This window comes from Lycium barbarum, chromosome 3 (assembly GCF_019175385.1).
Source record: "Lycium barbarum isolate Lr01 chromosome 3, ASM1917538v2, whole genome shotgun sequence".
Taxonomy (NCBI): domain Eukaryota; kingdom Viridiplantae; phylum Streptophyta; class Magnoliopsida; order Solanales; family Solanaceae; genus Lycium; species Lycium barbarum.
Genome location: NC_083339.1, coordinates 12,206,756 through 12,495,113, shown reverse-complemented (window position 1 = coordinate 12,495,113; position 288,358 = coordinate 12,206,756). Strand labels below are relative to the sequence as shown.

The 288,358-nt window shown below is 36.4% G+C and overlaps 4 protein-coding genes, 1 non-coding gene and 1 pseudogene across 5 annotated transcripts; 5 read left to right on the top strand and 1 right to left on the bottom strand.

The window, feature by feature from the left end:
* The first annotated feature begins 79,199 nt into the window (after positions 1 to 79,199).
* On the top strand, positions 79,200 to 188,820 carry LOC132630313 (uncharacterized; annotated as a pseudogene).
* Positions 79,642 to 79,747, bottom strand: LOC132634516 (small nucleolar RNA R71). Its single transcript, XR_009580234.1, has one exon. It is a non-coding gene; the product is annotated as a small nucleolar RNA R71 (small nucleolar RNA).
* LOC132630397 (laccase-17-like) lies at positions 164,892 to 168,039 on the top strand. Its single transcript, XM_060345977.1, has 6 exons — positions 164,892 to 165,050; positions 165,135 to 165,286; positions 165,544 to 165,788; positions 165,860 to 165,988; positions 166,528 to 167,493; positions 167,719 to 168,039. The coding sequence occupies exons 1-6, from the start codon at positions 164,931 to 164,933 to the stop codon at positions 167,847 to 167,849; spliced, it is 1,743 nt and encodes a 580-aa protein (XP_060201960.1). The 5' UTR covers positions 164,892 to 164,930; the 3' UTR covers positions 167,850 to 168,039.
* A 21,716-nt stretch (positions 188,821 to 210,536) lies between the features above and the next one.
* On the top strand, positions 210,537 to 216,341 carry LOC132630395 (beta carbonic anhydrase 5, chloroplastic-like). The gene is made up of 9 exons (XM_060345976.1): positions 210,537 to 210,873; positions 210,965 to 211,032; positions 211,739 to 211,897; positions 211,991 to 212,039; positions 212,463 to 212,576; positions 212,668 to 212,721; positions 213,515 to 213,600; positions 213,709 to 213,811; positions 215,942 to 216,341. Exons 1-9 carry the CDS (start codon positions 210,790 to 210,792, stop codon positions 216,131 to 216,133), a joined length of 909 nt encoding a protein of 302 aa, XP_060201959.1. The 5' UTR covers positions 210,537 to 210,789; the 3' UTR covers positions 216,134 to 216,341.
* Positions 216,342 to 230,097: 13,756 nt separating this feature from the next.
* On the top strand, positions 230,098 to 232,790 carry LOC132633737 (probable WRKY transcription factor 49). The gene is made up of 3 exons (XM_060350228.1): positions 230,098 to 230,552; positions 231,481 to 231,645; positions 232,183 to 232,790. The coding sequence occupies exons 1-3, from the start codon at positions 230,290 to 230,292 to the stop codon at positions 232,646 to 232,648; spliced, it is 894 nt and encodes a 297-aa protein (XP_060206211.1). The 5' UTR covers positions 230,098 to 230,289; the 3' UTR covers positions 232,649 to 232,790.
* A 28,854-nt stretch (positions 232,791 to 261,644) lies between these two features.
* LOC132630391 (ATP-dependent zinc metalloprotease FTSH 10, mitochondrial-like) lies at positions 261,645 to 269,232 on the top strand. Its single transcript, XM_060345972.1, has 8 exons — positions 261,645 to 262,022; positions 262,109 to 262,325; positions 262,774 to 262,848; positions 263,444 to 263,574; positions 265,186 to 265,674; positions 265,829 to 266,596; positions 268,027 to 268,254; positions 268,534 to 269,232. The coding sequence occupies exons 1-8, from the start codon at positions 261,963 to 261,965 to the stop codon at positions 269,011 to 269,013; spliced, it is 2,448 nt and encodes an 815-aa protein (XP_060201955.1). The 5' UTR covers positions 261,645 to 261,962; the 3' UTR covers positions 269,014 to 269,232.
* Positions 269,233 to 288,358: the final 19,126 nt, after the last annotated feature.

Here is a 288,358-nt window from a genome sequence, read left to right as displayed (position 1 = left end):
AAGAGTTAGTCTCAGGCTGCACAATATTAGATTTTCCGTACGTCCTTTTGTCGTTGACCGTGTAAGGGCGATCCATCTTGATGACGAATTCCTTAGCATGCAAGAAATTCCTACTAACCAGACAAAAATTTAGTAAGGCTCAACCTTAGCGACCTCCTTCACTTCATGCCTTTGCTCTAGCGTAATGAAAATAGGTTTGATTGTCCATCTTTTTGATATATATTAGGCATTGCATTCTACGGATAATTTAAATCGAAAAGCTTGCTCGAAGACAGCCTTTACTTTGTGGTTGTAATCTTTCCTATCCTTTAGAAGAGGCCTAGAAGTCATAAGGAATAGGCACTATACCGGCAGCGAGCTCTAAGTTTTGTCTTTTTCTTTTATTGACTTTCCTTTCTTGAGTCAATGTCGCATTTCGCGTTGTGACCAGGCTTGTGATAAGTACTGCAATTTAGAGATTTTTGCTTTCTTTTCTGTAACGACTAGGTCGGTCGTATTGAGAACCTATGCTCTATTTTGCATATCGTATGTTCCAGAAGCTCCGTAATAATTATATTGACTTTATTTCAAAATTTGAAGTCAAACGGATAACATTTGGTTCACTCTGGGAGAATGTTTGATTTTGGAAATTCCGGAAGTTAATTATTTGTACCAACTGATCATTTGGGGAAAATGTGCTTTGATTGGCGATCTATTTCGTTAGATTTGTAATATCATTTATGACCTTTAGAAATTACGGATCCGTTTGGTTGGTTTTTGATAATTAAATCGGTTATTTAATATGCCTATTTATGGTGAAAAGATGGCCGCGGGAGGAAATAAGATCCCGATTGGAAATTTATTGGTTTCATTAGCTTCATATTGATGTTTATGACTTGCGGGGATGAGTGGCGCGATTCCCGAGGCTTTTGAATGAGTTTTGGGTAAGGAAGAGGATATTTTGGAAATCCTTAAGTCAAGAATTAAAAAGTTTGACCAAAGTCAACACTGGGGGTAAATAAGTCTTTTTTGAAGTTTCGTCAATTCCATTAGATCCTAAATGTGATTTATGAATTAGTCGAATCGTTGGTTCGGTTCCCGAGAGGTTCGGATGTGATTTACGTGGTTGGTTGAGAAACTAGCTTTTGAGATGATTTGGAGTTGAACACGGTCAAAATCGGATCAAGACAGTCCCGTTTGGATTTTTTGAGAGTTTGAGCAGATTCATATGATGAAATTAGACTTGTCCACAAATTTTGGTTAGACTACGATGAGTTTCAGATGTTTTTGGCTTGTATGGTGTTTGTGTTTTATTTCGATGTGGTTTTGAGCAAAAAGGGTACCATATTGAGCAAACAACCTTTGTTTTGTGTTTGGATTGAACAGTTAGATCCAGATCGTTATTTCGAAACTATAGCAATAAGAATCATCGCATTCGCCGTCGTATGAGTGAGATATGGCCTTTTTTCTAAATTTTGTTGTTGCTGATTTTCTGGTAAGAATTTTCTAAAAATGATGATTTTGCCCCTATTTAGACCATAAATTTCTTATTTCCTTTTAAAATTTCAAAACATCATATCTCTCTCATTTTAAGGCAAAATTGGGCGATTCAAAAGGCTATTTTGGGTGAAATCTCGCAATATCATGTCGGGATTTTTAAGATTGGCTTAATCGATTGTGGATCATTCACCTACAAGGTGGAGGTAGATGCCTTCACAGCTTTGGAATTTGGGTCGTTACAGAAAGTCGGAAGCCTATTTTGGGTGACTTTTTGGGTTTGGATTTATAGTGTGCTATCTTTGGATTCGTATGACTCCCTAAAAAACTAATTTGACCTTATTGACCCCATTTTCTAACGAAATTACAGATTTGGCCTTTGTTGTTTAGAACGGGGTTTTTAGGTTGACTTTCTAAACCCGAATCTTTTATAAGGTGATATGGGTATCGTTTGACTAGTATTCTTACGTATAATCTGTATTTGAACAGATTGGGATCATTCAGAGGCTCTGCAGAAGGCAAAGGCTCTGTTGTGATTGCTGGACTTCTAATTCTAGGAATGTTGAGACTATGAACCTTAACTTAGGCATCATGGTTTGTTATAAATGAACTAATAAGAGGGGACAATGGGGTAACTAAAGGGGGATCCGACACTTTTGAGGTGACGAGCACTTGTATCGGATAACAGTGCCATGATATGGGCATTTATGTAATTTCTATTGTATAGTCCTGTCTGAATTCCATGCTTTGGGCATTAGCTGATAGCATATATTGATTTGTGTCTATGATTGGGATATGAAGTCCCTTATTCATTGCTTCTATGCTTATTTCTTGTCTTATTTGTGATTGTATGTTCTCATCACTCCTGAGTTACTTGTTTTTGCCGAGGGCTAGGAAACCAGAAGGGAAATGGTTTTGGGTTGGAATATGGACCTCGCTAGCCCCGCATGGGTCACGATTCGTTAATGTTCGAATGTGTATATACCGAGAGATGGAAAGAGGCCTTGCATTTGGTTGTGATTTGATAGAGTTGATTGCTTGATTTCCTTAACTGTTTACTTGGAGACTTGATGTATTTGTGGATTAGAAGCTTCACTTAGGCTTATAACCCAAGATTTATGAGATTATTATGATTATTATTTCGTGGACTAATAGCGGTTAAGTGTAGAAGTAGTAATCATAGGCCAGCCCTCGTCTCCATTTTCGTTAGGATGTTGTTGAGCACCCGTTATCGTTTGTACTCACGCTACACTTTCTGCACTCTTTTATGTGCAGATTCTGTGCCCAATACTAACGGACCTCGAGACCTCACGGTTTCTCATTGAGGAGGTCATTCGGAGAATTCGGGGTGAGTTACACGATAGTTCCTAGGCAAAGAAGCAACAAAAAGGAATAGACAAATGAGGGGGAAAATGTGTGTTTCTGAGCAACCTTTTGGAAGCTTTCCCATCACTGAAACCAACTAAATTGTCTCTTTCAGTAACAATCACTTAATGCAACGAACGTGTGACTAATTGCACTACGAATCATGTTTACTTTAAAATTTATTTACGTTTCCCCACTTCCCCAATTTTAACATATAACACAATTTGTGTATAGCTAACTATATATATATATATATATATATATATATATATATATATATATATATATATATATGTGTGTGTGTGTGTGTGTGTGTGTGTGTGTGTGTGCGCGCGCGCGCGCGCAATATGTTGTGAATGATTCTTGTGAGTGTTGCAATATCCTCACACAAATTAAATAAAAGTTCATTCTGTTAATTAAAAGTAGTTAATAAGCATTTAAGTGTTAGAAATTGATTTTTTTAAGGGGAAATAGAAGAATGCGCCAATACAAAAAATTACAGGAAGATGACCGTTTATTCTAATTATACGCAAAAGTGTGGCTTAGCGATTAATGGCGTTACGGGCTTAGGGATTAATGACGGTACCCGCTACACATGTAATATAGGGTTATATAGGAGAATTCGCAGAAAAGAGTGAGTTTTTTAGTAGCACTTCTATAGCACTCTATAACAAACCCAAAGGATACATTAGAGGATCCTAGGCATTGCACCAGGGATTAGAGATGGCCCAAGCACCCGGACCAATATGTGACCCCAAATCCCAAAAGAATTTCCTCTCACCCAAGCTGTTAGACAAAAGGACAAAAACACCCTTGTACCAGAAAGGATAAATAGCCCAAGAATCAGCTATATTAGGCTGTGGATGAACATGCTCTTTATTGTTCTTAGTACATTGATAGATCTGGAACCTCCTTTTTGAATCTTTTCCTTTGTTTTCCTCTCTAATTTTGCTGCTTCCCCTAAAAGTTTGAGAGATATTCCCTTGTAATTTGTCGATTTGGTTGAATATAGAGTCCATTCCTTACACACTCACCAAAAAAAATGTCTTTGATCATTCATCATATGGGGAAGAGAAAAAGAGTGCTATAGATATGCTACTAATATAAAAACTCACTTATTTTCTTTTCCTCATATGATGATGATCAAAGACATTTTTTAGTAAGTCTTTCAGTTCAGTTCTAGCAATTCATCGTTCTAGTTTAAATTTTATACAAACTTGCAAGCTGCATTTCTTCATTTTTTTTCTCCCTTCAAGAATGTTGCTTTATGACTCTTGCTGGGTCATATACGCTGCCATGGTTCTATTTTTGTGACGTCTAAATCTTTTTCAGGTTTACTCGGTAACTTTGAGACCCTTCTGCATCTGTAACCGTTCTATAGAAAGAAAAAAGATTAATTTAAGCTGCATTTTATGAAAGAAAATTATGCTGGCCTCTAGCCTAGATTTTCTTGTTGGTGCCGGGTTGGTTTTCTTGGACTGCATAGTTCGATCTACGGGCCTGTAACCTGAATTTCAGACTTCAGGTTTCCTGAAGCTCAATTTTTATAGGCTTTTTGCTCCTTATTTTTTCCAAATATATATGCTAGTTCATGTGGGTATTTGCTTTATTATGTTACGGGCTATTTGACGACCAAAACAGCAGCAAACAATAACAAAAATGCACCAAAACAACAGTAGAAATGCACCGAAACAGGAAGGGAAAAGCACCAAAACATCACCAAAATTGCATCAGAAAAGCACCAATACAACTACGGGATTGGACCAAAACAGCAACACTAGATTCGCACTAAAACAGCACTAGATTCGCACCAAAAACAACACCACATTCGCAACAAAAACTACACACAAAAAAAAAAGTAACCGAAAAACAATAGCAAAATATACATTAAAAGTGAAAAGCACATGGTGATCTAATTTTTGTTTTTTTTTTTTTTACCAAAAAAAATTGTTGTATCTTTAAAATGTAACGCCACTATGTTGGGTTGGTTGTGAATTTTCCCAACAAGGATTCATTTCTGCTTCTCCTTGTCCTACTTTTGCCTGTTCCACATTTTCTTGTCTAACTTCAACATATCCCCGTCTAACCTGGAAGCATGATACATATATTTTATGTTAGCATAAGATTAAAGGATGAAACAATTCTAAAATGGTTTTAAAGATAATATAGGTAATTTATGACGAACTAAAGAGTTAGTCTCAGTCTGCACAATATTAGATCTTTTGCAAGTCCTTTTGTTGTGACCAGGCTTATGACAAGTACCACAATCTAGATATTTTTGCTTTCTTTTCTATAAAGACCCGCTTGGTCGTATAGAGAACTAATGCTCTATTTTGTGTATCGTCTGTTCCAAAAGCTCCGTAATAATTATAATGACTTTCTTGCAAAATTTAAAGTCAAACGGATAACATTTGGTTCACTTTGGGAGAATGTTTCATTTTGGAAATTCCGGTAGTTAATTATTTGGATTAATTGATAGTTTGGGGAAAACGTGCTCTAATTGGCGATATGAAGAATTCATTAGATTTGTTATATCATTTATGACCTTTAGAAATTACGGAGCTAATTTTAGAATTCGTTGGTTGGTTTTTGACAATTAAGTCCATTGTAGTATTTAATATGCCTATCTATGGTGAAAAGATGGTTGTGGAAAGAAATAAAACCCTGATTGGAAATTGGTTGGTTCCATTTGCTTCATATTGATGTTGATGATTTGCGGGGATGGCTGGCACAATTCCCGAGGCTTTTGAATGGGTTTTGGGTAAGGAAGAGAATATTTTGGAAATCCTTATGTCAAGAACGAACAAGTTTGACCAAAGTCAACATTGGGAGTAAATGAGTCTTTTTTGAAGTTTCGTCGATTCCATTAGATCCGGAATGTGATTTATGACTTAGTAGGGGTCGTTCGTTCGGTTCCTGAGAGGTTCAGATGTGATTTAGGTGGTTGGCTGAGAAACTAGCTTTTGAGATGATTTGGAGTTGACCACGGTCAAAATCGGATCAAGACGGTCCCGTTTGGTTGTTTTGAGAGTTCGAGCAGGTTTGTATAATGATATTAGCCTTGTCCACAAATTTTAATTAGACTCCGATGTATTTGGGTTGTATGGTGTTTGTGTTTGGTTTCAACGTTGTTTTGAGAAAAAAGGGTGCCATATGGAGCAAACGACCTTTGTTTTGTGTTTTCGATTGAACCGTTAGATCCATATCGTTATTTCAGAACTGTAGCAACAACAATCGTCGCATTGTCGTCTAATGAGTGAGATATGGCCTTTCTTTCTAAATTTTGCTGTTGTTGATTTTCTGGTAAGAAATTTCTAAAAATGACGATTTTGCCCCTATTTCGTCAATAAATTTTCGATTTTCTTCAAAACTTCAAAACATTATATCTCTCTCATTTTAAGGCAAAATTGGGTGATTCAAAAGGTTATTTTGGGTGAAATCTGGCAAGGATCATATCAGGCTTGTCAAAAGTGAATTTCATGATATTTACATCTGATTTAGGCCGAGACAACTGCTACATTCTTCACTTTTTTTAAAAAATTTAGTCACTTTTTCTCACAAGTTTGCTAGCTTGGATTTGGGCGATTTTGTTGTCTATGGATTTATCTAAAATAGTTGGTATGTCCCTAATCTCTGTTTTTTTAATTTCCCCATGAACCCCGAGACTTATCAAAGTTTTAGTCCTGATTTTTGGTTGGGAAAAATTGAGGGTTTGAACCCAATTTTTGAAAAATGGTAAATGATTTGAGGATAAAGATGATGGCTTTTTAATGGGTTTTCTGGATTTAGGCTAATTAAGCTATCGGTAAACCAATTTTCAAATAAAATTGTAACGACTCGCTAAGTCGTTATTAGGTTTTCACCTAGAAGATTCCAAAATACCCTTCCCGAGGTTGCTTTTGTGTGTTTATGACTTGCAGAGATGGATGGCGCGGTTCGCGAGGTAATCGGGCGAGTTTTGAATTAATTTTAGTATGTTTAGAAGTTTGAGATTAGTTAAATGGAGAAGTTAGACCAAAGTCAACACCGGGGGTGAATATGTTATTTTCTTGGACTTGTCGATTCGACTAGGTTCGGAATGTCATTTTTGACTTAGTCGACCCTTTGGTTCGGGTCCTGAGGCGTTCGGGTGTATTTTGGATAGGGCTGGGCATAAATATCGAAAACCGAAAAACTGGACCAAACCAAATCGAATTTCAAAAAACCGAAATTGAAAGAACCGAACTGAATTAGTTTGGTTTGGTGTTCGGTGTCCACCTTCAAAAAACCAAAACCGAAATAGCCGAACCGAAGTTTGATAAAACCGAACCGTAGAACCGAACTCCCACCGAAATTTAATACATTACCCAAAAAAATTAAAATAGTCCAAGCCCATTAACTTTAAGCCCAAAAAAAAACCGAATTGTAACAAGCCCTCTTTTACTTTTGTATCCCTAATTTTCTACTTCAGTTGAGAAAATCAAATATCCTCAACAAAGGAAGGTGACTAGGACCTGTCTTTAGGATTAATGTATGTCCTTTATGTGTTTTCTTAGTTATTCTTACTGTATGTATATAACACCTAGTAATCCTATATCATGGATATGGTTTTATGTTCTTGTGTATCCTGTTTGTTTGATTTTAATTTCAATTTATCAGTTTTATGTGTTATTGCTTTTGAGAATATGAATTAGTATAAATGGAATTGCTTCTAATATCATATCAAAAAAACCGAATTGAAAAAATCGAAACCGAACCGAACCGAACTTCGAAAAATCGAAATCGAAAGAACCGAAACGAACTAGTTTGGTTCGGTGTTCGGTGTCCACCTTCAAAAATTTGAAACCGAAATAGCCGAATCGAAGAACTGAACGCCCACCCCTAGTATTGGGTACTTGGTTGGAAAGTTGAGTTTTGATAGTGTTGGAGTTGACCTTGGTCAATCTCGGGTCAAAATAACCTCTTTTGGGAAATCCGAGTGCGCGAGCGAGTTAGTTGCATGTTTTGTGATAGAAATGCATATTTGGTTTGTGTCTGGGGGTTTCCGAATGAGTTTCAGGTGTTGGTTCGGGATTTTGGAGAAACTAGATTTTTCTGGTTTTAGTCATATGGTTTTCCTTCTTCGGGTTTGAGATAAAGGGGGACCTATTGGGGCATTGCTTTAGCGAGATGGAGCTCGCATTTGCGTAGGGTAGTCAGGGTCTGGGCTGGGTCGGCTTGTTTATCGTCTTCGCGATCGACCAGTCATGTTCACGATGGTCTGGGCCAGGTAGCTCGCGTTCGCGAAGGGTAATTTCTTGAACAATGACTAAAAATCCCATATTTGAGTTTCATCACCCTTTCACCATTTTAGAAGCAAGAGAGCTCGAAATTGAGAGAATCAAAGTGCCAAGATCAAGTTTCTTCATTGGGGTAAGATATAAACCTTCATCTAATTATATTCCATTGATTTCTTCCTTTAGATTAAGCTCGAATTCATGATTTCTAGAGTAGAAATTGGGGGTTTTCCATAGAAATAGGTTTAACGAATTTATGAAATTGAAAGGTCAAATGTGATTAGAACTTGATGATTTTTGGGATATAGATAATATAAGTTATGGGTAAGATGATTTTAGGCTTAAATTCCAGATTTTCCTTTGTGGGGTTGGGGTTATCTTTTTGCGTCTATTTTTGGGTTTCGGACTAAACCTTAGCAATATAGATGTTGTTGGGTTCGTATAATCGTGCAGATTACTATTTTGACCATATTGAACCCGGAATTGCATTAAATTACTATTTTACCATTAGGGTTTGGGACAGGGATTTAGGTTGTCTTTTGGATCCGAATTCTTATATGGCAATATAGATATCCCTAGCTTCGTATTCTCATCAAGATCGTGTATTTGGACAGAGTCGGCTCGTTTGGAGGCTCGGAGGAAAGGTAAGGTCGTGGTGTGAATCGTCGGATTCGGATTCGAATTCAGGAAAGTTAAGACTTACTAGACCCTTTATGTAGTGTTATGTGTTGGTAGATGTATTAAGGGGTGAAATAGGGAATTGGGGACCCCGTACCCGTGAGTTGACGAGCACTTGTGCAGGTACCGATGTATTTGCTTAGGTAATTAAAATAAGAAAGTAGTATAATTGTGAAAGAGATTATGTGTTTGCCTTTGGGCCATGAGAATGGTGGATAAATCCATTTAGGTTGGTATGATTGTTTCTTATTTTGGTCATGAGAGCCATGATTGACCGAGTACTTGTGTTTGTTGACTTGAGTTGCATTCATCACTCCACATCTCGTCGGATCTATGGAGAAAGGCACTTAAATATTGATATTGACTTGTTATTTTACATTTGCATAATGTACGCATATTCATTCATTCTTTCATCATATTGTTAGCATATGATAGGTACTGGCAAGATAGGGGCCTGGGAGGCCAAATTCTGGATATGGTACATAGATACGAAGTGATGGTGATGTTCAGCCAACGGCTGAAACTCGATGTGATCTGAGAGATTTGGTATTTCGGGTGGGTATATAGACCTCATGAGTCCCCTCATAGGTCATGTGAAACCTACTACTGGAGCGTGTGTATACCGATGTAGATGGCCATTGCATTGCATACTATTCACTTGCATTGCATGCATTCTCTACATCTCATACTATTTTTGCTAGTTTGACCTGATTTCATGACATATGTGTGACAAAGGACGTAAAGATAGGATCTTCGGGCTTATACTTGACATAAATGATATAAATGTGGAATTTTTGTTCTTGAATTGGATTTGACTAAGTAAAAGACTGAATCTTTACAAGTGAGTTGGGATAGGAGTGGATTGTAAGTGTTGGTTTAGCATCCATACCTTCTTTACTTGTGGTATGCTTATAATTTGAGTGGATTTGACTAACAAAGGAAGAAGAGGAATATCATAAGTACTAACCCTCGTCATCACTAAAGTTTAGGATCGGTCAACCACGCTGCTAGGTACATGCACTTCCTGTCTTACTCTACACTTGATGCACCTTTTGTGTGCAGGTACTAACCCAGGTATGAGTTGAGAACCTTTCTTGGATCATGTTGGAGCATTTTCGTGGAGTTCCAGGGTATGCTGATGAGGGTCCCACATCACCAGACTTCCCTCTATCTCTACAATTCTATATTATCTTCTTTCAGACAGCTTTTGTATTAGTATTCAGACTTGTACTAGTAGTAAATGCTCATGTACTGTGACTTCCAGGTTTTAGGGTATTATATTGACTTAGACTACTATGTCCATGTTTCATTAGAGTTATTATGACACTTATATCTTTTTCTTTATCTAATTTGTGCACTTATTTATATTTTGCGACTTATCCATATTTGGGGAGGTTGGGTCGTGACAAATTTGGTATCCGAGCACTAGGTTCAAAGGTCTCACAAGTACATGAGTGGTTTCTAGTAGAGTCTTATGGATTGGTATGATGACGTCCATACCTATCTTCGAAAGGCTACAGGGCATTTAGGAAATTTCACTTCTTTCATTCTTATCATGCGTCCTTGACTTTATTAAATGCTGAGTTCTTGTTTCACTCTTTCTCACAGATGGTAAGCACTAGATCGACTGCAGCTAGAGGTCCGGAGCCTACACCTGCACCTGAGCCTGTTGCTAAGCCTGCTATTCGGGGTCGGGGTAGGGGACGTGGAAGAGGCAGAGTTTGAGTGCAGCACCGGCCCAAATCCGAGCACCTAGCATCTCAGGGCCGTGCCAAAGAAGCATCTCCGGAGAAGTAGGTAATTAAGGAGCATGAGCCAAGCAGGTTAGGCCAGGACAGGTACCTCCGGGTTTCATTGCTATGCCTGTGCTCCAGGATACACAGGTTCATATGATGGGACTTCTTGAGAATATGGTACAGGCCGAGGTACTAACAGTTGTCACGTCCCAAATTGAGCAACGTACGGGCACCTACCATTCATTAATCATTTATTCAACCACAAGAAACTAATAGAGACAACCAAAATATAAGTCTCAAACATAGATAATAATAAGGATAAGTGAATAAATGCGAAAAATAATACAACAATTACAAGGAATCTGGTCTAAGGCCGTACAAGAGCCACTACTACAAATACTACAAGTGTGAATATGAATATAAGTCTGGCAATGGAATACTGTCTCAGAATATCAAAATAAGATAAGTAGCTAGAAGAGGCATCCGGGCTACTGATCCGTCCATGTGCTTACCCTGGATGCTCGTCAGCAAAGCCTCGGGAAATCAGCCACGAGGAGAGGAAGTCGACCCTGTCACGTACTCTGCACTCATAAAAGAATGCAGCAAGGTAGTATCTGTACAAACACTATGTACTGGTAGGTATCATAGGCCGACAACAGTTAGCTAACATATATAAGGAAAGAGACTGAAAGATAATCATGCTCACAATCAAGTATCAATCAACACAGTCCAAAATAATATCACACGTTCAGAAATATCAACAACTGGATCATAGCTTATGATGAAGCATCTAAACACAAGTCTGCCAAGTTTCCCACAATTCCTCAATTAGTCACAACCACAAGTACAATTCACAAATCCGATCAATAAGTGAAAATGAGATGAAAATGATGAATGCATATGCAATGCAATGATACACACACGCTCCCGGCAGAATACCTCCACGCCTCAATAGTCATGACTCATGAGGGACCCGCGAAGTTCATGTACTTGTTGCGGCGCACAACCCGTATATATATATATATATATATAAATATAATGTTGCGAAACGTGCAACTCGGTCCAAAATAGGTTTAATATATGTTGTGGCATGCAACTCGATCCAATATATGAATAAAATATGTTGTGGTGCACAACCCGATCCAGTATGAGTATAATAGATGTTGCGGCGCGCAACCCGATCCAAATGTATGAGTATGAATGCATGAATGATATCAATGCCAAGAGAATCTATCAATATCAACGGTGCCACACATGGACACATATCACTAACGATATCAATGGTGCCACACATGGACACATATCACCTGAATCCAACAATATCAACAGTGCCACGCATAGACACATATCAACTGAATCCAACAATATCAATGATGACACACATAGACACATATCATGAGAATATATCAATATCAAGTTTAGTATCACAAACGTGACAACAAGCCAATAGGTCACAACAAGGCAACAAGCCACAGTCAAACAACAGTACCAACCTAAGTAATCCATCCCAACTTCATACCCAAAGACGTAACATGCTTGTTCCAACAATCACTAACTCCACATATGCTTTGCTAACCGAAGTCTAACCAATGGTAACCCGTAACCTGCCTAGTAGCTCTGCAGGAGCCACAAACAATCACACATTTGCCTTGCCCTTTTGTAGCGCCTCTAAATACTCACGTCTATTCATAATCGAGTTCTAGATTAGAAATAAAGAAGAACAACACCCATATCACTATACTTATCTTTCAAATCAAATTCAACTAGGGAAAAAGGGGAAAAAGGGCCCACAAGGGTAAAATGGGTATTTCAGTGAAATATGAAATTCAATATTCTAGGAGTTCAATCCTAATATTGAATTGTTAAAATAACTCAAGAATGGGTCAATTTCATTATTCAAGTGAAAACCTCCTATTTGGGTATAAACCCTAACTTTCCAACATTCAATTTCATCACTACAAATGGAAGATTCAAGCCTATTAGCTATGAAATCATTAAATGCTATGATTAGATTAGTCAAATCAACAAAAAAATTCCATTTAGAAAGACTAGAACTCATTTTATGAAATAATCAACAAAACCCATCTTTCCTCTTAGATTCTAATGGATTTCTAGCATAAATTCAAGCTTAGAGAAGATAAGGTAATGAATTCTAGGTTAGAAGACTTACCATAAGAGAGAATCAGCCAAGAACGCTTCAATTCGCCTAAAAAGTGCTTTGGAAATAATAAATGAAGTGATAGAGAGTGAAGGGTTTTATCCTAGCATTTAATAGATTCTGGAACCCATCCCCTCGCTACGGCGGTCACTAGTCCTCTACAGCGGGCTTCTGCAGCGAGACTCACTGCGGTGCATCCGCCACAGCGGATCCCTGTCCGCTATGGTGCCCTTCTCGAAAGTCACCATCTCGCTATAACGGTCCAAGACCACGCTATAACGAGTCCGCTATGGCAGATCTAGTACCGCTACAGTAGACACCAGACACTAGAATTTTCTAATTTTTCACAACACAATCCCGAAATTCGACCATCACCTGAGACTTCCCAGATACAAACCAGACATGCATTCATACATAAAAACACGCTACAGACTCATTCACGGTCTCAGAATTTCCAACGGAGGTCTGTTTGATCGGGTCAACATCCAACTACTAACTTTCCAACCAATAACCCCAAACGCTCCTATGTGTTTTGGGAGCTGAACTGACTCGAACATCCCAGCAAGTCAAAAATGACCATCCGGACCTCTCGAAATCGATGAACTTCTAAAAAAGTTCTGTTTACCCAAAAGTCAACTATTGGTCAAACGTTCTTCACTTTAAGGCTAAATTTCATAAAAACCATCAAATAACTTGCCCGATCACCTCAGGAACCATACCACCCATCCCCACGGGTAAAAATAGTACTTATAGGGCTTAAGGAAAGGTCAATAGGGGTAAATAAGTCAAAAGTACTATAATGACCAAACGGGTTATTACAATAGATGCTTTTGATGGGTCCCAGACTAGGGTGGGAGGACAGACTCCTGATCATGTGGTTGCTTTCGAATTTCAGACTTCAAGACTAGGCCCCCACCTACTATGGCTCCCCGATTCACGGGCATGCCAGTGTCAGACCTTCTTTCACCTGCGACTGCACAGCCCATGATGTCCATGGAGGAGCAGAAGATGTTTGAGCATTTCAAGAAAATGGACCCTCCCAAGTATTATGGAGACCCTGAGGATGACGTGTATGAGTTTCTGATCAGTTGTCATGAAAGGTTGCGTAACCTTGGGTTAGTAGAGTGTCGTGGTGTGGATTGTACTACTTTTAGATGGTTGACCCCGATAATCACTAGTGGAGGTTGTTTGTTGCGACCATACCAGCAGGTTTCTCCATTCACTTGGGCTTCAGTCACTCAAGACTTCTTGGAATAGTTTTTGCCTCGTAATATTCGAGAGAGGAGGAGGGATCAATTCGAGGGGTTACATCAGGGATGTATGTCTGTGATAAAGAGAGGAAGAAGGCTCAGTTCGAGGGGTTATATCAGGGATGTATGTCTGTGATAGAGTATGAGACCCAGTTCCACGCCTTATCTTTCCATGCTTTGATGATTCTTCCTGATGAGGCCGAGAAGGTGAGGAGGTTCACTAATAGATTGATTTTTCCCTATGGTTTGATTGCAGCGCAGATAGCTGCCACAGGGTCTTCCTTTCACCAGATTGTTGATGCAATTTGAGAGGCTAAATTCATTAGGCATGAGGATTATGAGGAGCGGGTGGTCAAGAGGTCCCGTTTTAGCACTCATGTGGGTACCTCATTTGGAGGTAGTAGGTGTTACACCTCGAAAAGTTTTCGTTCGGGCACAATGAATTGATTGACGAAGGGCAAGTATGAGTATCGAATTAATGATGTCTCAATGACATTTTGGAGAAGGATTATAAAGTCCCTTATATTGGTAATGAAGTGTTAAGTAAGTTTCAAGAAGGACCCATAAGCCAAATATGGGCATAAGCCACCCAAAGGGCAAGTTAAGGAAACATTTTCGGATGATCCAGTTTGGAGGGGCCAAAACACTATTATAAAGTTGAAATTTGGGAAAACCACCGCAGGATGAAAGTTGTAGATAATTGAAATAGCTTTCCAACCATAGGTCGTGGGCCCTCACAGCATATCGGATCAAAAGTTATGGCAATTCTACGACAGACTGTTTTGGGGCGAAATATCACTCTCTGACACACTTTGCGACACAACATGCGGCTCGCATGTACGACATGCGGCTCCGCAGCTCCACCGCAAAGTGTGCCAGTGAGAGTGGGTCAGCTGGCAAGCTTTGCGACCCAAGATACGTTTCACATGTCATGCTTTGCGTTTCGTAAAGCGTGCAGCATGTCGTTTCAGTCCAGAATTTTCTGGACCACTTTAAATATACCCAACTCGTCCAAAATCATATTTTCCTTCATTTTTGGCCAAGAAAACCTCTAGAACCTTCTCTAACACTCATCCACAAGAGAACCCAAGGGAAATCCATGATCAATAACACCAAATCCATGAACCCAAGTGTATGAAACCTAACCCAAGTGCATCTAATTCAAGAAAACCCAAAAGAGAGGAGATAGGGTTTTGGTGCTAGAAGGGGAAACTCCACTCAAGGATTGTTCAACCATCATACAAGGTAAGTTTCATGACCATTACATGTTGTTTAAGGTATTGGAAGGTTAAGGTACTCGACTTGTAAAGAAGCATAGCAAATGGGTCATTCAAGAGTGAATAGTGTCATGTTTGAATAGTTGTTGAATTGAATCATGAATGTTAGGGTGTTATGAGTATGAATACGTTATAAATGACTTGTAGACCATGAGATAAGTGTGATACGTGGGAAAATACGATAGCGAACCTATAACCATAAATGTGAATAAATTGGAGAGAAATGGTGGATTTTGCCTAAAGTATATAAATGATGATTGTTGCTTGCGATATTGTGAGTTGTGTTGTAGATGTTGGGAGTTGATATAAAATATGGGAAAAGTAGTACAAACTAAGGAAGTGCTGCCCAAATTTCTCTAGAATTAGTAGTGTGTTCTTATGGTTGATTGACTAATGTTAGTACGAATCCTCTTTTGAAGGTAGAGACGCGACATTGAAGAAGAATAAGCGAAGGCTAGATTGCTTAAACGAGAAAGGTATGTGAGGCTTAACGCTTCTTCCAAAAGGCATGAATCCTTCAAGTTTTCCATAATCCTTCTATAAGATGAAGCTTATGAGCCCTTCTATGTATTAAATCACCTATGAGCATGATAATGATGTCAATGAGCTAAAGTATAGAGATTCATGAAATTGTGACACGATGTTCCTACGATACTAATGATGTTATTGTTGCTAACACTCGCCTTATGCTCTATTTCCTTCAAGGCGAGGCAAGATACTCATAACGGTCCATAATACATTCGGGGGTTCACGACCTTACGTCACCCCGACATAGTGTGGTTGTCTCAAAGCCTAATGTATGTTCTTAATGCTAATGTATGAGATGTCTAAAGGATGATTAACAATGCTAGTTGTAATATGATGATGTGAAATAGTGATATGTTATGATTGATGTTGTGATGATATGATTCCACCGCGCCTATATGGCCGGGCATGTCACCGCTAATGCGGGATGCTATGATTCCACCGAGCCTATATGGCTGGCCATGTCACCGCTAATATGGGCTGCTATGTTACAACGCGCCTAGAGGGCCGGGCACGATCACCACTAGTGGGCGGCATATGAGGGTTACCCGGACGCGGGTGACGATACAGATTATGATGTGATGATGTATGTGATGATGTACACGAATGCTGTATGGGATGAGATAACATGTATACTATGATTGTATAAAATGTGATATAAGTAAGTAATACATTTGCCTATGACACTTGTGCAGGTTATATCCTGGTCTCATAACGCATGATCTTTCCATTATGTTTGTTTATTTCATTCCCGCCTTACATACTCAGTACAATATTCGTACTGACGTCCTTTTTCTTTGGACGCTGTGTTCATGCCCACAGGTAGACAGGGAGGAGATCTCGCTCCGGATTCTTAGAGGCTGCTAGTTGATTGAAAGCCCTCCATTGTCCCGGAGGTGCCTATGATGATCCTTTTGTGTACAATTGTAGATGTCATCTTATAGAGGCTCGTAGATACTCGATGTGGGTCGTATGGTTTTATGGCAGGGTCTTTATGCATGCATATGTATATATGAATTGTTTTGCTAGCCTAAGAGCTCATGTGTATAAAAGTACTTTGTTCTAAATGAAACAGTTTCTTTTTATAAATTGAGCATGAATTGGAACATTGATTGTTAATAAGTCTAGGAAGTAATAATACGAGCGGTGCTCGGCGGTTAGCCCCGGGTACCCGTCACGGCCCCTAGCTGGGTCGTGACAAAAGTGGTATCAGAGCAGTTCGATCTTAGGAAGTGTCTACGAGCCGTGTCTAGTAGAGTCTTGTTTATGGTGTGTAGCGCGCCACATCAACAAACAAGAGGCTACAGGGCATTTAGGAAAAATGACCATCTTTCTTCTATGAGATCGTGCGATAGAGCCATAATGTAAGACCTTCTTTATTGTAATTGTGCGTTATGATTTCAGCGATGCCGCCAAAAAAGAAGCAAATCCGCGCAATATTAAATGCCGCCGGTGAAGGCACCAGCCGAGAACCTCCAGTTGAGTTGGGACATAGCGAGACTCAGGGTGCTACTTCCTCGCATGCCACTCCCACTTCTTCTTCTACCTCGCCTAATGTGGAAGAGCAAGGAGGAGCCCCAGCTCCGATTCCTCCGCCGGTTGCTTCGGGTCAACAAATGATCGAGGCTATTCAGTTATTGACCCAATTGGTTGCCGCACAAGCTCAACAACAAAGTGTGGGTTCAAGTGATCGGGCAGGAAGTACTAAGGCCCGTGATTTTATGAGTCTAAACCCTCTGGAGTTCTTTGGGTCACAGCCGGAGGAAGACCCACAAGGTTTTATTGATGAAATATTGAGGACATTGAAGATTGTCCATGCCTCCGAAACTGAATCTGTGGAGTTGGCATCCTATAGACTCAGGGATGTGGCGGTGTTATGGTACAACAATTGGGTATTATCAAGAGAGGAGAATGCGCCTCCTCCGATTTGGCAAGAGTTCGTAGATGCTTTTGTTCATCATTATTTGCCACCCGAGGTCCGCCGAGCTAGAACGGATAGATTTCTTAATTTGAGGCAAGGAAACATGAGTGCCCGGGAGTATAGCATGCAATTCAATTCCTTGGCTAGATATGCTCCGACCATGGTGGCCGACATGGGAGATCGGGTACACAGATTCGTGAGTGGTTTGGGACCACATTTATTTAGAGATTGTTTGACAGCTTCTTTGCAAGATGGAATGGACATTTCCCGGATACAGGCTCATGCTCAGAATTTGGAGGGGCGACAACAACAACAAAGGGGTGATCGCGACAGTGATAGGAGGCCAAGCAAAAGGGCTAGATCTATGGGCACAGGCAGCGATTATAGAGGGGGATCGAGGCAGGCTTATTCCCGACATTCAGGACAGTCAGCGACTAGCGCACCTCCCCGGTTTGCAGATAGGGGGTTCGATCGCTCTTTTCCATCGGGACAGGGTCAGAGTTCGAGAGCGTCGGGTTCTCAGTTTGGGGGTGATTACAGTCAGAGGCGACCACCAGTTCCACGATGTGGTCGGTGCCGCAAATTACATTCAGGGCCGTGTCGTCAGGACACTAATGGATGTTATGTTTATGGGCAGACTGGACATTTGATGCCAGATTATCCCTCGCGATATGGTAGAGGTGGGGTTCAGCCCATAGGCTCAGCAGCGGGTTCCTCGTCAGCACGCCCCGCAGGGCAGACTCCTCAGATGACAGCAGGCCGAGGTAGAGGCCGAGGGGCAGCATCCACTTCAGGTGCCACTCAGCCCCGTGTATATGCTTTAGCGGGACGACAGGATCTCGAGTCCTCTCCGGATGTAGTCACAGGTATATTGTCTATATTCTCTCGTGATGTGTATGCGTTGATAGATCTGGGTTCTACATTTTCTTATATTACTCCATATGTTGCCGGTTGTATTGGGGTGGAACCCGAGTCCATTAAACCCTTTGAGGTGCTTACTCCGGTTGGTGAACCCGTGATAGCAAGACAACTATATCGAAATTGTGTCATTGTTATATGTGATCGTCAGACCCAAGCCGATTTGATTGAGCTGGAAATGGTAGATTTTGATGTAATCATGGGTATGGATTGGTTGGCTTCATGCTATGCAAATGTTGATTGCCGAACAAAAGTGGTTCGATTCCAATTTCCGGGCGAGCCCGTGCTTGAATGGAAGGGTAATGCAGTATCGCCGAAGGGTAGGTTTATTTCCTACCTTAAGGCAAGGAAGATGATAGTCAAGGGTTATATTTATCACTTAGTTCAAGTTCATGACACTGAGGCAACGCCGCCAGCTTTCCAGTCAGTCCCAGTAGTGAATGAATTTCCAGACGTATTCTCGGATGAACTTCTAGGTCTTCCACCAGAAAGAGAAATTGATTTCGCTATTGATGTGTTGCCGGACACAAAACCTATTTCTATTCCTCCTTATCGAATGGCTCCGGCAGAATTGAAAGAGCTAAAGGCACAGTTGAAGGACTTGCTCGAGAAGGGATTCATTAGACCCAGTTCATCACCGTGGGGAGCACCGGTCTTGTTTGTGAGAAATAAATACGGCTCTCTACGAATGTGTATTGACTATAGGCAATTGAACAAGGTGACGATAAAGAACAGATATCCTCTTCCAAGGATTGATGACCTATTCGATCAATTGCAAGGCGCCAAGTGGTTTTCTAAAATAGATTTGAGGTCGGGCTACCATCAAGTGAGAGTTAGAGAGGCGGATATTCCTAAAACGGCCTTCAGAACGAGATATGGCCACTATGAATTCCGAGTGATGTCATTCGGGTTGACTAATGCTCCGGCTGTATTTATGAATTTGATGAACAACATACTCGGGCCTCTCTTGGAGCTATTTGCGATTGTATTTATCGATGATATTTTGGTGTATTCTCGCACGAAATCGGAACATGCAGATCATTTGAGAATTGTTCTTGGCATTCTTCAAGCCCGGGAATTATATGCGAAATTTTCAAAGTGTGAGTTTTGGTTGAATTCGGTAACATTTCTGGGCCATGTTATTTCAGGTGATGGCATCCGAGTCGACACTCAGAAAATCGAAGCTGTGAAGACTTGGCCAAGGTCTACGATGCCCACAAACGTTCGTAGTTTCCTGGGTTTGGCCGGATCTTATAGAAGATTTGTAGAGGGCTTTTCATCTATCTCAGCCCCATTGACGAAACTAACCCAGAAGGCTGCTAAATTCCAATGGAACGACGCTTGTGAGCGTAGTTTCCAAGAGTTGAAAGACAGGTTGACCTCAGCTCCAGTTTTAACACTTCCAGAAGGGCCAGATGGCTATGTGATGTACTGCGACGCTTCGGGTGTCGGATTAGGATGTGTATAGATGCAGCATGGTAAGGTTATTGCGTATCCTTCGAGACAATTGCGGAAACATGAAAAGAATTATCCGACTCATGATCTCGAATTGGCTGCGGTTATTCATGCCTTAAAGATGTGGAGACATTATTTGTACGGTGTGCACGTTGATATCTATACGGATCACAAGAGCCTCCAGTACATTTTCAAGCAAAGGGAGTTGAACCTGCAACAGAGGCGGTGGTTAGAATTATTAAAAGATTACGATGTTAACATTTTGTACCACCTCGGGAAAACCAATGTAGTAGCCCATGCACTTAGCCGTCGATCAATGGGCAGTTTATGTGAAGTCCCTCCAGAAAGAAAAGAGATGGTTCGAGAACTCCATCGATTGGCTAACCTTGGAGTGCGTGTAATTGATTCAGGCGATGCAGGTATTAGTATCAAAGATTCCGCAATTTCATCCTTGGACATGGAAGTGAAAGAGCAGCAATATGGAGACTCTCAGTTATGTCGTTATAGAGACGCATCTCATGGAAAAGAAAACTCTCCGTTCGAAGTTTCTATGGATGGGATTCTTAGATACCGAGGCATGTTATGTGTGCCGAATGTGGCGGGTCTGCGCCGACGAATTTTAGAAGAAACTCATTGTTCTCGGTATTCTGTTCACCCAGGCGCGACTAAAATGTATCATGATCTCAAGATGATGTATTGGTGGGATGGTATGAAGAGAGATATAGCGGAATTTGTGGCACAATGTCCAAATTGCCAACAAGTAAAAGTTGAGCATCAGAAGCCAGGAGGTTTTTTGCAAGCAATAGAAATACCTACTTGGAAATGGGAAGTGATCAACATGGATTTCATCGTGGGATTACCTCGCTCTCGTGGTAAATATGATTCTATATGGGTGATCTTGGATAGATTGACAAAAGCAGCCCATTTTCTCCCAGTTAGAACCACGTATTCAGCAGAAGACTATGCAAAGTTGTATCTCAAGGAAATTGTGCGACTCCATGGTATTCCATTGTCTATAATCACAGACAGGGGAGCACAGTTCACAGCTAAGTTCTGGAAGTCTTTTCAAGAAGGTTTGGGCACGCAAGTGAAGTTTGGCACGACATTTCATCCGCAAACTGATGGGCAAGCCGAGTGTACCATTCAGACATTAGAGGATATGCTACGGGCGTGTGTGTTGGATTTTGGTGGTAGCTGGGATGATCACTTACTCCTCATTGAGTTTGCATATAATAATAGCTACCATTCTAGTATACAAATGGCTCCGTACGAAGCGTTATATGGAAGGAAATGTAGATCTCCAATCGGATGGTTCGAGATAGGAGAAGCACAATTAGTGGGCCCTGAATTGATCCAGCAAGCAATAGAAAATGTCAAGGTGATTCGAGATCGGTTGTTGACAGCCCAAAGCCGCCAAAAGTCCTATGCGGACAACCGCCGACGAGACTTGGAGTTTCAAATTAATGATTGGGTGTTCTTGAAAGTGTCGCCAATGAAAGGGGTGATGAGATTTGGTAAGAAAGGGAAACTAAGCCCTAGATACATCGGGCCCTACAAAATCATCCGCAAGGTGGAACAGGTAGCCTATGAATTGGAATTTCCTTTGGAGCTTGAATCAGTTCATCCAGTCTTTCATGTTTCGATGCTCCGCAAGTGTGTTGGAGATCCCACGAAGATTGTCCCGATAGATGATGTGCAAATAACGGAAAAGCTAACTTATGAAGAGGCGCCTATTGCCATCTTAGATAGGCAAGTGCGAAAGCTTCGAAACAAAGAGGTAGCTTCAGTTAAGGTCCTGTGGCGGAACAACAATCGGGAAGAAATAACTTGGGAAGCGGAAGAGAGTATGAAGTCTAAGTATCCGCACTAATTCCAACCCCCAGGAGAAATCCAAGACGAAACGCCAATGAGATAAGGTACGTATACTTTAATTTTTATGTTTTTGGTCGTGTGTGGCCATAGATATGTTGCCATTGTTATGTAGCCCTGTGAGGCGATGATATTATGAGTTGTTGTGACAGGTTAGTAGTGCCATATTACAGGGGAAACTCTGGAGAAATTTTCGTAGAAACCCGAATAGACTAACATTCGAGGACGAATGTTCCCAAGGGAGGAAGAATGTTACACCTCGGAAAATTTTCATTCGTGCACAATGAATTGACTGACGAAGGGCAAGTATGAGTATCGAATTAATGATGTCTCAATGACATTTTGGAGAAGAATTATAAAGTCCCTTATATTGGTAATGAAGTGTTAAGTAAGTTTCAAGAAGGACCCATAAGCCAAATATGGGCATAAGCCATCCAAAAGGGCGAGTTAAGGAAACATTTTCGGATGTTCCGGTTTGAAGGGGCCAAAACTCTATTATAAAGTTGGAATTTGGGAAAACCACCACAGGATGAAAGTTGTAGATAATTGAAAGAGAATTCCAACCATAGGTTGTGGGCCCTCACAGCATATCGGATCAAAAGTTATGGCCATTCTACGACAGACTGTTTTGGGGCGAAATATCACTCTTTGACACACTTTGCGACACAACATGCGGCTCCGCAGCTCCATCGCAAAGTGTGCCAGTGAGAGTTGGTCAGCTGGCAAGATTTGCGACCCAAGATGCGCTCCGCATGTCATGCTTTGCGTTTCGCAAAGCGTGCCGCATGTCGTGTCGGTCAAGAATTTTCTGGACCACTTTAAATATACCCAACTCGTCCAAAATCATATTTTTCCTTCATTTTTGGCCAAGAAAACCTCTAGAACCTTCTCTAACACTCATCCAAAAGAGAACTCAAGGGAAATCCATGATCAATAACACCAAATCCATGAACCCAAGTGTATGAAACCTAACCCAAGTGCATCTAATTCAAGAAAACCCAAAAGAGAGGAGATAGGGTTTTGGTGCTAGAAGGGAAAACTCCACTCAAGGCTTGTTCAACCACCATCCAAGGTACGTTTCATGACCATTACATGTTGTTTAAGGTATTGGAAGGTTAAGGTACTCGACTTGTAGAGAAGCATAGCAAATGGGTCATTCAAGAGTGAATAGTGTCATGTTTGAATAATAGTTGAATTGAATCATGAATGTTAGGGTGTTGTGAGAATGAATACATTATAAATGACTTGTAGACCATGAGATAAGTGTGATACGTGGGAAAATATGATAGCGAACCTATAACCATAAATGTGAATAAATTGGAGAGAAATGGTGGATTTTGCCTAAAGTATATAAATGATGATTGTTGCTTGCGATATTGTGAGTTGTGTTGTAGATATTGGAAGTTGATATAAAATACGGGAAAAGTAGTACAAAAAAAGGAAGTGCTGCCCAAATTTCTCTAGAATTAGTAGTGCGTTCTTATGGTTGATTGACTAATGTTAGTACGAATCCTCTTTTGAAGGTAGAGACGCGACATTGAAGAAGAATAAGCGAAGGCTAGATTGCTTAAACGAGAAAGGTATGTGAGGCTTAACTCTTCTTCCAAAAGGCATGAATCCTTCAAGTTTTCCATAATCCTTATATAAGATGAAGCTTATGAGCCCTTCTATGTATTAAATCACCTATGAGCATGATAATGATGTCAATGAGCTAAAGTATAGAGATTCATGAAATTGTGACACGATGTTCCTACAATACTAATGATGTTATTGTTGCTAACACTCGCCTTATGCTCTATTTCCTTCAAGGCGAGGCAAGATACTCATAAAGGTCCATAATACATTCGGGGGTTCACGACCTTACGTCACCCCGACATAGTGTGGTTGTCTCAAAGCCTAATGTATGTTCTTAATGCTAATGTATGAGATGTCTAAAGGATGATTAACAATGCTAGTTGTAATATGATGATGTGAAATAGTGATATGTTATGATTGATGTTGTGATGATACGATTCCACCGCGCCTATATGGCCGGGCATGTCATCGCTAATGCGGGCTGCTATTATTCCACCGAGCCTATATGGCTGGGCATGTCACCGCTAATTCGGGCTGCTATGTTACAACGCGCCTAGAGGGCCGGGCACGATCACCACTAGTGGGCGGTATATGAGGGTTACACGGAGGCGGGTGACGATACAGATTATGATGTGATGATGTATGTGATGATGTACACGAATGATGTATGGGATGAGATAACATGTATACTATGATTGTATAAAATATGATATAAGTAAGTAATACATTTGCCTATGACACTTGTGCAGGTTATGTCCTGGTCTCATGACGCATGATCTTTCCATTATGTTTGTTTATTTCATTCCCGCCTTACATACTCAGTACAATATTCGTACTGACGTCCTTTTTCTTTGGAAGTTGTGTTCATGCCCACAGGTAGACAGGGAGGAGATTTCGCTCCGGATTCTTAGAGGCTACTAGTTTATTGAAAGCCCTCCATTGTCCCGGAGGTGCCTATGATGATCCTTTTGTGTACAATTGTAGATTTCATCTTATAGAGGCTCGTAGATACTCGATGTGGGTCGTATGGTTTTATGGCAGGGTCTTTATGCATGCATATGTATATATGAATTGTTTTGCTAGCCTAAGAGCTCATGTGTATAAAAGTATTTTGTTCTAAATGAAACGGTTTCTTTTTATAAATTGAGCATAAATTGGAAAATTGATTGTTAATAAGTCTAGGAAGCAATAATACGAGTGGTGCTCGGCGGTTAGCCCCGGGTACCCGCCACGGCCCCTAGCTGGGTCGTGGTAGTAGTAGTAAACTTCAGCGGAGGTCATCACCGTCCGATTTCTGGGCTAATTGTAGCAGTTATACCACTTTCTGAGAGGGGTTAGTCATCACGTACTTATTATGGCACAAGGATGTTGTCTCAGAGTTCCTATAGTCCATCTGGTCGTCGGGGACATTCGGGTGCCAGTTTTTCTTCTTTGCGAGTTACAATACCCAAGGGTTGCTTTGATATTGATGGCCTTGGGCATTTCAAGAGGGATTTCCCCAGACTTAGGTACATTGGTCAGTATTAGAGTTCCTAAACTTTTATGCCTAAGATAGCTGCACAGCCGATTAGAAGTGGAGCTCAGGGTAGTAGGGGTGGTTCTCAGGCTGTTAGGGGAGGTAGTGGCCTCTAGAGTACTTAGACATTGGGCGAACATGCTCATTTCTATGCTTTTTTGGGAAGACCTGAGGCAGACGCCTCTGATGCAGTCATCACAAGTATACTTTTAGTTTGACATCTTTCAGCTATGGTGTCATTTGATCCAGGCTCTACCTAGTCATATATGTCTGCCTATTTTGCCTTAAGTTTGGTTTTGATATGTGATTCACTCGATATGCCCATTCATATTTCTACTCCTGTTGGGGATTCGGCAGTGGTAGACCGACTGTATAGATATTGTATAGTTATTTTGGTGGGGTAACATACCCAGGTAGATTTGAAAGTCTTGGATATGGTGGATTTTGACGCTATTCATGGGATGGTTTGGCTATCTCCGTGTCACGCTATCTTGGATTGTCATGCCAAGACGGTTACTTTTTCCATGTCAGGTATACCTCGCTTAGAGTGGAACAGTACCCTTAGTCAGTATTCGAAAAAGATGATATCGTTTCTTAAGGTTCAAAGGATGGTTAAGAAGGGTTGTCTCTCTTATTTGGCTTCTGTTTGAGACACTGGCGTGGAGAGTCTTCCGTTAGAGTCAGTTCTAGTAGTCAGAGAGTTCTCAGAGGTGTTCTCTATAGACCTTTTAGGTGTTCCGCCTGAGAGTGATATCAATTTTTGTATTGATTTGGAGCTGGGCACACAACCCATTTTTATTTAGCCATACCGGATGGCACAAGCCGAATTGAAGGAGTTCAAGGAACAGTTGCAGTATTTGAGCAAAGGGTTCATACTGCCTAGTGTTATACCGTGGGGCACTCCTGTATTATTTGTGAAGAAGAAGGATGGGTCCATTCGAATGTATATTGATTACAGGCAGCTGAACAAGGTAACTATCAAGAACAAGTATCTTATTTCACATATCGATGATTTGTTTGGCCAGCTTCAGAGTGCTTATGTCTTCCTTATTAGAGAATATTTGGGCTCAGCAGTTTGAGGATGTGTTGTTGCGCAAAATTTAGGACAAGGTGTTGTAACGTGAGGCTAAGGAGGCCATTCCTGGTGGTGATGGAGTTTTGAGGATCAAGGGTCCAATTTTGCGTTCCAAAAGTGGGAGATTTGACTAGATTGATTATAGAGGAGGCTCATTGTTCGAAGTATTCCATTCACCCAGGGGCAACAAAGATGTCTCATGAGATGAAGCAACACTATTGTTGGTTTCGTATGAAGAGATACATAGTGGAGTTTGTGTCTCGGTGTTTGAATTGCCAGGAAGTGAAATATAAACACCAAAATCCTGGTGGTATGATAATTCAGAGGATCCCATTCCCGAGTGGAAGTGGAAGCGGATTGCTATGGACTTTCTAGTATGATTGCCACTTACCTTGGGCAAGTTCGATGTTATTTGGGTCATTATGGATAGATTAACCAAGTCTGCTCATTTCATTCCAGTTCAGACTACTTATAATTCAGAGAAGTTGGCCAAGATCTACATTCGAGAGATAGTCTGATCATGGGGTGCCTATTTCTATCATTTCCGATCGAGGAACTCAGTTTAAATCACATTTCTAGAGGTCTATGCTGAAAGAGTTGGGTACCAGAGTAGAGCTTCGCATAGCTTTTCACTCTCAAACTGATGGTCAGTCCGAGCGGACTATTCAGGTCTTTGATGACATGTTGCGAGCTTGTGTAATTGACTTTGGAGGTCAATGGGATCATTTTCACCTATGCTGGAGTTTTCTTATAATAATAGCTTCCATTTGAGGCATTGTGTGGTAGAAGATGTCGTTTCCTAATCGGTTGGTTTGACACTTTCGAGGTTAGGCCTTGGGGTACTGAGTTGTTGAGGGATTCGATTAATAAGATAAATTTGATCCAGGAAAGACTTCTCAAGGCTTAGAGTAGACCAAAGAGTTAATGCGGACCGAAAGGTTCATGATTTAGAGTTCATTGTGGGGGAGCGAGTCTTGTTGAAGGTTTCACACTTGAAGGGTGTGATGAGATTTGGAAAAAAAGGTAAGTTGAGTCTGAGGTTTATTAGTCCATTTGAGATAGTTCAACGTGTTGGTGAGGTGGCTTATGAGTTAGCTTTGCCTCCGGGTCTTTCGGTGTTCACCTAGTTTTCCATGTTTCGTTGCTGAAGAAGTACCATTCGTATGGTTCTCATGTGATTAGATGGGATTTAGTGTTTCTTGATTAGAATCTGACTTCTGAGGAAGAATCGATAGCCATTTTAGACAGATAGGTTCGGAAGTTGAGATCAAAGGAAATAGCTTTAGTGAAAGTGTTATGTAAGCACTATCCTGTTGAGGGTGCAACTTGGGAGACCGAGTCTGATATGAGGTCTAGATATCCTCAGCTTTTTGAGGATCCGGGTATCTTTTTATCTTTTACTGTTCGAGGATGAATGTTATTTCTAGTGGTATCTGATGTAACGACTCGCAAGGTCGTTCTGAGCTTTTCACCTAGAAATTTCTGAAGTACCCTTCCTGAGGTTGCTTTTATGTGTTTATGACTTGCGGGGATGGGTGGATCGGTTCTCGAGGTAATCGGGCGAGTTTTTAATTTATTTTAGCAAGTTTAGAAGTTTGAGAGTTAGTTAAATGGAGAAGTTTGACCAAAGTCAACACCGATGGTACATGTATCATTTTCGTGGTTTCATCGATTCCATTAGGTTCAAGATGTCATTTTTTACTTAGTCGAGCCTTTGGTTCGGGTCCTGAGGCATTCGGTTGTTTTTGGATACTTGATTGGAAAGTTGAGTTTTGGTGTCAACTCTGGTTCAAAACGACCTCTATTGGGAAATCCCAGTGCGTGAGCAAGTTCATAGCTTGTTTTGTGATAGAAATACGTATATGATTTGTGTCTGGGGGTTTTCAAATGAGTTGCGGGTGTTGTTTCATTCATCTGGTTCTCCTTCTTCGTGTTCGCGATGAAGGGGGACCAGGTAGAGCATCGCGTTCGCGAGATGGGGCTACCGTTCGCATAGGTAGATAGGATCTAGGCATAGTCGGCCTGGTCATCGCATTTGCAATCGACCAGTCGCGTTCGCGATGGTCTGGCCGGATTAGCTTCGTGTTCATGAGGGTAGCTCGCGTTCGTGAAAGGGTGATTCCTGAACAGTGATTAAGAAAACCCCAAATTCGAGTTTCATTTCCCATTCACCATTTTAAAAGCTAGAGAGATCAAAATTGAGATAATCAAAGTGCCAAGATCAAGTTTCTTCATTAGGGTAAGATCTAAACCTTTATCTAATCATATCAGTTGATTCCTTCCATTAGATTAAGCTCGAATTCATGATTTCTAGAGTAGAAATTGGGGGTTTTCCATAGAAATGGGTTTAATGAATTTATGAAATTGAAAGTTCAAATGTAAATTTGAATTTGACGATTTTTGAGACTTAGACTATCTAAGTAATGGGTAACATGATTTTAGGATTAAATTCCAGATTTTCCCTTGTGGGGTCGAGGTCATCTTTTTGGGTCTGTTTTTGGGTTTCAGACTAAATGTAATGACCCATTTGGCCATTACCGACTTTCCTTAATTCGTGTCTTAATCATCCTTGGTTAATTGTGCATCGTTAGTTGTACGCAGGGGATTTTCAATTAAAGTTGACCTTTAATCTAGTTAGAATGAAATTAAAGATCGAGTTAGGGCCACCGTTAGTTGTGGAAGGGTTGATACTGATAACTTGGATTATGATTTGCATTTATGGCAATTATTATCGCTTCTATATTTGTGTTATTGATGAGATTGAATTATGCATAGCATACATTTCATACTTCATGTGTTATTGACTTGTCATGATTGCCTTGAAATGATGAAAGTGAGAGAGTGGAGCCTTTGAGGTTTTTTCCAGAGAGCGTAAAAGAGAGAGAGAGTGCCCGTGATATAAGGCTACATACCAGAGCAAAAGAGAGTTCCCATGATCTGAGGTTTACATACCGGTGTGGAAAAGAGTGCTCGTGATCTGAGGTACATACCGGAGTGAGCATAGTACATGGAGTTCGCGGGTCCCTCGTGGGTCATGACTATTATGACATTGTTCTTAACATATGTGTACAGTACGGAGAGGAGGCCTGGGGGGTATTGTATTGCATAATATTACATTCATACCACATCATTGCATGGCTCATTATCTATTGATTCGTGGTTGTTGATTTACTGAGTTATTGCTGTTGTGAGGGCTTAATTAATGATTTGACAAACTAGTGGATTAGAGGCTCCACCTAGGATATGACTTGAGTTGTGAAATCCACTGTGGCTATCATTAAGGTGTGACTTTCCTAATTGTTGGTGTTGTGTGTTTGTGTCGATTTCGTATCTGCTTCTACCTGTTAATTTCTGTCTTTGTATATGCGAGAACTAATCATTGTCGGCCTATGATACCTACGAGTACGTGTTTTTATACTCATACTACACTTGTTGCACTTTTTCTTGAGTGCAGAGTTTGATGTTGGCTCCAGCTCCTCTCCTCGCAAGTGATCTTGAGGCCGTATGATAGAGATTCAGGGTGAGTTATGTTCCTGATTTGCAACCCAAAGAATCTTTCCCATTTATATCTGTCCTTTTCTACTCCGAGACAACATTATATAACTTGATTTATACTTCCTATTTAGACTATGTACCTATTTAGTTAGTGGCTTTTGTACTCATTTTAAACCAGAGCTTTTGGGGGCATTTATGTATTCAGTACTTCGTCACTTGATATTATATATTGAGGTTGTTAGTATACTTGTATGCTTACTTCTACTTAATGAATGTTAACTAAGATGAGTTAGGTTAACGGAAGGATTCGCCTACCAAGGGGTCAGTGTGTGCGCCCTCACAGTTCACGAGTTGGGTCACGACAGAACCAATCAACTACCTCTGCCTTCATAGCTTGCATCTGCAGCACATTCTGTAAATCGTAAAGTCCATCTCGACAGTCAGTCGTTCCAAGAAAATTCCTCATAGTGGGGTCCTGTATAGCACACATAATGTTGTTAAATCTTACATCACAATCTAAATGATCAACAAGTTGTGGCGCATAATTTAATTGCATGTTAAATTCGGAACGTAAAGGACAACCTTCAACCATATCCTATTATTTATCCCGATTGTTCCTTCTCTCGTGGCCACCAAGCTACTTCCATTGGGAAGCTCAACCGAACAATTAGAAATGTCCCGCTGATCACTCAGTTCCTCCGGATTACCTGTCACATGGTTGGTAGCTCCAGAGTTAATAATCCAGGATGAGTTTTCGATCTTACTATCTATCTCGCCATTCGGGGTTTATTCCTTGGGAATTCAACATGTGAATCAGTCTTCCAGATACCATCGCTTAAATTGTGAGGTCATATCCCTCTTGTGTTCACCGATCCTGTTTCCTCCTGAGTTCCTTCTTTAGAAACCACGGCGTTAGCCTGGTAGTTGCCTCTTCCACGATCAGATCCTGATCCACCCCTCTACCGTTGTTGCTATCATCATCTTCTTCTTTTGATTTTTTTCATCTCTTTTTTTATTTCCCGGCCACCAATATGGATAACCAATGAGTCAAAAACATCTGTCCACAACGTGTCCGGATCTCTTGCAATGTGTCAAGAACGAACCATCATTTTTCCCTTCACCTTGATCACAGTAAGGGTTTCTCCCTTGTACGCAAAAGCCATAGTTTCACTTCGGTCCTCCGTTTTTTGTGTGATTCCTCTCACACGCTCATCTTGCACCAGTTTTGAATAGACCTTGTTCAATGATGGCAATGATTCCTAGGCCAGTATGTTTGAATTCACCGTTCCATACATTGCCTCATCCAATCCCATAAGGAAAAGATACACTTTTTTTCTTCTCTTTTGGCTTCTAGGACCGTACCTAGATTGTACGTGCACTTTCCGCACGTACAAGTTGGAATCAGTTTGTAATACGCCAATTCCTCCCACAACTTAGATAGTTTTTCCTAGAAATCTATTATGGTCCTTCCCTTCTGGTTGCACTCCGTAAGTTTCGCCTTTAGTTGTTGCATCCGAGAGCCGTTAATAACGGCGAGCCGCTCTCGGATACTCGTCCATAATTCTTCCACCTCCTCTTTATGTGACATCGTTGAGCAAACCGATGGTTTTATGGTGTTGTGAATCCACAACACCAACAGTGAGTTTATAGTCCACCAATCTTTCAAGACCGGTGACTTTTCATCTGACTTCTTGATTGTACCGTCGATGAAGTCGAACTTCTTTATTGCTCTGAGGGCTGTTCTCATGGTTCTAGCCCATTCTTCATCATTCTCACCCTTCAATTGGACTTGTGTCACCACAATTCCAGGCTTATAATTTGACGTAATATCGTAGAAGAGATTATTTTTCTTTGGGTTTTGTTTTGCTCACCAGCGATTTCTTTGTCGTCATCATCAGTTTCTTTACCGTCACCTGCCATTGTTTTAGGGTTTTTGTGTTCTTTCTAATGTGGCTCTGATACCATGTTAAAATCTAGACAGGGATGAGAATTAGGAGAGAAGAGAATAATGGGAGAATTCTTTCTATTTTGTATTCATCATAATGACCTCCTTATATACAAGTAAGGTCCTCCTTCTCCTATCTAATAAGGATCCTTCTCCTAGTCTAATAAGGTAACCCTATTCTAATAGGACTACACATCCTATATTACCATAATTAAAATTTCACCATAAATAAACTATAACAATTAGACTAGAATATGGTTTCATATATTAAGAAAATAAAGTGTGTTATGATCGAATCTCACCGCCACACATTATCGAAAAAGAATTTCCACGTGCAAGGCCCATGAAAAACTGAGAGTGTTTCGTAAACTGATCATCATCATAAATAAAGGAAAAAATCTACTAGTACCTGATATTTACATAAAATTAATATATACAAAATTTTGTAACATTAATCAACATGCTTTACCATTACCCTTTAAAAAAAATTGCTCTAATGTGGCAATTTTCTAGTCAAACGATGTTTTGAACTTGAAATAATCGTTAGTTCCTAAGTAAAGAAGCAACAAAAAAACAATCAGAAAATGAGGGGAAAACGTGTGTTTCTGGGTAACCTTTTGAATGAGGAAAAAATGTGTGTTTCTGAGTAACCTTTTGGAAGCTTTTGCATCCCTGAAACCAGCTAATATTGTCTTTTCAGTAACAATCACTTAATGCCATGTATGTGTGACTAATTGCACAAATCATGTTTACTTTAAAATGTTGTTTAGGTTTCCCCAATTTTAACATTTAGTGCAATTCGTGAATAGCTAATTATTAATGTCACGACCCAGCCCCGCGGGCCATGACTAGTGCCCGAGCTGGACACCCGTGTACGTACCTGTTAGATATAGTCAGACTGACACTATAGACAATATGGGATTTGACAAAGACCCAAAGGTTCTCAACGTCACCTATCATGATAATCTATCTCTGCGGAGTCACAACCAATCACAATGTAATAAAATACGCGAGCCGACAAGGTTGCCACTATATATCATTATAATACGCAAGCCGACAAGGCTGCCACTACATGTGAATATACTACGCAAGCCGACAAAGCCGCCACAACAAACAGAAACATCCACAACAACTATATGGACACAGCTGATCATAATCTATATATACCCCACACACATGTCTACAGACCTCTAAGAGTACCAGCAAATATGACGGGAAAGGGCCCCGTCGTACCCCTGGACAAACATATATACATATCAGAAGATCTGTACCAAAAGTCTAGGCTCCGGGACAATGGAGCTCTCCAAGACAGCTAACTGGAAATCCTAAGCTGGAGGATCACCAAATCGAGTATCTGTACCTGCGGGCATGAAACGCAGCCCCTCGAAAAAAGGGGGTCAGTACGAGATATGTACTGGGTATGTAAAGCATGAAATACGATAAAGAGGATCATGCCTTAAATAGAGATTACAGGAAACAAGTATGACTTTCAAAATATCAATACACTTGCCTTATGAAATGAAAATCATGCATATCATATCATATATCATATCCGGCCCATTATGGGACTCGGTGAATAAAGTCATCACATACCATCCTTGGCGCCATAATCACATCATCATATCACCACATCATCACATCATCACATCATATATATATATATATATATATATATATATATATATATATATATACCGTATCCCGGCCCTCTAGTGAGGGACTCGGTGAACAATGCAGTGAAACTGTGCACGAAAACGTATCCTGGCCCGGGACTCAGTGAAAGATATATTGAGGCATGCACGAGCAGAGTAATGAGCAACCATATGCAAACTAAATCATATCTGAGACTCAATAGGGTAATCAAAATGAACCATCATTTGAAAATCAAGACAATAATCATATCAAGTATCCTTCGAATGTCACTATGGATGATATCAAAATAGGACATCTGGAACCATAGACACGTATCAAGACATAATAAAATAAGTTCTGGGAATCAAGAATATTAGCCATCCTAGTGACTCTAAGAATAGGAAATTCTTTGGAATCATATACACGTCGTCTGTTTGTTTCATAAAGATCATGCCATAAAGAAAAAAGGATAACTTTACATACCTGTTATAGGTTAACCATAACCAAGTTCGCTTCGTCGCCCCTTTAGCCTATTTAATATGAAAGTAACGCTATCGTTAGTGAACTATACTTTCTAGCTTATAAATCTACAACCAATCACTTATAGAAATCATTCTTTAGTTCATACTTTCCTGATTAGAGTTTTTGTTAGTTAAGAACTTAACGGAAATCGGGCTGCATTTCCCCGATATAACTCGCCTAACCCGAACTTCCAATTAATCTCCTGTTATCATAGCAATACCAACAACGACAGTAATAGAAATATTCATATCAAATCCTTACAATCCATCCCATAAACAACTCAAACAACCCAATAACCTTTCTTAACCCTTTTCCAATCCAAATCATTAACATTTAGGATTATACACCAAACAGACCAACATACGCCTTGTATACGATACGTTATACCTTCTTTCTTCCAATTTCATCTAATACAATCTTAATCTTTTCATAACAACACCATTAATCCAATTATATCATAAAATGAGAAAATCTTACCTTAATTTAATCAGAGCAAATTCTACACTCACTTGCACCAATTTCACTATTTCTTCTTCCTCAATTCAATACCCAATGTTGCTATCACCTTCTTGGACTTGCAAATCACTTTATAAATTAATCAAAGCAACAAAACATATTTTTCTTTCAACAACCATGGCTGGCCGAGAGCTTGGCAGCCATGGCGATGTTCCTTTTTCTTTTTCTTAAGCTCTCAATTGTAGAATGAAAAATGAATTACCTAAGTTGGTCATTATCCTAAGTCTATATATGGTGTCCCTCCCTTGGACATGTATCCCCCCCCCCCCCCCCCCCCCTTATGACTCATCAATTTGTTTTGATTTTTTGTTTTTTATTTTATTTAAAAACGGGTGAGGCCCACTCAAGGCATAATTAACTTAATAAATCTTAATTTGTCACTAATCCCTACTTAATAATCTAATCATAGTTAATTAGTCCCAAATCTCCAATAATCTTTCTATACTAATTGAAATTTATAAACAACTCGTGCACTAATTAAAATTGAGAATTAAAAGTCCCTATTTCATATCCCAAAATAATGTCGTCCTTAACTTATGTCGATTAGCTTACGAATAATTCGACGTATAAAAATACGGGATATAACATTCTTCCCCCCTTTAGAACATTCGTCATCGAATGTTAAATTGATCCTATAAAGTCTTATAAAAATTTCGGGGAAATTTCCCTTATCGCTATAACATGTTGTTTCATCTATTAACCAATATAATTAAGTGAGGAGTTTAAATTACCTGCAGGTGTAGGGAACAAGTAAGGATACTTATTCTTCATCTCCTCTTCGGCTTCCCAGGTCATCTCTTCTCTATTGTTATTTCGCCATAATACTTTAACGGAAGCCACATCCTTAGTACGCAATCTCCTAACTTGCTGATCAAGTATAGCTATAGGTTTCTCCTCATAGGACGACTCCTCCGTCACCTGGACATCATCCACGGGAAATACTCTGGAAGGGTCACCTATACATTTGCGAGGCATTGACACGTGAAAGACTGGATGTACTGCTTCCAAATCAGACGGTAGGTCCAACTCGTAGGCAACCCGGCCTACCCTATGAATAATCTGATAAGGCTCAATGTACCTCGGGCTAAGCTTCCCTTTCTTGCCGAATCTCATGACACCCTTCATGGGTGACACCTTCAAGAACACCCAATCACCAGCCTGAAACTCTAAGTGTCGACGTCGATTATCTACATATGACTTTTGTCGACTCTGGGCTGCCAGTAACCTCTCCTGAATAAGCTTCACTTTATCAACAGCTTGCTGAATCATGTCTAGGCCTATTAATTTAGTCTCACCAACATCAAACCAACCAATAGGTGACCTGCACTTCCTCCCATACAAGGCCTCATATGGTGCCATATGGATACTAGAATGGTAGCTATTATTATAAGCAAACTCAATAAGCGGCAAATGATCGTCCCAGCTACCTCTGAAATCAATAATACAGGCCCGTAACATATCTTGTAGCGTCTGAATATTGCGCTCGTCCTGTCCGTCAGTCTGAGGGTGGAACGCTGTACTAAAACTCACCTGTGTCCCTAATCCCTCCTGGAGTGATCTCCAGAAATTTTCTGTAAACTGAGCTCCTCTGTCGGAGATAATAGCTGTGGGAACCCCGTGAAGTCTCACTATCTCTTTGAGGTATAACCTCGCATAATCCTCAGCTGAATAGGTAGTCCTGACTGGAAGAAAATGGGTTGATTTTGTCAGCCTATCCACGATAACCCAAATAGAGTCATATCTTCGCGGAGTACGAGGTAAACCTGTAACGAAGTCCATATTAATTATCTTCCATTTCCAAGTCGGGATCTCTATCTCCTGTAATAATCCACCGGGCTTCTGATGCTCAACCTTAACCTGTTGACAATTCGGGCACTGAGCGACAAACTCCGCTATATCCTTTTTCATGCCATCCCACCAATACAAACATCTGAGGTCATGATACATCTTCGTTTACCCTGGATGAACAGAACAATGGGCATAGTGTGCCTCTCCCATAACCTGTTGCCGTAGCCCTGCAATCTCAGGTACACATAACCTGCCTCTGTATCGTAGTACTCCATCCGGTGCAATCTCGAATGGGGTCTTCTCCTTTTGAAGAGTTGCATCTCTATAATGTACCAGAACAGGGTCCTCGTACTGGTGTCTCTTTACCTCTTCTATGATAGAGCATTCAGCAACTCCTCGAACAGAAACTCCGCCATCATCAGAATCAGCCAAACAAACTCCAAGGTTAGCTAACTGGCAAATCTCACGGACTATCTCCTTCCGTTCTGGTTGTACATCTGTCAAGCTACCCATAGATTTACGTCTAAGTGCATCTGCTATAATGTTTGCTTTTCCTGGGTGGTATAGGATATCAACATCATAGTCCTTCAGTAATTCTAGCCACCTTCTCTGCCGTAAGTTCAGCTCCTTCTGCTTAAAGATATATTGGAGACTCTTATGATCCGTATAAATATCAACATGCACACCACATAAATAATGTCTCCATATCTTCAAAGCATGAATTACCGCTGCTAACTCTAGATCATGAGTAGGATAATTCCTTTCGTGCTTTCTGAGCTGCCGAGAGGCATAAGCTATAACCTTGCCATGCTGCATCAATACACAACCTAGTCCAACGCCTGAGGCATCACAATAAATAACATAGCCATCTGGTCCCTCAGGAAGTGTTAAAACTGGAGTCGTAGTCAACTTATCCTTTAGTAATTGGAAACTTTGCTCACATGGATCAGTCCACTGGAACTTACTGCCTTCTGTGTTAACCTTGTTAAAGGCACTGAAATCGAGGCAAATTTCTCTACGAACCTCCTGTAATATCCTGCTAGCCCCAGAAAACTACGTACCTCAGTAGGGGTCGTAGGTCTAGGCTAAGTCTTTACCGCCTCAATCTTCTGTGTATCCACCCGAATGCCATCAGTTCCAATAATATGCCCCAAGAATGCTACTGAAGTTAACCAGAATTTGCATTTAGAGAACTTAGCATACAACTTTTGGTGCTGGAGCACCCCAAGTACCGTCCTCAAATGATCTGCGTGCTCCTCTTCTGAACGTGAATAGACCAGAATGTCATCGATAAATACAATCACGAACATATCCAGGAATGGTTTGAACACTCGGTTCATTAAATCCATAAATACCGCTGGAGCATTGGTCAGCCCAAAAGACATCACTCTAAACTCATAATGCCCGTATCGGGTCCTGAATGCAGTCTTCGGAATATCTGCCTCTTTTACCCTCACCTGGTGATAACCTTACCGCAAATCTATCTTCGAGAAACACTTAGCACCCTGCAACTGGTCAAATAGATCATCAATTTTGGGGAGGGGATATCTATTCTTTATTGTCACTTTATTCAGCTGCCTATAATCGATACACATTCGCAACGACCTATCTTTCTTTCTCACAAATAGTACCGGTGCTCCCCAAGGTGATGTGCTGGGCCTGATGAAGCCCTTTTCTAACAAGTCTCTCAGTCGCTCCTTCAATTCTTTCAGTTCTGCAGGTGTCATTCTATAAGGAGGAATAGATATGGGCTGAGTATTTGGCAACACATCTATAGTAAACTCTATCTCTCGCTCAGGAGGAAGACCTAGAAGTTCATCTGGGAAAACATCTGGGAATTCGTTAACTATCGGCACTGACTGAAGAGTCGGCACCTCTGCTTTCAGGTCATGCACCCGAACCAGATGATAAATATAACCCTTTCTAACCATCTTCCTTGCCTTGAGGTATGAAATAAACTTACCCCTCGACGATGTTGTATTTCCCATCCACTCTATAATTGGCTCTCCTGGAAACTGAAATCGAACTATCTTTTCTCTACAATCAACATTAGCATAACAAGAAGCTAGCCAATCCATACCCATAATAACATCAAACTCAATCATATCTAACTCTATCAGTTCTGCCTTGGTGTGACGACTATATATAATTACCGAACAATCTCTATATACTTGCCTTACTATAACAGAATCTCCTACCGGTGTAGCTACCTCAAATGGTTCTATCAATTCAGGTTTTATCCCGATTCTACTAGCAACAAAGGGAGAGATATACGATAAGGTGGAGCCTGGGTCTATCAATGCATATACGTCCCGAGAGAAAATCGATAATATACCTGTAACCACATTTGGTGACGCCTCCTGATCCTGTCTACTAGCCAAAGCATATATGCGGTTCGAAGGACCGCTAGAACTGGAAGCTCCGCCACGACCTCTTCCACGGCCTGCTGGTGTCTGAATACCCTGCCCCATAGGGGGCATAGCTACAGAAGAAGATGAACCAGCAACCGACCCAGTAGGCTGAGCTACACCGCCTGGACCGCCCCCATACGGACACTCTCTCATACTATGGCCTTGACAGCCATAAGAAAAACAAGCACCTGTAGCACGATGACATTCCCAGGATGATGCCTACCACACCGAGAACACCGAGGCAAAGGTGGCCTTGACTAACTCAACCCCCTGTTCAACTGTGAACCCGAAGCCTTGGAGCTCTGACCGGCTCCTGAATACCCCGTACTATCCAACCTTCTACCTGTGAACTGTAGTGGTGCACTCCGTGCGGGCTGGGAAGGATATCTGATATGCTGCTGAGGCTGCCCGCCTCGAAACTCGCCAGGATAGCCAGCCGATCTAGCCCTCTTATGCTGACCTCTGTCATAATCCCTATTTGGCTGACGTCCTCTGTGTCGATCCTCTACCCCCTGTGCATATGCTTGTACCCGAGCAATATCCATACCTGGCTGAAGAGTCACTACCATTCAACCATCAATCAAATAACGATCCAGTCCCATCACATAGCGATGCACTCTATTAGCCATATCAGCTACAATAGTAGGTGCATATCTAGCCAATAAATCAAACTCAAGGATATACTCTCGAACGCTCCTGCCGCTCTGCCTCAGATGTAAGAATCTATCAACTCTGGCCCGCCTCATTTCTGGAGGCAGAAAGTGTCCAAGGAAGGCCTCCACAAACTCATCCCATACTGCTGGAGGAGCATCCTCGCACCTAGATAACTCCCACGACTCATACCAATTAACAGCTACATCCCGCAATTGATACGAAGCCAACTCGACAGACTCAGTCTCAGAAGCCTTGATTATCCTCACCGTACGCTGCATCTGCCGAATAAACTCCTGCGGATCATCGTCGGGATTTGACCCGAAAAACTCTGGAGGATTACAACTTAAGAAGTCGCGGGCTCTCAAACTATCATGTCTATCTGCATGGTCAACCCCTAGCCCATGCCTGCGAGCCTGTCCTGCCACTAATCTGGTCAGCAACTGAACTGCATCTCTCATGGCTCTATCCTCCGCCCCTGGCTGAGGAGCTGGAGGCTCGGGTACTGGAACCTCGGGAACTGGTGGTGTAGCCGCCCCCTGATCTGGAGCTACTGCTGCTCTAGGTTCCTCTGGATGTGGCGGTGTAGCAGAACTCGCCGACTGGAACACAATCTCAGGCATAAGATGGGCACGGGCTCTAGTAACTCTCCGGGTCTGGCTAGTATCTCCAGCTACCGATTTGCCCTTCTGGGCAGCTGTCGCTTTCTTTAGAGGCATAGCTGTAAACATAATAATCTGTTAGGGAGGGATTATCCTGATAATATAGCTCTATCACACGATCTAGAATAACAAGAAAGATAACATCCTAAATGTCCTGTAGCTTCTTGTTTATAAATGTGATGCATAACACATCGATAAACAAGACTCTACTAGACACGGTCTGTAGACACTCCGAGGATGAACTGCTCTGATAACACTTTTGTCACGACCCAGCCCCGCGGGCCATGACTAGTGCCCGAGCTGGACACTCGTGTACGTACCTGTTAGATATAGTCAGACTGACACTATAGACAATATGGGAATTGACAAAGACCCAAAGGTTCTCAATGTCACCTATCATGATAATCTGTCTCTGCGGAGTCACAACCAATCACAACGTAATAAAATACGCGAGCCGACAAGGCTGCCACTATATATCATTATAATACGCAAGCCGACAAGGCTGCCACTACATGTGAATATACTACGCAAGCCGACTAGGCCGCCACAACAAACAAAAACATCCACAACAACTATATGGACACAGCTGATCATAATCTATATATAACCCACACACATGTCTATAGACCTCTAAGAGTACCAGCAGTGAAATATGACGGGACAGGGCCCCGTCGTACCCCTGGACAAACATATATACATATCAGAAGATCTGTACCAAAAGTCTAGGCTCCGGGACAATGGAGCTCTCCAAGACAGCTAACTGGAATTCCTCAGCTGGAGGATCACCGAATCGAGTATTTGTACCTGCGGGCATGAAACGCAGCCCCCCGAAGAAAGGGGTCAGTACGAGATATGTACTGAGTATGTAAAGCATGAAATACGATAAAGAGGATAATGCCTTAAATAGAGATTACAGACAACAAGTATGACTTTCAAAATATCAATACACTTGCCTTATGAAATGAAAATCATGCATATCATATCATATATCATATCCGGCCCATTATGGGACTCGGTGAATAAAGTCATCACATACCATCCTTGGCACCATAATCACATCATCACATCATCACATCATATATATATATATATATATACCGTATCCTGACCCTCTAGTGAGGGACTCGGTGAACAATGCAGTGAAACTGTGCACGAAAACGTATCCTGGCCCGGGACTCAGTGAAAGATATATTGAGGCATGCACGAGCAGAGTAGTGAGCAACCATATGCAAACTAAATCATATCTGAGACTCAATAGGGTATTCAAAATGAACCATCATTTGAAAATCAAGACAATAATCATATCAAGTATCCTTCGAATGTCACTATGGATGATATCAAAATAGGACGTCTGGAACCATAGACACGTATCAAGACATAATAAAATAAGTTCTGGGAATCAAGAACATTAGCCATCCTAGTGACTCTTAGAATAGGAACTTCTTTGGAATCATATACACGTCGTCTGTTTGTTTCATAAAGATCATGCCATAAAGAAGAAAGGATAACTTTACATACCTGTTATAGGTTAACCGTAACTAAGTTCGCTTCGTCCCCCCTTTAGCCTATTTAATATGAAAGTAACGCTATCGTTAATGACCTATACTTTCTAGCTTATAAATCTACAACCAATCACTTATAGGAATCATTCTTTAGTTCATACTTTCCTGATTAGGGTTTTTGTTAGTTAAGAACTTAACGGAAATCGGGCAGCATTTCCCCTATATAACTCGCCTAACCCGAACTTCCAATTAATCTGTTGTTATCACAGCAATACCAACAACGACAGTAATAGAAATATTCATATCAAATCCTTACAATCCAGCCCATAAACAACTCAAACAACCCAATAACCTTTCTTAACCCTTTTCCAATCCAAATCATTAACATTTAGGATTATACACCAAACAGACCAACATACGCTTTGTATACGATACGTTATACCTTATTTTTTCCAATTTCATCTAATACAATCTTAATCTTTTCATAACAACACCATTAATCCAATTATATCATAAAATGAGAAAATCTTACCTTAATTTAATCGGAGCAAATTCTACACTCACTTGCACCAATTTCACTATTTCTTCTTCCTCAATTCAATACCCAATATTGCTATCACCTTCTTGGACTTGCAAATCACCTTAGAAATTAATCAAAGCAACAAAACATATTTTCTTTTCAACAACCATGGCTGGCCGAGAGCTTGGCAGCCATGGCAATGTTCCTTTTTCTTTTTCTTAAGCTCTCAATTGTAGAATGAAAAATGAATTACCTAAGTTGGTCATTATCCTAAGTCTATATATGGTGTCCTTCCCTTGGACACGTATCCCCCCCCCCCCCCTATGACTCATCAATTTGTTTTGATTTTTTATTTATTTAAAAACGGGTGGGGCCCACTCAAGGCATAATTAACTTAATAAATCTTAATTAGTCACTAATCCCTACTTAATAATCTAATCATAGTTAATTAGTCCCTAATCTCCAATAATCTTTCTATACTAATTGAAATTTATAAACAACTCGTGCACTAATTAAAATTGAGAATTAAAAGTCCCTATTTCATATCCCAAAATAATCCCGTCCTTAACTTTTGTCGATTAGCTTACGAATAATTCGACGTATAAAAATACGGGATATAACAATTAATCCACTATGTTGTGAATGATTCTTGTGTGTGTTGCAATATCCTCAAACAAATTAATTAAGAGTTCATTTGGTTTGATTAATTAAAAGTAGTGAATAATAATTTAAATATTAAAAATAGATTTTTTTGAAGGAGAAACAAAAGAACGCGCCAATTGAAAAAAAAAAGACAAGAAAATAACCATTTATTCTGATTATTCTCAAGAGTGTGGCTTAGTGATTAATGATTTTATCCGCTACCCGTGTTATATAGGGTTATATAGGAGAATTCACAAAAAAGAGTGAGTTTTTATATTAGTAGCATTTTTATAGCACTCTGCAATAAATTCCAGGGGCGGAGCCAGCCCTTCGGTTGTGGGTTCGGCCAACCCAGTAGCTTTTGTCCGAATCATATATTTGTATTAAAATTTTTGTCAAATATGTACAAATTATTAATTAAGAACCGAGTAACTTTAAAGAATTAGAACCCCGAACCCACAACCTTCGAATCCTGGCTCCGCCTCTGATAAATTCAAAGGACTCGTTAGAGGATCCTATGCATAGTACCAGGTATAAGAAATGACCCAAGCACCTGGACCAATATGTGGTTAGACAAAAGGACAAAGAGCACCCTTGCTCCAGAAAGGATAAATAGCCCATAAATCAGCTATATTAGGCTATGGAAGAACTTGCTCTTTATTTTTCTTAGTAGATTAATAGATCTGAACCTCCCGTTCCTATCTTTTCCTTTGTTTTCCTCTGAGAGATATTCCATTGTCATTTATCAATTTGGTTGAATATATCCTTACACATTGTTGTTCTTTTGCTACGTGCCTTCCCTCTCATGAACATCACTTCTAATAAATACTAAATACTCACCTACACCAGAAGTGCTACTAATTATATACAAACTCACTCTTTTCTTTTCCTCATATGATGAATGATCAAAGACATTTTTTAATAAGTCTTTCTGTTCAGTTCTAGCAATTCATTCATTCAAGGTTTAACTTTATACAAACTTACAAGCTGCATTTCTTCATTTTTTTTTCTCACTTCAAGAATGTTGCTAATAAATATTCTTGCAGGGGTCGTATATGCTCCCATGGTTCTATTTTTGAAATGTCCAAATTTTTCAGGTTTATTCAGTAATTTTTAGATCCTTCTGCAGCTGTAACCGTTTTCTAGAAAGAAAAAAATTAATTTGAGTTGCATTTCATGGAAGAAAATTGTTCTGGTATCTATCCTAGATTTTCTTATGAGGGCCAGGTTGATTTGTTTGACTCAAACACCCGCGCGCAAAACACACATTCACATATAGATCGACACACACACACGTACACATGAGAACTTAATTATGACATAAAAGAAAAAAGGAATAAGCAATGGATAACTTGTTGACTTTTGCAGCTAAATAGTAAAAATCTATCTGTAGTAGCGAAGAGTTATCAAAAAATCATGTTAGCTACAGCTATTTAACGATCAATTTTTTAACTAAATCATGTTTTTAGTGTTTTTATATATTTTCAAGATTCAGCCCTAATGCATGTCAATATATCATTTTTACTTCATCTGCAGCTACATCAATTAAATTCGTGTCTCTATATATTGCTAATTACTAAGAAAATCTTTCCGTGCTTGATATACACAACTTCTCGAGCTTTAACTTAAAGCCACTTTAATTTACTGTTATTTCTCATTTTAATTTTTTCAATCTTGTACATTAAACAAACTCGTTACGAACCTCGTGAATCTTTTGTTTTGATTTATAGAACTTTACGGTGTGTTTGGTATAAAGGAAATCATTTTCCAATTTTTACATATATGGTTATTGAATTATTTTTTTTTTTTTTTGGGATAAACAAGTGCCTTAAAAATGAGGAAATAAAAATGACTTCCCTAGTGGAAAACCAGTTCCACAAGTGTCATTTCACTATATTTATCTCTTCTCACCCTCCAACACACCCGATCCTGCCCTCCATAGTTCCCATCCCCACCACCCTCAAACCTTACCCTCCACCCTTTACACCCCCCCCCCCCCCCCCCCCAATAGTGTTTTCTGTATCGCACACAGGAAAATAGGTAAGAAAATCACTTTTTCTGGGAAAACATTTTCATTCATACCAAACACACCCTTAATCATGTGTTTTTTTTTTCTTTTGGTTGCATTTTTGTTGTGTTACCCTTCTCACTGATTTCATAGATTGTATAGGATCTAGAAACAAGATTGGCTTATTTATATGTATATATGACTTCTTATTCATGATCATATATAATTATAAATTTCTACATATATAAGACTGAAGAGACGTATATCTTCATGGAAAATTCACCTGAACATTAGTCATCAGTTACAAATAGAATCAGAAATAATGTACTCAATGTGAGCAGAACGGGCCTTTTAGATGTCTGCAAGGGAAAATCAATTGTACCAATAGAAGAACCTGTTGCATCAAGTGCAACGTTTCAGGGCCATATCCATTTGTTAATTGGTATTCTCCACTTAATGAGGAAATAATGGTCATTTTAAATACATAAGGATTTTGGTCCGACCAGTCAGCACTGCCTTGATAATCTATTGTCAATGAAGATCCTCATTTTGCCTTCAAAATTTCAAACAACATATTGTTCAGTCAATTTATTTTCTTAATGCTCATGGCATGGTCATTGTCCATCTATTGGTGAATGCATCGTCTTTTTCTTTATTACTTGCTTTATAATATTCTGTTCTTTATATTTCAGCATGTAGTTGTTTTTAATAGTGAATATTATGCTAAAATTATAGATGCAGGAAAAGATTAAAAGATGAGAAGACCGGTAGAAATTGGCCATTGGAAGCATTAAGGCGAACTTTAGATGGATCATCGTGATTTCTTATAATGTGAAAGGTTTCAGTATCACCAGGGGTTGTTGCTGCTGCAACTGCCTTACTTCCTTGATTAGATTTCACAACGAATTGTTTGTTAAAAACATTCAGGTTGAAGAATGTGTTGTTTACTCTCCATAACTTCAATTAAACACGAAAGAAAATTAAGTTAGTAAGAGTAGTTGGAGAAAGGCAAAGATTAGGAACTTAACCGTAAAAGTTTCCCAACCAGATGGGTTGTCGCGGTTCGTAACCAAATTTGTACCCCCACAATTTTCTGCAGCCACATATTTTTTCAGCATCGTAGAATTCAGTTGGATTTGAGTTCCATCCTGGAGTAGTACAATCAAGAACTAAAATATAAATCTGGAATAGTCTTTTTAAACTTCGTGCCTAGTCAAACTAAGACACTTAAATTTAATTAGAGGAAGAAGTATATAATATATTGTACCAGAAGATCTTTATTGACAATGTTATTGTAGGAAATCAATTCCTTGATTGATTATGATTGAATGTCATCAATATATACAAAAGACTTACCTAATTCTAGGAGATATTCTGGCTGTACAAAATATTCTAGGAAATATTCTAGCTGTACATAATAATGACTAATATTCTAACTGTACATAATAATGACAAAATACAACGGTTATCACACCCCCGCAGTCGAAGCGGGAGGTGGACGAACGCTTAGACTGTCCCGAAAGGCATCAAACAGTACGCGCGGAAGCCCTTTTGTAAAAATGTCTGCAATCTGATATCGGGACGGAACATGAAGGACACGAACTTCGCCACGGGCAACTTTTTCGCGAACAAAGTGTTTGTCCATTTCAATGTGTTTAGTGCGCTGATGTTGGACCGGGTTACCTGATAAGTATATCGCACTCACATTGTCACAATAAACAAGTGTCGCCTTTTGGATCGGGCAATGTAGCTCAAGGAGTAAATTCCGGATCCAGCAGGATTCGGAGACAACATTAGCAACTCCCCTGTATTCGGCCTCAGCACTAGAACGAGAGAGTGTAGGCTGACGTTTGGAGGACCAAGAAATCAAGTTGTCCCCGAGGAAGACACAATAGCCAGAGGTGGAACGTCTGGTATCCGGGCAGCCACCCCAATCTGCATCTGTATAGGAGACTAAGCTGCTGACAGTAGACTTATAGAGATGCAAACCAAAATCGATAGACCCCTGAATGTAGTGCAGAATACGCTTAAGAGCAGCCATATGTTCATTACAAGGGTCATGCATGTGGAGACACACCTGTTGGATGGCATAAGAGATATCTGGTCTAGTGAATGTAAGGTATTGCAAAGCCCCAGCAAGCAGACGATACTTAGTCGGATCATCAAATGGTGCGTCTTTCGAGGCACTTAGCTTCAGCTTTGTGTCAACACGTGTAGGAGACGGGCTACAGAGTGACATACCTGCCCGTTCCAGGATTTCTTCGGCATATTGCTTCTGTGATAAAAATAAGCCATCTGCCTTACGAGTAACAGCAATACCCAAGAAATAGCTTAGTGGACCAAGGTCTTTCATGGCAAACTCGGGACTTAAGAGTGCCATAATAGACTTACGGAGATCGTCTGAAGAGGCCGTCAGAATGATGTCATCGACATAAAGTAGTATATATGCAATATCAGAACCCCCGCGATAAATGAATAATGAGTGATCAGACTTGCTGTGTGAGAAGCCAATGGTGGCGACAAAATCAGCAAACCGCTGGTACCAAGCCCGAGGGGCTTGTTTCGGGCCGTAGAGAGACTTCTTCAAGAGGCAGACATGATCAGGAAAATTGGGGTCTCGAAAACCCAATGGTTGATACATATACACAGTGTCAGAGAGATTGCCATGAAGAAAATCATGCTTGACATCGAGCTGGTGGATGGGCCAAGAATAAGATAATGCAATACTTAGCACAGTGCAAATGGATGTCGGCTTGACCACCGGACTGAAGGTCTCCTCACAGTCAACACCCTTTTGCTGAGACCTGCCATCACCTACAAGACGGGCTTTATGCCTCTCAAAAGAACCATTAGATTTCTTTTTATGACGGAAAATCCACATTGACCGAATTACATTAACATTAGCTGGCCGAGGAACTAACTCCCAAGTCTTATTTTCAATTAGAGCATTAAATTCATCCATCATGGCATTCTTCCAATTTAAGTCACGGAGAGCACTGACGGGATTTTTGGGTAATGTAGAGATGGAGGGAGTGGTCTCGGTGTTAAGGTTGGAGGAATATTTCAAATTGGGTTTGAAAATGCCATTACAGGACCGGGTAATCATGGGGTGTGGCGGATGTGGGGAAGGGGCCGTAGGTGGTAATGGCGGGCTGGTAGGTAGCAGTGTAGGAGCAGCGGGAGGGCTGTCCTGCGGCGGTGGGGGCAGCTGCTGGGGACTGGCAGTAGCCACGGGTGGAGCCGGGGTTGGAGGGGGTGGGGATTTAGAGCGTTGGGAGATGTATTGCCAGAATTTCGTTGCATATGATGAATGATGTATAGATTAACATTATGGTTCAAAAATTCATACGTGTGAGAAGTAGGAGTATGAAATTTTGAAAATGGGAATGTGTGTTCATCAAAGACCACATGACGGGCAACGAGAATTTTCCGAGTTGAAATATCATAACACTTATATCCCCTATGATCGGAAAGGTACCCAAGAAATACACAAGGAGTGGACCGTGCTTGTAACTTGTGAATGGTGGTGGATGGAAACAAAGGAAAACATAGACACCCAAAAACCCGAAGATGGGAATAGATAGGATCTTTTTGGTATAGGAGTTGAGTAGGGGAAGAGTATCCTAGAACCTTAGTAGGGAGAATGTTCAAAAGGTATGTGGCCATAGAAAGTGCATGATGCCAAAATGAGGGGGGGATTGAGGCATGGGTGAGCAGGGTCCGAATTACATTATTTATGGATCGGATGTAACGTTCGGCTTTTCCATTTTGAGGAGATGTGTGAGGGCAAGATAGGCGGAATTGCATCCCATGTTTTTGAGCAAAAAGTTAAAGTGGCCCATTATCAAATTCTTTCCCATTGTCACATTGTAAATTATTAATGGACCTTTCAAATTGAGTTTTGACAAAAGCATGGAATGAGGTGAAAAGAGAGTAAACTTGAGACTTCTTAGAGATAGGAAAAGTCCACTGAAATTTACTAAAATCATCAAGAAATAGTACATAGTAACGATGCCCATTAGAGCTAGCTACGGGCGACGTCCAAAGATCACTATGAACTATGTCAAATGGAAAAGCAGTGAATGACATCGATTCATAAAAAGGTAATTTAACTTGTTTCCCCAAAGTACAAGATGAACATAAAAACTGTTTGTTCCTATTACATTCAATAAAATGCTTGCTATGAAGAGAGCGTAAAGTTTGGGCTCCCGGATGTCCTAAACGACGATGCCATAAATCAGGAGACAAAGCAGTGAAGACGAAAGGAGATTTTGAAGGTGAGGCTTGGATGACGGTGGAGAGTGGATAGAGGTCCCTGCTACTGTTACATCTCATTAGTTTGCTCCCCGTCTGGAAATCCTTCACATAAAAACCAAACGGGCCAAATTCAATAGAAACCCAGTTATCAATGACAAATTTACAGACGGAGATAAGACTTTTAATGAGCTTGGGTGCATGCAATACATTATTTAAGGTGGGAGGGGGTGTGGAGGTGAAAGAGTAGTGTTCCCGAAACCATGAATTGAAATTACATTCCCATTACCAACAACAATGCGATGATTACTATTGCTCAAATTAAAATAAGATGGGAGTGTACCTTGGTCCGAGGTCATATGTGATGTTGCGCCGATATCCATATACCAATTCCCATCCGGTGGAGCGATAGAGAAAGTATGCATTGCCGCTTCAATATCCGTCGGAGAGTAGCCAATATGGGGCTGGGCTGCCGAGGCCGCATAGGCCTGTTGTGGTCTGGGCCCGAGAATTCCGGGTTGCTGCATCGCCGGACGGGACTGCTGTTGTGGAGCAGTCGGGTAGGGGCAAGGTGTTGCTGCCCACTGTGGCGGCCACTGCCCATATGGAAGGTACTGCAGGAGGACGTGGCGCGACTGCCACTGACTAGTGCCTCCAGTCGGCCACTGGTTGGTGCCGCGGCCAGCGTTCTGGCCACCCCCACCGCGGCGGTTTTGCCCATTGTTCTTTCCATTATTTTTCTTTTTGTTCTTGTTGTTATTATTCCTGCCATGATTGGAACTTGAAGAAAAATTATTCTGAGAGTTGAAGTTAACATGTTCCATGTTACCTTGTTGGGTACCAGTAGAGGCAATAAAAGCTGCATTCCCGCCGGCTTCCTTGGAGAGACGATTTTTAGCGTACGTTCCACTAGTTTTATTCGGGATCGAACGCTTTCAAAAGGTGGTAATGGGTCTTGATTTTGGACAAAATCAACTGTGCCCGAGTAGGCCTCTGGAAGACCACCAATGAGTCGCAAGACAAGGCGACTATTTGCCACCGGAGCATCCACATCAGCCAGCGTATCCGCCAAGGTTTTCACATGGTTGCAATACGCATCCGCACTTGAAAATTTTTCGAGAGAGACAGCAGCAAGTTCTTCCTCGAAATGGGTTGCCCTAGAACCCTTGTTGTCTTGAAAGATGGCCTCCAACCTCTGCCAGGCTTTTGCCTCGGTGTCATCCTTCACCAATATGGCTTGAAGTAATTCAGGAGAGATCGTACCATATATCCACTGTAAGACTGCCGCATCAAGACGATCATAGAGTTCAGGATCAGCTGCTGTTTCAGTCATGGTGGCTTTGAAGACGAAGGGAGGAGGAAAAAATTGAGGAAGAAGAAGAAGAACGAAGGAGAGAGGGGAGGGCGGCCGGCTAGGGTTAGGGTGGCGGCTAGGTTAGGGTTTTTTGAAGAAGGAAAACCTAGTCTGAAACCATGTAGGAAATCAATTCCTTGATTGATTATGATTGAATGTCATCAATATATACAAAAGACTTACCTAATTCTAGGAGATATTCTAGCTGTACAAAATATTCTAGGAAATATTCTAGCTGTACATAGTAATGACTAATATTCTAACTGTACATAATAATGACAAAATACAACGGTTATCAGTTATCAAAGACTCAAGGTGTCACCCAGCCCTCAGACACAAGCCAAGCACCAAGGTTTACTACCTTGAATGGCTGCCCCAAGCATGGGGTAACTAATAGCCATGAAAAAGCAAAAGAAAGCTAAAATGTGTTTCATATTGGAATTGCTGGGGTGTAAAGAAATTTGTTAGGCTTGAATGGGTCAACAAATTGACAATTTTGTCTAGCAAGACTCGACAGGACGTCCTTCCTTTGCCGGTTTGCCTTCAAAATCTCTTACCTACTATCATAGGCGAGTTTGTGATTCGAACATTATGAGTTCGAAATGTCAATGAATTCAATGATCATTTTATTGGTGTATATACCATTAACCATGCGTTTAGATATGGTATATTCTAACAATAGTTATGGTTAAAAGTCTAAGTGGTAGATTGTTGGGATATATGCTATTAACCATGTGTATGGATATATTATTTATTATAGAACAATTATTTATTCAATTTTTAATAAAAAGTTAAATAGATCATGTACTAGTATGTGTGTCCTTTACGATTTAGTGTATAGAGTTTAGCTTACACACGGAAGATTAAATCATCGGTTCTTATAAGCATAAAGTTTATGTTCACAATCTAAGATGAAATTTGGACAAAGCCATCGGTATGATTATAGCGCAAGATTAATGTAATGTATCTTCATTATGGGAATGGTATAGTTTCGTCTTCTTGTGCTAGTACATTTTGTATGTATTGAACGGACCAAGTAGAGATAAGTGTTTTTGTACTGGATATATATAAAGCAAATTCTCTAGTTCATTAAATGTACTTATACTCTTAATCTTGATATAATTATTATGAGCAATGTGATTTGTTCATTATTTTGATTTATTAAAAGGTACGACTCAATTGCGCGTCTATGTATTCCTGGTAAATTGGATAATGGCAAAATACATTTGTGAAATAATAATTAGTTGATAGAATTCATGTCTCGACTTTGAGATTGATGATACCCCTTTATGAATGCTTATAAGTCTCATGTGAAAACCCTGCAGGTGGATTTTGTATCCGTCACATGATATAAGTTAAGCGGAAATATAAAGGATTCAATTAGTCGATGAATTAAATTGTCAGTAATTTAATTTAATTGATTGGTATATGTAATCTTAACATGGGGAGTTAAATAAGATTTAATGAAAGATTTCGAAATTGAACTGAGGAGTACAGTTACGATTTTTTAGTGGAATAATTTGTAATTTATTATGGTAGGATTAATTCATATATTTCGAATTAATTCCATAATAGGAAGCCTCGTTAATTAAATTATGTGGTCCCTGTTGTGCCCAAATGATAAAGAATTAAATGGAATATTATTTCTTGGTGGAAAATAAAGAAGACCCGGCAGGTTTTGGAAAAGGGTGAAAACCCTAAAACTTGTAGTTATAAAATAGGGGTCTTATTCCCTGAGGAGGCCAAGGGTTTTACAAGTTTCTACTCTTTTTCCATAGAAATTCGCCCACACGAATTTCACAAATTCTGGTATTATTCGGGTTACACAGCAAAAGACTATGGAACTGAAGGATGACGATCAGCTGGATGGTGTGTGCTCGTGGTTGAAGATTCAATTCTTGGTCGCGGTCACGCTTTAAGAGATCAGTATCAATGTTATGTTTGATTAATATTTTGATTATGTGTTGTCTATATTACATGCAAGTTCGATCCTGACTATTTGCTTCCGCTGCGTATGTCTGATTTCCATCAATTGGCATCATGAGCCACGCTTGCATCTATATAGATAACCTAGATGATATATATGTCTGTGGTATTATATATATATGATTCATGATATATAGTTTTTCACGAGAAAAATCATATGAAACGTGAAGTTGTTGTGAACTGTTTTTGCGGCTGTTGTACAGAAGCTATTTTAGCGTTTCATGGAATTTTTTATAATCAAAGATTGATAACCAGTTATGTTCGCTGAAATTTTGATGTGCGGAAGAAAGGAAAATTAGGGCTTGGTGGCGGTGTGGCACGGAAAAACCGCCGAATTCTTTTATATGGGGAGTAGATTCAAGGATTCCTAATCTACTGTTTTTTTCTAATTGGAAATAAACAAATTAAAAAAAAAAAAAAATAGCACAAGAGGAGTTTGGGGCAGAGAAATACTTCTTATGCTTTTGTTGGTTTCGACTTATGGCAACCAAAATCATTTTTTTGTTCCTCTGTTAATTTTGTTTAAGCGATGCCCACCATGACCAGCATGTTAATTTTTCAAAGTCCTGTGACTTAGATTGTGCATTAAAATGGATATCAGCTTCTAAAGACTATAATTATATGAGCATAGTTTTACCTCCTTGTCTCGCACATGAGTATATTGATCTGTATATATTAAGAATTTGATAATTAATAAACTGTTACCATTACAGTGGTTTGTTTATTTGGAATTATTAGAAATTTTTAATAGCTTTATACATGTGAGATTATATCAATACATGAATTGAGGATTATGATTAATAAATAGGATCTACAAAAGTAGTCTATTTATTTGAGTCATTAGAATGTGCTCAATGTGTCATGTATGAATTGTCCTGAATAAGTGTATATTAGTGGTGATGTTTTATCTACTGATTGTATATATAATTTTAGATACTAGTAACTCTTAATTAATTCATGAGAAAAGATATCGAGGCTTTCACCCAAAAGAAGGAAGGAAATGTAATATATTGATTCTCAGGCGTATTAATTGTGAGCACAATTTGTTGTAATTAGGTGGTGTGTGTCTTACCCAAAAGAAGGGACACAATATATGCCTTGAGCTCGTGGGATAATTATAAAAGGAGAATAGAAACCTGAATCAGATTATTTAATCCTTAGTTATGCCTAAAACGGTTATTTTGACAAATTTGGTTATTTGTGGAGATCAAGAATTTCACGAACTCTTATTGACCTAAAATTTGGTGTGTTCATTGGAAATGCCCATTAAGAAATAATCTTCGAGGCTGTTTAAATGGGTTTTAGGCTGTTCTTTCGGATTAAAACGTGTTTTAAGTATGAAAAACTACTCTTTATGTCAGTTTTATTTATGTTAAATCTAGAACATGATTACACATGATGATTCAAAATGAAATTGATATATGATAAGGATATAGATCAGATTATGTTTTCCTTAAATCGCCTGAATCAGTTATTTTTCGGATTTGGTCATAGTTTTTGAGATCAAGAATTTTACGAACTCCAATTGACCTGAAATTCAATAAGTTCATCAAAAACGACCCAGTAAGCAAAAGCAGTGAATCATGTTGTTTTCAGTGATTCGGGGTTGTTTAGATAGTGTTTTGGGCAATTTTCGTTTTCTGAAAAATTAATTATTTTTAGAAAAAATTACTTGGATATGATCTATGGTGATAGAGATTCTTCCTTATGGTTTTCATAACTAAATACTAGTGAAATAATAAATTTATGTGTTGACTTTAGGTCTTCCTCCCCATTGGATAAATTTATTATGGGTTGTCACTAGGTATAATCACTGGTTATTGATAACTTTTATTAACTCTCTGTCTGAGTTACATGTTGGATCAATAGAACTAGAGATAATGATAATGATAGTTTTAAATTTATTGAAGTGAATATCTGGCATCACATATATATGCTGCATGAATTGTTCTTTTACATTGAAATTTGTTGTTCAAGATGCTTGGATATCTATGTGGTGTGTTTTGAATTTTATATTCAATGATTACATAAACATTCTAATTTCCAGAAAGCAACACTGAGATTATGTAAACATATTTTAAAATTTTGTTCGTTATTCTTGATTGATGTAGATTAGTACGCTAATGATGTATGTGATAAGAATTACTGAGCAAATATATATGTTTTTAAAATTCTATTTTGGCTGAAAATTTTCTTTTTTTTTATCCGAATTGGTCATGGTTTCGGAATTCTGATTTTTGACGAACTCCGATTGACTCAAAATTTAGTAGGTTCATCGGAAACGACCCAATGAGAAACACTCACGAGCTTTTCTCTTGAACTGAGCCTTTTTTGGCCATCCGGGGTCGTTTAGATGGGTTTTTTTTTTGTCATTTTACTGTTTTCTGGAAATTTTTTGTTAAATAAAACTTTTTTTTTTCTTCAAACAGTGGTGGTAGGGTTCATTCTCTATGGTCTCCATTGTATATAACAGTGATATAATGAGTTTATATGTTGACATAGGTCTTCTTCCCCATTATGGTAAATTATTGTGCTTCGATCCCTAGTTAATTGATAGCTTGTCTTGACTCTCCAACTGAGTTACACGTTGGTTCAATGGAACTAGGGTTTATTAAAAGTGATCTTTACCTAACTTAAATTAGCAGTTTACTCTCCATCTGAGTTGGTCCTGTTTTAATTTATAGGGTGAATTATCTGGCATGACTCATATAGTTTGCACGAATAGTTAAGTTTCCCTATCGAATCTAGCTATTTAGTATGCACGGTTGTATGTGTGATGTGTGTTTTGAATTTTATTATTCTTACTACATAACTAATGATCTATTTAATGATTATATCTCAAAATCTCAATAGATAAGACATTAATTTAAAGAATGCATTATATGTAACTTTTGTTAGAAAGAATTTATTTTCAGTTTCTAACCAAACAAGAGATGAATAGTTAACTTATTTTTCTTGTAACTCTTGTGTTATTGAGTTTGATAAACATTTTATCTCTTGTGGTACATTAATGTGTGGACACTTTAAATTAATATCTCTTCTGAACTGAATAATGTTAATCTATCCCATAAGAGAATGTTTTTCGAGAATTGAATGAACTTATCCATGGCACTTGTGTCTAAGTCATTTTAATCTGAATAGGATTTCGAAGTTGGTCAAAGAATGAACTTTTAAAGTTCATTGAAAGTGGAGGCACTACCAACTTATGAGTCCTATTCAGAAGGAAAAATGACTGAGAGACCTTTTTTCTCTTAAAGGAAATAAAGTTAATGATAAGGTAAGTCAATCCATTCTGATTTGTGTGGTATAATGAACTTCAAGGCAAGAGGTGATTTTGAGTATTTTGTGACATGCATAGAAGATTACTCATGATATGAATATATTTATTTGATACTCTATAGGTTCGAATGCTTTGAAAATTTCAAGGTATTTAAGGCAAAAATGAAAAGCGTCATGGTAAATATATTAAGTCACTGCGTTTTGATCGTACTGGCGAGTGCCTCTTTGCAGAGTTCATTAGTTACTTATATGATAAAGGGATTGCGTTTCAATTGTCTACACCGAGTATTCTACAAAAGATTGGCGTGGAAGAGAAAAGAAATATGACTCTTATGAAGGTGGTAAGATTAATGATTGACTTATTCATATTTGCTTTTTCGTTTTGGGATATGTCTTAGAAACTGTGAGTTACATTCTTTATTTAATTTCTTCTAAGTTGGTAACTTTGATACCCATAGAACAGTGGATTGGATGTAAGCCAAATCTGTAACATGTTCGGATATGAGGTTGTCTAGCACATGTGTTCAAAGGGAAAATAGATAGGTTGGGATCAAGAATGAATGTACGCATGTTTATTAGATATTCAAAGGGAACGAAAGGAGGTTTATTTACTGTCCTAAAAGAAAATAAGGTAATTATTAATACAAATGCCAGATTTTTAGAAAAGGACTATTTAATAAATCAAGTTCCTAGGAGTAAACTATTTTTATAGGAATTGAGCAAAGAAATAGCAAATGAGTCATCTAAAAATTCAGAAGTTCAAGAACATCTAACCGACAAGTCAGGGTTGACGTTCCATTGCATTTAAGTAGTGGAAGAAACGTTAATAGGCATAAGAAAATTCACCACCTATAAGTAGTGGGAGTGATGTTGAGCAATTAACACTATATGAAGTCATTAATAATTCAATACCGAAAGGCAATAAAGATAATATTAAGACCCAGGAATATGATAGTGTGACTATAATAGTAGTAGTACTTAGTCGTAGTGGGAGAACATAATCAAGATCAATTCGGTGTATACTCTTGGGAGAGTTTGATGATAGGATCCTGAAAAGACATACATTTTTTTCGGAGAGTTTCATGATAGGATCCCTGAAGATCTTAATACAGAACCAGTCATTTACGACGAAGCACTACTAAGACTTTTGGTAGTCATGCAAAAAGAATACATATGAAAGTTGTAGATTCATGGTTAAAAGTCTAAGTGGGAGATTGTTGGGGTATATACCATTAACCATGCGTTTAGATATGGTATATTCTAACAATTGTCATGGTTAAAAGTCTAAGTGGGAGATTGTTGGGATATATGCTATTAACCATGTGTATGGATATAGTATTTATTATAGAACAATTATTTATTCAATTTTTAATAAAGAGTTAAATAGATCATATACTAGTATGTGTGTCCTTTACGATTTAGTGTATAGAGTTTAGCTTACACACGGAAGATTAAATCATCGGTTCTTATAAGTATAAAGTTTATGTTCACAATCTAAGATGAAATTTGGACAAAGCCATTGGTATGATTGTAGCACAAGATTAATGTAATGTATCTTCATTATGGGAACGGTATAGTTCCGTCTTCTTGTGCTAGTACATTTTGTATGTATTGAACGGACCAAGTAGAGATAAGTGTTTTTGTACTGAATATATATAAAGCAAATTCTCTAGTTCATTAAATCTTAATGTGATTTGTTCATTATTTTGATTTATTAAAATGTACGACTCAATTGCGGGTCTATGTATTCCTGGTAAATTGGATAATGGAAAAATACATTTGTAAAATAATAATTAGTTGATAGAATCCATGTCTCGACTTTGAGATTGATGATACCCCTTTATGAATGCTTATAAGTCTCATCTGAAAACCCTGCAGGTGGATTTTGTATCCGTCACATGATATAAGTTAAGCGGAAATATAAAGGATTCAATTAGTCAATGAATTAAATTGTCAGTAATTTAATTTAATTGATTGGTATCTGTAATCTTAACATGGGGAGTTAAATAAGATTTAATGAAAGATTTCGCAATTGAACTGAGGAGTACAATTACGAATTTTTAGTGGAATAATTGGTAATTTATTATGGTAGGATTAATTCAGATATTTCGAATTAATTCCCTAATAGGAAGCCTCGTTAATTAAATTATGTGGTCCCTGTTGTGCCCAAATGATAAAGAATTAAATGGAATATTATTTCTTGGTGGAAAATAAAGAAGACCCAGCAGGTTTTGGAAAAGGGTGAAAACTCTAAAACCTGTAGTTATAAAATAGGGGTCTTATTCCATGAGGAGGCCAAGGGTTTTACAAGTTTCTACTCTTTTTCCATAGAAATTCGCCCACACGAATTTCACAAATTCTGGTATTATTCGGGTTACACAGCAAAAGACTGTGGAACTGAAGGATGACGATCAGTTGGATGGTGTGTGCTCGTGGTTGAAGATTCAATTCTTGGTTGCGGTCACGCTTCAAGAGATAAGTATCAATTTTATGTTTGATTAATATCTTAATTATGTGTTGTCTATATTACATGCAAGTTCGATCCTGATTTTTGCTTCCGCTGCGTATGCCTGATTTCCATCACATTTGACTTATTGGATTTAAAATTTAATTGTTATACATATTTAATAGATCTTTTAACATATATAAAAGGTATGACCAAAGTTGTTGAGTTCTCTTGGATAGGTACTTCTAATGGTATATCTGTCCCTGCCTACAGTCTAATTAATTGATTGTTCATGCTGTCCTTTTGTTACACCTCAGAAAAGAAAAGAAATTGCGTCGTTCATATCATAAATTAATGAATGTAAGCTCGGGAATGAGACTATCCGTGAAAAACAATGGAAAAAAAAAATTGAGTCCATGAAATAATTCTTCGGGTGAACAGTAACACGGCGAACAGTAGACGCGGATGAACAATAACACGACGAACAGTATCCGGTGAACAGTAAAAATAAGGAAAGTAGAAACCGAAAATCTGATTTTTTTTTCATCATTTTTACCTCTCTCTCTCACCGTAAACTCTCTCTAAACCCTCCCAAACCCTCCTAAAAGCTCTCTAAATCTTTCAAGTTGAAGTCCTCCAAATCAAACCAAGATTTCATCTTAGGATTTGGAAACTAGTTAGGAAAGGATTATAGTATTTGGTGCTTGATGTGTGGCTGATTATTGAAGCTTGGAGCTTGGATTTTAGTTGAGTTTTCTGGGCAATAAGGTATGTAATATACTCTATTCTTGTTAATTAAGTTATTCATGGGAGAATTCCCTAGTTTAAAGTGAAGGGAATTATGTTATGAAGTCATAGATTAGTTGGTTGATATGGTTGCCTTGAGGGTTGTTTTTTATTGGAACTTTGAGAGATTTCTAGGTGCTTATATTGCTATATGAGGTTGTTGATATTGTTGTTGATAAGTTGTTGTTCTTGAATTTGGGAGAATAAAGTGTATAAAGATATTGTATACAAAGCGTATACCGAGTTGTTTTGTGACTATATTTTGAGGCTGTTTTATGTAATTTTCGTGGCTGTTTTGTGACAATATTTTGTGACTATATTTTGGAGCTGTTTGGTATAATATTTGTGGCTGTTTTGTGATGATATTTTGGGGACTGTTTTATGGTCGTTATAGACTGTTTTGTGGGCTGGAATATCGGGGGATTGGCTGTAGTTATTGTTGTTATATTATGGATATACGGAAATAAAGAAGTGTATACAAGCATTGGCATCCGAATGTATATTGGGCTGTTTTGGGAGTAATTTAAGAATGGATTTAATCCTAGTTTGATATGAAATTGTTGGTATTTTTGTTGTTGGTATTTTGATTGATGTTTGGCTAAGTTGGAATTTCGAGGATTGTTAAGTTTATAGGGGAAATGCTGCCCAATTTTTCCTAGAAATAACGATGCGTTCTTATAGTCGATTAACTAACGTTGATACAAATTCTCTCGTGAAGGCAGCAACGTGACATTGAAAGAGAACAAGTGAACGATAGCTTAGCTAAACGACAAAGGTATGTAAGGCTAGTCCTTTCTTTCTAAGGCATGAATCCTACGATATGATATTCCTTCCTTCTTCATGATTTTCCTACGTATCAAAAACTATGAGTCTACGATTATAAAGAGCATCACAAGCTAAAGAAAAGAGGCACGTTACGAGCATGACGATGTTGATGATGAATCTAAGTCTAGAAGTCATAAAGCTCATGATATGATATTCCTATGAAGTTAATAATCCTTATACGATTCCTATGATAGTATTTTCCTTACCGCTCCATGACTTTCCTACTTTCCGGAAAACTAAGAGCCTATTTTCATCACTAGCCACATGAGATAAGATAAGAGGCATGTTATGAATGCGATAATGATGATGATCAGTCTAAGTCTAAAGATACTAAGGCCTATAATATCATGGTTCTGCAAGGCTAATGATCCATATTATGATCCATTGATATTGTTCATTTACTACACTCACCCTATATGTTAATTCCTTCAAGGTGAGGCATAATGCTTATTAATGCTCCATAATGGACTCGGGGGTTCTCGACCTTATGTCACCCCGACATCGTTATAGATTGTCCATAAGCCTTAATGCACGTATTATGACCAATGTTCCGCAAAGTTGCGAGTCTATGTTTATAGAGGATTTCATATGACACAAAAGGTAAGAGATATGCTATATAAACGATAGTGGTAATCTTGAGCTTGAACCTAGAGATTTTGAAGTCTATCCTACAATATTCATACGAAGTCCATTCTAGGAATATGATGTGATTTTCATAAATTGTCTTTAAATTTAAATGTGTGCATTAATGAAAGGTTACGATACGCTTATAAGATGTATGTGATGACAACGATGATGAGATAAAATGATCCTTGTTATGATGTATGTGATATGGTCGAGCCACTACGTGGCCGAATACGGAAGATATGTATGTGATACTGTCGAGCCACTATATGGCCGAATACGGATATTGTGCATGTGATATTGTCTAGCCCCTACGTGGCCGAATACGGATATTGTCGAGCCCTACGTGGCCGAATACGGATAATGTTTTATGTGTATGAGCAGATACGGTATTACGATGATGAATTATATGACATGATGATGTATACACTATGATGATTCATGTACGACGATTATGTATATGTGATATATGTATGAAATGTATTCATCCTTAAAGGTTGCGCAGGTTTTGCCTTTACCTTATGACTTATGATTTCTCTATCATGTTTATTTAATTCATGCCTTACATACTCAGTACAATATTCGTACTGACGTCCGTTTTCTTTGGATGCTGTGTTCATGCCCACAGGTATACAGGGAGACGGCGCAGACCTATAGGAGCTATCAGTAGATTTTCAGGAGCACTCCATTATTCCGGAGGTGCTAATCGGGTTTATACTTTTGTGTATATATATGTATATGTATTTTGGTCACGACGGGGTCTTGTCCCGTTTATATGTCTAGTACTCTAGTAGAGGCTCGTAGATACGTACGTGTGGGTAATATGGTCTCACGATGCTACTATGGTGTATATGTTGTTATTTTGATAGCCGAAGGGCGTATGTATATAAAATCAATTATGTTTTCAAATGAAAAATGATTGTCTTATGATTATGAGTTTATGAATGGTAAAGAAGTGTATAATGAGTATGACGAGTCAGGAAATGAGTGGTGCTCGGTGGTTAGCCCCGGGTACCCGTCACGGCCCATAGTCGGGTCGTGACACCTTTACTAGCTACTCTTCTGTTATTTCCTTCGGGGCGGCTCAACTTGATTGGTGGCCTAAAGCCAAATTTCAATACAAGGTCCTAATTTATTTATTTTGTTTGATAAAAGTCGTGCATATATTATTTGATGTGTATTTTTTCTAGACTTTTAAATGCAAAATTGTTAATTGCTATTTCCGGAATTGACTAATAAGAAAAAGCGTGTCACATGCAAGGTTTTTTATGAGAATAGATAAAAGAATAATAATTTGGATTCTATATGCAAATTACCTCAAATATATACGAATACACTTTAAATTACATCAAAACTTGTTCTATAGATCTTATATCCTTTTTAATTGAAATATTTACTAAATTTGTTTTTTTTTTTTTAAATTAACACATAAGACCAACTTTTAAGGATTAGTCATTAATATGGGGCCTAAAATATTTGGGGGCCTAAAGCGGTCACTTCATCCGCTTGACCCTTGAGCCGGCTCTGTATTTCATGTAGGATTTTAGTATTGATCTTATGCTAATTTCCTTCATTAATGAATATTAATCTCCACTCTCCAGCACATACACTTACAAGCAGAGCAAGTCATGGAATACTTCCTTTTTACAACCGTCACTTCTTTCAAAAATAATATTTAACGTGCATTGCTTCATCCAAAATTATTTTTTGAATATTGACATATTTAACTTTCTCCTCTTTTAAATTGACTTTTGAGTTTTCTAGATAGAATCGCAACTTATTATGATTAATTCAAGATTTCTCTATGCAACTGCGCCGCAAGATTGTATTATCCTTACTTTGGTTGAGGAGGTAAACTCCGATTAAGAGTGAACGACAGAGGCGGAGCTAGATCATTAGCTATGAATTCGGATGAATCCAATAGCTTTTACTTAGACACGATATTTGTATTAGGAAATTCATTAAATATATATAAATATATAGTTGTGAACCAGTAACTAAGACGAGTTATGGCTTCGGTGGCAAGTTCAGAACCCATTTACTTCAAATTCTGGCTCCGCATCTTGTGAACGATGGTGGTTGTGATATGAATGAGGAGTAACCATTGTCATCAACATCAACGGTTGGTAGAAAAATTTGACGACGTTATAACTGCTACGTTCGATCACCGGTTGGCGGTACTCGGAGATTTATATTATCATGGCTAAGTTGAAGAAAACAGGCAGTATATTAGATATGAAGGAAGATCAAGATTCAAGACAGTGAATACATGAGCTTCCAGTTTGAAGGAGATTGTTTCAAATTCAATCAAATCAACGCCTCAATTTGCTAATTGTCTATACAATCTCTTTGGTATTCAATTCCTTGGTCAGGTGATGGTCAGGTGACCAAGGTATTGGCAGAACCATAAATTACTATCTGAAATAATGAAGAATGCTTGATAATATTTCATTCCTTAAAAGCCCGTGAATACTAGAGCCAGTGAAACGGTAGCTATTAAAGCATAAACTGCTCGTTTTTCGTTCCCCCGAATATAGCATGATGCAGGGGAGGATCAAGCCTTTGACCTATGGGTTCACGTGAACTCAGTAGCTTTTGCTCAATAACTCTGTAGTTTTATTAAAAAATCACTAAGTATAAATAAATATTTGACTGTGAACCTAGTTATATTGTATAATATTATTAACTTGAGGTCATTGTAAGAAGTCATAAACTTCAAATCTTGGATCCGTCTCTCACATGATGAACCCAAGTCACGGCAGCTCCGGATGAAAGGGGAATATGTTATGATCCAGCCCCAACCCAATGTCACACAACCAGTTAATGGGCTGAGAAGAAGCAATAGAACTGGAAGGCCTTCACAAAAGTTGATTTGAGATCCAAGGCCAAATAATTACTGGTTAAAAGGATTACAGTTGAGAAGAGCGGTTTATGTGATTTGTGATTATGCTTAGGCAAAGACTGTGCTTCTCATCCCCAATTCTCTATTTTCTCATCTTCATCTGATTATTCTTTCATTGTTCTCCTAATTCTCACTTAACTGTTGTTCTTAATTCCGTTAGTATTTTCTATATTTTAGTGTAATGCCATTCAGTGATTATTATATACATAAGTGTTTGTGTTGAGAAATTCAAGTAGTTACATTGGTGTTTTCATCCATAGGTCTTCAATGGAGGACCAAATATCTCGAATAATCGAAGATTCAATTAAGGGCGTGAAGGATTCGTGGTCGAAGGATGTCGCAGAAATTCGTTCAATATTACAAGAATTGGTTGGAAATCTTGCGACGAGTAAACCTCCCCCGGTCTAATTCCATCTGTGGGGAGAATCTAGAGTTATGGATTTCTCAGGCTGAACGCTATTTTGACTTCTACGAAATTGCAGAAAACTAGAAGTTATCTCTCGGGGGGAGGGAGCTTTGACGTGGTACCAATGGCTATTCCAGAACAAACAATTGGCAAATTGGGAACATTTTACTGAGGAAGTGTTGATTCGCTTCTATAAACGACATCTCGAATCACTGGAAGGTCGTTTGGCCAATCGTTGACAGGTACCCTCCATGACTGAGTACCCAAGTCCTTTTGAGGTTGTTTCGTCAGAATGCAAAAGCAATACCAATGCGCACAAGGTGTTTGGTGAAAAGTCAGATAGGAAACATGTTATTGTTGTACATGTTGAAACAATGTTACCATCACCACATGCTGTGAAACCAGCGGGTGTGACGAGAATGTCATCAATACTAATTAACAATGACGGTGCTGAAATGTCGGCTACTCAAGCAAAAGAGGAGTTTTGACACTCGATTTTGGCTTAAACCAAAGAGTAGGCGGACTTCCCTTTGCCACAAGACTTTGTTGAGCCATCTGAATACAACATCAACGAGGCACACAAGGTGTTCAATGAATTTTCTGATTGGTCTAAAGATGCTACTCTGGAAACACACAAGGTACGTCTGATGACCACAGATACTATTGAAGCACATTTCCCTACTAATCCTAAGTATCTTGTCGCTCCAAGTGATGAGGCAAATGACTATGCTACTGTTGTTGAAAATGAAGAAGAGGAAATTGTTAACATTGGAAATGAAATACTGTATTTGGTTCCTACAATTGTAGAGATACCTCCGTTATGGATTGGTTCTACATTTTCTAATTTCCTTGATCTTCTCATGTTTAATATGAAACATGGACTTGGGATAGCCCAATGCATGGAGGAGATATCTGGTATGCTTTCAACTCGCAGATACGACCAACTTATAAATAGAGGTAGAACTGATCACTTTAATGGACTAGGTCACGCTGCATTTATGTTAAATTTACATATATTTCCACCTGATCAATTTGGATTAGCACTTCCATTTGATCCTGGATCTAGCTTACTTACTATGTTCGTTAGAGTTACAAGAAATTCTGTATTTGGTGCTACTTAAATTCATTACGTCAACCTTGTGGAATTCCTGCAATTGCATTGATACTGGACAGGAGCGAAATCTTCCTGGTTTCTTGTTGTCTAAATTGAGAGAGCTTGATAGGGAGGAGAAAATACAGGGGGTGCTTGGGGCATTTGCGGCACGATATTAGGAGCAGATACCATATCTAATCACTAACAGGATCTATTCGACGTTGGCGCAATTGTTTTGGTAATGAATCAGCAGCTACACGGATCTTTGTTGCTGCGTTTGCATCTTCTGTAGTAGCTGGACACTAACTTTGTTAACCAGTCGATTTAACTCAAGAAGTCTCAAAATATTGCACTTCTGATAAGGGTATTTCAGGTCATTAGTGACAACATTTGCAAAGTGTCTTTCGTAGGTAATCTTGACACTGGACAGAGATTTGAGGTTCGTAAGTTCTTCCTGACTTTTTGCATATTATGATTGGTATTTTTATACATATCAAAAGTAGTTGGCTGGACAAGGAGGGAGGTGTATTCCATGACATAATTGACAGGAACTGTCTTGTTGTGCTTGACGAAAGCTCTGAACAAGTTGTGAATTTTCAGTTTGATGTCTCCCCGATAATGCTACAAGTGCTTGCTATGCATCAACCGAAGCAATTAAGAGTATTTGAGCTCCTGGACCCATTTGATTTTAGTTACCAGTGTGTTCATCCTTGGTTCCAAAATACGGACAAGTTTTTTCCCTACGTCAACCAAAACGACCGTGTTCCTGCTAATCTTGGGTATTTTACAAGGCCAACAAGTGACTTTTGTCGAAGCATTAGATCTCGAAAAAATACGCAAGTTAAAAAAAAAAACGTAAAATGGACATCCGAGCGCAAAGTTATGACCATCTAAAGTTTGACGACTTTACAACTAGTTTTTGTCCCTATAATTTTAAGAATTATATTTATATTCAAAATAAAGTTATGTCTTGATTAAAAAATAACACGCTTAAATCAAAATCTTAAAAAATAAAACACCCTAAAGTTTCCAAACAAAACTTACTTCGGGTACCTTTTCAACCCCTAAAATGACTATCCGAACGTCTACGTATCCTTGATGTATTGAGCCTACATTATTGTACGCAGAAAAAAATATCAGGTTCTATATAAAATATTGACGTTTCGGAGTCTTGACACACGACTAATCATTGGTCAAAGTATGGAAAAAACACCCTAAAGTTTTCAAACAAAACTTACTTCGGGCACCTTTTCAACCCCTAAAATGACTATCCGAACGTCTACGTATCCTTGATGTATTGAGCCTACATTATTGTACGCAGAAAAAAATATCAGGTTCTATATAAAATATTGACGTTTTGGAGTCTTGACACACGACTAATCATTGGTCAAAGTATGGAAAAAACACCCTAAAGTTTTCAAACAAAACTTACTTCGGGCACCAATTCAACCCCTAAAATGACGATCCAAACGTCTACGTATCCTTGATGTATTGGACCTACATTATTGTACGCAGAAAAAAATATCAGGTTCTACATAAAATATTGACGTTTCGGAGTCTTGACACACGACTAATCATTGGTCAAAGTATGGAAAAAACACCCTAAAGTTTACAAACAAAACTTACTTCGGGCACCTTTTCAACCCCTAAAATGACGATCCGAACGTCTACGTATCCATTATGTATTGGGCCTACATTATTGTACGCAGAAAAAAATATCAGGTTCTATATAAAATATTGACGTTTCGGAATCTTGACACATGACTAATTATTGGTCAAAGTATGGAAAATAACACTAAGTGTTGCAAAAAATAAAGTTGGCCAATTTGTTTTTGGTACTATTTATAACGCAGTATTTTACTGCGTTATAGAAAGAATTTTTTTTTGGTACTTCTATAACGCAGTATTTTACTGCTTTATAGAAGTACCAATTTTTTTTTTCTTTCTATAACGCAGTAAAATACTGCGCTATGGGTACTTTGGTAACTTTTTTTTTGTTGGGGTATTTTGGTTCAAAATGTTTTTTTTTTGGGGGTATTTTAGTTCCCGACTCTCGAATGCCCAACTCGCCTAAAAAATGCCGATGAAGAGGAGCGGCAAGGGCTTTGGTAAAGAGATCGGCTATTTGGGGTGAAGATGGTATGAAAGAGAGGGAAATGAATCCACCGAGGAGTTTTTCACGAACGAAGTGACAATCAAGCCTCAATATGCTTTGTTCATTCGTAAAAAATAAGGTTTTTGGCGATATGAAAGGAGGATCTATTATCACAGTGTAAAGAAACAGAAAGAGAAGGTGAAATGGCTAGATCTGCGAGTAGACGAACAAGCCAAGAGATTTTGGCGACTCATAGATCGATATTCAGACTCCGCCGAAAAAAGAGAAACAACTGGCTGTTTCTTGGATTTCCAAGACACCGGTGAACCACCAAGACTAATGGAAACTTACTGACCATCTACTGTCTAAACACGAAGCCCAATCGACATCACAGAAACCATGAACTTGAAAAGAAGGAGAGGAGTTCATGAAAAGACCCAAGCTTGGATCTTTACGCAAATATCTGAGAGTGTGAATAGCTGCTTGAAAATGACCGGAACAAAGTTGCTGCGTATATTGACTGAGGGATTGGATGGAAAATGCAAGATCTGGGCAAGTGTGGGTGAGAAAGTTGATTTGACCCAACAAACGTCTGTAAACGGTGGGATTTGGTAGTGGGTCACCAGAGTTTAATGTGAGTTTGAGAGTAGGATCCATCGGAGTGGAAGCTAGATGAGATGGAAGGTCAGGATATTCCAAGAGGAGATCCATGAAAATTTTTCGTTGAGTCACAATCAAACCATCAAGTTAATGTATAATTCCATAACAAGAAAATAACTTGCAATATCCAAATCTTTGATTTTGAATTCATTGTCGAGAAAAGACTTAAGCTCAATAATTTCTTGTTGGTTGTTTCCAGTCAAAAGTATGTCATCAACGTATACTGCGAGTATGGTGACAAGATTGCCAGATGATTTGTACAAAAGGGAGTAATCATTCAATGATGAAGTGAAACACCGAGTTCCCAAAGCTGAAGATAATCGTGCATACCAATGACGCGCTGCTTGTTTGAGCCCGTAAAGGGATTTCCTCAAATGACATACATGTGAAGGAGAAGGTGGTGTCAAACCCGTAGGGAAACTCATGAATACTTCTTCATCTAAATCGCCATGTAAGAAGGCGTCATTTACGTCTAGTTGAAACAAGGGCCAAGAATTGTTCACAGCAACAGCAAGAACACAACGTATGGTCGTCATCTTAACGACAGGGGAGTACGTTTCTGTGTAATCGATACCTTCACGTTGTATATCCCCTCGTACAACATAACGTGCCTTCAACCTTTCCAAATCACCATTTGACTTCAGTTTAACCTTGTAAACCCACTTGCAGGGTAAAGGTTTTTTCCTAGGGTTAGAACCATCTCTTCCCAAGTAGAATTTGAGATAAGAGCTTTGATTTCATTATCCATGGAAAATTTCCAACCAGGACGACAAACTGCTTAATGGTAAGTAACTGGTTCTGTGATTTTCTCAATTGAGTGCAAAAGTTGTTGATTTTTTGTGCTTAAAAAAGCAAAAGAAAAACAATGCAGGGGTAAAGTAGATGGGTCAGGGAAAATGACTGAAAAAGCATTATCATATATAAAGTCAGACAAATGAGAAGGAAAAACAGTTCTTATGGTTGTTCTGCGCAAATCTATCACTCACTGTAGGTAACACATCCATAATAGGAGGGGGATTAACAGGTGAGTTAGGTGCAGAATTATTAAAAGGAGCATCAAATGCTTGAGGTAAGGATTGGGAAGATTGAGAATGACTAGATTTGGGAGAAATTGAAAGTATAGGTGTAGGAACACGAAGAGGAGAAGAATGTGTGGATGAATTAGGTGAAGAAGGTTGAGTATAAAGAATGGGAGAGGTGGTTACAGGTTCAAGAGGGATAGCAGTGTCAGATTTGAAGGAACCCAGAAAAAGTTGTGACATAGGGACCGTGTGTGCAAAAGGAAAAAGTAGATGCATAAAACTTGACATCTCCACTAATAATGACTTGTTTGATGATAAGATTTTGTATCTTGTAATTCTTCTTACCAAATGGATAACCTAGAAAAACTCCAGGAATGGCTCTAGGAGACAGTCTGTCCCTGTTTGTAGATAAGGTTGAGACAAAACATAGACAACCAAAAATTTTCAAATGTGTGTAGGTAAGGGGCTTGTGAAATAGTTTTTCATCTGGTGTGAGGTTATTTAGAACTTTAGAGGGTAGGATATTGATGATGTGGGTGGCAGTTAACAGTGTTTCCCCTCAATATCTTGGTTTTACATGTGATTAGTACAAAAGTGCCCTACAAATCTCAAGAAGATGTCTATGTTTTCTTTCAGCTATCCCATTTTTAGCAACACATAATGTTTGGTGCACAACCTTGTAACACCTTGTACCTTTAAACTAAGTCGCGTATATGACCCAGGGATCCCGCAAGAAAAAAAGAGGAGTTTAAGTCTGGAAAAAAAAACCAGACTCAGTTCTACAAGTGGCATTCGACGGCTAGAGGGACGAACCATCGATTGATCGATAGCCCGTCAAAATGCACCGTCCCTAGGAACCTTGTTTTGCAAACTCTCTGGAATTTCTCAGACTACTGACAGTACGGTCAAATCGACGGATCGTCGACACGTTGACTGACCGTCAATGATGCACCGTCAAAAATACACTCGGACTGTCAAGTGCACCGTCAATCCTCCCCGACAGCAATCATTATAAATATGACACTTCATTCTAGAAAATCAGTTTTCACAATTCCCAATCCCTAGCACGAAGGTTTTCTTCTCCCATCAATCAAAAACATCAAGATAAGTCATTACAAGCCCTTCCAAGTCAATTCTAACATGTATTCATGTAATATAACAAGGGTTCATCATTCTTAATGATGGGTTTTCAGGAAAACCCATATCAAGGTTCAAAGTTTAAGCTTTTGGAATTCTATTACAAGTTTTGGAGCATTTATAGGTATGTTAGGTTTCTACCTACGTGGGGAACATTATTGTTATTCCCTACGCCAAGTTATTCCATGATGATATAAAAGCTCATCAAAAACTAGGGTTCTAGATGTGTTCATGATAACCCTAAATATATGTACCATGATATACCATGTTTGTATTAATAATTCGTTATTGTGTTCTTGATAGTCCATTTTGGTTGTTAAGAATCTGTCCATAATCCATGAAAACCCATACCTTGCATTCCATGGGTTCTTAAATGCAAAATATTAACTTTTATGTATACTTTCATGAAATAGGTTTACCGAGAAGGCTAAGATAGCCTGAAACTACGTATGCCAACGTAAGGAAGGGTCGCTCCGTCCAGATTAGGACCAACGTAGGGAAGGGTCGCCCCGCCCAGATTAGGACAACACCTTCAGATAGTTGAATTGGATCCATTTTTATGTCATACTTATGTCTCATACCCTGGCAAGGTGTGGGGCTGCTCTGCTGGTCGGGCCAGGTACCATACTCCACGTACCCACGTGGTGATTTCATATTATGGGTTATAGTACGGCTCTCCCACTAGATGCATATATATATATATATATATATATATATGCACATGAAACGTTTCACTCACGTTAGACATTTACCCATGTCAGATGATGCTCATGTTCGTGTTCAGCTTACAGTTTTAGTTCTATTATTTCATGTGCCATATTTATTTCATTTAGTTGCTGTTATACCCCATTTTAACCGGGGTCAAAATAGTTTATAACATTCCGGTAATTCCGGGGTTAATTAAAGTTAGGAGTCGCCACCTAATTATTTATGGTGAATTAGGGCACCTAAAGTTAATTAAATTAATTATCTAAAGTTGATTTTATTTTAAAGTCTACGAAACCAAAAGATTCTAGGTACGGGTTCAACTAATCTAGAGGGAATGTATTAGGCATCCTCTAAATTCCATTAATAATGGTTAACCGACCAGACTAAAATTTAATTAGGCTAAAAACGTAAATATATCGTTTTATAGCATTAAAGAAATAATTTATAAGCATTACCAAAGTTACAGATAAATATAAAATAATGCTATTTAAAATAGGACTTGTAGAAAATATAATAGTCTTCATATAAATAATAGCTTTTAGGAAGAGATTTGGCAAATTTGAATTTTAGATAAAATTACATTATATGAATAATGGCGATGTAGAAAAATCTAGACTTATTTTATTTTATAAATAGGATGCAAAAGGAGGTGAGTTTTCTTTTTATTAACTTTATTTAACTATATTCGGCTAAAAGTATGCATAGTTGAATACGTCTTAAGAATAATGTTTATAAAGTATACTTGGATTAATATTTACCTATTAGTGACGTTTTGAATTTTTTAAGATAGTAAAATAAAGTATGATTCCCTTTGACTCAAAATATGTAGTCATGCTATTTTGAAAACCAATAATTCTAAGAAAGATAAATATTATGAGTATTATAAATAACTTAATATAAAAAGAAGAAAAAATGAAATTTATGGAATTAAGTATTGGTTTCTCTTTTAGACTAACCACCCATTATACTAACATTAACCCATTGATCCTACTAAGGTTCATTCTAGCTAAGAAAATCAAAACAAAGTAAAATGTTAGTTGCATAATACAAGTTAGACACACAAAATAAAATAAAAGGGGGAAGCAAATATAATTAATGGGCTCGGCCCATTTTAGAACTGCTGCTGTGATTGTTTCTTTCGTCATGTGGGATTTGGCCGAAGAATCTTTATATGCCGCGGATTGGAATGACTCGAGAGGGACATTTCGTTGGGCTTTGGCCCAACACCAAATGCGGAAGATTGATGAGTCCCTCGGACTCGTATGCGATAGTCATGCACAAAAATGAAAGGAAAAGGATTAGTATAGTGATATAATTCTTATAAAAGAAAGACGAGTGAACAAAGTGCAGCAACATTGTCATATAATTCACATCAACATGTAAGTACAAGGAAGACCCTATAAACATATACATGACTCAGTACATAAGACGCGAACAGTCAGTTATTAATTGTCAAGAAATTAGGCAAGCGGCATATGCTAATTTTTTATGGCACATGCAGAAAGAGGCAAGAAATGAGAAGCAACAGAAAATATGTAGGGAACAACATCCATGGAATCTGTGTTTGGAGTACTGAATTTCTTTTACAACACCGACATTAAAATTATCTAATCCAATAGGCATATAATGGTATTAGTACAATGGATATTACAACTGGAAATCACACATGGTACAAATTTCATATTGTTCCTTTTACTAACCACATTTAACACTAACGAATATTACGACAGAAGCATCTGAACTCTATGAATGCAGTATGAAGCGACGAATGACGATGATGAGGCAAGAAGAAGATAATATTTGTTCAATGCGCAAGAGTTTCCTAAGTTGACTCAAGGTTCGCAGGCATGCTAACGAACACGCAACAAACTGATTTTGGCAAAAAACAGAGGCATTCAAGGGTATTTGCAAGTTCGGATCATTTCTAAAATGTGGTAAAAAAAACAGAGAGAACGAAGAGGAACAAACGGAAGAGGACAGGTTCAAGCGAAAACAAGAATGTAAAACTAAAATGCATATGCATCCGAAGATTAGATCATATTATTCAGTAGCCCATACTTTGAGTATATTCTTAAACTAAATCATTTTTTGAACAGATGGAAGGAATACTAAAAACTGCAAATGATTCATACTTCTCAATTCGCATACCAAATCCACGTAATACTAAGATGCTTATAGAATCAAATCAATCAAACCATGTTGAACTTTAAACAGGTAGCAAACACGAATATACACGAATCCTATCAAGCTACTAAGACTAGATTCACTAATGACAGAACACCCGTAAACAAACTAAACTAACTGAAACGACAAACATGTGTGAACGCACAAACACTTATAAACTGAAATTAAAACACACCAGCTTAAACATAAATATGTAGGACTGTTAACTACTGAACTGGAAAATTAAACTAAGACGCGAACACATGCACATTTTTAGAACCGAAGTTAAACTAATTAAAACATGAATATACATAACCCGACTAAGTTACCAAACCGCAACCCGACCAACTGAAACAACCAACATGTGTGAACACATAATCACTTTTCAAGCTACTAAAACTGGAAATTGAACCACTTAAAGAAGGATTGTTTATATTCCGCAGGTACAGTGAACTAAGGCGACGAGGTCTCGAATCCACTCTCTTGTATTGATAGATCCGAACTTCGAGCCAAATAAAGTTGATTGAAAGTATTGAGGGCTTTAAAGAACTAAAGTTTTCGTATTTATTCTTGGGTGAATCCAATGAAAAAAGGGCCAGAACTCTATATTTTGTATTACCAGTCCTCCTCTCTTTTCTTTCTTTCTTTCTTTTTTTCGGCTGAGGGCTTAAAGCCTCATTTTATAGGTGATAGAGGCTAGGGTTTCTCTTTAATTCTGGGCGGGATTTGAAAAAAAATGGATTCAAAATCGAGTCAAAGACCCGTGCTAATCCGAACGTTGAAGGGGTTCACGTGTTTTGATTCGGATTCTTGCCCGAAATGGACCAAATTCCTTTGGTCTTTGAGGATGTGTTGTGGCTTAAACAAAAGAAATGGAATCCTCTGTCATTTCAATGACAAAACAACGACTTGAGGACAAGTTTTGCGTGGAAATGGAAGGACAAGGTCGTGTAAGGTTAAAAGAGGACTGTGGTTTTGCTAAATGGAGGGGAAGAGAGGAAAGAAGAGAGAGGGAGTAGAGAGAGGAGTGCTGCGGCTGTGCTCTCTCTTTTGTGAAGAAGAGATTTAGGGATTTAGTTGTAGTGGGTCGCCGGGTCGGGTAAGGAGTGGGCTGGATCGAGTGAAAGGTTGGGTAATTTAGTTGGGCTGGCCGAATTGCGTGGGTTGCGAATTTGTGGGTTTGATCATTTGGATTTTGGACCATTAATTGACTGAAGTTTCATGGCATTTTCTCCTTTAATCTTAATTCCTTTTGGGCTTCTAACTAGTACAATATATACATGTGAAGATAATTAGTAATTAATATGTAAAAGTAGAGGGCTTAATAAAGTATAATTAATTTAACGAATACAAATCCTAAAATGAAATGATGACGAACCATTTAAAATTTGTAATAAAGTAATGAAAGTAACGATGTTAATAGTAATAAAAATAGTAGTGAAAATAAAATATTTAGCTCGTCAATAAATTTAGAAGTCCGAAGAAGTAAATAGAATAAAGGAAATTGGGTGTCAACAAATGCCCCTCTTCGACCGGAGACGATGTAAGAGTTTTCGGGCGAAGAAGTTGACGTAGAAGAAGATTTTGTTCCGACCGACAAATATGAACTCGGAAGAACTTGAGAAAATATGGGTTAGGAGAATTGGTGGGAAATATTATAGGGGCAGAAAGGATGATTGGAAAACATTATGGGATGGAAGGAGTTATGGCCGAACCCGTTTTGAATTGCTTACATATCTCGGGTTTCGTGAGAATCGAGCTGTATATAGTTCGAAAGAAGCATGTCGATACTGACGCTACATTTTTTGCCCCAGTGTTGAATTATGGTGAGACTGAGATATAAAAAAGGCTTACAAGATTGTGAAAGAGTTAATTGAGTAGAGTTTGTGGACGTACGCGGAATTGAATTCGAGAGTAGATTCGTGACCCTTGCTTGTGAGTTTGATATTCCTCGTCAACATATTTTCCCCAGTTCACTGCGTAAGATAAAGTTCCACGTTGCGTTGTGTCTCTGTAAATTGTACTTTCTGTCAAAACTGAAATTCATGTCACAATTATTAATAAAGTCTGGGGTAAAGTTGAAAATGTAAAACTTATAAAGAATGTAAAAATGAAAATATGAGTGTGACAATGAGGGTGAAGCCGTGTGGCTTATAATGAGGCCGCGTGTCCAAATGTTGTCTCTGGTTGTCTTCAGGGACTTGAATGAATGTGTGATGTGTATGCTGAGGATGTAATAATATCTCCAGTTGTATTTAATGATAATAATAAGGCCTCCGGCTGTCTTCCGGGACTCGATGATAAATGATGTCTGTGGAATTTGAAGTAAAGTCGTTAAAGTAAGTAAAGTGGATGGTAAAGCAAAGTAATAACGTAGAGAGTAAAGTAAAAGTGTAGCCGTTTGGCTTATGCAGATGAGGCCGTATAGTCAAATACTGTCTCCGGTTGTTTTGGGGACTCGATGATATCTGTGAAATTAAGGTAAAGTTATTAAGGTAATTGATGAAGTAGAAAGTGATATAAGAGTGCAGCCGTCTGGCTTATGCAAATGAGGTTGTATAGCCATATGACATCTCCGGTTGTCTTCGGAGGCTTTGATACAGATTCCCGTAAAGTCCGGGGTAAAGTCGTTAAAGTAAAGTGAATGATGTCTCCGGTTGTATTCGGAGATTTGATGCAAATTCCCGTAAAGTTCGGGTAAAGTGGTTAAAGTAGGTAAAGTGAATGATGTCTCCGGTTGTCTTCGGAGATTTGATGCAAATTCTCGTAAAGTTCGGGTAAAGTGGTTAAAGTAGGTAAAGTGAATGATGTCTCCGGTTGTCTTTGGAGACTTGATGCAAATTCCCGTAAAGTCCGGGATAAAGCGGTTAAAGTAGGTAAAGTAAATGATGTCTCCGGTTGTCTTCGGAGACTTGATGAAAAATTCCCGTAAAGTCCGAGTAAAGTTGTTAAAGTCGGTAAAGTAAATGATGTCTCCGGTTGTCGTCGGAGACTTGATGAAAATTTCCGTAAAGTCTGGGGTAAAGTTGTTAAAGTAGGTAAAGTAAATGATGTCTCCGGTTGTCTTCGGAGATTTGATGAAAATTCCCGTAAAATCTGGGGTAAAGTTGTTAAAGTTGGTAAAGTAAATGATAAAGTAATTCATAAAATATAGAGTAAAGTAATAGTGTAGCCGTTTGGCTACTAATGTTGATGAGATCGTGATAAGCCCAATTAATGACGTCTTCGATGTAATCTTGATTTAACTAGTCTTCGATCTCGACAACCTACAAAAACAGGTGTATCTGTTAATAATGTCATAAAGTTATTGTGATAAAAATGAAATTAAAGATAAAGTTGGAAATAAAGCCGTTTGGCTTTTAAGGTGAAGCCATAATGAGCCAAATGATGTTCCGACCATGATTGATGGACTTGACTGTTGGTCTCGTGATCTTTTAATTCCTGCACTCAAAGAAAAATTCTTAGTTTGGGAGGGGGAAGCTGATTCGTGTTGACTCGAAGCTTGACGTTGTTAGCGCTCCATTCATCTTGTTTGTCTGGATCTTGTGATCTCCGTACAAGCCTCGGTAGATGAATAGTAGTGAAACAATTGAAAGAAAGTGTTTCATTTGAAAGGTATATATGTATAAGGAAATATATATACGTAAGTATATGTATATAAAGAATGATATATATATGTAAATATATGTATGTAAGTTGTAAAATATTTCTGCCAACTTTAGATTGTGACACTTCCAAAACAATTGAAAAGTCATTTGTCTATGATACTTCCTATCTAATCTTGTCGATGTCCAACCATTCTCTTGTCTATATCTTTTAAGATATGCCCCAGTTTTGGGCCCATAAGGGTATACTGAATTTATGTTGTGGTGTGACCGAACCTTATACAGGTTGCCTACGTATCCCGTCAAGGGAATCAGGTCGGAACGTAGTTCGTAGGGGTACATAAGAATGTGGTTTGTAATTCTCTAATAAAGGGACCGAACCAGATGTGGATTGCCTACGTATCCCACCAAGGGAATCAGGTCAGCGTAGTTCTGTTATGTAAATGGTAAAAGGCTTGTTGGATTTCTAACTAAATACGATTGTCCGTATGTTGATAGTCTACGAATCCCGCCGAGGGAATCAGGCCATGTGTAACTCTCCTTGTATAAGGATTTTGGATTTTCTGTTGTAATGCAACCGAACCCTATGTGGGCTGCCTACGTATCCCACCACGGGATTCACGTCAGCGTAGTTCGTACTGATTGTTAAAGGAAAGAGCAAACTAAGCTGTCTAACTTAATGTCGTCCTTTGTTTTCTCCTTGAATAATAGCTTTCATGTTTGTGTCGTTATCTATTGGTTGTTTCAAATTTTCCGAGGGGAATATTGTGTTGTCCTCTAATTTCTTTTGTTACTCTCTCGAGATGTATGTTGTCTATTCGTTCATTTTATGTCACAGTCATAGAGTTGGCAGATTTGACAATTTATATATATTAAATAAAGTAGAAAATAACAAATAATAGACAGTTAAGGAAAATCAGAAATGCATTCATAGTTTTTGCAATTTAAGCTTCCAAAATATGAGGCAAGCAACAAAAGTTTAGGGGCACGATTTAAGCCTCAATTTTAAGATCGTGCTATCACAAAAAGTTTACTACATGTTCATCTACCAAGACTCCCGGCGAACCAGGGACGGAGTAAAAGTCCAATTCTTTAAAGTCTCTCCTGGTTCGTCACCCCGGATGGTCGATGTCTCGGTGTTGCGAGTAGCTGTAGCAGTAATCTTCATTGTTGCTTGTCTTTGGACTGTTTCCACGGGAGCGATAAAGGTTGATGGCATGATGGCTTTCACATCTCCATCTTTCTCAACAGTGATCATGTTCACGTTGGCATTTTTATGAGTAGGTAAAGGGTTGTTGTCCACATTGGGCCGAGCCCCAGTGAGCGGGATCGCTCCTTCCTTAATCAAGGCTTCAATTTTGTTTTTGAGGCCATAGCAATCCTCAGTGTCGTGCCCAGCAACTCCAGAATGGTATGCACAACGTTTGGAACCATCAAACCATCTTGAGATAGGATCGGGAATTTTCCCTTCAATTGGTTGTATCACGCCTGCTGCTTTCATTCTTTCAAACAATTAAGCCAAGGGTTCAGCGAACCGAGTGTAATTACGGGTGTTTTTGATGTCTGGTTTTGGACGGGCTTTAGGTGTGGCATGTGGTCAGTTTTGGTAAGTTGGAGCTTGAACGGGTTGATATGGACGTGGGTTTTGATGTGGAAGTGCTCGGGGTTGGTAGTAGTTTGCTTGGGCGTTATAGACAGGGTAAGGCGATAGTGGAGCTTGGTAGGGCTCGGTGTAGTGGTAAGGGTAGAAAGGTTGTTGTGGATGGTTAAAGTATGTAATGGCTGGGCTCGGCTTATGTCCTTGGACATTCATGACTGTAGTGACATCTTTTTTCTTCTTTTTAAGCCCGTTGATAGAACTAGATTGAATAGCTTTGTTTACAGCTTGCAAGGCCGTAAGATCCTGAATTTTTTCGGATTTGATTCCTTCTTCTAAGGCTTCTCCCATTCTGACAACTTCTATGAATTTCTGCCCCATCATGCCTATTGATGTGGCGTGATTTTAAGCCACAATCGACGCTTTTTGACTATAAGTTTTACTTGTTTTTAAGCAAGCCTAGGTGATTTTACGTGTTTTTTAGTGTTTTTCAAGTAAAGGAACAGATTCGGCACACTCACAGTTGAAGTTCAGAACCAGGTCGTGAATTGAAGTTTACGGTCTGTATTCTACAATACGGGTCGTATTCCATGGTCGTATTAAAGGATCTCAGCAACAGAGAGTCAAGCGGCAAAGATGGTGGTTTACGAGCTGAGTTTACGGACCGTATTGCAGTTTACGGTCCGTATTCCATCACGTATTTAATCATTCAAGCACCTGGCAGAAAGGCTGAGTTTTGGCAAAGTGAAAGACGAGCATGCAGTTTACGGACCGTAAACCACTTTACGGTCCGTACTTCAAAAGAGGCAGCTGAAGGACGACTGGGTCGTAAAGTGACTTTATGGTCCGTAAACCAGTTTACGGACCGTATTTCAACATGACGGGACTGAAGTGCAAAATCTGTAACTTATGTATTCCCAAAACCTATAAATAGTCATTGTAGGGTTTTTAATAGACACCAGTTATTATATATTTGTCTCTTGACTTAGAACATAGAATCCTCTCTAGTTTTTGAAGATTCAAACATCAATTCAAGTATTACCAATTCCTCTTTTATTCCAAAGTAAGCAATTATGAATTCTTCAATTTCTTATTTCTTGCTCATTGTCATGAGTAGCTAAATTCCCTTACTAGGGTTGTGAACCCAATGATGGGTGTTTTGTGATTGGGTTGTGATTGATATACAAATAATGGATTATTAGGGTTTAGTTATTCTTCATTCTTCATTCATAATTAATGGTTGCAAACATTGATTAAAGCCATAAACTCTAAATTTATTTGGGAGAATAATTAGGGTTGGTAAGAATAATTAACAAGAACTCAAAGCTTTAAACTTTGTTTAATAAATTTACTTAGGAATAAGAAGAATTTACTTGGCATAATTAATCGTTCTTCATTATTACTTTCTTATATTTGGGAAAATCATAGAAAGATATAATCTTTATTTATTGGGAAATAATAGAGATTCACATAGAGATTAACTGCATTCATATAATGATCCATTGCAAGTATATCAAGACCAACACCCATGATCATACACTCTATCTAACGGGGACACAACCTTAGTTTCTTTCACCATCAATTACCACAAATACAATAGTTTAGCAATTAGTTATAGAACAACCAATTTTACCAAAATCATCGGATTAAGACATTAGACCTAGAACTTAGCATCTACGACTTTAGTAACCTTTTCACACCCTATTCCCTGTGGGATTCGACCCCAACCTTGTTGGGTTACTATATTTGACAACGTCCGCGTTATACCATTAATAGGTGTAATTTGAGCGTATCAAATTTTGGCGCCGTTGCCGGGGAATACGGTTTTGAAATTACTAAATAGTGTTGCTTTGATTAAAGTCTTTTTCTTATTCCATCACACCTTGTTTGCCACTCTGTGTAAACCAGGTGAACATGAATCAAAATCAGCAGAATCAGCGTGCGGGTAATCAGGTGAATCGGTTGAACAGTCAAGCGGATGACACTGATGATGAGAATATTTTTGTTGAACTGGTTCCAGAGGAGGACTATGCATCTGCTATTGTTCAACCTCGAGTTGGAGCGACTTCTGTGAAAATTGACTCATCTCTTTACCAGTTGCTGAAACTTGAGGGGTACTTTCGAAACTCTACCGAGAATGACCCTCAACGTCATTTGCAGAACTTTGTGGATGTTTGTGCCAATCACATCCAGAACAATGTTCCACAAGATGCAATTCGGTTGAGGCTATTCAAATATTCCTTAGCTGGAGAGGCAAGAACATGGTTCGAGAAGCTGCCCCGACATTCGATCACTTCATGGGCAGAGATGGTAACTGTTTTTCTTAAAAAGTGGTACCCCCCTAGCAAGAAGGCTGAGATTCGCGACAAGATATATGAATTTAAGCAGCGACCGGGGGAACAACTATATGAAGCCTGGGAGAGGTTCAATGAGTATTTCCAGAGGAGCCCAATTCATGGTTTTCCGGAAAATATATTGATGGAGAAGTTCTACCGAGGGTTAGATCCAGTGTCACAATCAGTAGTCAACAATGCAGCTGACGGGTGTTTTATGAACAAGACCTTTCGACGAGTGACCACCATACTTGACAAGCTGACAACTCATAATCAGGCTTGGCACTCAAACAATGCTGATGTGGTACCGTATGGTAGAATCAAGACACCCAACAGACATTGGCAGAACTTGCTACAAATATTTCCTTGCTGACAAAGAAGTTTGACGAATCTCAAATCAAGAAGGTAAATGTTTGTGAGGATGAAGCAGTTTTGCCTAAAGGGATGTACCATGCTTAAGATGGTCCGTTCCTTGATGGGCCACCTATGCAGGTTGAAGATGCTAACTATGTTAATAACTCTCAAGGAGGTTATCAACGACAGAGTTATCAAGGTGGCTATCAGAATCAGAATCAGAATCAATGGAGACCTCAGCAAGGTCAAGGTGCTTACAACAACTCTGGGAACTACAACAATAACTATGGTGGTGCGAACCAAGGGAGCTACAACAACAGCAACAATTTTGGGAACAAGAGTCCCAATCCTTATATATCACCGAAAGGGAAATCACTGAGCAAGGTAGTTCGAAAGTTGAGGCAATGCTTGAGAAGATTCTGGCAAATCAATCGAAGTCTGAGAGGACTTTATCTGGGCTGACAGAAACAGCGGGTTCTCATACAGCGGCTATTCAGAAGCTTGATTCGCAGATGAGGGATATTTCTAGAGAGCAGCACCCTCCTAAAAAGGGAGGACTTCCAAGTGACACCATCCCAAATCCGAAGAATGGGGAAGGCGGTTTGAACAATGTGTTTACCATTACTACTAGAAGTGGTAAAACAATACAGGGAGCTGCTGAGAGGGTGATTGATCTTGAGCCGATTGATGAGGAGAATGGGGTGCAGTCTGAAGCACCCATTATTACTGATGAGAGTCCTACTGACAGGAAGGTTGTTGATGTTCCAGAGATGATTAGTGAAGCTGATGACACAAGCAAGCAGGCTGTAAAAGGGGCTCTCCGCCCTTTGACACAGCTTTTCAAATCTAAACCTCCCTTCCCTCAGAGGTTGGTGAAGAAGCAGGCAGATGCTAAGTTCGAGAAATTTTATGATCAGCTGAAACAGTTATCTCTAAATTTTCCCTTCTTGGAAGCTGTCAAGGAAATGCCGGGTTTTGCGAAGTATTTGAAGGAATTGCTTACCAAGAAGAAGACGGTGCAGCATGACACCGTGAGTTTGACCCATACTGTGAGTTCCATCATTTCAACTACAACTGTGCAGAAAAAGGGAGATCCTGGGGCGTTCACCATTCCTTGTTCTATTGGGCACCATGACTTTGCTCGTGCTTTGTGTGATAATGGGGCGAGCATAAACTTGATGCCCCTTGCTATATATAAACAATCAGGTTTGGGGATGCCAAGGCCGACTACGATGAGATTGCAAATGGCCGACAGGTCTATCAAAAGACCTGTTGGGGTAGTTGATGATGTTATTGTGCGGGTTGGTGATTTTATGTTGCTCGTTGATTTTGTTATTCTTGATTGTGCTGTTGATCGGGATATTCCTATCATTCTGGGAGACCTTTCCTTGCTACAGGGAGGGCTCTGATGAATTCGGAGAAAAATGAAATAAAATTCCGAGTCAACAATGAAGAAGTGATCTTTCAGGCTAGCAAAGGGATGAAGTTACCAAGTGCTTACGAGAGTATTTCGGTAATTGATTTATTCGATGTTGTTGATGAAGCAGTGGAGTTCAAGATGGAAGAAGAGAGTTTGGGTGAGGCTTTGGCTGGTATTTTGATGAATTTCGATGCAGAAGATATGGAAGGTTATGAGGAGACAGTAAATTCACTTTTTGGGTTGGGCTCATACACATACCACCCCCAAAGAAGCTAAGTCTTGATCTGGAAAATAGAACAACTCCTCCAGCAAAGCCTTCGATTATTGAACCACCCAAGTTGGAGCTTAAGCAGCTCCCATCACACCTGAAATATGAGTTCCTTGGTCCCAACAATACATTACCGGTGATTGTTTCAGCCTTATTGACTGATGAGCAGATTGTGCCGCTTTTGGAGGTACTGAGGGAGTATAGGCGTGCCATTAGTTGGACCATAGCAGATATTCGAGGTATCCCATCTGGGATCTGTGAGCACAAAATTCAGTTGGAGGAGGGCAGCAAACCAAGTGTAGAGCATCAGAGGCGACTAAATGAGAATATGCAAGAAGTCGTCAAGAAAGAGATCATCAAATGGCTAGATGCAGGCGTGGTTTTCCCGATTGCTGATAGTAAATAGGTGAGCCCAGTCCAATGTGTTCCTAAGAAGGGCGGCATCACTGTTGTGCCAAATGCAAAGAATGAGTTGATCCCTGCCAGAACTGTCACCGGATGGAGAGTTTGCATGGACTATCGCAAACTCAATACAACCACTTGCAAGGACCTTTTTTTCCTATGCCCTTCATTGATCAGATGCTTGACAGGTTAGCAGGGCGTTCTTACTATTGTTTCCTTGATGGCTATTCGGGCTACAACCAGATCAACATCGCTTTGGAGGATCAAGAGAAGACCACCTATACTTGTCCTTATGGGACATTTGCATTCAGTCGGATGTCGTTTGGTTTGTGTAATGCACCAGCCACTTTTCAGAGGTGCATGATGTCAATCTTCTCTGACATGGTAGAGGACTTCTTAGAGGTATTCATGGATGATTTCTCTGTGGTGGGTGACTCGTTTGAAGACTGTCTTGGCCATCTGGGTCAAGTGCTGAAAAGGTGTGAGGAGACCAATCTGGTGCTAAATTGGGAGAAATGCCATTTTATGGTAAAGGAAGGAATCGTCCTCGGTCACAAAATCTCTGAAAAGGGAATCGAGGTCGATCAAGCAAAAAATGATGTGATCTCCAAACTTCCTCCACCTATCTCAGTCAAAGGTGTACGAAGTTTCTTGGGGCATGCTGGGTTTTATAGGCGCTTCATCAAAGATTTCTCCAAAGTTTCCAATCTTTTGTGCAAGCTTCTTGAAAAAAAGGCTAAATTTGTGTTTGATGAGAAGTGCCAGAAGGCATTTGAGGAATTGAAGGTGCTGTGCTTGGGCAGAGGCACAATAAAATTATGCACCCGATCTATTATGCTAGCAGAACGCTGAATGCTGCACAGATGAACTACACAGTAACGGAGCAAGAGCTGCTTGCCATTGTGTTTGCGTTCGAAAAATTTTGGGCCTACTTGTTGGGGTCCAAAGTCGTGGTTTATACTGATCATGCAGCCTTGAGATACCTCATGGCAAAGAAAGAAGCAAAGCCACGACTGATCAGATGGGTATTACTGCTGCAGGAGTTTGATTTCGAGGTAAAAGACCGAAAGGGTATGGAAAAATAGGTGGCTGACCATCTCTCTCGGCTTGAAGAAGCTGGGAGACCTTCTGATGAGCTTGATATCGATGATGCATTTCCAGATGAAAGGGTATTAGCTGTGTCAATGGAAGTAGCACCGTGGTATGCTGATATTGCCAACTATTTGGTGACAGGTATAATTCCCGATGATATCAAAACCTACCAAAAGAAGAAATTCTTACAGGAGGCACGGCAGTACTATTGGGACGAGCCTTATTTGTTCCGAACATGCGCTGATAACATCATTCGGCGTTGTGTCCCGGAAAGTGAAGTGATGGCAATTCTAAAGGCATGCCATGACTCTCCTGTTGGGGGTCATCATAGTGGAAACCGGACTGCAGCCAAAGTACTTGAGTGCGGCTATTACTGGCCAGCTATTTTTCATGATGCAAATCTTTTGGTGCGGTCCTGTGATCAATGTCAAAGGAAAGGGAATATCGGTAGAAGGCAAGAGATGCCCATGAATTTTGTTATGGAGGTGAAAGTGTTCGATGTTTGGGGGATTGACTTTATGGGACCCTTTGTGAGTTCTGGTGGCATGAAATATATCTTGGTAGCTGTGGACTATGTGTCAAAATGGGTAGAAGCAGTGGCTTTACCCAATAATGAGGCCAAGAGTGTTATGGGGTTCCTCAAGAAGAACATATTTACTCGTTTTGGTACTCCGAGGGCGATAATCAGCGATGGTGGTTCCCACTTTTGCAATAAAGCATTCGCGGGACTGATGGAGAAATATGGTGTAAAGCATAGGGTGGCAACGCCTTATCACCCTCAGACAAGTGGACAGGTTGAAGTGTCAAATAGGGAGATCAAAAGTATTTTAGCAAAGACAGTGAATGCCAATAGGACTGATTGGGCCCGCAAGCTCGATGATGCTCTATGGGCATACCGGACTGCTTTCAAGACTCCAATTGGGACTTCACCTTTCAAGCTTGTATTCGGGAAAGCTTGTCACTTGCCGGTTGAACTTGAACACAAAGCTATGTGGGCGCTGAAGAAACTGAATATGGACTGGGAGGAAGCAACCAAGATGCGGTTGTTTCAACTAAATGAGATGGATGAATTTCGGTACCAGGCATATGAGAGTGCAGCCCTTTATAAAGAAAGGATGAAGCAATACCATGACAAGAAGATTCTGAAGCGAGAGTTCTACAAGGGTGACTCTGTATTACTATTTAACTCTCGGCTGAAGTTGCTACCGGGTAAGCTTAAATCTAGGTGGTCTGGTCCGTTTGAGGTGGTAGGTGCTTCACCCCATGGCGCGGTTGAGTTGAAGTCCGGAGATGGTACTCGGACGTTCAAGGTGAATGGGAAGAGATTGAAGCACTATCATGGAATGATTTCGAAGGATAGGATTGTTGATCGCTACAGGTTGAAACACCTCGGAACAAATGATGATCTGGTGTACCAAAATAAGGAGTGAGTGGTCACCACCGTCGTGCCGCGACGTTAAACCAAGCGCTTCTTGGGAGGCAACCCTAGTGTAATGTTTATTTTTCTTGGTTATTTTTCGTACATATAGGGTAATGGTTGTTTCGGTGCAGGAATATATCACAGAAACGTCTGCTGAAAAGCAGGTAAGTTCAGTTGTAAGACACTATTTCGCAACATTGCAAAATACGCCTGAAGTTTACGGACCGTATTTCACAATACGGCCCGTAAATCAGGGCGTATTTAACAATGTCACCAAACAGTGAGCACTGTAATGAAGATGCTAGTTTACGACCATGGAGGACGGACCGTACTTCACAATACGGTCCGTAAACCTGATCGTAAACTAACATGTAGCATTGCAGTGTTCTGCCCTCATAACCACTCTAAATACGGGTCGTAAACTAGTTTACGGACCATATTTAGATATATAAAGAACAAAACAAAAACAAAAAAAAAAGCAGCGGGTTTAATAACACGCAAATTAAACCAAGGGCAGATACCAACATACCAATATATCACCTTCCCTCCATTATTTCTCCTCACCTTCACGTCTTTCACCACTTCCACGTTTTCCTCTTCAACTTTCGTTCACCTCCACTACTTCCTACAGTAAACCCAGCATCTTCCCTATTCTTAACCACAATAAATACTCGAACCCCATCCACCAACTTACCTATCTCACAAAAAATTTGTATCCCCTTCTGCCCTAGGTTTAAAATTGTTGGTAATTCAAGTGTGTTCTCGAAAAATCTGTTGCCTGTGATCAGTTGGTTCTTCATCAACAAGGTATGATTGATTCTCCCCACTCTTCTTTTATATCTGTGAACTTGAACTTAGTGGTAAGTGTTTGATTGAGCTGGGTCTGTGAAATTAAGTGCTCATACCTTGGTTAATGATCTTGTGGGGGATAAATATGTTCAAATCTTTCAAATTCTGGTAGGTCATGGTTAATTAAACCCAAATGGGTTGGAGGGCATTCCATACTTCAAAATTTCAACTCAATCTAACACTTAGATATCATAGAATAACAATGTCTACATCGGTTTTGACTTGGAACTTCTAGCATGCCTGTTTTCTTTCAACTGTTCACCCCAACTGTCTATTGTAAAGCAATATACACACTTTAAGAATGTTATGACTGACCCTGAAGCTTCAATACATGACAACACATTATCGCACATGCTTTTGTGCACAAAGACGCTACTTTCGGCAGTCACTCTATTTTGTTCAATTCTCATCCTTATGCCCTCACATAGACCAAAGAATGTCCCAACACACATATATACAACAAAAATGGGACGAAGATGAAAGAGAAGAGAAAACACGCAACACTCACAAAGAGTTCATATCTACACATGCAAATACCATAGGCTTGCCCTTATTTTCTATGTTCTCATCCTAGGTTCGTTCGGTTGTGATCACATTAGGACTTGTTCCGGCTTGTAATGTAGGCTTAGGGACGGGTAGGATACTTTCTGGGTATTAGTGACTCACCCTCCTTGACGCTACTACATCTTTTTACCTTGATTCGCCTCTAATCTTTCCAACCCCTTTATTTTCTTTTACGGTTTCGACCTCGATGTGGTTTTATTCCTATCTAACTCGCAATTCTTTTTGTGTGTCAATTTTCTGATGATTTTTTTTTCTACCACATCGACTCTCTATTAACAAATTCCACCACCCCCAACCTTTGTTCTCAACATCTACTTCACACTTGATTCACCCCCAACTTAGGCGCTTGGCCTCGTCTATCTAGTAGCATCAAGGAGGGAATGGGTGCGAAGATGGGTAAATTCCACAATGGGTGAGGTTTCATTCGACTAACCAAGAAAAAGGTCAAAAAGGCTCAAAAAAAAAGGACACTAGTGATATTTTCAGCTTTTCGAGAGGCTTATTTAGGCACAGTGACTTTACACAAAGAAAGCCTAAGATCATTTCACAACCAAACTAACTTTCGTATTTCAAACAAGACTAACCAGGCAAGTTCTAGATTATACATGCGTAAACAGAATTAGACTAACAACTCACACACACATCGGCATAAGGACAATCATGTTTACACTTGTGACCTCCTAAGTAGTTATTCATCACACACAGCATTCCAATAATCCTAATGTCATATAAAGAATCAATCATGTCAAACACTAACTGTTCCAAGTATGCATTTTTCAATGTTTCTGAGGGGTCAAAGTTTTCACAAACCACAACACATGTCAGCGGTTCTCAAGTAACACCGAATAAGTCAAAATTATTCTATTCAACCTAAGCAACATCCTAAACATTCCAGTTTCAACAAAATCAAACCCCTCAGGAAAAGAACTCTGGCAAAGAAAAGCCGAGGGGGTGCCTAAACAAATATTTACACTACTCTAATCGCAAATTAGTCCCACCCCAACTTAAGGATCAAGCACTGTCTCAGTGCGTCAATTATAAGAACGAGGGAAAAGAAATGGTACCTTGGGGCTGTGAGCACCTCATGACTGGCCCGCCGCATCCGGCAGGTGACTGGAGGACTCTTCTGGTTGGCGCTGCGGCTCGGCTAGTGACTGAAAGATCGCCTGCTGCAGGTCCTTCTTTTCAGTCCTCTTTAATCTCCCAGCCAACTCCTCTGGGTCCTCAGATGAGTCAAGGACCCTTTTCCCAGTATTGCGGACAGAGGGTTCAGCCTCTTCCGTCTCCTCCTCCGAATCAAGCAAATCCAGCACCTTAAACGTAGTAGGCAAAATGGAACGTGGTGCTGGTGCTTGTGCTGCTATCATCCCATGCCCCTTGAGTGTTTCAAGCTCCTTTTTCAGCTTCTCCAACTCACTCCTCAAAGAACTAGACTCCCCACCGGGTGTGGTCTGCTCTCGAGCCAACAATCTCGCCTCAAAGCTGTCAAGTCTAGCCTGATACACCTCATACTTTTTCTCGAAATCTTCACGGATCTCTGTGGTTGCCTCATTAACCAGCTGCTGCACTATTTTCATCACCTTTGGCCTGAATTGTTGTAAGATTTTAGCAACTTACCTTTCGGTCCGCACCGCCTTGATTGCAATCTGACTATAGTTAGCCGGGCTGAAGTGCAGCAACCCCAGCTCTGGATCAGCAGGCTCGGCTGTTGCAGCAGCAGTGGCGGACCCCGAAGGAGGACCCTGTGTGGCCTGAGGTGGTGGTGGAGGTCTTGCCTCAGAAATACCTAATGTGGCTGCATCATGTGTATGGATGGCATCCGGAACACCTGTCGTGGCATCCTCAGGCCCGGTAGTAGAAGCACCAAACTCGGACCCTACCGGATCAGTCCCATAAGCACGGCTCGGAATCAATTCTAGCTGAGTGTCGTCGTCATCACCGAACTGATCTGCCTCCCGGTCCTTTTTGCTTACCGCCTTGTTTTTCCTCCAATCCCCTACATGTGCAGCTGTAATGGTACCGTCCCAATCTGGGAGTGGAGTTATCCAAGCCCGTCGACACAACGCCGTGATCAGGCACGGAAACACCATGTTCTGGTTGGGCTTATGTGCCCGGACATGCAGCTCTTCAGCTATCAGTTCCCCATATCCATCAGGTACCGTGACATGAAAGATGCAATAGTGACTGCTTGATTTGTGGAAAGGGTATTATCTTCCTGTGTTGGGGTGATCCTGTACCGCAGCAAGGTCCACCAAAATTTTGCCTCTGTGGACAAACAGCTTTTACTGATTTTTACTTTCCCATCAGTGGTCCATTTTTGCTCATGTGGCTCCGATGTTATAATTGTCGCGGTCCAATCCCGGACAGATTTCTTGTCCTTCATGTCTCGTTTGTCCAGGAACAGGCTCAGATCAGTAGGAGACACAAAATCATCACCGAACAGGACCCTATTGATGGCTGTGGAGGAAATATTAACCAGGGTGTTCCTGACCGTCACATTTTCCAGCATTGGGATCTGATGCCAAGCAAGACTCGGCTTTTTCATCGACTTCAAGACGGCCTCATAGGATGCATAGAACTCCCGCACAATGTGCGGAGCATACTCTCCTAGCTCAGGAGTGAATGCATCTAATTTGTAGCCTTTGATGGTATCATCTAGCTGTGGGTGAGCTGAAATACCATCGAAAATTAGTCGCGTTCTTCAAATATTTTCCTCGACGACTGCCCACCAGTCTCGGACCCGGCCATCCCTTAATCATATAACTCCTTTGACCCCTTTACCGAGAACCGCAATTTTTCTTCATTCAATTGTTTGGTCCTGACGACCAGCTTACGCCCCTTAGGCGGCGTACTATTAACCGGATCACTGCCCTCATTAGGCCCTGCTGAGTCACTCTCTGGTGGAGTCTGGGTGGTCTCCCCCCTGCTTGATGCTTCCGCGTCAGAATCCCCCTCTTGAGACTGGGAGGCTTCCGACGCAGACTTTGATGGAGTAATAGGTAAGGGCAAGGTGGATGGGGTTGCCATTGTGTCTTGGGTGGGGGCCCCCCGGACTTTTGGTGGCGGTATAACCTCGGCGTACTCGGATCCTGATTGTTCCCCTTCCGAAGTGGAAGGTTCATCTATCAACCTTGAATCCGAGCGCGCTCTCTTTTTCTTTCCCGTTCTGTGGGCACCCGCTCTCGTTGCTTTTCTTTTCTGACCCATTCCTGCAAAAGACACCACATATTAGTTACCATAGAATAATCAACCAAAGAGAAGAATATATGACTGTGCACAGAATACATGTTCTGTCAGTGGTCGTAAACACAAAAGACGAACCGTAAACTGGTTTACGGTCCGTAAACTGGTTTACGGTCCGTAAACTGCGATCGTCAATTGAGCAATCATCTTCTGAATATTCTGTCCCTTGGTGAAATCTTAAATACGGACCGTAAACTGGTTTACGGTCCGTAAAGTGAGATCGTAAACTGGGATTCCCTTTTTTGGATGTCAGTCTGTCCACTATCAATCTTAAATACGGGACGTAAAGTACAATACGGTCCGTAATGTGCAGTAGTGATTTGCACCACAGACAGACACATATTTTGACTTCACAATTCCATTGCACATTATGGTTTCACATTGTGTTCGGGGCTTAGGTTACTCAGACTTCACCCATTTTCTACCAATTTTCAAAATTCTCGCAGAGTCAAGCCATTGGTGAGCATACCAAAACTTCACCTATCATTTTCTCATAGTATATGCCAGCTTGGCATTCAACGAAGGTAGCGGTCATTTCTCTATCGCTCATCGGGGGTTGAACTAGGGCTGCTTCTGACCTCCAGCGTAACGCATACTCGCGGAATGACTCAGTTGACTTCTTGGTTAACTTGGTCATGTTGACCCTGTCTGGTGTGATGTCGGTGTTGAAACGAAATCGATCCATAAAGTCTAGGGCCATGTCACTCCAACCACGCCATTTACGGACGTCCTGTTGTGTATACCAAGTAAGGGCCTCACCAGATTAGCTTCTGATGAATAGCTTCAACCTTATGTTTTGATCTCTACCTACTCCAACCAGCTTGTCACCGTAAGCCCTTAAGTGTGTATGGGGATCGCCGGTTCCATTGAAAGTATCAAATTTCGGCAGTTTGTAGCCTGCGGGTAAGTCAACGTCAGGCTGAACACACAGATCCTCATATCCTACACTCTTGCTTCCTCTGGCAACTTGAAGGTTTATCATTGCCTCTTTAAGGCTGTGGATCTCTTTTAGCAATATGTTATCTGCCCCTGCTTTTGCATCCTTTTCCATTTCCTCGTATTGATCTATCTCATGTTAGAATCTGACCGTTACTGGGTTGATGAAGGCTTGTGTTTCCGCTGCATATATCGGAGGAACATATTACGTATTAGGAGTGGCAAAATGTACCCCTTGTATATGTTGGGTTGGATAAGTTTGGACAGTGGAAGTGTTTTGGACTGGAGGTGGTGTGTTATAAGTGGTGTTTATAGGTAGTTGATTTTGGTGAGTTTAGAGGAGTATTTGTAGGTGGTGGATTAGTGTTGGTGGGTAAATGAATGTAAGGAGTATGAACTTGTGATTGATTTGGTGGGTTGACGGGTGGTGGATTTGGAGTAGCATAGGTAGTGTAGGTGGGTGGTTGACTTTGTGGAGGAGTATAGGTAGTGTAGCTAGGTGGTTGACTTTGTGGAGGAGTATAGACGGATGACAAATTTGGTGGATTTGCGAGGGTGCTTGGAGGGAAGTTGTTGTTGGTAGGTGCATTGTTTTGTGGAGGAAAATGTTCAGGAACTGGAGATTCGAGTGATGGAAAACGAGGTGGGTTTGGTGCGACAGTTCTGGGTTTAGGAGGTGGATTTTGAAGTGTAACGGATAGGTTGGTCAGGTCCCTAACCCGATTTAGTTCGCCACGTAGGTCCTCAATCTCTTGAGTCAGGCGGGCGATATGTTCGTCATGTTGAATAGTGGTTCTGTGTTTGGAAGTCTCGGGGGGATCACTAGATATTACGATGTTTTCCAAACCAGTTGAAATAGTTGTGGCCAGATCAGACATAATGATTTCTTTTCCTTGAACAACCCAACTATGACGAGGTAATGATGACGTTTTTGACCTTGTGAGGTAAGGGTGGTCGGCCAGCTCGAGTGTCAACACGAATCAACTCTTTTGGGAATAAAAATAAAAGAAAAAGAAAACATAAAAAATGCAAATGATATTAGTTTCATTAGCACATCTAGGCAAAGTCATTATCACGTAAAGTCAAGTAAGTCATGTAGCAAATAAATCATCAAGTAAAGTCAAACAAGTTGTCAAACGAATATATCAAATAATAATGCGTCCTAATATGCATATGACCTCTTTGTGCCAGAGGTAGGCCTATCATTTGTTTGAAGGGTAAAGTGTGTCATAATACGTCATCCCATTGCTTTTGGCTAATTAAACAAATTCTATTCCCGAAATAAAGTACAAAAGTAATGTAATGTTTATTACATATCAAATGAATACAACATTAAATGTTTCCTAATCTAAGTAAAATAAATACAATTTCCTATGTCTAAATTTCCTAGCTCCATTTTGTGATGTCCTTGATTTTCGTCATTTGTCGTACTCTAATGTAAATCCATACCTGTCATAGAAACGTTAGTCGTCCCCTCCCTCCCAAAGTTTAATTAATTAAAGCAAATAGTCCATATTTAGGCACTGTTATCCTTCAAACATGCATATAAAGTACGATTAGTGGCACTCGGGGTCGTGAACCCGCTTGGACGTTTGGGTAAAGTCATCTAATGGTTTTAATACACCAAGGGTATTAAACCTCCTAGGTCATGAAATGTATGCTCCTAATAAAGGGTGTTGGTTTAGCTCTACCCTAGGTTGACTAAGAATGGGTTTCTTATGACACAAGGTTCTCCCAAGTGGACAACTTGGGAGTGGAAAGTCCGTGGCTGTCGACTGCACTGCCGATCGACTAAATCCACAAGATCAATCCAACTAAAGGGTAATTTTTTAGTGTACGGCCGCGAACCGCGAAACCGCTTTAAGTGTGTGAATTTGTGTGAATTTTCCAGGAGTGAAGGAAAATGATACGGGATGACAGTTTATCAAAGCAGTAACATTTAAACAGTTTATATCAACCAAACCATTAATCACGCAAGCAATTTATAGCATGTAAAACAGTTTAGGCAAATAAAGTAACTAAGTTGGCACACAAAACCTAATTAGCAACTAAATCTGTTATGGTGAGAACCTAATTACATCCCCAAAAGAGTCGCCAAGCTATTATACCCCATTTTAACCGGGGTCAAAATAGTTTATAACATTCAGGTAATTCCGGGGTTAATTAGAGTTTGGAGTCGCCACCTAATTATTTCTGGTGAATTAGGACACCTAAAGTTAATTAAAGTAATTATCTAAAGTTGATTTTATTTTAAAGTCTACGAAACCAAAAGATTTTATGTACGGGTTCAACTAATCTAGAGGGAAGGTATTAGGCATCCTCTAATTCCATTAATAATTGTTAACCGACCGGACTAAAATTTAATTAGGCTAAAAACGTAAATGTATCGTTTTATAGCATTAAAGAAATAATTTATAAGAATTACCAAAGTTACAGATAAATATATAATAATGCTATTTAAAATAGGACTTGTAGAAAAAATAATAGTCTTCATATAAATAATAGCTTTTAGGAAGAGATTTGGCAAATTTGAATTTTAGATAAAATTACATTATATGAATAATGGCGATGTAGAAAAATCTAGACTTATTTTATTTTATAAATAGGATGCAAAAGGAGGTGAGTTTTCTTTTTATTAACTTTATTTAACTATATTCGGCTAAAAGTATGCATAGTTGAATACGTCTTAAGAATAATGTTTATAAAGTATACTTGGATTAATATTTACCTATTAGTGACGTTTTGAAATTTTTAAGATAGTAAAATAAAGTATGATTCCCTTTGACTCAAAATATGTAGTCATGCTGTTTTGAAAACCAATAATTCTAAGAAAGATAAATATTATGAGTATTATAAATAACGTAATATAAAAAGAAGAAAAAATGAAATTTATGGAATTAATTATTGGTTTCTCTTTTAGACTAACCACCCATTATACTAACATTAACCAATTAATCCTACTATGGTTCATTCTAGCTAAGAAAACCAAAACAAAGTAAAATGTTAGTTGCATAATACAAGTTAGACACACAAAATAAAATAAAAGGGGGAAGCAAATATAATTAATGGGCTCGGCCCATTTTAGAACTGCTGCTGCGATTGTTTCTTTCGCCATGTGGGATTTGGCCCAAGAATCTTTATATGCCGCGGATTGGAATGATTCGAGAGGGACATTTCGTTGGGCTTTGGCCCAACACCAAATGCGGAAGATTGATGAGTCCCTCGGACTCATATGCGATAGTCATGCACAAAAATGAAAGGAAAAGGATTAGTATAGTGATGTAATTCTTATAAAAGAAAGACGAGTGAACAAAGTGCAGCAACATTGTCATTTAATTCACATCAACATGTAAGTACAAGGAAGACCCTATAAACATATACATGACTCAGTACATAAGATGCAAACAGTCAGTTATTAATTGTCAAGAAATTAGGCAAGCGGCATATGCTAATTTTTTATGGCACATGCAGAAAGAGGCAAGAAATGAGAAGCAGCAGAAAATATGTAGGGAACAACATCCATGGAATCTGTGTTTGGAGTACTGAATTTCTTTTACAACACCGACATTAAAATTATCTAATCCAATAGGCATATAATGGTATTAGTACAATGGATATTACAACTAGAAATCACACATGGTACAAATTTCATATTGTTCCTTTTACTAACCACATTTAACACTAACGAATATTACGACAGAAGCATCTGAACTCTATGAATGCAGTATGAAGCGACGAATGACGATGATGAGGCAAGAAGAAGATAATATTTGTTCAATGCGCAAGAGTTTCCTAAGTTGACTCAAGGTTCGCAGGCATGCTACCGAACACGCAACAAACTGATTTTGGCAAAAAACAGAGGCATTCAAGGGCATTTGCAAGTTCGGATCATTTCTAAAATGTGGTAAAAAAAACAGAGAGAAAGAAGAGGAACAAACGGAAGAGGACAGGTTCAAGCGAAAACAAGAATGTAAAACTAAAATGCATATGCATCCGAAGATTAGATCATATTATTCAGTAGCCCATACTTTGAGTATATTCTTAAACTAAATCATTTTTTGAACAGATGGAAGGAATACTAAAAACTGCAAATGATTCATACTTCTCAATTCGCATACCAAATCCACGTAATACTAAGATGCTTATAGAATCAAATCAATCAAACCATGTTGAACTTTAAACAGGTAGCAAACACGAATATACACGAATCCTATCAAGCTACTAAGACTAGATTCACTAATGACGGAACACTCGTAAACAAACTAAACTAACTGAAACGACAAACATGTGTGAACGCACAAACACTTATAAACTGAAATTAAAACACACCAGCTTAAACATAAACGTGTAGGACTGTTAACTACTGAACTGGAAAATTAAACTAAGACGCGAACACATGCACGTTATTAGAACCGAAGTTAAACTAATTAAAACATGAATATACATAACCCGGCTAAGTTACCAAACCGCAACCCGACCAACTGAAACAACCAACATATGTGATCACATAATCACTTTTCAAGCTACTAAAACTGGAAATTGAACCACTTAAAGAAGGATTGTTTACCTTCCGCGGGTACAGTGAACTAAGGCAATGAGGTCTCGAATCCACTCTCTCGTATTGATAGATCCGAACTTCGAGCCAAATAAAGTTGATTGAAAGTATTAAGGTCTTTAAAGAACTAAAGTTTTTGTATTTTTTCTTGGGTGAATCCAATGAAAAAAGGGCCAGAACTCTGGATTTTGTATTACCAGTCCTCCTCTCATTTCTTTCTTTCTTTCTTTTTTTCGGCTGAGGGCTTAATGCCTCATTTTATAGGTGATAGAGGCTAGGGCTTCGCTTTAATTCTGGGCGGGATTTGAAAAAAATGGATTCAAAATCGAGTCAAAGACCCGTGCTAATCCGAACGTTGAAGGGGTTCAAGTGTTTTGATTCGGATTCTTTCCCGAAATGGACTGAATTCCTCTGGTCTTTGAGGATGTGTTGTGTCTTAAACAAAAGAAATGGAATCCTCTGTCATTTCAATGACAGAACAACGACATGAGGACAGGTTTTGCGTGGAAATGGAAAGACAAGGTCGTGTAAGGTTAAAAGAGGACTGTGGTTTTGCTAAATGGAGGGGAAGAGAGGAAAGAAGAGAGAGGGAGTAGAGAGAGGAGTGTTGCGGCTGTGCTCTCTCTTTTGTGAAGAAGATATTTAGGGATTTAGTTGTAGTGGGCCGCTGGTTTGGGTAAGGAGTGGGCTGGATCGAGTGAAAGGTTGGGTAATTTAGTTGGGCTGGCCGAATTGCGTGGGTTGCGAATTTGTGGGTTTGATCATTTAGATTTTGGACCATTAATTGACTGAAGTTTCATGGCATTTTCTCCTTTAATCTTAATTCCTTTTGGGCTTCTAACTAGTACAATATATACATGTGAATACAATTAGTAATTAATATGTAAAAGTAGAGGGCTTAATAAAGTATAATTAATTTAACGAATACAAATCCTAAAATGAAACGATGACAAACTATTTAAAATTTTTAATAAAGTAATGAAAGTCACGATGTTAATAGTAATAAAAATAGTAGTGAAAATAAAATATTTAGCTCGTCAATAAATTTAGAAGCCCGAAGAAATAAATAGAATAAAGGAGGGACAAAATTGGGTGTCAACAGTTGCTTTACATACCAGTACAATTAAAGTGTACTGACGTCCCCTTTATTTTCCTGGGGGCCTGCATTTCACGATGCAGATTTACAGGACGATGGATTAGCACGTTAGGACTCAGCACGCATCAGCTTTTGGTGAGCCCCATTCTATTCGGCGTTTTAGCTTTACTTATGTTTATTTCAGTCATGCAATTAAGGTATGCTAGGGGCCTTATCCCGATAAACAAGTTAGTATTCAGATTCATGTAAGAGATTTCATAGACTAGTCAGTTATGTTATGTCAGATATTCAGAGTCGTCTATCCATTTTGGCACATTATTGTTATGTTTATTCAGACTATTCTGCATTATGAAATTATGATATTTTCAGACCTATGATTTATGTCCCACGCTTTACTTAAATTATGAATGTTCATAGTTATTTCGCATTAGTTCATGCCCGGGTTGAGTTAGGAAGCCATGTGGTTCGCTCGATCACATGTAGTCAGGCATCGAGTGCCGTCCCAGTCCATGGTTTGGGGCGTGACAAAGCTTGGTATCAGAGCAGGTTCAAGTGTCTTAGGGAATCTATGAAACCATGTCCAGCGGGGTCACTTTTATATGTGTGTGGACCCCACACATATAAACAATTGACCACCAAGACATCTAAATTGTCTCACTTTTTTCATACTCTAGAATCGTGCAGTTAACTATGCTTTCAGGAATTCTTCTAACTCATACATATTACGTATTTCAGCTAGTGCCTGCAAAAAGGAAGTACACCAACAGGACCACAGCTACCAGTCAGAGGGTTACCACTAACGTTACTCCAGAAGTGGAGCCTCAGACTGAAGAGTTGCATCAGATACCGAAATCCCAGCTGCAGAGAGGCCTGCGGAGGTCCGCACCACCGCTACTCCATAGCCCAATACTACTAACAAAGATGTTAGGGAAGCCATTCAGCTGCTCACCCAGATTGTTTCTAATCAAGCCCAATGCCAGGAAAGGGCTCCTAACGCTAGTTCTATTGGTGGATCAGACAGTTCAAGGACCAAGAAATTCTTAAACTTAAAGCCTCCAGTGTTCACAGGGTCTAAAAAGGAGGAAGATCCGTAGAACTTCATTGATGGTCTTCAGAAATTCTGTCAGGTTATACAAGACACTGAGACAAATTAGCAAAGTTGGGAGCTTATCAATTGCAAAATGTTTCCCATATTTGGTATGAGACATGGGAGCAGTCCCGCAGGGAAGATGTGTATCCGACAACGTGGGGCGAGTTTTTAGATGTTTTCATTGACCACTTTTAGCCAATTAAGGTCAGAGAGGCGAACGCTTACGAGTTTGAGAGACTCAGACAGAATGGCATTAGTGTGAATGAATATTATCTCAACTTTGTTTCCTTGGATAGGTATGCTCAGTATATGCTACCTGATATGAGAGCCATAGTTAGGCGTTTTGTGTTGGGGCTTATACCATATTTGCATGGTGACGCTAATATTGCCGCTCAGAATGACAAGATGACCGTCACCAAGATGGCTGCTTTTGTGCAAGGTAATGAGGAAAGACTAAAGGAAGAGGAAGCTCTTCAGAAAGAGAATGACAGGGAATTCAATAAAAAAGCTAAGTCTGCATGTAACTTCAGTCATGGGAGAGGTGGAGGCAGCAAATTCTTCAAGAACATATCATCAGGACCTGCTCCATCTACAGCCAGTGCCCCAGCCCCAAAGTTAAGGAATGATCAGTGTTCTAGGCCGAGTTACCCTATTCTCAGGCTAGTGTGGGTCAGAAGACTTATGACATTCTGGCTTGCAGCAAGTGTGGTAAGAGACACCCAGGGGTGTGTCGCATGGGTATGGATGTTTGCGATGGGTGTGGCCAGCAGGGCCATTTTTAGAGAGATTGTCCATCAGCGAGACAGGGTACCGGAGTTAATGAGGCTCAGTCCACAAATTCAGCGGCACCTCAAAATTCACAAGCCCAGTCGGGGCATGGTGCGGCTAAGTCTGGAAATGCAGGCGCAGGTCAAAATTACTTGTATGCTTTAGCAAGTCGTCAGGATACAGAGACACGTGCAGATGTTGTCATAGGTACATTAACAATTTTCACTTTTGACGTCTATGCCCTTATTGACCCAGGATCCACCTTATCTTATGTGATCCCATTTGTTGCGAAGAAATTTGGGATTGAACCAGAAAAGTTGCATGAACCCTTTGAGGTGTCCACCCCAGTTGGGGAATCAGTTATAACTAGACGTATTTATAGGGGTTGCCCAGTTTTAGTCTATCACCATAGAACTATAGCCGACTTAGCAGAGTTGGAGATGGTAGACTTTGATGTAATCATGGGTATGGATTGGTTATCTTCATGTTATGCCACAGTGGGTTGTAGAACCAAAATAGTGAGATTTGAGTTTCCTGATGAACCAATTATAGAGTGGAAGGGTAATTTAGTAATACCTAGGGGTAGGTTTAGTTCCTATCTAACAGCCAGAAATATGATTTCCAAGGGGTATATTTATTACTTAGTTCGATTCAGGGATATAGATGCCCAGACTCCAGCCCTTCAGTCCGTACCAGTCGTTAATGAGTTTCCAGAGGTCTTCCCCGAAGATCTTCCCGGAGTTCCTCCTGACAGGGAGATTGACTTTGAAATTGATCTACTTCCATACACTTAGCCAATATCTATTCCGCCATAGAGAATGGTTCCTACAGAGTTTAAAGCTCAGTTAAAATATCTCCTTGACTAGGGATTTATTAGACCAAGTGTTTCACCTTGGGATGCGCCAATCTTGTTTGTCCGAAATAAAGATGGTTCCTTACACATGTACATTGATTACCGTCAGTTGAACAAGGTCACCATTAAGAATAGATACCCTCTTCCCAAGATAGACGATTTGTTTAACCAACTTCGGGGTGCCTTGTGCTATTCCAAAATTGACCTCAGTTCAGGATACCATCAGTTAAAGGTTAAGGAAGTTGATATTTTGAAGACCGCCTTCAGAACCCGTTATGGTTATTTTGAATTTCTTGTCATGTCATTTGGATTGACAAATGTACCAGCTGCTTTCATGGATCTTATGAACAGGGTCTTCAAGCCTTATCTCAATTTATTCGTCATTATCTTCATTGATGATATTTTGGTGTATTCTTGTAGTGAGGCTTAACATGCAGAATATCTCAGAATAGTGTTGCAGACACTTCAGGATCGTAAGCTTTCTGCTAAATTCTCAAAATGTGAATTTTGGCTCAAGTCAGTGGCGTTTCTCAGCCACGTGATTTCAGGTGAAGGCGTGAAAGTTGATTCTCAAAAAAATGATGTCGTAAAGAATTGGCCTAGACCCACCTCAGTTTCTGACATAAGTTTTTTGGGTCTAGCAGGCTATTATAGATGTTTCATAAAGGGATTTTCCTCTATTTCTTCTCCATTGACTAAGTTAACTCAGAAAAAGATTAAGTTTCAGTGCTCAGAATCATGTGAGCAAAGCTTTGAAGAGTTGACAAAGAGGTTGACTTCTGCTCCAGTTTTGATGCTACCAGAGGGAACCGAAGAGTTCGTTGTATATTGTGATGTTTTGGGAATTGGTCTTGGATGTGTCTTAATGTAGCATGGTAAGGTTGTAGCTTATACATCTCGTCAGCTTAAGACTCATGAAAAGAATTATCTAACTCATGACTTAGAGTTGGTGGCCGTGGTTTTTGCACTTAAGATATGGCATCATTATTTATATGGAGTAAATGTTGATATTTTCACCGATCATAAAAGCCTGAAGTATATCTTCAAGCAAAAGGAGCTAAATCTTAGGCAGAGAAGATGGCTCGAATTGCTTAAGGACTATGATGTGGATATTCTCTATCATCTTGGGAAAGAGAATGTAGTAGTCGATGCTCTTAGTCAGTATTCCATGAGAAGTTTAGCTCACGCTGACGCAGATAAGAGAGTTATGACAAAGAAAGTTCATCGCTTAGCTAATCTAGGAGTTCGACTCTTGGACTCTGAAGATGGTGGTGTTGTTGTTCAGAACAGAGCTCATTCCTCCTTAGTGGTAGAAGTTAAAGAGAAGCAGTTTAGTGATCCCTACTTGATACAACATAAAGCGGAGATTCACAAGCATAAGACAGCGGCTTATGAACAAGGGGAAATAATGGTACCTTGAGGTACCGAGGCAAATTATATGTTCCAGATGTAGATGGGCTCAGAGAGTGAATTATGTCAGAAGCTCACAACTCCAGGTATTCCATTCACCCAGGTTCCACTAAGATGTACCATGATCTTAAAGAGATTTATTGGTGGAATGATATGAAAAAGAATGTAGCAAATTTTGTGGCTAAGTGTCTGAATTGTCAACAAATGAAAGCCGAACACCAGAGGCCTGGTGGTTGGGCCCAGAATATTGATATTCCTGTTTGAAAATGGGAGATGATAAACATGGACTTCATAACAGGTCTACCTCGTTCATCCCGTAGACATGACTCGATTTGGGTGATTATGGACCGACTTACTAAGTCAGTGCACTTCTTGCCAGTTAGGACAATCGATTCAGCAGAAGATTTTGCCAAGTTGTATATTCGCGAGATTGTCAGATTGCATGGGACTATAGTTTCTATTATTTTAGATCGTGGTGCTCAGTTCACAGTGAACTTCTAGAAATCCTTTCAAAAGGGATTGGGTACCAAGGTGAACCTCCGCACAGCTTTCCACCCTCAGACAGACGGCTAGGCAGAGCGTATCATTCAAACTCTTGAGGACATTTGAGAGCATACGTCCTATATTTTAAAGGTAATTGGAATGATTACTTGTCCCTCATTGAGTTTTCTTATAATAATAGTTATCATGCTAGTATCAAGATGGCACCGGTTAAAGCTTTTTATAGGTGAAGGTGTAGATCACATATTGGTTGGTTTGAAGTTGGTGAAGCAGAGTTGTTGGGACAAGGTTTGGTCTATCAGGCTATCGAGAAAGTCAAGTTGATGTAGGAGCATTTGAGAACGACTCAGAGTCGCCAGAAGTCTTATACAGATGTGAGACGAAGAGACTTAGAGTTTCAAGTTGATGATTGGGTATTCCTTAAAGTCTCACCCATGAAGGGTGTTATGAGATTTGGGAGGAAAGGGAAGCTTAGCCCCAGATATATTGGACTTTATAGAATCCTGCGAAGGGTTGGTCAAGTAGCTTTTGAGCTTGATTTGCCACAAGAGTTGGCTGTTGTTCATCCAATATTCCATGTGTCTATGTTGAGGAAGTGTGTAAGAGACCCGTCGCTAGTTTTTCCTACTGACACTATACCTATTAAGGATGGCCTAACCTATAAAGACATCCCTGTAGCAATCCATGATCGTCAAGTTCTCAAGTTGAGAACTAAGGAAGTTGCCTCAGTTAAAGTTTTATGGAGGAGTCAAAAAGTTGAAGAGACTACATGGGAAGTCGAAGAATACATGAAATCCATATATCCCCATTTGTTTGAAGAGCAAGCAGAGAACACTCAAGGTAGCCCTTCCATAATCCATGGCATGTCTCATGTTTCATGCTCATGTCATGTATCCAGTGCCTATGTTCCATGTCTTAGTATTTATGTTTCCATGTAACCATGTCATGTTAATTCGGTCTCTATGTTTCATGTCATGTTTCCTTCACGTTCATGTATTCAAGCTATGTCCAGTCCCAATCTTAACCATTACCCATCATTCGAGGACGAATGATCCCCAAAGGGGAGATATTGTAACACCTCATACCTTTAAACTAAGCCGCGTCTATGACACAGGGATCCCGGAAGCAAAAAGGGGGACTTTAAGTCGGAAAAAAAAAAACTTGACTTAGTTCTACAGGTGGAATTTAACGGCCAAAGGGACAGATCATCGATTGATCGATAGCCCGTCAAAATGGACTATCCCTAGCAACCTTGTTTTGCATACACTCTGGAATTTCTCAGACTACTGACAGTACGGTCAAATCGACGAACTGTCAATAATGAACCGTTAAAAATAAATTCGAACCGTCGACACGTCGACAGACCGTCAAGTGCACCGTCAATCCTCCCCGATAGCAATCAGTAAAAATACGACACTTCATTCTAAAAAGTCAGTTTTCACAATTCCAAAGCCTTAGTACAAATGTTTTCTTCTCCCATCAATCAAAAACATCAAGGTAAGCCATTCCAAGTCAATTCTAACATGTATTCATGTAATCTAACAAGGGTTCATCATTCCTAACGATGGGTTTTCAGGAAAACCCATCTCAAGGTTCAAAGTTTAAGCTTTTGGAATTCTATTACAAGTTTTGGAGCATTTACTGGTATGTTGGGTTTCTAACTATGTAGGAAACATTATTGTTATTCCCTACACCATATTCTTCCATGATGATACAAAATCTCATCAAAACTAGGGTTCTAGACGTGTTCATGATAACCCCAAGTACATGTATCATGATATACCATGTTTGTATTAATAATTCGTTATTGTGTTCTTGATATTCCATTTTGGCTATTAAGAATTTGTCCATAATCCATGAAAACCCATACTTTGCATTCCATGGGTTTTTAAATGCAAGATATGAACTTTTATGTATATTTTCATGAAATACTACATGCATATGTGTTTTCATACAAGTTATACTATGTACTTATATCCATGTTAAACTATACTCACGAATCATGTTTTCAGGCCATGTTTATGAATCAAGTTTACAAGTTGTGATTACAAGTCATGTTATACAAACCATTGGCCCAGATGCCAACTATATCCATGTTCACGTTGTTGGGAGTAGCATAGGTTTTCCCAGAAGGCTCAGATAGCCTGAAACTACATATGCCAACGTAGGGAAGGGTCGCTCCGCCTAGATTAAGACGACACCTTCAAACAGTTGAATTGAATCCATTTTCATGTCATGCTTATATCTCATACCCTGGCAAGGTGTGAGGCTGTTCTGCTGGTCGGGCCAGGTACCAGACTCCACGTACCCACGTGGTGATTCCATGTTGTCAGTTATACTACGGCTCACCCACCAGTTATATATATATATATATATATATATATATATATATATATATGCATATGAAACGTTTCACTCACGTTATACATTTACTCATTTCAGATGATGCTCATGTTCATGTTCAGCTTACAGTTTCAGTTCTATTATTTCATGTGTCATATTTACTTCATTCAGTTATTTTACATACCAGTACAATTCAAGTGTACTGACGTCCCCTTTAATTGCCTGGAGGCCTGCATTTCACGATGCAGATTTACAGGACGACGGATCAGCACGTTAAGACTCAGCATGTATCATCTTTTGATGAGCCCCATTCTATTTAGGGTTTTAGCTTTACTTATGTTTATTTCAGTCATGCATTTAAGGTATGTCAGGGACCTTCTCCCGGTAAACAGTTTAGTATTCAAATTCATGTCAGAGGTTTCATAGACTAGTCAATTATGTTATGTCAGATATTCAGAGTCATCTAGCCATTATGGCTTATTTTTATTATTATGTTTACTTCAGACTATTCCGCATTATGATATTATGATATTTTCAAACTTATGATTTATGGTCCCACGTTTTACTTAAATTATGCATGTTCATAGTTATTTCGCATCAGTTCATGCCCATGTTGAGTCAGCAAGCCATGTGGTTCACTCGATCACATGCAGTCAGGCATCGAGTGTCGTGTTACGCCTAGGCCATAGTTCGGGGTATGATAAATCCCTTGAGAAGAAAAGAACTCAGTAGGCAAAATACCAGATCCCAGTTCATAGGCATTATCTAATCTCACAATATTAACTTTCTTGTTAAATTGTCTCTCAACATAGGCTAGAACAAAAATTAGAATGGGGAAGGCATTTGATTTGGTAGATATAAGGTAAGTCCAAGTTGTCCTAGAAAAATCATCAACAATGGTGAGGAATTATATTTCCCCTCTATAAGTTTGAGTTTTGCAGGGTCCCCATGTGTTTATATGAATCATGTCAAAATAGTTATGTGATGAAATGCTACTATTAGGAAAGGGTAGTTTAGATTGCCTAGCCATGGGGCAAATATCACAAGGAAAGTCATGTACTTTAGAATGTTGCAAACAAATACCAAACATTTTTTTCATAGAAACATAAGGTAAATGTCCCAATGTAAAATGCCAAAGCTTGCTAAAAGTAGAGTTTTCTGAACTGAAATTCATTTCATTAATGGAAGTAGATGTACAATCACTAGAAACAGTACTTGGACAAGAAGATAAAGACTTAACATTAGAAACTACACGACTATTAGAAGTAAATGAACTAGGCTCGATAAATAAAGACTCTAAGGACTTGAAAAGACTGGATGTAGATGTGTCACTTTTCAGCAAATAAAGACCTCCAACATCTTCACCAAAAGTGTGTGTCCTCTGTCCTCTGCATTATATGGCCCTATATGAAACACCCCTTTTTAGTGAAAAGAATTTCAAGTTCAGTTTCCTGCACAAACTGACTTACAGAGAAAAGATTATGCTTGAAAGAGGGCACATAGAAAACATTAGTGAGAATAATATGTTCTGTCAAAATAACATCTCTTACATACTTAACTGTTTCCTTATAGGAATTGGGTAAAGTGACAAAAATAGGATGAGGTAATAACTTGAAATTGTGAAACAGTGATTTATCAAAAGTCATGTAATGTGAGGCCCCTATATCTGTTATCCAGGGGCTTGACTGAAATTTTGTGAGATATAAAGTGTAAGCAGTGAAAAAATTAGAAATACCATCAATATTTCCACTGTGGTGCTCCTCAGTACCAGATCCATTCTGCACTGATTTGAACATATCAATGAGTTGTTGACATTGATCCTTTGAGAAGTTCTGAATATTGAATCCAGAAGGCTTGTTGTTTCCATTCATTCTAGGAACTTAAACATCATTCATAGCAGCATTCCTTTCTTGACTAAAAGGAACTGATCCTGAACCCATCTCTTCAACTGTACTAGCCGCATTTGCTCTAGAATTGGTAAGGGTTTCATTGATTTGTTTGTAAACTTGAAATCTGATGGATATTCTATCAACCTATAACACCCTTGTCTAGTATGATTTGTTTTCTTACAATAAGTGCAAAATAGGTTGTTAGTAGAATTGTTGTTTTGAAAATTTCTGTGATAAGAAGACTAAGGATTTTCTTTCTTAGAGTTAAAATTTTTTGGATCATTCCATTTTATTTATACTAAAAGCAGATGAATCAAATGTTACCAAATTTCCAGATTGCACCTCCCTTTGTGATTCCTGATTTAGCATAATAGAATAAGTCTGACTAGTAGAAGGAAGTGGTTTCATCATGAGAATATTTTCTATAACTGATAAATATGCCTCATTCAAGCCCATAAGAAATTGTACTAGCTTGATTTCCTCATTCATTTTGTGGTTATGTTCCTTAGCTCCACATTTGCAATCACAACTACAGACCATGAAAGTGTTAAGAACCTTCAATTGATCCCATATTTTCTTTAGTTTGTTAAGATAGCTTGTAATATCACTTGTACCTTGTGTAATGTTGTTTAAATCTCTTTGAAGTTGAAATAACTTTGAACCATCTGGCTGACCATATCTCTCTTGAAACTCATTCCACAAATCTGAAGATGTCTATGAGTATAAAGGGATTTTAGAAATGTCTTTGCTCAAAGAGTTCAACAACCATGCAATGGCCATGTCGTTGCATCTTCTCCACTGCTCAAAGAGAGGTGAGTTTTCATTTGGAACTTCATATTTTGCATTTATAAAGGAAAACTTGTTTTTGGCTGAAAGTAATATCGGTATTCCTCTCTTCCAATTACCAAAGCTGGATCAATCAAAACTTATATTCAACAAATTCATTCTAGGTGAATCCGAAGCATTCAAATAATAAGGGTGATTAGGAGGAACAACATCAGATGATATTTTATCAGTAGATTCATTAGAGATCTCACTGGGTAAAGTGTTTCCTGTCATGTTATATTTAGAAAGAAAAGAAGAATTTGAACAACGAGATCTGTATTTAAACCTGCTCGGATACCATGAAGGATTTGAGAGAAATCAAATGAAGAACAAAGCAGAATTGGGAATTTTCTCTTGTATATTTCTGATTTATTGTATACAATGCTATGTCTATTTATACTATTCAACTAAGGACTGAATATGTAAATACTAGACATCGTAAATAAATAAAATAAATCGGTAAACTATCATAACAAACTTTGTCCTATACAAGTGTCATTTATATTGTATGCTAGAGTCTATGCTACTTATGATGTATATGAACTTGTTGGGCTGATATGTAAGCATCAAACAAAGGCCTCGTTATGTCCGAAACGTTTCATAGTTTTCTTGTTCTGAGCATTGTCTTCAACAAACACTGAAGCTTCTTTAATGACCATGGAGGCTTCAGTTTATCAGCATCATGTAACAACTTCTTTTTTTCTATAGACTATCAGTATCATGTAACAAACACATATGCATCTTAATTTCATTGTAATCCATAAGCAAAAAAATTTTAAATCAACAAAAAAAAGCGTTAAAACACAATTAATACAGTATCGTTTGTATATTTAAGTATAATTTTCTAGAACGTATGTGTCAAAGAATAAACACCAATGGTTCACTTATTAGATTGTCAATGACTCGATGTCATATGATGGTGTTGTTAAACTTGATGCCCGATAAAACCAAAATCCATCGTGACAAAGGTAGAGACTTCCATATAAGTAATCCATTCTAAAAAAAAAAAAAAAGTTTTCCTTTTTCCTCTGTCACTACCGTTCTTTGCTTGTGACCAAAAAGGCAACTAAAATAATAATAAAAATAATTAAATAGAGAAAATAATGATTAAATAAAAATGAGGAGACCATTCCTACCAGAGAGAAGTATCATTGTCATCCTCGAGTAAAAGAATGTACGGTATTAGTCCTCATCAGAACTCAAAGATCTTAAATAGGGATTCAAAAGTTTTAACCATAGCAGATAGTGTGAGGATTAGGAGAAACTTGCTTATCATAATTATGAGTATTCTCACATTTTTGTATAATAATGATGTATACATTGTCATAATTAAAGAATGTAAGAAGCTATGAATAACGTTTGCAATATTTTGCAATAATTAATTAAGGGAATTTACAATACCTTAACTAAAGAATTAAAGTTCACCTGTTGGACTTCTAATACTGCTTTTATGTAAATAAAATAATTATATAATTATTAGATATTTAATTAGATTTTTGATTTAGAGTAGCGGCAAAATGGTAACGTAACTTTGAAGATAGGAGCTTCCCACTTTTAGTGTGTGTGTATATATATATATATATATATATATATATATATATATATATATATATATGTATATAACATACCAAAAAATAAATTGATAAAGTTTTCATGGATTAATTGGGGCTACATATCAGCCAACTTTAGATGGATTAGATTGAGCGGGTCAAAGTAAGCTAAATGAATAAATGGGTGATCAATGATAACATACCAAAAAAACAATGATAAAGTTTTCATGGATTAATTGGGGATACATATCAGCCAACTTTAGATGGATTAAATTGAGCGGGTCAAAGTAAGCTAAATGAATAAATGGGTGGTCAATGATCTGCCCAAACTTGAACGGATTGTGCAGGTCATATTTTAATATATGGGCAGAGCTAGATCTTCGGTTATGAGTTTAGCCGAACCTATCAGCTTTGGTACAAACCCTGCATTTATCTATAAATATTCATTGAATAGTATTTATAACCCAATAATGTAAAAGGAATAGAATCCTGAATCCATAAACTTCAAATTCTAACGTCACCCTGCCTTCATAGGCAAAGAAATTGACAAGCAAACGAGCCGGCTCTTCATATCTGATTGTATCAGGACATTTCCCTCTTTTGGATACATTCAAAACAAGAAAGTTCATCAGTTCTTACAGTATTTTAGGGCAACATATAAAGGGTTAAAGCTCAGCCAAAACCTCTGATTTTGGAAATGGAGTCCCATGATTCAGAATCACTGCAACTGCCATTTCTTCCCCAAGATATAATATTTTAAATACCCCTAAGACTGCCTGTTAAAACCTAGCTTAATATGAAATGTGTTCCTAAATCTTGGCTTTCTCACATCTCTAGTCATCAATTCATCACAACACATCTCAACCTTTCATCCAATAATCAAGAATTTACTAACCATAAGCTTCTCTTTACAACTCTAATGAAATCAAGAATGATGGCTATACTTTTTACACTTGCTCTCTTTACTCAATTATGTATCAAGAATCTAGGCTGATGAGCCATTCTATTATAACTATAAATTTTCGGGTTGTGTGATGGGTTGTGCTGTATTTCAAATAATCATTCTGAAGATCTTTTTCTATGGAATCCGTCTATAACAAAGTTCAAAAAATTGCCCTATTCGGGAATAGATGTGGATGAGTTAGATTTGGTTAGAATGAGTGTCAAACTGATTATAGAATTGTAGAAATTGTGGGAGATGATCATAGTAAGCATGGTAATCTGTGTTATGTTAGTGTATATAATTCAAGAACTAATTCATGGAAAAGCATTCAAGGTTATCCAGGTTTTATCTTTTTCACTGACTCTGGCAAATTTGCAAATGGAAAACTTCATTGGATTGCCTTTCTTGACTGGGAGAGTGATCCAGAACAGTTTATTATTTCTTCATTCAACTTGTTAGGTGAGACATTTTGGAACGTAGCGTTGTCTGGCCTAATTGATGAGTTACATGACTTAGCATTAGGTACTTCATGAGACAGCTTGTGTGTGTCTTATTGCTATGGAATCAAGATTGATGTGTGGTTAATGAAGGAGTATGGACTTGAGGAGTCATGGACCAAGTTGGTTTGATACTATTCCTGCAGATTGGTTAGGCCAATTTCATCTCCCATGATGATAAAATTTTACTACAACTTGGTAAGAGTTTGGCGTGTTTTAATTCAAGAGACAACACTATCAGGCTCCCGAGGAATCAGATACGTTGTTATAATCCATTTAGTCTATACATTGAAAGTCTTGTTTCCCCACATTCTCTTTAGGATATTTTAAGAGTTATGGATCGATGAGTGGAAAGATGGAAATTTGTTCTATGGTCTTGTGCAAAATGATGTACTAACAAAAATATGAACTAACGAAAGTGTTTCAAAATTGTGGCTTCAAGATCTTTTCAATGGTACTTGCTTTGGTCTTTTTTCAAGCTAGCTTACTTTTTTTCCTTTTTTTATTTTTGTAGTTTCTGAATCACAAAACTTGGGATTGCTGCTTATTTTGGATTGTTATGGTAGGCAAAAATAATTGTTGGTGAGATTAAGAATTTACTAGGAACAGATTTCTCCTTTTGTACAATCACATCTAGATCCCTAGGTTTATGGATGAGCCATTCGATTGATATCCGGAGGAGAAAATATGAGAAAGAAGGAAGAATGAGTTATTTTAGGAGGTGGGTCAGGGCAGGTAAAATAGGAGAATGGGTTATTTTTTAGGAAATCGGGTTATTTGAATCAATTTGGGATTTCAGTCAATTGAAGGGTATATTTGTTAACTTTCATAACCGCAGGGGCATAAATGACCTAAAATTAGTTCTGAAGATATTTTTAGCCATTAAAGCAAGGTAGAGAGATATTTTTGACCCTTTTCCCAATTTAAAAACAATGCTTTTCAGTAATGTCTTCTTTTATGTTTTAGTATTGTTCCACTTTGGCATTCTAATACTGTGGTTTATCAAGCTACAACTTTTTTTCACCGAAATCTAAATAAGCAAAATATAGCTGATTTTAAGTAATGATCTGAAGGCAACTGTCAAGTGGAAATACATTATTTTTTGTCTCAGTTATATCTTTTTATGTAGATTCAGATTGTTTGGAGTTTTAGGTTATTTGATATGCCCCTACAATTATTAAGAATACAGGTGTAGAAGTAAGTAGTTATAAGTTTTGCTGGTTTACACATTAGTCCCTTATATTACGCAATTATATTATTGTAGTTTCTATTTTGATTATATTTAGTCCCTCAGATGTGGATGTCTTAGCTGGGTATATGTACTGGTTGAAGCAGAGAATTGGAGTATGAATGAGAATCTATAGTTTTTCCATTTTCTTAGCTTCTTCTTATTACTTTTCATTTTCGCATTGCTTGAATTCGTATTTGTGGTATCAGAGCTTTGTCCTCGTACTGTGGCGGTCAACAATGGCTTCCGACATGAAAGGAGTGTTAGATCGTTTGGATAAATTAGCAGTGAATATGGTACAGTTCGCAGCGAGGCAAAACCAGTTGGAATCGGTGCACGAGAAGTCCTATAGGGATCTTCGAGACTCAATTGAGGCCGAAAAGAGGGTTGATCATAGAAATCTGCTGGCGATTAGGGGGAATCCAATGTGGAGTTGTATTCTTTAACTGAAGGTTCGTCGAGGACAATGGGTATGGGTACTCGTACTTATATGTCTTCTCCTCAAGGTTATTCCCCTCTAGTTGTATCTTCTTCCCCAAATTATTCACCCAAATATCAAATCCTAAATTCCACTAAACCTAGTTCAATCGAACAGTTTGTGTCTTCGTCACCAAATTATTCACCCCAATAACAAATCCCAAATTTAAATTCCACTCAACCCAGCTCAACCGTATAGATCGAATTTGCTCCTCGTATGCATATTCTAACTCCTATGCCATCAATTCTAGTCCACTGTAATCCCACTCCTTCTAATCCTTATCCCTCCCAGCCTTACCTTACAAACCAAATTCCACCTTACCCCTCAAATTTTCCCCATAACTCATTCCATCAGCATACACTACCCCTTATCACAATCTATGTTAAAGTATTCTAAAATCGAGTTACATAGGTTCAATGGGAAAAACTTCTAGGATTGGTGGTACAAGGTAGAACAATTTTTCTCCCTTGATGAAGTTCAACCTCACCAAAGAGTATTAGTAGCTGCACTGCACTTTGATGATATAGCCATTCAATGGCATTAGGCGTACATGAGGACTAGACAACACCTACCTCTTCCTGAGAAATGTGTTTTCCCTCTTAGACAGATTCGGAGCTGAGTATGATGACCCTCATGAGTGAATTGCTTAAGCTGAGACAAATAGGAACTTTGACAGATTTTCAGGAGGTGTTTGATAGAGCAATGACCTGACTCAATTTGGACACTAGTTATGTTATTAGTATATTCTTGAATGGGTTAAAACATGAACTAGGAGATGCAGTAAAATTGCTCAACCCATATTCCTTGCCTCAAGCTTACCAAATGGCTAGGATTCAAGCGTCCAATTTCCAAAAAAAATTTAAGGCTATGAAACAACCTTATTTCACTAATCAGGCTACCAATAAATCTGGTATTCCAACCTCAGCTTATACTACCCAAAAAACCTACAACCCCGGCTAACCACTTACCTAAACCACATACTGTTGGATTTCCTGATAGATCTAGAAGGAGGAGACTTAGCCCTATAGAACTAAGTGATAAGAGATCAAAAGGGATTTGTTATGCATGTGATGAGAAGTATTTACTTGGCCATGTTTTTAAGTCTAAAGCACAATTATATTTGCTTGAGTTGGAGGAAGGGGAAGTAGAAGAGATTGTGGAGGATGAAAGAATGTTAGTGGAGGAAGTAGCAGCGACATGTGAAAAATCCATCCATGCTCTGAGTGGCACTAAGGATACATTACCCTTAGGCTCATTGGATATTGTCACAAAAAGGCAATGAACATTCTCATAGACACAGGGTCCACCCATAACTTCATTGACAGTGCATTGGTTGTTACGCCCTATTTTGAACTGGTCCAAGATAGTTTGCAACTTCCCGGTTCTTCTAACTGGTTTAAAAAGGGTTAGAGTCGCCACCTTATTTTTAAAGAAAATAGGAAACCTATATCTATTTGTGTGTCTACTCCATTTTTAGTCCACGAAACCTATTTTATTCTAGATAAGGGTTTTATTTACCCTGAGGGGAAGGTATTAAGCATCCCTCAGAGCCTGTCCGAAGACAGTCCTTAAACTTAGTTTAACTGAACACTAGAGGGGGATTATGTATCTGTTTATCATCATTATTACCTGTTTTTAAAAATGTTGTGATTTCATGAAAAGCTACAAAAGGTGATACTATGCTAAGTATATACAGTGTATAAAAATGTATGTATATCAAGTATCAAGTATTTATAAAAAAAATGTATATCGATAGGAATGTATAAAGGATTGTAAAGAAACATACCTCGTTCGATAGTAGTGTATTTGTTAGTAAAATGAGTATATATCTATTGCCACAAAAGGTATATCAGTTGGTGTAAATAATATATACAACTATATAAAAGATGTATAAAAAAGATAAGAGTATAGATATATCAAGTATATAAAAAATGTGTGTCTATGTAAAAAAAGAATGTATGTATATGAAACATATAAAGAATGTATTTCAAGTATAAAAGAGTGTATATCAAACATAAAATGTCTAAAGAGTTGTATGACTAGGTATATTAGCGCATAAAGAATGTAAAAATAATCTACGAATATTCATTGGTATAAAGAGCTTATATGACAAAATTATTAAGAAAAGTGAAATTGATTCGACTTGTTTCTACCGTTTAGATAAAAAGAATGTTCATTTAATGAATATTCTATCAAAAGAATAAGAAACAAAAGGATAGTAAAAAAAATTTGGTAAAAAATAAGAAAAGAAATAATGTATTAAAAAATGAGTGAAAAAGAGATAATGCCTTTAAAGAATGAAAGATTTGTAAATGGACGGCCTAGTATTTACCTAGCGTCAAAAATATGGATTTAACTTGACTAAAATATGTATAGTGTATTCGAAACAATATAAAACGTACATTGTATCAAAAGTGTGTAAAGATTATAAAATAAAGGATGGACTAGTATTTTTGTCTAAACGCCGAAAGTGCTAATTTAATTAACAAAGTATTTATACCAAATCAATTTAATCTATTTATGAAAGTATTGACGGCCAAAGTCTTGCCTAAAGCGAATGGAAAATTTTAAATTAAACATATAAGCGACAAGTAATTAAATATCCCCGCCCAACATTAAAGTGAAGTTTCACTACTCCAAGTTTATGTTTTGTACAATTTTAAATAACGCGTGAAAGTAAATACAAACAAGGATTCGATGAAGTCTTCGGGTTCCTTCCAAGTATCGTCTTGGGGATGTGTCTCCGGGTACCTGTATAAACACTTAGTAAATGTATTAGTAAGAGAATAAATAGCTATCCAATGAATTAAACAAATAATGAATAAACTTAAAATAAAAACCCGTCTTTTGTACATGGGAGGCCTTGGAAATCGACGAAAATTTCTTCATCGAACATGGTGTAGTATCCGTTCAATACCAATTTTAATATAATGTAAACCATCATTCCGAACATCAGCAAACCAGTAGAGGATCCGGCCAAGACCACCAAAGAAAAGGAATATCCTTTTTAAGTGGGAACCCCTTTGGCTCGATAGCGCGAAAAGGAATATGGTCGAGCCTTGAAACTTGAGTAGCCTACACATCCTTGGCTTTGGGAATAAGGCCAATTATAGTTCGACTCGATAGCGCGAAAAGGAATATCCCTTTATGTGGGAACCCCTTTGGCTCTTTCCGGTTGAAAATTCGAACCGGAGGCGGTTTTTGGAAAGGACTTATTAGTGTTGATGCTTGAAATGATCTCCAATCTCCGGTGTAGAAATCATTACTCTGGTACACGGTTTTTGACCGGTTTCCCAAGAAAAAGTTCCACGTATGCTCCGCATGTTTTGAATCTGGCTTTTGCTTCCATCTTCGGTAGCTTCTAGCTCGTTTCCAAATGCTGAGTCCTGCGTGTTAGTCTTTTGAAAATTTTGATTTTAATGTAGTCATATATGTGTGGCGTTTTGCCATTTTGTTGACATTGTAGTCATCCTCCGATATCATGTTCGTCTTTTCGCAAATGCTTGTCCGTTTTCTTTCTTCTCTCCTGTAAGTGTGTGTTTTTCGTGGATTTTTTTTTTAAAAAAAAATGATCTACTCTGGATAATAATCACGATACTTTGACCGGCTCTTTTTCCGTCATTTTGAGATGTTTTCATCGTTCAATGATAACTTCTGTTAGGATCTGGGTCGAGCTATACCGCATTTTTGTGAACCTAACACCTCAGTCCGGTTGTAGTTTTCGTAAGCAAGATGCTACTAATGAAAATCATGTTTTCAAGTGCGGGGTCATTTTTGTTTCTTATGACATCCGCCACCCCTGAAAATTTGGACTCATATCATTTTCACATATTGCGGTGACTGTCGCAAATCTGGTGTCGACTACATCGTTATCCGAAGCTTGCGGTATACCAGTTCGGGAACACATTAGTTATAGTCAAAAATACCCAAATGTAGACTGTACATCAGAGTGCAGTATCATACTACTTTCATGATGACTACCCTGTGTCCAAAATTACAACATTTAGTCAGAATATTCAAGTTAACTACAGCATATTCAAGTACGGAGCCTTTTCTCATAACTACCACTATCCCTGAACCATGATTACGTTAACCTGAAATAGACTGCAATAGCGACCGCAAATCTTGACGTAGGAATCACATTCGTATTTCAACGATTGTGGACATCAACTTCGGAATTATGCTACTTAATTTTGGCTATATATGGATGATGAATCAGCCCCATCGGCACGTAGTCGTTTAATCAATATCGTCATTTTGAGGAATGAATCTTACCTCGGTGGCAAGACTGACACCTTCCTTTTTTTGACTCCGGGGAAAAATACCCACCCGTTGACAAGGTTCAAATCTTCTAAAAGGACTTGACTCGATTGTGAATACGGCATTTCGATGCCGATATCAACGTGTCGTTTTAAATTTTTAAATTTTTATGATGTCTAATCAGTCAATGTATCAAGGCAAGCCATGCGATGTCTGCGCCAGGGTCTCAATACCTTAACACAATATTGTTTAGTGGAGACCAAGATTTTGGTATCGTGATTATATCTTTCAGCAGTTTTTAAAATTTTCTTTTTGTAAAAATCTTTGTGCTCTGCAAAACGAACAAACTTGTTAGTGTAAAACAAAATTTACTTAGGGAGGATTTCGTTACCCTTTCTCGGATGCTTTTGCTTTATCACATCTCTTCAAGTTTTTGTCTTCGTTTTGCTTAGTTATCATTATTCCGTTTTCGGATGCTTCTCACTTTTATTGCTTTGTCTTTGAGTTTTTCGTCTTTGCTTTTGTTGTTTTGCCTTTGGTTTTTTGCTTTGTTTTGTTCCAATAGCGCCATTTCCTGTCTCAATCACTGAACAACCAAGTTAGTGGAAAAAATCTATTCAAATAGCTTTGTTACCTTTTTCGGGTGTTCCCTCGTTGAATTGCAGCTTCTGTTGTTTTTCCTTTGAATTTTATATTAAATGCATGGTCCTCTCGGCATTTTGTTTGAATGAATGGCCCTCTTAGCAATTTGAATGAATGGCCCTGTTTGTTGTATGTGTCATCTCCTTAGCATGTTTAAATTGCAAAACCTTAGAAGCCTTATCAGTAGATAATGCGGTATAAACGTTCACCTAAGGTGGATGAATAAGTATGTCCCTTTCTAAGATGGACAAATTATACGTCCCTTTCTGAGGTGGACAAACAGTTATACATCCCTTTCTAAGATGGACGAGCGAGTATTGTCCCTTTCTAAGGTGGACAAGCAAATATTGTCCCTTCTAAGGTGGACAAGCAAATATTGTCTTGGTAAAAATAAATTGAGATACCTAGAACCATGTGTTTGTGTTATATCCCGTATTTTTGTACGTTGAATTATTCGTAATCTAATCGACATAAGTTTAAGGACAAGATTATTTTTGAGATGTGAGGCAAAGAATTTTTAATCCCGATTTTAACAATGCACGGTTTGCTAGCTAATTACTATTAGTATGGAAACATTAGTGAAGATTAGGGATTTATTAACCATGATCTGAATTATTAGGTGGGCCCCACGAAACTGTGGACAATTATGATTGGAGCAAGGATGAAAAGCAAGAACTTGGTGTATATGAGGAATAAAGTCCAAAAATAATTTAGGCCTTAACAAGTATGACGACGGTGGTTGGGAATAATATTTGTGTAGATATAAAGAGGTTATGGACTAGAGTTATACCACATGATTATGATAATGAGTATGTGAAGTGTGTTAAAATAATTTCTATTTAAGTCAATTGAGATCAAGGAATTAATTATGTGTGCAATTAGTCACATATGGAGTGTAGTGGAGACAAGACATTAATTAAATAATGGATAAGTGTTGTAAAGTAATTCACATGTTGCATGGTAAAAGAGCACATGGTGACTAATGTTTTAATTTGCTGGTCGTTGCATTTTTACATGAGAGCAAGTAAGGACAGCTTATATGTGTGGACACCCCACTTAATTAAGAAGGAATATTGCTATGTGTCATCTTTGTTGAATAAGAATTTTAGGAAAGAAAAGGTAGCAACCTTTCAACAAATACGTTAGTAACAGGAAGCCATTTCTTTTGAATAGTTCACACGCTAGAAATAAAAATGGAGCAGCAACTTTCTTAACATTTTTGGACAATTTCTAAAAGAGGAAAGTGAGCAGGCGGCAACATATTTCCCTTCTTGGAAAATTAGCAACGTCCATATTGTATAAACAACAATGTTTTCTTCATTCGAAGGAAGAAAAGTCCATCCATTTTCAAGAATAACGTACGGGTTTTGCTATCTACCTCGACCTCATTGTTATATTTTGTTGCGTTGTTGAATCCGAGTTTTCTTCAAAGTGAAGTAAGATGGAAAACGAGTAATTTTTGGATTATAAGGTAAGAATTCTCCTGTTTAGATACATTTAAATTCGTCCAGGTCATAGTTAAATTGAAAAACGGGAACTACGAAATTAATTGCGGGAAATCGGATAAATTATTATTGTTGTCATGTGGACTGTTTGGTGATTGTTATAAATTGTTTGGTGTGCTGGAATATCGTGGGATTGGCTGCAGTTGTTGTTGTTGTGCTTGTTGTTATACTATGTATATACGAAAATAAAGAAGTGTATACATGTATCGGTATAGGAATGTATATTGGGCTGTTTTGGAGGTGACTTAAGAATGGATTTGATTCTATTTGAAGATGTACTTATTGATATTGTTGTTGGTATGGTGATTGATATTTTGGCTAAGTTGGAATCACAAGGATTATTGTGTTTTTAGGGAAGATGCTGCCCGAATATCGTTAGATTTATAAGTAATTAGGGATTGGTTTGAAAGAGTATCATAATTTAATTATTGGCATATTTGGTATTAATTCTAGATTGGTGGAGCCCAAGACCTAAGTTATGGTTAACTTGAGAAGCGACAAGGTATGTAAAGCTAACCCTTCTTTCTTTTTGGCATGATCTTTATGAAACGAACAGAAAAGTGTATATGACTCCAAAGAAGCTCCTATTCTTAGAGACACTAGGATGGCTAATGTGCTTGATTCCCAGAAGCTATTTCATTATGTCTTGATACGTGTCTACGATTCCAGAAGTTCTATTTTGATATAATCCATAGTGACATTCGAAGGGTACTTGATACGACTATTGTCTTGATGATCAAATGATGGTTCATTTTGATTATTCTATTGAGTCTCAGATATGACTTAGTTTGCATATGGTTGCTCACTACTCTGCTCGTGCATGCCTCAATATGTCCTTCACCGAGTCCCGGGCCGTGTATGTTTTCGTGCACAGTTTCACTGCATTGTTCACCGAGTCCCTCACTAGAGGGCCGGGTACGGTATATATATATATATATATATATATGATGATATGATGATATGATGATATGATGATGTGATTATGACGCCAAGGATGGTATGTGATGACTTTATTCACCGAGTCCCATAATGGGTCGGGTATGATATATGATATTGATATGCATGATTTACATTTCATAAGGCAAGTGTATTGGTATTTTGAATGTCTTACTTGTCTCCTGTGATCCCAATTTCAGTCATGATCCTCTTTACTGTATTTCATGCTTTATATACTCAGTACATATCTCGTACTGACTCCTTTTCTCGGGGGGGGGGGGGCCTGCGTTTCATGCTCGCAGGTACAGATACTCGATTTGGTGATCCTCTAGCTTAGGATTTCTACTCAGCTGTCTTGGAGAGCTCCATTGTTCCGGAGCCTCAACTTTTGGTACAGATCTTTTGATGTATATATATATGTTTATCCAGGGGTACAGCGGGGCCCTGTCCCGTCATATTTTACTATCGATACTCTTAGAGGTCAGTAGACATATGTGTGGGTTATGTATAAGTTTTGTTCAGCTGTGTCTATACGATGTGCTATGGATATGTTCGTCTGTAGTGGCAGCCTTGTCGGCCTGCGTATGGTATTGATATGTAGTGGAAGCCTTGTCGGCTTGTGTATCATATTATGTTTTAATTAGTTGTGACTCCTCAGGAGACAGGTTATCGGGATATATACATATGATAACGTTACGAACCTTTGGAGTTCTTTTGCATGTTTCCATATTGTTCTTAGGTCCAGTTTGACTATATTTAACAGGTACGTATACGAGTGTCTAGCTCGGGCACTAGTCATGGCCCACGGGGCTGGGTCGTGACAGTTTGACATGGTTTATGTCTCATTGTGGGTGGTCAAAATGCTCTCCTTTGCTTTCTTTGAAGCCTTTGTTATGTGGCGATCATCTTGATTCCATTCTGAATTTTAAATTGTATTGCCAAAGTCCGTTCTGATGGTCCTGCCACCTGTACTCAAAGCAAATGACTAGTAGATATGTTGTCTCTTTGCTAGCGACCGTAGTTAAAAGAATTCTTAAGAAAGAAACTTGGGGAAAGGGCTAAATGGTATATGCGAACCACCGAGCATCATTTGCTCGTTGTAGAGGCAGGCCGCGCTTTCCATGCTTTTCTTCGTGGTGGTCCTTGACGCACTTTGAACTCTCGAATGGAGAAGGCGTTAAACTAGTCAACAGAAACAACAATGTATTCATAAAGGAGAAGAAGAGAGTTCAAAGTGTAGCCATTCAGCTTTCTCCATTCGAGAGGCTTTATTTGATTTTTCTTGTCATTGTTGCCGATTTGATGTCCACTTTTGTCCGTCATTTTTGGGCATGTCCTCGATGTTTGACGGCGTTACCTGCAAAACCCTTATATCAAATTTAGTAAGGTGTGACAGATAAAATTGGATATGAAACCGTTTGACGTGGCGAGTCTTGTCCGGTTGATGCCTTTGATAGTATCATGTCGCTTGGCAACGGCGTTATTCTGAGTCTGAAAAATGGAAATTTTGAGGTTTCCTCAAAAATTTTACCCCAGTATAGAAGTGTATTCACTAATTCTTAAACTTGTCGTACCGAAAGAATTTTTGAGATCCTCTCAAAAATTCTGCCCCAGTTAAAGCTGCGTCGACGACCTATCATGTCGAGTTTTGAGATCTCCCAAAAAGATCTCAAAATTTCTGCCCCAGTTTCTATCTAGGGATATCTACGATTTTCGTTTGGTGTGACAAAACTAGAAAAATGCCTATGTAATCCCACTTTCAGAATTATGTCATAAACATAATTGGTGGTAATGTTTTTATGATGTCATCTCGAATTTTCGAGACCAGCGTATCGTCCTATGACAATCCACTTTAGAGATAGGCAATGTCTACTTAAGAGGTAAGTGTCACATTTTTAGGGCGGACGACCCTGCTTGTCACATTTTTAGGGCGGACTACCCTACTTTGTCGCGAAAATAAGTTTGTTTCTATTCCACTATTCTCGCGTAGTTATAACCCCTCGATTTTGATTTATAGTTGTAACCTTCTTGGTATCTCTTGAGAACGACTTTCTATGCGTTTTTCGTAGCCTTCTTGACTTCTTTGTCGTCATCTCGACCCCCGAGGACTGTGGTTCTCTGAGTTAGATGGTTGTTTAGCCTTTTTTTTGGCTCTTTTATGTCGTCTTTACGACACTATGTCTATCTTATAGCCCTTCTTGATGCCATCGCCCTTGTGGCGCTTCGTCCATTTGTAGCTTCTTTTGCTTGATTTTGTTTATAGCCCTTTCGGCTCAATTGTGTCACCCTTGCGGCGTTTTGTCATTTTATATCCCTTTGGCTCAATTGACTCATTTCCTTTGACATTGAGGACGATCACTACTTTGACGCCTCTTAATCTTATAGCAATCACCTGTACTTAAAGAAGATGATTAGTAGCTACGTGGTCGCTTTACCAGTGACTTTCATCAAGATAATCTAAAAAGGACTTTAGAAAGATATACGAACCTGTTGAGCAATTGCTTGCTTTTGTAGGGGTATCCTTTGCTCTCTGTCGTCTTTTTCGATCTTCGACCGTACTTTGTAGCCTGATGTGGAGCCCCTATTTTTGAGAAGATTCGGCATTCCTCCTAAGCAAGTTGTCCCGTTTTGGTGTCGATGGGAGTCATTGATGACTTGAAGTTGACTCTGCAAAATTTTAAAGCAAAGTCGTTAAAAGTAGCCTTTAAAAATTAGAAGAGGAGTTAGCGATACCGCCGTTCGGCCTGGGCCATTAAAGAGGCTTTTGAGATTTTCGGCCTTCTTTGAAGTCTTGATGTTTGTTTTGCTTGTTTTGTGATTATTACGCTCGGGCAAGTGACATTTTTGATCCTTTAGTCTTGATGTGCCAGTCTTTGGCAGTATTGATACATGATCCCTGCGAGATTCGACTTTATTGTCAGTAGAATCATAGTATTGTTTTGAAAAGGATAACGCAAAAGGTTAGTGACTAAGCCGTCTTGGCTTATGTGGATTGGTGATGATCCAGCCAGTATAACCTTGATTCCCGAGTTCAACTTTGCATAATGTTGTAACCTGCAATATTCTAAGAGCAAGTGTCAGTGGACATAACGAAGTGAAAGGAATCCAATTTAAAGGTTGAGTTAGAAATGAAGCCGTTTTTAGCTTATAGAGTTGAGGCGATGGTAGGCTCAATAACGCCTTTGGTTGAACTTAACATCAACTTGAGGCTTGTTGTTTTGTAGCTTCCTTGTCCCTGTGCTCAAAGAAAATTTCTTTAGAGTAAAAGTGATTGACTCGTGTTAACCTCACCGAGCGTGTCATGATAGACTGAAGGAAACAGGAATGTGATCCTCGGGATAAGTATTTGTCACGACCCGACTAGGGCCATGACGGGTACCCGGGGCTAACCACCGAGCACCACTCATTCTATTACTCATCATAATCATTATACGATTATTCATTTTTCTTGTGCTCATAATCAGAGGAAAACTATTTTTTTCATTTGGAAACATAATTACTTTTATATACATAAGCCCTTCGGCTATCAAAATAATACATATATACAATGAGGACATCGTGAGACCATATGACCCACACATACGTATCTACGAGCCTCTACTAGAGTGCTAGACATAGGGACGGGACAGGACCCCGCCGTACCCAAATATGTACACAAAAGAATAAACCAAATAGCACCTCCGGAATAATGGAGTGCTCCTGTAAATCTGCTGATAGCTCCTATGGATCTGCACCGTCTCCCTGTCTACCTGTGGGCATGAACACAGCATCCAAAGAAAACGGACGTCAGTACGAATATTGTACTGAGTATGTAAGGCATACGAATATTGTACTGAGTATGTAAGGCATACACAATAATGATATATCAATGAAATACGGAGACATCGTGTGAAGAGCGATCTGTAACTGACTGTCACTTAAAACTGAAATAATGCATGCTAGCTTACTTCATAATCATCACCATATCATGAATTCATATATGTATAAGCTGCCCGACCATATAGGTACGGTGTGATAATCATCAGTCTGCGTCCAGGCCTCCCGCGTCCAGGGTACCATCTCATGCCGCCCACTAGTGGTGTCTGCCATGCCATCTAGACATGGTGTATACGCTGCCCGCCTTAGCGGTGTCTGCCTGTCCATGTAGGAACGGTGTAATATCATCATCATATGCTTATCATGAATCATGCATAAAACTCAAGACATACTATACATCTAACGGGTGACGTAAGGTCGTGAACCCCCGGTTTCATTATGGATTATTCATAAGCATTCTGCCTCACCTTGAACGAATTAGCATATAAGGTGAGTGTATACGATGAACAACATCAATGGATCATAATAAGAATCATTAGCTTTGTAGAAACATAATATCATAGGCCTTAGACTCTTTAGACTTAGACTCATCGTCATCATTATCATGCTCGTAACATATCTCTTATCATGTCATAAGAATCATGCCTTAGAAAGAAGGGACTAGCCTTACATACCTTTTCGTTTAGCTACTCTATCGCTTGAACGTTCCTCTCTAATATTCACGTTTCTACCTTCAAGAGAGTTTATACTCATATTAGATAATCGATAGACATAAGCGTGTTTGAACTAAAGCTCTAGAAAATTGAGCAGCATTTCCTTTGTTTCTACTACTTTCTCCATATCATATATCAACTCCCAAACGTCAATAATAACATTCATAATATCATCATCAATGACTTTAGTCAAATTTATCATTATCCAATCCCCACAATTTCCTCTCAAGGTCATCCATAATCATAATCATAATACAACGTTACATTCATTCTCATCTAATGTTTCTCTCATACTCTAAACATCATTCATAACGTAATTACAATCACAATCATATCAATATTCATGATTCATATTAATCTACTATTCACAATTACCACAAATTCCATATTTTTAACCCCTTTTTCCATCTTCTTCCATAATCCAAGTGTTTCAACTTTTAAACACCTTAAACAACATGGAATAGTCATAAAACTCACCTTTGAATGTGTAGGAACGGGTTTTGGTTGACAATACTTCACTTGAAGAAAACCCTAGCTTCAACTTCCAAGGGATTTCTTGACTCTAGTAACCCCAAAGAGCTTCCTTGCACTTGATTCACTTGAATTTATGATATGAACCTTTGATTTCCCCTTGTATTCTTGAAAATGAAATGTATGGAATATTCTAGAAGCTTGGAGAGAAGTGAAGAAGTGAGGAGAATGAATATAATGAGGTGGGAACACGTTTAAATACTTGGAAATACTCAGCCCGTCGGCACTTATACAGACCACTTATACGGTCTGTATAACATTATACGGTCCGTATAAGTGTCCGTGGTTCACCACCATGGAAAACATTGTTGTTGTTGGGTTATACGGACCCTTATACGGTCCGTATAAAGTTCCACGATCCGTATAAGGTGGTCATGTAACTCACAGTTTTTCCGAAGTTTCCCTCGTCGTTTCGTTTGATCTCCAATCCTTATACAACCTTCTTAACACTTGTTTAATACTTCATTAATAATCTAAACATCCCTATAACTCACCTTCAAGGCCTTACCAAACAATTCTTAACGCAATAATTTACGAAACCTTTCCTAAACCCCACTTATACTCCACTTGTCCTTACGAATCCTTATTTTTGTCAATTCATATGACTTCAAAATCTTAACGGATGCATTCTAAGACCACTAAATATCCATCTTATAGTCTTAATAACTTCCTATTACTCTTAAGCTTGCATTAGTTCATTCACTACGCGATGACATCAAATTTCAAAGGTGTAACAGTATTGAGTGAGTCGAAGGCTAAATAACAGATATAAGACGTCACGTAAGGCACGTTCCGTTTTTATTTTTACTTCTATAAAATGATGAATCGTTCGTTCGAAAGAATCCACTTACGTTCTTATTTTGGATTCTCATAAGGGAAGGAGTTGTTCGTTTGATTGGACAACTCTAATGAATGAAGATATCAGAATTGTCGAACTGTTTTGAACCAGTCACCCGGCTTCTAGTCCTAGGGCACTTTGTTCAAGATGTTTGCGCTTGAAAATTCGAATAGCTTGATTGATTCAAAGACATACCCCAGATCTTCTCGGAGAGTCCATATTTTGAAACGGTGGAAGAATGAAGTTTTAGAAGACTGGATCAAAGACATACCCCGATTCCTTATCGGGGTTTGTGGTTTGAAACAGTAGGGATACCGTACCCTTATATAGGATTGCCTACGTATCTTGCTGGAACAAGAATCATGTCTAACGTAGTTCGGCATTCGAAACTAACGTATTTGGCTTGTCTATCTGAATAAGCGCAGGCTTGTCATTTTTGGATGTCGGACCTTTTAGCGTAGCACATGGTGGTCTAAAAAAAGTCGTAATCTAGAATTTTGTAAGGAGTTGTCTTTTGGATTTTGTAATATTATGATAGTGTATTGCATGGGTGAGCTAAAAAAAATGTTGTTATTGGAATTTTGTGAGATCACGATAGCGTAGCACATGGATAGGCTAAAACGGATCACGACTTAAGTTTCGTTATTGAAACCTTTTGGTGGTCCCCACGAGTCAATAAAAAGAGAAGAAAAACTCAAGAGGTAAACGTGTTAGTTCGTTAATCATAATAAGACATGTAACATCCATTTTACTTGAAACATATTGTCCAAACTTCGGCTCACATAGAGACATTTGGAGATGACCCGGATGGACAGGACTTTGCCCATTCGACTGATTTTTGTGCGACTTTGGTAATCTTTGTATGTGACAGTGAACTTTGAGGATGACACGGTCAACGAGTATTGGATGATGACTCAACCATTTTGGACTTGAAGTGTTTGGACTTTGAAAGGGCAAAGTATGACCTTAACGATATTTTGGGTCTGATAAGAATGATTTTTAGGAATGAAGTAGTCGTCAGCAATTTGCGACGACTAGGCTATTTGTCTTAAAACTTTATAGGTTGCGAGGACCGAAGGGTGCGGCTCTGAGCAATATTGAGTGTAAAAAATGTGCTTTTGGAAATGACGTGGTTCACGTAGATTGGATGATGATCGAACGACGTTTTAGAAGTTTTAGAAAACTTGAATTTTAACGGGGTGTTTCGATATTTTACTTTGGGGTGCGTTTTGACGACATTCTAAGAGTTTGGAAACCGAACTATGGACTATTCATGTTTGAAGCAAAATAGATGTCTTTATATGCGTAATCAAATATAGACATGGCAAAGTAGAGTATATAGCACGTAGCATATAAACAATATATATCATGTAATCAATATATCAACAAAAGTATACTATCGTTTGAAGGATGCAGGTACCGTTAAGACGTTCTGTTTGCCCCAATATAGACAACATTGATAAATATCGAATGGGGATACATAATAGGAAAACCGAGTATACAAAATATCAGTCCCGCGCCGGGGTACAACTCCTAAACTAAAAAGTAAAAACCCAAACCCAAGGGCAAACGATTCATATAATGGCATGTACATCCTTCAATGTTTCACATAGTTGGATGCGGGCAGTCTTCCTGTCCGATTCAGGTAGGTCTAGGATACCCAAACCGGTCTATGGTCCGTATGCGCTACACCAGTAGGGATTTGGCTTCGCTCTACACTAGTTATTCTAGAGTAGTTTTTCAAGCAAATGACACAGGTTACCGAGCGGACAAGCTGGGGGTGGGCTCTCTAAGGCTATGGGATGACCACATGCCCACTCGACCTTAGAGACCTCCAAAGAATATAGCTAAAAGGTTTTTAGTGAAGGTATGACCGCAGCTCATCCCGCGTCGTCACCCTTGGAAAAAATGTAAAATAAATGTCAGGAGTGGCGGAGTATGCATGCATGAATGACAGTTATATTTTGCGAAAATTTGAACATACAAACTATTTATATCATACAAACACACAAATTATTGGAACCCTTATGGTTAGAACCTTAAATAGTCCCCAGCAGAGTCACCATCTGTAGCAGTTCTATTTTTTCCGATTCGTATTTGCACTTGCCTTATTTAAAAAGAAAAGTGTCCCGAGGAAGTACGGTTGTCAATCGTACCGAGAAAAAGAAACAAATATACTTCTACGTGGATGGTGCTCTAAATGGACTTTATTTTAGAGTCGCCACCTAAGTTTTAAGAAATTAGGAAAACCAGCTCGAAAAGCGTTCATTCAAAACGGTTAAATTTTAAAAGAATCCTAATCAAACCAAAGTATGGGTAAGGGTTCTGGTGATCTCCCGGGGAAGGTGGGTAAGGGTTCTGGTGATCTCCCGGGGAAGGTGGGTAAGGGTTCTGGTGATCTCCCGGGGAAGTTATTAGGCACCCCGGTATTAAAGATCCATAAAATACGGTTGAACTATGGGTTCTAATGGTATGCCTTGGTTGATATAAATTGCTTGTGATAAAAATAGTTTTTGTTTCATATTTCCGCAAATAGAAATTAGTCATTCATGCCAAAAACACGACTTTTCAAGAAACAAAAAATGGTAGAGTTTTATCCAAAATTGGGCACTTTTTGGATTTCGGACTAGAACACATAGGTTAAAACCCGAAGGTGTTAACCCATGTAGAACACTACGTAAGCCCACCCGAGTTTAGAAAAAATATTTTTAAGTAGAGAAAAGAGTTTTTGAAAAGCGTTTTTATAGGCATACTAATATACTCCATAGCTTAGCCATATTTTTAGAACTTTTATCCAATTCTTGGTTTTAATCTTTACAAAAAGTCTCAAAGTTAACTCATTAGCCTTTTTAATAGTTAAAACAGTTCACCCAAAATGATAATCCAAGTTTACAAAACATCTTTTCCAACTCAAGTTTCAAATCAATCACAGTAGTCCTAAAGTTTTTCTATAAGTTCAAAATCATATCAAAGGTATCTAAAATCCTCAAAATCATCCGCAATCCTAAATTTGCCTAAACGGTTACTCTTAGGCGTGATAATCTCAATCAGGGTTCCAATTTATATACAAGCATACATATATATATAATCAAGTAAATAATATAAAGAGTAGGGAATTGGGCTGACCAAGCCCAATAGAAAAATGCATAAATAAATATTTTCGCTCCAAATTATGCTCCAATGCCTTAGTCTTTCCATGATAGGATTTGACTCGATCTAGAAATATTAGTGGGCCTCGAAAGATCTACCAACAAATTTGGGAGGTCACAAAAGATAGGTGTACAAAACATTAGTAATAGGCCGAGGTCAATTATTTAATTTACAAAGCCAAAAATAAAAATAATTACGATACTTTTAAACCAAGCCCATAATTATCATACTTATAAATAAGGCAAACTTACAGGAATGACTACCTTATTATAGGTTCTTACCATTAGTAACTACCATTTTATTTATTACATTTCATAGCTACCTTTTAGTTAATTACCATATGTATTGCGTGTATTTACGGTATAGTAAATAGACTCAGAAGCTGTATCTTTAAAAACATATCCCTTAGAAATAGACATTTAATTTGGTCTTAAATGGGAAAATATAATTCATAACAATATTTTTCATTATCTGCTCCACAAATTTAGCTTCCATTTCCATATTCTTCACGATTCTCCTTCTCTCCACCCTTCTTTTTCAAATGCAACGTAAAATTCAAAAATTCAAACCAATCAACTGCAGAGGAAAAACAGCAACACAACAAAATACGATCATTCTAATGGTAATTCGAAAGTTCGTGATTTTTTTTTTAATAAAAACACTGAAAATGTATTTCAGATTGGCATAGATTTTTGTAGTTTTTTTACTTCTTATTTGTCAAACTGTCGTAAGTACCATCGTCTTTGAATTCCTCTTCAGTGACGAGCTTCAAATAAATGTGTTATATGTTCGGAAAAAAAACTGAATGTAGTATTTTTGTGTTGTATGTTGGTTGGGTATTTGACCAGTGATGAATTGTGTGTTGAAAACATATACATTCAGTTTTCGTATTTATATAGTTTGTTTCAATTTGTGAATACACAAATCTTGGTTTTTTTGCTGTGTTGTTGTTTTCCCATCCCAAATACATAAATACATACGATATCTCTGTATGTATTTTTGTATTTGAGACAGTGTATTGTATATCTCTTATGTTTGTCACGAGTGTTAATGTATTTGGCATACTGTATAGAATGGATTGCTGTATATATAATTCTGTAGGTATTTATGTATTTGGTAGACTGTTTCATGTGTTCATTATCATATGTACTGGTGTATTTGAAAGTATGTGCGTATTTGATAAAGACAGTTTTTGCTTGAAATATATATATATATATATATATATATATATATATATATATATATATATATATCTGAGATAGTGTTTTCATAAGCTATCACAGATACATAAATGTTAATGTATTTGAAAATATGTATGTAGTTGATTTTTGTATTAATTTTGTATATTATTTTATAATGTATTTCAGGTTGCAATCAATCTCAACTAATTCATTCATTTGAGTACAAGAATGTCCATTGTATCGTCGTTGCTAAGACACTCAGGTAATTGGAACAATGAAAACTGCTATGTGAATTTCAAAATTGATGCAGTGGCTTTCAGAGAACATTCGGCATATATATATTTATTACAAGCAGTTGCAACTCAGCTGAATATAGACATGCAACTGAAAAACATATACATCAAATATATCATTGAAGGTAACGATACGCCAATGGAAATACAAAATGATATGAGTGTTAGGGTGTATGTGGAATTGAAGAAGGAGAACAAACAGTTAGCGATGTATCCTTTGTGCATAACTACAACTAATAAAAGCGTTGATAATTGTGTATCTGGTGACAGTTGTATTGAAGGAGGAGTTTTGCAAATTGGTTACATTAAACAAACAAATGCTATGGAAACAGTAGTGAGTGGAGACTCAGCTTCTTCAAGTTGTGGCAATGTCATTGTTGTATTCGAAAATGACACAAATCTGGTTATATCAGATAAGAACCAAAAAGAGGTTGTTGTTGATCAAGTTTACAAGGACAAAGATACACTAAAGGCTGTTATGGCGAATTATGCAATTTCCAACAGGTTCAATTTTCGTGCCGAGAGGTCTAATGCGATAAGGTGTGTTTAAATGTTCTGAACTATTATATTTTAAATTTAATGTAGTTATCTGATATATTGTCAACTAATGTATTTGTTTTCATGTTTGTATTTGAAGCTATACACTGGTATGTGTGTCTAAAGAGTGTGATTGGAAATTTAGGGCATCGAGCGTTGGTAACTCAGAAATGTTCAGGGTTAGGGAGTTTCGTGACAAGCATACATGTCCACTAAAAGATAAGGTGTATTCACGACGCCATGCGACAAGTTGGTTTATAGGTGGAATTGTAAAACCAAAAGTAGCGAACCATAAGAGGAAATACACACCTAATGATATAGCGGAGGATGTAAGAAATGATCTTGGAATAGATGTGTCCTATATGGTCGCTTGGCAGGCTAAGGAAAAAACAATGAAGGATTTAATGGGTGAACCATCGGATTCTTACAAAAAATTACCTGGGTACCTATACATCTTGGATAAAACGTATCCAGGTTCACATATAAGAATGTGAAAATCCAACGAAAACGAGTTTCTATATCTGTTTATAGCATTGTATGCATTCATCAAAGGGTTTGATTGTTGTAGGCCAATTGTTTTAGTTGACGGGAGCCACCTCAAAATAGCATACAACGGAACGTTCATTTCAGCAAGCACGTTAGACGGTGCAGGTAAGTCAAATACACGTTTCAGCTTGATTATACTAAAGAATGAATATGTAGAACTGATTTTTTTTTAATTTCCGCGGTATGTGCAGGTAATATACTTCCTTTAGCATATGGTGTGATAGATTCAGAAAATGAAAGGTCTTGGACGTGGTTCTTTGAGCGATTCAGGGAAGCATATGGTGTGAGAGAGAACATGTGTATTGTTTCCGATAGGCATGAAAGCATAAATAAAGCTGTTTCTAGAATCTATCCGAATGTGCCGCATTATACATGCATATGGCATCTTTGGGGTAACGTATGTAAGAAGTATAAGAAGAGCCATGATGTGTTGAGTCCCGTGTTTTATGCAATGGCAAAAGTGTACACACAGGAAGATTTTGATGAGCTTATGAGGAAAGTTGAGAAGGCAGATTTTCAGGTGGCAGAGTATTTGGAATTGGCTGGAAGAGAGAAGTGGGCTAGAGTGTATGCAACTGCTAACCGAGGATGGACAATGACTTCAAACATAGCAGGGTGTATTAATCGTCACCTTGTAGCAGCAAGAGAGCTTCTTATATTTGATTTTCTAGAAGAAGTGAGGAAGATGTTTGGAAGATGGAATTATAATAACCGGAAAAATGGTACATACACGTTCACAACACTCGGTAAAAAGTTTCAGGAGATGTTGTCAATAAATGAGTATCTATGTTTACGTATGACGGTATGTTTCTTTTCAAATTGCTTAAGTATGTTCGATTGAGATTCAGTTATGTTCGTTGTATTTGATATATTTATCATATGGAATCTGTGAGATCTATCTGAAAATGATAACATGTATTTATTAGTTGAATAAGTATTTTGATTCTATTATATTACTGTATTTGTTGTATTTAATTATATGCAGTCTGGATATATGTGTCAAATATTTTCACATATTTGGTGTATGTGACTAGATTGATCAAATACAATTAGTCAGCTATGAAAAATAATTAGCGATATGTTTATGGCTATAATGTTTTAATCTTTGCAATCATGAACTTATGTGTATTTGAATTTACGTGAAGTATGTTTTTGTTGAATTTGACTGATCTGTTGTAGGTCGAACCATCAACCGAATACTTGTACACAGTATATGATGCAGGAAGGCGTTTCATTGTTAACTTGGACAACAAAACTTGCAGTTGTCGGATGTTTCAAATAGACGAAATTCCATGCCCACATGCATGGGCTGTCATTAAGAAGAAAAATCTAATGGTTGGTGATTACTGTTCCGAATTGTTCAAACCACACACCGTGGTGAAGACGTATGATGTCGCCGTGGATCCTCTCCCTGACGAGCGGGAATGAAAGATTCCAACATACATATCAGAGGATGTTGTTTTGCCACCAAGATACAAGAGACCTCCTGGTAAGCCGAAGAAAAAGCGTGATAAGCCGTTATTTGAATTGCTTCTTGGAAAAAAGAGACATGCTTGCAGTACTTGTGGACAGACTGGACACAATAGACGATCTTGTAGTAATGCTCCTAGAAGGAAGTAGTTGTTTTTTTTTTTGTAGAAGTTTAGATTTGTTACACTAGATACACTGTTGGTTTGCATTTTTTTTTTTTTTGAATGAAAAACGAAATATGTTTCACATATTACTTGTGTGATATCTTCATTTAGAATTGTATTGAATAATTATCTTTTAATTCATTCACAAATGAATATAAAAGGCAGCATCAGTTCATTCAAAAAAAAATAGTTACTATATTTTAATATGTACTATTGATGCCAAATACATCAAATATATATAATGTACAAAGTGTATCTGACTCTACCATCTTAATAAGTTGCAGATGTATTTGAAATATGTTGATGTTTATGGGTTTGGCGAATTCAAATACATATAACCCATATAGCAAGATATACACATTCATATAAGTTGCAAAAACAAAATCACACAATGGTCACTGTATATTAGAATGTAGGCAGATTTACACATTCATCCAAAAAATGGTCACCGTATATTAAAATGTAGTATTGATTACAACATACATCAAATACATGTAATTTAAACAGTGTATCTGACTTTGTCATCAGAAAAGTTGCAGATGTATTTGAAATATGTTAATGTTCATGGGTTGCGATTTCAAATACATATAACCCCCTTGTTTCAATATCTAAATACGCATACGTATTTATAGAGTACCTCACTTAGTCGCATCCAAGATATAGCCAGGTATACAGATCCATCTAAATTTCCAAAATAAAATCACACAACTTTGATAAATTAGACTAAGCTTAAATGTTCCAGTTAAAACTTAAGTAAAATGATAAGATAGTCTTAAACTAACTAAATCTAAAATATTTGCTATCAAAATAGCCATAGTCTGAAATTACAATTAAATATTCCTACATCAATCCTAAGTAATATCAATTCTGTCAGCTTTGCCATAATCCACTGCTGGCCTAACTGGTTTTGGTGGCGCCTCAATGTCGCTCATAGCATGTTCATCGATCTTCCGTGCAGCATAGTCCCAAAAGAGTGCGTCATACCTATTGCGGAGCATTGTTGCATCGATTAGTGCTGGGATACCTTCACCAGTTCTTAAATATTCAGCGAACGCTGCTACGTACACACCACAATCCCTGGAAAGGTATAAAAGGAGTAGAATTATTAGAATGAACCCCGTGTATGAAACATTGCAATACATTAAAATATACGTACATGCTGGTAGTGTCTTGCTGCGGTAGATTTTCTACATACTCCACTTGAATGTTCTCATTCTGTGTCATGTCCGTATATGCTGGGTGATTCTGCCAATTTATGCCAGTTTTTTTAGTGTAGAATCCACTTATGTGTAGATAATGTGGCAGGAGGGCAACAAGTTTTTGTACTTCCTTTCTAACAACCGCATTGTGGCCTGCGCTGCCTCGGTATGAGTTGTACACATAAAGTTGCCTGTCGTACCAAAAAGAAACACATGACACATAAGCTACTGTGTTGTATTTGAAAATATATGATTCTCAGTTCATCATCCTTTACAGATACACAATAAAATTCCAATAATATGTGGTTCTCAATTCATCAATTTTCTAAATACATCACATACATTGAAGATGGTTCGAGGTTCTTCAATTTTCCAAATTCAAATACATGATTCTCAGTTCAACAACCTTTTCAAATACTCAGCAAATTTCCAAATATGTGATTCCCAGTTCATCAATTTTCCAATTTTCCAAATACATAACATAAGATAAACAGAAAAAAAAATATGATTCTCAGTTCATCAATTTTCTAAATACATAACATACATTCAAAAAATACGAAGAAAAAAACACTCTTCATCAATACATAACATATATCAAATACATTCATCAATACATAACATACATCATTACATCAATACATAACATACATAAAAAATATTCGGAAGTTCAAAAATATCTGCTTCATCGCTGGGTCAAACTCTTCCTCTTCTCCTACTTCATGTTGTACGACTTTTTTCCTCTTCATCTCTTTTCCGGTATCTATTTTCTTTGTTGATTTTGTGACTACCGGTTTTTTAGGCCTTTGCATGTGGGAAGGATCATGCTTATTTTTTGTCCTTCTTTCAGCAATAATTCTCTCAGCCGAACCTGCAACAACATCATGTTGTTGTTGACAAATCCCCAAATCAAAAGAAGAATAACCAAAATTTGGAAGAGTAGAATGTATAACTTGAGTAACCATGTTTGATTTTGTTCCGTCTACCATTAATGTATAAGCATTTAACTTCCACTTGCTTGAAACCCTAGCAATTTAATACTTCAATTGACTTGAATTTGGTGGAAAGAAAAAGACTAAAATATGAAAATACACTATTAGAGCAAGAAAAAATCTAAAGAAATATACATTCCCCAAAAATCACGGAAGAATCTTTTGCTAATGTTGATCGTGAAGGAGGTAATGGATAAAAAAACGGTGAAAATTAATGAAGAATGAGAGAGAAATCAAGTTGAATAATGATGTATCCGTTAAACTTGGGATATGGGAATATGGTAGCGTCTAATACGGTCAGTTACTGAGTGTATTTAACTGTGTATATTTACCAATAACTGTAATTTACTGATGTAGTTATAGATGGTAAATAAAAAAAGTAAATTAGTTACTAAATATAAATAAATAAAATGGTAGTTATTATCATTAAATATGTCTTATAAGACACTATAACCAGTAAAAATTCCTATAAATAAAAGGACAATTTATGCAAAAAGCCCAATAGTTGTTGCAGGGCCACCGCTAAATCGGTACCGTTGCCGCTGTCCTGGTGCTGCTATAGCAGGACACCAGACACCAGAATTCCCCAAGTTTTATCAACTCGACCCAATATTCCGACTATCACCCTGGATCATATGCTCACAAACCATATATGCACACATCCATAAAAACACGTTGCGAACGCACTCGTGGCATTGGAATTCCCATCGGAGGTCTCGTTGACCGAGTCAACCCCCGATACCTCAAAACTATTTTCCAACCCAAGCCCCAAAATGCACCCGAGTGCATTGGGAACCGAATTGAATATACACACAAGTTCTAAACGACCATCCGGACCTCTCAAAATCGACGGATTTTCGATAAAGGTCCGTTTACCCAAAAGTCAACTTTACGTTTCACACTGTGGATTTTGTGAACGTGGCTTTATAGCGGTGGCCCTGCCCACAGGTGAAAGAGTTAGTACGTGGAAATAAAAAGATGTATAATTCAGTAGTTTTGGCTAAAAGTCTAGAATTCAGAATTCAGTTACCTGTCTTTTCTAGAACTTAGTATTTTTGGCCAAATATTCAGAATTTAGAATTCAGTAAACTGTCTTTTCTAGAATTCAGTAGTTTTGGCCAAAAATTCTGGAATTTAGAATTCAGTAAAATATCTTTTCTAGAGTTTAAAATTCAATATATTGTCTTTTCTAGAATCCAGAACCCATTAAACTATTCTTTTTAGAGTTTAAAAGTCTTATACTCAAAATTCTAGATCTGTCTTAGTTAACAATTATCTTGTCTCTTTCTTTTTAATCTTTCATATGTAGAATTTTCTAGCTCTTTAGACAGTTTGTTTTTTTTTTTTTTTTGTTGTTGTTGTCCAAGAATTCTAAAAGTTGTTTAGAGTAGGATGTCAAGAAGGTCTTAGCTAAGTTGTAAAATATATGCAGCTTCATGTAAGTTTTATTTTTCAGTTTGTTGTTTTTACCTTTGGGTGGATATGTTAAGTTTCAGAGTGAAAAGTTTGGACATGATAATTCATGAAAGTCTATACATTGTGCAAAGTGAATGGTTCTTTTATTTATTTATGTTTTTTTTTTCTTTTTTTTTGGGGGGGGGGGGGGGGGGGTGTGAGGAAGCAGGAGAAATGTGAATGGTTGCTTCTATGTGGAAGCATGTTGAGGAAATTTGAAATTTTTTAGTTATTTTAAGAACCATAGCTTGTGCTTTCACTTATAATTTTCTTTCGGAAAAGGGTCAAATATGCTCTTGAACTTTGAGAAATAGTTTATCCATACCATTTGTTATATTATTGGGCCAATTATGCCTTTGCCGTTATACTTTGAATCCAAATATACCCTTTTTTTATACTTTGAGTCCAAATATACTCTTTCTCCATTAAAATTATCCAAGATGGACATGAGATATGACGTGACACTAACAACTTGGTGAGGTGGACACCACATGGCATGCCACCTCACCACCCCAACCCATTTACTCCTCTCTTCCCTTTCTTCTTCCACCACTATCATCTCCTCCCCTCCATAACCTTTGCATCCATTAGCACCACCACACCACCAAGCGAAACCACATTCTTAAACTACAAAATCAAAAATTAATTTGATAATAAAAAGGTAATGGATGAAGAATTGAAGAAGCGATATACTGATTGTGTTTATTTTTTAGCATCTCCACTCACTTGCAAAAAGGTTTTTTTTTCGATTTTTTTTTCATTTACATTTGTTTGAATTTCGTTTTTTGTTAAAGAATTTAATTAACTCGTTGATCATCTGCAATTTTAACCTTAGTTCCAATTTATATCTGTTTTTTTTTTTTCATTTTTGAAACATACGTTAAATTACTAATAACATTTTATTGTAAAAAATTTATGGAATTATTTTCCTTTTTGTATGTAATTTTTTCGCTGAGTTCCAATTTATATGTTAATTTTTTTTCATTTTTGAAACAGTACATTAAATTAGTACTATCTGCAATTCTAACATGCATTTCAGTTTATACAATTATTTGCCCCATTACTTAAAATTAGTTTTAAGTAAAAAACTTACATGCGCTTCGGTAGTCTCATGAGAAGACACCTTTGCCTCGGCAAGCTGAGTGGGCGGCTCTGATGGAGCCGCTGGCGCCGAATCCTAAAATATAAAATATTACTAAATAATGAATAATATATATATATATATATATATATTTAAAATAAATAATTTAAATGAACAAATATGTATTTTAAATACTAACCGGGATAAAAAACTCATCAAAGTCAAGAATCTGGGCTCCCTCTAAATTCCTCACAGGCCGCTCATCAGCTAATGAAGCGCGTAACGCCGCCCAATCAACGTTATCACGCTCCTCCATGTATGCATTATGGCTCGGCTGTGATGAAGACCCGGGTATCTCAGCAAGTAAGAGCGCCGGCGTAAACGTAGGTGAGTCTCCAGGTGAGCTGCCACCGGCCTGGAAGGGCTGCGGATGGACTAGACCGTGAACGCCCTCTGGAATGGGATCGGCCTCATCCACCTCATCTACCAGTCCTCCACCACCAGGTCCTCCGGCAACAGCGCCGCGTCCTCTATGCGCACGGCGTCCTCCGTCGGCACGGCGTCCTCTGCCAGCACGGCCTCCTCCTTTGGGAGCCCCCGGTGCAGCCTGATACTCAGCCTCCAGAACAGGCTTCGCCATGCGCCTAATCTCGCCTGCCTGGCGGATACCATCCTCGGAAATCCTAACCATCTCCGCGGCAAGCCCCGCAAGCCCAGGGTAAGGCATATGCTCTAACCCCAAGATGCGTAAACGCTGTACGGCCACCAGCTGTATTTGTGTTTAACAGAAACAAGAAAAATTTATTTTTAAAACGTAACAATTAATGAAATTAGATAAATCTAAATACGATAAACTTACCAATGCCTCGTACGCGAGTGCTGAATATCCTACATCCCTAGGGGGATGCAAAGCTGGGTTGCCAATCAATCGGCGTGTGATCTGATGGTACCAGCGCATGTAATGCTCAATGGGAGTCAAATGACCGACCACCGCTAAAGTGCCCAACCTGTTCTCCCAACGGTGGAGCAGGACATCCATGAAAGCCAAAAAATTATCATCAATGGCAGCCCGATCGTCCCGCTGGTAGTGTCGAAGCTCATGACGGACATCAGGGGGTATACTCTGTGTATGCCCAAACTGTCGTAAGACACGCTCGGGCATGTGATCCTCTACGATGTCCAGGTGTATCAATGGACACCGCGACCTCCAAACCCCCTGACCTGCCCTACAGAAGGAGGGCAAACCATCTAATATAGCAGCGTACGGCGTCCATATAAATAACTGCATAACATATAAATACAAATCAGTGATCACTATGTAGAAAAGACGTTTAATTAAATTATTAATGTAAATTTAAATAGTTTTACTGCATCATCCGTCATGTGATCAAGCTGGTCCCGGAATGGAAGAATATTGTGGTGCGTATCGACATCCCGGTCAAAACCCGCTGTCCACCTCCTCGCATAAGGCATGTCAATCTCGAGGTGATGTCTAGGTACGGGCTGAAAAGGCAGCATCCTCTCCCACGCCCATAACTATAAGCGATATTAGAAAATACGATTTTTTAGTCGCCCTTTCAAGAGGTTGGTTGACATTACAGGAACGCACACTTAAATATTACCTGGAGAAGAGCAAAAAATCCACACACATCTCTAACAGCACCAATAGACGCTCGACATAGGCATCTGTAAAGATACGCCAAAACAGCACCGCCCCAGCTGTAGTCTCCCAAGCGGTCCAGATGCTCCAAAAAAACCAAGTAACGTAAACTGACAAAGGCACCCGATGAATTCGGGAACAAGATGCCCCCGAATATAATAAGCAGGTACAAACGGGCATGACGATCAACATCGTCCTGCGGGGTGCCATCGCCAACCGGATCCAGACCCTCCAAATAAGTGCAAAGTGCACTAAGCTGAACCCGACTCTGTCCGGATATCTGGGCCGCGGCATCAGGCACGAAGTGGGTGAGCCTAGTCAACTCTGTCACCCACGTCTGACCAGGAGGAGGCTCGTACCGAGTGTACAGTGGCTCTCTATCAACCCGCAATCCAAAGAGGACCTCTACATCCTCAAGTGATCGTGGCCTCACCAGTGCAAAGATGGAAGGTATGTATCTCTGGCCTCCACCGCTCAACCATGGCCGTGATGAGCGCCCAATCATGCTGTACCCGACCAACGGACACGCAACGGTAGATGCCGCCCCGAAACAATATCTCCAACACGCGAGGATGTGAGGGGTGCTCGCGTAAAAGAGTCCACGCTCTCTGCAGCCTACAGGGACGGAGCCTAGTAGATATACCTATACTACCGGCCCATAATAACTCTGACCTATGATTGTCTTGCAAAGACAATACTGATCTATCAGCGGGACCCGGGTGAATAGCGGGCCCCGGGTGATCATCGGCCCCAGGGGGAACATTCGGATCCATGAAAGAGTCCGGTCTGTACAAACTAAATTAGTCATTATTCTTGAAATGAAAGATAAATTATATTAACTAATCGAAATTTAGCAGTAATATTTGTTTGGAACTATATTTTGAATATGTGATATATTTTTAGTTGACCAAATAGCCAACACAACTACGATAAAATTAAACTAAGAGTTCATATTCGTCGACCACATATTTTCCTATAAACTTTATATTTTTTTTCGTTAGCTTATGTATTTATGAAAAGAAGAACTTTAACTATTCTTTTTAAGATTTTTTTTTTTATTTAACATATATATTCATGCTTTTAAAATTGTATAGATTAACATTTCATAATCGTTTACAACTTGTTTGGATGGTTGTTACCTATTGTATTATATTATGTTGTTAGTATAAATAAAATGTTTGCTTTGATTGCTACTTTAATTTTATTGTTATGTAACGACGAGAGGTTCTATTTTATGTAACCACTGATTTGGTCCTATATAATACAACATAATACGATAAATGTCAAAACAATACATAACAATCATCCAAACAAAATGTTAACAATATAATAATTCATTACCAATCAACTTCTTTCAATTCATAAAGAATATTTAATAAATACTCAATTAACAAAATAATAATTCATTAACAATTCATAAATAATTAACCAAATTCAACTCATAAACATATAACAAATTAACAATGTTAACAATTCATAAATAATTAACCAAATTAACAACTCATAAACATATAACGAATTAACAATGCATAAACATTTAACAATTAACAATTCATAAACATTTAACAAATAATGAATTAAACCAAAAAAAAAAAAAAAAAAAAGGAACAGTGGCCTAAGCCACTGCCCCCAGCCGATCAAACCCAAAAAAAAAATGATTTTTTTTTAATAATGACGATTAAATGTTAAACATGCATGCAATACAATGTATATAACAAAATAATAACAAAAGTTCATAGTAGAAAACCTTAATTGAAGATTTTTTGTAGATATTTTAATCGAGTTGTACGCCGCTTTTTCTCAAAATTCAAACTTAGAATCTTGCTCCTTGACTTTTATATACCGAGAATCTAAAATTTACGGATGAAATTTACTAGAAAATGACGTTTTTAATGCGTGGGGACCACAGCAACCTGCTCTCCAATGGCGTTTTTGAAAAAAAAAAATGCCACTGGAGGGGGCAGTGGTGGAACCCGATCGGGTTATAGTGGAAGACTATAACGCATGATTTTACTGCGTTATAGGAGAGAAGCAAAGTCCTATAACGCAGTAAAATCATGCGTTATACTCTGCATCGTATTCCGTATAGCGCATTATTTTACTGCGTTATAGGACTTAACGGGTCCGTCTCCGTTAGTGCTATAGCGCAGTAAAATACTGCGCTATAGGTACATATATTAACTTTTGATTACTTTAAACAAATGTAAAAGGTTAGCTCAAGTGATCTAGGGTGTTCAAAATTGTCTCTAGCAACCTAGGTTCAATCCCCAAGAACAACATTATTTTATATATTTAACTTTTGTTATTTTTTCCCAACCCCCTAAATGCGCTAGTTATGTATTGGAAATGTAATACAACTACAATCAATTCAAGTTTTTGCACGGATTGCCCTTCAAACCCATTGGTCTTTAATTTTTACTCTTGCTACTTGTTTAATGAAAATATCCAAATCTGCTTCGCTTGACATAATATTTGTAATACTTTGCCTCGCTCGGCATAAATTTTGTAAGAATTAAGTTTTACGGCATATATTTTGTAGTATTTTTCAGATTATGTTGCGTGTTGAAAGTTTTGCCTTTTCCGACATAATTTGTGTAAATGTCATGATACATATGTCGAAATTAAATATAAAATATGCTGAGAGAAATCTAAATTATGCCGCGCCATAAATGCTGAAGGATAAAAATTAAAAACCACCCCAAAATGGGGCGTTTGTGCGAATGACCCTCTTATTTTCCCAATTTTAGTTTTTGTTTTCCCAACTGAAAGCCCAAACTCAAGCTATAATTCATATCAGAGAAATTTCCCTCTTTTGTTCGATACATTCTAAACAAGATCCTCTGATTTTTGAAATGATGGAATTCTCATGAAAAAAGGACATAAATGGTCCCTTAACTATGAGAGTAGGTTCAAAATAGTCAAAATAGTCCCTTAACTATGCACTTAACGATTTTGGTCATTTAGGTTTGTCACAAGTTAACAAAAATGGTCCCTTAACTATGAGGGTTGGTTAAAAATAGTCCCTTAAGTATGCACTTAACAATTTTGGTCCTTTAAATTTGTCAAAAGTTAGCACTTTTAGTCTCCGACAAAATATTCATCGAACTCTGTTTGTTAGATTTGACGAGAACTATTAAAACAAAAAGGGAAAAAATTAGCAAGAACTCACATTTAGAGGTACACATTACCAAAGAAAAGACCAAATATCTCAGGACAAAACCGACAGACGTCAGTCGGTTATAGGAAAAACCGAGGAAGAACCCACAGAATTGATAATGTCAGAAAATAGTATCTCAAAACACATAGACCGACGGACTCTGTCGATTAAAACTGATGGAATCCATCAGTTAAGTAAAATACACTAGACTCATTTTTACTAAAAACCCGGTATATATAATTTTTTTTTAAAAAAAATTCCGCTCATTTATCATGGAAAATAACCCATGGACGTCTGCTGGTTTTCATAAAAAATAATAATTTTTTTAAAATAGTGTCCCTCGATTTTATCCATCAGTTTCGTCTATCGTTTTTTCGCTTGTTTATAGTAGTAACAATTTTTGTAGTTTCTGCTATTTCTAATTTACTTGTATCGATTTTATCCCGAGGTATTTGACCTTTTCTTTAGTAATGTGTACCTCTAAATATGAGTTCTTGCTAATTTTGTTTTCCTTTTTTTTCATAATTTTTTTCAAATCTAACAAACAGAGTTCAATGAATATTTTATCGGAAACTAAAAGTGTTAACTTTTGGCGAACTTAAAGGACCAAAACTGTTAAATGCATACTTAAGGGACTATTTTTAACCAACCCTCATAGTTAAGGGACCATTCTCCTTAACACTTAGCTTACCCCATGATTCACTTCCATTTCTTCTCCAAGAAATAATATTTGAAATACTTCTAAGACTACCAGTGAAAACTTTGCTTCAGATGAAATGTGTTTCTAAATCTTGGCTTTGTGACATATCTAGTCCTCAATTCATCACAACACATCTCAAACTCTCAGCCAATAGTCAAGAATATTCTCACCATAGGCTTCTCTTTAGCAACTCTCATGAAATCAAGAATGATGCCTTTGACTTTTTACACTTTCTCTCTTTAGGCAATTGTGTATTAAGAATCTCCAGTTATCCCTATCGAGCATGGTTATTCTGGTGAATTTCCATTCGATTATGACTATAGAATTTTCGGGTCGTGTAATGGTTTGTTCTGTATTTCAAATGATGATTCTGAGGATCTGTTTCTATGGAATCCGTCTATAAGAAAGTTGAAAAAAATTGCCTCGTTCGGGAATAGATGTTGTTGGATTGTATTTTCTTGAATTTCGAGGAGTTGGATTTGGTTACATTGAGCGTCTAAATGATTATAGAATTGTAGAAATTGTGGGAGTGAACATGGTAAGCATGGTAATCTGTGTTATGTTAGTGTTTATAGTTCAAGAACTAATTCATGGAAAAACATTCAAGAGTATCCAGGTGTTATCTTCTTCACTGAATCTGGCAAACTTGTAAATGGAAGACTTCATTGGATTGCCTTTTTTGACTGTGGTAGTGATACAAATGTACATTTTCTTATATCTTCATTCAACTTGTTAGATGAGACATTTTAAAATGTAGCGTTGCCCGAAACAGTTGATTAGTCACATGACTTAGAGCCCGTTTGGATTGGCTTATAAGTTCCTTATAAGCTGTTTTCAGTTTTTTTGAGTGTTTGGCTGGCCAGCTTAAAGTCATTTTGTGCTTAAAATAAGTTCAAAAAATTAATTGGGCCCATTTGACTTAGCTTATCTAAAGGAGCTTATAAGCTGAAAACAACTTATAAGCTAAAAAAATAAGTTAGACTATCCCAACTTATTTTTTTAACTTATAAACTGTTTGCAGCTTATAGGCATAAACCCATCCAAACAGGCTCTTAGTGTTAGGTACTTTACGAGGTAGCTTATGCGTGTCTTGTTGCTATGGAATCAAGATGGACGTGCGGTTTATGAAGGAATATGGACTTGCGGAGTCATGGACCAAGTTAGTTTCATGCACTTCTAACAAAGTGGTTAGGTCAATTTTCACCTCCTAGGATGATAAAGTCTTACTACAACTTGGTACGAGTTTGGTGTGTTTTAATTCAAGAGACGACACTATCAGGCTCCCTAGAAATGAGATACGTTGTTATAATTGATGGAATACAATCATAAACAGCGAAAGCAAATAGCCAAGATCGAACTTGCATATAATATAGACAACACGAAATCGAGATTTTAATCAAACATAAAATCAGTACTTATCTTTTGAAACGTGACCACGACAGAAAATCGAACCTTCAAGCATCCACACGATCTTCCTTCAGTTCCACGGTCTGCATGCAGTCTGCTGCTATGTAACCTAACTAGCCTTTGGACAGTGAATACTTGTGTGGGCAAGCATTACGACTCAGGAAAGAGTGTCACTCTTAGGGATGAAAAACATACTATATATAAACACGTTTTAGGGTGCAAACCCTAGTCCAAAAATGTGTGGGCTTGCTTTTAACCAAGAATATTATTTTTTAAGTCCAAGAATAATTAGACATAGCAGGGACCACAGATTTATCATCGAGGCCTCCAATTGTGGCATTAACTCGGAATATGAATGAATTAATCTTACCACAATAAATTATAGATTATTCCACTAAAAACTATAATTGCATCCTCAGTTTAATTTTGAAATCTTTCATTAAATCTTATTTAACTCCCCATGTTAAGATTACAGATACCAGTCAATTAAATTAAATTACGGACAATTTAATTCATTGACTAATTAAATCATTTATATTTCCGCTTTACTTATATCATGTGACGAATACAAAATTCACCTGCAGCGTTTTCACATGAGACTTATAAGCATCCATAAAGGGGTATCATCAATCTCAAAGTCGAGACATGGATTCTATCAACTAATTATTACTTCACAAATGTATTTTGCCATTATCCAATTTATCAGGAATATATTGACTCGCAATTGAGTCGCACCTTTATGAGCTAGAGAGGTTGTTTCATATATTCAGTACAAAAACACTTATCTCTATTTGGTCCGTTCAATACGTACAAAATGTACTAGCACAAGAAGTCAGAACTATACCGTTCCCATAATTAAGATAATTATATTTAATCTTGTGCTACAATCATACCCATTTTTTTGTCCAATTTCTATCTTAGATTGTGAATATAATACTTTATACTTCTAAGATCCGATGATTTAATCTTCCGTGTATAAGCTAAACTCTATATACTAAATCATCTACTATATAAGTAAAAGACACACGTAGTAGTACATGATCTATTTAACTCTTTATTGAAATTGAATAAATAATTGTTCTATGATAAATACTATATATCCAAACACACGGTTAATAGTGTATATATCCCAACAATCTCCCACTCATACTTTTAACCATGACAATTGTTAGAATATACCATATCTAAATGCATGGCTAATGGTATATACCCACAATAATGACATCGACTCCACGTTTAGTCTATACATTGAAAGTCTTGTTTCCCCAAATTCTCCGGAGAATGTTTGAAGAGCTATGGATCAATGAGTTGGAATGACGGAAACACGTGCTATGGTCATCGAGGTCTTGTGCATAATGTTAGTAAAGCTTGGTCTCATTTATTTCAAAAACATTTATTTCCTGGACTTCTCATTTAGTTTCTACAGTCATTCTATAGGAGTGTTTGATTCTATTACGTTAGTTATTGTTTCTGTGTAACTGCATACACTTCCAAAGTTTTCTGCATTCGATTAGAATCTTTGTTGCTCTCCAAAACTTTGAAGAAATGAAACCATTTGATATGAAGGATTTGAAGTGAACGTTTAAGAGAAGAGGCGAAAGTCTCGATGCAGAATAACTTTGTCGAATTAGTGAAGAATATTTTTTGACAGTTTCCTTGAACTATTTCAATGCTGTAGAAAAAAATAATACATTAACTTAGGACCCGTTTGGCCATAAGAATTATTCATTTTTTTTCGGATTTTTTTCCACTTTTTTTAAAAATTGGTGTTTGGTCATGAAAATTCTAAATTGGAATTTGAAAAACAAGAAAAACTTGTTTTTTCACAACCAAAACTTGTTGAAAACGTACATTGCAACAAAAGAAATATTATTTACAAAAACTATGGCCAAACACAGCTCCAACTCCAAAATTCCAAAAAAAAAAAAAATTGGTTTCTATGGCCAAACGCCTACTTAATGAACAAAAGTAGCCGGAACAAAAAAAGAAGATAAAAGCACTCAAGAAATTGCAAAGCGAGCCGTTGAACTTCAGTTCTTGATCAACATCTGGAAAATCTGAAGGTGGGCGCCTGATTGAAATTAAAATGCCCGCATTAGAAGGTGGGCGCCTGACTAAATTTAAAATACCCGCATTAGGAGGTGGGCACCTAACTGAAATTAAAATGCTCGCATTAGAAGGTGGATTCCTGACTGAATTTAAAATACCCGCATTGTAAGGTGGGCGCCTTGACTGAAATGAAAATACCCGCATTAGAAGGTGGGCGCCTAACATAAATTAAAATACCCGCATTAGAAGGTGGGCACCTTGACTGAAAATAAAATACCCGCATTAGAAGGTGGGCGCCTATAATTATTTTTTTTGATGCATTTTTTGTTGTTTTTGTTGTAAAGAATATTGGAAAATGAGGAAGTGAAAAGAATCATTTCTTGACTTCAGTTGGTACCAACAAATAGTTTTGTGCATAAGAATTCCATCTTTTTCTTCCCAGCTAATCGAGATTGACTTCAGGATAATTCCTATAACTTCAAGTAGTGCCTCAGACATACCTAAGTATCGATAAGATTTGTTCATCTCACTTCAAGCAAAGATTCTGAACTATACCTATCCTTATGTTTCAAGTGCCCTCACCAGAAAGAAACTCCCTTTTTCACACCTATTCAGTATTTTTGAACTTTGGGACGTCTAGAGAAGTACACTCAAACTCAGAAAGATGTTCAATGCATGTAATTGTGATACCATAAGCTTGGCCGTCATGTAAGTATTCACTAATGTGAGAACCCTTAGCATAGGATCACGTAGGGCTTGTTATCGGGTTGTAATGCAGAATTGGGAAAAGGGTAGGATATCATTTGGGTAAGGAGTGACTAATCCTTCCCTGAGCGTTGCACTATGGTTGTGCTTTGTATTTGTGTGCTCTGATGCTGATCTGCTTCGTTTTGTTGTCCCTTTCTTTTGTACTTGTGCGACTTCTTTTTGGAGCTTTTTTTTTCCCGGAGTTCGGGTTGTATGCTCGAGACTCTATGAGGATTAAGAGAATTGACTTGGGTTGTATGCCCGATGTCTTGATGCTAATTCTGGGTTGTATGCCGGAGTGTGAAAAATAAAAAGGAATAACGGGTTGTATGTTCGAGATCCCGAATGACTGATTTTTTTTGTGGGCTTCTTCTTGCTTTGGAGGTCGTTCTTCGTCTTTGTTTTTATGGGAATTTTGTATCTATTCGTCGTTGGCAACTTCAGCTTGGATCTTTATCCGCAGTTGCACGTTTTTAGTGCGCTCAGAGAGGCTGGGTCAAGAGAGGGATAGTGCATGTAAGCACTCAGAAATGGTATAGGCTTATGATGTGGCTGTCAAAGAAAAGACTTTAGTCTCAAAGGGGGAATGCTAGGGATAATGTTATTTGGTAGGTAAAAAAGGCTCAAACGGGTCAAAGAAGGCCTACGATCCTTTCCTATACCGAGTGTTACTCATAATTTCGCCTCAACAGACATTCAGGCCAAGTTCTAGATCACAATGCAATGCAATTGAATGCTGTCTAAAGCTCACCACACAATGCACATGAAATAATGAGGTTTGTTTTGTTGTTTTACAAGCATGCAAGAGAATTTTTCGAGTGTCACTTAAGGTGTGAAGAGAGATACCAAAAGAATCTATGGTTTACCACGAAGTCAGTCATATCGATCGTTACTTGTTTCTTTCCTATGCACACTCCTAACTGTGTTGGTACCAACCAAGTCAAAGATATGAATCTAAAAAATATTTTTGTATTTTTTGAATAAGGGGTACCGATTCTACCGAACCCAAAGGGATGCCTATGTATCTCATCTTTGATCAGAATCAGGTGCGCGTAGTTCATTCAGATAGGATAGAAAGAAAGAAATAAAATATTTTTGTGATTTTTCAAAATAAAGTATTTTTTTTGTGATTTTTTGAATAATGAATACTGAACCCAAAAGGCTGCCTACGTATCCCATCAAAGAAGAGAATCAGGTGTGCGTAGTTCTTGCAGATAAGATATGAGAAGATGTGCCGATTGAAGGCGGAGTTTTGCAAGTACTATGACAGACGGTAGAAGGGTGTGTCGATTGTAGGCACGGGGCTTGGAAAATTATCCAGGAAGGGATCAATCGTACGCTGCGAGCTCTGAAAATACATTGACAGGCAGTCAGAAAAAATTAACCTATCGTAGCCAGAGCTTTGAAAATACTCTAATAGGCGGCCGAGAAGAAGGATGTCAACCGTAGATAGAGCCTTGACATTACTCCAGTATGTTGACAAGATTGTTATGGAGGAGAAGGTCGGACGTTGGTAGAGCTTTGACACTACTCTGCATCTATTGACATAGTTGCCTATGAGGAAATGTCAACATCGGCAGAGCATTAAAAATAATCCGCGTCCACTGGCAAGGTGATAAGAGGGGATGCCGACCTTTACGGAGTTTCTAAAAATACTACGCGCCCATCGGTAAGATTGCAATGATTGGGTGCCAAACTGTTTGTGGAGCTTTTGCATTACTCCTTGTCAATTGGCACGATTATTGTATAGTTAAGGGGGGGAGGATTTACTTGTGTTGAACCTTTGGGTTGAAAAATAAAGGCCGACACGCCAAAGTTCCATGGCCTGCGATGCTTAGGAGAAAAAGAAAAGCTCATATCCCAGAATTTGAGACCAAAGCTAGGTGATGGTTGGGGTAAGGCTGGTATTGCCACTGTTGGGTTTTGGATTTCAAGGGGTTGATTGATGCTCTTAAAAGTCTTTTTGGAGAGCGTCTTTGAACTGCTCCAAAATAATTATCCCATTTTTTTATTCCGGTGAATTATTTTGAAACAGTGGGGAGACGGAACCCTTATGTAGGGTTTCCTACGTATCTTGTCAGGACAAGAATTAGGTCAGACGTAGTTCGGGCAGATACGAAGTTGTATGTGATTTGTATGATTTCTATGAATTGGCGGTTGTATGGAAAGAAGTAAGGCTATGTACAAGAGTTTGCATATGGAAAAAGTGTGTTCTAGAGATGTAAAAATGTACAAGACAATTTTGTATTAAAAAAGAATGGTAAAGTCAAAATGATGGTAGCAAAGATCGGAAATGGGTATGAAAACTAATGTGGCTGCGAGGCTAGTCACAAAGGCAAAAAATGGGTGTGAGGGTTTGGAAAGGTTCCAAGCTCAACAAAAGTCAACCAAAATTGTCTGATAAAGCAGACGAGGCGGAAGAAGGTATGTATAATATATATTTATAACTAAAGAATGTCTAATAAATACAATATGTGAAACAAATAAAGAATATGTAAGATGCAAAGAGCATGTAGCAAATAAAGAATGTGTGACAAATAAAGAATGAAATTAATCCGGCTAGAGCAGTGATAAAAATTATACGTACAACGACCTAAGAATTCTAAGAATAGATTTACTGAAGTTCGATCAAAATATTCGGACAACTGCGAGATGGCAAGTAGTAAGACTAGCCCTCCAATCTCTGAAACTAAGGAGTTTGAAAAAGGTTTGGAGGGGCGCAAAGCACAACTCGCGTGTGCAATGTGTGTGTATGTGTACGGCCAAAGACTCAATTGAAAGTGCGATGACAGTATAAGAAAAGCAGTAACATGTAGTGTCTTCAAGCAAATAATGAACGCAAATTTGGCTTTGGCTTGCGTCCTTTCAAACATATTATTGGAGCAACTCATGATATATATAACAAGTAATAATAGTAAAAAGGGATAAATAATCAAATATTCCTCAAGTGCTCACTTAAACTAAGTCTGCTAAGATCAAAACCTAGGTAATCCCCAGCAGAGTCGCCATTCTGTTACGCCCTATTTTGAACGGGTCCAAGATAGCTTGCAACTTCACGGTTCTTCTAACTGGTTTTAAAAGGGTTAGAGTCGCCACCTTGTTTTTAAGGAAAAACAGGAAACCTATATGTATTTGTGTGTCTACTCCATTTTTAGTCCACGAAACCTATGAGATTCTAGATAAGGGTTTTATTTACCCTGAGGGGAAGGTATTAAGCATCCCTCAGAGCCTGTCCGAAGACAGTCCTTAGACTTAGTTTAACTGAACACTAGAGGGGGATTATCTATATGTTTATCATTATTATTACCTGTTTTCAAACTTTTGTGATTTCATTAAAAGCTACACTAGGTGATTATATGCTAAGTATATACAGTGTATAAAAATATATTTCTATCAAGTATCAAGTATTTATAAAAAATGTATATCGATAGGAATGTACAAAGGAGTGTAAAGAGAATGTACCTCGTAAGTATAAAAGTGTATCTGTTGGTATAAAGAGTATGTATATGTTAGTGTAAAGAATGTATATAACTATATAAAAGATGTATAAAAATATGAGAATATGTACAATAGGTAAATCAAGTATATAAAGAATGCGTGTTTGTGTATATAAAAGCATGTAAGTATATGGAACATATAAAGAATATATTTCAAATATAAAAGAGTGTATATCAAATAAAAAAATGTATAAAAACTTGTATAACTAGATATATCAGTGCATAAAGAATGTAAAAAATGTTTTTTTTTTAAATATTCATTGGCGTAGAGATCTTATATAACAAAAGAATTCCAAAGAAAAATGAAGTCGATTTGACTTGTTTCTACCCTTTCGTAAAAGAGTGTTTGTTTAATGAATATCCTATCAAATGAGTAAGGAACAAAAAGAATTGTAAAAAAAAGTATTGGTAAAAAATAAGTACAAGGAATTGTATATTTAAAAAAAAAAAGAGTGAAAATGTGTAATGCCTTTAAAGAATAAAAGGTTTGTAAATGGACGACTAAATATTTACCTAGCATCAGTTAACTTAACTAAAATATGTATTAGTGTACACGAAACAATATAAAATGTACATTGTATTAAAAGTGTATAAAGAATATAAAATAAAGGATGGACTAGTATTTTTGCCTAAATGCCAAAAGTGTGAATTTAATTAACAAAATATTTATATCGAGTCAATCTAATCAATTTATGAAAGTGTAGACGGCCTAAGTCTTGCCTAAAGCGAATAACGAACTTTAGATTAAACATATAAGCGACAAGTAATTAAATATCCCCGCCCAACATTAAAGTGAAGTTTTCACTACTCCGAGTTTATGTTTTGTACAATTTTAAATAACGCGTGAAAGTAAATACAAACAAGGATTCGATGAAGTCTTCAGGTTCCTTCTGAGTGTCGTCTTCGGGATGTGTCTCCGGGTACCTGTATAAACACTTAGTAAAAGTGTTAGTAAGAGAATAAATAACTATTGAATGAATTAAAGAAATAATGAATAAACTTAACATAAAAACCCGTCTTTTGTACAGGGGAGGCCTTGGAAATCGACGAAAATTTCTTCATCGGTCAAGAGTGTAATATTTGTAATAAATTGTAAACTGAAAGAAAAATATGTTAGTTAAAGAAGTTTGAAAAAGTCAAAAAATAAGGGATGTGACATAAAGCTTTTAAAAAGTGATTTGACATAAAGCCCTTAAAAAGTAATTTGACATAAAACCTTTAAAAAAGCGATTTGACATAAAGTTTATTAAACTTGACAAAAAGGAAGATAAAACTTATTTTGACCCTAGAATTGGTGTAGTATACACGGTGTAAGAATGTATATGTATATGATATATGTAAAAAATATAAGAATAAAAAAAATGAAATATATGTAAATGTAAAAATAATGTATAGAGAATGTAGAGAAAATATAAAGAACAAAATGTGTAAAAAATAATAAAATAAAAATGAGCATGTAATGTGATGATATTGACAAAAAGGTAAAAGAAAATGCTTGCAAGTGTATGAAAAATATTTATAGGGGAGTGAAAAAAATGTATGCAAATTTAAAGAAAAAGTAGAGAAAATGTATGAAGAAAATGTAGAGACAATGTATGAATAAATATAAACAAAATGTATGAACAAATATAAAGACAAATGCATGAATAAATGTAAAGATAAATGCATGAATAAATATAAAGACAATGCACGAATAAATATAAAGGCAATGCACGAATAAATGTAAAGACAATGTATGTAATGTATATAAAAATATAAAGGCTGTATATAATGAATGTAAAGACAAGATATATAAAGGCGTAAAGACAATGTATGAAAAAAGAAGAGAAGAAAAATAAAATAAAAGAGAGGAGGAAGATGCTAGTCTTGCTAGTTTTCCTATGAAAAGAAAATATGGAGAGTGTAGAGAGAAGAAAAATATATGTGAGGTAGTGTGAAGTGGTGAGAAAAATGAGAGGGGAAGTCCTCTTTTACATAGGTAAAGATAAACCACTTTTTATCCAAACTCATGTGTCAAAATCATGGGCTTCACAAAACCATGGACTTCACAAAACCATGTGCTAAATCTTAGGTAAAATTAACAAAATGACTACCTTTTGGCAGTTTCCTATCATTTATAGCTACCTTTTAAAAATTACCATTTGTAGCTATGTTTTCCCAAATTAAGGTATTTTTTCGGATGTATTTGATGCTTATAAATACATAGTAACACAGTAAAAAATAAAACATATCCCTTGATTTAAGACCATAACGGTGGGATCAATTAATTAGCTATTAATTGATATTTTTTACCATACCCTTCCACAAAATCAGATTTTAGATTACCTTTCCATAACCATTTTCTATTCCTCCATCCAATCTTCAACATTCAAACATAAAAAATCAAAAATTCAAAATTTGAAAACATTCAACAACCAATATATTTGAAGTTTTCAATATTGATTTCGTTCTTGATTTACCCATGTATTTGATAGCATAATTAATGTATTTGATAGCATAATTAATGTATTTGAAGTTTTCAATCAAACCCCATGTATTTTATATTAAATCTCATGCATTTGTGTGATTAACAATTTGCATCACCCATGTATTTTAGCGGTAATGTATTTGAAGTTTTCAATATTGATTTCGTTTTGATTTACACATGTATTTGATAGCATAACCAATGTATTTGAAGTTACCAATCAAACCTCATGTATTTTTATATTAAATCTCATGTATTTGTGTGAGTAACAATTTGCATCACACATGTATTTGATGGATTAATTTGAACAAAATACACAAATTTATAGAAAAATTACAATGTATTTTCGTCACTCATGTATTTGAAACTAGATGAACTGATGAAATTAATTTGAACAAAATACACAAAAATATAGAAAAAATTACATAAATACACCACCAATCACAAACAATTGGTAGCTATATCATAGAACATACACAAATACATATATTTTTCATCTTCCCAAAACCCAAAAAAACCCTAGATCACCAAAAAAACCCTAGCCACAGAGCAAATGCAACTCGATCCAAATTTATGGGCACTGGTCCACAGCCCAAAAGTCTTGGCATTTACAGCTATAACTTGCCCACAATGGGAGATAAGCCGTCAACCATAATGAATGATCATTCTAGTTGGAACATCATTCACATAAAAAAAATGGAAAGGTTAATTGCCTTCTTATGTTTAATTTGTCCAAAAAGCTTGAAATCATGGAAACCAAAAAAAAATTGAGAGAGGGGCGGCCGCCACCCGTCGTGGTGGTGGTTGATAGAAGGAGAGAGAGAATTTTTTAGGGATTTGAGAAATGAAAAATCTGAAATGGGTAGTGAGTGAGAATAGAAAATGTCAAAAATTTATGAAAAATGAAAGAGAATGATAATGTATATTAAGTGATTAATATTGTTACCATTAAAAGGGGGATATGAGATTGGGAGTGCTAAATTTTAGGTGTATTTGTGCACCAGTAACTGAAAATTACTGTGTAGCTATATTAGTTAAATTCAAAAATTATTTAGTTATTATTAGTAGTTAAAACAAAAGATAGTTAATATCACTAATTATGTACTAAAAGTAGCTATAACACGTAATTTTTTCTAAATCTTATCTGTGTTTAAAATTAGTTCCTCCGACTTCCATGTAATAATAGACTGTAACTAAAATAATAAAGTATAAAAATATATTTAAGGTAATTTCGTGAATAAAGTAAAAAAAAATGTGATTTGAATTAAGGAGACCTGCTAATTAATTGAAGTAAAACTGTATTAGCATGTTGTTTATATACAAACGACTGTAACAAAATAATTATTTAAAATGAAAATAAATTGATAAAAATTTCTATTATTTAAAAATAAGGACAATTATCAATAAATTATATTAAAGTTAAAAAATGTATAAAAACAATATTTTGTACTATTTAATGACTAGGAAGCTTAAAGAAGTTAATTTTTAAATAAAGAGGGCCAAAATTGGGTGTCAACACCAAGAATTTAAGTTTTATACACCATTAATATAACAACTTTAATCTTTCTTTTTTCCCCTAATAAATCAGTGGTTTTGCACTGCCATAAACTTTCCAAAGCAATACCTAAAATGCACCAGTAATTTATAGGAAATGTAATAGGATTTTAAGTTTGGTGCACCGTCAGTGTACCTTTTTTTACACTATCAGGCAATATTGACCGCTATAGGAGGTTACCAATATTGATACTCCTATTTTTTCTCTTTTTCTAAAATTTACTCACTGAATTTTTCTTTATTCCCTTACTCTCTCTTTCCTTAAACGTCCATCTCCATCATCACGCTTTTAAATAATTGATGCGTTCTCTCTCTCTCTCTTGACTTCTTTTACCACGTAAACTTCGGTTTCTCCCTCAATCCCCCCATATTCATGAAAAACTTTTGGAAGAGGATGACTTTAGATTTCGAGGAATTCAATTTTGAATTGCATGTTTTTTTTTTCTGGAGAAAATTGTCTCTTCCTTAGATCTATTATTTTTTTTGGTTTCTCTTTGCTTTTTCTTATCGTCTCATCTCATCTTCCATTGTTAACGTATTCAACCTTAATAAAACTTCAATTCAAAAAGTTCCATCTATTAATCTAACTAAAGAGCATGGCAAAATATTGGGGAAAGTATGAAAATCCTTTTAAGATAAAGCGATCCTTTAGATACTTATAAACGGAAAGAAAAAATTCGATCACAATATATGAGGTGTTTGAAGAATTACTTGTTACGAGGTTCACAATTTTTGAAGAGTTAAAGAAATACTTCAGTAATGATCCAGAGAAAAATCATGAAAAACTCAAATTTGTAAACAACATTAGAGAAGGAATTACTTTCATTACCAACAAATAAGGAGATAATTTTGGTTAGAGTACAAGTAGGACTCAACTTTCCTTTATGCTATTTATCTTCTGTAAATTATATTTTTATTTAAAAAGGAAAACAATTAATTAATATTACTTAAGCAAGTTATTGTATATATCTTTAGAATTATCTGATGGTGTAAAAAAAGTAATACACTAACGATGCACCAAACTTAAACTCATACTACAACTATAACTTTACAAGCAGTTCTATATGCTACCAAAGTGGAAGTCCTCAGTTAAATATGGCAACTTGTCAAGCGAGCTAATATGGACCGTCTCACTAATTCACTAGTTTGACCCAAGCTCCTCTACCTGTGGATCTCATTTGGGCCACACTACAATTTTTTGTTTTAAAAGGGTAAAATGATATACAGTGGACGTTAGAAATTTGTTTGGCCCAAGTGTGGGTTTAATATCCCGAGTTGGTCGTTCGGCCCAAAGTATTACCAAGCGCTAGCCCAACAATCCATTTATTACGAAAAAAGAAAAATAGTCGTCACTAAAAGGTTCGCTACAAGAAGAACACAGTCTATTTAAGTCGCCACAAAAGATCAAAAAGTCGTCACTAATGATCGACGAAAAAAATTCATATTGAGCCTTCAAAAATATCCCAAAACATGTATAATATGTGTATAATTAGTAAGTATATGTTAATTGAGCCTTCTAGAAATATCCCAAAAGATGTATAATATGTGTATAATTAGTAAGTATACATTAATTATACACTTATTAAACAGAAATTATACACCAATGATACATTTTCTAATTATATGTTGATTATACATTTATTATAGACAAATTATACAACAATGACAAATTTTCTATACATATACTTAGGGATACATATTTTATACGATAACAATACAATTTCTACACGTATGATACATTTTTTCCAAGGGACAATCAATAAATTATAGAGATGAAGATAGTGTAATGTGTTGCCTATTCGACATGATTTTTCAGTTGTATTGACTGATTTTTTTCTTTCTGAAAATAAATTATGAGCAAATTCAATTTTGTTTTTTCTACTATAATTTAACACCTACATTTTCAGTTAAAAAAGGTGTAAAGTATTTATTGTGGATTATAAGAATGGAAAATTCAATTTTATTTTTTCTATAATGATTTTAAAACCTACATTTTCAGTTAAAAAAGGTGTAAAATACTTATTTGTGAATTATAAGAGTGGACTCTTTATAAATAGGAGTAAAAAGTTGTGAACAATTGAATAAAACATGCAACTTTTGCCAATACATCACAATTTGTGATCAATTTAAGATGATATGTAAAATTGAATAAGCAGACTTATTGAAATATCTCAACTTCTGCCTCATAGACGGAACGAATTTTTTATCATAACATATGTCCAATGGGCACCAAAACTTTAAGATCACTTATGAGGGTCATTCTTGCAAATCACTCAAAAATATATAAGCTAACCATTAGGCTTGGTTTGGTTTGGTCGAAGGGACAACAGGACCGATAATTGTAGCGTCTAAAGTTGAGACTAGCTTCAACTACATTTATCACTTAGAACCAAGCTTATCAAGTCCAAAATGTGGATAATTTATTTCAACATAATAAATGTTATTAATTAGTAGGCATTTTCTTGTTTGAATAGTGTAATCAACCTTTTAGCAAACAATTAGGTGGCCATGCTTTTGGAATAAGAAATAAGACAAGGATAAAAAACGAGGTCAATGACAGAAAATGAGAGGTTGTATTTAGTAGTAGCTGTTTGTTTCTTGTTGGGTCAGATATAAATCATTTTCTTTGGTACCATGATATAAATCAATTTCGTCAGCTATAAGGAGCTCCTCTTTTAAGGTTACACCTGACAATGGACGAGATTTTACATCCTTTTCACCCCAAAAGCTAATTTACCATGGAGATATCTTTAAATTTTGTAGCAACGTGAATGGATTTTTATACCATTATATAATTTAACATGTTGTGAAATTAAGGTTATCTTACTAATACATCGGTGAAATCTCATTTCATTCCACTTGCTCTCCTATTATATTTTGAGATTGAGGGCATATCTAGTATTCAAAATTTACTGCGATTGATATACGACTCTCGCGACCCACATATCTGACTGTTTGAAATCAAGTAAGAGATTGAATTGAAAAGACTCTTTACTATTTTTTTTTCAAAGGGAAATTGGGGAGGAGATTATAAGGTGGGGATCGAACCCTCATCAACAATGTGAAAATTCAGGAAGCCAACCAACTAAGCTACTAAGATTCCCCAAAGGCCCTTTACTATAGGTTGCGTGTTAGCACTATTTTTTGAAATAAGGAAGTCTATGTTTGATTAATAAAATAGAATGAAAAAGAAAAGGAAAGAGCGAGAAAGCATTTTTATTGTGAGTTTGTTGGCCTTATTTTCTAGATCGTTCACTCTACTAATGATATTATTTTTATTACCTTTACAACAACTTGTTAGTGTAGAATATTATTATATCTTGAATATTCTAAAGATAGAAAAGTTGGGGAAGTGGCAAATATAACCAGACCCGACTGGATTAAGGTCCAAAATTAGAAATGAAGTAAAAAGGTACTGCTCCAAATTCCAAAATATGGTAAAATGGGTAATTTCTGCAACTACCCTAAGGTGTCGTTTGGTTGGAAACAAGTTATCCCAGGATAACTTATCCTGGGATTAGTTATTCTACCCTTCCACAAGGATAAAAATAACACTACAATCCCGGGATTAGTTATACCGCAATTTTATCCCAACCAAATGTGGGATAAACTCATCTCAAATATAATCCCGAGATTATTTATCCTTATCCCTTGTACCAAATGAGCCCTAAGTTCCCTATTTTTAGAACAAAAAGTTTATTGCTAGATAGATGGTGAGATGAACAATCTCCATTCGAGACTTGTAGTCACCCACCCCACCCCCCAAAAATAAAAAATAAAAAAAATGAAGTGTTTCTTGTTGATAGAAGTTTCTTTTAATTAGAACTCCCTTGCAGAAACTATAATCAAAGATTAACCAGTTAATTATAATTGTAGCTATTTGAATTCTAGTCTTGCTTTTGGAGCAAACACATTTTACTCACCTTTCCCTATCATGATTATTGAAGATAAGTATTGATCAACACACAGACGTTCTACATTTGTCTACTTAATTCAAAAGTAAACCCAAAATGCATAAAATTATGGCTTTTTAATAGACATTTTTGTTAAGTATTATCAATTTCATTCCTTTCAATCTAATGCTAGCGTCATTAAGGACAAATGATGTATTACACCAAGTTTAAAAGTAGACATGCCAAAATTTTAGAGTTAAGTGTGGCATTTTACAATTGCATATCAAGTATCCCAAGGCAAAGAAGAATACTAACTTATATACACTGACGGTCTAACACTATCGTTACATTTACCTTGCTATAAGTTATAACATGCCATTTACTACATATCTATATTACCAATTAGACTTATTACAGTGAGTTACATATTATTGAAAGTCGTCATAACCTGATAGTGTAAAAAAGTTATACATAATTAGTGCACATAAGTCAAACTCAGAAAAGAAATTATCCCAAGTTTGTGATATGTTAAAGGTCGATCGGGGAAACATACCTTTATAAAATAATAACGAGATGTCATTGGCCTGTGCTAGTACGGGCCCAACATTTTGCGTTAAATATTACCTTCGGGTAAAAAATATAATGTCTTAAGCTTTAATACATTCATCAAGAAACAAGTCAATAACATTAATTATAAAGGTATTTGAATAAGTTATTCTATAGCATTTTTATATATATGCAAATTAGCATGGAAAGATTTTAAAAAATTGTATATATCTTTTATTACTGTACCGGTTAATGAGTACCATTTTATGCTTAAACTCCCCTTTTGGGACCGAGTGGACTATCCTAAGATTAAAACAAAAAAAGATTTGTTTATTGAACAAAATAACTTCATTTTAAAAAAAATTAACTACTGTATAGTGTTAGTACAAAGATTATACCATCAGAGACAACAAAGGGTCACAATACATTAGTTTGATGTAGAAGCTTGACAATAATGTTCATCAACCATTTCTCGACTTGTTTGTGCGCCATCATAGTTCATTTAATTTATATCCTTCACTTTTTTGTCCATTTTTAGTAGTGAGAAATGTTAATCTTCGTTGTATCACTACAATTTGATAGAATGCCTCGGATGATGTCTGCATGAAAAGTTTTCTAGTGCTAAACATACATAAAAATCTATTTGCTTTATTCATGCATTTGTATTTATGTTACAAGTCTAACAAAAAAAAAAAAAAAAGACATTAAGCATTTATTCTGCAAGCAATACTTTCTTTTTTTGGCACAAAGAAAATCATAATAATATTCTAATTTTATTTTCTCAAATCTAAAACTATACGACGAACTAATCAATAAATTTTTAAAATAGCTAATTAAATTTTCATTTTTTGTGTTAAAGCATAAATCATATGTGATTGGTTATCATATTCAATTCTTTAATATAAACAATTAAAAAAAAGAATTAAGAGACTTTCGTAGAATAATAGTTGATTCTCATCTTCACCAAAAATGTTACATAATTAGTTGTATTAAGTGAGTATTAGTTTTATCGTAGAAAATCAAAGTTATGAATTTAAGTTCTACTTTCAAAATGATTAATTCATCTTCTAGATTACTAACTTTCAAATGCTATTACAATTTTCGTCATGAGCGGAGCACAGGAAGATTAATTTGAATCCTCTTCGCTGTGTGCCATTCTCGTACATGAGTTAATTGTAATTTGGTTGGATTTCCATCAGTGTTACTTAAATCTTCCGTTGTAAAATTAGGAACAAGTGAAAGTACACAGGAGGGAGACAAAAAGTGAAGATAAGGACTGTAGGAGTTCCTGTTGGGCTAATTTTACTACATGCCCTATTTGTTTTTTGATATACAGTAGCTAACAAAAATAAATGCATTGTCAGTAGAATAGCAGCCATGTGAGTATAAAAGGGCTGCAAGGTATAAAAGATACGGGATCCAGATGAAAAAAAGTAATTGCCCTCTGGGTTTTTTGTCCAATACAGGAAAACATACACCGACAAAGCATTCTAGTACGATATCTTTCGACTAGTGTTTTAACGCAGTAAAATATTGTGTTATAGAACTCAGTAAAAAAAAAAAAATTGGCTAACTTTATTTTTTGCAACACTTAGTGTTTTTTTTTCCATACTTTGACCAATGATTAGTCGTGTGCCAAGACTCCGAAACGTCAATATTTTATATAGAACCTGATATTTTTTTCTGCGTACAATAACGTAGGCTCAATACATCAAGGATACGTAAATGTTCAAATCGTCATTTTAGGGGTTGAAAAGGTGCCCGAAGTAAGTTTTGTTTGAAAACTTTAGATTTAAGTCCTTTAACACAGTAAAATATTGCGTTATAGAATCCAGTAAAAAAAAATTCTATAACACAGTATTTTACTGCGTTATAGAAACAATAAAAAAAAAAAAATTGGCCAACTTTATTTTTTGCAACACTTTAGTGTTTTTTTTTCATACTTTGATCAACGATTAGTCGTGTGTCAAGAAACGTCAATATTTTATATAGAACCTGATATTTTTTTCTGCGTACAATAACGTAGGCTCAATACATCAAGGATACGTAACGTTCGAATCGTCATTTTATGGGTTGAAAAGGTACCCGAAGTAAGTTTTGTTTGAAAACTTTAGATTTAAGTGTTCTATTTTTATAAGGTTATTTTAGTCAACTTTATATGTCGAGAAAATTAGTCAGCTTTATTTTGAAAAATTGAAACCACAAAAGTGAAATTGACATTCACAGCTACATTGCCCCGGAATTTTTACGTTGAAATCTATTGCGTATCATCATATTATAAGTAAAGAAAACTAAAAACTTCAAGCCAATTTGGGGAAAAATTGAAATTGAATAGGATAACAAGTGTTTTTTTTTTTAAAATCGGCTCGGCCTAACCGCCTTGCGGCAGTCCGCGTAGATCTCGAAAAAATACGCAAGATAAAAAAAAAAAAAAAATCGCGTAAACGGACATACCAGTTCAAAGTTATGACCATCTAAAGTTTGATCACTTTACAACTAGTTTTTCTACCTATATTTTTTAGAATTAGATTTATATTCAAAATAAAGTTATGTCCTAATTAAAAAATAACACGCTTAAATCAAAACCTTAAAAAATAAAACTTTTAAACATAAAGTTTTCAAATTAAACTTACTTCGGGTACCTTTTCAACCCCTAAAACGACGATCCGAACGTTTACGTATCCTTGATGTATTGAGCCTACATTATAGTACGCAGGAAAAAATATCAGGTTCTATATAAAATATTGACTTTTTGGAGTCTTGACACACGACTAATCAAAGTATGAAAAAAACACTAAGTGTTGCAAAGAAAATATTTATTAAAATAAGATGTTGCGATCTTTTTATGGAAAAAAACACTAAGTGTTCCTTAAGTGCGTTATTTTTTTAATGCGTAACTTTATTTAGAATATGTTGCAAAAAAAAAAAAAATCGCGTAAATCGGACGTCCGAGCGCAAAAAATCTCGTATATTCGAAAGAAAGTTACGCTTTAAAAAAATAATATACTTAAATCTAAACCTTAAAAATAAAAACTTTAAGCTTATGACAACAAGTCTTCAAACAAAAATGGACGTCTATGTATATAGAATACTTAAACCTAAAGTTTTCAAGCAAAACTTACTTCGGGCACCTTTTCAACCCCTAAAATGACGATCCGAACGTTTACGTATCCTTGATGTATTGAGCTTACATTATTATACGCAGAAAAAAAATATCAGGTTCTATATAAAATATTAACGTTTCGGAGTCTTGACACACGATTAATCGTTGGTCAAAGTATGGAAAAACACATTAAAGTGTTGCAAAAAATAAAGTTGGCCAATTTTTTTTTTTTACTGTTTCTATAACGCAGTAAAATACTGTGTTATAGAATTTTTTTTTTTTTAGTGGTTCTATAACGCAGTATTTTACTGCGTTAAAGGACTTAACCGCGCCGTTACGGTTAAGTCCTTTAGCGCAGTAAATTACTGCGCTAAAGGTAATTATGTCATCTTTTTTTTGTCGGGGTATTTTGGTTCAAAAGATTTTTTTTTTTGGGTCATTTTGGTTCCGGACTCCACTTTATGATGCTCAGTAGTGGAAGTTACCTTTTTGCGCCCATATGATAGATTTAAAAGACATTGCTACCCTTGGTCGTTCCATTGCTTCACACTTTACTACTATATAGAAGCACCAGTTGGGGTGCTTTTTCGTCGTCCGTTGTGGGCATTAAAAAAAAAAAAAAAAATTTGGGCCCCATATTAAACAGGCCCATAAAAAAAATTGTAACAAAAAAAAATGTAGGCCCCATATATATTAAACAACAACTAATATAAAAAAAATTATGGGCCCTTCCATATAGTAATAATATATATCCGTGCCAATTTAATTTTAAAAAAATTGTGGGCCCCATATATATTAAACAACAACTAATATTAAAAAAATAGTGCAAATTAATAATGTCAAAAAAAAAAGTGCACCCCATATTAAAAAATCAAACAATATTCATGTAATTTCCCAAAAAAATAAAATTGTGGGCCTTTCTATATAGTAGTAATATATTCGTTCCAATTTAATTAAAAACATATTGGGCCCCATATATATTAAACAACAACTAATATTAATAAAAATAGTGCAAATTAATAATGTAAAAAAAAACGTGCACCCCATATTAAAAAATCAAACAATATTCATGTAATTTCCAAAGTATCTCATTAAGTTAATAATGATGGATTCATTGCCACGTGCGTATTCGTAGCAAACACTAATTTAATAAAGTTTTAAATACGGAGCACAAACTACAATGTTATATTAATCGTGTTTTGAACATAGTATCCCATATTAACAAAATCAAGCAATATATATATAAAAAAAAAGTGAATCCCATATTAAAAAAACAAACAATGTCAAAAAAAAAAGTGCAAAAAAAAATTGTGGGCCCCATAATTCTAATATATATATATATATATATATATATATATATATATATATATATATATATATATATATATATATATGCATAAAAATAGTGCAAATTAATAATGTCAAAAAAAAAGTGCACCCCATATTAAATATATATATATATAAAAAAAAAATTGTGGGCCCTTCTATATAGTAGTAATATATCCGTTTCAATTTAATTTAAAAAAATTGTGGGCCCCATATATATTTAACAACAACTAATATTAAAAAATAGTACAAATTAATAATGTAAAAAAAAAAAGTGCACCCTATATTAAAAAATCAAACAATATTCATGTAATTTCCAAAGTATCTCATTAAGTTAATAATGATGGATTCATTCCCACGTGCATATTCGTAGCAAACACTAATATAATAAAGTTTTAAATACGGAGCACAAACTATAATATTATATTAATCGTGTTTTGAGCATAGTGTCCCATATTGACAAAATCAAGCAATATATATTAAAAAAAAAAAAGTGAATCCCATATTAAAAAACAAACAATGTCAAAAAAAAATTGTGGGCCCCATAATTCTAATATATATATATATATATATATATATGCGCATAAAAATAGTGAAAATTAATAATGTCCAGAAAAAAAACACACCCCATATATATATATATATATATATATGCATAAAAATAGTGCAAATTAATAATGTCAAAAAAAAGTGCACCCCATATTAAAAAAACAAACAATATTCATGTAATTTCTAAAGTATCTCATTAAGTCAATAATGATGGATTCATTGCCACGTGCGTATTCGTAACAAACACTAATATAATAAAATTTTAAATACGGAGCACAAAATATAATGTTATGTTAATCGTGTTTTGAACATAGTATCCCATGTTGACAAAATCAAGCAATATATATAAAAAAAAGTGAATCCCATATTAAAAAAACAAACAATGTAAAATAAAAAAGTGCAAACTTTGTATTCGTAGCAAACACTACTATAATAAAGTTTTAGATACGGAGCACAAATTACAATGTTATATCAATCGTGTTTTGAACATAGTATATATATATTATATGCATAAAAATAGTGCAAACTAATAATGTATCAAGCAATATCAAAAAAAAAAAAGTGAACCCCATATTAAAAAAAATATAATGTTAAAAAAAAAAGTGCTGGCTTTGTATTAGTAGCAAACACTAATATAATAACGTTTTAGATATGGAGCACAAACTACAATGTTATATTAATCGTGTTTTAAACATAGTATATGTATATATATTATATGCATAAAAATAGTACAAACTAATAATGTCCAAATAAAAAGTGTGGGCCCCATAATTCTAATATATATATATATATATATATATATATATATATATATATATATATATATATATATATATCCGTTCCAATTTAATTTTAAAAAAAATTGTGGGCCCCATATATATTAAACAACAACTAATATTAAAAAAATAGTGCAAATTAATAATGTAAAAAAAAAGTGTACCCCATATTAAAAAATCAAACAATATTCATATAATTTCCAAAGTATCTCATTAAGTCAATAATGATGGATTCTTTGCCACGTGCGTATTCATAACAAACACTAATATGATAAAGTTTTAAATACGGAGCACAAACTACAATGTTATATTAATCGTGTTTTGAACATAGTATCCCATATTGACAAAATCAAGCAATATATATATAAAAAAAGTGAATCCCATATTAACAAAACAAACAATGTAAAAAAAAAAAAAAAGTGCAAAAAAAATATTGTGGGCCCCATAATTCTAATATATATATATATATATATATATATATATATATATATATGCATAAAAATAGTACAAATTAATAATGTTAAAAAAAAAGTGCGCTCCGTATTAAAAAATCAAACAGTATTCATGTAATTTTTCCAAAGTATCTCATTAAGTCAATAATGATGGATTCATTGCCACGTGCGTATCAATCCATTAGTCGGAGCAAATGAAATTCCTTTTCTTCAAAAAGTTAAGTAGTCAAACCATACAGTTTTCTTTCTTTTTTTATATTAGCCTGAGATCTAATCTAGATATTAAACTGTTATATTTGTTATTCCGCCATGTCATTTATTTGTTATGTTCACTAAAATAAATATACTTAAAATATTTATATTTTAAAATAAGATAGAATTTAATTACTTCTTTATTTTTATTGTTACTCTAATAAATGTGAAAAGAGATTAATGTCGTAAAAAAAATATATCAAATGGAGATCAAATAATGAATAAGGTAAATTAGTAAAATTACAATTCTAATCGACGTTTTCTTAAAAAACTATGCAAAAGACAACATGACAAGTAAAATGAGCTAAACCGAGAATATTTACCAAAAATTAAAAAATAGTATTTAATAGAAAATCAATTTCTACTTTGTTTCGTCTTAAACATGTAAAATTAATTTAATAATTTGAATTAGAATTATCCAAATCAAAATTTGGTAAAAAGGAAAATAGTTTCCATTTAAACAAGTCTTCTCTTTTAAAAAATATTAATAAATTTGCCGATTTTATATTCGTAGCAAACATTAATATAATAAAATTTTAGATACGGAGCACAAACTACAATATTATATTAATCGTGTTTTGAACAAACACTTTAGATTATAATGCATTTATATATATGTAGTTGTCTTTAAATAGTGATTATATATATATATATATATATATATATATATATATATATATATATATAATCACTATTCAAAGACAACTACATATATATAAATGCATTATAATCTAAAGTGTTGGGACCGTGCGCAGCACGAGCATAGGCCGTCTAGTACTTATAGAGGAACGGTGTTCAAGGAAATCTTATTATATGTAGTTAGTTTATGGTGGGTGAATATTTAATACAAACAACATATATGAAAACTTAGTTGAGGTAAATAATTAATACTAACAACAGATATGAAAACGTAGTTTAACTGGCTCATTCCTCTTGGTCAGGATCTTGACATTCAACCACAGAATAATACTAAAACAGAACAAGGGGGTTTAGGAAAGATTTGAACTTTTTAACTACAACAACAGGGATATTTATTTGTCCGTACAAGTTGATGATATTAAGGTCGTCTTGGTAATAATAAAATATTACACCGAACATGTTAAGCAAAGCATTTTACTTTATCAACACTCTAAAATTAAGGTCGACCAACAGCAAAAATGAAACCTTTCTAATATTCAAACAATTTCAATTAATCTTTTCTTCTTTTCATAATAATTCAATAATATTACCTAATCATGTCCCTATATATAGTCCCCTAAATATTGTAATATCATACACAAAAATAATCAACCAAGACACAATGGGCTACTGTAATCTTTCTTGTTCAACTTCTATGGCAGCAACTTTGCTCTTCGGATTTGCCATATTTTGGCTATTGCCTCAATCTGCATTTTGCATGACTAGGCATTATACATTCAATGTAAGTAAAACTTCATTTTACTTCTCCTGATTTTTCTATTGTCATTGAAACTAAATACATTTTGTTTCATGTCTATTCTTATAGATTGTGAAGCATAACGTAACTAGATTATGCACCACAAAGAGCATAGTTAGCGTGAATGGGCGTTATCCTGGCCCTCGTCTTCTTGCAAGAGAAGGTGATCGAGTGATCGTTAAGGTGGTTAACCGCGTATCCAACAATATCACTATTCACTGGTAAGAAATTAGAGAACATGAAAACAAAGTATCGAATAAGTTAATTCAAACAAGATTTATACTGAATATACAACCAGGCTTCTCTATAACAACTAAACAACCATATTTTCTGTGGAACCGATCTTTCACGTTATGTTATATTATATGTACTTTACAACAACATTTCACCATAGCAGCAAAAAAATATCGTCACAAACGACATTGTTATAGAGAGGTTTGACTGTATACTTACTATAGTACTGTTTTGTGATGTGCAGGCATGGAATTAGGCAACTTACAAGCGGATGGGCGGATGGACCAGCATACGTTACACAATGTCCGATACAAACTAACCAGAGCTACACATATAACTTCACGATCACCGGTCAGAGAGGAACTCTGTTCTGGCATGCTCATATTTCATGGCTGAGAGCAACAGTTTATGGACCTATTATCATCCTGCCACAGCGCAACGAGTCCTATCCATTTAAGAAACCTTACAAGCAAATTCCAATCTTATTTGGTTAGTATCATAAACCAGAACCACTTTTTACATTAGTTGACACAAGTATTAATGTTCTGTTTTTTGTTCAGGGGAATGGTGGAATGTAGACCCTGAGGCTGTAATTAACCAAGCTCTTCAGACAGGAGCTGGTCCAAATGTTTCAGATGCATACACCTTCAATGGCCTCCCAGGACCCTTGTATAATTGTTCCTCTAAAGGTATAATAAACGATGTTGCTCAGACTCTCCAAAAATGATGTTGAACCTGTGTTAGGTCCTCCTACAGTGCACGACTTTTGGAGGATTCGACACGCATCCGGTGACATCTTTGAACAGTCTGAGCAACATTGATAATCAATGGCTATAATGACATACACAATGTTTCAATACTAGCATGGGACTATGGAAGATGCTCAGAATCCAAAGCAAATAAAGGCAACATACTTTTTGCCTTCCATTATAAAGAATCATCATCATAGTCATGCGCCTTTCGGAGTGCATTATTACACAACTCATATTACTTTCTCAGCACTTAAGGTTAATGATAATAACGTTGTTTACATGCAACATTTAAGAACATAGTGACTGAGATTTAAAATCTTAAGACTTGCATTATTACACTTTTTTTTCCTTATAAAAAAATGATTTAAAATCTTAAGACAAGTTAGGGTGAGCATTAATCCAATATTATGTTAATTACGACAGTACTAACATCAATTTCAAATTAACGTATCATGTTTCCTACAATCTTTATTCAGATACATTCAAGCTGAAGGTGAAGCCGGGAAAGACTTACATGCTACGTTTGATCAACGCTGCAATGAATGATGAGCTGTTCTTCAGCATTGCCAATCATACCCTCACTATCGTTGAAGTAGATGCTGTTTACACCAAACCATTTAACACAAATGTACTATTTATCACCCCTGGCCAAACCACCAATGTTCTTCTTAGAACAAAGCCGTATTACCCGAATGCCACCTTCCTAATGGCGGCTCGGCCATACTTCACCGGCCAAGGAACGTTTGACAACTCCACTGTTGCTGGAATCCTAGAATATGAGCTCCCCTTAAATAGTTCTCCCACAAACAAAAATAAAATCAAGATTTTTAAACCAACCCTACCAAATATCACTTCAACAAGTTTTGTTGCCAATTATACCAAGAAACTCCGTAGCTTAGCCAGCATTCGGTTCCCAGCAAACGTTCCACAAAGTGTTAACAAGCGTTTTCTCTTTACAGTAGGACTTGGCTCGAGCCCCTGCCCTAAAAACATGACTTGTCAAGGACCTAATGGCACAAAATTTGCAGCATCGGTGAACAATATATCTTTTGCTCTTCCACAAACAGCACTGCTGCAATCTCACTATTTTGGACAGTCTAATGGGGTTTACACCACAGATTTTCCGACCAGCCCTATAAATCCATTCAACTATACAGGAACATCACCAAACAACACTTTAGTAACCAATGCAACAAAGCTTGTTGTCTTGCCATTTAATTCGAGTGTTGAGGTTGTGCTGCAGGACACCAGCATTCTCGGCGCTGAAAGTCACCCCCTTCACCTCCACGGTTACAATTTCTTCGTTGTTGGTGAAGGATTTGGTAACTATGATCCTAATAAAGACCCTGCCAACTTCAATCTCAAGGACCCTGTAGAGAGGAACACATTCGGTGTCCCTGCTGGTGGATGGGTTGCTTTTAGATTCTTTGCAGACAATCCAGGTAACAACTTTATCCTTAACACACATGAATACAGATCTCTCTATAACAGTCATATTTTCTGTGAAACCAACCTTTCATGTTATGTTGTATTATATATTCTCTATAACAACATTTCGCTATCTCAACTAAAAAATATGAGAACAAACGATGATGTTATAAAGAGGTTTGACTGTAACAATTTTCTTCAATGGAAATGATGATCCTAAAAGTGTGAATATGAAACAGGAGTATGGTTCATGCATTGCCATTTTGATGTGCACACAAGTTGGGGATTGAGGATGGCTTGGTTGGTGTTAGACGGGCCGTTACCGAGTCAAAAGCTGCTTCCTCCACCTTCAGATCTTCCAAAATGTTGAACAAGAACTGAAGTTCAACGGCTCGCTTTGCAATTTCATGAGTGTTTTCATCTCCTTTTTTTTTTTTTGGTGTGTGTTCCGGCTAATTTTTGTTCATTAAATTAATGTGTTATTCTTTTCTGTTACATTTGAACTGTCAACAATTTTTTTTCACTAATTCGACAAAACTATTCTGCATCAAGACTTTCAACACGTCTCTTAAACGTTCACTTCAAGTCCTTCATATCGAATGGTTTCATTTCTTCAAAATTTTGGAGAGCAAAAAAGATTCTAATCTGATGCAGAAAACTTTGGAAGTGTATAAAGTTACAGAGAAACAATAATTAACATGTAGAAGTCTTCTTAGTGTAATGGACTTAAAAGAAAAAAAGAATCCATGAAATGAAAGGATCAATGAGCACTTTTTACAATGACTAGCAATTGAATCAAATACTCCTATAGAGTAATACAATGGCTATATAAACTAAATGAGAAGTCCAAAAAAGTTGTTGAAACAAGGGACCAAGCTTACCAACATTCTAGATTTGAAACTTTAGAATGGTTTTAAGGGAAAAGGGTCATATTTACCCCTTTATTATTCGAAATTGGATCAATTTTACCTTCCGTGCAAATAAGTCCCTGCCACTAGCCAAGTGGACACCAAATCCCACATGACACTGACATTTTAATGAGGTGAACGCTACGTGACATGCCACCTCACCTCCCAACCTATTTTACTCCTTACCCCTCCACTTCCTCTTCAACCACTAGCAACCCCCCCCCCAACCCACACCCCACTACCAACATCAATATCACCATTTTAACCACCTTCACATTCATTCAACCATAGATCCTTCCTCCGCCGCACAACCACCTTAATATAAATCACCATGATTAAATTAACTTAACTAATAATGATGCGAATTCAAGCAATGCGAAAATGAAAAGTAATAAGAAGAAGCTAAGGAAAGGGAAAAACTATAGATTCTCATTCATACTCCAATTCTCTGCTTCAACCAGTACATAAACCCAGCTAAGACATCCACAAAGCTTGACTTAGCTGAGGGACTGAATATGATCAAAATAGAAACTATAATAATATAATTGCGTAATATATGGAACCTTTACTTATAAACATAAGGGACTAGTGTGTAAACCGACAAAACTTATAACTAAGTCCAACAACCTGTAATGTATGTTGCCACCTAATTTTCACCTCATAAAATATGTATTTTAATTTTCAAATTTCCCGAGTCCAAGACGGAGTAAGGATGCCCTTAAAAAATTAAAAATGTAAAGAACCCGAGAAAATTGCAAAAATTGACGTTTAATTATTATTTTCATAAAAATTAACAATAACAAGAAATTACGAGTTATTTACTTTCACAAATGTGATTTGAAAAGAAGATACATATCCCGCGCCGTCTAACTCGAAAAAATTGTTAATTAAAAATGACGTATGAATTACGGCTCATTTTGACCGCATTTTTTCACATTTTTAAATATTGCTCGGAAGTATGTCAATATTGAGCTCATTTTGAAGCTCATATTTTAAAACGACGTATTATAATTTTTATTTCGTCAAAATATTAATTTATGAGGGGCGTATTAGACTAATTAACCTAAAACTATATAAAAACTATGTTATAGTTTTATAAAAAATAAGAAGGGAATTTTATCCATTTGTACCTTTGTTGGTACTATTTGGATAAGGTCTTTTTGGGGGAAAAGTATGGCCAAGTGGCCTATTTTTGTCCATAGAATTCTAAATGTTTAGTTGAATGATCTTGAAAATTTGGATAAGGATTTTGGGGGGAAAAGTACGGCCAAGTGGCCTATTTTTGTCCATAGAATTCTAATTGCTTAGTTGGATGATTTTTGAAAATTTGAATAAGGATTTTGGGGGGAAAAACTATGGCCACATGACCTATTTTTGTCCACGGAATTCTAAATTGGCTTGCCTACAAATAGAAGGGATGGACATTAAGAAAAGGGAACTTTTTTTTGGGGGGGGGGGGGGGGGGGGGATGTTTTTGAGAGGGAAAAAAAAGGGGAATCTTCATTTTCTATTTTTGGGAAAAAGAGAAAAAAAAAAAAATAAGAAAAAAAAAAGAGAAAAACAAAAAACAAGAGTTCAAATTTGGCATCCCAAAAGCTAAAGTTTGATTTATATATTCAAAGATTAGCAACAAAAGATACAAATCTAAGATATACATATAGAAAAAGAGGAAACAAAAAAGGGGTTTAAAGATTTATGAAGTGTTTGGTGCTTGAAGTAGATTGAACCAATCCTCATTTTGATCTTTAGGTTTCCCCATCAAAGGTAACCTCTCATTCTATCCTTTATTTCATTTCTAGTTATGATTATATATTTATTATGATACTTGTGTTAGTTAAAAAATAATTCTTTGCTAGCTTAGTGTTGTTTGATGATTAAGTGGATATTATGTGAATTTGATACCATTTGAAAAAATGAAAATAAATTAGAAGTTTGATTTAGACAATGTTAAGTGATTTTAGGTTAGTTAAATTGATATCCTTTATTTCATTTCTAGTTATGATTATATATTTATTATGATACTTGTGTTAGTTAAAAATAATTCTTTGTTAGCTTAGTCTTGCTCGATGATTAAGTGGATATTATGTGAATTTGATACCATTTGAAAAAATGAAAATAAATTAGAAGTTTGATTTAGACAATGTTAAGTGATTTTAGGTTAGTTAAATTGATAAAAAATAAGAAAAAAAGAATTTCATCCTTTATTTCATTTTAAGTTATGATTATGTATTGTTTATGATGCTTGTGTAGTTGAAAAGGACTATGTGGTAGCCTAACTTTGTTTACATGATTAAGTGAGTATCTTATGGATTTATTACTATTTTTGACAATGTTAAGTGATTTTAGGTTAATTAAAATTGATAAAAATAAGAAAAATAGTAGCTTAAGTTAGAATTTTGACATTATGTTGATAGGTTTAGTGTGATTTATTCATTCTCGTTAGCTTTTGATATTAAAAAAAAAAAAAAAAAAAAAAAAGAAAAAGAAAAGACAGCTTATTGAATTCCAAAGTTTTTAGCCAAAACTATTGAATTCTGGAAAAGACAGCTTACTGAATTCTGAATTTCATAACTTTTGACCAAAAACTACTGAATTGCCGAACTCATAACTAGAACTCTAGCTCCACCGCCACCAGCAAAAAGGAGTCGAGATCAGGAGAGTGCAAGTAACCATTCTTGGGCTGTTGCTGCTTCCTCTTTGCTGCTACTCTGTTCTCAGTCTTCTTCTTCCTCGGAGCCGGTGGACACTTTAATGGAGCTTGTATTCGACATTCTAAAATTTGGCATGTCTACTTTTATACTTGGTGTAATAAATCATTTGTCCTTAATGACGTTAGCATTAGATTGAAAGGAATGAAATTGATAATACTTACTCCCTCCGTCCCAAAAAGAGCACTTTTCTTTTTTCGAGAGTCAAACGAGTTGTTCTTTCACCGTAATTTCTTTATATGTCTTTTAAATATTTTAAATTATTAATTATGGTGATTTATAATACTTTTTACTAGTTTCCAAATATGTAAATTTTATTTCGAAAATTTTAAAGATTCCATATTCAAACATACGGTCAAAATTAAGAAGTTTAATTCTCGAAAAGCAAAACGTGTCAATCTTTTTGGGACAAAGGAAGTAACAAAAATGTCTATTAAAGAGCAATAATTTTATGCATTTTGGGTTTACTTTTGAATTAAGAAGACAAATGTAAAACGTCTGTATGTTGATCAATACTTATCTTCAATAATCATGATGGGGAAAGGTGAGTTAAATGTGCAAGACTAGAATTCAGATAGCTACAATTACAATTAACTGGTTAATCTTTGAATATAGTTTCTGAAAGGGAGTTCTAATTAAAGAAACTTCTATCAACAAGAAACACTTCATATATTTATTTTTTCATTTTGGGGTGGGGGAGGGTGGGTGACTACAAGTTCGAATGGAGATTGTTCATCTCACCATGTATCTAGCAATAAACCTTTTGTTCTAAAAATAGGTAACTTAGGGCTCGTTTGGTACAAGGGATAAGGATAAATAATCTCGGGATTATATTTGAAATGAGTTTATCCCACATTTGGTTGGGATAAAATTGCGGTATAACTAATTCCGGAATTGTAGTGTTATTTTATTCATGTGCGAGGATGGAATAACTAATCCAAGGATAATTAATCTCAGGATAAGTTATCTTGGGATAATTTGTTTCCAACCAAACGACCCCTTAGGGTAGTTGCAGAAATTATCCATTTTACCATATTTTGGAATTTGGAGCAGTACCTTTTTACTTCATTTATGATTTTGGACCTTAATCCAGTTGGGTCTGGTTATATTTGCCACTTCCCAACTTTTCAATCTTTACAAGATTATTCTATGATATAATAATATTTTACACTATTAAGTCGTTGTAAAGGTAATTAAAAATAATTTCATTAGTAGAGTGAACGACCTAGAAAATAAGGCCAACAATCTCACAATAAAAACGTCATCTCGCTCTTTCCTTTTCTTTTTCATTCTATTTTATTAATCAAACATAGATTTCCTTATTTCAAAAAATAGTGCTAACACGCAATCTATAGTAAAGGGCCTTTGGGAAATCTTAGTAGCTCAGTTAGCTTCCTGAACTTTCATCTTGTCAGTGAGGATTCGATCCCCTCCCCAATTTCCTTTTAGAAAAAAAAATAGTAAAGGGTCTTTTCAATTCAATCTCTTACCTAATTTCAGACAGTCAAATATGTGGGCCGCGAAAGTCGTATATCAATCGCAGTAAATTTTGAATACTGAATATGCCCTCAAAATATAACGGGAGAGTGGAATGAAATGAGATTTCACCAATGTATAAGTAAGATAACCTTAATTTCACAACATGTTAAATTATATAATGGTATAAAAATCCAATCACGTCGCTACTAAATTTAAAGATAACTAGCTTTTGGGGTGAAAAGGATGTAAAATCTCGTCCATTGTCAGGTGTAACCTTAAAAGAGGAGCTCCTTCTAGTTGACGAAATTGATTTATATCGTTGTACCAAAAAAAATGATTTATGTCTGACCCAAAATCATTTTCTGCCATTGACCTCGTTTTTTGCCGTTGTCTTATTTCTTATTCCAAAAGCATGGCCACCTAATTGCTTGCTAAAAGGTTGGTTACACTATTCAAACAAGAAAATGCCTACTAATTATGTAGAAATCAATTATCCACATTTGGACTTGATAAGCTTGGTTCTAAGTGATAAATGTACATAGTTGAAGCTAGTCACAACTTTAGACGCTAAAATTAGGGCTGGGCATAAATACCGAAAAAGCGAACCGAACCGAACAGAAATTTTAACAAACCGAACCGAACCGAACTAGTTTAGTTCGGTGTTTGGTGTCCACCGTAAAAAAATCGAAACCGAAATAGCCGAACCGAAGTTTGATAAAACCGAACGCGCACCGAAATTTAATACATTACCCAAAAAAAATTAAAAGAGTCCATGCCCATTAAGTTTAAAGCAAAAAAAATCCAATTGTAATAAGTCCTCTTTTGCATTTGTATCCCTAATTTTTCACTTCAATTGAGAAAATCAAATATCCTTAACAAAGAAAGGTAACTAGGATGTCTCTTTAGGATTAATGTATGTCCTTTATGTGTTTTCTTAATTATTCTTACGGTATGTATATAACACCTAGTAATCCTATATCATGATTATAGTTTTCTGTTCTTGTGTATCCTGTTTGTTTGATTTTGATTTCAATTTATCAGTTTCAAGTTTTATTGCTTTTGAGAATATGAATTAGTTTCAATGGAATCGCTTCTAATATTATATCAAAAAAACCGAATTGAAAAAACCGAAACCGAACCGAACCGAACTTTAAAAAACTGAAACCGAAAGAACCGAACCGAACTAGTTTGGTTCGGTGTTCGGTGTCCACCTTCAAAAAACCGAACCCGAAATAGCCAAATCGAAGTTTGATAAAACCGAACCGAAAAACCGAATGCCCACCCTTAGCTACAATTATCGGTCCTGTTGTCCCTTCGACCAAACCAAACTAAGCCTAATGGTTAGCTTATATATTTTTGAGCAATTTGCAAGAATGACCCTCATAAGTAATCTTAAGGTTTTGGCTCCATTGAACAAACTTTCAGCATATGACTTCCAGTTATGAAAATTCGTCAGGGCAAAATTTCCGGTGCCCGTTGGACATAAGTTATGATAAAAAATTAGTTCTATGTATGAGGCTGAAGTTCAGATATTTCAATAACTCAGATACAATGAACCTGCTTAATTGATCACAAGTTATACTTCATAGGCAAAAGTTGCATATTTTGCTCAATTGTTCACAAGTAATGATGGACGGTCAAAACTAAGTACTATTCATTTTACCTATCGTCTTAAATTGGTCACAAATTGTGATGTATTGACAAAAGTTGCATGTTTTATAAAGAGTCCATTCTTATAATTCACAAATAAGTATTTTACACCTTTTTTAACTAAAAATGTAGGTCTTAAAATCATTATAGAAAAAATAAAATTGAATTTTCCATTCTTATATTCCACAATAAATATTTTACACCTTTTTTAACTGAAAATGTAGGTGTTAAAATTATAGTAGAAAAGACAAAATTGAATTTGCTCATAATTTATTTTCAGAAAGAAAAAAATAGTCAATACAATTGAAAAATCATGTCGAATAGGCAACACATTACACTATCTTCATCTCTATAATTTATTGAATTGTCCCATGCTCCTGTCTATGGAAAATAACGTATTTGCATATTATATAAAGTTGGAACTTATGTCCGATGGCAAACAAATTGTAAAGTAAATATTTTTAGGTTGAGCACATTTTAAAAAGGGAAACGGACACAAATGGCCATGCGGGTGAAACTATTGACACCCGATGGCCCAAGAATCCTAAAAGTCATTATTTAGCCTTTTTAAAATAATTTCATTTTCTAACCATTTTTCAATTAATTCCAGCATATGTACAAATTGTATCATTGTTGTATATGTATCACTATTGTATATGTACAGAAAATATATCATATGTATAGAAAGTATATCATTGTTGTATAGAGAGAAAGAGAGAGAGAGAGAGAGAGAGAGAAAATATATCATATGTATAGAAAGTATATCATTGTTGTATAGAGAGAAAGAGAGAGAGAGAGAGAGAGAGAGAGAATGTATCATACGTATAGAAATTGTATTGTTATCGTAAAAAACATGTATCCCTAAGTATATGTATAGAAAATATATCATTATTGTATAATTTGTGTATAATAAATTTATAATCAACTTATAATTAGAAAATTTATCATTGTTGTATAATTTCTATTTAATAAATATATAACTAATGTATACTTACTAATTATACACATATTATACATGTTTTGGGATATTTCTTGAAGGCTCAATTAATGTATACTTACTAATTATACACATATTTTGGGATATTTTTTGAAGGCTCAATATGAAATTTTTTCGTCGATCTTTAGTGACGACTTTTTGATCTTAAAGTCGCCACATATAGACTCTGTTCTTCTTGTAGCGAACCTTTTACTGACGACTGATACGGTCCATATTAGCTCGCTTGCCAAGTTGCCATATTCAACTTAGGACTTCCACTTTGGTGGCATATAGAACTGCTTTTAGAGTTGTGGTATTACATTTCCAATAAATTACTGGTGCGTTTCAGGTATCGCTTTGGAAAGTTTATGGCAGTGCAAAACCACCGGTTTATTAGAAGGAAAAAGAAAGATTAAAGTCATTATATTAATGGTGTATAAAACTTAAATTCTTGACTTACATAATATTTGTTGGTGTAAAAATTTTTGCATTATCAATGTAATTTAACATGTTTAATTAGCAAGTTGTCTGCTTTGTTTTGTAAGTAATTTGTTACATTTTTATTGGTGCTTAACTATAATTTATCATTTAGATGACATGAAAATGTAGAAGTTGTTTTACAACCAACCCCCCCCCTCCTACCGCCACCCCCGGCCCTACCTCGACCCATCAGTTTATATAAGCTTAATTCAAAAAGAAAAGGCACTATTTTATAACTAACCTTATTACATTGCGAAAGAAACATCCACATATACACAAGTATAGGGACTCACAATTTATTTATATTATTAATTTATTATGTTTCTGTTTTCTCAACACAAGAAAAAACAGAAATTTGGAAGCGGTTGTTTTTCAAATTCAAATGAAGCACCTTTCAACATTCCCTTCAAATTTTAAGTTTGCACAAGCATAAAATGTATCATTGATGTATAAATGCACCACAACACAGAGACAAGAAATATTGTAAGTTATCACAAGCTTTAGTTCTTAAAAAAATCACACTTCTTTTAAAGTAATTACTGTACTAATTAGGTAAAGACCACTATTACACCAACAGAGAATTTCCCAATTTCCTCAACATGCTTCCAAATAGAAGCAACCATTCACATTTCTTCAACAAAAAAGAAACCGTTTCACATTTCACAATATAGACTTTCATGAATTATCATGTTCTAACTTTTCACTCTGGAACTTAGCATATATCCACCCAAAGGTAAAAAGAACAAACTGAAAATAAACTTGCTGCTGCATATATATTACAACCTAGCAAAGACCATTTCGACAATTGATATCCTACTCCAAACAACTAAAGATTTCTACTATCTAAAGAGCTAGAAAATTCCAGCTATGAAAGAATAACAAGAAAGAGGCAAGATAATTGTTAATCTAGAATTTTGAGTTTATAAGTTCTAAACTCTAAAAAAAAAATGATTTTTTCTAGGTTCTAAATTCTAGAGAAGACAATATACTGAATTCTAAACTCTAGAAAAGACAGCTTAGTGAATTCAGAATTCCAGAATTTTTGGCCAAAACTACTGAATTATATAATAGACAGCTTACTGAATTCTGAATTCCAAAAGACAACTTACTCAATCCTGGATTCCCGAACTTTTGGGCAAAACTACTGAATTTTAGAATAGACAGCTTACTGAATTCTGAATTTCAAAGTCTTTGGCCTATTGAATTGCACAACTCATAACTAGAACTATAGCTCCACCACTAGCAAAAAGGAGTCAAGATCAGGAGGGTGAAAGTATCCATTTCTTGGACTTCCTTTTTGCAACTTTGTTCTCATTCTTCTTCTTCGTTGGAGCCGGTGGACACTCTAATGGTGGTTGTATTCGACATTCTTGGTTCTTTGGTGTTGTACATAATTCTTCCTCCATGCTCATGATTCTAGTAAACAAAGTTGTATTCTAATTTTTACCAAGCCCAACACCTTAATTCTATTGAGAATATGGTTTTTATTTATGGAAGTGAAAAAACAGGAAACGTTACCGAGTCAAAAGCTGCCTCCTCCAACTGCAGATCTTGCAAAATGTTGGACAAGAACTGAATTTCAACGGTTCACATTGCAATTTCTTGAGTGTTTTTATCTCCTTTTTTTTTTTTTTTTGTTCGGGCTAATTTTTGTTCATTAAGTTAATGTGTTATTCTTTTCTGCTACACTGAAACAGTTCAAGAGAACTTTCAACAAATGTTCTTTCACTAATCCGACAAAATTATTCTGCACCAAGACTTAAGCCACTTCTCTTAAACGTTCAGTTCAAATCCTTCATATCAAATGATTTCATTTCTTCAAAGTTTTGGCCAGCAACAAAGATTTTAATCAAATGCAGAAAACTTTGGAAGTGTATACAGTTACACAGAAACAATAACTAACATAATAGAATCAAATACTCTCATAGAATGACTGTACAAACTAATTGACAAGTCCAGGAAATGTTGTTGAAGCAAATGAGACCACGCTTTACCATCGCAGATTTGTAACTTCAAAATTGTTTCAATGCCGTTTTACAGAAAATATTGTTGTAATGCAGTAAAATTATTCATTGCCTTTTTCTTCCCTATTGCCACTTCTTCAGTAAAACATGCAGAAAAGAAGTTCATACTTTAGCTCATCCAAAACCTAGGGATCTAGATGTGATTGTACAAAAGGAGAAATCTATTCATAGTAAATTCTTAATCACACAAAGAGTTTTTTTTTTTTTTTACCACCATAACAATCTAAAATAAGCAGCAATCCCAAGTTTTGTGATGAAGAAACTACAAAAAAAGGAAAACAAGAAGCTATCTTGAAAAGAGACCAAAGCAAGTGTACCATTGAAAAGATCTTCAAGCCACAATTTTGAAACACTTTTGTTAGTTCATCTTTTTGTTAGTACATCATTATGCACAAGACCTCGATGGCCATAGCACAAATTTCCATCATTCTAACTCATTGATCCATAGCTCTTCAAACATCCTCCAGAGAATTTGGGGAAACAAGACTTTCAATGTATAGACTAAACGTGGAGTTGATGTCATTATAACAACTTATCTGATTTCCAGGGAGCCTGATAGTGTTGTCTCTTGAATTAAAACATGCCAAACTCATACCAAGTTGTAGTAAAATTTTATCATCCTCGGAGATGAAAATTGACCTAACCACTTTGTTGGAAGTGCATGAAACCAACTTGGTCCATGACTCCGCAAGTCCATACTCCTTTATTAACCACACATCCGTCTTGATTCCATAGCGACTAGACACATATAAGCAACCTCGTGAAGTACCTAACGCTAAGTCATGTGACTCATCAACTGTATTGGGCAATGCTACATTCCCAAATGTCTCATCTAACAAGTTGAATGAAGAAATAAGAAAATGTACATTTGTATCACTACCACAGTCAAGAAAGGTAATCCAATGAAGTCTTCCATTTACAAATTTGCCAGAGTCAGTGAAAAAGATAACACCTGGATAATCTTGAATGCTTTTCCATGAATTAGTTCTTGAACCGTAAACACTAACATAACACTGATTATCATGCTTACTATGTTCACCTCCCACAATTTCTACAATTCTATAATCATTTTGACACCCAATGTAACCAAATCCAACACCTCGAAATTCAAGAAAATCCAATTCACCTACATCTATTCCCGAACAGGGCAATTTTTTCAACTCTCTTATAGACGGATTCCATAGAAACAGATCCTCATAATCATCATTTGAAATACAGAACAATCCATCACATGACCCGAAAATTCTATAGTCATAATGGAATGGCAATTCGCCAGAAAAATCAAGCTCGATAGGGATAACTGGAGATTCTTGATACATAATTGAGTAAAGAGAGCAAGTGTAAAAAGTCAAGGCATCATTCTTGATTTCATCCGAGTTGACAATTCTTGATTATTGGCTGAGAGTTTTGAGATGTGTTGTGATGAATTGAGGACTAGAGATGTGAGAAAGCCAAGATTTAGACACACATTTCATCTTAAGCAAAGTTTTCACAGGTAGTCTTAGGAGTATATCAAATATTATTTCTTGGGGAAGAAATGGTAGTGACTTTGAATCACGGGGCAAGAAAAGTGTTGATGAGAATTGCAACATTTCCAAAATGAGAGGTTCTTGTTTGGAATGTATTGAACAAAAGAGGGAAATATATCTGATACGACTAAAAGCTTGCCGAGTTTGGTCTTTCAGTTGGGAAAAAAAAACAAGTAGTTGCACGGATTGTCCTTCAAACGCACTGGACTCTAATTTTTGGCCCTCGTATATGTAGTCTTTAATTTTTGGCCCCACTATTTATTTAATGAAATATTCAGACTAGTTTCGTTCGGCATAATTTCTGTAATATTTTTATTTTTGGAAAATGGACTTTTGCATCGCTCGGCATAAATTTTGTGGGCATTAAGTTATCCGGCATAAGTTATATATTGTTCCCTTTGTTTCAATTTATGTGAACTCATTTGACTGCGCACGGAGTTTAAGAAAGAAGAAAATATTTTTAATATTATGATGTTAAATGACTCAGATATATTTTATGTTGTTATAAATCATTGCATGAAGGTAAATTATTTCCAAATATATAAAATGGTCATTCTTTTTTACACAGACTAATATGGAAACAGGTTCACATAAATTGAAACGGAAGGAGTAGCATTTTTCAGATTATGTTGAGTGTTGAAAGTTTCGTCTTTTACAGCATAACCTGTGTGGATGTGATGATACATATCCCCAAGCTAAACGTTAACTATACCGAGCGAAATCTAAACTTATGTCTTTTTTCATATTATGTTGAATGTTGAAAGTTTTGTTTTGTCCGGCATAACTTGTGGGATTTGAAGGTATATATGCCGAAACTAAATGCTAATTATGCCACTGAAATTTAGTTAATACGGCGCCAAAAAAGCTGAAGGCCAAAAATTAAAGACCACAAATTTGAGGGCAAAATTAATGACCACCCCAAAATAGGGGCATTTGTGGGAAACTGGGAATGACCCTCTCAACTTCTGGCCCAGTTGTTCTAGAGAAGCCTGGGCCAAAAAAGTGGATTAGTGGCTCAGTCCGTATTAGCTTGCTTGTCCTACTAAAAAAAAGAGTGTTTATTTATCATATTAAAAAAAACAAATTATATCTATTCTTATTAAGTATTAAGTAATCAAATTTCAATATATATTTAATTAAAAATACTTTAGTTAAATTATTTATTTTTTTCTAGAAATTAGTATTTTCATTGTGCAAATAATTAAGTGGACACTCTTGTTGTGAGCATGTTTTAGCTAGTCGTTTGCTTTATTTTTCAAATAAATAGTTTATTTATTATCAGTACTACTTATCTAGATAATTTGATTATGCAAAAATTCTTTCACAACCCCACCAGTTTATATAAGTTTAATTCGAAAAGAAAAGGCACCATTTTATAACTAATTACATTGTGAAGAAACATGCAAAAATATACAAGTACTGAGACTCACAATTTAGTGTTTTTTTTGTTTTTTTAATTTTTTAATTTTTAATTTTATGTTTTCAATGGAGGTAAATGCACCCCAAGACAAAGATTTGGAACGGTTTTTTTCCATATTCAAATGAGCACTTATATATGCAGAGAAGATAAATTATAAGCGAAAGCACAAGCTTTAGTTCTTAAAATAATCATTACTTATTTTGAACTAATTAGGTAAAGACTACCATTACACCAACTGAAAATTTTCCAATTCTCCTCAACATGCTTCCAAATAGAAGGAACCATTCACATTTCTCCTAGCAAAAAAAAAAAAAAAATCCACATGTAACAATATAGAATTTCATAAATTATCCTGTCCAAACTTCACTCTGAAACTTTAACATATCCACCCAAATGTAAAACAGAACAAACTGCAAAGAAAAAAAAAAACAAATCGTACATGCAGCTGCATATATTTTACAACCTAGCTAAGAAGACCTTCTTGACATCCTACTCTAAACAACTATAGAATCCTTGGACCAAAAGAAAGAAAAACAAATACAATTCTACTGTCTAAAGAGCTAGAAAATTGTACATATGAAAGAGTAATAACAAGAAAGAGATAAGATCACTATTAACTAAGACCAAAACAAAGAAAAACAAATACAATTCTAGAAAAGACCGCTTACTGAATTCTAGAATCCAAAACTTCTGGCCAAAACTACTGAATTGCCGAACTCATAACTAGAACTCTAGCTCCACCGCCGCCAGCAAAAAAGGAGTCAAGCTCAGGAGAGTGAAAGTAACCATTCTTGGGCTGCTGTTGCTTCCTCTTTGCAGAGTTCTCATTCTTCTTCTTCCTTGGAGCCGGTGGACACTCTAATGGAGCTTGTATTCGACATTCTTGGTTTTTTGGTGTTGTACATAATTCTTCCTCCATGCTCATAATTCTAGTAAACACCTTAAATTTAACTTACAAGAAGTATGTAGGTTGAGAATATGGTTTTTATTTTATGGAAGAGAAAAAACAGGGAATTTAGGCGCGTGTTGACTCTGAAAATGGTGGAAGTTTAAACGTGGGAGGATAGGAAGACGGGGAATTTAAAATACCCAGGCTAGTGGTTAGCACCTTTCATTTTGAGTTTTTGATTTGTTAAATATTAAAAAACAATACAATTTTATATGAAAATATTTGACTATATATAGAGAGAGTTTAAAATGTTAATTTAATTTATATATCGGTCCTCCGCTATGAGCTAATTCTAATTTAATTTTTATGATATATACCTCAGCACATTTAACCTTTAAAATTAATTTGTGCACTTTTAATCTTTGCTTGTAAATACTCACCGATCTCTTGAAGTATTAATCGTTTCATGATTTAATTACTTACATATCATGTTCAATTTGTATTGTCATACCATATTTGATGATAATATACTTTTAAAAATAATATAAACATAACATATTTCGTACATAAAGGGATAAAAGACTCATTTTAATTAATTAAAAGTAAAATATATTAAGTTATATGATAAGGACCAAAAGTAGAATTTAAGAATCAGGTATTATATTTTTGACAATAAAGAGAAACATTTGTAAGAAAATTAACATTCGAATTATGTAGGGAATTTTGTGATTGAAAATCATGAAAGTTCTATAGAAATAAAATTATTCAAACATTTCGGACCTTCAAAATAGTCGTGTGTCACATCAATCAATAAAGAGAACATAATATTTAAATTCATAAATTTTATAGTGACAAACATTTAAAATAAAGTATAATATTAATTACAGCTAAAATAGTTATGATACTGTATTTTTTTCTAAATAAATGGAAGAAGAAAGAATTGACAGTCAAGTATGGGTTGGCACCGACTAAACGTTTTAGAACATGACCCCACGTAAGACCGCGTATTTTTTGACATTCAAATTTGACGGCTCCTGTAACACTCTTTGGGTCGGCATATTATGGCGGGAAAATTAGTGGGCTGTGCAACTGAATTTTCACCGTCCGATCAGTCATTGTTTTATGATTTTTATGATTGATTTTTTTTTTTCCAAAGATTTTTATAATTGATGATTTGCAGTGTATATTTCTTCTACTAGATCATGGAAACCCGTGCAACACAAAAAAATAGTATCACATTTTTTTTAGTGTATCTAAAAAAGAATGATATATTTTTATGTTTAGAAATCATTTAACTTAAAACTTCCCTTTTTACCTTTAATGAAATGATTTAAATTCATACAAATATCTATAACTTATTTTAAACCACAAGTTTCAAAGATCTCTCCTTTCTTTTTTAAACTTCGTGCCTAATCAAACTATGTCACATAAATTAGGACAGAGCGAGTACCTTTTAGTAATATAATTATGAAATTTTTATTATAAAAGGTATTATAATTCAATTAACTGAAAATATCAATAAATTATTTTATTTAGTCCGTTTCTCCTATATATGACTTTTCTGGTTTGGTTCTCCCATTGAAAGATTTGAAATACACCTTCTCCTACCGAGTTTCATGCCATCATCTATTTCTACTCAACAAAACTAAAAAATGCTTTCATGTGTCAGCATCTGCTGTAGTCTCAAATTTTTAAGTATAGACCAACTTCATCATTTTAAGAAAATATGTGTATACGTTTCTTGACCGTTTATATTTCGCCTTCTTGATGTTATTCCTCATAATTTATGTGAGACGTATGTGTCTAAACTTATACCTTTGGGTATAAGTTTTAAATCTTTTGGTTTTATGACTTCTTTAGCGGTTTATGTGGTCAATTTAAATTGTTATTTTTTTTCCTGAATTTCTCTTATTTAAATTTTCTCTAAGCGTACCTTTATCATTTTTTGAACTTATTATCATTATTTAAATGTCCTTTTTTTTGTTGTTGCAATTTTCTCCTACTTCTTCACGTGGGCCCTGATGTGTCGTGAAATTACAGCACATTTGACGCCAATTACTTAGTCTTTTGTAAATCCCCAAGTACTTTTGATGTCGTTTCTTGTGTTTTTGTGTCAATTTATAGAATAACATGTGCCGGAAGCAACTTAAGGCAAAATGAAGCAAAATCCAGCTGAACTGAACCAGGGCATCACCTGCGAGTCGCAGGTGGTGCAACATCTGTTGACAGAGATGGCCAAAAGAAGACAGGACATTGGTGTACCACATGCGACACCACATGCGAGTCGCAGGTGGTACATGTGAATCGCATCCTATGTCGCAGATGCTGCTCCACAGATGACTGAAGGTGCGACACCTGCGACTCGCAGGTTGCACATGCGACACCAAGTGCGATTCGCACCAGATGCGCAGGGGCATTTTTGTCTGGAAATTGTTCCCGTTTTGGACATTCTATAAATAGATTTTCTAGGGTTTTGGACTCATTATTCTACAGTTTTTTAGCCTAGATTTTTGTGGAGCTCATTTATTATTGGTTGGTGAAGCTTTTAAGATTCCTTTGGTTTTTGTCATCTTCTTCATTCAATACTTTTGTAAGCTTTATGAATACACTTTACTTTATTGTTTTACCTTTAATGAATATTAGTAGCTAATCTTTTTAGCTAAGGTTGTGGGACCAAATGTGTTAGTTATGTGATTGGGTTTCATAATCATACTACATTTATATGCTAATGGTGTTTTCTATTAACTCTTCAAGCATTAATGTCTTGTGATGGTGTACAACATTACTTGTGCCTTAATACCATTACCTTGCTTGGAAAGGAAAGTAGAGGTTAGGAAAAGAGTTAATAGCAACAACTTGGGTCATTAAATCCATCTAATAGCTTGAGCTAGGAATAGGAAAGCTAGTTGAGGCTACATGGGCGTTCTCTTATAAAACATTCTAGGGCTTGGAAAAGCCTAGGATGAAATTTGCTAATTTGGTTGGAAAGCTTTTGGCAAGATTCGCGTGACCCTTGGTTTAATGCACTTAGGCATATAAATAAGTTGAATTGATACCCAATCGCATTACTTTCCATTGGAACCACAACCTTAGTCTCATTTACCAATAGTTTACATCTTATAACCATTCTTAGTTTTTAATGAACAAACAACAATCAAACCACTATTATATCCCTCTTTCCCCTGAAATATAGACTAAGAGTCGGGTGTTACACTTATTGAGTATATTTCTTCATTGTATTCTCTGTGGGATTCGACCCCAATCTCGTTGGGTTCTATATTTGACAACGACCGCTTACTCCTGATATTAAAAGTGTAATTTGGGCGTATCAAATTTTGGTGGCGTTGCCGGGGAATACGGTCTAGAAATTTACTAACTAGTGTAAAACTTTACTTTTAGTCTTTATTTCTTTTCTTATTTCTTTTTGTTGTTGTGTGTTGTGCAGGCAATATGGAAGAGGATGGTATCCCTGTCCAAAATCCACCAGTAGCGGTTGGTGAAGAAGCTGCGGGGGCAGGCTATGCAGCAGAAATTCAGCCCCTGCCTCTGATTGGAAACTCGAGTTTCCATATAAACAACACAATACTGCACCTGCTCAACACTAAGGGCCTGTTCGGTGGTCTACCTAAAGATGACCCGAATAGGCACCTTAGTAACTTTCTTGGGGTCTGTTCCACCAATGTGCACCCGGGTGTATCAAATGAAGCAGTCAAGCTATGACTCTTCTCGTACTCCCTAACGGGGGAAGCCACGGCTTGGTTAGATGATCTTCCATTCGGATCCATCACTACTTGGGAGGAATTGACCGAAGCATTCCTCAAGAAGTTCTTCCCTCCATCGCGGATGTTACAACTCCGTGACGAAATCAATAACTTTCGTCAACTTCCTGATGAGGCTCTCCATGAAACTTGGATTCGTTTTAAAAAGAAAGTCAAAAGCTGTCCCAAGCATGGGTTGCCCGATGGTGTGCTTCTATAAACATTTTATAGGTCTCTAGATTCGGTCAACAAATCAGTGGCGAACAACATTGCAGAGGGGCCTATTATGGATAATTCTTATGCCACCGTTTGTGAATTGTTGGATAAATTGACCGAGACTAATGAGGCATGGCACACTAGGGATTCGGAAGTGGGTGGAAGAAGTTCCTCCAAAAATGTGCTCACTCGTGAGATGATTAAGAAGGAGGAAGAGAGAGATGAGTCCATGGCCAAACTTGTCACCCAAATGGACCTTCTGACAAAACATGTCATGGGTGGCGGAAGCAAAAAGGTGAACGCGGTAGAATCCTGTGAAGGGGGTCCTCCGGATGAGCAATGTTTCCAAATGTATGATGAGGAGGCGAGTTCTGTCAACAATCTAAGGGAGGGTTCCCGTCAGAACTACCAAGGTCCGAGTCAAGGATCTTGGCGGCAAGGTCAAGGGAATCAAGGTTGGAACAAAGAACAAATCCACTCTAATTGGAGAGATAATCGTGACAACAATCAAAGGGGTTACAATAGCAATTACAACAATCATCGGAGCACAAACCCGTATGTCCCTCCAAAGGGAAATCAACCAAGCTCTAGTCAACCGCCCACTAGCGATCCCGCTAGTTCAAAAATTGAAGATATGTTGTCAAGAGTGTTGAGGAAAGTGGAATCCACCGACACTTTTTTGCAAAGAGACTAGAGATGAGGTCAAATCCATGGGTCAAGTTGTGAGTTCACACTCCACCTCCATTAAACAATTGGAGTCTCAACTTGGCCAAATCTCGGCAATCCTAAACCAAAGGCAGAAAGGCTCACTCCCTGGTGACACAGTTGCAAATCCAAGGAATGATGGTGATCATAAATGCAATGCAATTACTACTAGGAGTGGCAAAACAATTGGGTAAAAGGCGTTGGTGAAAGAGAATGTGTTGGGTGATGAAGAGAAAATGGTTGAAGAACCTATGGTTATTGAAGAAGAAGTGAACCCAAAGAATATGCGGGCTAGTATTGAAAATCCCATTGTTGATGAGGACCTTCCGGAAATCAACGATGCTTCGACAAGCAAGGAAGCGGCGGAGGAGGTACCAAGGGCCTCATCGCCCGTTATGAGGCCTCCGCCTCCTTTTCCCCAATGATTGGCAAAGAAAGCGGAAGATGAAAAATTCCTCAAGTTCATCGAACGATTAAAGGGATCTCAATAAATATTCCATTGGTTGAGGCACTTGAGTAAATTCCCGGTTATGCGAAGTTCATGAAAGATCTCGTGACCAAAAGAAGGAGTCCTGACATTGAAACATTGGGGGCCATCATCATTGCAGTGCAATCGTCACCAAAGCTTTGGTGCACAAAAAAGAAGACCCCGGAGCGTTCACTATTCCATGCACCATCGGTAAATACAAGTTTGCAAAAGCCTTATGTGATCTTGGAGCAAGCATCAATTTGATGCCGCTTTCTATATTCAACAAGTTGGAATTGGGCACCCCCCGTCCCACCACGATGAGATTACTTATGACGGATAGAACTGTAAAGAGGCCCATTGGTATGCTTTATAATGTGCTTGTGAGAATGGATCAATTTATTTTTCCGGCCGACTTTGTGATCTTGGATTGTGAAGTTGACTTTGAAGTTCCCATAATCTTGGAAAAACCATTCTTAGCTACGGGGCGTGCCCTCGTGGATGTGGAAAAAGGTGATCTAAAATTTAGAATGAATGATGAAGAGATCACTTTCCATATTTGCAAGTCAATGAAACAACCGGCGGATATGAGTGTTGTGTCGGTTATTGACACAATTGATGAAGCAATGGAGACAACCATAGAACATGTGCATATAGGTGATATGTTGGCTGCGGTGATAATGAACTATGAAGGGGACAATGAAAAAGAATTTGAGGAGACGGTCAATGCATTGATTGGAATGGGGTCTTATCACCTCAATCCAAAGAGACTTAATCTTGGAAAACCGAGCAGCTTCTCCCGCAAAACCTTCAATTATTGAGCCTCCTACTTTGGAACTCAAACCTCTTCCTTCACATTTGAGGTATGAGTTTCTTGGACCCAACAACATATTGCCCGTGATTATATCTGCCCGGTTGACGGATGAGCAAAGGGAGAGGTTGATGGTGATCTTGAGAAGATACAAAAAAGCTATTGGGTGGAGTATTGCGGATATCCAAGGGATTCCGCCCGGTATTTGCACTCATAATCCAACTTGATGAAGAATGCGAGCCAAGCGTTGAACATCAAAGGAGGTTAAAACCTCCTATGCAAGAGGTTGTGAAGAATGAGATCATCAAGTGGTTAGACGTCGGTGTAGTGTACCCGATATCGGATAGCTCTTGGGTGAGTCCGGTTCAATGTGTGCCAAAAAAGGGAGGAATCATTGTTGTCACAAATGATAAAAACGAGTTGATCCCCACCCGCAAGGTCACCGGATGGCGAGTCTGCATGGATTATCGAAAGTTGAATAAGTGGACCACAAAGGACCTCTTCCCAATGCCATTTATGGATCAAATGCTTGATAGGCTTGCGAGAAGGGATTATTATTGCTTCCTTGATGGTAATTCCGGGTACAATCAAATCACCATTGCCCCCGAAGATCAAGAGAAAACCACATTCACTTGTCCTTATGGGACCTTTGCTTTCAAGAGAATGCCTTTTGGGTTATGTAATGCACCTGCAACATTTCAACGTTGCATGATGTCTATTTTCTCCGATATGGTTGAGGAGTCCATTGAAATTTTCATGGATGACTTTTCCGTGATTGGGGATTCCTTTGATGAATGCTTGGAGAATCTTGCCCAAGTATTGAAACGATGTGAAGAGACAAATTTGGTTCTAAACTGGGAGAAGTGTCTCTTCATGGTTAGAGAAGGCATTGTCTTAGGAGATTCGTCAAGGATTTCTCGAAAATAGCCAACCCTCTATGCAAATTGTTGGAGAAGGAGTCGAAGTTTGTATTTGATGATGCTTGTTTGAAGGCATTTGTGGTTTTGAAAGAGAGACTCACATCGGCTCATATCATCATTGCCCCGGATTGGTCTCAACCTTTTGAGTTGATGTGCGATGCAAGTGGATTTGCCATGGGGGCCGTTCTTGGGCAAAAGTGTGATAAGATCTTCCACCCAATTTACTACGCAAGCAAGACTCTAAAAGGTGCCCAAATGAATTACACTGTCACAGAACAAGAGTTGCTTGCTATTGTGTTTGCTTTCGAGAAGTTCCGGGCTTACTTGTTGGGAACCCATGTGATTGTTCACACCGATCATGCAGCCCTACGTTACCTCATGATAAAGAAAGATGCAAAACCGAGGTTGATACGTTGGGTCCTTCTCTTGAAAGAGTTTGACTTTGAAGTCAAATATAGAAAAGGGTATGAAAATCAAGTGGCGGACCACTTATCTCGTCTTGAAGAGGGTGGGCGTCCATTGGATGGCCTAGAAATCAATGAGTCATTTCCGGATGAGCAAGTAATGGCGGGGTCGCATGACATGATCCCTTCGTATGCTGATTTTGCTAACTTCCATGCAAGTGACATTATGCCGAATGATTTGCACTTCCATCAAAAGAAGAAATTTTTGAGTGATGTCCGGAAATATTATTGGGATGAGCCATATCTGTTTCGGGTTCGCGCCGACAACATCATAAGGCGGTGTATTCCCAAAGTGGAGATGATGCCAATCATTGAGGCTTGTCATTCATCACCCGTGGGGGGGCATCATAGTAGCTCAAGAACGGCAGCCAAGGTTTTTCAAAGTGGATTTTATTGGCCTATAATCTATCAAGATGCTCGTCACTTTGTAAAAGCTTGTGATCAATGTCAAAGGCATGGGGGCATATCAAGAAGGCATGAGCTACCAATGACACCGATTCTCGAAGTTGAATTGTTCGATGTATGGGGCATTGATTTTATGGGTCCATTTGTAAACTCTTACAACAACAAGTACATTCTTGTGGCAGTAGACTACGTGTCTAAATGGGTGGAAGCCGTCGCGCTCCCCAACAATGAAGGAAAAAGTGTCACTGCATTTTTGGAAAGATATATTTTCTCAAGGTTCGGAACTCCAAGGGCAATCAGTAGTGCCGGGGGTTCTCATTTCTGCAATCGATTATTCAAGACTCTTCTTAAGAAGTATGGAGTCAAGCATAAAGTTGCCACCACGTATCATCCCCAAACAAGTGTCCAAGTTGAAGTTTCAAATAAAGAGATCAAGAGCATACTTTCCAAAACAGTGAATGCTAACCGGACTGATTGGTCAAGGAAATTGGATGATGCTCTATGGGCATACCGAACAGCCTACAAGACCCCAATTGGCATGTCTCCATATCAATTAGTATTTGGAAAAGCTTGTCATCTTCCGGTGGAACTCGAACACAAGGCATTGTGGGCCTTGAAAAAGTTGAATCTATAATGGGGTGATGCCTCAAACTTGAGGTTGGAGCAGATTAACGAGCTCGATGAATTTCGACTTAAAGCATATGCGAGTTCTTCACTCTACAAGGCCCGCATGAAACACTTCCATGACAAGAAAATCTTCCAAAAAGAGTTTAGCATCGGGGATCGCGTATTGTTGTTCAACTCAAGGCTCCGGTTGTTTCCCGGAAAGTTGAAATCCAAATGGTCCGGCTCGTTTGAAATCTCACAAGTGTTCCCATATGGAGCAATTGAACTTGTTTGCCCAAGTGGAAATAAAATCAAAGTGAATGGGCAAAGGGTGAAACATTACTTGGGATCTCAGAATGAAGCAAAGGTTATCTAGGTCTTCCTCCTCAATGAGCCATGAATGGGCTGAACAGGTACCAACGTCGTGCTGCGACGTAAAATCAAGCACTTCTTGGGAGGCAACCCAAGTTTCATTTTCATATGTTTGTTGTTTTTACTTCTGTGATGTTTTTTATGTGTGTCCAAGTGTGTAGGAATAAAGTGTGTGCACAAAGAAGAAGAATTGGAAAAATGCCAACAGGCATGACATGCTGCACAACATGTCACTCGCATGTCGTGCCTGCGATTGCACCTGCGTCTCGCAGGTGATGCCACAATTCAGTCCATGAAAGCCAAACTCTCTGTCAGCATCTGCGATGGAAGGGCACAACATGCAACTCGCATGTCACACCTGCGACAGAATCTGCGAGTCGCAGGTTGTGCAGGTAAGTGAGAATCGCGGGTCGACCCGACCCGGCGCGAATCAATTTTTTTTAAATAAAAGAATCGTAACTGATGTTTTCATTAGTTACGATCTTCCCTCTCCTTCTCCCCCTTCTCCTTCTCTCTTCCTATATTATCCCATAACCCCATTTCATTCTAATCATCCTTAATCACATCTCCAAACCCTAACTAGTGTTCAATTCCCTTTCCCCTAAAAACAAAGAAAAAAAAAGGATTTCAAGGTTTCCTACTTTCATCAACTCGCAAGGTATTTCAATTTTTCTCTTCTTTGCATTAGGTGGTATCTACTAATTTCTCAATTCCATGTTATTATCATGCCATACCACTTGTTGTATTTAGTTAGTTGGGTAGATTTATCTTATATTTTATGTGGGTTGTTGGAAATTGATGAACAATGGAGAATTCTTGAGTACCCATGCTTGTGTAGTCCTTTTAGGAAGTGGTTGTTGAGGCTGAATTAGATCGTGACAGGGGAATTCTTGAGTACCCATTTATTGTAAGAACTGATAGTTAATGCACGCTCGCAACGTGTTTGATCAACTGCCTAAACGACCCTGTGAGTGTTTGGATGTTGTGGAAATATGATCATTTGCCAAAACTGGGGAATTCTTGAGTACCCATGGCACATTACCTGTAAAATAGGACCCGTGATGCCTACTGAGTGCAAAGTGTCATTGTCTTTTGTGAGGGACAACCTTCGAACATAGGCGTAAGTAATTGAATTGCTTTTCCCAATGATAGACGGGGTGACAACCCTCTTAAGGGAAAAAGTTAACATAAGCATGTTCTTGTGTGTGTGCATCTGTGTTGTGTAAAAAAAAAAAAAATCTTCAGTGACTCACCTGCGAACAACATCTGCGATTCGCATGTTTGACATGCGAATCGCACCTGCTGCAGCAGGTGTTGACAGTGGGGAACTTATAATCAGGTATCACCTGCGACACTACCTGCGAGTCGCAGGTCACACATGCGACTCGCATGTGGTGTTTCGCAGGTGGTGCCACCCTTCAATGCCATGTTTTTTTTTTCATATCTCTTTATTGTTGCTAAAGGACCACCATAAATCATGGGTATATTTTTGTATGTTGTGCAGGATGGTTCAATCAAATCAATCTCAAGGTGGAGGAAAACGAGTAACACGACAAACCTCCACTTCCAGAAGAAAAGAAAAGGCACCTGCTGATCCCGTCCCCAGTCTGAAGAGGAGGCACATGAGGCTCCCTCCCCTGAGCCCGAGGATGCCATCACCAGAGGTGAACGAAGGGAAGCAATGGAGCAACGGTTCACCGTGTCTGGATCCAGGGAACTGTATAAGGCTTGGAATGTCATTAAGCCTGATGGAAATCCAGTCAGGGGCTTTATTGTAGAAAAGAGGGTCACTCTACATGGTCTACACGACCAATGTCCGGGCATCATTCGCAAGCTTAAGGCCTTGCGATGGACCTATTTCATGCAGCCCGCTGAGTACTGCCCGGCCCTGGTAATGGAATTATATACAGCTTATGCGGCCAAATTGAATGCAAAGAGGTCGCGCCGCCAACCAAAGAAAAACATGGAACACTTCTGTTGGGTTCCGGTTCGGGGGAAGGAGATTGATTGTGCTGCCGATACCATAACGTCGATCCTATATGAGCAACGCAGCGAAACAGACCCTGTTGAAGGTTGGCCTCCGGTGAGTTCTGAATATGACTTAAAAATGGAGAACCCGGAGGAGCAGCGAGAGTGGGTTGCTTCAGTGATTGCCTCAGGGACTCCACCATGGCTAGATCCATCTGTCTCGATTGAGAAGAACACTTTCAACCGCGAAGCCATGTTTTGGCTATCCCTAGTATCATCGCGGGTGATTCCTTCCAAAAATAACACCGGCATACCCATTACAAAGTGTATTCTCGTTGCTTCACTCATGTCCGGGTACCTCGTCAATGTGGGGGTGATTATCCGAGACGAGATCAAGAATAAATCCACTCAAAAAGGCACATCGCTCCCTTTTCCTTGTTTGATCACTGCATTATGCCGCCGAAAAAAGGTTCGTGATATTACTCGGGTGGACAGGATGTTAAAAGCTGACCAAACGATCGATTACACCAAATTAAAACTGGGGACTAGAAAGCGAAAGCATGTGAGCTCAGAGCCAAGAGCTTCGGGGACAACACTTGATGCTCATATTCTTAAGCCCGAAGACTTGGCCACAGATGATGATGAGGCAGCTCCTAGCACTGCCCCTCGAGCTCCGGGGGCTGACCCTCCGAGTTCTTCCACTACAGTTCCCACTGCCCCCATTCCACCATCCACCACAGCAGCTCGTGGAGTGTCCACCGAGGGTATGCGAGTACTTCGGGCAGCGGATGCTAAAGTTAATTGGTTGGCTGAGAAGCTTCCCAGTTTTGTGAAAGAGGCTATTGAGGCAGTAATGGCACCCTACACTCAGGCGGTCACAGATATTAGGAAAGAGCAGGACAAAATTAAGGAGCATGTTCGCCAAATCGATCATCGGTTGGAGCGTATTGAGGGGGGCAGTGAAGGCGTCCTTCCTGCCATTTGGGCGGACCTAGCTAAGGTCAATGAGGACATTCGAGTGTTGAAAGTCCCCGACATTGAGCTCAGTGCACCCATTCTACCATCCGGTGCCTCCTTATTCTCCACTGGGCCCACAACGCCTGCCATGCCTTCGGGAAAAGGGGTTGAGGAGCCAGCTGGGGAGGAAGAAGAAACTGAGGAAGAAGAGGAGGAAGAAAGTGAGGAAGAGTTTGATAAGGAGCTGGAGGGTGACCCAGCTATTGAGGAGGCACGTACTTCCGCCCGGGCTGCTGGTATCGCTGAAGATGAGATTGACACATATGTGGCCATGCAGCAGTCCCCTGAGGCGAGCAGAAAATCCAGGAGGGCCTCCCGACCCCCGAGGGCGGGTGAGGTCAGTTCATCCTCCGCCCCTCCAGCTGACACCCGAATGCCCCCGTCTGTGGGGCCTGAGATATTGACACCCGGGATGGAAGGTGATCCTGCAACGCTCCCATTGATAGTACCTCCGTTGGAGGTCCTCCCTTCTGATCAGACACCATCCGACGCCTGATGCGTCCATCGTGAGTTACTCATCCCTTGTACTACATTTGATGCAATGGGGACACTGCATATTCCTTTTGTTGGGGGTGGGACAGCTCACGCCGCATATGTTTGTTTTTATTGTTATAGGATAGGTCATATGTTTGTTTTTATTGTTTTAGGATAGTTCATGTTTAAGTTTGTGCGCTTGTAGTTTGTCATTGCCAAGTATAATAGTGATGGTTGATCGGTTTATAAATTTTTTTGGCTTGTTTTGTTTTTCCATCGTATTTTGATAACACCCCTCCCAAAATTCTTGCATATGTACTCAGTGGGGAGGAGCAACACTAACATAACTCATTTGGTGACACAAATGTTTTGCAAAGCCTAAAATGATGGGTTGAGAAGTAGTTATAAGATAGCAAAGTAATCCATGTGCCATGTGTGTGAGAGGTTATTGTTCTAGTCTTGTGCAGAATTGTGATGTAGAACTTGCCCGGAAAGTATCTCAAGGCGAAATACTAAACTACACTTTTTTGAAAAAGGATATTAGGCTCTCTTTGGACCGCCACTAAACCTAAAAACAAATTCCTACCCATTGCATTGATATCCTAGTTAACCCATTTTTGAGCCGTAACTTTGTCTTTCTTTTCTTTCATTACTACCTTGTGACAGGCCCCATCCCTTTTGCCCTTGTTTACTCATCTTTTGGCACCCTATCTCCCTAAGCAAATCGAATACGCTAAAATAGGCTAAAGCGCTTAATTTTGGGGGTGGTAGCTTGCGGAAAAAAAATGTATATGTAGATATGTGTGTAAAGAAAGGTGTGTGCATGTACATATAAATTTTATGTTTAGCAGTGAACACAAGGGTGTGAATAATGGTTGTGACGTAAGAAATAAATTGGGAAACTAGAAAAGCAATAATGATATTGGCTAAAGGAGGCACGAATGGGCGGGTAATGCTTAAATACTGAAGAACGGACGGATTGGGTGAAGGAAGCGTGTTCGAAAATGCTTAGGGAGACGTCAAGTCACTCTTACCCAAATTACATCCCACCTTAACCCCGAACCTTAGCTATGACCCGCAAGTCCTAATTGATTTTGAACAAAGTGTGTTTACATTAGTGGAGAAATACTTAAAGGGCAAGCTTATGACACCACATTTTTGTACTTGTACATAATCTTTTCTGAGTGTGAGTTGTTCTCCCCTTATTCGTCTTTTGTCCCAGTGGCTATTTGTGAATATGTGTGTGTGGGACTTTCTTTGGTCTTTTGTGAGGGCTTGTGGATTACTAAGCTCAACGAAAGACTTACTTCTTGACGCTTCATTTGAAACAATTCCCTTAAAAGATAGAGTAACATTGTGTTACCAAGTGTAGTGGTTGGTTAATGCTCGCCCTTTGAGGAAAGGCACCATGTCTCGCAACAAGAGGGAGGGGAACTCATATTTTAAATGATTTTGTTTTGGCTGATCACGATCGTCATTGTAGTACCTTAGCAATTGGCATATATTGTAGTTCTGTTTTAAATGCTTGAGGACAAGCAAAAGTATAAGTTTGGGGGTGTTGATGTGTCGTGAAATTACGGCACATTTGACGCCAACTACTTAGTCTTTTGTAAATCCCCAAGTACTTTTGATGTCGTTTCTCGTGTTTTTGTGTCAATTTATAGAATAACATGTGCCGGAAGCAACTTAAGGCAAAATGAAGCAAAATCCAGCTGAACTGAACCAGGGCATCACCTGCGAGTTGCAGGTACTGCATGCGAGTAGCAGGTGGTGCAACATTTGTTGACTGAGATGGCCAAAAGAAGACAGGACATTGGTGTACCACATGCGACACCACATGCGAGTCGCAGGTGGTACATGCGAATCGCATCCTATGTCGCAGATGCTGCTCCACAGATGACTGAAGGTGCGACACCTGCGATGCTTTGGTGCAACCTGCGACTCGCAGGTTGCACATGCGACACCAAGTGCGATTCGCACCAGATGCGCAGGGGCATTTTTGTCTGGAAATTATTCCCGTTTTGGACATTCTATAAATAGATTTTCTAGGGTTTTGGACTCATTATTCTACAGTTTATTAGCCTAGATTTTTGTGGAGCTCATTTATTATTGGTTGGTGAAGCTTTTAAGATTCCTTTGGTTTTTGTCATCTTCTCCATTCAATACTTTTGTAAGCTTTATGAATACACTTTACTTTATTGTTTTACCTTTAATGAATATTAGTAGCTAATCTTTTTAGCTAAGGTTGTGGGACCAAATGTGTTAGTTATGTGATTGGGTTTCATAATCATACTACATTTATATGCTAATGGTGTTTTCTATTAACTCTTCAAGCATTAATGTCTTGTGATGGTGTACAACATTACTTGTGCCTTAATACCATTACCTTGCTTGGAAAGGAAAGTAGAGGTTAGGAAAAGAGTTAATAGCAACAATTTGGGTCATTAAATCCATCTAATAGCTTGAGCTAGGAATAGGAAAGCTAGTTGAGGCTACATGGGCGTTCTCTTATAAAACATTCTAGGGCTTGGAAAAGCCTAGGATGAAATTTGCTAATTTGGTTGGAAAACTTTTGGCAAGATTCGTGTGACCCTTGGTTTAATGCACTTAGGCATATAAATAAGTTGAATTGATACCCAATCGCATTACTTTCCATTGGAACCACAACCTTAGTCTCATTTACCAATAGTTTACATCTTATAACAATTCTTAGTTTTTAATGAACAAACAACAATCAAACCACTATTATATCCCTCTTTCCCCTGAAATATAGACTAATAGTCGGGTGTTACACTTATTGAGTATATTTCTTCATTGTATTCTCTGTGGGATTCGACCCCAACCTCGTTGGGTTCTATATTTGACAACGACCGCTTACTCCTGATATTAAAGGTGTAATTTGGGCGTATCAGGCCCCACTTTTTTTTGTGATTGTCTTCTAATTTTTCACGTTGACCCCACCTTAATTTTCCCTTAATTCTTCACGTGAACCCCACCTTAATTTTCTCCTACTTTTTCACGAGGACCCCACCTTAATTTTTACTTTTTGTTTTTTGGCAATTGTCTTCTACATCTTCACGTGGGCCCCACCTTTTTTTTTTTGCAATTGTCTCCTAATTCTTCACGTGGACTCCACCTTAATTTTTTTTTATCTCTATTACTATAGAAGAGTGGGCTCCACCTTAAATTTTTTTTAAAATTTCTACTATCATAGAAGAGTGGGCCTCACCTTAATTTTTTTTAAAATTTTCTAATATTATAGAAGAGTGGACCCCACCTCATTATTTTTTTTATTTATAATTTGCCATTATAGAAGACCGTTTATATTTCGTCTTCTTGATGTTATTCGTCATTATTTGTGTGAGACGTATATGTCTAAACTTATACCCAAACTTCACGTGGACCACACCTTAATTTTTTTATCTCTACTACTATAGAAGAGTGGGCCCCACCTTAATTTTTTTTAAATTTCTACTATCATAGTAGAATGGGCCCCACCTTAATTTTTTTTTTAATTTTCTACTATTTAGAAGAGTGGCCCCACCTTAATTTAATTTTATTTTATAATTTACTATTACAGAAGACCGTTTATATTTCGTCTTCTTATCTTGATGTTATTCCTCATTATTTGTGTGAGACGTATGTGTCTAAACTTATACGCAAAGGTATAAGTTTTAAATGTTTTGATTTTATGACTTCTATAGTGGTTTTGTGTTCAATTTAAATCGTTATTTCTTTTTTCCTGAATTTCTCTTCTTTAAATTTTCTCTAAGCGTACCTTTTACCATTTTCTGAACTTATTATCATTATTTAAATGTCCTTTGTTTTTGTTACAATTGTCTCGGACTTCTTCACATGGAGCCCATCGTATTTTTTTGGTTGCAATTGTCTCCTAATTCTTCACGTGCACCCCACCTTATTTTTTTTTTATTTCTACTATTATAGAAGAGTGGACCCTTAATTTTATTTTTTCCAAATTATAGAAGAGTGGACCCTTAATTTTTTTTTTAAAAAAAAAAATTCTACTATATAATAACATGAGTTTCTATATAGGTGGGTCCTTGGGGTGGACGACGATCCTATATAGAAACTCATGTTTCTATATAAGTAGAAACTAGTGTGCCGGTTTGCGGATTTTTAGCCGCTTTCGTTATTTTTATTTTCATATCGCTTTGAAGTTCTTGGCCTTATTGGATTTCTTTTTATGCTTTTTATTGAGCCGAGTATCTTTCGAAAACAGTCGTCCTACCTTGGTAGGAGTAAGGTCTGCGTACACTCTACCCTCCCCCAACCTTATGTTGTGGGATTTCACTGGGTTGTTGTTGTTATTGTAGTGTGCCAGTTTGGAGGGACAGGTGATTTTATGCCAAAACAGTTTTTAAGCACTTTTATATTGTTTGAGTAAGATTAAAAAAAATGCTTTTAAATACTCTCTCTGTCCCAAAAAGATTGACCACCTTTTCTTTTTAGTTTGTCTCATTTCTATATTTAGAAACAATTTAACTTTATGAGATGATTTATAGTCACACAAATATCTAAGGCTTATTTTGGACCACACATTTCAAAAGTCTTCTTTTATTTCTTAAACTTTGTGTCAAGTAAAAAAAAGGACAATATTTTTGGGACGAAGAAAGTACTTATTTTTAAATTAAACTAATAAAAATAATCCAAAAGTCGTAGTATAAGGCTATAAGCCCAGCTCTTATTCCATGGCCGTGGGAGTTAGACAAGATAGATGAACGCGAACAACCCTAAAACTTAAAAAGGAGTACAATTTTCTTTTTGAGAATTTCATAACTGGGAATTTTGAGTACAGAATATAGCAAGAATTAAATGATAGAGGAACTTAGGACTGTAATTTGACACTTTCTTTCTGTTGTTTGAATTGTATTTATGCAGTTTGTTTTAGAAAAAATGGTATTTTCTTATATTTAGAAATAACGTTAAAAAAAAAAAAAAACTTCTTTTATCCTTAATGATATATTTATAACTATGCAAATATTTATGACTTGTTTTAGGCCACAAATTTTAAATATCTTTGTGTATTTTAAGAATTCGTATCCAATCAAATAATGTCACATAAATTGGAATAAAAGGAGTAGAGTTTTAGCTCAACGCCAGTTCATTTCTATTTCTCCTGTGGTAGTCACTAGTCACCATGGTGCTCGAAAATCGTTAACATCTACTCTGTCATTCTCATTTTATGTGAACATATTTGATTTGCTACGTACTTTAATTTTTATGAATATAAAGATTATGTTATTGAAGGTAACATGAAACAGCTGGAATGTGAAGTAATTTTCTTCTCTTTTTCTTTTCCCTTTTGACTAAACCATGTCAAATTCAATAAAAGAAGAATACCAAATGTGAAAATTCAAGTGACTATGTCAATCACGACCTTCTAATCATGCGCTAAAATATCACAAATTCACAATAAATGGTCACAATTATAATACCAATCACACCCAACATGGTTCAACCAAAACACGGACAACTAGGGACGACTATTAGAAACTTTAATGATAAAAGAAAGGAAAGAACAAATTTATATCTCCCAGCCTTTGTTTTGTCGTCTTTCGTCATATAAAAAAGGAATGGAAAATGATTTTTGGGCAGAATGGCTGTGTGCAGAGTGGGCGGAATGGGGCATTTAAGACCATTCACATGAGTTATGGGGGTACTATGGATACTTTCCATTTTTTTGTGTCAATTATGCCCTTCATGAAAAAGTAAATTAAAATTTTGAATGTTATTCTTTCACTACACATTATGCTTCCAATGCAGCAAAAGTAGTAAAATCCTCCGACACACATTTAATAAATTATCTTTCCAAAACTTAGACTAGCAAATTTATTTTTTCTTTTCTTATTCATATTTACCATGTAAAAGTTTTTTTTCTTAACTAAAAAAGTTGATTATTTATGGAGGAAGTTTTTTCTGAAAGGAAAAAAAAAAAGGCTAGCTTGTTTACTTGTATTAAATGTATAATACAATTGAGAACAAATTGCAGATGGATTTTGGCCAACAATTTTGCAGATGGGAAGATGAGATTGCCATAAGAGAAGAGCACTTTCCTAATTCTAGCACTTTACGTTTTTGGTCTTTGATTTATCTTTTATTTATGTTTTAAGACCTTTTGTTGATTTATTAATAAAATAGTTGGTGGGGAAACCCCCACTGACCTTAATTTTTTTTTAAAAAGTATTAAATATATAAAATAATTTTTACTTGATATAGAATAAAGAAGGTGTTAAAGCATATACACTTTATTAGTACCTTTATTCAAAGAACTGTAAATTTAGAAAAATAACGAAAGGCTAACTTGATTACACATTTAGATATATTTCTATATCTAATAACCTGTTATATTATCCTTTTATGATATATGTTTAAACATATTTAATTTCTTAAAATCGGATAAATTTGTCTAAAAATTATGAAATTAAGTTTTTTTTTTATACTTTTCTCACAATCTATTAATTAATAATTATATTAAATTATGGATTTTTCTCAAAAAATGAAAGAAACAAGATTTGGTTCACTACCTATACTATAACAAGAATTATATATGGAGAAAATAATTTTGTGATAAAACTATAGCACAAGATAGTACATTTGATTACTTCTATGATTAAATTAGTTGAATGCTAACAACAAATTTGATTTGGTTAAATATACATAATTAAAAGATAATATAACGGGCTAAATTAAATTTTATAACTACGGTTTTAAGCAGATTTAATTTTTAAAATAGGATAAATTCGTCTAAAATTTATGAAATTAATATTTCTTTTCTCACATTCCATTAACTAATATTTTGTTATTTTTTCGAACAAAATTGAAGAAATAAGATTTTGCTTACTAACTTACTATAACAAGAGTTATATATGTGCAGCTTCGATATGTAAAATAAAATTATCTAATATAAATGTAGCACAAGAAGCTATATTTGATTACTTGTAAAATTACATTATTTTGTTGAATGTTAACCAAAACTTTGACTTGGTTGATCCGCCGAATGCAATCATCTTACGGTCAACTATAAGAATAGGAGAAAAACAAAAGAATTAAGACTATAATACTAACTTTTTTGTGATAGAATCACGGCACAAGATAATACATTTGATAACATGTATAATCACATTATTTTGGTTGAATTATAACAGCAAATTCACTATATTCACATTTACTCACTTATGTTACTAACTCCTACACACGAACTTGTTGTCGTATAGTAGCTTATGTATCGTTCAAATAATGTAGTTACAATATATTTGTAAAATCATTAATCTTTTTCATGTACACTTGTGTAAATCACGCAATGTCCTATGTTGTTGTATATTATCGGTTGATTTGAATCATTCTTATAAACTTAACTTTGCTAGCCTGCACCTTTAATTATTCAAGTAGATAACTACGATTTGATTAATCTCACTCGACATATGAAGCTATTTCAGCCCAGCCGTAACCAACCCAACTTTGTGATCAATAGTTCACTGATTTGAGTCTGGCTAGCGTCACAAAATTTTGTCCTTTTTTTTCAATTTGAAAATACATCGTTAAAGAATAATATAATGGATTAAATGAAATTTTGTAATTAAGGTTTTGAACATATTTACTTTTAAAATTCAATAAATTCGGTCTAAAAATGTTACATAAATCTTTTTTTAAATACATTTTTCTCACGTTCCATGTTAGGAAAAACGTAAAAGAAAGAATACAAGATTTAACGCGATTTGGATCAAAGTGATCCTACGTCCACTAGAGAACAGTTGCCTTTATATTATTAACAAAGAAATGAGAGAGAACCTAGTTACACCTAAGAGAATTTCACTCTCAACTCCCTACTCACTACAAATAAATGATTTTGGGATGATGAACATAGAATAATTGCCTCTCATTTTATAGGCATAAAATGACCTGGGCTCTAAGTGTGCTACATGAGCACTTCAATTCTCCTCCACATCTTAGCATCTTTTGGCTCCTAGTAATACATCCTTTGGCTCCTAGTAATAGAGCTTCCCTTGGCTCCAAGGAATAGAAAATCATCCAAGTAAAATTGGCACATGATTTTTCTATCACATGACAAAAAACCAACTCTTTCATTCCATTAATTAACAATTGTATTAAATTTAGGTTCTTGTTGGAAATAATAATTCAAAATTATTGAAAACCAAAATTGGTTAGGATTTGATATTTTAATCCATGTCTAGTTAGAATTTATAGTCAAATTAATATAAGAATAGGTTTTCCTGTTTTGAGTTAAAGTAGATTTTATACTATTATAAATAAGGCTGCTGCTATTTATTTTATATTGTGGAAATTGTAAAGAGCATTCAGAGATTCATAGAGTTTATCAATAGAATATTTTCCTTCAAATTGGTATTAGAGCTTATACGATCTAGGTAGAAAATCAAAGAGCTTTTGTTGCCGGCGGGCGGCTATGACTCATATTTGCCGCCGGTCTGGCCAATGATGATGATGTTGGTAAATGTCGGGCTAATGATATGCATGAAAAACAATCATGCTGAGAAGGACTAACCAACTATTGCAAGTTTAAAGAAGTGCAATAAAATATGCACAGGAGGAAACTGTCTTTTCTAAAAGTCGGAGAAGTGGGTTAAAATAAAAATTGGGTGTTGATGAGAAAGTGCATCAACAAGTTGGAATGTTAGAGAGAAAATGCTCCAACGATTGTGAAGGATGAAGAAAAAGTGCTTCAACCATTGAAGTTTGATGAGAAAGTGAATCAACAAAATTGAAATGTTGGAGAGAAAGTGATCCAACGATTCTGAAGGTTGAAGAGAAAGTGCTTCAACAATTGAAGGTTGATGAGAAAGTGCATCAACAAAATTGGAATGTTGGAGATAAAGTGCTTCAACAATTGAAGGTTGATGAGAAAGTGCATCAACAAAATTGGAATGTTGGAGATAAAGTGCTCCAACAGTTGAAGGTTGAAAAGAAAATGCTTCAACAATTGAAGGTTGATGAGAAAGTGCATCAACAAAATTGGAATGTTGGAGATAAAGTGCTCCAACAGTTGAAGGTTGAAGAGAAAATGCTTCAACAATTGCAGGTTGGTGAGAAGGTGCATCAACAAATTGGAATGTTGGAGAGAAAGTGCTCTAATAATTGTGAAGATTGATAAGAAAGTGCACCAACAAATTGCATATTGGAGAGAAAGTGCTCTAGCGATTGTGACTGTTGAGGAGAAAATGATTCAACAAATTGGAAGATGGTGAGTGACAGTTGAAGAGAAAGAGCTTCAACAATTGATGGCTTGGAAACAAGTGCCTCGGCAATTTGAAGATTGTGACAAGTGGATCAAGAATTAGATACACAATTTTGAATTACGGAAGAATGTTGAAAATAATAATTCAAAATTGTAGAAAATCAAAACTGGTTAGGATTTGATATTTTAATCCATGTCTAGTTAGGATTTATAGTCAAATTAATATAAGAATAGGTTTTCATGTTTTGAGTTAAAATAGGTTTTATACTATTATAAATAGGGTTGCTGCTATTTATTTTATATTGTGGAGATTGTAGAGAGCGTTCAGAGATTCATAGAGTTTATTAATAGAATATTTTCCTTCAGTTCTTCCTCAAAAAAAAAAAAGGAAAAAAAAGATTTTGGTTTGCTACCTATACACAAGAGTTATATATATGTAGAATTTTTTTTTTGTTTGTTGTTGTAGAACTATTGCTTCAACAATTGAAGGTTGATGAGAAAGTGCATCAACAAAATTGGAACGTTGGAGAGAAAGTGCTCCAACAGTTGAAGGTTGAAGAGAAAAGCTTCAATAATCCAGGTTGGTGAGAAGGTGCATCAACAAACTAGAATGTTAGAGAGAAAGTGCTCTAATAATTGTGAAGATTGGTGACAAAGTGCATCAACAAATTGAATATTGGAGAGAAAGTGTTTCAACGATTGAAGGTTAAAGAGAAAGTGTTTCAACAATGGAATGTTAGAGAGAAAGTGCTCCAACAGTTGTGAAGGTTGGAGAGAAAGTGCTCTAGCGATTGTGATTGTTAAGGAGAAAGTGATTCAACAAATTGGAGGATGGTGAGTGACGGCTGAAGAGAAAGAGCTTCAACAATTGATGGGTTGGAAACAAGTGTTTCGACAATTTGAAGATTCAGACAAATGGATCAAGAATTAGATATACAATTTTGAATTACGGGAGAATGTTGGAAATAATAATTCAAAATTGTAGAAAATCAAAACTGGTTAGGATTTGATATTTTAATCCATGTCTAGTTAGGATTTATAGTCAAATTAATATAAGAATAGGTTTTCCTGTTTTGAGTTAAAGTAGGTTTTACACTATTATAAATAGGGCTGCTGCTATTTATTTTATATTGTGGAGATTGTAGAGAGCGTTCAGAGATTCATAGAGATTATCAATAGAATATTTTCCTTCATTTCTTCCTCAAAAAGAAATGAAAAAAAAAAAGATTTTGGTTTGCTACCTATACACAAGAGTTACATATGTAGAATTTTTTTTGTTGTTGTAGAACTATAGCTAAGATAGCATATTTGAATGCTTGTATAATTACATTATTTTTTTTGAATGATAATAAATATTTTAACTTGGTTGATATGTCGAATGCAGTCCTCTGATGGTTAGTTAAGTTAACTATAGGAATTAGAAAAAATTAAAGAAATAAGACTACTATACTAGCTTTTTAATGATAGAACTGCGACATAAGATAATATGTATTGATACAACAACAACAACAACAACCCAGTGAAATCCCACATCGTGGGGTCTGGGGAGGGTAGAGTGTACGCAGACCTTACTCCTACCAAGGTAGGACGGCTGTTTCCGAAATAATATGTATTGATGACATGTATAATTACATTGTTTTGGTTGAATTATAACAACAGATTCACTACTTAGCCACATTATTCACTTACATAGCTAACTTCTACACGGGAGCTTATTATCATATAGTAGCAACTGTCTCGTCCAATAATGTAGTTATAATAACCATTGATTTTTCATATACACTTGTATAAATAATTCAATGTCATATGTTGTTGTATATTATGGGTTGATTTAAACCATTTTATTTGGTAAACTTAACCTAGTTAGTGTGCCCCTCTAATTATTCAAACAGATAAATTCCATTTGATTAATCTCACTCGACACTTGAAACTATTTCAGCCCAGTGGTAACCAACCCAACTTTGCGATCACCAGTTCAAGGGTTCGAGTCTAGCCTGCGTCACAATTTTTTTTAAAACTATTTGAACGACAATATAACTGGTTAAATTAAATTTTGTAACAAAAGTTTTAAATATATTTAATTTTAAAATTAGGTAAATTCATCTAAAAATGTGAAACTAGTCTTTTTTATATTTTTTTCTTACATTTCATTAACTAACAATTGTATGAAATGTTGGTTCTTCCTTAGAAAATAGAAGAAACATATTTTGGTCTTCTGCCTATACATTTTGAAAAGAATTATATATGTAGAAAATAATTTTGAGTTAAAAATATAGCCTAAAATAGTATATTTGAATACTCCATAATTACATTGTTTTTGTTGAATGCTAACCAAAGAGTTAACTTGACCTTATCTTATGTAGAGTGATTTTTCTCCTTTATGTAAAATGATTTTTCACATTTGAATTTCACTATTTAATAAAATCCCATAAAGATTGTATTTTGAATTATTTTATTATGCATTAAAAATAAAACTCACATAATTAAATAAAAAAATATAATGTAATAATAAGTTTGGTAACATAAAAGAATATACTAGTAAAATTGCATGTATATCAATTTATTAGATTATTAAAAGGTAGATAAGATAAGGTAAAATCAAAAAGGGAATTAATATTGATCATAGATGTGATATAAGATTAAGACTAATCCAATTTGGATATATTAGTTTTTAATTAAATTAGTATTTATTTAAGTGAATTAATATAAACTCTTAATATAAGAAAGATAACTTAAAATATAAGATGGTTAATCATTTAATATAAGTTCCGTGAGGCCCGTGCTAAGTCCGGGCCCAAACCCAAGATATAAAAGTAGTTATTTTAATTAAAGAAATATAATTATTTTAGTAATAATTAAATATCTTATAAGTATATTTTCGATATATAAAAGCAAAACTTTCATTTCACTCTTTTAATATGTTAACTTTCATTTTGATGAAATTATTTACTTCAAATCAAATGCGGAGCCAGAATTTGATGTTTATGAGTTCTGGATCCTAAATTTTTAAAGTTATTTAGTTTTAAATTAATAATCTATACATAGTTGATGAACTTTTAAGACAAATACAAAATTTATGCAACGGATGATATTGCTCCTCCCCTAATCAGGGTTCACGGTTTAGAGCCTGGGTATGAAAAAATCTTTGGAGGGAGCGCTTCCCCCGAATGAGCACTACACAGTCGAATTATTTGAATTAGTCGGGCTCAAATGTTGATACCGGACACCGGATAGAAAACCAAAAAACAGGAAAAATGAGTTAGGAGGTTCGCTAGCTTTTGAAAAGTAGACCTTAAGAACAAAAACTAAATTTGACTTTAAAAAATAAGAGTAGAACCTAGAAGTAATTAATTGAAAAGTTTGACATTTTGTTGGAAAAATTTTGTGAGGACTACAAATGCCCCTTAGTTGTCCCTTATATATATAATAGTAATATAGGAATCAATTATTCTCTTTTAAAGTATAGCATCATATATTCATAATGTAAGAGAGACAATTGCTTAAATTTAAAATATATAAGAACATGTATGCAAAAATGTGAGTTATAAGTTAATTGTTTACAGGTAAAATGTACAGATGATAAGTATGTAAAATGCAAAAGAGTTAGTTTTAAAAATATATGATGTGTTAGTTTTAAAAATATATGATGTGTATTATATTATTTCATAGTGTAATAAATTAAGTACATAGTTTGAATTATTAAATAATTTTTTAAAAATAAAAAATAATTTGATAGTAGTTCAATTTTAATAAATTAGTTGTTTAATAAAATTAACTAAAATTAATTTTTAAACATTTCATAAGAAATTCTTACAAGTAAGAATTTTCAGTTGAATTTAATCCTAACTATTTGTAATTATAAATTTATTTTTTATAAATATAATGTATTGGGAAGATAAAAGGTGAGCATGCTAAGATAGCAATTATTACTTTTTTGGAGGGAAACTTATTGAAGGGACAAGAGGAGCATTTGGAGCAAAAAACTAATAAGGACAATACAGACTTTTTATATTTTCTGCCCATACGATTCTGCTCATTTAGCATTACCCAAAAGGGATATGGCCAGCTATTTTCGTGTACATTATTGGAGTTATTTCGCTTCCCAACGTTATCTTTATTACTCTCTCAATCCAATTTTACTTATCTAGTATACTAAAAATAAATGTATAGTTAGAAAATTAAAATAATTTATTATTTCATACCTATTTTACGCTTATTAGTATTGATTATTGAGTTGAAAATTAATGAACTTGCTAGTGTTGCACAACTTTTAAAGTATGTTTTATTAATTTTTATTATTTAGATAATTTATAATAATTAAGGGTGATATAGTAAAATTATCATTTTATTTATTGTTCCTCTATTATGACTAGTCAAATATGGAAAAGTAAAAATGGCAGAGGGAGTATTAACAAAAGTACAACCCATTAATAACTTTCATGCTTCTTTTAACTATACTTTGGCCATGCAATATAAATATTTGTCCCGTCGAGACGATAAAATAAGATGATAATGGCAATAAAAATGAAGATAGAAATATTACATGGGTTGGTTAATATGCCTACATCTACAAGTAGGAGTAATTATTCTATGTTCGGGTACATGATAGTATGGTAAGGACATTAACAAATGTTCGATATGTGTCGGATGTGAAGAAAATTCTTATCTCACTGAGCATCGTAGATTCCAACAGGTGCAAGTTTTCTGCTCAAAGTGAAGAAAGGGGCATTTGTTGTGATGAAGACAAGAAATTGGAATTTTTTACGTACTAGAATGTTCTACTGTCACATGTACCACTATGATTTCCTTATCTTCTAATTTTGATTCTGATATTACAAAATTATACTCCTACATTTCTACTTATGTGAACCATAGTAATGGAGTCTACAAGATGATTCTTAAATCACATTTTTCTTTCATTTTTTTTTAATTATTTGAATTATAAATTATCATGACTTTTATTACTTTGTATGTAGTTTCTAAATTTATAAATTTATTAATTTAAAATTTTATGTCAAAATTTACAATCAACGTAATAAATTTTAATCCTCGTACTCTGAAAAAGGCTCACAAAAATTGAAACAGAGGAAATAACATATGAGGCTCGGTTATATAATTGAAGGAGGCCTAAATTTGTTGAGCATGTGGGATCTACTTTGTAGTCTTTTTTTTTTCCACACACAAAAAAAGAGGAGGATCAATTTGTTCTCCACTTACCTTCCAGCTGCGTGGCTCGAACTTTTAAGATACTGGTTGATGGTGAAGATGCTCGACCACTAAAACTAGCCTCACTCGTCTACTTTGCAGTCATGAGAAAGATGATTTTTTGCGAACATCTTGTAATTGAAAATCAAAAAGAGTTGGCACTGGAATCCGTAAAATCAAAGGTACATTGAATTATATTTATTGGGATCATGGGAGTCCTAGTAGTGTTCCATCTAAAAGCAGAGCATAAATGTGTTAACCGTTCTTGATGATCTCTCAAGAATAGTTTGCGTTTATTTTCTTAAATACTAATACAAAGTTCTTGACACTTTTAAGAAGTGGAAGATTTTGATTGTGAATAGGATCGGCGATTAAGCAAATTAAAAGACTCTGAACTGAGTGGTTTGAAATTTTGTGAAGGAAATTTCAACAAATTTTATGAGGATTATGAAATTACTAAACTTCATACCTTTGTTAAGACTCCACAGTAGAATGGAGTTGTTATGTGCATGAACAAAACCCTTTTGGAGAGAACAAAGTGTGTGCTCTCAAATGTTGATCTACTTGAGAACTTTTGCGCTGAATTTATCTCTACAACATGTTAACTTGGTGAATCGTTCTTCATCTAATAACCATTGATTGAATTTAAAACTCTTGAAAAAGTACGGACTGAAAAATCTGTTAATAATCTACTTTGAGAATTTTTGCTTGCCCACATGTGTGTCGTCTCCCGCAAAAATGTGTGGTTGAATTTATACACAACATATTATGGTGATCAACGGGATTTGGATACAAATCTGAACAAATTTCAATGATTGCAGCCACAAATGCTAAAAAGATTATGGCGTCTGTCAGGATTTGACTAGAAATCCTAAGGAATTACCATAACTTGTTAAGGCAAACTCATAGCCACCATCAAATAAAAAATCCTGGCGATTGACAGAATTTATCCTGATAAATCATCATAAGTCATCCTAGCAACCGTCAAGAGCATGCTTGTGGAGGCCATTCTCCAAAAACATTTCTTAACGGGATCAAAATATCAAGCGATTGCACCAAAAAGTCCTATTTTTGCAAATCACCACATTATAGTGGAGAGGGCAATTTGGAAGATTGGCCTTCGCTCGGGTGGTCTTTAATTTTTGTCTCTCAAATTGGTGGTCTTTAACTTTTGCCCTTAAGGCCTAAATTCTGCCTGCAATTTTTTTTTTTTTTTTTTACTGAGCTGAGATTCGAACTCACAAGCTCAGGGTATTAGGCGAAATGACAAAACTTAAAGACCACCAATTTGAAGGACAAAAATTAAAGATCACCCCAAATGAAGGCCAATCCGTGCAAAAAACAGTAGTGGAGATACTTCCAACCAATTTACAGAATTGCCCTTCTTTTGGGGTGGTCTTTAACTTTTGCCCCTCAAATTGGTGGTCTATAATTTTTGCCATTCGCCTAAAATCCATGAGTTCCAGGTCCGAACCTTCGCTCAGTCAAAAATTTTAAAAAAAATCGCAAGGCAGAGTTTGAATTTCTCTCTGCCCCCTCCGGCAGACTTTTAGTTATGCTTAACTAAAAGTCTGCCGGAGGGGGTAGACTTTGCCTTGAGGCATATATATTTTTTTTTTACTTTTCAAGGCAAACTTTTAGTTATGCTTTAAGGAAAAGGTCCGCCTTATGGGGCACACTTTTAGTTAAGGCTTAACTAAAAGTGTGCCCCATAAGACATAACTAAATGTATGACTTATAAGGCGGAACTTTTCCTTAAGGCATAACTAAAAGTTTGCCTTATAAGGCAAAGTCTATGCCTTAAGGAAAAGTTCTGCCTTATGGGGCATACTTTTGGTTATGCTTTAACTAAAAGTCTGCCCCATAAGGCATAACTAAATTATGCCTTAAGGAAAAGTTCTGCCTTATGAGGCAGACTTTTAGTTATGTCGGATCCGGCATAACTTTAGTTTTTCTTTAAGGCGTGTATGTCAGATCAGCCCTGCCTTGCGAATTTTTTATTTTATTTTATACGTGAGCGAGGGTTGGAACCCAAAACCTCAGGTATTCGGCCACCTTTCCAAGCGAAGGCCAAAACTTAAAGACCACACATATGAGGAACAAAATTTAAAGACCCCAAATATGAGGAACAAAATTTAAATACCACCCCCAAAGAAAGCCAATCCGCGCAAAAAAAAGACTTTAAATCTGTCATGGCCCATTAGACCATACAGAAGAGCCCAAGATGAGCTTATGGGCCCCCTTAGCTTTACAACAATCTAGAATCTAACGCTAAATTTGACCTTTGATTTCTCCAAAGAGCCATTTTAACAAGGATCCAAAAAAGGAACATTTCTGCACAAAAGTAACACTGCATATTGTACACTACGTATCAATTGTTGTACCTAGCCTAAAATTTTGCTTGGGCCCCCTTCGATTTATTCGAAGATTTAAGACCTTGGTTTCTCCGTCTTTCTTGGAGAGTAACAGTCAGCGGACTGACACTTATAGTTAGATCTAACACAACAACAAAACGCACATGGTACAAACCAACTTTCAATCTTTATGTCAGAACAAGTCTATAGAGAATATATACACGGCTACTAAATAGTGGTATCAAATCAACATAGTTTCGTTATTATCTTTGTAATGGCTAGACCTCTCATTCAATCATCTTCTTTATATAATTCATCTTCATCTGTGGATCTCCATAAGAGTTCAGCTACTACAAAGGTAAAAAGGGTCTCTTTTTTTTTTTTCTTGGGAATTAATGTAGTTGCTGTGTTTCTTGATTTTGATGTTTGAATTGGCTTATTTGGTGTAGATCTTGAGGACCCAATTGAAATTCTTGGAAGTTGAACAAACCCATTTGAGATTATTGAATTTGCCCAGGTAAGCTTCTCAGAGTTTAGAAAACTTTTAGAGCCCAATTGAGATTTGAATTTCATTTGAAATTGTTAATTTTGGTCTAGTATAGCTGATATCATAGGTGGAGCTAGAATTTTTAGTCTATGATCCTTTTTTTTTTTTTGCTTTCTGGGTTCTGAATAGATTATTTATTCCGTCCCTGCTGATTATGTACTGAATAATCGTGCCAAGTTTAGGGGGTAATGAGGTATTTTGTCTTATAAACAGTGAATGCATCATGTAAAGATGGGTTATTTTCTCGTTCTAATACTTCATCCTACAATTCGCCCGCTTAGCGGGCGCTTTAGTGTTGTCATTGAGGCTCTAAGGCATAGTTTTTCCTTTGCCAATGAGCATAATCCTGAGAGGCGACACTAAACAATTGATATTCCACTTTGTCGTAATTTTTTCAATTTCTTTGTCCGTATATTTTTTTTTATTCATGCTTATAATTGTTAGTTTTAAACTGTACATACATATTTGTAATTTTTTTTCCTCTCCATTTGCGCCTTTCTTCATTAAAGCTCGCACTTTTTTTGCATTTTGCGCTTAAAGCCCCAAGCCCCCAACAAACCTTTGTGTTTGTTTTTTATGCACTTTTCGTCTTTGATAACACTGTTAGCTTTACTATTGTATCGGTCATCAATCTGAGCTCACGAACTGATCTTTGAATATAACTTTTAAACTGCAGTTGTAATTCAACTCCAAAATTGAGAGCCTTGAAGGAACCAATGACCCTGACCAAGGAAAAGGTGGATGAAAAAGAGATGAGTGCTATAACTAAACGTGAATCGAATGAATTCACTACGTTGAAGCATAGATTTTTGAATTTCAAGAAGGACAAGTACTTGTAAGCATCATCAGAATCAGGCTACTGTTTTTTTCAGCTTGTTTGACAGTAAATGTTTCTCCTCATTTGTTTTTTTTACCTTTATTACACAAGGAAAAATTTGGAGCATTTTCAGGGTCTTGCAAACGAACAATCACCCAAGGTAACTTTTCTTTCACCTTTTAGACATTTTCTTGAGCATGTATTTTCTGCTGGTAACTTAATTTAGATTTTGGTTGGAAATTAGGGAAGACAAGGGGAAAAAAAGAAGAGAAACTGACATAAATAACCGCCCACCAAAATAATAGCCAGCAAATGTATTTTTTTTCTTCTATATATTAATGTACTATAATCTACATTTTTGATACAAGTTAGCTAGTGTATATTTGGCTAGCGAATGTAATTATTTTTTACTGTCCGGCCAAATGTGTAACTTGCCCTTGGAAAGAAGAAGTACAAATCCTTTCCCTTCTATTTTCCCTGTTTGTAATTTGTTATTACTTTCCGTTCCTTTTCCATATTACAAACCATAAAGTTAATTTTGTGGCCAAGTGTTGAAGATCTCAACTGACAATATGAAGGGCAGTTTTTGGTAATTTCTTGTGCAGACTCTCGGGTTTGTCCCTCAAACATACTGGGACTTCAACCAGGAGAAGCCTTTATAGTCCGCAACATTGCAAATTTGGTGCCTCCTTATGAGGTACTGTATACTGCACTTGCACTTAATAAATGTCGCTTTCCTCATTAATAATTTTCAGAATAAAAGTTCGCATTTTTTTCTTCCGGTGCAGACTGGTCCTTCAGAAACAAAGGCAGCTCTTGAGTTTTCCGTTAATACTCTCAAAGTGAGTAAAATTTCTTCAGAAATCCTGTGATGTGTTGTTCCCTTGTATATTCCATTGCCTGTTTCTATAATCTTTTTTCTTTATTTGGGAGTTGGAATTTGTGGAATGTGGAATCGAGTTACTTGAGAACTGAAATTTGAAAAAGGATGTTGCGGTGATATAATTTTGAGACCTTTGTAACTGGAATGAAACTCTTTGACTTTCCAAAACATGATTATCATGATAAATTTACTTTATTTACCTTGAAGTAAATTTTGTTGGAAGTCGTAAATGTCCCAAAACATGAGGGGAACTTGTGATGATACATGTACTTTTGTTCATGAAATTAAAATATACTCCCTCCAGTCCAAAAAATTGATGTTTTAGGCTTTGGCATATGGATTAAGGAATTCACTTACTCCTAAAAATGAAGGGGGGATTTGACTAAAATACCATTGATTATGTGCTTCTCAAATGCTTTGAAACAGTAAGAAGCATCAAAGATTTTTAATCAAATGCTTTGAGTATATAACAGAATGTGTTGTACAACACATCATTAAATTTGTAAATTGAATAAGGACTGTGTGAATGGCAAATTTAGGAAAAAAAAAAAAATTAAATAACTTCTTGGTTTTGTGAAACGTCAATTATTTTGGACCAACTTTTAGAGGCTAAAACATCAATTATTTTAGATTAGAGGGAGTATCTTTTATCTTTTGGGGAAGGAGGTGCGGATAAGGGGGGAGTTGTGGTGATTGGTCTCTCTTGTTTTCTTTTTCCTCAAGTTTTCAATTTTGTCTTCTGTAATTTGCAGGTAGAAAACATATTAGTCATTGGTCATAGTTGCTGTGGAGGCATTCGTGCTTTAATGAGTATGGACGATGAAACAAATTCATCAAGGTTTGGCTTGTCTCTCTTCTCATCAAGTGTTATAGGCAGGCTCTGACAAACTAATTTCTTCATAAAATTCAGTAAGATAGAGTAACTAATGTGTATAAATCCTTGTAGCTTCATCCGAAGTTGGGTAATTGTTGGGAAGTCCGCCAGGACAAGCACAAAAGCTATAGCTTCCAGTCTCAGCTTTGACCAGCAATGCAAGCACTGTGAGAAGGTATCATCTCCTTTTCATACTTTCATTATGTTTTAGTTAGGGAAATACATAACAACAACAACAACAACAACCCAGTGAAATCCCACATTGTGGGGTCTGGGGAGGGTAGAGTGTACGCAGACCTTACTCCTACCAAGGTAGGACGGCTGTTTCCGAAAGACCCTCGGCTCAATAAAAGCATAAAAAGAAGTCAGATAAGGTTAAGAGAATCAAAGCGATATGAAATGAAATAATGCAAGCGACACAGATAACGCAAGATAATCAAAGCACAGGAAATAACAGATAAAAGCAGAAATCTGAGCAGAAGAAATTATATTGCAATAATGCTACTACTAATTAGAACGGAAAACGAGACTATCTACTAGCCTTCTACCCTAATTTGGATTCTCCAAACCATCCTATCTAAGGTCATGTCCTCGGTAAGCTGTAATTGCGCCATGTCGTGTCTAATTACCTCTCCCCAATACTTCTTCGGTCTACCCCTACCTCGTCTGAAACCATCCATGGCCAACCTCTCACACCTCCGCACTGGGGCATCTGTGTCTCTCCTCTTCATATGCCCAAACCATCTCAATCTCGCTTCTCGCATCTTATCTTCCACCGAGGCCACCCCCACCTTATCCCGAATATGCTCATTCCTAATCCTGTCACTCCTGGTGTGGCCACACATCCATCTTAACATTCTCATCTCGGCAACTTTGATCTTTTGAACGTGAGAGATCTTAACCGGTCAACACTCCGCCCCATACAACATAGTCGGTCTAACCACCACTTTGTAGAACTTGCCCTTAAGTTTTGGTGGCACCTTCTTGTCACATAGCACTCCGGAAGCAAGCCTCCATTTCATCCACCCTGCCCCAATACGATGTGTGACATCATCGTCAATCTCCCCGCAGCTTTGCAGAATATACCCAAGGTACTTGAAATTACTTTTCTTCTGGACGGCCTGGGTACCAAGTCTCACTTCCAAGCCAGTCTCCTGAGGTGCTTCACTGAACTTATACTCCAAGTACTCTGTCTTGGTCCTACTCAGCTTAAACCCTTTAGACTCCAGAGTATGTCTCCAACTCTCCAGCTTAGCGTTAACTCCGCTACGAGTCTCGTCGATCAGGACTATGTCGTCCGCGAACAACATACACCATGGCACCTCACCTTGAATTTGCTGTGTCAATTCATCCATCACCAAGGCAAATAAAAACGGACTAACCCTTAAACTTGTCCCGAAAAGTCAGTTACACTCTCTTAACTTTACGAAGTAGCTAGTTGCCAAAAGATCATTTCGGAGTGTGTTAAACCTAGTTCCTTTCCTTCTTTTTATATTTAGACAATACTCTTTTGTGGGTTATTGAATTGGCCATGCCTTGAATCTAAGGAAAATAGAGCAATGAAAAATGTGTATTGTTTTGTGAAGATGATGGTTGAATTTTACAGAGAAGGGAAATGCAGTATTGTCGGAAATTAAAGAGTGATTTTGTGCCTTTGATACTGGTTCAATTGCTCAGAGCAGCAATGAGGCGTGTGGATAAATGAAGTAACGGAGAATTAGTTGAAGTAAAAGAGAGTGGAAAAAATAAGAAATGAAGTGGAAATATAGTTGTCAACGCATGTAGTGCACTTAATGCCATGAACTGGTTTTGTGTGTTACAGACTTACAGGGTGGTATTAGTTTCACTTTGAATATGATTAGGGGGAGTAAAGTGCACCAAATGGTGTGGCCTAGTGGTCAATGAAGTAAGTTAAGAACCATGAGGTCTCAGGTTCAGCGGAGAACAAAAACACTAGGTGATTTTCTTCCCATCTGTCCTAACCTTAGTGGACTGAGTTAGCTAGTGGATAGAGTTACCTAGTACCTGTTGTTGGTTGGAGATGGCAGGTATCCTGTGAAATTAGTCGAGGTGCAGGCTAGCCCGCCAGAACACCACGGTTATTAAAAGGAAAAAAAAAAAAAAAGGTCGCCCATAAAGTTAATCTATTTTGTTTCACCTCGTGCTGGATTTTGTGTATTTGGTAGTTCGAACGGTGGCCTAATCTGATTCTGGAATATGGGGAATTTGTAACTTTTAGATTATATCTGTGTATGCATATGCGCTATGCTGCATATTGAAGCAATGCACGTGTTTCTATGTCTAGGAATCGGTCAACCGCTCATTGATGAATTTGCTTACATACCCATGGATTAAGGAGAAAGTGAATAAAGGTGAGCTTGTCATTCATGGTGGCTACTATGACTTTATTGACTGTAGTTTCGAGAAGTGGACTCTCGAGAACAATGCTCGCGTGGGTGATGAAGTCTCCATCAGAAACCGGGAATTTTGGAGCTGAGTAATCTTCGAGTCCGTTGTTTGTTTGTTTTGTTGTATCATTTTAAATGTAATACAAATCTCATTGGTATTCCTGTTGACAATAAATGTTGTACTAGTATATAGTTAGTGTGGACACTATTTGCCACTTGTATTGAAGAAAAGGATAATTTTTCTATTTTCAATTTGTTCTGCTCCTATCATTTTACCCAGAAAAACAGTTCTATATGCATGCTGAGCATATATATTTTTCTGCAATAATGTGAAATAACTCGGTTACCATGTACAAAACACAAAACTCATTCCTGATTGATTAATCCAAAGCACCAGTGTTAAAGAAGGGACTGAAATACATTTGTGCCTTTGTACATCGACGAATGAAAATAAGACAACAATCTTGTTTGGAACTTGTAATTTCTCCCAGATGGGTTGTATAATAATTATGATATTCCGCATAGGATGGCATGAAAGGAAACATGGTTGATATGTGTGTTTCATTACTTCAATGAAATGGGACGAATGAGCCATGATTTAAATGTGTCATGCATGGATTTTAAAATGGGTTTGATCATTGTTTTGATTGCATATGGTTGGAATCCGACTCTCGTTCTTTGGACTAACTTATGACAGAATAAATATGACAAACTTTTTCACATACACCAAGCATATGGGTTGGTAGGCTCGGTGGGGGTAAAGTGTCATGTGCTGATCACGCCATCCATATCAGTGTACTAGGTTCAACGTGAGTCCAGGGGCGGAGCCACATAGGGTCGAGGAGGTTTCGGTGGAAAAATATATTGTTTATACTTGGTCAAAATTATTTTTTATGTATATATAATAGATATTGGATTCTCTTTGACTTTTTTGTATGCTTACTTTTTTATATTTTGAATTCCTTTAATTAAAATTCTGGCTCCCTTACTGCGTGAGTCCTAGAGAGTCTATGGACCCATGTAAGCGTGAGTCCTAGAGAGTCTATGGACCCATGTCAGGTAGAGTACATTTTATTGGTGTGTCGGCCACACTTATCTTGGGAAGCTAGGAGGACACTTAGGAAGTTTCATTTTCTTGTCACTATATTGTGCACTTGTGCCTAAATTAAGAAATACGATTCCTGACCCCTATTAAGTTACTAACATGGTAGGCACAAAAGTGATGAGTGCAAGGCTCATGGTTCAAGTAATGACAATAGTTATTTGACAGGTGACCCATGACGTATCGATAGTCCAAAAAGGACATAATGGGTTGAGATCGGGAATCAAATGAAAATCGATTCAATCAAGACAGAGGCTATGGTGAATTAATATCGTCAGTTGGATACAAAGGACTCGTGAAAAAAGAAAACGAGGACCCGTCTGAATTGTATAGGGACGGACTCGCAATGGTGTACGTAAAATTTTCAGCAAGCGGGTGTCGAAAATGTATAGCGGAAAAGTCAATATATCCTTGACCCATTGGTTTAGTTTAATTTTCTTCTAGAAAAGGTCTTGGATTCAATATTACTTAACCAGTGCCAGCACCAGAATTTATAATTAAGGAGTTCAATAAATATAAAAATATAAACAAATGAAGAAGTCAAGTGGGTTTAATAGCCACTATATATATATAGTTGTGTTTGGAACTTGTAATTTCTTGATCATAGTTGTGTTGGGTTGTAATCATTTTTTGCACGGATTGCCCTTCTTTTGGGGTGGTCTTTAAATTTTGCCCCTTATATTTGTGTTCTTTAAGTTTTGCCCTTCGCTTGGATACCTGAAGTTCTGGGTTCGAACTCCCGCTCAGACATAAAATAAAAAAATAATTTCGCAAGACAGGACTAGGGGGAGAGTATGCCGGATCCGGCATACAATCCTTAAGGAAAAACTAAAGTTATGCCGGAGGGGGCAGACTTTGCCTTGAGACATATATATATATATATTTTTTTTTTTTATTATTTTTTTTTTATTTTTTTTTACTTTTCAAGGCAAACTTTTAATTATGCTTTAAAGAAAGGTTCCGCCTTATGGGGCATACTTTTAGTGTCTTAACTAAAAGTGTGTCCCATAAAATATAACTAAAAGTATGCCCCATAAGGCAAACTTTTAAGGAAAAGTTCCGCCTTATGGGGCATATTTTTAGTTATGGCTTAACTAAAAGTGTGCCCCATAAAATATAACTAAAAGTATGCCCCATAAGGCGGAACTTTTCCTTAAGGCAAACTTTTAAGGAAAAGTTCTGCCTTATGAGGCATACTTTTGGTTATGCCTTAATTAAAAGTCTGCCTCATAAGGCATAGTTCCTTAAGGAAAAGTTTTGCCCCATAAGGCATAACTAAACTATGCCTTGAGGAAAAGTTATGGCCCCTCCGGCATAACTTTAGTTTTTCCTTAAGGACTTTATGCCGGATCCGACATACAATCCTTAAGGAAAAACTAAAGTTATGCCGGAGGGGGCAGACTTTGCCTTGAGACATATATTTTTTATTTTTTTTTACTTTTCAAGGCAAACTTTTAATTATGCCTTAAGGAAAAGTTCCGCCTTATGAGGCATACTTTTAGTTATGCTTTAACTAAAAGTGTGCCTCATAAAATATAACTAAAAGTATGCCCCATAAGGCGGAACTTTTCCTTAAGGCATAACTAAAAGTTTGCCTTAAGGAAAAGTTCTGCCTTATGAGGCATACTTTTTGTTATGCCTTAATTAAAAGTCTGCCCCATAAGGCATAGTTCCTTAAGGAAAAGTTTTGCCCCGTAAGACATAACTAAACTATGCCTTGAGGAAAAGTTATGCCCCCCTTCGGCATAACTTTAGTTTTTCCTTAAGGACTTTATGCCGGATCCGGCATACACTCCCTCCAGCCCTGCCTTGCGAAATTATTTTTTTATTTTATGCCTAAGCGGGGGTTCGAACCCAAAACTTCAGGTATCCAAGCTAAGGGCAAAACTTAAAGACCACAAATATGAGGGGCAAAATTTAAAGACCGCAAATTTGAGGGGCAAAATTTAAAGACCACCCCAAAAGAAGGGCAATTCTGTGAATTGCCCGGTTGTAATTATGATAAGCATAGGATGGCCGAAAGGAAACATGGTTGATATATATATGTATTACATCATTTTTTTTGTGCGGATTGTCCTTCAAAAGCACTGGTCTTTAATTTTTACCCCTCAAATTGGTGGTCTTTAATTTTTGCCCTTCGGTTAATAATCCGAGGTTTTGAGTTCGAACTCCAGATCAATAAATTCGCCAAGGCATGCAAAACTCTACCTAGAGTTTGAAACTCTGCCTGAGGCCTAATTTTGGCCCGAATAGGCCTAACTTTGCTGCGAAATTCTGCCTTGCAATTTATTTTTTCTGAGCTGGGGTTCGAACCCCAAACCTCATGGTATTAGGCGAAGGGAAAAAAAATTAAAGACCACCAATTTGAGGGGCAAAAATTAAAGACCAGTGCCTTTCAAGGATAATCGTGCAAATGACCCGTATTTCATTGGGCAATTTGCAGGATTGCCCTTCGCTGGGGGTGGTCTTTAATTTTTGTCCCTCAAATTGGTGGTCTTTAACTTTTGCCCTTAAGGCCCAAATTCTGCAAAATTCTGCCTTGAGACAGAATTTGCCTGCGATTTTTTTTCTTTTTTACTGTGCTGGGATTCGACTCATAACCTCGGAGTATTAGGCGAAGCACAAAACTTAAAGACCACCGATTTGAAGGGCAAAAATTAAAGACCACCGCAAATGAAGGCCAATCCGCGCAAAAAAAAGTATTTCATTACTTCTATAAAATGGGCTGAATGAGCCATAATTTAAATGTTTCATGCCTGGATTGTGTGATGGGTTTGATTGCATATGGTTGGGTTACATCATATGGGTTGGTTCGCTCGGTGGGGGTAAAGTGTCCGGTGCTAATCACGTCATCCATGAATTTGAGCATGAAAATTTAGTATTAGTGAACTAGTTTCAGAGTGAGTCCTAGAGAGTATATAGAATCGTGTCAAGTAGAGTCCCTCTTATTGGTGTGTTGCTGCTCACACTTATATTAGGAGGCTACAAGCAGTGGCGGACATTCAAGCAAGGGGTTCATATGATTCCACTTGCTCAAAATTTTACTTATTACACATATATTACAGGCCAAAATAATAAAATACATGATAAATACAAGGGCTGAATCCCCTTTACTTGAAATAAAATCTTGATATAACTTATTTATATAAAAGTTAATCTCCTTAAAAAAAAAATTGGTTCCGTCAGTGGCTACAAAGACACTTATTAGGTTGCTTCTCACAATAATTTGTGCCTAAATTAAGAAATACGATTCGTGGCCCCTATTTTCTTTTGGTAATTAATCAATTTTATTAATCACCAAGGAAAGGCTTTACAATCCATAGCTGAATCACTCATTCAGCTATCTCAAATGAAATCAACACATAGACTAAATCCTACAGGTTAGCCTAAAAAATGTAGTTGATCTAGTAAAGTTCGCAGCCCTATAGGTGCTCTCACAGTACAAGTATAGGCTATCTCTTTAGCAATCCTATTCCATTCTCTACTTTTTTTCTCGAATACTCGTCTATTCCTTTCAATCCACACTGCATAGCGAAATTCTGTGTACACTAGCTTGGACAATTGAGGTTGTTGTGATCTGCCTTTGCTAGCCGTGATGATATGTTGCAATTGTTGGTCCCAAGACATAAAAGTGATGAGGGCAAGGCTCATGGTTCAAGTAATGACAATCGTTATTTGACATTATGGGTTGGATACAAAGGACTCGTGAAAAAAGAAAATGAGGACCTGTCTGAATTGTATAGGGACAGACTCACAGTGGCGTGTGCAAAATTTTCAGTAAGCAAATGTCGAAAATGTATAGCGGAAAAGTCAAAAACTTAATTATCACATTTATAAGTAAGACATATTCTTAATCCGTTGGTTTAGTTTAATTTTAAGCTAGAAGAGGTCTTGGATTCCATACTATTTAACCACAATTTTAAGCAACTGATATTATATTTTCCAAAAATATGCTTAGTTTGAATCTTAGCTGCTAAGCCATACTATGAAAGTGTGGGAAAGGGTGGTGGAGATGAGGGTGAGGAGAGGTGTGTCTATTTCAGAAAACCAGTTCGGATTTATGCCGGGACGTTCAACTACAGAAGCCATCCATCTTATGAGAAGGTTGGTGGAGCAGTATAGGGAGAGGAAGAGGGACTTACACATGGTATTCATCGACCTAGAAAAGGCTTTTGACAAAGTTCCAAGACAGATCCTATGGAAATGCTTGGAGGCTAAAAGTGTACCTGTGGCGTACATTAGGGTGATCAAGGACATGTATGAGGGAGCCAAAACCAGGGTGAGGACAGTAGGAGGAGACTCAGAGCACTTTCCAGTTGTGATGGGGTTGCATCAAGGATCAGCTCTTAGTCCGTTTTTATTTGCCTTGGTGATGGATGGATTGACACGACAAATTCAAGGTGAGGTGCCATGGTGTATGCTTTTCGCGGACGACATAGTCCTGATTGACGAGACTCGTAGCGGAGTTAACGCTAAGCTGGAGTGTTGGAGACATACTCTGGAGTCTAAAGGGTTTACGCTGAGTAGGACCAAGACAGAGTACTTGGAGTGTAAGTTCAGTGAAGCAACTCAGGAGGCTGACTTGGAAGTAAGGCTTGGTACCCAGGCCATCCAGAAGAAAAGTAGTTTCAAGTACCTTGGGTCTATTGTGCAAGGCAGCGGGGAGATTGATGATGATGTCACACATCGTATTGGGACAGGGTGGATGAAATGGAGGCTTGCTTCCGGAGTGCTATGTGACAAAAAGGTGCCACCAAAACTTAAGGGCAAGTTCTACAAAGTGGTGGTTAGACCGACTATGCTGTATGGGGCGGAGTGTTGGCCAGTTAAGATCTCTCACGTTCAAAAGATGAAAGTTGCTGAGATGAGAATGTTGAGATGGATGTGTGGCCACACCAGGAGTGACAGGATTAGGAATGAGGATATTCGGGATAAGGTGGGGGTGGCCTCGGTGGAAGACAAGATGCGAGAAGCGAGATTGAGATGGTTTGGGCATGTGAAGAGGAGAGATACAGATGCCCCAGTGCGGAGGTGTGAGAGGTTGGCCATGGATGGTTTCAGACGAGGTAGAGGTAGGCTGAAGAAGTATTGGGGAGAGGTAATTAGACACGACATGGCACAATTATAGCTTACCGAGGACATGACCTTAGATAGGAGGGTTTGGAGGACCCAAATTAGGGTAGAAGGCTAGTAGATAGTCTCGTTATCCGTTCTTATTAGTAGTCGCATTATTGCAATATAATTTCTTGTGCTCCGATTTCTGCTATTATCTGTTATTATGTGTTATTTCCTGTGCTTTGGTTATCCCGTGTCATCTGCTCTGATTTCTGCTATTATCGGTTATTTTCTGTGCTCTGATTATCCTGTATTATCTGTGTCGCTTGCGTTATTTCATTTCCATATCGCTTTAAATCTCTTATCCGAATCTCTTAACCTTATCTAACCGTATCTGACTTCTTTTTATGCTTTTATTGAGCCGGGGGTCTTTCGGAAACAGCCGTCCTACCTTGGTAGGAGTCAGGTCTGCGTACACTCTACCCTCCCCAGACCCTACGATGTGGGATTTCACTGGGTTGTTGTTGTTGTTGTATGCTTAGTTTGAATCTTAAAGAACAAAACTAGGCGCTAAACCAACACACCAAGAGATATCCATTGTCAAGTAGTGTCATTTCATTCACTCTACCACTTTATGCATAGTATGAATATACATATTTGTAAAGTTTTCCACGAAACGGTGTCGCATGGGTCTGCCACTCACGAGGAGTTCTAAAAGATTTGAATGAAGTACTGAAAGAATTGTGCTAACTGCTAAGAAATCAAGCAAGCAATAAACCAGAGAATGTAGTAATCCCAAGATATGTGAGCAAGGTCATAACCCTGTGTAAATTCGATGCACCAACTGGGACAGTAGACTTTTCAGTTCCACACGGTCATTTGCCAAAATGAATTTAAATTCGCAAATTTATCGAAGAACTAAATTCCTATTTCCGATTATTGAGGACAGGTTAAACAATTGATCCCACCATTATCATGTCCGTAGACCCATGGTATATTTGTATAGCCTGGGCCTCTGACCAGTAAATCATGAAACCCAAGGATAAATTGGCAGGCCTATAAGCTGCTTCTTGGATAATGGGCCATTCCAAAAGTTGGGCCACATTGATCATATCAAGCATCTTGGATTTTGTTTTTGACAAGATGCGGAAAGTGAGGCTAAGATAGTTTGCGCATGTGAAGAGAAGGATCATGGATGCCCCAATGAGGAGTGCGAGCGGTTGGCGATGTAGGTTTGAGGAAAGCTAGAGGTACACCGAGAAAGAATTGAGGAGAGGTGATTAGATAGGACGTAACACATCTTCAGTTCAACGAGGACATGACCTTGGATAAGAGAGCATGGAGGTCGAGGATTAGGGTAGGCGGTTAGTAGCAGGGGGATCTAGGGCCTCCCGAGGGTGTTCGGGGGATCTAGGACCTCCGATGAATACCCTCGGTAAAATATTATACAGTATATATAAGGTATTTTTAAAATTTTTATGTACATATATAGATTTTGAATACCCTAATTAACACAAGAGAAGAGGTTGATTTAGTGGTTTAGAGAATTCAAAATTCACCTTGAAGTTTCAAGTTCAAATTCAGGCATTACATTTTATTTTTTGAACCCCCTCATTGAAAATCTTGAATCTGTCAGTACCAGCATTATCTCTCTTCACAGTGATAGAGCAGAGTTCTATTCCATTAGCATTAGTATTACTATCGTGCTAGCATTATCTTATGCTTCTATTTTATTACTATTGTTGTTTCTTTTAATTTGGTTATCTTTAATATTTGTATTGTCAATTCTTTTCTTTATTCAATATTTTTATAATAGCTTTTTTACTCTTACATTTTTTTTTCAAATTATTTTCTGAAAAGATAAGGGTGAGGTTTGCGTACACCCGACCCTTATCAAATCTCACTTGTAGCACTATACTAGGTATGTTGCTGTTGTCGCCGTCGTCGGACTATGTTCTTGTGGCAGGTCACCAAGAATCGTTGGACTTTGTTCCTGTGTCGGGTCACCAAATAAACCATTGAACCAATATCTCACACGAAGATAAGAATATGAAGTATAAAGCATAAACAACTCCGTCTAATGAAATGACAATTCTAGTTTTCATTAGGTGACGACACTTTAGTACATCTCCATATTTTAAAAATTTGTCTTTTTTCAGTATAACTTTCTCTTAATTATATTATCATAAAGAGAAAATTTCACTCATATAGTGCTGATATCCTTCCTCAAGGCTCGCTGGTTTTCTAAAATTCACCTAATCCATGAAATCTATCTCATAAATGCTCTGGAAGAAGGTCTCGTATCATAGTTCAATGTATATATATATAAAAAAAAACTTTTGCATAATGTCAGACTTGAGCTATGTAACTACATTATTTACAAGTAATTTCTTTCTTGATCAGTTCCGCAAGGCAAGGCCAGGAGTAGGTTTATGTCTTACGCCGAATTTTTTGGCATTTAACATTCAAGTAAATGGCTAAGGGTATGTTTGGTCGGAAGGAAAATGTTTTCTAGAACAATATTTTCTTAAAAATAAATGATTTTCTTATTTATTTTCTGGTGTTTGATTAGTAAGCAAAATAAATTTAGCATTTATATGTAATATAGAAAAATATTATGGGTGAGTACTATCCTAGAGAAAATATTTTTTAGAATATTTTGACAAATCAAATACGGGAAAATTAGAAAACGTTCTCTTAAAAAGATCCTCCATACCAAACACACCCTAAATCTACTTACTCTTTTTTCTTTTGTTTCACAATCTAACTAGATGAAAATTAGGCTTTTTTGCTCAATCAATTCTTTGAAGGATGAGTACACTAAACAACACAAGGCAAAAACACCGACCGTTCGAACTTGATTGGCTCCATCATATATAGTTACCAAAAAAAAATTAAAGCAATGGCCAAAAAGGGGTTGACTTTTGGGAAAAACTCCACCAAGGTTTGGTCACGGGCTACTTGGAATTTTGCTAGAGAAAAATGACACAAAAAACTTGGCATTATTTTTAACAGCTCCACCTTTCACGTTCTGTCAACCCATATTTTGTCTCTCATAAAAATAAAAATAAAAACACACACGCAAGCCACTATCCAAATAACCACCCCCACATTATAGGGCTTCCAAGAATTATCATCATGGGGACTCTCAAAATAAAAGTCAACTCTATATAGGAACAAAATTTTACCTGACTTTGAAGCAAACCACCACTTTGGATCTATCTGGGGTTGACTCATACACATAAAAAGTTGAATTAAATGTTGATATTAACAGAGGTCGATACTAGAATTTAAATAAGGTTCTTCCCACTAAATTAATGTGCAGTTAGAGGAGTTATAAGACTAACTCAATTTCCAAAGTTGTAAGTCCTAACTAGAAGGAACATTTACTTGTATTAAGTCAATTCTACTAGATGCAAATCTCCAATTAGAATCTAATTCACTACTCTCTTCGTCTTAAATTATTTGTCGTGTTTACTAAAAATATTATTTGTCCTTTTAGAAGTTCAAGGCACAATTAATTATTTTTCCTCCACGTTAGTAGAATTTGTCATTAATGAAAATGACACATAAATAGAGTAAACATTTAATGAAAAAAAATTATAATTCAAACATAAATAGGATGAAGTTAGTGAAATAGCCCTCCTAATTAATATTTTTTAAGAGACGTGTAAAATAAAAAAGCGATAGATAATTTGAAACAAAAGAACGTGATTCGTGGACTTAGAGGATGTGACATTAGGGATATGTTAACAAGTAATCCCTCTCACTGGTGTCCTTTTCAAAAGCTTTTTCACATTTAATCATTTCCACGTGAAGCATATAAGAAGTTTCATTTCCATCCTACTGTGAGGTCATACTTTTATCCCTATTCCAAGGCAAAAAAATCAACAATCACTTAAGCAAACCTCAACGAACTATTCATACATAGTTAGATAGAAGTAAGAAATCTCATTCATTTTGATAATTTTGTCAGTAGCCAACTATTCCCGAATGTGGTTATTCAAAGATGTTAACTATCATAGTGTGATAAAAGAATCATTTATTCCTATTCAACGTATGATAAGCTTAATTAAAGAAATGCCTTAGCAGATTTCTTTTAATATTATCCTAAGACCAGCATAACAATTAAAAAGTTAAGCTTGATTAATGCATAACAATCCAGGCAATACAATGATACATACTGAAAACATAGGCATGCATCTCTGTGATTGAGCACTAATCAAGCCACCACTCTTGACCTCATGTATTTTTAGTTTTTTTTTTTATTCTTTGTAAATTTGGTTAGGGTGGAAAAAAAAATCACGAATCACTGGAATCTTATCTCCACATGTCTTGCAGTACGCTATGTACAAAGGATTAGGTTTTTAAGTTAGATTTAAGTGATAAAAAATCTATTTCTTAAAATTTCTTATTATTCTTTCAGATCAAATCTTAAAAAAGAACAAAATCTTTTTTCCCCCTCATTGGTAGGTTGAAAGTGGAGGGCTGTAGAGTTGGGTTTTTATGCATTTACGAGAGATATACATTTGTTACGCGAATTCAGGATATAAATTCTATGAATTTATCTTTTAAGATTTTTAGCGTTGAATCTATTAAAATTTTATTCGGATCTACTAATTTTTATAATCTTAGTAAAATTTATAAAGCAATTTGAGTCATCTCGAAACAATCCATTGCATTCTCCTAGACTTGCTAGGTAAATTCATTTTTTTATTTAATAATGTGCCACTAGACACTACGTATCTATTACATGCATGTATTTATGCATATATACTTATGTTTATAATATATGTAATATAAATATTTTATTCACAGAGTGAATAATTTCGGAATTAGTATGAAAATTAGGACACTTGTGAGTGTACCAGGGAAGGAACAAAGATATGGCCAAGTGTGCATCGGAATTAGTATGGAAATTAGGACACTTGTGAGTGTTCAAGGAAGGAACAAAGATATGGCCAAGTGTGCATCTATAGTTGTTGATTCTCAAAAATTTTGGTAGCAAAGATATGGATTATATTCTAATCAAAGATTAAAAGAAGAATGAACTTTGACCCCTCACCCCTCCACTTTCACATTATCTTGGAATCCAAAAGGTTAAACGAATGGAATTGCAAATGTACGCGTATGCAAAATGTCCATTATTGTGTGATAACATTTTATTCATAAAATACGATTAAACATGTTTTATGCTGTTTCTAAAAGATCCCTATGCACGAATAGGAAGAAAAAAGACTAGCTATATATCTACATATTGTTCTTCTATTGGCTGCTTTTATGTGGATCTTGAGGAATCATTTTCTCTACATGTCAAGCTGTTTTCCATTTCATGTGTGTAATTGTAAGAAAATGGCATAAGACATAGTATCTTTCCTGTAACATGTTCCAATTAAGCACTTGAAGATATCATAAATTGTTCTAATTAGATACATTATGATTTTAAAATTTTGGAAAAAATTCTACGTATTCTTAAATCTCCATTATGTAGATAAGTTAACTAGTTACGTGGCCTCTTTAATTACCTGCATTATCTTAATAAGCTGTAAAACCTCCGCCATGTTCCCATTGATGCGAATGTGTATAACTAAAGAATGATGCATATTTTATGTGATTAACTTATCTATTTAATGGGCGCTTGAGAATGCGCGCATAAACTTTTCCGAATTATTAGTGGTGAGTGTCTAACAGAAATATTTATCGTGTACAGGTGCTCAATTGAAACAAGTTGTGGTTGGAGTGTACAAATATAATTTACTAACAAGTTTAAAGGGCTGACATTGTACATGCTGCCTAAAAATTAAAAAATGAAACTATATGCCTGATTGTGAAAAATTATATAAAATCGGTTTCAATTCAATTTATTTGAAATTAAGACATAACTATTACTGTTATGTAACTTTTTAAGAATCTTTTACTTTTTTTTTTTCGATGATCTATATAGTTCTTGATCCCTCTGTTTTCTTTTTGTTTGTTTATCTTATTTTAATAATGCCCAATTGGGGTCGGATGCCATACATGGGCAACAAAGTCGCCTGATTGTGATGAAAATGGTGTTTTTTTTTCTTTCTTAAGAAAAGAAAAAGAAAGAGGGATCAATAATTAGAGTAAGAATAAAAGTAATGGCCACAAAATAGTTTTGATAATTAATTAAGTTATACTTCTTTTGTCCCAATTTATGTGATACTTTTCGCTTCCCGAGATTCAAACTACATGAATTTTGACCAATATTTTAATATATATTTTTTCACCAAATTGATATGAGAAAAGTTGCAACATATAGTACTTTTCATGTAGTTTTCAATTATATAAATTTTAATCTTAAAATATTGCGTTTATCTAATCCAAATTACCGTTAAAATTTAGTCAAATTGACTCTCAAAAAGCGAAAAGCGACACATAAATTGGGACGGAGCTAGTATATACCGTCGAATCTTAAATGAAAATACGACATGTTATTAATTATAATAGGTAAAGGTGACATGATAGTATAAAAATTATTAATCCAACATTCAATTTATAAAATCATAAAACCTATTTTTGATAAATAAAATAAAATAACTATTCTTATATATCAAAGAAAACAATAATAGCTTCTAAATCATGTTAAATCCGGTCCACGCAAAAGGAAAAAATATGACAACTATCTCTAGAAAGAGTGAGTGATTTAAAGCAAATTACTAAAATGTGCAAGTCATTCCTTATTCATCCTGCTTTTGATTAAATAAATTGAACCTGGTATTTCTGCTATTGTTAGAATTCCATTACGGAGTACTCTAACCTCAATTATTGTCATATAAGTGAATCAAACATTAAACTATACTTGGTATTCAACTGCCCATGAGATGAGAACCTTTCCTAAAATGGATAAAAGGAATATTAAGACCAATACTTAGTTCCAATTAAGTATTAAAATAGCATCTTTTCAAATCCTTCTTTAGTGGTTGACTCTTGTTCACGTATCTCTACCAAACACCAGTCATGGTTCAGGTGGCATAGGTCCACATTTCTTCAAAATACCTAGCAGGACAAATACACAAGATATGAGAATTCAGCAAATTTTAAATAATTTAGTATCTTCAATAAACAATTGTGACGGTAGTTCAACTGCAGTGCCACATTTTCTATTAATTTAAATTCTTTTAAAATATAAAACAAAAAAAATCTATCAGAGGAAAAAAAAATGTAGTACTTCTAGTAGTATTTTATACCACAAGGATCTTGCTCTGAAATGACTTAATTGGAGCGACATGGTTACTATTAAGGATTCATATAGACGATCACAACTTGATCAAATTCTTTTTCGATTTTCCATCTGGTGTCAGGTACCCGCATTAGGTCAGACGAAAATCCGGACTCGAACATGGAAGTTCCATATTAGGAGGTAAAACACTCCTTAAAAAAAGGCTCAAAACAGAGACTTCTGGCACTACTCCATAACAATCCTTCTTGGTAACTTGATTGGATTGAGGCATAGCTATTTTTCTGTTTTGTTTTTATTTCTTTTACCACATAGAACCGGTTAAGTTTTTTCAGTAAAAACAAAAACAAAATTAGCAGACTTCAAGGAACTGTCCTTAGCTGGCTTGGTATTCTACCTAAGTAGTCTCCTAAAAGCAACCAGAAAATGAGATGATTGCATATTATTCATTTGAAAGCAAGTTCATTTAATCTGAAATAATACATTCTTGTCTTTAGAATTAGTACATTTTATTGTATGTATTATACATAGGTATTGAAAAATATTCCATGTATTGTAAAATTTACACTTAAAAAACACGTTTATATAGAAGAAAAAAAACAGAACACACGGATTCTGCATACCTTATCCCTTTAAATATCATAGTATATATGTACAGTACACGTAAAGCATCAACTACCAATTATATTAGCTTTATATATTATAGTAGTAGAACTATAACAGAATAAGGCAAACACATCAAGAAATTTGATTCCCCTTCATCTGCTCCACTCTCCTTCACCTTTTCCTCACTTTCTTTAAACCCCTTATAAGTTACCAACTGCATAAGAATATCACAGCTAAGTACCAACAAAGCTAAGAGCTAGCTAGTGTGTACTTGTAGTAAAATGCTAATAATGGAGGAAGAGGGGCTTATCAAGAATTCATGGTCATATGAAGATGAGTTGATAAAGGAACTTCTTGATGATGAATCACCATTCATTTTGGCACCTCAAGAATATTCAACCTCTACAAGCTACCCTTCTTCAAGTGATAATTCACTTGTAACAAAGAGCTCCATTGTTCACTCAGGACCAAACATTGATGATACAGAGAGTGGTTTGTCAGTGACAAGCTATGGAGTTCAATCTCATGATGTTTCACATGCAAGGTCTGAATTTTCTCTTCATGTTTTTCTCACAAATTTAAGTTATATGCACTAACAACGCAAAGATTTTTTACATTATTCGTGTAGTTTAATATGTCAGACCTATTCCTTTTTCATTCCATGCGTTTTAGATTTTTTTTCTTGAGTTTTCTTATTCTTATATCTTTAGTACTATATGATTGTTTCTTCTGTTTCGTTTATCTCACTATCTTGTTGTCGTTACTGCTTTTTCCTCACCCCTTGAGCCAAGGGTCTATTGAACACGGTCTTCCTACCTTCACAAGATAGGAATAAGGTCTGTATACATTCTTTCCTTCTCAAACCTCATATGTGAAATTACACTGAGTTTGTTGTTGTAGTGTAGTTTTTTAATATGTGATAGCAAATTATTAACTGCTTATACTAGATTAACAATTAAATATATATTTACGCACTGAGGCCACTTGTAATGTAGCTATAGGGATATCGATATTAAACATTACTCGATTTTTTTTTGGTTTCCCTCTGATGTTTGGTACTGGCTGCTTTGGAGCGTAACTAATCCAGATTCATATTGGAAAATTCCACGTTGGGGTTAAAGTGCTCTCCACCATAACTATATTATTTCCAGGATTTGAACCCATGAATTCTAGTTCGGGATGGAGGAGTAATTGTCACCCCACTGTAATCTTTGGTGGTGTAAAAATTACTTGATGACCTAGTAAATATGAAAGCTAGCCCCCTATAAGCCTATAACATGTTAAATTACACTGACCGCAAAAAATCTATGTATAACTTAAGTCCTTTTCTAACAAGTTCACCTTTTCTTGTTCTGTTTGTTGGATACCCCTATACGAGTCTATGCTAATCTAATTTTAATTATTACTACATAAAGCAAATCTTGGATTTTGTTTTCTTTGCAATGAACTTGAATTTTGTCCATATAATGCAGGAATTTAGGGTTGGGAAGAGGGTTGAACTTGACGATGAGTAAGCAAGAAGCATATGAGGCTAAATATACTTTGAGAATAAAGACTTGTGGTAATGCAATGGCTGATGATGGTTATAAGTGGAGAAAATATGGCCAGAAATCCATTAAGAATAGCCCATATCCCAGGTATGGTAGTCATATGTAATCAGTTAGCCTCATTTTCTTGTTCATAGAAAAAGAGTTTTAATTATATTGTCTTTCCAGAACAATAGTTAGAATCAATTTGTTTGGACTTTAATCATATTTAGCCGAACTTTATTCATTTTTATTTGAACTTCGGTCATATGTGTGTGAACTTCGGATAAAAATGGCTGAAGTAAGACAAAAATGACTGTAGCAAAAAATGGCTAAACTTTCAGCTTATGTGCCTGAAGTAAGTCAAAAATGACTGAATTTTATTTATATATAACTAAAATTCAAGCAAAAATGACAGAAATAAGACAAACATGACCGTACTTCAACCATATGAAAGTTCAAACATTGTGTCTAAAGTTAGACCTTGTTAAGATTAACTTCAGACACTCCAAAGTAGATACACGTACAAAGATATTTGAAAAGCCGGCATAAATTAAATGGTGACATCAACATGAATTATCCGTGCACTTCCCCCACAAATTTTTTTATCTGAATTGTCTTTTGATGTTATTGAATTGGTTTTAACAGGAGCTACTACAAATGCACTAATCCAAGGTGTGGTGCCAAAAAACAAGTGGAGAGGTCAAGCGATGAGCCAGACACTTTCATAATCACTTATGAAGGCCTTCATCTACATTTTGCTTACCCATTTATCACTCTCGATCCACCACAATTTGCAGATCAGCCCAATAAAAAGCCCAAATTAACACATTCAAAAGCCCAAAACTATGAATCTGAAAATGCAAGTGAAGTTGATGAAAGCCCAAAACTTTTCAACCCAAACCCACAAGGATTGGACTTTGGTGGAATGGGCTCACAAGGGTTACTAGGAGAAAACAACAACATATTCAGTGTAATCCCACAAGGGTTACTTGACGATGTGGTGCCATTAATGGTTCGAAACCCATCTATGAAGCCCACAAATTCCTATTCTTCATCTTGCTCTTGTTCATCACCACCAACTTCTCCTTCATTTTCTTGGTCAAATAATTAGTTTTTCTAGTAAATTATTGTATGTATGATAGTAGAGACTATGTATTGTTGTAGGAAAATTATTACAAGGGGATCTTAGCTAAATAAATTGGGGTGAAATCCTTGTAAAGTTTTGTTACATGTGGATGAAATTAGTTTTGCCCTGTCGATGGACTCGGTTCTCCTAAATCAATATAAATTAAAGTGTTTTCACACATATATCCACTCATCAAAATAATAGCCAACAAATATATATTTTACATAATAATATACATATTTTATACATAATTAGTGAATATATTTTAAAAAAAATATGGACTAGCTGATGTAATTATTTTTAGCCAAGTGGTCATATGTGTTAAAAGCCCTATAAAAATAATAAATGTAAATAATAAAAGCGTAATGTCACTTCCCATTTTAGAAATTCCAAAATTTTAGTTCCTTTTTTTTTTCTTTTCAGAATATATTTTGGTTCTAACAAACTCTTAATATGAAATACAGGGCAAAATGACGAAGAAACCTTTTACACCGTTAGCCAAAAAATAGCTATCTCCTTCATTTTCTTGGTCACATAATTAGTTTTTTTCTAATAAATTATAATATGTATGACACACTATGTATTGTTGTAGGAAAATTATTACATGAGAAACTTAGCAGAGTAAATTGGGGTGAAACCTTGTAAAATTTATACATGTGAAATGAGGAAGAAAGAAAAACATGAATGATTCTTTGATTTTTAACTTATAAAGATTTGAACGGCATGAATCGTATTTGTGTTTCACTTGTCAACCTTCAGATTTCAGCACCATTTGCTGGAGTTGTTCGTCCTTTTAATTGGGGATATTCTTGTTCAAAACTTTTTTCATATTAAAAGAGTAGTTAAATAGTAGTAATAGCTTTTTAATAGTGGCTAATATTTAATAGCAATGTGGAAAATGACTATTTGCCAACATTTTCCTCTTCCAAAGATCCATCAACTTTTAGCCCATCATAGATACAAAAATGGGGAAAACGTTGTCACACCCCTTTTTGCGCCCCCGCGTTATAAACGCGCAGGTTTTATTATTAAAGAGTTTTTCCATTTGAAGTGACGATTTTGAAAAGGGATTATTTTATTTACAGAGTCGCCACTTGGAATTGAGTTTTGGTGTTCCAAGCCACCTTATGAATCCCTAATCAAAAGGAAATGACTCTTTTATTATGGTCCGCGAAAGCAGAAGACCGGGTAAGGAATTCTGTTGACCGGGGAGAAGGTGTTAGGCATTCCCCGAGTCCCGTGGTTCTAGCACGGTCGCTTTATCGACTTATACTTAGCTTAAACTAATCTTTGGACATATTATGTATCTGAGCCTTGATTTGCTCGTACTTTTATTTATTGAACTTTTTACCTTTTTTTTTTTGTCTTAACATGGATGCGTAACCGCATTCCGGATCTTTTAAGCGTCTCAAAATAAGATGCATAACTGCATTCTTACTCGAAACAAAATTAATTATTAAAAAAAGAGTTCGGCCAAGGTACGTAACCGCATCCTTGAGTTATTAGGGTGTCTCGGAATAAGATGTGTAGCCGCATTCTTAATCGAAACAAACATCTTAAACCGCCATCTCTCTCATCTCACAATCAATTAATTAATCGGTGCCTTAAAGGATAGGCCACAATTATTTCTCAAGAAACTATTAGACAGCCGAACGGTAACCCGATAACTTATCAAACATTATCTCACACTTTGTTTGGATGGTTGTTACATATTGTTTCATAATGTATCGTATTGTATTGTAATGTGTTATATTGTATTGTGTTGTATTGTTTTGATTAGCACAATGTTTGGATAGATTGTATCGTTTCTCGTCATTACATAATCTCACGCATCAACGATCTGAAGGATAAACTTACAAGAAAAGTAGGATACCGGATAGAGCTACCTCAAAAAGTTAGGATAAATGATAAAATAGAATTATTAGATAATAAAAATGAGAGGAAAAGATAAGGTAACGATGCAATAATACCAAATCGGTTGTTACATAAAATGGGACTTTTCATCGTTACGTAACGACGGATTTAACGATACAATATATTAAAATTAAAATAACAATCAAAACAAACATTGTATTTAACCTAACAACACAGTACAATACAATAGGTAACAACCATCCAAACAAACTGTCAGAGACGTTAATGAGTAATAAAACTAAAACGGAAATGTAACAACAAAATCACAATATTTGGCATCCTAAATAAAGCGTCAATAATGAAAGGATAATAACAGAAGCATATTTTCTCTTTTTATTCTTTTCAAAGAAACAGAGACTTTAACCATCCAAAATTAAAAGGAAGGTTCGTCATGCAACTCCAGTGGACAATAAGAGTAAGAAATAAAAATATTAGAAAAATAAGCTAGTATATATTCCTACTAAAAAAAACGTGTCATTTGTTAGATAATAAAAGAAAAACCAGTAAAGAAGTGCACTTTCTTTCTTCAAACGAATTTTAACTAGCCAAAACCCACAGTGATAAATTTAACCCATACATCTTTATCCACTCGTTTTCATTAAATTGAAACCCCGTTAACTTACACTCACATAATGCTAAATAGAATTAAAAGGGACTTATCGAATTACGTTCTTAGGGGAGTAATAATTCAAGATTGTTTCCTTTTCCTAATAGTTATTTTACCCATTGTTTTAATTATGAAAATACACCCATTTGAAACCAGACAAAGCAGCGAATCTTAAAATAAACAAAAGACTTAAATAAAATCAAAAGTTTAACAGTGCGGTCAACTTAAACAGAATACCCAAGATAAATATGCTAATAACACGTATTGATATAACTATTTAAAACAAAATATCATTCATGCTTCAATATATTACACAAAGCAGAAGATCAAATTCCACGTGTTAATCATGAACAAGGTAAAGAATGGACCTTTAAGAGCTTTCAACAAATTTGAAACCGCAAGTTTGGACCGGAAACCTCGATTCTGCAACCTTGCCGAAAATGGTGGTTTTGATGGTGTGTTTGTGAGCTGATTTTAATGGTGTTAAAGGTGAGTGTTTAGGCAATGGTTTAATGGAGCAGTGGTTTAACGATGGTGTGGGTTTTTGAGGTGGTGGATATTTCCGGTGAAGAAATGAAGATGGTGATTTTCCGGTGAACAAAAAATGGAGAAGACGACTAATTTTTTTTTCTTGTTTTCTTTAGTTTAAGGTAATGTTTAATGGAGGAAAAGTGGTGGTTTATGGACGGTACAACTATGGTATTTTTTATTAGGAGGTAGTTAAGAAATTGAAGAGGAGATACATGGGGCTGATTTTTGGTTGTTTAGTATGCGGCTAATGTGTGGAAAACCAGGTAGGTCTCTAGGTTTCTATAATTAGATATTTATAGGGTGTCTAGACTAGGGTTTTGAGTGTGTTATTCCTTTGTTTCTTTTCCCAAAATGCCCATATGAATAAAAATATCTTGAAGGATGAAAAAAATATTCCCTTCCTAAAATGGATTGTGCCTTTTTTGTGTGGATAGGGTGAAATTTTGCCAAGGGCGGGCCATCATTGGTTCCATTTTTATTTTTCTTTTCCATTAAAAGGATATATAAAATACCAAAATAAATATATTAATCAACTATTTTTAAACCAAAACTAAGAAAAAATTAAATAAATAGACTAAGGAAAAACCAAAAAATAGAATTAACTTAGAAAAACTAGATTAAAAGAAACCTATTTTTTGTAATTTTTCTTTCTTTTAAACACAAAACTTATGCCTTGAAAATAGCGAATATTTTTTGTCCTTTTTTTCATTTTCACAAACAAACCTACTAAAAATGAAATAATAGTTAAAATTCAAGATTAGACTAAAAAGAATAATTAATCAATAAGCCAATGAAAACATCCCGGGAGGGTAAAAAATTACGTGTCTACAAACGTAAGTAAACAAGAACATAAAAATATTTACATATTGTTAACAGGTGAATGTAGTAAACATTTAATAGCAGTTTAATTAAGAGTTCTATATTAAAGCAACTTCCTATGTATAAGGAAACCTATGTTCCTACTTTTTTGCTAATATCTTCCTATACGATTAAATTTAATTTCAAAGACATAAGCTTTTCAATCTTATTAAATGCATATAAAAGATATACAAATCATTAATATATATAAAAAGCAAAAGTTGATCTAATTTATATTGTATAATTGTATGATAAGAAATATTTTAAGCATATGCACTATTGTAGTTAAAAAATATACAAAATATTGAGGAATACACATGGATGTAATTCTTTTTTATTATATAAATATCATATAAGTAATATTTTGAAATTAAAGTTATATCAGAAATAAACTTATACAAAATACATATCATGAATATGTGAATTCTTCTGTAAGTGTTTTTTAACTTATACAAAATACATATCATGAATATGTGAATTCTTCTGTAAGTGTTTTTTATATCGTATATACATCTTATTATACCTTGTATAATAAATTTTATATATCTAGTATAATTTTGTTATACATTTTATTAAACCTTGTATACATTTCATATACCACATATAATTTTATTATACCTTGTATGATAAATTTTTATACCTAATATAATTTCGCGTGCTTCAAAGAAATTTATATATGCAGTTACACCTCATATAATAATTGTCTTTCGAATATGTTGTTTTGAAATGTATTTGCTGGATCTTTTTTTTTTAAATATATTTTTAATTTTTCTTAATAAATATTTTAACGTACGGCAATTTTTTTTTTCTAACCTTAGCCTTTCTCAACAGCCAATGTGGAAAAATGGAAATGATTAAGAAGATGTAGTAGCAGTTGAGGAGTGTATAAGAAAAAGAAGTGAAAAAAAGATATGTATCTATTGAAGAAGAGATATAGATGATATAATAGAGTTGGGTTTATCACCTAAAGTAGGGAGATAAATTATACTAATCAATAACGAATCCCTAATTTAGTGGGATTCCTTTTCGTATAATATTTTCCTTAATTTGAAAAACTTTAAAAGTTGTGCTATTTATGTGCCTAACTCTAAAAGCTTGACTTATCATGTAATTTTCTCTACAAAAATTGGGCCCACATGAGTCCAGTTTTAGTCACTGGATCTCATTATAGAGTTTTCTCTTCTTGATACGCCGTGCCAATTCCCCTTTTCTGTTTGGACAAACAACATTAATCGGTACGAGCACACAATCGAATTTATCCTAAGCAATATTTACAAGCAGCTTAAATCCACGGATAACTTGCGCCACATCATGATCTGGAGTGATCAGATTAGTATCATAATTGCTATCCTTAAATTGCTGGTGGATCAACTCAACCCACGGTTTGAAAAAACAGTCAGTTGTTACATATATGACTGAGTTATTTGACCCATATTTAGCCTTGTTCCTCAAGTAATATATAATCACACCAACTTGTTGAAAAACATGTCAATGAAACTATGAATAAGATTTCAGGAAACAACATTCTATAAAAATTTCATACACATTACATACATATTATTTAATCTAGTCAAATACATGTGCAGATTTTTATAAAATAAACTGGGCTAGAACTATTGCTTTAAATTGGATAAACACATCTGACAACAGCAGATTATAACCACTTCAAGTATTGATTTTCAATACCAACATGAAATCTGATTCATCAAATCTCAACAGCAGTTCTATGCACCAAGAGATTTCAAACAACCAAAACAAGTTCCTAATCATAATAATTGCATATAAAGTGCTAAATAATTGAGATTTTAGTGCATCAATATAACTTTCCAAACTGTTCAAACTGATACAATAAACCTCAAATTTTAAACATGACTATGTTCCCGTTAATGTTGGGTTGTGCCTTCAGTTCACAACAACATTACAGTTAGATCCTAAAGTTATGATTGATTAGCTTCTCACAATATAGAAACTCAACAACACCACACCTCACAAAAAACTTCGCATTGCAATAACTATCGTGACAGAATTTCAGGTTCAAGTTAACCTTTTATGAATCAACAGAAAAGATGAAGAAATTACAGTTGCAATTTGAACTGCCAACTTAGTAATTGAGGGGTCAAGTTTCAGCTTTAGACAACTTTCAATTCTTTTTCAATGGTTCTCAATCAATATTCAGCCAAAAGACATAAAAGATAAAAATACATTTCACACGCCTCACATATACACCACACATTTTTGCTAACTATTGTCTTACATGACATAAAAAGGTAACCACATTCCATACGCTTGACATACACCTTACATATATATGTTAACGACTATCTTATATGGCCTAAAGGTAAGAACCACATTTCATACACCATACATACACCTAGAGGTGTAGATGGACTAGGTTGGTTCGAATTTTTTAAACACCAAACCGAACCAATTGCATCGCGTTTTTAAATTTATACATCAAACCAAACCAGTAAAATTTGAATTTTTCAACCTCGGGTTTTCTCGGGTTTTTCGGGATTTTTTTTCCGGAATAGTCTTGATACAAAACATATATACTTTTACTTCAAATATTTCTCTAGTCCTAGTAAGATACAACTATATAATTAAAATGTTTCTTAAAAAAATAACACAAAATATGAGAAAAGTGATGACATTGTATTAAAATATTAAAAAAAAAAAAGATAATAAAGTCGATTAAAATAAATATTGCTAATTAATAATCTATAAAGAAAATGAGCATAATCTAAAAATACTAAGTCATGCTAAAATAAGTACGACTAATAAGTATTAATTATATGACAAAGGAAAAAAACTTAAAGTTATGTATTTTCACTCTCTAACCAAATTATGCAAAACTAAAGAATAGATATCCAATATTATTGGATTCCTAGTGATAAATTGAATTTCTTTTGTTAGTATTAGTGTTGAGTTGGTTTTGGTTTGGACTTTATTTGAGTTACTAATATCCATAGGATATAAAACTTATTGACATTCAAAATTGTAAGTTCAAGCTTGAATAATATGATAATAGATTAAAAAACAACTAAGAAAAAATTTAAGAAATATTTATAAAATACATTACAAATAAATATTTTATGTATAAAATATTTTAAAAATAGAATACATGTAATGTCGGGTTGGTTTGATTCGGTTTGACTTTTTTTTAGCTAAAACCAAACCAAACCAATTATGATTGGTTTTTTTTTTCAACACCAACCAAGTCAAATCAAACCACTAGTCGATTTTTTTCCCCAATGTGACTCGGTTTATCGGTTTACTTTGTATACCCCTACATACACCTTACATAGATATGCCAACTATTGCCTTTTTGGATTTTTGAAGTCTCAATTTCATCTTCAAAATAAGAGTCGTCAATGCCTATTTTTCTCTTAGTAATTGAGGTCTCTTTCCCTTTCCTTTTGGCATCTTTCCGGGGGTTTCAATTTGACTTCAACTATTGACAGAAGAAAATTAAGAGAATCATATGTTTTTTTTTTTGTCCGAAGTTCATTCAGTGGATTCTTACATAATCCATCACCATTCAAAACTTGTTTTGCTCTTCTTCATGTCTTTTCTACGGTTTTATAGAAACCTTAATTGAAGTTTGGAACCGACCCTAATTTTGGGCCTGTTGAAGCTTCGAATCTCGGGATTTTACGGCAAGGAGAATTTATAGTGTTGACACCTAATTTTTGACCTCACATAATTTATTTTAGTTACTCAGAGTCTTTGGATAATAAATGAAATAAGTTGTGCACCTTAAAGGGCCTAAATAGATTTTATAAAATTGTTCAGGTCAATGTTTTACTCTTTTAAATTGATAAAACAAATATATTCATGGCAATATAAATTATTTAGAAATTAATTGATATTTTATGACCTTTATGGAATATTTTATTTAATTGAAAGCAAAACAATTTTGAATAATTATTCATTTAATTGTTTAGTTAGGGAAAAGTCTGATTAGCAGATAATTTATCCTATTTTGTCCGAGGAATTTGATTAATTAAAGGAATTGACCATTTTACCCCTCAATCTTTAATTATGTGTGTTTGCATAATTGTTTAAATTAATAAATTGTTCTAGTAATTAATTTGGTTAATTAGAGGGGTCATTTTGCAAAATCGGTTTTGATTATTTAATTATTTTACATAAATGACCACATTTGAATTAACCAATTCATGGTTTAAGGTGATTGGGGTCATTTTTGTGAATTTATCCTCCTAGTGGCTTTAATTGAGATGACCAAATCCATTGGCAAATCAATTGAGGTCATTAGCGCAAATTAGCTTTAATTGGTTAATTTAAACAAAGATAAGGCTTTATTTGAAATAATTAATCAGATTAAGATTATTCAAGGATATTTTTGCAATCAGCTAGATAAAAGGTTTGAATTACAACAATCATTTAGTTTTAAAGCAAATTGAGGCCATATCTGCAAAAATGGATTTAATAGTCGTATTTTAAATTAATTACGTCCTAATTTGATCATGATTAAAATATCATGGTTAATAATTGATATTTTTAGCGTGGACCATTTATTGGACTTCCTATTTGGTGTCACACCCCGAACCTGGGCCTGGACGTAACACGGCACCCGGTGCCTGACTGCATGTGACCGAGCGAACCAACTGGCCGGCTGAATCAACATATGATACCAAAACATAACTAATTTCTAAAATAAAACTAACACATGCTGATTAACTAAAAGTCTAACTGAAATATCATAATGCGGAAATACTTAGACAATCTGAACATATCTGAAAGTAGCCAACATGGCTAAACCAAAACAACTGAACGACTCAGTATAACTGTCTACAAGGCTAACATAACAAATATCTGACTGTCTGGACTGTGTCTATGAAGCCTCTAATGAATACAAAAAGGTAACTGTCTAGAAAGCTGTAAGAATTGCATGACTGATATCGCCTTGAAGGAAACTAGGGCTCACCACAGTAGCTGATACGAACACTCCTAAGTAGCTGGATCGTCAACCTTTATGTCGTTACCTGCATCGCGAGATGCAGGCCCCCAAGCAATAAAAAGGGACATCAGCACATTTGAATTGTACTGGTATGAAAACAACTGAAGCAATAAAATACTGGAACTGAAACTAAAACTGAACTAAACAGGAAAACAAGAAGCTGAAGTACTCCCTGTTCTGGATGAAGAATCACCTGTAAAACTGTAAATATAACTGTGGCCTAGGGCCTAAATAATGTGCACAAAAACTGTGGCCTCAGGCCCAAGCAATACGTATGCATAAACTGTGGCCTAGGGCCCAAAAATACAGATACAGGTGTTCACCATTAACAATTTACAAGACTGAGACTGACTATAGCTGATATCATGATAACTGTTTCTGATTATGGGACTCATACAAATAACTGGTTATACACTGACTGAGACTCATGTGATAATTATGCATAAGTCTATAAAGATTATGTGTTGAGTTCATGATGTTCAAAGTGACAACCATGAACGAATTCTGTAACTGCAACCCTAAAAGATAACAGTTCTATATCATATCATGAAACTAGGGCCAAACTATATTCTGAGTCAAATTACTGACAAGTATGAAGAATGAGGTGTAGGGAGAATCATGAATATTCCCTAACGTAGATAGTTAGCCTCACATACCTTAATTCCAGCCTTTGAGCGTAATACAATGTTCGTCAACCCTTTCAACTTTGATCTATATCAATACAAGTCAAAGGGATTCTATATTAGCAATGATATCCATGCTTTGGTCATCTAAGCATTTTATCAAACACTTAGTTGGCATAAAGCTCCACAATCTCCATTAATGGTGTTTCTTCACCCAGTTCTCATTCTATTACTTCTAGGTGATTCTACAATCTCAATTAGATGTAATTAACATCATTCTCCATCACCCATATGATTATAACAATCTCAAGTCAACAATTCAAAACCCTACTATAGTTCGTGTAATTTTCTTTACTAAACTCATTTACTATTCTCCCAAGAACTCATCAATTCACTATTATGAATGATAAGAGTGTAGAAGCATTTCCTTTTTGACGTTCAATCCACTTGAATTCGAGTTCTAGGGTTTCCACGCCCAACAATAATGTTCCACTCACAACTCTATCGATTAGAAGGGTTTACTCAAGTTAGAAAGAGATTAGGGACTTGAATTCAACCTAGAATTGTGATAAAACTTACCTTGGAGGGTTCTTGAGGCTTGGAACTTGTTCCCTATGACTTTAGGGTGATGTTTCGTGATTAGGGGTGTTAGGGAAATAAACCCCAAGCTTAAATACAACTTAAAACGCGAAATCCCGACTTTTGACTCGAAACCCGACCTGTTATGCGATGGTCCTGCAACGCACATGCAGTGCACAACCCTCTGCAGGTCAATATTCATATAGGGAGTTTTTATGCGATTGGCCCGTGATGCGGGGACATCACACGCGCCCTGAAATGTGATGTGTGTCGGTTCTATGTAGCGTTCGGTAAAATGGACATAACTTCTTGTACAGAGCTCTGTTTGGCCTCCACAATATACCGTTGGAAAGATATTTCAAAGGGCTACAACTTTAGTGTTTTAAGTTTTCATAAATTCCCAACTTATTTTCACGAAATATAACTGGAAGGCAGACGTATCGAAAACTTAGCCGATTCTATAGAATTTTAAGTGCCTTACTATTAGACATATTGAGACGATCATATCTCCTTGCTACGATCTATGATCGGCCTGGTCCTTATATCGTTAGAAAGGTATTTCTACATACTACAACTTTCATTGAGGGTACTTTCCCAAATTCCCAACTAATCCAGGAGTTATGGCTTCCCGAAGTAGGCCTATCAACCATTTTCGCAAAACGTTCAAACCTTCAGTTGTTCCACTAAAACTCTAATGATATGAGTCTAACCTTAGTTCTAAGATACGGGGTGTAACATTATCTCTCCCTTGGGATCATTCGTCCTCGAATGATGGTCTTGGTTATAATCATGGCTAATTCTGAGACACTATGGAAGTTTGGCAGCGTTTATTCTGTAACTAAGATACCTAAAACTAACTGACTGAGCCACGTGATCACTGAACTGAATGAATGAATACATGATTACTAAACTGAATGTCTACTGAACTGACTGAATACTGAAAACATGGAGATTATATTATAAGGATCTGAATGAAAAGCTTAGTTACCTTCAGCATTTTCTGCTTGCTCTTCAAAGAGATAAGGATATCTAGACTTCATGTCCTCTTCGGCTTCCCACGTAGCCTCTTCAACTTTCTGATTTCTCCATAGTACTTTCACTGAAGCAATCTGTTTAGTTCTCAACTTGCGGATTTGACGATCAAGAATAGCCAGTGGGCTCTCTTCATAGGACAGGCTATCTTTAACCCCTGCGATTTCTGTAGGAACAACCAGAGACGGGTCTCCCATGAACTTCTTCAGCATAGACACATGAAATAATGGGTTTACTGCAGCCAAATTTTGTGGCAATTCTAACTCATAAGCCACTTGCCCGATCCTTCACAGGATTCTATATGGCCCAATATAGCGGGGACTAAGCTTCCCTTTCTTCCCAAATCTCATAACGCCTTTCATAGGCGAAACTTTCAGAAACACCCAATCATCAACTTGGAACTCCAAGTCTCTACGCCGCATGTCCAAATAGGACTTTTGGATACTCTGAGCCGTCTTCAAATGCTCTTGAATCAACTTGACTTTCTCCATAGCTTGATAGACCAAGTCTGGCCCTAACAATTCTGTTTCACCAATCCCAAACCAACCAATTGGCGACCTACATCTCTACCCATACAAGGCCTCAAACGTTTCCATCTGGATACTAGAGTGCTAACTGGTATTATAAGAAAACTCAATGAGAGGCAAATGGTCATCCCAATTACCTTTGAAATCTAGGACACATGCTCTCAACATGTCCTCAAGAGTCTGAATAGTACGCTCTGCCTGGCCATATGTCTGAGGATGAAAATTTGTGCTGAGGTTCACCCTTGTGCCCAATCCTTTCTGAAAGGATTTCCAAAAGTCCGCAGTAAATTGAGCACCACGGTCTGAAATGATGGACAAAGGAAATGCAATCGGATGATTTCCTGAATATATAACTTGGCATAATCTTCTACTGAATCTGTAGTCTTCACTGGCAAGAAGTGAGCTGACTTGGTAAGTCGATCTACAATCACCCAAATCGAATCATGATTTCGAAAAGAGCGAGGCAAACCTGTTATGAAATTCATGTTTATCATCTCCCATTTCCAGACAAGAATGTCTATGTTCTGAGCCAACCCACCAGGCCTCTGGTGTTCGGCTTTAACTTGCTGACAATTTGGATACTTAGCCACAAAATCTGCTACGTTCTTCTTCATGTCATTCCACCAATAAATCTCCTTAAGATCATGATACATCTTTGTGGAACCTGGGTGAATAGAATACCTGGAATTGTGAGCTTCATACATAATCCAATCTCTGAGCCCATCTATGTCTGGAATGCATAGTCTGCTTCTATACCTCAAAGTACCATCATCTCCCCCTTGTTCAGAGGCCGTAGTCTTGTGTTTGTGAATTCCCTCATTCAGCTGTAACAGGCAGGGATCACTAAACTATTTTTTCCTTCACTTCTGCTACTAAGGAGGATTCAGCCCTGTTCTGAACAACAACTCCACCATCTTCAAAGTTTAGAAGTCGAACTCCTAGGCTTGCTAAGCGGTGGACTTCCTTTGTCATAGTTCGCTTGTCTGCCTCAACATGAGCTAAACTTCCCATGGAACGCTGACTGAGAGCATCAGCTACAATATTCGTCTTTCCTGGATGATAGAGAATATCCACATCATAGTCCTTAAGCAATTCGAGCCATCTTCTCTACCTAAGATTCAACTCTCTTTGCTTGAAAATATATTGCAGGCTTTTATGATCGGTGAAAATATCCACATGCACTCTATACAAGTAGTTCCGCCATATCCTAAGTGCAAAAACCACAGCTGCCAATTCTAGGTCATGAGTCGGATAATTCTTCTCATGAGTCTTAAGCTGTCTAGACGCATAAGCAACAACCTTACCATGCTGCATTAAAACATATCCGAGACCAACTCCCGAAGCATCGTAATAAACAACGAACCCCTCGGTTCCTTCTAGTAGTGTCAAAACTGGAGCAGAAGTCAATCTTTTCTTCAACTCTTCGAAACTCTGCTCACATGCATCCGACCATTGGAATTTGACTTTCTTCTGAGTCAACTAGTCAACGGAGCTAACATAGACGAAAATCCCTCGACAAAACACCTATAATAACATGCTAGACCCAAGAAACCTCTGATGTCTGATGCTGAGGTGGGTCTGGGCCAGTTCTTAACAACGTCAATTTTCTAAAGGTCCACCTTAACACGTTCACCTAAAATCACATGGCCTAGGAATGCCACTGACTTAAGCCAAAACTCGCACTTTGAGAATTTTGCAAAAAGCTCATGATCCTTAAGTGTCTACAACACTATTCTGAGATGCTCTGCATGATCTGTCTCACTATGGGAATACACCAATATGTCATCAATAAACACAATGACGAATAAATCGAGATAAGGCTTGAAGACTCTTTTCATAAAATCCATGAAAGTTGTTGGTGCATTCGTCAACCCAAATAACATGGCAAGAAATTCAGACCTTTACGAGTTCTGAAAGCGGTCTTCAGAATGTCAACTTCCTTAACCTTTAACTGATGGTAGCCTGATCTGAGGTCAATCTTGGAATAACACTAAGCACCCTGAAGTTGATCAAATAGGTCGTCTATTCTGGGAAGAGGATACTTATTTTTAATGGTGACCTTGTTCAACTGATGGTAGTATGTACACATACGCAAGGATCCATCCTTCTTTCGAACAAACAAGACTGGTGCGCCCCAAGGCAAGACACTTGGCCTTATAAATCCCTTATCAAGAGGATCCTTCAACTGAACTTTCAACTCCTTTAACTCTGCTGGGGCCATCCTATACGGCGGAATAGATATCGGCTTATTGCCGGGAAGTAGGTCAATTCCAAAGTCAATTTTCCTATCGGGAGGGACTCCGGGTAGGTCATCTAGAAAGACTTCTCGAAATTCTCTGACAACTAGTACTAGCTGAAGAGCTGGAGTCTGGGCATCTGCATTCCTGACTCGAACTAAGTGGTAAATATACCCCTTGGAGATCATCTTTCAGGCTCTAAGGTAGGAAATAAATCTACCCCTGGGTGCTACTGAATTACCTTTCCATTCTATAAGTTCATCAGGAAAATCAAATGTCACAGTTTTGGTTCTACAACCCACAGAGGCATAACAGGACTCTAGCCAATCCATACCCATAATTATGTCAAAATCTACCATCTCCAATTCTATTAAGTTTGCTATGGTGTTGCGGTGGTAGATTAACACTGGACAACCCCTATAGATACACCTAGCTATAACTGATTCCCCAACCGATGTGGATACTTCAAAAGGTTCATGCAACTTTTTGGGTTCTATCCCAAATTTCTTAGCAATATACGGGGTTATATAAGATAGAGTGGATCCTGGGTCCATAAGAGCAAATATATCGAAGGTGAAGACTGTTAGCATACCTGTGACAACATCTCCACGAGCCTCTGTATCCTGGCGACCTGACAGTGCGTACAGACGGTTCTGACCATCGCCCGTATTACTGGACTTTATTGCTCCGCGCCCCTGCCGGGCTTGGGAATTTCGGGGAGCTGCTGAATTTGTAGACTGAGCTACATCATTGTTACCTCCGATATTCTGTCTTGTGGATGGACAATCCCGCAGAAAATGACCTGGCTGACCACACCTAAAACAACCATCCATGCCCGAATGGCATACACCTGAATGTCTCTTACCACAGGTGTTGCAAGTAGGGTGTTGAAAACTACGGTCGGTCACGTTGGCCTGTGACTGTGAGCCTACCGTTCCGAAGTTCCGGCCTTTCTGGTTAAACTTGGACCTCTGAGATGGAGCACTAGCTCTAGAGGGAGCAGGTCTTGATGACCTATTCTTAAAGAACTGACAGTTGCCACCTCCCTGACTGAAATTACCAGCAAACTTAGCCTTCTTGTTGGACTATCTATCTGTTTGGTTTTGCAGGGCTTCTTCTTCCTTCATCCTTGTCTCGTTACTTTGCACGAATGCCAGTATCTTGGAAATAGTCATCTTGTCGTTTTGAGCAGCTGTGTTAGCATCCCTGTGCTACTTGGGTTTAAGCCCAAGTACAAATCTTCTAACCACGACTCTCATATCAGAAACCATGTGAGGAGCATGTTTGGACAATGACACGAACTTGAGGTAATAGTCCTGAACAGTCATGTCCTTTTTCCTTAGATTCTCAAACTCTATAGCCTTGGCTTCTTTGACCTCAATTAGCATGAAATGCTCAATGAAAGCGTCTGCAAATTTGTCCCAAGTAGCAGAAGGTGCATCCTTCCCTCGGGACTGTTCCCATGTCTCATTACAAATATGGGCCACATCTTGCAGCTGGAAAGCTCCGAGTTCTGCTGCCACTGTATCAGTAGCATGCATCACACAAAATATTTTCTGGAGTCCATCAAGCGGCTTCATCCGCATAAACTCCTGAGTCTTAGAACTGTTTGACCCACTACTAGCACTTGAGCTAGGGGCCGTTTCCTGTCACTGGGCCTGATTTTCCAAAATTTGAGTGAGCAGCTGAATAGATCCTCTAACATATGCATCCGAAGTATTGGGAGGCGTAGCTGCGGCATTAGCTGTGGCGGCTGTCTGGGCCTGAGTGCCCCCATCTGTTGCTGCATCAACGGTAGCCCTCTAGCTAGTATCCGTATTTCTCTTGTTGTACTTTCTTTTTGGAGCCATTTCTGAAATACGTAATTCGCACGAGTTAGAAAATTTCCTAAAAGCATTGCTCTATCTGCCCGAACTAGAGTATGAAAGAAGTGAAATGTATCCTGAATGTCTTGGGGGTCAACTGTTTATATGTGTGGGGCCCTCACACATATAAAGGTGACCCCACTGGACACGGCTTCATAGACTTCCTAAGACACTTGAACCTAGGGCTCTGATACCAAGCTTTGTCATGCCCCGAACCTGAGCCTGAACGTAACACGACACCCGGTGCCTGACTGCATGAGACCGAGCGAACCAACTGGCTGGCTGAATCAACATGTGATACCAAAAAATAACTTATTTCTAAAATAAAACTAACACATGCTGATTAACTAAAAGTCTGACTGAAATATCATAATGCGGAAATACATAGACAATCTGAACATATCTGAAAGTAGCCAACATGGCTAAACCAAAACAACTGAACGACTGAGTATAACTGTCTACAAGGCTAACATAAAAAATATCTGACTGTTTGGACTGTGTCTATGAAGCCTCTAATGAATACAAAAAGGTAACTGTCTAGAAAGCTGTAAGAATTGCATGACTAATATCGCCCCGAAGGAAACTGGGGCTCACTACAGTAGCTGATACGAACACTCCTAAGTAGTTAGATCGTCAACCTGTATGTCGTTACCTGCATCGCGAGATGCAAGCCCCCAAGCAATAAAAAGGGACATCAGCACATTTGAATTGTACTGGTATGGAAAGCAACTGAAGCAATAAAATACTAGGATTGAAACTGAAACTGAACTATCAACCATTTTCGGAAAACGTTCAAACCTTCAGTTTTTCTAATAAAACTATAATGATATGAGTCTAACCTTAGTTCTAAGATACGGGGTGTAACATCTAGCCCCTTCATACATATATATACACTATGTATACATGTATATATACATTGTGTGTGTATATATATGTGAAATGGGGCCCCTATCATTTTTTTTTTAAATACGACCGAGCCCAGTCCAAACGGACTAGACCTATCCCACGTAGAGTTTAAAGGGGAGGTAATGCATATACCCTCCCCTCATTCTCATTTCTCAAACCCTAGGGGTCTCTAAGCAAAAGAGGAAAAAGGCGAAGCAACTAGGACAAAACCCTTGCGCCGCCTCCACCACTGCCCCACCCCTTTTCCCTTATCACGTCCCATAGTAGGATGGAGTGTAGAGCATGGGAAAATCAGAGGAGAGGACGAAGCATTAATGGCTTCATCCTTTTCCATACGTTTTCTTCACAAAATTCGTCCAAACGCTCCCTTAAGGTACAATGCTTGCATATTCTTTTATTTATCATCGATTTACAGTTGTTTAAGATGAGAATGAGTCGTGGATTATATTTCCCTTTTGATTTGGACCGTATAAAGTTGAATTCAAGTGAAGACTTGTGGAAAAACCCACAAGTCCCACATCGGTATTGTAGGATTTCAGACAAATTTTGGGGTTCTATAAATAGAAGCCTATCCCTCACCATTTAAACAAGTTTTACAACCTTAAGAAGCTTAAACTTTGAGCTTTACTCGAAATTTAGGCTTCATCGGTATTATTTTAGATTTAACTAAAGGGTTTCAGTCTTTCCAGTTCTAAAACTTTATTGCTTTTCCGTGTTTTATATTTTGTGTGGCTGAGTGTGGGATTTGGAAGCACAAAGGCTCCAAGTTCATTCTTGTACACAGTTGCACATATTAAAGGTAAGATTTAATCTTGTTGTCATTTTTCTGCATTTTCCATTTGTTTTAGTGCAAATTAAGAGTGGGTCTGATTAGTTTTGGTTATTATATTGTTACTTCCTTACTTGTTTAGTAAATTATTAGTAATGGGTTGTTAGTTTGCTAAAATTCCTGCTAATGATGGTACTGCTTGGTCATATTCATGTCTTGATCTTTGCCTGTTTGAGTGGTGATTAGGCTGGTGATATATGCTTAGTCTGAGTTGGGTTCCTGTTATCACTATATTAGTTTATGGTAATTTGTGGTAAATATGCAATCGTGATTAATTAAGAACTATTCGATGGGTTAGGCCAGTGAGAATCTAATCTTGTTTTTTTTTTTTTATCAATGAAAGTAATTTAGTCTTCATCTGTTTGTCTTTGTTTGAGTATGGTTGATTCAGATGGTTTGAATGTGATGATGGGAGGTTGAGTCTAGGGTAATGTGGTTTTGAATTTAAAAAATTATAACTTGATGGAGTTATTGGTAATAGAGTTAAAAGATGCACCCCTAAAAAGAGAGTAACATGGGAATATGTATAATGCTTGCTGCTTGCTTAGTTTCAACATAAATATCTCTACATGATCACTCAAGTGCTTTAAAACTAGTCTGTTCTGATGGTCTTGATTAAGATTGAGTTGTATTATGTCATTTAGATGCGATTGGATATGGACAACCAACTATGATTGAATTTAGTGAAACTGAAGCAATCTTTGTCCAAATCCTATTCCATGAAGTTTTGGTTACCTTATTTCCTCTGTGTCAAAGCTTAAAGTGGGTGTGCAGTCATTACAGCAAATCTGAGACTTTAAGGTTGTTTGGTCCTGTCTGGGGTTATCTTTACCCTGTATCTTATTTAGGTTGAAGAATGAGGTAAAAGGGTCTAGTATCATTACATCCTTAATCTTACTTTGGTTGGTTAAGGTCTATCTGCTATGCATAAGAGACCTTAGGTTGATTGCCCTTCTTGCTTTTTCATATCTCAAAACGCTTTACTTTGAAATGATTATGGATAGAATGAATAAGACATGATGCTGTGAGTTAGCATTTTCTGTGGTCTACTTCTTCCCTTATTTGATTATTGACTTGAAATTGGAGTGACCTATCATGTACGTGCACACTTGAGTTGATCCTTGTCCAGTTGACTAAATGATTAATGCAAGCATTGTGTGACTGATTGAATGTTGATTTATTTCATATGTTCCATGAGTAAGACTATCTGGAACCTAAGTAAACTCTGTGATCAGATGATTATGTGCTTTCTCAACATGTTAACACTTACTTATGGGATTGAATGACTTAGGTAATCTTTGATCATGCTTGTAACTTGACCATAAGTCCTTAAAAGTTTAAATAGGGCTTAATGAGTTAACTATGGTAGATTTGTGATAGTGATAAGCTATCCTAAACCATCCTAAGGTTCTTAGTGGTTGTCACTGGGGTATGGGGAGGAGGTCAAAAGAGGGAAAGGTTTTGGGAGAGTAAAAGGTGAGCATGGGCATGAACTGGAGGTAGTGACCAGTGGAACCCAAAATCCCTTTTTTACTGAAAGGAGATTCAGGAAAAGGAAATGGGGAGGTGATGACCCCACCCTATCCTGCTTCCCTTTCAGGACCCTGAGGCTTCTTCCTATTCTTTTGAACCTCTTTCTCGTGGTTTTGGGGACACACAAAAACCTCAGCTAGATTAGGAAAGCTTAGCTAGATCTGGGAATGGGGTACACCTACAACTAAACAATGTCCTGCCAGTACTTGTAAAGCTTAAGTCATGTGTTTCACTATGTCTTCTAAAAAGGATTTTAATCTGAGGTGATTTGTTGTCTGTGTTGTTGTTGTTTGAGTTAAGTGTTTGATAAGAAAGTAGGATGAGAGAGTGTACTAGTAATGATCCAAGTCAATACCATTGAGGGACTGAGTAATAACCTTAATGTTTGTCACCTACTTTTACTTATGCTATGTGCATCCTGTTTTCTTTAACTTGTGTATCTGCGCCTTGCTTTTCAGAACTTGTTTTCTCATGATACTGATTGAGTTTGTGATTGTGAGAACCTAACTATGCTATAAACTTTTTCTTAAAATATTTGCTTAGATTAAATATGTGGGGAACCATTACTAGCAATTAAGATTGATGCCAGATTGTTTGACTGATTGCTTACATAATATGCTTCTGTAAACCATTTTCCTGAAGGTTCTAGGTGTACATTTATGTGTAGATTAGCATTGGCCTAATTAGTAGATATGATAGTCATATGCTGGGATTTGTAAAAGGGGTGTGAGCTAAACCATTAAGTCTAGATGTATGGCTTAAGTTACAAACTCTTCCAAGGCTTTTTTTTTTTTTTTTCTGAAATGAATTAGTGCAATGCCTAAAGTGGAAACCTGCCTGCTGAATCCTTTCTTGAATTGTTGTGTACCTCTGATTTGAATTCTAATGACTTGCTTATATGGTTAGTGTCACTACTTGACTGTTTGGCTCTCTGCATCTATGAGAATACTATGCCTATGTGCTGAATTACCATTGCTTGCTAATTTGGTTGTGTGCATCCCTGGGTTGGGCTGAATAGAGCTTATGACATGGGGTGACCTGAAGGACCTGAGTAACCTGAGTAACCTGCTATTTGTGGTGATTATGTTTATATGCACATGTACTTGAAAGCTTTTGGATTGAATTCTTGGCTGTGAATAGTTTGAGAAACAAGTCTCCACATGATCACAAGGGGGATGAAAGTGAGCTAAAGCCATATAATCTAAGATGAGCCTTTTTTTTATAGAGTGCCCTGGAGAAAGGATACAAGGAAAACCACCTTTCCTTCATATAAAGGGCACCATGGCACTTCTATGGCTTGTGGGGTTGTATGCTCATTTTAAAGGACCTTGGGATCACATGGATTTTATTCTTGGACCAAAAGAGACCCTAGGCTAGAGTTAAGTATACATCTAGGAATGGTCGATGATTTGATTAAATAAATAGTTCAAGTGTGCATAGGTTTTTAAGTTAGGCACAAAAGGAGGGGCTTAATAAAAGTATGAAACTTAATGTTAACTTGTCTTTCCCATGTCCTGTTTGCTTGTCCAAACTTCACTAACTACCTCTATATGATACCATGTCTTGTATATGATAACTCAGACACAGAAAGGTTCTAGTTCTGCCTCTATCCCTGCCATGTCCAGATGCCTTAACTTGCTTCTGTTTGCCTTTTACCTACAAGATGCAGCCTGTCCTAGTCAATCTCATGGTTGTGTGTTTGGTACTTGCTTTGTTTGCCTCTTATCTGTAAGATGCAGCTTGTTCTAGTCCACTTCATGATTATGTGCTTTAGTACCTTCCTGTTTTTACCTCCCTTGTGTGTGACAGTTTGTGTGTGTCCCTCCATGATTATGTGGTTTGGTTTCTTGTTCTTGTCCACCTCACATCTGTATGCTACAGCTTATTGTCTCATCCATGATTATGTGCCTTGTTCCTTATTTTGTTTACCTTACATCTGTATGCTGCAGTTTGTATTGTTCCCCCGTGACTGCATACTCTGGTCCTTTGTTTCTTGTTCACTTCAGCTTGCTTTGGGTTCCTTCTATGAGTGTATGTTTGGCTCTGTTCCTGCTTACTTCATGTCTATGTCCTGAAGTTTTGCTTTGATTAACCTTCGGGCATATGTCCTTGGTTTGTCACTGTTTACGTTGTACTCATTTAGGGCCAGTCTGCTTCTGGATACATTATGTGTGTGTGTGTATATATATATATATATGGCCTTCTATGTTATGTTGTGACCCTGGGATACTTCCTATTGTCTTATGGCTACATTGGTGGGGGATGAGGTAATTTTGAGGGGGCCTGGTCATAGCCCTTCCCCCGGTGTCCAGCCATGCCTGGGGTTTACGAAACCCCTTGGAACTTGTACGGTGCCGGGAATCCCTGCCAATGGAGGACGATAACTCTTCCTTTCCTTGTTATCCAAATCCCTACCAATGGAGCCTCGTAGTGTATAGATATATACACATAGATACCTTACCCCATGACTTGTGAATATGTTTTATACATGTACACATATTTGATATATGTGTTTTGTGTGGTTATAAGTGTGATAAGTTCAGTATCCTTAAACTAACCGGGTTCCTTTTTCCTTTTCCCCCTCCTCACCGCATGACCACTCGGGTCAAGATCAGCCTGCCTATTGGGCCTCAGGCCCAATAAAGAAATTCTTTCTCCAAAGATATCGAGTCCGCAAAGATGGAATTAAATAGTAGGCGCGCAGAAGGCCCAACCATAAGTGAAAATGGTCAACTGGGGGCTTGGTATGCCCCCAGTCTTCCTCTATCCTTTATTTTTCTTTTCTCCATCTTCTTTATTTGAGCCTTGTTTGTATTTGTACAAAACTTGTAAAAAAAACTCATATCATATAGTGGAATCCTTATTGAATGAACTAGTCGTCTTAGGATAACGGTACATATGCCGTTTAGATTGACTTTAAGTCCCAAAACAATTTTTTCAAAATTCGAATTTAGCATAACCATTTTTTTGTCATAATTAAACGGATAACTAGCAAAACTATTTTGACATGAGTTAGGTTAGCAGAAATAAGAGTTATTTCAAAGTCACAAGTGTTACAATATTATTCTGAGCAAAAACCGACTGATTTTTAAACCAAAGCACACATTCTTTATAAAATTAAACTAAGTTTTTTTTCATACCCTAAACCAAGACTAAGGATAAAATGGTTTTGACCAGACCCAAAATAAAAAATTTGGCAAAAAGTATTGGGCCAAAAAATCACGCTGATCTTTTTTAAGAAAAATAATTAAGACCCAAGACGGGCCAAGTCCCACAAAAAATAAAGAAGAATTTTGGGCTTAAGCCCACTAAGAGATAAAAAAGTTTGTGATATTAGGCTTTTGAACAAGATTTCATACATGAGTTTATATGGGCCTAATTCAGAAAACATGGACGAACCCTTTAAATGGCGAGTTATAATTTTTTGGCTATAAGCCCAAGTCTGAGACCAATTTTTATAGACCTGTAACAAAGACCGTACATTTTTTATAAATACGCTTAAGACAAAACATTCGTATATACAAGTTCTTAGATAAGACGCTCCAAACGTATTAAACAGATCGATCCAAACAAAGTATGAGTTAATCATGGACAAAATTATGTACTTAAACATAACAATTTATATATTCTTCATAAATAACATGTATACAAGGATGACAACATTTATATACTCTCTTTACAAATAAAATATACCATCCTTATATATAAAGGGAGATTATTTTACCTGGATATTATAATCCAAATTTAAGTACCCTATATCTAAAGGGAACATGTTCAAACTCTTTTTCTCAAAAAATGATATGCAAATGACAAGATTTTTGCGGAATAAACACTAAATAAATAGTTCATGCAAATACTCATGCATTGGAATTCGAAGGTCAATCGTATAGTACGGATCCTTAATACTGGGATGCCTAATACCTTCCCCAGGGATCATTAGAACCCTTACCTGGAACTCTGGATTACGAAGGATTTTTTACGATATTTGAATAGACACTTCACCCTCGGTTTTCCTAATTTCCTAAAAATTAAGTGGCGACTCTTTTAAAACAAAGTCCGAAAGAGCACCAACAAGTTCTTAGTAGCTTTTCCGAGAGCTAATCCCGCCCGCGAAAATGCGAACCGTTACATATAGAAGTTTTTTTTTTTACTCATTTTCTCACAAATAGAGGACTGGAATCACAATAATTTAAGTTGGAAAGAATGATGCACACACAAAAGAATTAGAAATACGAAGTGAAGACCCGAAATAAACCATTCAAATTGATTAGACGAGATGAAATTGATTGAAAAGAAGTAAAACATAACAATATCTGATAAACAATTAAAGAAATTACAAACCCTAGATTACCTTTAATAATGGTGAAAATGGAACGGCAAAAAGAAAATAGAAAGGAGAAGAACAACATATCCTGAAGAACAAGAGAAATCAAAGGAGAAACTAAAAACTAAATCTGTAGATAGAGAAATTTTCAAAAACTGTAAGGGGTCGTTTGGTAGATAGTCGAAATTATCCCGGGATTATAATCCCGGGACTAATTTATCCCATCTATTGGGATTATTTTATACCATCTAAAAGATGGTATAAAATAATCCCAGTATAAGTGGGATAAGAAGGTATAAGCTGGGATATCCCAGCTTATACCTTCTACCAAACGACCCCTAAGAGATAGCGTGGGTTAACAATGAACCAAAAATTGGGTTAAATTGAAATCTAATTCCTTTTCTTTAATTTTATCCCAAAAAAGTGGTGTAGTACTAAAGTCTAAATCTGTCATGTTTCGTAAATTATCGTTATGTTTTGTAAATAAGGAAAACTATCTATAAATTTAGTAATAAATAGTCTTAAGTAGATACCCCACGTCATTTTCCCTTTCTGTTTTAGGGAAAACTGCACAAAATATCCCCAAAATATAAAATATTTATCCGCTTCATGCTCCCTCTAAACTAATTTTGCTTATTACCTAAACAACCGAAAATATTTATCCGAGTATCCCTCGCCCAAAACCCTTTGTTGATGATACTAAGAGAAGGACTGAATCTGAGTATGTTTATATACCACGATGGTATTATAGAGGAATTAAGAGTATTATACCACGATGGTATTATAGAGGAATTAAGAGTATCTCATTAAAGGACTGAAACAGTCTTCTAGGATACCGTCACAATACAGTCAGACCTCTCTATAACAATCAAGTTTTTCCTGAACCGATTGTTTATGTTATATTTTACTTCTCTATAACAACATTTCATCTATAACAACAACAACCAACTTTATAATAGTCTTTATAAAATTACCCCCCATATAACAACTATCTTTTTTTTTTGTAATATAATAATTAACCATCTTTATAAAAATAGAATATATATGATTACCAATAATAAATGTAGAGAGTTTGACCAAATATTTGATCGTTTAATACACTATTTATGACAAAAAAATCAAATGAATATATATATATATATATATATATATTTTCATCATTAAATGGTTTTTCTTCGTTCTACAAACTGTAATTAAGCTTAGAATTTGACAATTAAAAATGAAAAATTAGATTTTATGCATCTTTTTTGCCTATAACTGTTATATCCCGTATTTTCATGTGTTGGAAAGCGTGCGAGTTAAATGATATTAGTAACGAAAATGAGTTTATCCTCCCAAGCTTATGGGTGGTTGTAGTGATGGTACAAATGTGTTATAATATTTGAAGATAAACAAATATAAGAAAATAAGTTTTGCCGAGGTTCGAAATTTATTTGATGAAATACGGTCCAAGTTATAATATCCCGTATTTTTGGACTAGAAAATTTAATCGTCCAATATGAGTAAAATTACCCGAGCCCGGAGAATTCGATCATATTCAAGGATGAAGATCAAGAGCTCGGTGTACAAAGAGTTTGAGGTCCCGAAATAATTTAAGACTTAACAAGTGTGACCACGGTGATTGAGAATAATATTTTATGTATATCAAGAGGGACTATGGACTAGCGCTATGCCACATAATCATGATAATGAGTATATGAAGAGTGTTAAAAATAATTTATTACTTAAGTGAATCGTAGTCAAGAAATTAACTATGTGTGTAATTGGTTTAACGAGGGATTGTAGTGGAAGACAAAAAAATAAATTAAAATTAATTGGGATCATTGGATATATGGTCCACGTGTATAAACAATAAATTGGCAGCAAATATTTTAGATGTAGGACATTGGGTATTGTAGCAAAAGTTAGTGATAAGTACTAAGAAAAGTTTGGCCATGAAGGAACACGTGTCTTGCAAGACCCTTTTAAGCTCTTATTACTTCACTTTATTTGTTATTTTACATAAGAGAATGAAAGCAGCAACACAATTTTATCATTGTGAGCACTAACGTTTGCTTCATTTTGACGGAGATGAACAACAATTTTTCTCTTCAACCAAAAAATACTAGATTTCAGTATTGGGGAAAATACAAATAATTACAAAGAGGTTATATAAATGTTGGTTTCCTCCGGATTCTAGCAAATTTGGGTTTTCTTCAAAGTAAAGTAAAGTGGAAGAAGATCATTTTTTGGTATATAAGGTAAGAATTATCCTCTTCTAGGTATATTTAAATTCATTAAAGTCATAGCTAAATCATGAGATGGGAAATACGAATATTTTACCGTAAATTGTATTTGATGTTGTTGTTGGCCCATGGGCTGTTTGTTGGACTGTTTTGTGGGTTATGTAAACATAGTTATGGACGGAAATTATGTTATATGACATGATTATGATAACACACATATGAAGTGTTCTTAAAATGATCATTATTTAAGTGAATTGAGATAAAAAAAAATAATTGAGGTTGTTGGGTAATTAATACGTGGACATGCCCATGTATTTTATGGATAAGTGGCAGCAAGTTAATCTTTTTGCATGACATAAAATGATAATGTTGTTGTGTCATATTTAAGAGATGTGTATTAAAATGAATTAATACCTAGTTACACGTGTAAAGTGGGGGGAGTGTATCTAAAGGTTTTGCTTTAATTTGCTGGACGTTTTTGGTATATAAAAATTGGAAGTGAACATGTTGCCTTGTATTCTTAGACCTCCTTACTTCAGATTTTTAACAAAAAAAAAAGTGTGCAGCAACTTCCATTTTGATCTTCTCTACTTTAGCAAAAAATTGTCTTAAGACAGTAGCAACAATGTTTCTTTCCAGTATAGTAGCAACATTTTTCTATTTTAAGAGAACCAACTTTTACTTCGTGATGAAGCAAAGTCACGGGAAGTTTGACAGAGACCAGCAAAGGTACAATCTGTCATCTAAAATCTTTTATGAGCTCAAATCAGCGTCCAAGGTATGTCTTTGATGAGAACTTATGAATTGACGATCAGAAGCCGGATATGCATTATTATTGTTTGTTGGACTATTTTGGAGTACGGTGTATGGTATTCTATGGATTGAATTGGTAAATTTGATATGATTGTAGTTCTCGTGATGTATCAAGCGTAGAAATCATGTAAATGTGTTACGGATATATTGGACTTGTTATTGTAATTAGGAAAGCAGATGGGGATTTGTTGTTTCCTAAGTTAATGAGCTTGTAGCTTGTTATTGTTCACTGAGATTGTTGGCTGCCTCATAGATGTTAATATGTCTAAATGTAAGCTTGGGAAGGTAAAGGAAAATAGAGGTGATGCTATTCAAGTTTGGTTAAAATGTGTTTAACGTCCATAAGCTGTCGATAAGAGCTATCGTGACGTTAGTATCATGTTCGTTGCTGTTGTAGATTCCACTTGGAGGGAGACTCAGCTCGTGAGCCTATGAAAAGAGTTGGTATAAGGTATGTAAAGCCTACCTTTCTTTCTTTTGGCATGTCCTAGTCGTAATAGGCTATGATACGCGTCTTGGGGAAAACTCCATCCTTAGAAATCCGAGCATAGTTTTGATCCTTATTCGATTCAATGCAAGTGAGTTGTGAACTCTATGCTTTGATGAAAAATAACTTAAACACTTTTATTTTTAAAAGAGCTTTGTGCCATAAAACGTCCGTAACTTTTACAAATAGAATCGGATTACCTTGAAAGGTTCGTGGCCGGCTCCATAAGGCCTAATGTCCGTAATTTACGTACGCCACCTCGACTTGACCCGAGGTGGGCCCACAATTTCCGAAACCTTCTTGTATTGTTCTATTTGACCTATTTTCGTACTATGATTAAAAGAAAACTTTTGGTTATTGTTCCGACTACTAAACGATAGTTGTTTTAACTATTCCCAGATTTTTCTGATTTGTTCCGTTTGACTTATTTTGAAGTGGAATTCAAAGGAAACTCTTGGCTACTTTTCTAACTACTATACGACAGTTGTTTTGAAGTATTTCGTAAGTCCCACAACGTATTTTGAAACATGAAAACGATTTCAGGAAACTTATTTTGACATAAACCATTGCGACATTCGTAAGGCATACGCTATGATTATCGTTTAGTTTCTTGATATGGTTTGTCATCTGAATTATGCTATTGAGTCTCCGTAAATGTGTTATATTTTATATTGCATTAGTTTCTCACTACTCCATTCGTGGATGCCTCAATGTTTCCTTCACTGAGCCCGGGCCAGGATATGTTATCACGCGTATTCCACTGCATTGTTCGCCGCGCCTCGATGTGAGGGGGCAGGTATACATGTACATGGGTTGTGGAGTATGCTGTGCCATGTACACATATTCTGATATATGATGATATGATATGATATGGCCATCTGATGTGTTTGACATGTGCATATTCTGATATGATATGTTACGGAGTTATTCCCTACTCTGGAGTTATGCTGTGTTGTGGCGCCAGTGTCGGGGTGGCGACCACGTTCTGTTCACCGAGTCCCTTCGTGGGGGCCGGATATGATATGGCATATGTTTTTGCATACACTCTTTATGTTCTGGAAATATGCATCTGATAATCTGGATATTATACTCATTTTCTGTACGTTCTGTTCCGGTTATGATTTTGTTCCGTAATGGGACCAGATATGACATATGTTTTCTGTATGCACTATTTATGCTTTATGATCAGCATTTTGCTATTCTGGATATTCCGTTCATTTTCTGTACCTTCTGCTTCGATTATGACTTTGTTTACTACGTTCCGTGCTTTACATATTCAGTACATTTTCCGTACTGACCCCCTTTCTTCGGGGGCTGCGTTTCATGCCACGCAGGTACAGACGATCGATTTGCTGATCCGCCCGCTTAGGATCCTATTCCGCTGTCTTGGAGTGCTCTTTTGTCCGGAGCCTATATTTTGGTACAGTCCTTTGCTATTGTATATATGTACGCTATGCAGGGGCATGACGGGGCCCTGTCTCGTCTTATGATTCTGTTATGATCTGTAGAGGTCTGTAGACATACATGTGGGTTCTGTATATGTTTTGGGTGATATGATCTGTGATAGCCTCATCGGCTTCCACGTGCTATATTTGTTCACCTGTGATAGTTAGTGACGCCATTTGACCTCTATATTTATATATATATTCTGCTAATATAATGGTTTGGGTTATTGGGTACGTTTGGGTGTCCAGCACGGACACTAGTCGCGGCCTACGGGGTTGGGTCGTGACAATAACAACCAACTATTTTTTAAATGCCAAATGCTGTTATAAGGTGTATAACAATAATTCTCTATAACAACCAAAAAATTCGGACCCAGCGATGCTGTTATAGAGTGGTATGACTGTATATGTATATAAGATGATGGTTCTATACAAATTTTTGTTTAGAAAAATGCATCTTTTAAATAATTATATATGATACTATCTCAGAATATTTATGTACCGTATTGATATCATAATTATGAGGATATTTCGGGTAAATAGTTTAATGGCATGAAAGTAAAGGGTAAGGGCAGATAATTATTTTGTTTTTTTCAGGGGAAGCGATGGTCTTTTCTTTTTATTTTTTGGTCAAAATCTCATATAAAGTACAAAGCTGTGGCTTATCCTACAGACCACAGAGAAGAAACCGCAATGACCAAACTACCCCTAACATCTTACCCAATGAATACTGCCTTCTAAGGTTAAATAAGTAAATAACCAAAATTTCGTCTTTGCTCTTTCACGCAAACTTCTCCGATTTTCTGCATATTCTGCCACCCCTAAACTATAATAAAATCTCCAAATGAAAAACATTCCTACAAATCTCTGAAAATTTGAATTTTTTTTTTTCGGTGATATTAACAATCGATTTGCCGTTTGCATAATCGATTTCTAAGAATTTGAAATCGTTGAAAAAAAAAAGGAAATTCTATGTTGAAAAAATGATGCTTTCACGTATTGGCCGTTCTATATCTAAAGCTTGTCGCTCCAATATTCACAAAGTAAGTTTTTTTCCTTAATTTTTGTTGATCAAATTCCTTTTTTTTTTCTTCTTTTCAAAATTAATGATGTTGTGATTATTTTTTAGGGCGGTGGATATGGTGTGAGGCCGGCGGTGTTGAATGAGGTGTCCACGCGCGGCGACGGCGCGTGCGTCACACGCGCTGATGGTGGTGGGTTAGGGTTTGTGAGGAACTATTTGACATCATCGATTATTGGAGGTGGAAAGCAGGGTTTGAGTAACGCGCAGCGCGTGCAGTACACGCTCCGGAGGTTTTTCTGCAGTGAAGGGCCAAAGAGAAGAAGTAAAGAAATGAGAATAGAAATTGAGCTATTTTTTTTGAGAAAGTATACGTTTTTTGTTACGTAAATATACCCTTAGGCCAACTAGTTTACCAAACATGGCCGAAGTATACACTACCTATCTATGTTGCTGGGATTCTCCAAAAATGTTGCTGCAGCCGTGTCGGATTCTCCAAAAATGCACTACTTTTGGAGTATCCGACACGCACCCGTCGACATTTTCGAAGAGTCCGAGCAACATAGCTACCTAAACACTTCACCTGTATATGTTGTGTATAGGTATGTATATTATATGTAGAGGTATGTATAGTAACTATACACTACCTAGACACTGTGTACATATTTTGTAAACTAGATGGCCGAATGGTATTTGGCAGTAATTTTCCCTTTTTTGTTGGCTCTTTTACTTGGTTTCCAATGCTTATTTTGTTGAATTGTTGTTTTTTGTAGACTATGAGAACTATTATCCAAAGAACAAGAAAGAAATTCCCAAAGCAAATAATCAAAAGGCTGAAAGTGGCAAAGGTATGATAGCGCGTTATTTATGTATTTTGGTATGTGTAATTATGTATGGATTATTTCTAGTGTGAGTGGCGTTTTCTTTATGTAATGTATAAACCAACAACTATGCCTCAATCTCAGTTGAAATTGAGATATACAACAACTATGCCTCAGTACCAAATATGAATCCTCATTTCTTCATTTAAGCTTATATCATATCATCAAGATAAACAGTGAATAAGGAGAGAAATCGTTAAAAATATATGTAAGTACTTCTACTACTACTAATACTAAAAAGTTCCATACGAGTCTAAAACCTATCGTCAACTAGTAGCTATCACTTATATGGATCATTTTCTTCCATGGTGCCCTATCTTTAGCTAAGTCTGTATTGATACCGAGATTTTCCAGGTCTTTTGAGACCACTTTCATTAATGATTTATTTATTCTTCTTGTAATTTTGTAAGGCGTTAGTTAGTATGGAGATGCAATATATGTAAGAAATTGCTTGTAGAATTATATGAAAAATCACCGAGAAACCCATGTTCTTCTCCTCTTTAATGCTTTATTTGTGGGTTGTGTACAATGAAAAATCTTGCTTTGGTTTGTGTTGTTGCAGAGGAAGGTGCAGGTGAGCAAGGAAATCCTCAAGAGAACTTCATGAAGCTAAACTACAATTTGCTAACACCCTTGTTATTTATTGGGTTTATTCTGTCATCTATCCTCTTATCTCCTCGAGAGCAGCAGGAGGTTAGTGCTTAAACAAAGTTTTTTCTCTCATGCCGATCTTGTCCGTCCCCCTCCCCCCAAAAAAACCCTTTATCTTTTTTACTGGAAGTGGATGAGTATAGGGCCTTTGGCGCTAATAAGAATGTTAGCTCGATATAAGAAAAAAAATCTTAAACATTTTAATATTTATGTGAAAACCAATTTTACCTCTACATTAATTGCATGGGATACAAAAACACAGTCAGCCACCCGTGGGAGAATTATTCACTTGGATAGAAGATGTTAAATGTAGGGTAGCAATGGCACTTCTTTGCCTTTCCGTAATTTTAAAAAATCTCCTTTTAAGCTATAGAAGATTTGCAGTTAATGTTTTTACAATTAATGTGAATTTTCTTGTTTATATGATGAGTCATAATGGAAAAATGATCAGAAATGCACAACTTTTGTAGGTTGAGTCATTACATGGAACCATTTGCTTGTAGATACTGGATAGTAAAAATGCTAGCTAGCTTTAGCTGTCCTGAAGTGGTTGTTCTTTTCAGAAAGCGGTAGGGTGATAAAACTTGCTACTCAGTGCCGGCTCAAAAAAGCAAGGCAAATGAAGCCATTGATTTAGGCCTCAAAAATTAGAGAAAATTAAAAATATTATACGTATATAATATTGTACTATAATTTATATGACAATTGTTCATTAAAGATTTCAAAATTTATGTTGATTTTTAGGATTTGGGTTAGGTTCTGTCAAATAAGGAATTTACTGCAAATTTCTTTCTCTCATTAATTAGTACATTAACCTCCTTCGGGTTATGTTTTTCCTCCTTTGAGTATCGTTCATTTTTCCTATTTTGACGAGTTGCTTTCCAATTTCAACTAAGTTTTCCTAACTAACGTATTTTGCTTTTCCCTGTTTGATTGATATATGTAATAGAAAATAAGTCCTAAATCTAATTAACCCCCCGTGGTTATTCAAAGAAGATGAAGTCATTTAGCATTTATGGAAGACTTGATCTTGTTTTCCTATGATTATGGTCTTCTTTATGGTTTTCCTATGATTATGGTCTTCTTTATGGTAATTTAAAGACCTAGGTTTTTATATGATACATAGGCTTTGTGTTCCTAGTTGTTATTACCTCTTTTTATATTTACAAATCCAAATTTGGTTGATCGGCGCATGGAGTTGAGTTTACCACACATGTCAGAACAAGACATTTATCGTTTCTATTATCCTATTTACGACAAGTTATGCCATGAGGTGATGATCCTGCGTTTCACTAGCTATTAAATTGGCTACTTGTTTAATGAGCATAGAAGAATCAGAATGAATCTCAGTGCTCATTCTACTTCATACAACCATTTGCAACTTTCCTTTTTACAGCTCACTACTTTCGCTGATATCTTATTCTTGCTTAAAACACATATTTTTGATGAAGAATTTCTCATCAGTATAACGATATATCAGTGAATTAATGAAACGATGTGACTTCTCTAAAAATTTTGATTGTTTAACTGATGATTGGTGAGTAAAGCATAATATAATTGAAAGGACAGTTCTCTCATCTTCAGTGATTGGTTATCTTCTGTAACTTGCTTCGCTTTCTTCTCACAACAACTTTCCTAAATGTTCATTTTCAGATTAGCTTCCAAGAGTTCAAAAACAGGCTGCTTGAAGCTGGTCTTGTTGATAGAATTGTTGTTACTAACAAATCTGTGGCCAAAGTTTATGTGAAAAGCTCTGCACCTGGTCCTAATCAAATTGGTGATGACACTGTTCAAGGTCCTGTAACTGGTAGAAATGATAGAAGAAACACGGGCCAGTACAAATATTATTTTAACATTGGGAGTGTCGAGTCATTCGAGGAGAAGCTTGAAGAAGCACAGGAGGCATTAAGAATAGATCCTCATAATTATGTGCCTGTTACATATGTTGATGAGTTGAATTGGTTCCAAGAAATGATGAAGTTTGGTCCAACAGTGTTGCTTCTTGTTGTCCTTTATTTTATGGGACGGAGAGTGCAGGGCGGGATAGGTGGTGTTGGAGGCCCTGGTGGAAAAGGTGGTCGTGGAATATTTAACATTGGTAAAGCGCATTTCACGAAGATGGATAAAAATGCCAAGAATAAGGTGAGTCTTACTTTCTAACCATGCACTAGTGTCAAACTTGGGTGGAGATTTAGAAGTATTGATAGTGTTTTTAAAAGCTATATTTGTAGATGCTTCGTGCCATGTTATTTCATGATTAATTCTTGGAAAGTCTGTTGACATGTCCTTGGTACAGGTGTTCTTCAAAGACGTGGCTGGATGTGACGAGGCAAAGCAAGAAATCATGGAGTTCGTCCACTTTCTTAAAAACCCCAAGAAATATGAGCAGTTGGGAGCCAAAATTCCCAAGGGTGCTCTTCTAGTGGGTCCTCCTGGGACTGGCAAGACGCTTCTGGCCAAAGCTACAGCTGGAGAGTCTGGTGTACCTTTTCTCTCTATTTCCGGGTCAGATTTTATGGAGATGTTTGTTGGTGTTGGACCAGCCAGAGTTAGGAGCTTATTTGAGGAGGCAAGGCAGTGTGCACCTAGTATAATTTTCATTGATGAGATTGATGCCATTGGTCGAGCAAGAGGGCGAGGTGGCTTTTCTGGAGGACATGATGAACGTGAAAGCACTTTAAATCAACTGCTTGTTGAAATGGACGGTTTTGCAACTACGTCAGGTGTGGTTATACTTGCTGGGACAAATAGACCTGATATATTAGACAAAGCCTTGTTAAGACCCGGTCGATTTGATCGTCAAATTACCATAGACAAACCAGACATAAAAGGCCGTGATCAGATATTCCGGATCTATTTGAGCAAGTTGAAACTTGACCATGAGGCATCCTTTTATTCACAGAGGCTTGCTGCTCTAACACCAGGATTTGCCGGAGCAGACATTGCAAATGTTTGTAATGAAGCTGCTTTAATTGCCGCAAGGAATGAGAGCACAATAATTACAATGCAACATTTTGAGGCAGCAATAGATAGGGTAATTGGAGGTCTTGAGAAGAAGAATAAGGTATCCATCCTCAGTTTTTCCCTTCCACTATCTACTTTGCATTTTACATTGCATTGGTGGATAAGAAATTTTCAATACTAAACATTTGATATAATTTTCTTTATTCTGGATCTTGGTTATGGAATACATTGTTTTCAGCTTGAAATGCTTAGATTTGTGCAACTCATCGCAGAAATAGAAAGGAATAGAGACCGATAATAAAAAATAGAAAGGAATAGAGACCGATAATAAAAAATAGAAAGGAATAGAGCGAAATGCTTGAATTTACATATGCTTATTATTTCTAAACTCAAAAGAGATAAAAACAACTGGGGATATTATGTGACTTATTAATATCTAAATCTTAGTGCCTCTCCCCATGACTTGCTGGACCAACCAACTGGGATCTACCACTCAGTTGCTACTGGAAAACATATATAATTATGATTTTATCAGAAGATGTTTTTATTACTTTCTGGGGGAAGTGGTATATTGATATAAAAGTTCTAAAACCTTTAGAACTGATCACAAATTTATAAGAATTCTACAACCTTTAGAACTGATTACAAATTTATAATTTCTCTATTTTCTTTTCGTACTAGGCCCATTTTTTTGGTGTGTGTGTGTGTGGGGGGGGGGGGGGGGGGGGGGCTGTATGAACACTCAATGAAGTATTTACCCTGATAAATAATGATGTTCTAATTTGTCGAGAAACCTACGGTCATTTGGGTGCAAATATTCTTCTAAAGGCCAGGCCTGAAACTCCTTGTAGCAGGTGGGAAATCTGATTTTTGGTGGCAAGGATCCGATATAGCCATTCAAAGAATAGCCACTTTTATTACAGTGTCCCACAAAGTCAGTACAACTAGAGTGACCATTTGTTAAATATCCTTCAGCCAAAACTTGTTTGCGGGCATCATAGATCTGAAGATATTCCATGTAAGAACTCTTTTTGGAGGGGTTTGAGTTGGAAGCTGTCGTGATGTTTTGGCCCTTTGCTGCCCTATTCAGGGATGTCCATGAAGTTTTTTTTTTTGGAAAGTTTTGTTCTGGGTATTGAGATTGTTTTTTTTTTAATTTGTTTAAGAAGTAACATTATGGAGAATATTTGAAGTGAAAGTAGTCCTGGTATACTCCACTTCAACACCATTATAACTGCTTCTTGTTGACTTGATGAGCATGGAACCAACTTGGCAGGGAGAGGGTAGGTGGGCAAAGCAAAGGTTGACCTTTCCGTGCATTCTGGTCCATTTTCTTTTTTTATATTTCTTTTGTCTACTTTTTCTTAAAAAGAGAATTTGGGTGGACGCCCCACTTTGGGGAAGTATGATGTGGCTAGTGTTAGAAATTTCTGGTCCAGTTTTAGGTTGAGTTGTGAAGTTTTAAGGGTAAATAATTTCGTTTATTTTGGATGACGTCACATCTCAAAGCTTCCTTTGTGCTTTCTGCAGGTCATAAGCAAGCTAGAGAGGCGGACAGTTGCCTACCATGAATCTGGTCATGCTGTTGCTGGTTGGTTCTTGGAACATGCAGAACCATTACTAAAAGTGACAATTGTTCCTAGGGGTACTGCTGCCTTGGGATTTGCTCAGTATGTTCCTAATGAAAATCTTTTAATGACTAAGGAACAGCTGTTTGATGTGACATGCATGACTCTTGGAGGTCGAGCTGCTGAGCAGGTGAACATATAGGGGAAGAAATATTATCTTGCTTTAGTATTTTTACCTGTAGTAGCTCAGGATATGATGGCTCTGATTTGAGTGGATTTTATAGGATAAACTCCTTATTAGTTTATCGTGTGAGAAAATTTAGTACATCGTGCATGAATCATTTTGTTTTTTAAATGCTAATCAGCAGCTTCACTTTTCTACCGTAATAGAAGCTTGGTTTTTCTTACCTTTTCTCAACTAAATAAGATACCTGAAAGTGTAGTCATTTGGATTTTATTTGTTGACTAGGTTTTGATTGGGAAGATCTCGACTGGTGCCCAAAATGATTTGGAGAAAGTCACCAAAATGACGTATGCACAAGTAGCAGTCTATGGTTTCAGTGACAAGGTTGGTCTTCTTTCTTTCCCACAAAGAGAAGATGGATTTGAGATGTCAAAACCTTACAGTAGCAAGACAGCAGCAATTATCGACAATGAAGTAAGGGAATGGGTCTCCAAGGCATATGAACGTACTGTGCAACTCATAGAGGAGCACAAAGAACATGTGGCGCAGATTGCAGAGTTACTACTTGAAAAAGAGGTCCTTCATCAAGATGATCTGATTAAGGTATTAGGTGAACGCCCATTCAAGAGTCTTGAGCCCACAAACTATGATAGATTCAAGCAAGGATTTGAAGAAGAGAACAAAGAAACAAAAGATAATGCTGAAAATACGACTGTAGAAGATAATGGATCATCGCCAGTTGTACCTGAGGTTGTCCCAGTATAGTTGTGGGGGTGGTGCTTTGTAAATGATAATATGGTGTAGTTGCTGTCTGGTGTTCACTTTTTATTAGAAAATTGTAGAGGTTAGAAAAAACATGTCTTGATATTAATAACACAGAAATCAGTTTCTCATTTTGTGCACTCCATGATATTGCAAAGAAAAAGAGAAGAACAAAAATGAGGCGAAAGAGATACTATAATCTAATTGTATCAGTGTTTGTAAGGGCTGTTTCTCTTTATAGTACTTGCTTACAGGTATTTCTTGTAGCCACGGCAGAGGCCCTATTCTTTAGTAATCTAATTTACAGGACTTCCAGAGGCTGCATAAATTTAATCTACCAGATTAAATGTGGTTGCAGAAATCTAGTTTACCAGATTTCCAGTTGCAGTGTGTTATTCCCAACTGTTTCCAATGCAGTAAAGGTATTTATCTTTGTTGTTAGGGGTAAGACTGTGTATAATAGACCCTTGTGGTTTGGCCCTTCTCTGGACCCCGCGCATAGCGGGAGCTTAGTGCACCGGACTGTCATTTATTTTTGTTGCTGTTAAGGGTATTTCCATGGGCTTGCCTTGATCCGTATTCATACCAAGGTATTGAATGATCCCAGTCCGTTGCTTTCTATTCATAGAATAGAAAATGCATACAGCTCTGGTTGAGCTGGTTCAATGGCTTTTGATTATGTTAGACAACAACAAAACTGTGATCGAGATAAACTTTTTTCTAGGGAGAAAAAAAACTCCCAAGATAATTGGCGTACTTAGAAGCAGTCCATGGTTCCAATGTCAAATTAGTGCAGTCCGATGCACATAGCATTTCACATTCACGCAGGGTTCGGGAAAGGGCCACATCCTAAGACATGAAGCATCACGTGCTCCGATCCAAATTGTCACCACAAAATAGGGGTCTTCGTCTTGTCCTTTCTTCTGTGGGTCCCACAAGGGAATCGATAACTGAGAAGGAACATGACATCCTTCCGTTTTGTTTGTATGTAAGACTGATAATGGCAGCTGAAATCTATAGAGAACTTTGTCTTGGACCTCAAATTAAACACACAAGTGGTTGATACTCTTCGGCTGGCTGACCGTTATTTGGCGGTTAAATTAGTATGAAAATCTCGCTGTAGTTGTCAACTAATATGATAATGTGATATGTCTGCAGATGTTACTTTTTTGTTTTTTTGTTTTTTGAGTAAGGTAAATTTTAGATTTTACATCTTAGTTGGGAAACACACTTGATTTGTCTCTTTTCTGGATTTCATATTGTAACTTTTTTCATTTTTGGTTTTCCCGTCTAGTGTTCGGTACACTCATTTAGTCCTCGATTAATTTGGATTTGCGCCGTGTAAGGTTGATATGAACCCAACAAGCACAAGGCCTTTCACAAGAAGTCAAGCAAGAGAACTTCAAGAGTTGCAAGCCTTATTCATGAAAAGGGATGCCTTGGGGGAGATGGGAGAGAAGACTTCGCGGATTTACAACGTTTGAGAGTTGGCATTGGAAGAGTAGCAAAGTGGCTAGAAGCGCAAAATGGCTAAAACTGCAACTATGAGGCTAAGATTGCAATTGGAGGTCATACTTGCAAGTTATGGGGTTAGAATGGCAATTGGAGGTCATAATTGCAAGTTACGAGGCTTTGGATGCAATTGAAGACCCATGTGGGTATTTTTGCAAAAGAGCCACTTTAGGGCCTTTTGGTGTAATAGGCATTAGTATGAATAGTTTTTGTCATCCATTTGGAAGACTTAGCTTTGATATTGTGTGAACTCAAATATTGAGAGATTTTAGTTAAAAGATAGATTGTTAGGTTACTACACGAAGTGTGATTTCATTGTTGCAAAGTGAATTTGCTTATCCATTGAATTCATCTAGATTGCTCATTTGTGGTTTCCAATTGAGTCTTCTACTTGATTCAAATTACTTTGGTTCTTTTGGTTGAATTCACAATAGGAGGGTTTAAGTTTAATATACTTAGATTTGCCTATATGATTCATTACTAATTGGGTCAAGTATCTATCCTCTATTCTCCTTAATCTCCAATTCTTCATCCATCTTTTGTTTTCCTTTATTTTTGTTTAATTCTTAGAGTTTGCTTAGGGTGAATCTTATCAAAGGTCCATTTAAGGGGTTGTCCCTAACAAAATTTCCTTATCCAGGGTTCGAACCTAAGACCTCTGGTTAAGGGTGGAGGGATGATACAAACCCACTTCTCAGGACTTACTCTAGGAGAAAATATCGACGAATAGATAAAGAATTATAGTCTTGATGAAGTGTAACTTATGCATTTTTTAGTGTACACCTGGAGAAACTGTCAACCAACTGCTTCTTGGAGCTGCTCCAGCAGTTTACTATTCCTAATTTATAGTTATCTGATGTTAATCTTATCCTATTGTATTATCTATGAATATGTAATTATGACTAGTTAGTTGGATATGTAATTTCAGATTTGAAACTACTATCTTCTGGAGTCTTGTCCTCTCCATACAAACATCTTTATTGGTGTAATTGTGTTTAAGATTCTTGCACGATCTATTACCAATAAATCGCAGTTTCTTATTCTAGTTCTTGTGTTCTCTATTATTTGGTTACTATCAGTTTGGTATCAGAGTAGATCGATCCAACATGGTCAATACCAGATCCTCTAATTTTCAAGAAGACACTCCCAATGTTGAGTCTCTTGCCCAGCAATAATCTGCCATAGCATCAAAGTTAAAGACTATTGATTCGCTGGCAGCAGAAGTTGCTAAATTAAAAGCCCAGACTGGCCATACCCAACAAGAGGAAACCAGTCACCGAACTCGTAATGGAGGAAAATCCACTTGGCAAGAAGAGGAAGAAGACATTGAGAGTCCAGAGCTGCCAAAAAATCCTTCTCGGAGGCAACACACAAAGATGGAATTCCCCAGATTTGAAGGAGGTGATCCCAGGGGATGGATTTTGAAAGTAGAAAAATATTTTTGCTACTATCAAACTTCAGAGGAACACAAAGTTGACATTGCAGCGATGTATCTGGAAGGCGATGCTCTGGATCTCTTCTCTTGGATAATTCGAGAGCGAACTTTGCTTTATTAGGAAGAGCTTGTTAAAGCATTACAAAAAAATTATGGTCCTGCGGAGTTACAAAATCCGGACGAGTATCTTTGTAGCATTAAGCAAACAGGTTCTATACAGAAGTATCGTCAAGAATTTGCGAAACGTTCGTCTAGGGTCACAAACTGGCCAAATCACTATCTCTTAGGGGTATTTCTGAATGGGCTGAAAGAGGAACTTAAATCTGATGTTAGGATTCACAAGCCCCGAACAGTTTACAGGGCTATGAGTTTGGCACTTGAATTTGATAATAAGTTAGGTCCAATTCGCAGCAATAGAGGTCCCAATTGGACACCAACCAGTAGATCCACTGTACAAAACCCGTTGCCCTCTGTTAAAAACATTCAGAATAACGCTGCTGCTTCTTCTCCAAATCAAAATTCACGCAACAATTTTTCTTCCAACCCAACCGGTTCCCAACCTCTTCAAACGCGAACATGAGATATCGAGAGGAGAAATCTTATGGCACAAGGACTTTGTTATTGTTGCCATGAGAAATTTGCACCCGATCATAGATGCAAATCTCCGAAATTATATCTCATGGAACTTACAGGAGGAGATCAATTGGAAGATGTTGACGAGGTCAATGTAACAATCATTGGTGACCCTCAAGAAATTGGCATTGCTGAAATTTCTTTCTTTCCGCCTTGAGGACAAGATGACTTTTCGCCGGGGGAGGGGGGGGGGGGGGGCACTGATATAGATCCACTACTCAAGACTTACTCTAGGAGAAAATATCGACAAATAGATAAAGAATTATAGAGTCTTAATGAAGTGTAACTTCTGCAGTTTTTAGTGTACACCTGGAGAAACTGTTAACCAACTGTTTCCTGGAACTGCTCCAGCAGTTTACTATTCCTAGTTTATAGTTATATGATGTTAATCTTATCCTATTGTATTATCTATAAATATGTAATTACGACTAGTTAGTTGGATATGCAATTTCATATTTAAAACAACTATATTCTGGAGTCTTGTCCTCTCCATACAGACATCTTTATTGGTGTAATTGTGTTTAAGATTCTTGCACGATCTATTACCAATAAATCGCAGTTTCTTATTCTAGTTCTTGTGTTCTCTATTATCTGGTTACTATCAAGGGATTTTATTCTTCGCACCACAACCCTTGTCGGTTCTGTTTTGGCTTCGACTTTCCCAGATTGATGCATCTTTCCTCTATTTTACATGCATACTTCTTTTCTTGATGTTCACATGTCCCTCTGCATTGTGCCAACTATATGTATGGAAGGGTATAGCCTTCTAATACAAGCAGGGTAGCGGGATGAGATTTCTTTTCCTTTTATAATATGATAGTGTCCGCTCAGGTTGCGCACCTTAGCTATTTTTTCGAGTATCTATCACGTCTCACTAACATAATTACTGGATAATTCTAGCCGCTAAGGTTGAGGGAAATGTATAACGTTTTTAATCTCCGCTGAGATTAAACTTAACCTGTTGTACTTTTCACTCACTTCAATAATTGCTAGGCCGCACTTTTATTGCACACCCTCATGTGGTCTACAACACAAAAGAAAAGTTCCTTTTAAGAATAGAAGGTTATATATCAGTATAATAACAAATACTGTATTCATATCGAGAAGTTTTAGACCGTTTTGTTACAAGTTTCCTCCTATATGTGAGCTACACTTAGGCCTCATTTGTTTGCACTTAACGGAGGTCTGAATCTGAATGGTTCAGACCGTAGACCATTAAGTGCATTTGTTCACATTAAGATCTAAGCACTTATTAGGTCTGAATAGGTCTTAATCATTAAGATCTTGAACCAAGTCTTAATATCATTAAGAGGTATTTTTATATTGATAATTTTTACCACCAGCTGCACCCTCACCCCTCCACCTCAACCCCACCATCCACCTTCAACTCCACCTACACCCCACCCCCACTCCCTACCACCCCCACCCCCACTCCCTGCTCCACCCCACCCGAAACTACTCACCCCACCCACCCACCAGTACAAAGCATCTCCAATTACTAGCGAAAATAAATATTTCATTTTATTATCAAATAATATTTTATTTTATTTTATTAAATTTGTATTTATTTTTTAATATTTGATTGCTTTTTTTATTCGAATTATATATTTATTGTGTTTAAGTAAATACATTATGCACATTCAGATGTTAAAAAACAAACAGTCTTAATCATTCAGTGTTCAGACCTAGAGACAATATCTTAATAATTCAGATGTGCATTCAGATTCAGACGTCTTAATCTTAATGAAAACAAATGAGGCCTCAAAGGATAAGATAAATTCGTCTTGGGTGCATAGAGGACGGTTTGAGTTAAATTTGGGCGAGTTAAAATGGGTTGAATCATTAAATAGGCGATTCATTAACTTGCCCAAGTTACTTGAGCTGAGATGAATAGGTTCAAGATGGTTAATAAAATGAGTTGTAACCCGACCTGCTTGACTCTAATCAAGTTCTAATTTTTTTTATTTGTTTTCATATAATTTGTTTAATTACCAAACAAAATTAATACTTTTTTTCTTTATTATGACTATATCTTATATATCAATTTTTTTTAAAAAAAAAAAATATTTTGAAATTCTCTCATGAGTCGATTCAGATTACATATTAACTCATATGTCCAAATTTATCCGTCATCAGCGTGTCATAATTTCAGAGACTAATTTGTATTCTCTTATATTTGATGATATTATGAATTACATGAAAAAGTGTGTGTGTGTGTGGGGGGGGGGGGGGGGGGGATTTGTGGGAGTGGGGGACTAGTGCTTCTTCATAGAAATTGAACACTTGGTGTGTAGCTAATGCCATGTCAAGAAATTTATATTTTTATACAAATAAAAGCGGGCCTTTTAGATGTGGCAGTCTGTACCTACAGTCATCATCATTTGAACTTGCACGTTAGTGGCAAACAAAAACTGTTAAATCAGTGAAGATGCATGGCATATAAAAGAAGAGTAAAGAATACTACTACTACTTTCCTTTTCCTTCGACGCTTTGGCACACTTAATGCAGATAATAATAAGCAGATTCTATGGTTCTCAAAACTCTACACTTTTAGGATTCATTTTCCTCTTCATTTATCTAATAATATGTCCTTTATATGAAAGTGGTAAAGTTCTTTAAAAATATCACATATTGCATCAGATAAGCACTACAATGATCACTAGAGATGAATGGATGTGCTAAATATGTCAACTATGATGCTTCGTCTTTACACATTATTTGGACTGGACTCACTATTTGTTATAAGTGGGCTTTTGAGGATAAAAACAAAGTCATGAAAAATCACCTAAATGACTTCCTACTTGGAAAGCAGTAAAGAATAAGATTGTACTTGCTAAAACTTTCAACTTTTTCTTAATTCTAAGAAAATGCTGGTCAATCATTTGTTGTGTTACCTTGCTGCTTGTATTATACATATTTTTAATCCTCTAGTATTTGAAGATTATTGGTCTGATTAATGCAAATTCGGCCACTTAGGGCCTATTTAAGGGAAGCATTCCCTACCAAAAAATTTCTTTTTTTTTCCATGGCTCAAACCTGAGATATTTGGCTAAGGATGAAGGAATCCCATCCTTTTCATCACAAACCTTAGTGGTTGACTGGGTTATTATATCCATTAGTATAGTTCTTAGAACATTTATTAGTGGACTAAGTTAGTAGCACTTTAGCTGTCATATCAGGTTTTTTTTTGTTAAAGTAAGATTGCTAATCTTAGTAAATGTTGAATATGCAAGCCCTTTTAAGCTTACAATAGAAAAATAGGCATAGGTAAGCTGTGTTGTATATTTACAGAACAATACTATAAGTCCAAACCAAAAGAAAAAAAGGGAGAAATAGAGCAGTATATTTACCTTCATTTTTTTCTCATGTTGGGCACAAGCAAATGTCTTTATCCTACTAAAAATTGTCTAACCACTTCTCTATTTTTATTTGGATTTAAATAATCAGCAAGTTCCTTTTTGAACTTTAATTTGTAGATGGATATCATAGAAACTGATGCTTTAAGTAGATAGATCAAAACATGTAGTATTTGCTAAAGAACTTGACGAGAAACCTAATTCTATATTTTTATCCCTCCCCGAGGAGCTCCCCCTTTTTGCTACTCCCTTGGTGACTCGAGCGTACAACCTTCGGATTGGAGGTGGAGGGTGCTTACCAATAGCTGAGCAACCCTCTCTTGTCCTTGACGAGATACCTGAAGCTACTTGGTACTCGTCTGTATAGCCGCCTACCAAAATAATAGTCAATAATTGTATATTTTTCATCTATTAACAAATATATACATATTTATTTTATAACTTTTGTTTATTTTTTGTGTATTTAGCTAGAAGCTATAATTATTTTTGACGAGCGGCCAAATGTGTAACTTTTTCCTAAATTTTCCTACACTAGTAAATATGGACCTGAGAAAAGAAAACCACAATAAATAAATAAATAAATAAATAAATAAATAAATAAATAAATAAATAAAGGTTGATCCAAAATTTTATACATGTGCGAAGTATATGGATAATGGAATAATGTTGTCATATGAGGATCATGGGGAACTATTTGAAATATTATTTACTATATATTGAATGGAAAGCCATTATTGGTCATATCATGCCAAAATTGTATCCAAGGGACTACATACAATTATGAGACCACTTCAGAACCTTAAAATTTGACCTCATGTTTATCAGATTGCAACATTATTGTACTTCTGTTTTGACAATGGTAGTTTTACTATTTAACATCATTATTATTACATGAATATTAAGACAAGTCAAAGAATCATAGTTAAATATTAGGCTGCATTCGTTTAGATTAGGTGATAGTAAATAACTGATAACATTATGTGCTATTAAGTACCTTCAAATGTTATAATTAATTGTTTCAACAAGTAGTTACATATTCGGATAAAAATGCTAAAATTGATAATAAGTAGCTAATGTATTTTGTAAAAAGAGTGTTGATGAGCTATTCATTTTGTAAAATAACTAAATTCCCTTCTTCTTTTTTTCTTTTTTCTTTTTAAAAGGCAAAGGATGAACGGCATATATGGATTGGAGAAGTATAGGTAGGGGCAAATTTATGTACAAAATGGGTCACGTGAATTCATAATCACCCGATAAACTCAATATATTGTGTGTATAATTTTTTAAAATATATGTGTTATTATCCGAAGGAACCATGATCAAAAGGGACTGAGTGGAGCACTTTTAAGTGCTGGGTATACTGTCTTAAGGTCTTGAGATTGAACTTGACTTACTACACTCTTGCTTCTTCTTTTCTTTTTTAATTTCTAAAGCAGGTTTTCCTTTTTTCTTTTCATTTTTAATTTCTAAAGTAGGTTTATCTTTTTCACTATAGAATTTTATATCTTATCAATGGTGCATCTATTCTCTTGAAATCCTGAATTCGCCTCTAGATATAGATAGGGGTTTTGGTTAATTTGGAAAAGGTCTTTTGAGAATTAGAAAATATATGACTGATAAATTAGTACAAATTTTAGTCAAATTAGAAGTGTTTATAAACAGAAAAATCACAAGTTGACTTATAAGCACTTTAAATATTTACTAAACACGTAAATAAACCAAACACTCTCTCATTCTACCCCACAAGAGAATTCACGTTCTCCTTGGATAATTATATAATGTAATATTCCAAGGCAAAAAATGAGAATAAGTTTCAATACCATTTTAAAAAGTAATTTTCTTTCAACTTCTGATAATTTATTTGTGTAACAATTCACGTGAAAAGGGTAGTGATGTCCCTGCCAAAGAAATAATTATAAAAAATAATAATTAAATCTCTAATTAAAAATAATTAAGTATAATCAAATGTAATTAATCAATTCATAGGAATAAGGATCCCCGTAGCTGTAGCTTTCATAGAAACCAGAATTAACCTACTGGAATATCGAAAAATTAATATTTAATAAAGTAAAGCAAACAATTAGGAGAATCAATCAAGATAACATTTGATTAAATATATTTGTCATAATCAGAGCCAGCCATACTCCATAAACTGTAAATAATTAAAGTTGAAGAAGATTTCACGTGAAAAAGGTGTTAAAGAACTGACACTTTCAAAAGAAGCCAATTACATAGAGAAAGCCCCCAATTTATTAAATGATTTTGTGTAAAGTTGTCAATTGTCAATTGTCCATTGGTGTTTGATTTCCGTTTAATATATTGAGCAATTAAGTTTGAATTGGGTTACTCCGCAGCGGTTTGGACATGATTTGAAATCATGATATGAAATCAGTGATTTTGATGATTTAAAATTGAAGTTTTATTTGGACATACAATTTAAATATTTTTAGTTGTATTTTTTCTCATAGAGATAAAGATCTCACAAGTTGTGAAAACCATCAAAGCTTTCCTAATTCTTATACAATCTTATCAAATGAGCAAATAATAGTTCATAACAAAATTAATACGCTATTAGAAGGCCTTTCTAAAAAATACAACAACAATTAATCAAACTTTAGTTCAATAAAAAGGAAAATTGAACATGAGTTGTAGCGTAACTACTCTTTAATATAATTCTCCCACATGGTTTGTAAGAGTAAATTTGTTACAAATATACTATCAACTTGCATATCTTTTAATATTTGATATAAATAGTTGGTAAACATGGTTGGTAAATATATCTATCAACTTATGAATATCTTTTTAGAAAATATTATAAACTTATGGGTGAAGTTTATACTTAAAAAATTTGAAATCATGATTTGGAATCCCAAATCAGGTCTTTTTGGATGATCTGGAATTTGAAACCATGATATGAAATTAAAGTTGAAATTTGTGCAAATTGCATAAATAAACGCTAATTTAAAATCATGATATAAAGTTATGATTTCATATCGCATGTCCAAACGCCTACTAATAACTAATGAATTGAGGATATCATATATTTATTAGTTTGATAAGGACAAATTTTTCGGATAGTTAATGTATAAACATAAATAGAAGGTATAAGAAATAACGAGAAATCAATAAATCTAAAAGAATGAATTTTCTGGTTGGACTTATACATTATATTATTCTCTTGATCTAATTGTCTACGAAGATACTTTTTTTTTTGGCATAGTTTTCACCTTACAAATTATTACTGGTTTCTTATTTACTTCTGATGTAACTAGAAGTTTTCATCTATCAGCATTTTGCTTAACTATTCGGTATTCAAAGTTCACTAATCTAAGTGATTCAGATTTTCGCTGAATAAACTACTAATTAAGAAAACGATTTCGATGAAAATTTACTTATCAGAAACATCTCGATAGAATTCCATCGGAAATTCATTTTCTTCTGCAACGTTTCCGGTGGATTTTTCATGGGATGACCCTTAACGAGCCAATGTCCTAGGGGAAATTCACTAGAAATTCGTGTTTTTTTAGCAATCTTGGCCACTACATGGATAAACACACTCTTTTCAAAAAGTTCTTCATTCTTAAAATTCAAACTCTAATGTGATTAAAGAGCTGAGAGATCCTTATCATCTCGCCACATGTTTTATTTATTCATAAAAAGTAAAAGTATCTCTGAGTAAACTTTTGTCGTGGCACTCAATTAGATGCTTTGAATTATTCAATTGAGTGCTTTTGTCCACTTTATATAATTGGTGGGTCTTACAATATTGTACATTGAATTCCCTAAGTGAAGAAGCATAATAGTTCCTGAAAGCCACATGAAAAGCAAAAAAAAGGACATCAGATAATGCCAATGTACACATTGTTCTAAAGAAGTGAGGGGTCTGTTTTTAGCTTCTAGATGATAAAAAATATACCAAACATTAAAAAAAAAAAATGTGAGCTCTTGGCTTTTATTTTGGTGTACAGCTAGCTCTCACAAGTGGGAAGACAGTTCAAATCTCACACCCAAAATAATGCCAACCCCACTTTATATATATATATATATATATATATATATATATATACACACACCTAATTCCTCTCTTTGAACAATGAGCTCATAATTTCATCACCTCCATATTAATTCTAATGAAAGATAGGGAAAAGAAAAAGGTTGAGTTGTGCATTTGTGATTGTTAAATCGTGTGATCACGTCATCTAAAAATTTTGAACTGTTATATGTTAAAATGTAGTTTTGATAATTAATAAACATGGCAACCTGATTAGGTTGGTTGTTATAAGCTGAAGAGACTTCGTTTTACTAGTTGATTTTTATTAGTGCCTAGCACCTAATCCTAGCGGATATAGAATTCACTTTCGTATTTCATGTTTTGTGATCTTGCTGTTGCTCTATATTAGAGAATTTTGGAGGATCTTTATTATAATTAATGAGTCCAAGTTTATTAGGGGAATCGTGCATTTATAGAAGTCGATTTTAAGGGAATACATGTGTTTCCCCTAAAATTTCCTTTGTTTCTAGGTTAGAAGATCTCTTATTCTTTTCATGTTTATGTTTAACCTATGCTTCTAATTACCGTGTGCTATATATCGTCTACTTACATTCCATTTTTACATTATTTAAATTCGAAAACAAATGATTAAAGTTCAAAAATATCTCGAACATTTTCTTTTTCAAGTGAAATCCCCTAGTATATGAAAGAGTGAAAAAGTGTTTTCGTTGTTGTGGAATAAGGAGCCTTTGTATCTTACGATTTTTAAAGTCGACAGATTTTCTTCTAATTATAAATTTCATTTTTGCCGATATTGACATGTAGAACGGGACTCTATCTTTATTCTAGTCCGAATGGTATACAAAGAACTCATTTATTCGTCTTATTTATTATATATATACACCTTATTTATATATATATATATTAATTAATATGTTAGATAAATTAATATTATCGATGGGTCTTAGTGAGGTTGCTTGCTCGAGTATTGAGAGAGCAAAAGCTAAAAGCAATTCCTTTTCGAGCAAGAGAGAGATCAAATCAAAGTAGCTTTTTAGTTGAAATTTCTTTCAATCCTTTGATTTGTCTAGAATATTGTAGTAGGTATTCTTGAGTTGTAAACTTTCACTTATTCTGGAAGCATACCTCTTAGGTGATATTTGCAAAGAAAGCGTTTGTACTTTCGGGCTGGCTAGGATTTTAATCTCTCATGTTATAGAATTTGTAATCTGAAACTGTTCATTGTTTTTAGTGAAGTTTCAGATAGAAATCTTAGAGGTGGATCGTGATATTACTTCCTTGAAATAGGAGGTTTTACACATAAAATATCTTGTTTTACATATTTATTGGTGTACGTTATTTACTTTAGAAGTTGGTTGGACCAGTACAAAGAACTTATTCCTTATACTTAAGTTCCATTCTAATTGGGTGTTTGCACAGACAAAATTTAATTTATCCCTCCGTCCCAATTTATATGAAAATTGATCTATTGGGACTCAAAACAATTTTTTCTTTGACTATGATTTTCTTCAACTCTTTTTTCTTATATTGTGAATTATTAATTATGCATATTTTTAGTACTTTTTATGTAATTTTTAAATATGTAAATGTTATTATAAAATACTCGAACAATCTATGTTTGAAATTGTAGTGAAAAAAAGAGTTGTTTGACTCCTCAAATAGATCAACTCCTCAAATAAATTGGCATGGAGGAAGTAATAGATCAAAAATTGGGAAATCTACATGGTGTGGCAAACTGTAGTAGGTTTTTATATTTAGTAGCTATATTTTGCATTAATTACTTCTCATAGCTAAAAGTTGTATTTGAATTACCTATCATAGCTACACTATATATTTAAAGTAGAATACTCTATTTTTATTATTTTTATCTTGACTGAGAATTTTAGGGCTAGCTTTGAGATTCTTCTTCTCTCTGCGCCGCCGCCGGCCACCACAGAGATCTCCGGTGAGTTCTTCCGCCGTCTCTCTCTCATCTCCGGCGAGTTCCGCCGCCGTCGAACACTCTAAACACTGTCGAAACTATCTCTCTATTCAACGCCACCATATCGTCGACATCTCTTTCTCTCTCTCTCTCTCTCTCTCTAAACACCATATCTAACTTGATGGCTTTGGATTTGCTGGTTTTTTTTTTTGCTGCTCCCATGAATCATCGGAGGTGAGCTCCACCCGCTATCGACGGAGAGGGTCGGCGACGGTGATGTTGTTGGTGTGGGAGTGACGAAGAAGAGAGAAGTAGTAGTAGTGGTGTTGTTGTGGCGATGGTAGGAGTGACGGTGGCTCAGATCTCGACGCCTCCACCTCTTCCTCCTCCACGCCGCCGGTGGTGGGAGTGACGGTGCCGGAAATACAGTTTAATGTCCAGATCTGACCGGAAAATACACTTTGTTGTCCAGATATGACCTGAAAATACACTTTATTCGCCTGTATTTCGAAGGAGATCTTTTTGTATACAAATGAATACAGTGAATTTGAAGTGTATTTTATTTCTTGCTTCTCAAATTTGAGTTTATTTTATTTCTTTTTGTGGTGTGTTTTATTTCTTGTATTCAGTATTTGAGTGTATTCGTTAAATTTTAGTGCAAAATTCTGTGTTTGGGGGTGTATTTTATTTCTTGTATTTAGTATTTGAGTGTATTCGTTAAATTTTTTAGTGTAAAATTCAGTATTTTTTGCTTGTTATTTGAAGGATATTTTTTTTGTATACAACTGATTTTAAATATAATAAAGTGAATACAACGTAAAAATAGCTACAAATGAATACAGTTGAGTTGAATACATTTGACTTGAATACAGCGTAGTTGAATACATTTGACTTGAATAAATCGAAATCTGAATTGAATACAACGAAATCTGACTGAGCCGAATTTTGAATACAATCTACTGTAGCGCGCGATACAATCTACTGTAACTACGAAATGTCATTAGTAAAAGTATAGCTATACCTTAAAAAAAACCTTAAAATATAATCATTTGTGTAAGTTGCCCTTAAAATTTTGTCAAGACATTATTCACTCCCCTCTCTAGTGTCTAAGTGGTGTACTGATTCAACAAGGCACTCTTTTATTTAGTAACTACTATATATATTCGCGTCATCATGCCCCTCACATGATTCTTTTTTCATGGGCTAATTATGATTTTAATTTTCTTTTAATAATGAATGACATACTTAAACCTAAAATTTTTACCTATTCAAATACTATATTAAATTTTATGACTATCTCACCTAAAAACTTACGATACGTGGCTGATCAGTGCATACTTGATTTGATGGATGAACATTTGCAAGTTCCAAAGAACTGCAGTTTTGCTTGTTTAATTTGTTTGAAGCCTATTTTATTCATGGATTCCACTTTAGATCTCTTAGGACTTTTTCAGGACTCTCCTCCCTAATTCCTCTTAACACGACATAAAATCAAAATCTCCACAAAACTCTCAATGTTACAGAATATATTTAGTTTCACGTTGTGGCAGCCAGAGATGTTGAAGTCAATTTCTGAATAAGACATTCGAATTGACACCCATTTGGATCCACCACGTTAATTGTACAATTGTTTAGTTAAATGCGGAAAATTGAATTTTGTTATTTCAAATATATATATATATATATATATATATATATATATATAGATATTGTTTAAATCTGGACCAAATAGCTTAATGTTTAAAATAATTACTTTTTTTGTTGTTGAGAAAAAAGCCTTTTATCATTCAAAAGCTTAGGCAAACAAGCTAGTATTAAATTCTTGAAATAATGGTACAAAAAACACAACTGAAGTATCATCTTTTTGCGAATTTTCTATTTGAACTTTCAGGTGTCTGTGCTTCCTACCTAAACTATCACCAACTATTTATCAATACACACACATCGATTAGTATATGATGGTGCATGGTATATACTCTCTTTTTTTGTTTAAAAGATTGTGCCAAATGGCACTCCATGCGGATAATTAAAGGAAAATTGAAAAAAAAATTAAAGGACAATTGGGAAGTTAAAAAAGATTTTAAGAAATAATGGACAAAACACACTTAAAGTATCATTTTCTGCGAGTTTTCTATTTGGATTATTTAAACTATCACCAACTATTTATAAAAGAACCGTTTAGGATCATTCCTAATCTCGTGAAAGCAAATGTTTTGTCCACTTTCATGCAAAAAAAGTTAGTTTCGTTTTTCTTCTTTTGCAATTTTGACTTAGTTACAATTATTTTTTTAAGATGAGGACCAAAGCTTCGACCTGTCAATCACCTACACTGGCTATGGCTTTTGTTATATATCTATCTCGTACATATGTACAGCTTGATTCCATAACGTGTCTTAAAAATATCACACTCATTATTGCGGTCAAATTATTGAGAGTATATATGAGCACAACCTATTGTGGCCCGATTTACTTAGAATTTTTCAGTTCTTGATTATGTAGAAGTGCCAATATAATACATTAGACGGATCTAGAATATTAACTTTATGGGTTCGGAATATTAATGAATCCATTGTCCATTTGAGTTATCGGGTGCAAAATTTAACAGTCATACATATTTAATAGATTTTTTAAACATATATACAAGGTTTGAGCTGAAGCTACTGTTATGTTTATGGAAAAGTGGTCTGATTATTACTGTATTTTTTGCAGCCTCTATATACATGTCTTTATTGAGTTCTCCCACATCGGTGGGATAAGTGGTCCTTCGTCTCCTTATGGCTTGGGCAATCCTCCTCCTTTGAAACTAGGAGTGTTCATGTTCGGTTTGAGTCGATTATATGATCAAATCAACTTAATCGATTTTTCAAATGTTAGAATCAACTCAAATCAATTAAGTCAGTTTCTCATTGCTTCGGTTTTTGTCGGTTTTGTCGGGTTTTTTGGTTTTTTCAAGGTTTTGTCGGTTTTTATTTAAATATATGACAATATACGTCCAAGCACATATTAAATTGATTATTTTTAGCATAACACTACCAAATCAATTACTCCTATTTGAGAAAAGAAAGAAATATAAACCTAATCAAGTTATATATGTACTTTCTCCAAAAAATTGTATGCATCATCTAAGAATTTAGCCATTTTCAAGGAACATAAGAAAAAAAGTTCTTACAATGAATTTAGTTTTGTGCAATAATTTAAAGATCTAGTTGTGATATACCAAGATATCGAAATGAATAATTAAAGGACTTAAAAACAAGTTATTTTTAACAAGCAATAGATTTTGAGAATTGTCAAAATAAAAGTAACAAATCAAACTAGAAAATAAATACAAAAATTGGATTATTATAAATGCAAAAACATAGATTATGAATCAAGAGTGACAAAAGATTAGTATCGTAAAATTTCAAACTTTTTCTATAAAAGTACACACACAATATATATATATATATATATATATTGTCGGTTTGGTTCGGTTATTTTCGCTCAAAATCAAAATCAAATCAAATTTGTCAGTTTATAAAATGAAAAACCAAAATCAAATCAAACCAAAAAGTGTCGATTTTTTTTTTCTGTGATTTGATTTTTCGGTTTTCCGTGAACACCCCTGCTTGGAACTAGCTTTTGGGGTTGAGTTAGACCCAAGATCCATTATTTACGGGCTTTACTTCATAATTATGTATCCTTATAAATACATCTTTCATTGAAAAATAAGACTGGTGAGGATCGTGGTTCCCCTTAAGGGTTTCCACATTAAAATTCTTTGTTCTTCTTTTTCTTTATTATTGCTCGAATTCTCATTGTCACATAACAACTACTAGATTTCATTGTAATTTTCTTAAAATGTGTCCAGAAATTAGACTACTTATAAGGTAATTGTAGGTAAAACTTATAGATAAACACTAATCATGATACAACTTGATAAAAATAGTAAATAAATTACTATTTATTAATTATAATTCCAGAATATACAATACAACTAGTTATTACATTGAACTTTTTCCTACAAGTTTTTCCCTGGCTATGTATCCAACATTATTGTCATTCTAAGTCGTAGAATTAAATTTCTTTTGTTAGCATTAGCGTTGACTTGGTTTTGGTTTGGACTTTCTTTGAGTTACTAACATCCATGAGATATAAAACTTATTGACATTCAAAATTCTAAGTTCAAGCTTGAAATAATATGATAATAGACAAAAAACTACGAAAAAATTTAAGAAATATTTATAAATTACATTACAAATAAATATATTTATGTATAAGATATTTTAAAAATTGAATAAATGTAATGTTGGGTTTGGTTCGATTTGATTTTTTTTAGCTAAAACCAAGCCAAACCAATTATGGTCGGGTTTTTTTTGCAAACACCAAACTAAGTCAAACCAAATCACTAGTCGGGTTTTTTTCTCGGTTTGACTCGATTTACTGATTTGGTGCGGTTTATCGGTTTATTTTGTACACCCCTAGTAAGCTGTACGGATTGGAGAGGATAAGGTTCTTTTGGATAATTGGATTCCATGGTTTTGGCTCAATATAACGTGAATTATGGATAGATTTCATATCAATTTTTTTTTAATTCTTTTTCTTCTTGTCATTTTGGGAACTGGGTTGGGGTTATACACTTGGTGTAGCTAATGCCATGTCAGAATTAATTTAATAAAAATAGAAATTGATATGATGGTAATGTGTCTGTTCGTCGAGGTCGTCTTATCTTCCTTGCACATTAATTTGTGGCTAAGAGAAATTCTTAATTCAAAGAGGATTCATGGCTTATAAAAAAGTGTTTAACTTAATTATAAGTACGGCTAGTGTAAGAAAAATATTTAACATTATCTTGTCACTTAAAAAATCACTGTCTATAATTAAGTGAATAAAAATCCTGGAAAATAACATTTATTTCACCAAAAAATAAAGCTTGTGTATATCTATCTCATTATACAGTAAAGATGGTACTCCCTCTATCCTTTTTTACTTGTCATGTATTGACTTGACACGCCTATTAAAGAACAAAAATAGAATGGCAAGTTTACTATATTAGCCCTAGTTATTGCTAAGTAACCTAATGATTGAAGTCAATAAAACGTACTTAAAGGGTTGTGCATCCACGAAGAATTCCTTGAACTTGTCAACCTAATAATTAATAATAAGGTCAAATAGGAATGAAATGGTAAATTATCTCTTGGTTTTTCCAGACTGAACAAGTAAAAATGAAAAACTATTTTTATTATACATGACAAGTAAAAATGAACGGAAAAAATATTTTATTTTAATTTCCGAACTCCGACCCGTGTCTCTTTAATGCACATAATAAGCAGACCCTATGATTCACAAAACTCTGCACATTAGGATCCTTTTTACTCTTATATATATGCCCTTTATGACTTTATTATGTGTGTGATATCGAAGTTCTTTAACAAAAAGTGCTAAGAGCCATTGCATCACATAAGCACTGCTACAGCAGCTACATAGGATTCACGTCGTTCTTTGTTGGGCTAGCCCAAAGATTAATATGTATGGTGGGGTGTTATTCGTTATAGGCCAAATTTATATAGTTTCTTTTTTCTTCTGAAAAGACGTTATTGTCTTTAAGAGTTTCTCTACATCTTATATGTAGCTTCATAATTTTTTCAACTACTAATTAATGTGAACTGTTCACGGCGCAATATTCTCCCACTTGAATTAGTTCCAAACTGCCCATTACCATGATCACGGATTAATTTACAAGATACACTATGCGCCTCCCACGTGATCGAGCATACCGAAATCAGAGGTAGCTTCTTCTTGTGCCCGTTTTCAAGCTAGCTTTGACACGGTAAAGATAGTAAACTGAGTCTCACACCATTATTTCGCCATCTTCATACTCGTTTTGTCAAATCATTAGCTCTCATACCAGATGTTGGGTTAAACTAGCCCAAAGGTACCGTTAGCACGATGTGAAATTATATGTTTTAGACCAAGATTGCACAGTTTTTCTCACAATGCCCCACACCATTAAAAACATCTCTGCATCTTATACATAGTTCCCGATACTATTAATATAGGACTTTGTTCACCATCAAAATATTTTTTTGGTAAACTAATGCACTGTCCATCAAATCACATGACCCAAAAAAAAGTTATGTTACTAATTAATTTTAAAAAATGAATGGCCCTGTCAATTTCATGTGAAACTTGATAAGTATTGATGATATGGAACTAATACGAGTCCGCAACTTAAATGATTCCAAAAGTGGGATTTTGATCCAAAATAACCCACCAAAAAAAAATTTACAAAAATATCTTTTGCGCACAAATTTTGTGCGTAATAGCAGTTAACGGTGAAGGTCACCGTTAAGTCCTATTGCGCACAAATTTGTGCGCAATAGGGGTTTAATAAAATGCCCGACAGTCTTCCCCAATCAATCGGTCCCCCCTACATTTTTCGCCATTAACAAACAATTTTCGAGGTCTCATGTTTCAAAAGTGTCGTTTTTGTGTTATTT

Bases quoted from the DNA above. Each gene is read 5' to 3' on its own strand.
- LOC132630391 (XM_060345972.1), top strand. From the start codon at position 261,963: ATGATGCTTTCACGTATTGGCCGTTCTATATCTAAAGCTTGTCGCTCC. The intron at 262,023-262,108 runs GTAAGTTTTTTT...ATTATTTTTTAG, and splicing joins GTCGCTCCAATATTCACAAA to GGCGGTGGATATGGTGTGAG. The intron at 262,326-262,773 runs GTAAAGAAATGA...TGTTTTTTGTAG, and splicing joins TGAAGGGCCAAAGAGAAGAA to ACTATGAGAACTATTATCCA.
- LOC132630397 (XM_060345977.1), top strand. From the start codon at position 164,931: ATGGGCTACTGTAATCTTTCTTGTTCAACTTCTATGGCAGCAACTTTG. The intron at 165,287-165,543 runs GTAAGAAATTAG...TGTGATGTGCAG, and splicing joins AACAATATCACTATTCACTG to GCATGGAATTAGGCAACTTA. The intron at 165,789-165,859 runs GTTAGTATCATA...TTTTTTGTTCAG, and splicing joins GCAAATTCCAATCTTATTTG to GGGAATGGTGGAATGTAGAC.
- LOC132633737 (XM_060350228.1), top strand. From the start codon at position 230,290: ATGCTAATAATGGAGGAAGAGGGGCTTATCAAGAATTCATGGTCATAT. The intron at 230,553-231,480 runs GTCTGAATTTTC...CATATAATGCAG, and splicing joins CATGATGTTTCACATGCAAG to GAATTTAGGGTTGGGAAGAG. The intron at 231,646-232,182 runs GTATGGTAGTCA...TGGTTTTAACAG, and splicing joins AAGAATAGCCCATATCCCAG to GAGCTACTACAAATGCACTA.
- LOC132630395 (XM_060345976.1), top strand. From the start codon at position 210,790: ATGGCTAGACCTCTCATTCAATCATCTTCTTTATATAATTCATCTTCA. The intron at 211,898-211,990 runs GTAAGCATCATC...TTATTACACAAG, and splicing joins TTCAAGAAGGACAAGTACTT to GAAAAATTTGGAGCATTTTC. The intron at 213,601-213,708 runs GTTTGGCTTGTC...AAATCCTTGTAG, and splicing joins GATGAAACAAATTCATCAAG to CTTCATCCGAAGTTGGGTAA.